At 38.8% G+C, this 288,358-nt stretch overlaps 5 protein-coding genes and 2 non-coding genes across 7 annotated transcripts; 2 read left to right on the top strand and 5 right to left on the bottom strand.

Annotated features, from left to right (window-relative positions):
* Positions 1–11,580: 11,580 nt before the first annotated feature.
* On the bottom strand, positions 11,581–13,002 carry LOC148880208 (protein PSK SIMULATOR 1-like). Its single transcript, XM_088976299.1, has one exon. The coding sequence runs from the start codon at positions 13,000–13,002 to the stop codon at positions 11,581–11,583; it is 1,422 nt and encodes a 473-aa protein (XP_088832425.1).
* A 20,747-nt stretch (positions 13,003–33,749) lies between these two features.
* On the bottom strand, positions 33,750–146,681 carry CPSF160 (cleavage and polyadenylation specificity factor 160). Its single transcript, XM_088962056.1, has 26 exons — positions 146,185–146,681; positions 145,155–145,301; positions 141,486–141,639; positions 137,813–137,948; positions 130,433–130,578; positions 127,477–127,572; positions 127,254–127,306; positions 117,976–118,107; positions 116,121–116,172; positions 115,879–116,001; positions 111,219–111,353; positions 109,650–109,778; positions 109,231–109,308; positions 107,807–107,947; positions 101,188–101,282; positions 89,126–89,322; positions 84,261–85,057; positions 79,143–79,223; positions 78,966–79,031; positions 78,780–78,857; positions 61,548–61,778; positions 61,291–61,422; positions 60,954–61,127; positions 43,861–44,046; positions 42,592–42,977; positions 33,750–34,424 (listed from the first exon to the last, which is right to left on the bottom strand). Exons 1-26 carry the CDS (start codon positions 146,505–146,507, stop codon positions 34,310–34,312), a joined length of 4,383 nt encoding a protein of 1,460 aa, XP_088818182.1. The 5' UTR covers positions 146,508–146,681; the 3' UTR covers positions 33,750–34,309.
* On the top strand, positions 140,640–140,754 carry LOC148880210 (U5 spliceosomal RNA). Its single transcript, XR_016106015.1, has one exon. It is a non-coding gene; the product is annotated as a U5 spliceosomal RNA (small nuclear RNA).
* A 55,415-nt stretch (positions 146,682–202,096) lies between the features above and the next one.
* On the bottom strand, positions 202,097–203,999 carry LOC148880211 (LOB domain-containing protein 30-like). Its single transcript, XM_088966826.1, has 2 exons — positions 203,519–203,999; positions 202,097–202,786 (listed from the first exon to the last, which is right to left on the bottom strand). Exons 1-2 carry the CDS (start codon positions 203,867–203,869, stop codon positions 202,367–202,369), a joined length of 771 nt encoding a protein of 256 aa, XP_088822952.1. The 5' UTR covers positions 203,870–203,999; the 3' UTR covers positions 202,097–202,366.
* Positions 204,000–222,886: 18,887 nt separating this feature from the next.
* On the bottom strand, positions 222,887–222,993 carry LOC148880212 (small nucleolar RNA R71). The gene has a single exon (XR_016106368.1). It is a non-coding gene; the product is annotated as a small nucleolar RNA R71 (small nucleolar RNA).
* A 22,710-nt stretch (positions 222,994–245,703) lies between these two features.
* Positions 245,704–257,738, bottom strand: LOC148880213 (Double Clp-N motif protein). The gene is made up of 6 exons (XM_088962057.1): positions 257,184–257,738; positions 257,049–257,084; positions 256,840–256,949; positions 252,789–252,968; positions 246,040–246,167; positions 245,704–245,958 (listed from the first exon to the last, which is right to left on the bottom strand). The coding sequence occupies exons 1-6, from the start codon at positions 257,408–257,410 to the stop codon at positions 245,926–245,928; spliced, it is 714 nt and encodes a 237-aa protein (XP_088818183.1). The 5' UTR covers positions 257,411–257,738; the 3' UTR covers positions 245,704–245,925.
* A 19,090-nt stretch (positions 257,739–276,828) lies between these two features.
* On the top strand, positions 276,829–282,051 carry LOC148880214 (LOB domain-containing protein 19-like). Its single transcript, XM_088966828.1, has 2 exons — positions 276,829–277,251; positions 281,626–282,051. The coding sequence occupies exons 1-2, from the start codon at positions 276,949–276,951 to the stop codon at positions 281,932–281,934; spliced, it is 612 nt and encodes a 203-aa protein (XP_088822954.1). The 5' UTR covers positions 276,829–276,948; the 3' UTR covers positions 281,935–282,051.
* The last annotated feature ends 6,307 nt before the right edge of the window (positions 282,052–288,358 follow it).

A 288,358-nucleotide genomic window follows, 5' to 3' on the forward strand; every position in this document is an offset into this window, starting at 1 on the left:
AGGCTCACAAAGCGTGCTTGAGATCTTTGTCCTGTCTGGTTCAGAGGTGGATTCATGCCTGGAGGTTGACTCCACGTAAGCGGGTAGTACTTATCTAGTCGCACCCGAAGCGGGTAAGGTGATAACCGGATCTTCCAATGTGGTGTCGTGATCCTAGGGAAGTCAGAGACAATAGCCTGCTTAAGGAGGAGGTTGCCCAACGTGTCAAGAAGGTCTCCAACTGGGTCCCAGTTAGGTCAATAGGGTCTCGAGGGAGGCTGCCCCTAATGCTGAGGTCCCTAGCTCGGTCGTGATGGGCCATCACCTGAGCCTTCATTAGGTCAGCAGATGTAGGTCACTAGTTTTTTCTCTATTAGGTCATCGAAGGTAGGTTGCCTCTTCCGTCGACCTAGTCCTATCAAGATCTTACGCTGTCAGGTCGGCGGGGGTAGGTCACCAGCTGGGCCTTTGTTAGGTCGGCAACGGTAGGTTGCCTTTTGCGCTGGCCTAGTCCTATTGAGATCCTACACCATCAGGTTGGCGAGGGTATGTCTCCAACTGGGTCTTTGTCAGGTCAGCAGAGGTAGGTCTCTAGCTGGGTCTCTATCCTAAGGTCATCTCGATCCTGACAAGGTGTCTACAGGTCGGCCATGGCAAGGTGGTGATGAAGCGCCCTCAAGGCGTGTGAGGCGCATTCGGTGTGGTTCCGAGTAGGTCTCCATCATTTTGGCTAAGGCAAGTCATTGCCTACATGGTGTCGGGGTGTCATGTGACGATTTTGGGATCGCCACATAGCACACTATCAATAGAGGGCCAAACATGCCCTCATCAGGCTACACAACAAGGGTAGCCATCCAACAAACCACAAAACCACCCCCAACCCTAATGAGGTCTCTGCTACAACTAGCAACAGGCTTTACCAACAAACCAGGTCACACTTTTCAGCTATAAATCAAATTGGATATGTGGATTTCAAGGTACATAAATTACAATGCTTTCTTTATTATTACCCCATCTTTCACATTACCAATTATGATGTTTATGTAGTCTAATCTTTCACATGTTTCCCTTCTTTCTTCATAAAATCATCACCATTTTCTCCCTTTTCATCTTCTAAACTCTTGTTCTTGCCGTAAAACATGATCCCAATAAAACATCCTAATCCATATAGAGAGCAACTCTTGAAATCAAGGGCCATTTTTTGGATTTTAAGAGCAGGGAAAGTTGGTTAATGGGATTTTGGTTCCCATTGACCAAGATACCCATTTTCCTTTTTCAAATTTATGTGGGGTTCATGGAAAATTTATTTTCCTTGGATATCATTTACCTATCTCCCATTAGGATAAATAACTTTTCCACCTAGGGAAAAGTTGCCAACACTTTGATGGGACAAAATTACCCCTTTTAATAATGTTTTTTATGGCTAAAATGGTCATTATCTTATTTATGTGAGAAATAAAAAAGCATAGATAAAAAGACCCGGTACCCAAAAAATAAGCCAAAGAAGCTTCAGAAAATGCCCAAAACTATTTGGTACTTGATTGGTATTTGATTTGCTTACGAAGGAGTCATTCTTTTGTTTTTTTTTTCCTTCCAACTTCCTCCATGTGGCCACATGCTATGTGATTTAAAACTATGAAGTGTCATGTGAAGCCCAAAAGGCGTGTGATCCAAAATGTTTTTTATTTTATTTTATTTTATTTTATTTTTTGCATTTTTTCTGTATCTCCTTGGGCTTTACTTCTTTGACCATTGAGCCTTCTTTCAATGTTTTTGCTTTCATCTTTAAGCAATCAAGAGATTAATGGTAGTGGCCCCATACTGACAACAAAATTATTGTTAATGAACATCCAATGCCACTTTCGTGCCCGTTAGAGAGTCTTAAATAGGATAACATTTGGCTACCCAGGAAAAAGAGTTTGTGTTGGGTAATGCGAGATAAGTAAGCTCAGTATATATGTGATGGATAAAGTTTGAGTTGCATAGATGGCTTAGGTAAGAGACAAAGTCCTTGATTGATTATGGGCCTGATTTTCAGGACAAATGTTTGTTGTGGGCCTAAATTTTATGGTTGATTGTTTACTGGACCATGGGCCGACTTAAATAGAAATCGGCCTGATTGACATCTCTCAGCTATAATATGTCGCTTCATCATATCATATGTGTACCTCTATCATTAGTACAACAGTACTGGCATATACATATTTTCATCATATTGGGCCCAGCAATAGTTAGACTGATTAAGATTCATAAGTTTATAAATGTTCAGCAATAGTGTACTGTTTGGACTCACTACATTTTAATAAAATGATATACATTTTAGTGAAATATTAGTGATGTGTACACTTGGGTTTGATGTCACAATTTTATGTAACTAGTAAATGTGTACTTGACAATTTCAAATGATAACAACAATAACAATAATTTTATATATATATATATATATATATATATATATATATATATATATATATATATATATATTGATAGTTTATTTTCTTTTAACCTAAAAACTTGTATCAAATCTTCTTACTCTATAATTTATATCAATATTTTCAATTTATTGTGCTAATTGAATCAAAGCTTGCTTAGAGATCGATTAGACTAATTGAATTGTTATTTAATATGGATTTTAGGTTTATTTTCTACCAAATTGCTTGCCCATAAAAAACCATTGTCTTGGCCAACAACAGCGTGTCCTAGCTAATCAAACCACTGAATCATTTGATTTGTTTAATAGGGTGATGGAATAGACATTAATTTTCTCTTTTCATAATTTTTGTATTTCATTTCCATCATTTAACAAACATGAAAGTGACTTCATTAATAAACTGGTTTTGTTTCTAAGTTAATTAGTGAAGTTTAATGATGAGAAAAAACACATTAAACATATAATTCAATGAGAGAGAATGAAAGTTAATTTTAAATATGAGACTTAATGAGCAAGAATGGAATGAAATAAAAAATAGTATTCAATTTACAATTTATATCTTCATAATAGATAAATAGATAGTTATATATATATATATATATATATATATATAGAGAGAGAGAGAGAGAGAGAGAGAGAGAGAGAGAGAGAGAGAGAGAGAGAGAGAAGAGCAAATTCAAAGAGAGGGGTATTTTAAGTTAAGAAAGGTCTAAAATTCTTATAGATCTATTGCCACTTCTTATAGATTCCAAATAAATTGTGATTCATCTACAAATCAACATGTAGTTCCAAGTGTTAGAGTAGTTAAATTTGTCCAACTAAATACTCCATGCAATTTCAACTACAATTCATTAAATTTTGTGATTTATAGATGCCTATTTAGACATGTTGTGAATTATCAAAACAAAAAAAAATCAGACATGTTGTATAGTTATTTAAGATGCATAAAGAATTCCATTTATGCCCTCTTATACAATTCAGCAAGAACTTAACAATGGAGGCTCAAATTGTCGTATTTTGATATCATTTTAAACAATCAACATAATACTTGATTTTCCCTCAAATTCAAATGTGAAAGCATTAACACAAAGAGGAAAAGTACTTCTTATAGATTTTCATTCTCAAGAAACTCCAAAGGTTCTTAATAATTTTCCAAAAAATACTTTTCATTAATCTTTTTGAGGGTATGTTCATTTGAACAACATTTAAAATAGAGGAATTACATTTTTTTTGCTCCATGGGGCTACATAACAGGGATGGCCCATCCCCTAAACCCATAACCCCCAACCCAAGTGCTGGTGGGATTTGATTCCAAGTCTCTCAGTTACAACCATCAAGAGACCTTACCGATTGGCTAGTTGGCACCTTGCAAATAGAAGAACTGCATTCAAAACTTATTTGATAAGAATAGCTCTTTCATCTTTAAAATGAGTTTTCAATTTCCAACCCTAACCTAATTTTAGTTTTAATGTTATTTGGAACCTTCTTATCAATTATGCCTTGAATAATGGGAGCATCCAAATATGGGATGCTCATAATCTTAGAAATCAATTTTTAAAGCGCATCTCATAATTTTTTTTAGAAAAAGCCAACTTTTTGAAATGAATATTTCGAATGAGACCCTCTCAAACATCTTGAGATTAGATAGAAACTACTTATAAACCAATGGAAAAGCTAACTCAAAAAATCACAGTTTTAAAAAATGGACTAGATTGGAAGATCGAACCGCTGGACTTGGGAACCGATCATAGTTTCGGGTCTGATTTTGGGTTCGACCGCTTTTTATGAAAAAACATTGACTTTGTCAAAAAATTACTAACCCGAGCGGTCAAACCGCTAAACCATTCGACCTAGGAAGCGATTTGTGAGTTTTTGGTCAATTAATGTCACTCACACACACACACTCTCTCTCTCTCTCTCTTCATCCCTACACCCTATTCTATTTTGCTATTCCAACACACTTTATCTCTTTCACCTCTTGTTGTTGTGGTGGCTATGACTACGACCATCTTGGTCCTTTCTCTTCTTGTTTCGTGCCCTTCGGATGGGGCTGGCCTCACCCTCCTGGAACTCACCAGCCAAGGCCTCATTGACGATGATGTACTTCTATGCTTTCTTCAAAAATTCTGCCTTGTTCTTGGGCGGTGTCTTGGCAACAGAACATTTGCGGCGTGCATTGATACCGAGGGGGCAAGGTCTCGGACCTCGAGCCCTTCTTTTTTGAAGCAGTCGATGTAGGACTGTAAGCTCTCTCCACGCTTTTGTCGGATGAACATGAGGGAGACAATGGTCTTCTGGCACCATCGGCTGCTAATGAAGTGGGAGAGGAAAAGGTTGGCTAACTGTTCCCACAAGTTGATGGAGTGATGGGGGAGCCTCGAGAACCATCGATGCATTGCCCCCTTGAGCGTCGCTTGGAATGCTCAGCAGGTTAAGGTGTCGGAGTACCCATAGAAGAGCATGAGTGCTCGAAAGCTTTCCAAGTTGTCATCCAGTTCGGTGGTTTCATCGTACATCTCCAATGTGGGAAGCCTTAAAGTGAGGTGGGAGAGGCTCTGAGGTGATGGAGTTAGTGAAGGCGCCCATTCTGTTGGATGAGGGGTTTTGATTGGTGGAGGCATCACCTAGACCCTCCTTCACTTGGAGAAGTTCATATTTAATGGCATCGATTTGTGCCTATAGGTCGCTGATTCTTCTGTCGATGGGAGCATAGGCCTTGTTCTGGTTCTCTCAGATGTAGAACAGGTAGGACCGGTTCCTAGAGTTCTTTGATGTGGGCACATCCTGGCTCCTTCTGGCCTGACAGTTGTTGAGGAGATCGCGGAGGTCTGACACAGGTGAGGGAGAGGTGTGGCGTTAGCCTCTAGCCCTCGGAGGAGGATTGTAGTGGCCAGAGCGCCCGCCTTCTTCTTGAAGGCTCTCTACTCGAAACTAGCATTCTTGGTCTTGGCGGTTGTCGCATGACCCATCTGGATCACCCCCCATTGGCTAGGGAGGAAGGAGGTCTTCAACGGCTTGTTGACGGGTCGAATGTTGTTATTGGACACTAAGGGGTTAGCTTTCTAGGTATGACGGGGCACTAGATCAGTGGAGCATGGGTAGAGTGTCCACTATAATGCCTCTGGCTCCTAGCGAGGCGATCTCCTGCCAGGCGTCCCACCTCATCCAATCTTTGAGTGATGTTGTCAAGTCTGTCGAGGACCATCCTAAATTGGTTCATGGTGACCAAGTTCTGAGCATTTGGAATGTTATTTTGAATATCAACCATTGTTGTAAGCTTAATAGTTCTTTGAATTAAGTGTTCACTGAGGGGGAAGTCTTAGCAATGTTCCCACAGATGGTACCAATTGTTGTTGTCAAGGATGGGCCGAGGGCAACAATGTAACTTCACTTCCTTAGTAGAGAGTTAATACGTTCGAGGGATGATGTGTCCGAGGGCTGCAATGTCCAACTTAAGGATCAAAGAGCATGTCAGAGGCCGGGTGTTATCCCAGGGGCAGAGACTCCGACGGTCAAGTTAGTCAAGTGCGTAGTAAGGGGTTGGACAAGGCCCGAGAGGAAGAGCTTAGACGAGGTCACCTGAGCGCTAGAGAGCTTGAAAGTAGAAAGAGGCAAGATAACTTACATAGGGAGTGACACACCTATTTATACTTGAGTTCACCTAGGAGCTGGTTGGAGTTTGTAAGCAGCGAACGACTTGGATTTGATCTAGCCGATGCCGCGTGGCACCATCCTAGCCCTGCCATATGCGCCTACATCAAAAGTAAATAATATAAGCACATGCCATGGGTAGAGACAAAGGAATGATCGAAGCAAGCCCAACCAGATCTCATTCAAGTTTTCACCGGCTCTGGACTTTTATTGGACTTGATTTCTCAATCCATTCATAGTAAGTAGTAGCCAAATACCAAACATACCAACTGGCTCTAGGCTGGCCTATGGTTTAAAGTATTGAGAGTTTTGATAAGCACTTTCGAATTTGGATTAGCTGAACGTGATGGATGTTCAACGGGCTATGGAACTAATGATGAGGTTTCATGCAAATAATAAATTCATGGGTCCCACTATGAAAGGTGAGGGTCTCATGTATTTTATTACTAGGGTGGAACCTTATCAATGGTTCCACAACCCGCTGAACAACCATTGCGTTCAGCAAAACCTTGCTCATTTTTTTTGCATATCAAAAGTTTTGGTTCATTAAGGGTCCATTTGGTTCATGGGAATAGGGGTCTAGAATCGGAATCAGAATGGGCCACTCTGATTCCAAATGTTTGGTTGGACGGAATCAGAACCCCATTCCTATTCCTGGTGGAAGGCACCACTCCCTCCCCTTCCCCTGGGAATGAAATCCCATTCCCACTTATTCCAATTCATGTCTAAACCTAACAGACTATGGAAATAGATCATTCCAATTATGATTCCGATTGTGAACCAAAAGGACACTAAAATTATATATATGTTGGTCTGACAATTAGTCTGCATACCAATCATATCAAATATTGATGTTTTAAAAAACTAAGGTGGTTTGCATGAATAGGGGTCTGGAATCGGAATACGAATTGGCCATTCTCATTTCATCTATTTGGTTAGGCGGAATCAGAATTCCATTTTCATGCTTAGTGGAATGACATTTCCCCATTTATGGGAATGGTCATTCCTTTTCCATCCCTTGGATATGAAATCCCATTCCTGCTGATTTCAATTTCCATTCTGATTTCTATCTAAACCAAATAAGCTATGGAAATTGATTATTTCAATTTTGATCCTAACAAATTTTAATTCCAATTTCAACTATAAATCAAACAGATCCTAAATTAAATCTTAAGAAACTATATAAGGAATATCTTATCAACCAACACTCTGAACATTGTCTTAGGCCCTTATAAATCGGTATGGGTGGTGTGGAACAAAATGAATGGGCATTTGGGCCCTTGCATCTTTTTGAGTCAATCGCCATGCCACCTTCCTCAGGCCTTCAATGAGGAAGAGGGACGGATTCAATGGACGGAAAGTAGCTTTCCAACAATGCTGTAAATGATTGTCTTGAAATCTACTCCGAGCCATAACTCCTTCACATACATCTATACTCTTCCAACTATTTAGACGTGTATGATTCCTTTTTTCCCTTTTTTTTCCTCTAAGAAATTTGGATGCTAATCAAATTCGTGGTTGATTAGTGACAGCAACGAATGACATCATTAGTTTGGCAATCTTCGCGATTGATGGGTTTCACTAATTACATGATTGAAGCAATGAAGTGACATTAGAAAACTGAGGTTAATTAGTGACATCAATGAACGAATGAAGAAATGTAGATAAGTGTGAACACCTCAGATGGGTTTTCTTAATTTGAATTTGTTGATATAAAAGGGATGAAGGTTGTTTAGAATAAATCCAAATATAAAAAGTAGAAAAAGAGAGAAATCAATGTCAAGTATGAAATTGAACATCATATCTATATAGGAGTCTACAAACAAATACAATCAAATGCAAGAAACAAAGCACCATGTCTTTTATGAGTTTGCAAGAGCAAATGTGGCATCTTTTTATTAATTGTATTCTTGTGAGTTTGTCTGTGCATGCTTTTCTCTTCTTCTTCTTCTTTATGTAAAGTGCAATTTGATAATAACAACTTAACCACAACACATACATATACTACCATACTGATACTTGCCTTTAGCCATTAGCTTTGGCTTCACGTCCATTGTCCACACTATGATTATGTGAAAAATGGTAAATTACAATGACCCCTTGTACTATGGGGTTAGTGACAAATGCCCTTCTAAACTTTCATCACACCCTAAACTTTCATTTTGTGACAAATACCCCCTTTGACCATTAAGTCAGATGATAGAATGCATTAAATTACTAAAATGGCCACTTAAAAATTTCCTTCTTTTCCTTTTCACATTTTTCTCTTAACCTAGTTGACAACAAATACCTCCATTTTCTCCAAACAAAGCTAACTAAAATAACAAGAATCATTTCACTAGCATAGCAATTTTTTTTTTCAAAATCTTGATTCATTTCACTTACATGAATTTCTCTCTTCATATTAAAATATAAAAATTATCCACTCCTTTCTTCACTAAATCAAGAAAAACCAAATGAAACCATAAATTTATGTTTATCAGAAAGAAACCTCTATTGTTTCATTTGAATACCAATTCCAGCTAGAAATCTGCAAGGATCTATTAGAGCAACTAGAGGGCTTCAATGTTATATTTAGAAAACTAATCAAATCACAACTCATTCAAATAAGGGTAAAATACAAAAACCTCCCCTGAAGTTTTTAGCAATCATAAAAACCTCCCCTATAGTTTTATTTTAACAAATACCTCCCTTGAACTTTTGAGAAACTCAACAAAAATCTCCCTTTTGTCACTGTCCCAGACGAAAAACGTTAGATTGATGCACCAGTTTTTTTCCAAATATCCATTCTACCCTTTGATAAATTATTTTACATACAAAATTACTGAAATAATCCCATTTTAGCTCAACAAGAAAACATATTTCAGTATTTTTGTATATAAAATTACTGAAATGATAATTAAAAAAGGTTTTGGTTGAGTTAAAATGGGGTTATTTCAGTAATTTTGTATATAAAATAATTTATAAAAGGACAGAATGGGTATTTGGAAAAAAACTGGTGCATCAATCTAACGTTTTCCGTTTGGGATGGTGACGGAAGGGAGGTTTTTGTTGAGTTTCTCAAAAGTTCAAGGGAGGTATTTGTTAAAATGAAACTATGGGGGAGGTTTTTATGATTGTCAGAAACTTCAGGGGAGATTTTTCTATTTTACCCTTCAAATAAACAAGAAAAGGGTAGTTTGAAGATTTAAAAAATTTAAATAACTGACTGATAATTTTTTTTTGAAGTTAACTCTAATCGAGGGGCTATTTGTCACAAAGTGAAAGTTTTTTTTTCTATGCCTATAAAATGATTCTTATTGTTTTAGCTGGTTTTGTTTGGAGAAATGGAGGCATTTTTGGTCAATTGAGACTTAAGAGAAAAGTGCAAGGAAAAGAAAATAATGAAAGTTAGGAGGGCATTTTGGTAATTTAGCACATTCTATAATCCGTCTTAACTGCCACGCGAAGGGACCAAAGCAAAAACCGATGCACACCTCGGTGGGTAAGTGGGTTGAAATCTCAAGCAGTTGGCAACATTTTGTTTGGGGAGATGGAATTTGGAAAGGCACAACTTTGTCTAGAAAGATTAGAATTAAGGCTGGACGTTTAGGGACACTCAATGGGCTTGGTTGGGTTGAGACATTTAGATCCTAACAAATACAGGCCAGGTCAGTATCACTGGTCCAATGTGGCCAAAGATGGTGGGCCTAAAGGATCAGCCTGTGCGGCTATGCTCACGGGCTCTGTCCACATGGCACCTTACTCCACATAGACATAGACATAGCCATATGCCTCCATCACTGTTACTGTTGCATGGCCTAACGTGTCGCACAGGGAGAGTCCTATGGACATCACAGGCTGTCAAACTGACAGTCAAAACGTTTTTCCTATATATCCCACTCCCAACTCCAATTTTCAGAATTCAGCCCTACTAGCTCCATGTTCTACAGCAATTTGTGTCCATGGAAGATATGCCAATCCTCGATTATCTAAGAGGATTTGCCACGTGGCCATGAAGTTGGCCACGTCAAACAGCAGTGGGCGACCCTAGATTATCTTGTTGTCTGCCTTTCCTTTTGGCGTTTCTTCAGCGTTGGTGAAGCCTGGACAAAGCCCAAGGCGATAGTATGTCAGAGTGAGACCGAGGCCTGAGGCCCTGAGAACCAAGCACTATGTACATTTTTTTTTCACCTTTTCTACTTGGGCAGTTATCGGGGACTCCGGATCTCCTACACATTAAACAGACTACTGAAATTCTCTCTGTCTTTGATTGCGTGTCTTCATTTTTTTAATCCACATTGGCGTCGGAATCAGAGGATGTGAAGATTGTGTGCTGGGAAGAGTTTCTTGGTATATGTCATGGAGTTCAGGGGTGTCTTACTCTTATTTGCATAATTGCAGTTTAATTAGTAATCGAATAAAGTCATTTTGTAAATAATTTTTGTTGGAGAATAATTGAGTCATTGTAACTTTGGAGGAGAAGCTCTGAGGCGTGTCTGAAGATACTGTCTTTAGAACGTTATTTGCCCCCACTCAGTTTTACTGAGTTTGTTATTGGGTTATAGGCAAATTCATTCCCAGGATACAACAGAGCCTTGGGCGAGAATCTGCAACCAGCAAAGTTGAAGAGTCTCCAAAGAAACCTTTTGTGAGATTGTAGCAGATAGGACTGAGAGAGAGAGAGAGTGAATTTCGAAATTGTGTGATTTGGAGTCTGATTCATGCTCCTTAAATAATTTGTGAAGAGGTATGAAGAAAATGTAAGTATTGGTTTAGAGAAGGCACCTTGGACAGTCACAATTTCAAACATTGTGACGGTTTAAAAGGTAGTTAACAGTTGGTGACTGTTAATTTTGAATTGTACATCTTGATCACACCCGATTGAATCATGAACGTTGATCTCATCAATGGTGATCAACGGTCATCAATGCACCAAAACCAGAGCCGTCCATCACGAGCCACAGGGGTGCGCACAAAGTGCGAGCAAAGTGCTTCTCTAAAGTGCCTCATTGCACCGCACACACGCGTGCGCGTTGCACGGTATCGAATCCCCATACTCTCCTCTATTAATTATAAAGAGTGTAAATCAACTCCTATTGAAAAACTGAAAACAAAACTTATAATTTTCCAATGTGGGACAAGTTCAAAACTGAGTTTTATAAGAGAAAAACTGATTTTCCAACCAAATGTACATGTGCAATTTCTCATGACCAATCAAACCGATTGGATTTAATCTCTTACGAGATTAAAATCCAAAAATTCTGGATAATTAATGCACCAAAAGAGAACAGATACTAGTTTAATGAGAAGAACGTGAATTTCAGTTAATTAAACATTAAGTTTAAAGCAACACTCTTTTTATTCTATTTACACATCGTTTGTAATTCTATATTAACATTATACATAAGGGTTGGCAGAAAACCAGCAAACACCCCATAAATCAGAAGCAAAGAAGCTGATCAATCTCATTAAACCATGATCAGAAGAAAAAAGAAAGAAAGAAATGGAAGATCCAAAGGAAAAGAAAAATCGTCCCCTTAACTTGAACTCTGCAAATTTGCGACACCATTGAGCTTGGAGCATTCGAACAAGGCCTTAGAATTCATCTCCCTCTCAAATCTCCATATATAATTTAGACCCACAAGCAGCTCGGTGATGGCGGCCTCGGTCTTCGACTGGTTTGCGAAATAGAGCGTCTGTAGAAGAAGAACGTTGGTCTTGGGCATCAAATTCTGTTGTTCGAAGCTACGTTCGCTCTGCCATTTTATCATGTTGTGTGCTAACGGTGACAACCAACCCAGGATCTTTCCTAATGCATCTCTCCACTCTCCGGCAAGCATCGGATCACTTGCCCAACACCCAACTCCTCTCAGTCTAGCCCTCAGCGACAATCTTATGCTAGTGGGAAGCATGCCGTAGAGGTCGTCCCTGGCATCGACGCCAACCAGTTGAGGTGATCTGATCATCTTCTCGATCACAATGATCAAATTTGCGTAGTGTAGAGAAAGAGCTGCCGCGCCTAGTGTACTCGGCGCTGGTTTTAGAATCTTGGTGTTCGCCTCAAAGAATCCATGACTGAGATCTTGGTTTTCCTTCTCGTCATGCTTGGATGTCGTCATCAATGGCCCTGAGACAAATTTACAAGTTGGGTTCTCGGAGGGGTGGATGGCAGCAGACACAGAAAGGCTTCGTGACAAGGAAGAACTGTTGTTTGGTAGACATCCTTGTCCAATTCCGAAAACAAGCTTGATTCTTGCTAGAACAGTGAAGATCGACCTTACAAGCAATATCGTGACTGTATCAAATTTTCGGCTCCAGAGAGAGCTATCTTTGAGATACTTCACTTCTTGTCTCTGCCAGAAGAGCTTCTGTTGCAGATCAACAATCTTCTTATCTTTGATAGACGGGTCCATGTCGCTACATTGGAGGACTTTTCTCAAACTGTGCTCGGCATCCGAAAGCCCATCCATCTCTCTGTGAAGGGATGCAGTCAGCGTGACATATCGATCCATCTTCTTCTGCTTGGCCTCCATCTCCTTCCAAGGCAGAACCCAGCAATGAGGGTCGTGGCCCGAGTTAGCGAATTCCTGGAACAAGCGATCGAAACACCGGAGACCCGAGTCATCACACCCCCTTCCGAGCCTGGACACAGACTTAGCTACAAGCCTCAAGTTCTCCACCATCTCGGCGCAGGCGAGACTGAGCAGGAAAGCATCGTCGTTGGAGACTATCTTGCGGACTCCCTCAAGAGCAATTGATTCGTGTCTGAGGCGAATCAGGTTCTTGTCGGAGAGCGATTTCCAGAGCTGGACGAGTTTGGACATAAGCCCGGCGATCTCAAAAGCCAAGACACCAACATTAGATTTCTTACCCATCTTGGTTGCTGTAGTTGTCCGAACTGCATCAAGGCCGTTAGAGATCGCGGTCTTCACCTTAATTAGCCATGTCTCCAGAGCCATGGATTTGAAGGTCGAAGAAGATGGAGATGAAGAATTGAGTATTATGATTGCTTCTATGTTACAGAGAGAAAGGAGTGAAATGTTATGTGGTGGGTACTGGCCTACCGGGTATGATGTGAGAGAAGAACTGAAGGCGTGGAGAAGACAAAGAGAAGAAAATAATTGAAGAGTGGAGTTGCAGGGATAAGGATAAAAGAGAAGTTTGAAGATGTAGGCGTAGAGGCTCGTGGGATGTTTTGAAGGCTTTACAAAATAGTCTAAGAAGAAAAGATTGCAACTGATGGAGAGAGAGAGAGAGAGAGAGAGAGAGAGAGAGTTGGAATGAGATCGAACTCCTGTTAGCTAAAGGGAGTGACATCCGGATTAAGGTGAAATGGGAGTTAACGGCCGTCCTTTTAGCTTCGCACGAGAATGAAACTTATGCGTGTGGGAGGACACGTGGCCACTTCTAACGCTGTGGGACGTTTTTTTGGGCGCAAGCTGGTGGGGGTCAGATTCGAACTCGTTGGAAAGTGAGAAAGGTAGAACCTTTATTTCTGCACTTATCAAAAAAAAAAGTGGGTAAATAAAATTATACTCTGTTATTCTTTTACTTTGTTTTGAATCTTTTTAAGGAGAATATGAAGATTGAAGATCCTTTTGATTCTTTCAGATTTCTCCTTTCAAATAATTTGTATTAATGTGTTTGTTTAATTGTGTGAATTAAAGGGATTAAAGTTAATGGTGGTAAGCACATGCGGACGACGACAAAAGAAGAAAGAAAAATGCCGTAGAAGGTAGAACCAACGCACGTGTGCTTCTGTAAGGCAATACGTCTCTAGAGGGTTGGGATAATTAATCTATCAATCAGGTAGAGTAGAGCTTTTGGAAATTTTTGTTGCGTTTTCATTTTCCAACTTTTTTTTATTTGGAAAATTAAAAAGGAAGAATATTGAAATGATAGCATCAGTCGCGCATGACTTAAATAAAAGGCTAACAAATGAAATTGAGCCAATTCAGGTGACTGATTGATGGGAACCAAAAGCATGTTTTTCTATGTGGGTCCACTTTAATGACAATCAATCATTTCATTTCTTGATCCTCCGGCCAATAAGTCGTTATGATGGGAAGGGATTCCTGAGTTTAGTAATTTAGTTTACATATAAAAAGAACCCATAATCAGATCAGAATATAAAAACCATTTGATTCAAGGAACTGAAACTGACAACCAGTTGAGTCTGGGATTCTGTAGATGGGTTTGTCACGAACACATGAGCATGACGGCACCATCAATTAAATGTGGAATCAAAAGAGTTCGTCCCACAATACATCCCCGCCTTATACTGGAAACATCGAAAGATATTCACAATATACGTCGGGGATGTGCTATAGGACATTGTGGGGCGGAGATGTGATCTTGAATCAAAAGGGTTTCTTGTTTGGAGAAGAAAAGTGAATTAATATTGGGAGTTGAAGGAAGCCCACTAAAGATCATCATCACATCACATGGGTGGTGGGATGAATGTATTGAGGTGGCGTTTGACTCTCTACATTTTTTTAACTCAACGATTAGGGTTTTATCATCTTTGCCCACCTGTGATAAGGCAGTTTACGAGATGCTTGTTGACTTGTCGGAAGTTGTATATCCATTTCTTGATCCTAGTGTTCCTTAAAATATATAGTTTTGTTTGATACAAAGTACAAACCCTTCTCTCCTACTTTGTTTATTATTTGTTTTTGTACTGTTCTCTTTTATCTAGATCATATAGAAAGACTAGAAATAAGAAAAAAAAAGTTAGATTGTTTTTTCACCATTTGTGAGTTGATTACACCGATATTTGCAGAAGATTGGGATGGTTTCAACGAGAAACTCTTTATTGAGATTCTGTCAATTTTAAGGAGTTAAAATGTGTTCATATTCGTATGTGATTTCTTAGGTGATCTCAACACATTTAAGCAATATCACATAATCAGAGAAGAAATTGCTAATGCTTATGAAAATCAATTGAGGTGAATTGAGAATTGAGATCTGTTCCTCATAAAGTGTGTTTCCTTATGGCCACATCCCACCCTATATTGAGAATATCTCCCCCATGAATAATAAATACAAATATGGTAAATATTTCCAATATACAATCAAAACATACTGTGAGATTGGTGTGAGGCGCACTCTGTAAAAAACAGACCTGGACTCGTAAATTGATGGAGACATTGACTTTTGAAGCCTACCCCTCGAGGAATAAGGGTCACTAAAAGTAGTGTCAGAAAAGAAAGCACAAGTTAGACGTTGGACCCGGCCGATTGAAGGGCCAATCTAAGTGATAGTGATGCCATCATTTGAACCCTGAATACCTTTCCACTTCCTCAAGGAAATTAATAGTTACATCACTAAAATGGAAGCAACTACCAAAGTAATTCAAACCACTAACTGTAGAAATTTATGTGTTTGTCTAGCTATTCAACATGTAAAGATATGAGTGAGAGAGAGAGAGAGAGAGAGAGAGAGAGGGGCTAGGCTTTCAGACAGTGTAGATAAACAAATGCCATATATACCTTCAAGTTATATAACATAAGCGACATATTCTTTTGCCCCCAAAAAAATCTGAACAAATCACATTAGATTCCAAACTCCAATAGGCTAAAGTGAACTTTCTTCCTTTGGCATGATATCTTCAAAGCAAAACTTTGACACACAGAAAAGCTTTTTTACTGTTCTTTCTTTATGGGGTGGTTGTGTTGTTTGACTAGATCCAACAAGCTTTTGGCTTGGCCCTCCTTGGGATTGACCTAGAGGGGCCTTTTAGGATGACTTACCTTGCTCTCAACCTGGTTTTCTGACTCATACCTTTCCTTCTTAGCAACTAAGGAAAAATGACAGCAATTGGACAAGTCGGCAACAAGATTAGCCCACACCCAATCGATATCCTACACAGTTTGCCTTATACTGCTTGTATTAAGATTTGCTTTCAGACAACCTCCAAGAAGCCGATGATTCAATAGTTGAGATGGTAATTCCGCGTCCCTCCAAAAAAATGTGAAAACAAACCTGTGGACGTTATAATGTGAGATCGCATTAACACCCCACAGGTGCCTCACATGTACATCTCAGTGTACATCGGAAACATCTCCTCCACTTATTACTAGAAAATATTTTTAATACATGGTTGGAATGTCCTGTGGGGACACCCTGTGGGACGCCGATGTAAACTCCTGTAATGTGCACTATGTAATACCAGAAAAGAGCCTCCTACAAAAGAAAGCTGAATTTTGGGTGCCATTCACTAGGAATGTTGACTATGATAGCCTCCAACCAACTATATATAATTTGATTGACTAAGATAGAATTGGCCTATGCCTAACCATATCAGAAGGCCCACGTGGCTCCTTTCGGCTGGGTCATGTGGGCCACAAGACTAGTCCAGTCCAGTTTAGGACCCCTCTAAAAGACTAGAACCAATCCTGGAACAAAGAGAAGAGGCTCTTTTTTGATGGCAAAGCAAACCCTTTTAATATGCTCAGCCATCCCCACCTTGATGGTGACCTAAATGCTAAATGTGTATTACTTGGATCCCACTAACCACCATTCTCTACCAGACCTGGATGAGTGCTTGTTTGGTGGTGTGGGGTGATGAATAATGAGAAAGGGATCCGCATGAAAACCAGACAATCCATGGCCATGGGCCTCTCTCGTTCAGCAAATTACATGCTTCTGTGGGCGACTTAAGGAGTTTGCTTCGCTTTATGTGGACATGGTCCCAAACAACACTTAGAACCTCCCAAACATGCTCCTTCCTCTCTTCTTCTGCCCATGGACCATGCGCACGTGGAAATCATCATTGCAAACTCACATTTTATGACCGTATTATCCTATGACACACGTGCGACACGTACACCGAAAGGAGATGTCCTTATCAAAATGAGGGGTGCTTTGGTAATTAGATGCACTAGCAATGGCATGAAACTGCATTTATTGGCAAGAGATGGAGACACACCTGCGTGGGCGTGCGTCAGTGCACCTACAAATCTGATTGGGATCCGGAGCCCATTTGGTAGGTGTATATGGGGTGATTGAAATGCGTTGACCGAGCTGCTTAGTTTCAAGATTTTTTGTTTGGGTAAATTGCTGAATCCTCCCTTGAAATTTATAGTTGTTGCTGAAATCTCCCCTATAATTGGAAATACTTCCCATGAATTTTAATTAGGTTACGACAATGTTTTGTATGGCTTCCATTTATTTGATAAATGGTGCGATGTCATTGTCAAATTAGCATTTATCCCATCATGCTGATTTGTATGCATAGGTATTCACAAAAGTAAGCATTGATTTATGTGCACACCAAATATTGGGGGAATGTTCATTTTATATTCTGCCGATGTGGTGCCTAATTGTCAATAAACAGTCTATCAAATACTTTTCTCGATTTTGGAGACAAATCAAGTATACACGTTTATTTAATAAACATAAGCTATATCAAACACATACTATGTTTGGTTCTATGGGTGTTTATTGGAAAAACACCACTATATCAACATAAGATAGGCATTGGTGTTTATTGTGTATGAAATCACTGTTTTATTTCAACATTTAGCAAATAAACATTAAAAAGCATAAACACTTGGATTTATGTGCATGAGACATTTGGAGCAACACCAAATTATTCTTTCCTTCAATGCTGCAATGTTTCGTGAAATGAAATGCTTATATGACATACTTTATGGGGTGTTATTGAAACGCTTGTGAAATGGCTAACCAAACAAGAAAAGCAATAAACATTTAAAGTAGCAAGCGTCTTTCAAATAAACGTTTAAAGCAATAAACACCCCATCTATAAACACTTGAAAAACTAAACACAGTTGCAAGTAGACCCCTTTTGGTAGAATCTTTTAAAAAGAACCCATACAATTACTTTTGGCAAAATTGTTTATTTTGCAAATTTTCTCTTCATATGAATCACTACCTCAAACCCTTTCAACAACTTCTCCAAAATTGATTTACTTTTCTTCCCTTTATACAAATCACTCAAAGTTAAAGATGCAATTTTAAATTCTCATTTTTTGTTGGTGGTAAAGTTTGTACTGTTTTTTTTACATAGAAATTGATTTTTATTTGCAATTTTTTTTGTTTTATGTAAGCCTAACTACGGATTTCCAGATATTTTACCAAACCAAAATTTACAACTTTTCGGGTTTTATGGCTCATGAAATTAATGCCAGCAAGGTTTTCGGACCATTCATGATCGATATGTTCAGGATCATAACTGGCTCTCTTTCACGCCTGAACCATTTATTTATAAAAAAACCGTTGACTTGGTTAACGATCCATTGATTTGGGCAGTCATATTGTCAATCCATTCAACCTGAATAATGGTTTTGACCTTTTTTATTTTATTTTTAAATTGCAACTGACCATTCAACTGGCTTTGTTTTTTTGTGGAGTTGCAGATTAAAAGGCTTTCGAGGCTATCGATCCTGTTTTTAGGGAGAGCGTAAGGCAGTAGTTCTCTTGTGAGTCCTATGTGGATACGGGCATCAGGGGTAACAGAAAGAAAAGATCAAGATGCCTTCTGATGGACTCTATATCTAAGGAGCCACAGAGAAGAGAAGTAAATTCGACCAGTTTCATGGTTCTAATGTTTCGCCTTCGGGCGTTAAAAGTCTTAATCTTGAAGAGGCTAAGACTTCAAGAAATGGAAGGGGAAATGGCCCTCTATCTTTGTCGAAGTCTGGGATACATGGCGAGCAACCTATAACTGTTGCTAAAGAAAAAAATCTTAAAAGAGCCTTAGCTAAGGAAGCCAACTTGAAAATAAGCTTTAAGAATAAGGCTTTGATATCCTGTGCTGATATCAGGGATGTGATGCACAACTGATAGGTCGTCTCCCTTGATGGGAAGGGAATGGCTCTAGGCCTCTAGCTAATAAACCTGGTTTTGGCCACTCCTTGTCTAACACTGAGATATCATTTGGGTGCAAGTTGAACTTAGATACATGCCAATTCCACTACTGGAACGATAAGCCCCTTGCCAAAACTGCTCCAAGAGGATTATTGGATGGGTGTCTTTGTTTCAAAATCTGATTGATGGAGTATTCCCCAATGGTATTGATCAATTTAAAACATACCTCAATGCAGATCTGGGTGGGACGTTTGTAAGCGAAATGATGATAGTTTAAATAAGGCTGCTGGATCTGCCACGTCAAATGGTACGTGCATGTGCATGGGTAATGATTGTCAGTTTCCTCCTTGTGAGTCTTACATGCAACATTCCAACTACAGTAAGACTTGTTTTAAGGAATCATCTTCCACATCTATTCTTCGGGAAATAGTTAGTTCCTATTGGCGGGATCGAGGCGAAAGAGAGTAGGAGAAGTTATAAGGAGTGCTTTCTCCTTAAACCCTCGGTTCTGGAGCTCACTGAGATCGCGCATGCGCCGCCCGTTTATCATGCATGTAAACCATTAAATGTGAAAGAATCTCGAGTTCCCCTTAGGTATGGATTTAAAACCATTGGCGATAGGGAACCTTCCGACTCCTCAGGTAAGATAAGAATTTGATTACTACTTGTGAGTTATTGGGAATTTTTCGGGTAGCCAAACGTTCTCTCACAATGGTTTTTTCAAAAAGAGGGGTGCAAATCAAATTATATGTCTGCTGCGAACATGGGTGGCTCTATGGTCACCAAAGCTATCAACGTTAAGGATTTGAAAGGGAAGAAGAAAACTATTCGCCAAGTTCCTGGGTGAAACGAAACCTTTGAGAATAGTTTGAGAAGGAGAAAGATCGGAAGCTTGAGAGTAAGGTGGATATCTAGACTAAAGGGAATGGATTCTTCCTGTTCTCTTTCTCGTCCCCAGCAAATTATCATAAAATGTTGGCTCAGGGGCCTTGGATTGTCAACGGGAAGTACTTGGTGTTCGTCTAATGGAAGCTTGGATTCAACCCTTTGAAGGCGAAACTTGAAGAAGCAGCGGTCTGGGTAAGATTACCTAGACTCCCACTTGAATGTTGGTCTCGTGAAGACATGGAAATTATTCTCAGAGATGTAGGCTCTGTTGTCAAGCTAGACTTGGACACTCAAATCCATCTCAAGCCAGGTTACCTCGGGTATGTGTTAAAGTTGATCTCCTTAACCCCTTCATACTTGAGATCCCTCTTACCTCTGATAACCAGGAGGACTTGGATTCCATTCGGGTTTTCTATGAGAACACGCACGACCTTTGCACTGCTTGTGGGTGGAGGGGCCACAAGTATTTTAATTGCTCGACATTCAACAAGAAATCCACTAAAAGGAAAAAGAACAATGGTATTATCACTGCACTGCTAAGGCAAGGACTAATGTGTTTAGTGAGTACAGGAAGAGAAATAATGGCCCACACAAAGCCACTAATTGGAATCAAATGAAAATACAGAGGCATGTCCGAGCTTGAGGTGCTACTCAAACTCGGTTCTTGAATTCTGGGCATGTTGTTGTTATTATTCCTTTTGGTGCGCCTAAACACGAGAAATGGTGGATCATAAAAGGTAGCCTTTCGGATGGGTATATTGGGGGACGGGGGGAGTGATCCTAGTCTTATTAATTTGAGGAAATTCAAATGAGGCAAATTGAGTAGCCGAGTAATCCTAGTCTTATTAATCATGAAAGGCTGCTCCAGAAATTGTTGGATAATATTTTAACTCGTGACTATGTATTTTGGGCACAAAAATCAAGAATTGAATGGTTAAGTATGGGAGATGGGAATAATCGATACCTTCATACTGTCAATTCAATTCGAAGAAACAAAAACAAGATTTTTAGAATCATGGATGACAATGGGGAGTGGATTCAGGAGAGTAATGAGTGGTTTAAACCAGGAGGTGTGGCCGATTTTGTAAGTGAAATAAACCACTGTGTTTCTGAGGAAATGAATTAGAAACTGATCAATGAGGTGACTAATCTCTTATCAATAAAAGATATGAACGATCCTAGTCCGGATGGTTTCAATGCTTTGTTCTTCAAAAAGTTTTGGAATGTTATTGGTGATTCGGTGTGCGGAGCAATTAAGGGGTTCTTCCATTCAGGGAAAACGAATAGAGTGATAAATAGTATTTTTATTACTTTAATATTTAACCAGAGATAGAATAATTTTAGGCCCACTAGCTTATGCAATGTGATTTACATGATTATTTCAAAAATCTTGGTTAATAGGCTGAAGCTGTTTCTTGATGAAATTATCTCTCCTTTCCAAAGCGCATTTGTGCTAAATAGATAGATTAATGATAACATTCATTATCGTGCTTGAGCTAATGCACTCCATAAGGAAAATAAGGGCAAATCTGGGTTCATGGCGTGTAAATTGATTAATATCCAATCTGCTGATCCTCCAATTAAGGAAAAGCTTATTGTCCTTTGGTGGTATATGTGGAAAAACAGGAACAACATTGTTTTGAATATTGAATAATAAATCCACACCTCCTCCGATCCTTAATGAAAATGCTCTCCATCTTCTTTGCGAAGTTAATTGTAGTCTTTCTCTTGATGTTAATACCAGAATTTCTAAGGAGTGGAAGCCAATCATGTGGAAAGCTCCTAATTGATGCATCATGTAACTCGGGGGGAAGATGCACTATGGCCTGTATTGCTAGAGATGAACATGGTGCAGTTGTTGATTTCAAAGCGTGCGGAATTAGGATTACCAATATCAATGTTGCCATCAGCTACAAGGATCATCCAATTTCGACTGAAGGAGACTCTGAAGGTTGAAGAACATAATCAAAAAGTGCCTTCATGTCAGCTAATTCTTCTCGCTCGGGAATTTTTAGGGATTTGAGGCTTATTTATTTCAGTGGTATGTGGGGACGTGCTATCCCCGTTCTTCTTGTGTAGCACATTTCGGTTTACGAAAAAAGAAAAGGGTGTTCCACGGTAGGGGAGGGATGGTGTTTGGTAAGAGGAATCGATTCTTTCAAATCGTTTAACTGAAAATCACGGATCTTGCAGTATTTAGGAAATCAATCAATCGTCAACTTCTAAAACATAAAGTCAAAATGTGAGTGGCAAATTGGTAATTTTCTTTTTTTTTTCAAAATATTAACAAAATCATATAACTGTCACCACCTTGTTGGTTTACACCTCCATTCGTACGTGCCCCATCACCATGCAACGGTCACTTTCAATTTCAATTTTTAGAATCACCCTTAAATACTACGAAGACGAGAGAGAATAAGAGATCCGGGCAAACCTGTGCCCACAGCGCACATTTTAACACAAGTACGAAGATATTCTCAGTGCAAGGCAGCAAATACTGCTGCATTTTTGCCAATAAAATGCCTCAAACACAGATTTTTTAATTGCAGAGAGGAGATAATTCCTATAATAGAAAAAACCATCAGTCACAAGCTGAAAGGGTTGGAAGGATTTAGAATTGGGTCCCCAGAGTAAGGGTGTCAATGGATTCATTTTGGATTGGATCCTGTCCAGTCCAAGATCAATTTAGATCAGTTCATCAATCATCACAAGGAAGAATTCAGATCTATCCACATCTACTCACATGACACTATGTCTGTATATTGAGAACATTTCCCATGAATACTAACATGCAAACATGGAAAATGTTCAGTTGTGTGACTGTGTGAGTAGGGTTCTTGTAGGTAGGAGATCCAAACTCGGGCGGGGCACTATCCACGAACATCATTATCAAGTTGGAATATCTGTTTCACTTGCAAAGAACTTACCATATGATCCATGTGAATTACCAAAGAGCCTAGATGGATACCAAAGTGAGGATTTGCAATTTTCGTCATAATTCTTGTTGAAACTATGTGGGATTGGTTACATGAATCTTGTTTCATCATTCTGTTATGTTTAAAGCCATATCCATTGATAAATTATGTACACTTAAATCATTTATTATTACTTGTACCAGAGTTTTTCAGTTTATCCCTAGCTCTTTTAATCCCCTTGTAACTAGACCTGTTCATGGGCCGGGTGCCCCGACGGGCCAGCCCGGCCCAGCCCGACCTATAGTTAAACCTAAGGAAACCCGGCCCGGCCTATAGTTAAACCTAAGTAAAAACCCTATGTAATGTCCATTTGAATAATTTTTTGATTTAAGAAGGTTATTGATTCACTTGTAGGCCCATTGTTCATTTAAATAGGGAAAAAAACATCTGAATTAAAATAGATACTGTCTATTTGAATAGGGAAAATTTTGATTTTCTTTTATTAGGTTGGGCTTCGGGCTCGGGCTCGGGCTTCGGGCTTTTTATCAGGGCCAGGCTCGGGCCCAAGTTCTGGGCCCGTTGGTCGGGCCGGGCTCGGGCTCGAGCCTATTATTTTTCTGTTAATGAACACTAAAAGCCCGGCTCGGCCCACGAACTGGTCTACTTGTAACAGAATACTTTTTTCTAGCATATTTCAATCTACTTTCTCTCGTTTTATTAGTATTGGAGCTATTCCTGTGTGAGATCATAGTGGCGCCCCACAGCACCTCCCACCCGTGTATTGGGAACATCTCCCTATGATAAATACGGGAGATGTTCTCAATACACAAATCGGAGGTGCTGCGGGGCGCCCTCTCTGGGCTGCCAATCTGATCTGCTCCTGTGCTAATGGTGGAAGGTCTAGGCAAGTTTTACCTTAATGGGTTATTATCTTCATATGAATGGTTAGATAAGAGAAGAATTTCCATTTGCAAGTTTTACTTGAATAACCATTTGCAAGTCTAACGTATAAATAGTAATTATAACGCCTTTTCTGAATATCACAAGTATGGAGACCATCATATTAACAGTAGGAGTGTTTATGATTCGATTAAATCCTTTACTTCCAAATTGAAACGATATTTTGATTTTTGGAAAATAAAAAATCTAAATCAAATCAAAATTAATTAGTTAATGGATTGATTGGTTTGATTTTTTAGACTATAGCCCCTCACCATTTAGACATGTAGTCTTCTCATTTTTCTAGAAATTTAGACACGTGGCATTTTCTGAGTTGCTGTTCATAATCCACTATCACCATTCAGCTTCTCATTTTCTGAAAATTTAGATACGTGGAAATTTTTGAGAAAATTCCTGCTAAAGCCCACAACCCACTACCATGTTATAGCCCCCCACCATTTAGACATGTGGCCTTCTCTTTTTTTTGGAAAGCTAGACACATGATATTTTCTGAGAAATTGCTATTGAAGCCCACAACCCATTACCACTATTCAGACACATAACATCCTATTCATTCAAGAAATAAGATTCAAAAGATGGGTAGTTTCACTCCTAAACATTCTCAATAGACAATATTTATTACCTTAACGCATGTTTATCCATAGTCAATTAAATACAAATGGTAGGGACTCATTACCTAAATAGATTTATTAGGTAAATAGTAAATACTAAATAAAATGGGTTATTGTTTACAAATAAGATCTCATTTAATATCTTAAATCAAATTAAAAAACATAAATTAATAATGATTTTTAAATAAAATAGGTCAGAATAGATTGTCAAGATGCAAAACTTATATTAATTTTTTTAATTTAATTTTTAATAACTAAATAATAAAATTCAAACTAAATTATACACATATTTAATTACCCCGTACTTATTCTATGTTGGTTCCCTGGTCGGCCGCTACGCAACAGCTGAAGCAGCATCCTTCAATTATAAATTAAGAGGGTGATTAAATTAGACCAGCCTTATGGGAGACAACCTCTGAAAACCGTCAGATTAGAACAAGGGTGCTGATCGCAATAAAACAAAACAGCCGCTTGTGGGACTGTCTCCTCGCATATACGATTACCCCCAAGAGAAACTGGGCCTGACCTCACCCAAATAGACGTGTACATCGGGCCGTGTTGGGCCGGCATGGCATGGCCCGAGTGCGGTATGTGCAAAGTGTAGGTCGTGCCTCTCTCCCCTGTGATATTTTGGGGGGTCAGTCCAGTATAATTCATGGCCCGAGTTCATGTAGGCCCATACTGTGGGTCGAACTGATTCACGGGTTGAGCCTTGGGCCAAGTCGAGCCATAGACTAGGTTAATCATGCTTTTAAAAAAATGAATAAATAATAAAGATTTTAACATAAATTAAAGAAATAAAAAATTAAAAAAATATAAAATTTTATTTTATATGAATTTTGATGTATATAATTATTTATATATACAATAATAAAATAAAATTAAATATATATAGCTTCTTGATTTTTCTTTGGGTTAATTATTTACTAGTCGACGAGAATAAAATAATAGCAAATTATAGGCAAATGAAATGAATCCAATTAGTTAACAAAAATATAAGATGATCCATAATGAAAGTTAATATGGTTTAAGAAAATTTTTATTAATTTTATGATACTTTTTGGTAAATGTCTACTAATTTCTGATACTCATCATCTAATACTTTATGGGTAATTTCTGATAATTTATCATTTTCTTTAAATACTGGTAATTTTTTGCTAAGTTCTACTGGCTTATGGTAATTTCTATTAATTTATTTATTTCACTAAAAATTATTTAATTTACATTTTTAGACATTTCTATCAAGATTTAGCACAACAGACTGGTATCTTTAGCAGAAAACCCTTTTTTTTTTTATAATGTTTTGGCTCCCAAAGATACCGAAAGCTGTATTAGCCAATATTTTCACGAAAAACATCTAAAATATTAAGTTTTGTACATGGTTTTGTTCAGCTATAGTGGTTGTCTTTCTCAGTAACTTGGCTGATATATATACATGCCTCAAAGTTTATGTTTTATTAATAATGGAGGAGACCAAGGTGCTGCAACGCGAGTGAAGTAGCTCTGCCCCCCTGCTTCGTGGTGAAGAGATCCACCTATATATATATAGAGAGAGAGAGAGAGTGAGAGAGAATGTTGCTTCTTCTTCTTTTCTCCACTCTGTCTCTTCTCCTTTTGCTCAAAAAAGAAAATACATAGAGATGGCAATTTGACCTATCCTCATAGGGCCCCACCTCGGCTATATATAGGAGGGTGGGACAAGTTTGGGGATCCCCATTCCTCATGGGGAAGGGGATGGAATTAGGATTTTTAGCTCCACCAAGATTTGGGGTGGTGGTGCATTGGAATTCCAAGTCAGGGATGAGGCAAGCAAAACCCAACCCCACTTGCACTGTTGCCATTCCTAGAAAAACAATTCAAGAATTAAATAATAATAATAATAATAATAATAATAATAATAGAAACAAATTAATCTCTTACCAACCTAGAACCTAGAAAAGAAAACATCTTCGTCTTCTTGGATTGTAGAAACAAAATGGCAGACTAGAGAGTGCACTGCCTATTGCCTACCGCCCATTTTCAATTGAGGTGACTTGTAAACAGCAATAAATAGCAACTTGGCATAGAACTTTTCGACCCCTTGAAATTCTTTCCCCTGTATCTCTAGTTTCTTTTTAGGATTTGAAGATTTTGAGTTCCTCTCTATGTATCTAATTGTACAGCATTAGGGGCTTCTCATAAGTGATACCTAATTCCTTACATAGGAATTTCAACCATAATACTTCAGCCACATCATTTTTCATTGACTTATATTCAGCTTCAATAGTAGAGCAAGCAACAACATTTTATTTCTTATTCATCCAAGAAACAAAATTACCCCCTACAAAGGCACAATACCCAGAGGTAAACCTCCTATCGTCAATACATCCAGGCCAATCAGCATCTGTGTAGACTTTTATTTTCATGTGACCATTATTCTTGAATAATATACTTCTTCTTGGACATCTTTTCAAATATGTCAGTATCCTTTCAATTGCAAGTAGGTGAATAGTACTAGGAGAATGCATATACTAGTTAACAATGCTGACTGCATAACTAATGTCTGATCATATGAGACAATGATAGAGAAATTTTCCAACCAACCGTTGGAATATAACTTTATATTCAAGGGGCTCTCCACCTTCTACACTAATATTGTGATTTTGTTCAATAGGTGTATTAGTAGGTTTAAGTAGGAATGGCAACGAGTAGGGTACCCGTGCAAATTTCCCTACTCGTTCCTGAACCCACCTATGTATCCTTGATTCCAAAACCTCTAACTTTTTCTCTCAATTTTCCAAACTTGTCTTATACCAAACCCATTATACCCATCCCACCCGATTATTATATGGTCAAGTTAGACTTTTATTCAATTTCAATATTAAGTATATAAAAAAAATCTCAAATATTCATTATCAACCAACATTAATAGAATCCTTCCACATAAAAGAACAAAAGAGGTATTGAGGCAATGACTTTCTATAACCAACAACTATACAAGTGCTCTTCAATATTTTCATTCAAGTTTTTTCATCTCAATTGCAAAGGAAATTTAGAAATAGATCCATCATAAAAAGTTAAAACCTCTTAGGTCTTTAGTTGTACTTGTGAATCATTTTCAACTATAAGCATTCACTTTATATATAAATATGATTGTTCTCATGAATAACTCAGTTGATAAATAGTTATGTTTTTTACAAGCCCATTACAGTCAGCAAGGAAAACAATTCTCGTTCATTATACTAACATGTAAACATTGTCATTTTCCTTGACAATAATAAACAATATTAATTCAAATAATTTCTACATTTTGAAGAAGACAACGAACCAGAGGTTTCATTTTAGAAAAGACAAAACCAACGTCCAATCCAACAACGGTTCTTTTCTTTTGGGTTTTATATGCAAGCAACAAAATGCCAAAACTAAAAGATATACAATATAGTGGAGTTTTAACTTCTAATAAGGCCCAAAACATATTTGTATATCAGTATATGTTTGCAGAAAAAAAAAAGAAAAAAAAAAAACTTACCTATGTTATGTTAGATGGCCAAAAACGATGGACGACAATGGTGCAAAACCAACGTCTGTCCAGCAATATTTTATTTTCTTCTGAGTTTTATATGCAAGTAGAAGTAGAAAAATTCCAGAACCAATAGTCACACACGGTTTTCTTCTTCTGGGTTTTCTTTACGTTTTTTTTTTTACTTGAAAATCAAAACTTGGAAGAACAACAGTCACACAGGGCACGGACGTGCGGTGCAGTGGAATGGAATAGTTTTTTATTTTTTCAGTCTTTAGTAGTCTTTAGTCTTTACTTGAACTCTTTATTATTTACTAATTACTCATGAGTTGGGTCCCGAGAGAGTTAAGAGACCAAAAGTCCAATAATTACACTCAAACTTTATTTTGGAATTTGTTTTCTTTGCACATTCAACTATTCAAGTATTGTAAATTTGTAATTTCAAAAACCTGAAAATCCAAATGCTTTTTTAATTCAAGCATTCCTAAAGTTTTTTGGATTTTTTTTCTTTTCACATTCAAGTATTCTTAATTCTTAAAGTCCTAATTCCTATTTAAAGGCTATGGTGGAGATTTGGTCTATATATATATATTTAATATAATATAATTTATCAAATAACTTTTAATTCTTCAATGACCCAATTTACAACTCCAATTGTAATGCTTTTGGCTTCGATTAACCTAAAAAGATCGATTGTTAATTGAAACGACTGGTACATATATTTTTAATATATATCATATATTCTTGATGGAGACCTAATTCTAAAGCACTCATTTTTTTATTTTAACACCCCTACCAATCAATTACTTAAACTATGAACACCCCTACCAAATTCTAAAGCACTCATTTTCTTTCCCTCTTTCTTTCTTTCTGTTTTTAATTTTAACATCATAAGCATCAAATGCTAGGGCTTATGGGCTTAGGGATGAGGGTAGCCTATGTTCATTTTTGATTTCCCCATGCCCACAAGGTCATAACCCCAACCCTGTCCCATGTAAGAGTCGAATTTGATCAACCAAAAATAGTGCTTAAATTGGACTTAAAAATAGTTAAATCAATAAATTTTTTAAATTAATTGATAAAAAATTAAAATTCATAAACATATATTTCACCTAGAAATATTGCTTGGATTGGACTTAAACTTACCCAAACAAATTGATTCTTAATTCAAATTTAGACAAATAGATACCAATTGTATTTTGCAATCTTAAATCCTAATTGTATTAATTTAGAATCCAATTAAATTTAATAATAACTATGTCATTGAAATTTTAAAATTAACTAATAAAAAATTAAATTTCATAAACAAGCAATTTTGCAAGTGTGCTATTCACCTAAAAGTATTGCTTTGATTGGACTTGGACCTAAAGAAATGTCCCAGGCTTACTAATTAACCATTATAAGAATGTCATAGATAGGCCATAGCACATAGGGCTCCTCCTAGCTGACTTCTACTTAATTAAATTTTCTTAATATATTATATATTATAATTTATTTTATACTATATATTATACCATGGCATGCATTTATTTCTTTTATAATATATATATATATATATATATATATATATATATATATATATATATATATATATATTATAGTCGGGTTTGTAATCGGGTATCAGGAACGAGTATTCACGTCAACAAATAAATCAGGTATCGGGTATCAGATACTCTATTGTCAAAACCCAAACCCGTCCAAAACCCGATAGGGTTTTAATCTAAAATCCCAAACTCTATAGGGTTCTGATAAATGAGTCTTGTTATGATCGGAAACTTGAAAATTCCCGTGAAATTTCCATCCCTAGGTTTAACACCTAGTTTCTGTTTCTTCCAACAAATCAAGAACATACTTTCTTTGGAAAACAAAAATCTCATGCTTAGACTGTGCTACCTCAATACTCAAAAAATACCAAAGCGCTCCTAGGTCTTTGACCCCAAATTCTTGGTGAAGGAGTTGCTTAAGAGAGTCAATCTCATGGGTATCACTCCCCGTCATTACAATATCATCCATATATACAGATAGCAGTGTTTAAGAAGTATTCAACTTCTTAATAAAGAGAGTGTAATTTGACTGGGCCTACGCATAGCCAACATTTTCAAGAACTTGTCTGAATCTATCAAACTAGACTCTAGGAGATTGTTTTAGTCCATATAAGGCCTTATTTAGTTTGCAAACCTTATTTTCTGTTGTTGCGCTATAAAATCCAAGAAGCAATTGCATGTACACTTCTTGCAAGTCACCATTGGGGAAGGCATTTTAACATCCATTTGAAACAAGAGCCATGAGTAATTTGATTTCTTCTCCTCTAATTGATCAATTAGCTCCCCATGTATTGTTCTTCAGAAGGGCATTCATTTCTAACTCCATTGCATCTTTCCACTCAGGGACTAACAAGGCTTCCTCCACTATTCTGGGAATGGGGATAGTAGCAATGGATGCCAAAAAGGACTTGTAAGAGGGAGACAAATGATCATAAGACAAGAACTAGGAAATACAATGAGCCATAGAGGAGGTACAACGACGCTTCCCTTCACAGGCTGCAATGGGAAGATCATGGTCATCTAATGAAGGTGAAGGCTCAACAATGGATGGTATCTCATCTGTAATGGAAAACGAAGGAATGATGACAACCCCATTTTGCATGGGATTCTTCCTCTCAACAACCCCATTTTGCTAAGGTGTATGATGACATATACTCTAATAAATAAATCCATGGTCAAGGAAACATGAGGCTGAGTTTTGGCAAAATACTCTTTTGAATTATTGAATCTAAAAATTTTGATTTTGACCCCAAATTGGTTAAAATCATCTAATGGAAGATCTGGGTTAAAGTATGAACCTCATTTCAAGAACGCATAAGGTAAACCCATGAAAAGCGAATATAGTAATCAACAAACAACAAGAAATATTTGTACCGCCATAGTAGTGATATAATAAGGTTCTCAAATATCAGTATGCACAATTTCAAAAGGAATATTACTTTTATTACTCAAGGAATAGGTTATTCTACAATGCTTTGCAGGTTCACAACTTTTACATTTCAAATTAGACATCTGGACTGGCTCAAACAAAGTAGGAAATAAACTTTTCAAAGACCTAAAAGATAAATGACCTAACCAGTTATGCCAAAGCATAACATGACCAATAGTCTGAGAAACAAAAGATCTCCCAACTTCACTCTCTTCCCATGTGAATTCCCTCAAAGTAGGTAGATTTCATTTGTCTTACAACCAATCCCAATCACCTTCATTGTCTCCAAATCATAAAAAACACATTGATCAAGAAAAAAATTACTGAACAATTTTGAGTTTTAGTGATACTACTGACAGAAAACAAATCAGTACTAAGTTTAGGAACATGCAAAACTGAAGACAAAGAAATGACATTAAACAAATTGGTGTCTCCCTTACCAGAAATGGGAACAAGAGAGCCATTAGCAATAAACACTTTGTCTCTACTAGAAGATAAGTGATAGGTAGTAACAGTGAAGGCAAGCCAATCATGTGATCAGATGCACCTGAATCTATTACCTAACAAGGTTCGGTGTTACCTGGGGCTGAGGCATTATAAGTTAAGGCCCGTGTACCTGAATGAGCAAAAACTGAAATGGAAGTAGCAGAAGCTGTGACTAATGGCCGAGACAACGATGCTGAATTGCCAACATTACTTTCCAACTAAATCAGAGCAACCCAGACAATAGCTAAAGTGTCTGGGGATGTAGCTCTTGTGCTCGATGAGGATGCTCCATCAATAGTAATAGCTACATTAGCATTTCCCCTTTCGTTTCTGAGCTTTGCTAGAACTAGATGAGAATATAACTTCTAATAGGTGTCTTTAGTATGCTTTGGTTTTTGGAAATATTCACATATTAGCTCTCTCTTATCTTCCTTTTTCATATCTTCTCCTTATCACCCCCAAACTTTGGTTTGACTACTGCCAATGCTTATTCAAAAGGTTGATGCTGTGGCATAACTTTTCTCCTACTTTCTTCACTGTGCACTAAAGAGTAGGCTTGTGATAAGGTTACACATTCTCTCGTGAAAAATTGTCGTCTCACAATATTATATTCAGAATTCAGACCAGACAGAAATTCAAACACCCTATTAGTTTCAACTTGCTTTCTGTAAGTTTGTGCATCATTCTAACTTTCCCATTCAATTGCCTCTAGGTGGTCAATTTCATGCCACAGGGACTTCAAGGTTGAAAAGTAAATTGAGATTGGTTTCTCCTTGCTTAAGGTTGTTCACTTAACATTTCAACTCATAGGCTCTAGTTGCATTAAGAGCTTGGGAATAGGTTTCTTTCATGATGTCTCAAATTTTCATAGTTGTTTTTTCCCACAAATTATTTCAATTGATATGATATTGCATGGAATTGCACAACTATGTCATAACCAAATAATTCTCTCGAACCCATTTAGCATAGGTTGGATCCTCCTTAATTGGTTCATTCGCATCCCCCAACAAATAGTTCAGTTTTCCTCTACCCCAATGGCCATCAAAGCTAATTAGGCTCATTCCAAGTAATTTGATCCGTCAAACGTAACAGTTGTAATCTGAAAAGTATTCTCAGACATGTTACTAGAACCACCAGCCCCCCAAACACCTTTCCTTTGATTCTTAAACTCCATTCTTGTTAAGATATTAGTAAAAAAACACCCTTTCTAACACTGAGATAAGTGAAACTGCACCCAAAAATTGTTAACAGCCGACCTAGGAGGGTGAATTAGGTTCAACTACTACCCAAAAATATTAGAACAGCTCTACTAGATTTCCAGAAAACTAAATCACTTAGTCTGGAATGGGAAACAAGTCCAACTACTACCCTAGAATTAACAAGTCTTGAGTTTTAGGGTTTTCTCTTGATCTACGATCAGTCATGGGATTAAAACCCTAAAACTCGAGAGAAAAGAGGAGATTTCCCAATCACACCTCTCAAAAACTTTTCAAATCGATCTCAAAAGAAAATCAACTCACTTAAAAAAACGTCTAACTGCCACCTTTAAACTAATGTCTGAACCCTAATCTGGAGGATTCAACCCTTCTTCTAATTCTTCTTGATCACTGGATCTCTCTAAGGCTCTACAGTCCCTTGAGTAGTAGCCACACACTACCATCAACCTCCAAGAATCAACTAATGATATTCTTTCAAATGGAATTTCCAACCCGAACCTCCAAGAATCAACTAATGATATTCTTTCAAATGGAACTTCCAACCCCAACCTCTAAGAATCAACTAATGATATTCTTTCAAATGGAACTTCCAACCGTAGGAAGTTCTCATGTAATCAACCTGATTAGACTAACATGAGAAGCCCTAGTTTGGCTCTAATACCAAGTTCTAGAGTAGGGCTGCAATCAGTCCTAGATATAATGTACAAAATAAGAATAGTAGTTCGAAAATAGGAGAAGAAAAGAAGAAGACGAAGAGAAGTCAACAGAATTGTGGGTCTATGATCGTCGCCCAACAACAATTTATATTAACAATTAAAAAATAGGAGAAAAGTCTGAATTACCCCTACTGTTTACACAAGCAATGAAAAGAGAAAAAAACTACCAATAACTACCAACTGAAAAATAATTACTGGCTGAAACTAAACATAAATAAACATAAACAAGGTGGGGACCACATTAATGCTCTCTACATATTTGAAAAAAAATTTATAGTCCTTTCCCTGTGCACATTGTGTTTCAATTTGGTTTTAGGTTTTGAAGATAAAAAGTTGTTTTAGGGTTTCTCTCTCTCTCTCTCTCTCTCTCTCTCCCTTGCTCTTTTTCTTGGGAGAAATTTATGTGCCGTTATTTGAAAAGAAATGAAATGCTTTTCCACTCTGGTTCATTCGGGGATGATGAAAAGAGAGGAAATGATTTGCCCACTGTTAGGGGCAACTTTGGTATTATAATTTTTTTTGAGTGAGCTATTAAAAGCTCTAAAGGGTGCAACGACAGAGGTCCTGTTTATGTCATGTGGTGCAGGCCAACAAGGCATGTATAAGTTGATTTTTATCAACAAGTCTCCCTTTTCTTTTATAGAAGGTTAACATAACTTTATATTTTCCACGACCAGTATCCCTAAGAGGAACAAGCTAGAACAGTAGCCAATGCATTTGGCGATTCTTAAAAAGTGGTTTTCCATTTTATAGCTTGTGAACAACTCATGGCCCAAAACAACGCCCTTCAGTCGCTCCACTTTTCTATTGGCTTGGGATTTCTGGTTCAAAACCATTGAAATTGATTAAAGATCGAATTAGGGTACTAACAGTTCACCTGTTAGATACCCATTCATGCCTTATCCAATGGTTGAACCTTGACAACTGCTCTTTGGCTGACTAAACCAAAATAAACTACAAAATTGGCTGAAATTAGGATGAGGTCATCTCCACCAGTAACAGCTAGCCATTACCACCGCACAACCATTGTAGTCTGAGGTTCCTTCCAAGTCACGATTGATATGTTTCAGATTCAAGTGTAAGCCAACTTGAAAACTCTGTAGATTCCATTGCTCATAGCTTGTAATTCTTCGAAGGAAACTCTGATGGGTTGATAACACCAGGCCATTATCAGAGGAAGCTTGTGCCAAGAGAGAGGTCATTCAAGTTTGACAAAATTTGCTCACGGGTAGTTCCAATTTGGTGAGCAACGTCAAGTTGTTCCTCTAATTGCAGCATCTCATAACTGCAAAAACATCAAAATAAAAATGTTAGTTGGAAGGGAAAACAAAAATCGGATCTTAAAATTCAACAGCGTGCTTGTCTGAAAGTCTGCAAGTCTAAAGGGTCATCTTATTGTCAGAAGGTACAAAAAATAGTTCTCTTTTCCTTTTTGGACTTTTCAAAGGCCATGTGCAGAAAATTTCCTTTCTAATGATTTATCCTCTCATCTTACATCATCAATATATTGCGATGTCAGGATATATTTTAAGTTTCAGAACTCACTTGGAAGAAAAACCAGGATTAATCCTCCATTAGGTGTATGATGCAAGAGATACCCAACATAAAAATATTTTCAGTGAGCGTTCTGTGTTCCAGCTATTTCATAACTATTATCTATTATGTAATTACAAGGTGGCCAGGCAACAAAAATGAATAGATAAATACATTTATATTTTATAATACAAGTATGTAACCATACACACATTATGTAATTGCATGTTAATTATAAACAAATTAAACCAGCATTGGTTAAATGACACTTTACATGGTTGGAAGAAAGATAATATTTTTGAATATTCTCCCTAGTTCAAAGGAAAATACGCATATACACCAATGCTTTGAAAATCGTAATCGTAGAGAAAATTAAATCGAATCGAATTGTGAATCGTATCATAAATCGTAGGATTATTTCTATTTTTATAAACTTGTCAAAAATAAATAAATATAGATACACTAAAAGGCTAAATATATACAAAAAGTGATTTAAGCCTATTTTTAATCCATATTTACCATATATGTACCTAAAACAATAGAATTTACCACTTATGCAATAGAAGCATAAGATGTTATAATCAAATTTGACTTGAAAATCAAATAAATTCACATACAATGGCTCTTTAACCTATATATGATGCAGAATAAACTCAATGATGCTCTTAAATAATGTAATAAATCATTTTCTAGTAAGGGCTTTAAAACAAGTCTCCCTTGACAAAACTAAATATAAACAAAAAAATGACAAAAATTTGGGATTTGGGTCTCAGAAGAGGGCTTCATGATCATTAAGTTAATAGTGTCATAAGTCTGTTACAAAGCTTGGAAGGGGTATGTTTAGATGTATGTAAAAAGGGATAGGAGAATCTAGACCCCATCACCATCCGGTTCTTTCACCTGTAAATGCTTTTTCTGATTCCTTATCCGATCGATTGAAAATGAGGGGCCTTGCCCTTTAAGGAGATTTAGAGTTCACCTATACCTCCTTGGTGGGTGGTTTGTGTTGGAAAATCATTCTAGAAAGAATTAATACTTGCGAGCTACTGCAAAGAAAAAGGGTTTAATTGGTGACTCTCCCCCCACTTGTGCCCTTTCTGCGAAGTTAGTGGTGAGAATTGCTATCACTTACTAATCGCTTGCCCTTATTCTTCTTCAATTTGGGAAAGGTTTATTTCTTTGTTAGGGTGCAGGTGGAACTCTCTGTCTAATGTACAAAGCTTGTTCACTCCTACTTTCGTAAGTTGACCAAAGAAGAGGGGAAGATTGGTTTGGAGGTGCACAAGGGCAGTGGTGTGTTGGATGATTTGGGAAGAAAGGAACCAGCAAATATTTCTTGGTAAAGAATGAAGCAAAGAAGCTGTTACTGAAGCTATTTTCATCAAGGTGATCCACTGGGTGAAGTTGTCAGAGCTATTCAAGGATGTTTCTGGGGCTGAAATGCTGAGAAATTGGAGAGAGATTTGTTGGTTCTTCCCCCTTTAGGGTCGTGGTCAAACTTATATGGTTCCCACCCCCTAGAGGTTCTGTCAAGCTCAACTTTGATGGTAGTAGTGAAGGCAACCCCGGCCCGTCTGGCATTGGAGGAGTGTTCAGGTATGAAGGAATTGTCATTGCATTCTTCTTGGGTCCAATAGAAGTTGGGGACTCTTTAAGGGCTGAAGAATGCAATGACAATTGAATGTAAAGGCCTTTGCTGATACACTTGCAAAACAACGGGTGAGAGAGAGTTTATTCTAGGTTGTGGTCCAATTTTTATTTGGGAAGGGGTTAAGAGAGTTTATCCCTTCCCCCTTCTTTCTCTTTACTAGTGTTGGTTTGGCTGTCTTAATTTGTATGTTTATCTTTGTTGGGTCTTAAGTCATTAGTTATTGGACCTTAGTTACTGGGCCTAATCTTATTTAGTGTTTATTTTGACTAGGTGTCCCATCACTAATCAGGGGCATTCTTGTCTATTTATGTAACATCATGTAATGTTCTTATATATAATAGATTAGGGCTGGCTGAGGATTATTCTGCTGCCCATCTCATATCTTCTTCTTCTTCTTCCTCCTCTTCTCTCATTCGACAGCCCTATTTCAGCAAACATGGTATCAGAGCACTAATCTTTCGACTGGTTACAGCAGCCGCCACTTCTTCTACTCGCAGTTAACTCTCATCTTTTTTTTTTGGTTGCTGCAAAGAAACCCTAGGGTTGGTCATAGAACACAGCTAGACCTACATCTAGGGTTTCCCTTGGTTGTACGGCCCAATGGGAGAATGACCCAGAGGCTGATGCCCTAATAGACACTGTACAGCAGTAGCCATTCGGCTAAGATAGATCTGTTCTGTGTAGAACAGATCTAGGCAGAAGGACTAATCTCAGCAGTCCTAGAACTGTTCGTGGGTGAGGTTATAACCTGCGATAGCAGTACTTAGCACACAGTAGAAGCCAACACAGCAAGCTGCAGGCTGCGGCAACAGTAATTAGAACACAGCAGAAGGTAGCACAACAGAGTATAATCTGTGACAGTAGTAATTAGGGCACAGTGTGCAGTGTAGTACTCGGTGTTTCAGCTCTGTGTTGGGTTCTCAGGACTGAGTTTACAGTGCAGCAAGTTCCGTAAGTGTGAAACAGTTCACTATATATTGCGTTTACAGTCTTGACATATACGAGTAAGTGAAGATGTCTTCCCTATCTGGGGAAATGTCTTCTAGAGATGTTAGGTTTGTGGGAGGTCTCATAATCTGGAGAATCCAAATCTGCACAGCCTACAAATCACAAGTGTGTTGTTGGATGAGTACAATTTCAGAGAATGGTCTGTCTTAGCTATGCTTTTCATCACATCCCGAGAACTCACTGGTTACTTGGACGGGCAGAAGAAGGAACCAGAAGTGGGGAATGCTGAATATGTAGCTTGGCGCAAGGAGAATGCTACAGTTATGTCTTGGCTACTTACCTCAATGACTCCAAGAGTAGCCAGGACTGTTCAACATTTCTCCACGGCTGCCAAGATATGGGAAAAAGTTTCTAAAACCTATGGGCAGAAAAAGAATAATGCCAAAATTTACAGACTGAATCAAGACATTACTGCCTTGAGGCAAGGAAATATGAGTATTGCAACATATTTTGCTACACTAGAAGGGCTATGGGAAGAGTTAGATCACCACCTTATTATTGATTGGGAGAGTGCCGGAGACAAGGAAAAGCATGACAAACAAATTGAAGTGTAGAGCATTTAAGTTTCTGGCTGGCCTAGATCCTATATATGAGAGCATAAGGTCCCAAATTCTGGGAAGGGATGAAATGCCAGACTTACATCATGTTTACTACCTTGTGAGGAATGAAGAGGTGAGAAAAAAAGAGATGTAGGTTGATACTCAAACAAAACTAGCTGAACAGTCTGTGGAACATTCGGCCCTAATCTCTACAAATCAAAGGGGAAACAAGCACTCTGACAAGAGACATCTGAAGCGCACCCACTGTGGAGAGGAAAGGCATGTGAAAGAGACCTGTTGGGTTCTCCATCCACATCTGAAGCCAGCTGCATTGAGGAATGATAAGAAGCATCTGAAGGGTAAATCTGCAAGTGTGAATCTAGCTACGGGTCAAAGTGATGATGGTTCAAAACACTCATCTACAGTTCCTTCCTCTTCTATGGGACTGACTACTAATTACCCTCGAACTGGGTCCTTGGGTTTTACTGCCGATGAGGTAGAGGTACTTAGCCGGGCCCTAGCCCGTCTAAGGACCAATTCTCTTCCATCCTCCTCCCTTGCCAGATCAGGTATTGTCTCTGCCTTTACTGCAACTAGTACTATTGATCCTGCCTCTTGGATTATTGATTCTAATGCAACTGACCACATGACACACATGTCTTCTCTATTTTCTTCCCATCATTTAATGTCTGGCCAAGATAAAATGAGGGCTGCTGATGGTTCTCTCTGTACCATCTCTGGGAAAGGAGTGGTTGACCTAAGCAAGGACCTCTCACTCAAATCTGTCTTGCATGTTCCCAATCTTTCTTCAAATCTCTTATCTGTTTCAAAGCTTACCAAAAATTTAAATTGTAGCATTACCTTTTTTCCCACTCATCGTGTCTTTCAGGACAGATTGACGAAGAGAACGATTAGGAGTGGTCATGAGTGTGGAGGTCTCTACTACCTTGATGTAGACATCAGTTCGGCCTTGCAAACATCTGCTACTTGTAGTCAGTCCAATGTGGAGTCAATAGCTAGGTTACATCTATGGCATGCTAGGCTAGGTTATTTACCTTTTTCATCATTGGAAGTGTTGTTTCCAGAATTATTCAAAGGTGTTTCAAGTCGAGAGTTAGTTTGTGAAGTCTGTCAACTATCAAAGCAATGTATAACTGTTTATTCAACTTCGAGTAATGAAATTCGAGCTTCTTTTGATTTTGTCCACTCTAATGTTTGGGGCCCCTCTCCCATTATTTCTGTTGATGGCTTTCGATACTTTATTAGTTTTATTGATCACTATTCTCGATGCACATGGATCTACTTATTAAAAGCACGAGAAAAAGTGCTACGGGTAACCATGACATTTTGCAAAATGATTGAAACACAATTTGGTACGAAGGTCAAACAATTCAGGTCAGATAATGCTGTAGAATACTTTGAAAGGTCCTTGAATCTGTTTATGGAGGATGCTGTAATGATTCATCAGTCATCTTGTGCTAGTACCCCCCAACAGAATGGGGTTGCTAAGCGCAAGAATAAGCACCTATTGGAGACTGCTCGAGCCTTACTATTTCAGCACAAAGTTCCAAAAAACTATTGGTCTCAAGCAATCCTTACTGCATCATATCTGATAAATCGAATGCCATCCAAGGTATTGGGGATGAAAACTCCTTTCTCTGTTCTTTGCCCCCATCTTCCTGACTTTTCTCTTCCACCGAGAGTCTTTGGTTGTGTATGCTTTATACATGTCAAGGATCCGTAGAAGACCAAATTGGATCCTAGGGCTACAAAGGGAATCTTTTTGGGGTACTCCCCTACTCAGAAGGGATACAAGTGTTATGATCCAGTCACCAAGAAAAAATGTCACAAAGGATGTGGTATTCTTTGAGTCTCAGTCCTATTTTCATTCTTCCTAGAATTCTCTTCAGGGGGAGACTAGTGGGATAGAAGAGGATTCTTCTGTTTCCCCATTCTTTGTACCTCTCTCGACCTCAGACCTTCCATCTTCTCCTCCTGATCCACCTAGTTGTGGCATCCCAGATGAATCTAGTGAGGCTCCCATTGTACCAACTACTACTAGTGATGTTGCAAATATTACTAAAGACTCCAGCAGGTTGCAAAGAGAAATCAGAATCACCTACAACAGAAGGAAGAAGGGTCCTCTAACTCATGACAGCAACCAATTGGACTCGGATCAACCTGTCTCAAAAACTCAAGGTAATCCTATCAGTTCCTCTGACTTGGATCTTCCTATTGCCCTTCGTAAGTCTACTCGTTCTTGTACTATCAGACACCCCATTGCTGATTTTGTGTCTTACTCACATTTGTCTGCTCGTTATTGTTCTTTTGTGTCTGCTTTCTCTTCTGTGCATGTTCCTACCAGGTATTCTGAGGCATTATCTGACCCAAAATGGAAAGAGGCTATGGATGAAGAAATGAAGGCCTTAATGAAAGCAAGGACTTGGAAATCAGTGGATCTACCAGAAGGGAAAGGCACTGTTGGATGCAAGTGGGTGTTCACTGTGAAGCATAGGGAGGACGGGTCCATTGAGAGGTACAAGGCTAGACTGGTAGCAAAAGGGTTTACTCAAAAAGAAGGGATTGACTACAAAGAAACCTTTGCTCCGATGGCAAAACTCAACACAATCCGAGTTCTATTATCATTAGCTGCAAATTTCTCATGGGAGCTACATCAATTGGACGTGAAGAATGCTTTCTTGAATGGCGACTTGCATGAAGAGGTGTTCATGGATCCTCCACCAGGTTATGGTTTTGGCAAGAAGGTATGTAGACTGAGAAAAGCCCTATACGGCCTTAAGCAGTCCCCTCGAGCTTGGTTTGAGAATCTATGTGGGGTCATTAAGAAAGGGGGTTACACTCAAAGTGGGGCAGATCATACCATATTCATAAGGAAGAGAAATGGAAAACTTACGGCACTTATTGTCTATGTGGATGATATGGTAATTACAGAGGATGATCAGAAAGAGATTAAAAGACTAAAGGAGGTTTTGGTTGCCGAATTTGAGATCAAAGACCTGGGCCAACTGAGATACTTTCTTGGGATTGAAGTTGCAAAGTCCAAAGAGGGCATCTATATATGTCAGCGGAAATACATCATTGATCTTCTTCAAGAGACAAGCATGATGGGGTGTAGGCCAGCAGATACTCCAATAGAACAAAATCATGGTCTACAGGAGTCAATAGGAGAGGACTACCTTGATAAGGAAAGATACCAAAAGCTGGTGGGGAAGTTGATTTACCTGTCCCTCACCCTGACATTGCTTATGCTGTACATGTTGTCAGTCAGTTCATGCACACTCCTAAAATCCCTCACATGAAAGTTGTGGAAAGGATCCTCAAATATTTGAAGTCTTGCCCGAGGAAAGGAATTCTGTTCAGGAAAAACAATAAAATTGAAGTTGAAGGATATACTGATGCAGATTGGGCTGGCTCTGTTGGGGACAGGAAGTCTACTTCTGGGTACTGCACCTTTGTTGGAGGAAATTTAATTACATGGAGGAGTAAAAAACAGAATGTGGTTGCTAGATCTAGTGCAGAGGCCGAATACCGAGCTATGGCTCATGGTGTTGCTAAACTTTTATGGCTTAAGATCCTACTTGGTGAACTATAAAGATTGAGTGTCCTCTCAAGTTGTACTGTGACAACAAGGCAGCCATCAACATTGCAAATAACCCAGTGCAACATGATAGAACAAAACATATTGAGATAGACCGTCACTTTGTTAGAGAAAGAATTGTCTCAGGAGAACTCTGCATTCCTTATACTCCCTCCGAGATGCAGATTGCAGATGTTCTGACTAAAGGACTAGCTCCAGTGAAATTCGTTGACTTACTTGGCAAGCTAAACATGATTGACATCCATGCTTAGCTTGAGGGGGAGTGTTGGTTCGGCTGTCTTAATTTGTATGTTTATCTTTGTTGGGTCTTAAGTCATTAGTTATTGGGCCTTAGTTACTGGGCCTAATCTTATTTAGTGTTTATTTTGACTAGGTGTCCCATCACTAATCAGGGGCAATCTTGTCCATTTATGTAACATTATGTAATGTTCTTATATATAATAGATTAGGGTTGGCTGAGGATTATTCTGCCGCCCATCTCATATCTTCTTCTTCTTCTTCCTCCTCTTCTCTCATTCGACAGCCCTATTTCAGCAAACAACTCGCACTAATTTTCTTAATATTGAATGTATTTGCTTTTGTTATTGATAAAAAACAAAAAAAAATGACAAATTAGAAAACTAATTCTAAATTGAATTTATTTGAATCACAATAAATTAAGAAATCATTCAAATCATAAGATTTATGAATCAAATTGTAGGATTCAAACAAAATTCGCAAGATTTTTTTGCAGAAAAGGATTCAGATATAAGATTCAAATTGAAACCCTTGGGATTCATGACCCAAATCATGAATTGTAAGATTTTGGCAACATTGATATACACACAAGGGTTAAGAGCCCTAATTTTTTGCTTTATAAGCACCCATTGGCCCAAAATAGCTTGCAGACATTCGTATTAATATATAAAAGGAGCATAATTAATTAATTAGTTATTTGCCACCACTATACACACACACACATACATACATACCACCCGCGTAGGTAATGGGCACTAATGCTTTAACCATACATTTTCAGACATTCACTTTGGTGACATCAGTCCATGAACTAAAGGAACTACATATACTTAGAAATATTTAAAATGGAATATGTGAAACTTACTGGCAAAGCAGCTCACAGTCAACTATATTCTCAGGGCCAGGTCGATGAGCCTTTCCATTTGAATGGAACTGTCGGAAAGCTCGGGGATTTAGGCCAGCTACATGGGGAACAGCATCAATAAGCTTCCTCTGTAGAGTTTGAAGCCGTCGGAATGTGAGCTCATCAAGTGGTGCGATACAGCCAATGCTACCATCAAGTGTACCAAACAATAGAGCAAACCGATTGGTTTTGTCTGAACTTGGAGCAGCAGTGGTCCGGTCAGAGGAAGTAGGGAGCATTTGCAACCGCAAGAACTTCGTCACATGAGCACCAACATGGAATTCAGCCCTCGATAAAAGTTTATGCCCCTTCCAACTCTCTGACATTTTTGGTGCATAATAGAAGATCTGTGTGCATATTAAAAATGTTAGAAAATGATACTCCTGAGCAATAAATTCATGTAAAAATCACTGTATAGAAAAATCTGCAAGCCATTCAAGGATTGGGTAAAAAAATAAATCCATCTAATATAAGTTGCGAATGATTCTAAATTACGAAGATTTATAATATGTAAAGTATGCTACTTGAAAGCTTTCATGGGCTCCTAGTACTTGTTATACTTAAAAGATGAGATTTATAAAAATAAATGAGCAACACAGGATATTATCTTAAATCTCTAAAATGTATAATTTAAGGCACTTCTTTAAGATGGTCTTTTAAGCATAACTCACGCTTATTTCTTGTTTCCTAAAGGCAATCCCACATTTAAGTAGGCAATTTCCATTTGTTCTAGCAGCTACTTGTTTGCTCTCAACCACTTAGAGCCTGTTTAGGAGGGTTCCAGTGCTGATTGAACTGCATTAATTGAACCACTTCGGAGAAGCTACCAAAAATAGCTTCATTGGAAAGTAGATTTCCTGGCTCATATGTAAGCGTAATTTTGACTTTCCTGGTTTTCACCAAACAAAGCTTCGCAACGTTCCATGTGGGACCTACCTTGTAACTCTACCAGCCGCTGTGTGAAAGCCCTCCCCAACAGGCACTTAAGTCTCCACCTCAGATTTGCATTATATTCTAAAGAAAATATGAAATACTAATACAGTTTTTTACTTCACCAGGAAAACAGAAAAAATGAGGAAATTTAAGCCAGCACTCTAATGTATCTAGTTGTTATTTGACAGACCCTGTTACATCAAGAAGTAACTCATTGTAACTATAAAAAAGAAACTTCTGAAGTCTAGTTGTAATCCAGCATAAGAACAGAATGCCTGTGTAGAAGCAGCTGCCTACCTGAACATTCTTTTGATCATCTGAGACAACAAGACTCAATGTAGTTCCGTCAATCAAAAATTCTGTTGCGAAACAATCAAGATTGCCAAAATCTTTGGCCAGTAAGTTCAATTGAGCTCCTTGTTCCTTCCAACTGAGAAAGTAAATGCTTTTGTGAATGTCACCAAGGAGGATAAAATTCTTGACCTGCAACGATATTTAACAGCATGGTAAGGATATAATCCACTTCTAACGTTGTCAAGAAAATGCAAAGACCTTGAGACACAATATTGAAACATATACCTACAAAGAAAGTGCAATCTCACATAACAAACAGCCTATGATTCAATCTCCATACCGCAATGACTACAACTCTAATAAACTGGTCAAAAGTCAATGAACCTAAGTTGGTTGGCCGAGTCTGACTAACCCTAGAAGAAAAGTATGAGTAACTGTTTAATAATGATTGATTCCAAGGCAAGTTATTATTGACAGATGTAAAGTTGATAGCAGAAAATGTGGCCACAACTGTTAACCACACGAATTCCAAGTTTGGATGCATATCGTCCATCTGAAATTATCTAACACCATATTGGTTGTGAGGTATAGTACTACAAAGTAAGAATTTTGCCTACCAAAAAAACCTGCAGCGGTTAGGTAACTTTTCTTTAATCAGTAACAATAAAAATATATATTAATATAGGACAACATATACAAGATCATGGAGAATCAAAAAACACCAAAGCAATCCCAACCTAACAAAGGGACTCCCTTGTAAATTCAACTCAGACTCAATCCCAACTATTTGCAGTCAGCCAGACAGCCACACAATTCTGTCCTGCCATTATGCTCTATTAAGATCAATGCTCTCTGTCAAATTGTAAGGCCTTGGATCATTTATTACCACTTCAGACCACGTTTTTCAGGTCTTTTCATTTGCCCTCTTGAGCCTTCTGCTTGTACCAAGAAACTTTTTTTTTGTGATCAAAAAGTGCAAATTTCATTAATGAATAAAGCAAGGTACAAAAGAAGAGATAAAAGTAACTCTCCTCAGCATATTAGCAGTGTTACAATTGGAGCCCAACACAATTGGTTCCTTCCCACCCCTTGTTTAGCTAGTATACCAACAAAAACATTAGCAGTTCTTTCAACACATGTAAGTCTCAATCTATGTTTTGTGTCAGGCACTTGAATTTCCTCCTTTCACTACTGTAGTTCCAGAATCCAACTTTTTTCCTTTGGCAGCCATCCCACCACTAGCTTCAAGTCACCTTCCATAATCAGCTTATTGCAGTTCATATCCTTTGCCCTTTGCACTCCTTTTTTTGAGAGAAAAGGTAAGGTATTTCGTTAAAGCAAACTGAAAAGAGATACAACCTTGCCCAATGAGGCACTGGGCAAGACAGAAGAACACTTTGTACATTGCAAAAAAAGCACTATATGAACATCAGACAAAAAGATTACTGTGTGTAGAGAACACTGATGTGGGCCCCACAGCAGTGGTCTCCACTGTGTTCGTAGGACAGCATGTGTAATTATTTGTTTCAGTCATAGTAGTGTCAGTTGGGGTCAGTTTGTTATTTCAGTTGTTATTTATTTCAGTTTTTATTTACTTTATTTGTCATGTAAGTGGCGGCGGCAGATGTGTTAGAATCTGTCCCTCCTTTCAAACCCTTGTGTTCTCCTGTTTCTCTTCTCTTCCTTCTCCTTCCTCTCACTTTTCTTCTACTTTTCTTAACCTAAAATCTATTAGGATTCAAGACTGATTGCAGTCTTGATCTTCTACTTGGTATCAGAGCTTATCTAGGGCTTCTCATGTCTATCTAGTCCAGACGACCACATGAGGATCAGCTAGGGCTGGAAGCTTATGAAGAAGTATTCGTCGGCTGATTCTTGGAGATTACCAGGAGAGTTTCACAGCTGTTGAGGACTTGCCGCGGCTTGCAGAGAGTTGGTAATCAAGAAGAAGCAGTGAAGGCTAGGGTTCAGGTAACCCTGGAAGGCAGTGAACAGCATTCTTTGAGTAAGTTTTATTTAGTTTCCAGAGACTGCTATCAGTCGAGATAGGTTGGGCCTATCTAGAAGGAGAGGCCGAACTGCTTTAAGGTTTTTCTCTCTAATCTAGGGTTTGACCGTTGGGCCGAACCCTCTTTATCTTCTCTCAGAGGTGATCAGTTTTAGGGTTTCATATTGACCCTACGATAGGTCCTAACTGTACGGACTCTTTGGAAAGTGCGGATGAGCACTTATTTCAGACCTACGATTGAAACCCTAATTCTACTCCAACATCTCAGATTGCTCTCTAAGCTGGTTTCAAACCTATTTTTGGCTTCGAGCTCTTCTAGGGGATAAAAAACTTGACAGACTGCTTGGTACTGTGCTTGCCGATTGATTTCTGATGGAGGCCCATCCCAAGGCCCACATCACCCTAGGGACGACAACTCCTAGGATAAGGATAAGTCAAGATCCAAGAAAGAGATAAGTCAAGGAAGAATTCAAGATAATCAAGAATTCCAGAGATCAAGATAATCCAAGACTCCCAAGATTCATGCATGGAGACCGGACGGTGAAGATCATGGCAAAGAATCCGATCCTATCAAGATCAAGAAGCATTCGATCCTATCCAGATTAGATGTTTTGATATCTTAGTTGCTCTTTCCTAGTTGTTCTATGATTTCCGGATGTATTATAAATACTGCTATTGTTTTCAGTTAATACACACTTCAGATTTTCTCTTCAATTCTCGCCATCTTTTCTCTCTCCTCTAGAGATTTCTTTCTTTCTTGCTTTGCTCGAAGCTTGGTTCGCCCGGTGCTTGCATAGCCAGCCTGGGTGATGAAGGCTGTAGTGGTGAGGGTGGTCAGAGGGATCAGGAGTTGAGAGTCTATCACAAGCAATGCAGGCAGATTGATCCTAGTCATCGGCAGTCCCGGCCAACTCCAATTCCTTCTACGGCTCTAGATCCAGAGCCTACTGAGACACCTTCCACTGTTGCCACTTCCCCTCCTGTGGATGACATTGATCTCCCTATTGCCGTCTGCAAAGGGAAACAACATTGCACCACATCTACAGCTCACAACATCTCACAGTTCTTATCCTATGATCGCCTATCTCCCTCTTTCCGGTCCTATCTCACTTCCATTGCCAATGTCCCTATTCCAAGAACAGTGCAAGAAGCCTTATCAGTTCCAGAATGGAAAAATGCAATGCAAGTCGAAATGGATGCCCTGTTGAAGAATAATACTAGGGCACTGGTTGACCTACCCAAAGGAAAGAAACCGGTTGGATGTAGATGGGTATTCACCGTGAAGCATAATGCCGATGGCTCTATTGAAAGGTACAAAGCCCGACTGGTCGCAAAGGGGTTCACCCAGTCTAATGGTATAGACTACTTGGAGAACTTTGCCCCAGTAGCCAAGATGACCACTATCCGAGTTGTTGGTTCGGCTGTCTTAGTTTGTATGTTTATCTTTGTTGGGTCTTAAGTCATTAGTTATTGGGCCTAATCTTATTTAGTTTTTATTTTGACTAGGTGTCCCATCACTAATCAGGGGCAGTCTTGTCCATTTATGTAACATTATGTAATGTCCTTATATATAATAGATTAGGGCTGGCCGAAAAAATTACTGCCACCCATTTCATTTTTGTTGTTCTTCTTCCTCTTCTTCTCTCATTCGACTGCCCTATTTCAGCAAACATGGTATCAGAGCACTGATCTTTCGACTGGTTACAACAGCCGCATCTTCTTCTACTCGTAGGTAACTCTCCCATCTTGCTTGTTGGTTGCTGCAAAGAAACCCTAGGGTTGGTCGTAGAACACAGCTAGACCTACATCTAGGGTTTCCCTTGGTTGTAGGGCCCAAGGGGAGTTAGACCCAGAGGCTGATGCCCTAATAGACACTGTACAGCAGACTATAGCCATTCAGCTAAGATAGATCCGTGTAGAACAGATCTAGGCGAAAGGACTGATCTTAGCAGTCCTAGAACTGTTCGTGGGTGAGGTTATAACCTGCGATAGCAATGCTTAGCACACAGTAGAAGCCAACACAGCAAGTTGCAGTGTAGTACTCGGTGACAGCAGTAATTTGGGCACAATGTGCAGTGTTTCAGCTCTGTGTCTGGTTCTCAGGACTGAGTTTACAGTGCAGCAAGTTCGTAAGTGTGAAACAGTTCTCTATACATTGCGGTTACAGTCTTGACATTTACAAGTAAGTGAAGATGTCTTCGATATTCGGGGAAGTGTCTTCTAGAGATGTTAGGGCTTGTGGGAGGTCTTCCAATCTGGAGAATCCAAATCCGCACAGCCTACAGATCACAAGTGTGTTGTTGGATGAGTACAACTTCAGAGAATGGTCTGTCTTAGCCATGCTTTTCATCACATCCCGAGAACTCACTGGTTACTTGGACGGGCAGAAGAAGGAACCAGAAGTGGGGAATGCTAAATATGCAGCTTGGCGCAAGGAGAATGCTACAGTTATGTCTTGGCTACTTACCTCAATGACTCCAAGAGTAGCCAGGACTGTTCAACATTTCTCCACGGCTGCCAAGATATGGGAAAAAGTTTCTAAAACCTATGGGCAGAAAAAGAATAATGCCAGAATTTACAGACTGAATCAAGACATTACTGCCTTGAGGCAAGGAAATATGAGTGTTGCAACATATTTTGCTACACTAGAAGGGCTATGGGAAGAGTTAGATCACCACCTTATCATTGATTGGGAGAGTGCCGGAGACAAAGAAAAGCATGACAAACAAATTGAAGAGGGTAGAGCATTTAAGTTTCTGGCTGGCCTAGATCCTATATATGAGAGCAGAAGATCCCAAATTCTAGGAATGGATAAAATGCCAGACTTACATCATGTTTACTACCTTGTGAGGAATGAAGAGGTGAGAAGGAAAGAGATGTAGGTTCATACTCAAACAAAACTAGCTGAACAGTCTGTGGAGCATTCGACCCTAATCTCTACAAATCAAAAGGGAAACACGTACTCTGACAAGAGACATCTGAAGCGCACCCACTGTGGAGGGGAAAGGCATGTGAAAGAGACATGTTGGGTTCTCCATCCGCATCTGAAGCCAGCTGCATTAAGGAAAGATAAGAAGCATCTGAAAGGTCAATCTGCAAGTGTGAATTTGGCTATGGGTCAAAGTGATGATGGTTCAAAACACACATCTACAGTTACTTCCTCTTCCATGGGACAGACTTCTAATTCCCCTCGAACCGGGTCCTTGGGTTTAACTGCCGATGAGGTAGAGGTACTTAGCCGGGCCCTAGCCCGTCTAAGGACCAATTCTCTTCCATCCTCCTCCCTTGACAGATCAGGTATTGTCTCTGCCTTTAGTGATTTCCTGCTCAGTTAAATTTCTACAAAAGTTAAAGTTGTGGGAGAAGCCATTTACATCATAGGTAAGAATTGAGGAGACTAAGGCTTATTGCTTGTTTAAGATGAGATTGAAAAGACTTGGGAAGAAACAACACAAAGGGGTTGATGACTCAACCATAGATCAATTTCTACAAAAGTTAAAGTTGTGGGAAAAGCCATTTACATCATAGGTAAGAATTGAGGATGAAAGGGATGAGAGATCCATCACATGGACGCCCAAAGATTGCGGAATAAGGGGCGAACTTCAAAAATTTTTCTCTCCCTTCAATTGGGAATCACATTCCCTATTTAGAAAATCATATTTTCAAGGATAAATCTTGAACCTTAAACTGAACCAGATCTGAACCAAAAGGAATGGGAGAGAATGATACCTGATACGGAGAAGCAATATCTCCCAACGAAGGTGTTCACGCCCAAGGAAGGATCCAAAGACTACTCCCACTGAAGATGGCGCAGTGCAGGATGGAGCAGAATCAGTAGTGTTCTTCCCCAAGAACTCTGTCCTTCGCAAGAAACAACAAGATGGAACGTGAGCACAACTTCCTTTTCAATCCTTTTTCAAAGAATTGATGTCAAGATCCAATCTTGACTTCTCCCACAGTTGGAGATCGAACTGGCAAACAGGGCGGCAAAAGCAGGGAGGCGGCAAGAGAGTATTCGCAGGGTGCAAAATTCTCTCTTCTTGATTTCAGCACTAAAGAGGATCTGATGTGTTTCTTGGTCTCTCTCTCTAGGCTGCCGCCCCCTCCTTCCTTTTGTTAACTTGAAAATATCAGCTCTTAATCCCATTAGGAGGTGCTTATCCAAATCATATTTGGATCAGCCTTCTCTTCTAATGATAAGGATAAACCCTTATCTTATCTGCAGATTAGATTAGCTTTATCCTAATCTTATTAGGAGGTTTCTAGATCTGAATCACATTCAGATCTGGACTCTCTAAGTGGATAGGATTAAGACCCTATCCTAACTGCTAATCCATCTCAGAATTCGCCCCTTTAATTAACTAAATTAATAGCCCAGTTCGAAATGGGCTTTAGGCCCATTAAGCTTATGTGCTCACTTAACCTTCCTAACTGCTGCCCAGTTGGGCTTCCTTGTATGGCGTGGGACCCAAGCATTGATCTACACATCAGCCACATGGGTTCAGCCCAGCCTTTGTTACAAGGCCTGGTCGAATACACTGTTCAAGACAGTGCACCCCCTGAAACCCATCAAATGGGCTCTATGGGCCCAACACTTACCCTAAGTGGTCCCTGGGCCAAGCCACCTTGTAACACCCAGGGACTGTGGGCAGATGCAAGATTATCCCATCAGGTATTATCCTCAATGGTCTTACACTTAACCTCTCAGCCCATAATGATCATACACTGCCCGACAAGAGAGGACCTCTCCCTCGGCTGCAAGGAACATTGTTGCACTCTCCACTTATATGGATCCCGGGAATTAAAACCCTTTTGCAAACATTTTAGAAACCATAATATATATACTTTTATATCTCATATAAAATATATTTTGCAAAACAAATTTCAACGGTTGAAATCGGTTGCCGGCAGTCTTGGTTTCCAACAGTGAGAGTGCATCCCCGATCATTACCTTTGTCCGACAAAGGGGTTGATCATGTCACTATGATCACCCACTCAGATGAATTCTCGGATTGTCCCAACATACCCAGGTTTTGACCCCCGCTAAGGATTTCACTGATTGGTACATCAAAGACAGCCCGATCCGACACCTAGTGCAGTATCATAATCGAGTCTAGGGGTCGGGTGTAACTTTCCAGTTTTGCCCATCAATCTCCAAGGTCCAGGGCAATACTGGAAATCTGGTCCAGTTCAAAGATTCAATTAATCCCACACTGTATGTGCCTAGGATCTCACCCCGGTAGCTGAGACAAGCCACCCCAACCGACTTGGTGGCACCACAGTGTTAGCCTTGTCAGGATAGGTCTCCCCAGACCGACCCACTGGCTGTGAACATTCAAAACTAACACGAGTCTCAATAAGTGTCCAGTTTAAGGGTAATACACAGAAACATACCAAGGGAACATGAATCAAATATGTACTTTTATTCATTTACAATAAACTCATAAAGTACATCAATTTTGATTGAAGCTAAGGGCACACAAAACTGTCTAACAGTGGGCCCCACAGCAGTGGTCCCCACTGTGTTCGTAGGACAGCATGTGTATTTATTTGTTTCAGTCATAGTAGTGTCAGTTGGGTCAGTTTGTTATTTCAGTTTTTATTTACTTTATTTGTCATGTAAGTACTAAGGGCAGATCTATCCTTCTCTCTATGTAATGAACATAACCTATAAATATTAAGAGAGTGGCAGCAGCAGATGTGTTAGAATCTGTCCCTCCTTTCAAACCCTTGTGTTCTCCTGTTTCTCTTCTCTTCCTTCTCCTTCCTCTCACTTTTCTTCTGCTTTTCTTAACCTAAAATCTATTAGGGTCAAGACTGATTGCAGTCTTGATCTAGATCTGTGCTCCAAAAAAGAGCTGTAAGGACAATATTTAAACAACTTGTGAGTCGCCACCCAAGAGTATAACCTTCCCCAAATGCTCTTTAAGACTTCCTCCGCTGGCAACACCTTCCATACAATCTTACCTCTCCTCGACAAACCCCTCAGACCCCTGCCCTGCAACATTTCCAATACATTCCTAGGGAGGCAGAACTGAACTCCAAAAACCTTTAGAACTTTCATCCAAATTTCGCAACTGAATCTGCAATGCAGAAGGAGATGCTCTAGCTTCTCAGAATTGTAACCGCATAGAACACATCTGCTGGGTTCACCCATCCTCTCTTTGACAGATTATCATCTGTTAGGCACCTCTCTAAAGCTGTCACCCACAAACAAAAAGAGACTTTTAGAGGAGCCACTGTCCTCCATATAGTGTCTTTTGGGGAAATTAGATTCCTCATCACTACATAGGCTGATGTAAAAGGATTTGGCTGTGGAAATACCTGATTTCTCCTTTGCGCAAATCCTCCTGTCCCCCCTTGTACTACTCATCCTTGCTGCATTCAGGATCTGCATTTACTCCCATCGCTCCACTTCCCAATTGTTTAGGTTCCTTCTAACACTGGGAGACCACACAGCTGCCCCTCCACCCTGTGAAAACACCTCCAACACCATACAATCGTCGCACCAGACCTTCTAAAATCCTTTTCTGATTTCTATACGCCCCTCCAAACTGCACATCCGTAAGGTAGATTTGATTCCCCTGGATCCCAACTTCAGTTCCTTGAACCGTATTTAGCCTCTATAACTCTTCCCCATTGGTATGTGGTCTGTTCAGGCTTATTGGTCAGACCGACCACCCCTTTCTTCTTGGGAATCAAAGCCAAAAAGGTAGAGTTCAGGCTTCTTTCAAACGCCCCATTCTGATGGAACTCCTGGAACACTTACATTAGATCCTTTTTTATGAAACTCAAGCATCTTTTAAAAAATTCCATTGTGAATCCATCTGGTTCTGGTGCTTTGTCACCTTCCATTTCTTCAATTGCAGCTCTAGCTCCCTCTTCTGAAAATTCTGCTTCCAATTGACTGGCCTCTAGTTGAGAAAGACTCGTAAAAGGCAGCCCATCCAGCTTTTCTCCTCCACCTCCTCCCTTCCTCCAACCTCTTAATAGTGTTAGTTCTCCTTCTTCCATTTTCCATTTTATGGAAGAAAGCTGTGCTTTTATCCCCCTGTTTTACCACAAACATCTGGAGCGTTGCCTCCACTTAATTTCTTACTGGAAGAACAATTTGTGAAAATCCAATTTTTCCCTTGCTCTCTTCTGTAACACTCCTCTCTTCCCCCACCCTATCCACCTCCACTATTTTCCTAAGGAAATCATGTTTTTTCCATTTTAAACCTTTAAAAACCTGTCTCTTCCATTGTTTCAGCTCAGACTTCACATAAGAGAGTTTCTTACAGAACACATGGCTCTCTGTTCCAGTTACTGTACATTCCTCCTACCACCTAATATGATCCATGAAGCCTTCCTCTTCCAACCACAAATGTTCAAATCTGAAAGTCCTGATTGTTTGTCCAGGTGTATCTTGACCGCATTAAAGGTAAGTAAACTAGCTCCCATCTTCTCAAAAACTGTGAGGAACCTTGTCTACCCCTGCACCTACTATTACCACCCCTCTTCTCAGAAGAGAAAAAAATCTGACTGTGTTAAACCCCCCCCCCCCCCCAACCACCCAAGGGAAATCCCACCTCTCTCTGATCACGTCCATTTCAGCCCACAGTTCCCCTTCTCCTATCATCTGTTAGCCCATACCACCCAGTCATAACCCATTTGAAATTATTTTCAAAAGATTGGAACAGTATTGACACTGAGAATGATCCCTTCAAGATCCCCTAAACTGCGTGAGAGCACGAGTCCCAAACAATTAACAGCCCCCCGGCTGTGCCCTCTGCAGGAATTGCTTCCCATTCATAGGGGGAAGGAAGTGAAGGGGTAATTGAAAAAAAGGAAGCTGGAACTGAGTAAATTAGTCGAAGGAGAAGTTAAAGTAGGCAAATCTATAGGATTGTTTTTCTTGGGAGAGAAGGCTTTGCCAAAATTGTCTTCGAACAATTGGAAAAAAAATAAATAAAAAAAGAAGGGAGAGACTGAAAAATAGAAGAAAGCAAAAAATAAAAGAATTGGAACGAGGGGGGGGGGATCAAGCGACTGTAGAAGACTACTACTAGTGTTGTTGGAGGGGTTGTCAGGAGGGGCAAAGATGAAAGTGTTGAGTTGGAATGTTAGGGGGCTAAGGGAGAGAAATAGAAGGCTTCTAGTGATAAATTTAATAAGTAGAAGCCTGATATTGTATTTTTGCAGGAAACAAAACTAGAATCATTTGATGTCTCTGATGAATGAGATATGGGGAAGGGGCGGAGAAGAATGGTTGGAGGTGAATGTGGTGGGTTTGGTAGGAGGTTTGGTTATATTGTGGCATTCAGGGGTCTTCATTAAGGTAGGGGAGTGGATTGGAAACCATTCTGTCTCAATGTGCTTGCAAGAGATTAAGGGGGAATGCTCTTGGGGAGTGATGAATGTCTATGGACCATATACAGAGGAGGAGAGGATGACTTTCTGGGAGGAGCTAAGGTGGGTAAGGCAATTTTGGGAGGGTCTGTGGTGTTTGGGATGTGATTTCAACATTGTTAGAAGGAGTGACATGAAAGGGGGGAGGGATAGGAGAGTCAGCATGGGGATGAGAAGATTTGAGGCTTTCATCAACGAGCAAGAGCTACAAAATCTCCCTCTGAATAGGAGAAAATTTACATGGTCAAATGGCCAATATCCAGCAACCCTGAGACAGTTGGATAGGTTTTTGCTCTCTAGTGAATGGGTGGATCAACTGGGAGTTCTGGTTCGGGAATCACTACAGATTCTATTATCGGACCACAAACCTATCATTCTAAGAGAATTTGCAGTTTTTGTTTTTTTTTGGGCCCAAAACCATTCAGATTTGAGAATACTTGGCTTCTTCAACATAACTTTACGGCTTGGAAAGAAGAAAAGTGCAGAGGTTTTCAGGTAGAGGCATCAGCTAGGTTAAAGCTGATGAGGAAACTTCAGCTGTTCAAAGAGGAATTGAAAGAAAGAAGAAGGGGAGAGTTAGAGAGCGAAGAAAGTAGAAAGAAAGAGGTGTTGGGGGAGCTGGCCAGGCTGGAGTGGCTGCAGGAGGAGAAAGAAATTTACCCAAGAGAGGTTAGAATAGAGGAGGGGCTGGAAAGAGAGTTAGAGAGATTGCTGCTGAGGGAAGAGGTGAGTTGGAGGTAGAAATCAAGGGCTTTATGGTTAAAAAAGAGAGACAAAAATACAGCCTTCTTCCACGCTTATGCTTGTGGGAGAAAGAGGAGAAATGTAATTACAAGGGTAGGGGTAAGGGAGGAAGTGGCTGAGGATTGGGAAAATATTTAAAGACTAGTGGTGGAATTTTACAAAAAGTTGTATTCAGGTAGGCAGTGGTGTTGGATTTCTTTGGAAGAGGTTGAATAAAAAATTCTTGAGTGAGACAGCAGTGGGGTAGTTAGAAAGGGACAAAGAGGTAGGAGAAGTAAGGGAGGCCTTAAAGAAGATAAATGGAGACAAAGCTCCGGGTCCCAATGGGTTCAATTTTAACATCATAAAACAGTGTTGACACTTTTTGGAGGACAACTTTATGAAGATGATTAAGGAGTTTTGCGAGATCATATTGGTAGAAAGGAAAGCTAATGCAACCTTCATTACTCTAATACAGAAGAAAGCTGGGGTTGTGAACATCCAAGACTTTAGGCCAATCAGCTTAATATGCAGTCCTTACAAATTCTTGGCCAGTGTTACCAATTAGGTTGAGAAAAGTGCTTCATGAAGTGGTAGGGGAAACTCAAATGGCCTTTGTGGAGGGAAGACGCATTTTAGAAGGGGTGATGGTGGCAAGTGAGTGCATAGACTCAAGATTGAGAAGGTGTGTAGGCCGAAAGCATTAGGGGGATTGGGGTTCAGAAGAACAAGGACTTTTAACAAAGCCCCCATGGGGAAATGGTTATGGAGGTCAAGACTAGAAAAAGAAAGGGAGTCCTTGTGGAGAAGGGTGGTGGTAGGGAAGGACGGGGTGGTGAGATTTGGGTGGGAACCGAGGGAGGAATCAGATTCCTGTGGGGTGAGTGTATGAAAGGCATAATGAACTTTATTCAGGACTTCAGCGGCTCAGTTAGTGTTAAAGTGGGTGATGGTTCTAGAATGAGGTTTTGGGAGGATGAATGGAGTAGGGTGGGGAAGTTGTGTGAAGATCATCAGGTCTCAGTAACCCATTACTACAAAGTCAGAGAAGGTAAGATGACCTGGAGTCCTAGGTTCAGGAGGCTACTGCTTGATCAAGAGGTGGACAAATGCATCCACCTTTTATTGGTAAAGTTAGAACAGTCCAATATTTCTCTAACAGCTGCAGATGGACTGTGGTGGAAGGGGTACAGAAATGCAAAATTTACAGTGAAATCTTTCTACATGGCTCTCATCAAGGATGAGACATCTTCATATCAGCTTGGGGGGATCTGGGGAAACCTAGTTCCTCCAAGAGTAGAAGCTTTTGCTTGGCTGGCTGCAATGGATAGTGTTCTTACTACGGATCACCTGAAAAGCAGAGGCTTTAATATGGCCAGTTACTATTATCTTTGCACATCTGAAGAAGAAACTATTTTCCATATTTGTCTCTTGTCAACTAGCAAACTTCATCTGGAAACTGTATTTCTTCCTATTTGGGGCTTCCATTTTCCAACCATCTTCAGTAGCTGGACTCTTCTCAAGCTGGCCAAAGTTCAGAGGAGGAAAGAGACCAAAAATAATTTGGAGCTGTATCCCCTTTGCAGTGTGTCAACTTGAAGGAAAGGAAAGAAATACTGAAGAGCTTGTGGCTTTAATTGGCAAACTTGTCAAAGATTGGGTTCTCTCCCTTGAAGAGTTCGAGCACTTCAGTTTTTCAGATTTTACAGAGAATTTCTGGGATGTTCTTGAGATTCAAGCCTGCAATATGCATCAGTTTAGTCTTGTATGAAGTGTTTCTGTTTGTTTGATTGTAGATGGGTACTATGGAAGTCTGATTGTAATGGGGTGTCATCTTGACAACCAGCAATCTGTATCTGTTTTATTTCATTTTAATAAAATTTTCCATCTTACCTTTGAAAAAGAAAAAAAAAAAATAGTCCCCTTCCCCCCACAAAAACCTCATCACTTCATTGAACATAATCTTCATCTTTGTTAAGGCTTCCACCTCTTCAAAAAACCCCCAGCAACCACTCTTCAACGCCCCAAATTTAAACCCTAATATTCCAAGAAACAATTTTTAAATTGTCCATTCGCTTTGTTTTTCTTCTCTTTTTTCTTTTTTCTTCCTTATTTCCTTTTCCTTTTCTATTTCTTCTTTTTTTCCCTTTTTTTCTCTAAATATTTTTCTCTTTTCTTTCTTTGCCCTTTGCACTCCTACCATTAAAGCCATTGAGCCCTTTAAGAATCCCCTACTCCAACCAGCCCTGAGAAGTTGTACCAAGTGGCTTCTCACTGGTGCAGTCATTGCTCATCTATGCACATGACCAAACAATCTCAGTTGACACACATTTCATCACTAATAGGAGCTACTTCTAAGTACTCTTTAATGCACTTCTGATACTCGAATTCTAATCTTGCCACTTATCCATCACAAATCTTTGTCTCAACTATATTAATTTTTGTAAAGTACCAACTGCATTAATTTTCTGAACATGTTGTTTCTTACTGCCTGGCATTATGTCCCATATTGCAATGCTGGTCTTGTAAAGTTCTATTTTCAGTCTCATTGGTATATGTCAGTCATATAGTACTCCAACAAAGGTTCAAAGTATCGAGATATGTGTGTCGGGTGTTTCGATACTAATACACCTTTTTTTTACTTTTTTACTCTGATATTAAGTATCGAGATATGTGTGTCGGGTGTTTCGATACTATAAACACCTTCTTTTTACTTTTTTACTCTGATATTCACAGGGGGGTGGTTTTGGGGTATTTAACACTTAAAAAACTAAGTTTCTAGAAAAGCCTTTAAAAAAGGTGTTTTGGTAAGCCAAAGATACGATATGATACACCCAATGCAGGGCAATATTATATCAATACTTTAAACCTTGACTCCAACTATTTTGGTCATCCCCCTTATGCATCATGCACAAAATCTACGAACAAACAAATAATGCTAGGCTATCAGAGGGGAAAGAGAACATATAAAAAAATCAATGAACAAACAAAGTATTAAGTCAGTATTTTTCACTAGATTGATCAAATGAACTTGACATGTAAGATCCCCAACACGAATCATCTCTTGTCATTACGTAGTCGCATTCAAAACCCATCTGAATGAAGAATAATGTCTGGTGTTCGAATACCATGCCAGCATGCCTCTCTAATATGCAGATAGGATTAGATGGGGTTGGGAATTTGTTAAACTTCGAATGGGCCCAATCAGGAGCCTGATATAGTTCCAAATTTTTAAATTGGGCAACTCAACTTGCACCCCTACTCTCTAATACTATACTTAGTGGCTAAGCCTTGAAGTACCCTCCAGACAGAAATTGATCCTCTCCAATGGAGATCCTTAGAGATTTAGAGATGGACAAATAGGTACCTTCAAGAAGCGATAGCACCTCCATACTCAGTGAGTCCCTTCCAATCCAATGTGTCCAAAGATAAATGAGGATGATCACTCTATTGGGCTTTCCAAGTGGTGTTCCATGTTCAATTATCAATTCTTACCACTCAAAACGGTGCATGACTGTTCAATATGTAACCAACAATTGGAGCATTTCAGTGTATATCAAATTTCCTAACAAAGCTAAACAGTCTCCTATAATCTAATGTTAGACAGTGTATGCCCTTAGCTCCAATCAGATTGATGTACTTATTGTCATTTATTGTAAATGAATAAAGTGCATAATTGATTAATGTTATTATGGTGTGTTTCTGTGTAATACCCTTAAACTGGACACTTATGAGACTCGTGTTAGTTTAAAATCTTCATAGCCGCTGGATAGATCTAGGGAGATGCATCCTACCAAGGCTGACACTGATGTCCCGCCAAGTTGGTTGGGGTGGCTTGTCTCAGCTGCCAGGGTGAGACCTGAGGTACATGCAGTGTGGGTTTTCTTGAAACCCTGAACCGGACCAAATTCCAGTATTGCCCTGGACCATGGAGATAGATGGGCAAAACTGGAATGTTACACCTGACCCCTAGACTCAATTATGATACTGCACTAGGTGTCGGATTGGGTTGTCTTTAATATGCCAATCATGAGATCCTTTACCGGGTCAAAACCTGGGTATGTTGGGACAGCCCGAGAATTCACCTGAGTGACTGATCATAGTGACAGGATCAGCCCCTTTGTTGGACAAAGTGAATGATTGGGGAGTGCACTCTCTCTGATAATGTGTTTGAAATTTGTTTTTGCAAAATATGTTTATATAGATATATACTTATATATTATGGTTTCAAATTGTTTGCAAAATGTTTTAATTCCGGGATCCATGTGAGTAGAGAGTGCAACACTATACCTTGCAACCAAGGGAGAGGTCCTCTCTTGTCGTGTAGTGTTTGATCATTATGGGCTGAGAGGTTAAGTATAAGACCATTGAGGAGTAATATCTGATGGGCTAATCTTGCATTTGCCTACATTTCTTGGGTTTTCATAAGGTGGCTGGATCCGAGAACTATTTAGTGTAAATGTTGGACCCATTAAGAGCCCATGTTGATGGACTTGGGGGTTCACTGTTTAATGCAGTGAATTCGGCTAGGCCTTGTAACAGAGGTTGGGCTGAACCCATGTGGCTGATGTGTAGATCAATGTTAGAGTCCCACACCATACAAAGAGAGCCAAGTTGGCAGCAGATTAAAGAGTAAGTGGGCACATAAGCTTAATGGGCCTAAGGCCCAATTAGAACTGGGCTTAAGTTAGTTAATTAAAAGGGGGCAAATTCAGTTTTAAACTGATTAGGATTAGCTGAAGGATAAGATAAGTCTTATCCATTTAAGAGTCCAAATCCAAATATAAGATTTGGATTAGGAAACCCTCTCCTAATTAGATTAGGAGGCTGATCCAAGAAGGCTATAAATAGGGGCGAATTCCTCAGATTTTCAACACAACAAATTGCACAATTCTTCCCCAGCTCTTGCCGCCCCTACCCAGTTTGATCTCCACTTGTGGATCTGATCAATAAAGGTTCTTGATATTGTTTCTTGGTAGAAGAAACAATTTGAAGTCGTGCTCACCAGCTCTTGCTCGAATCTTGCTGAAGAACCATCCTGCTAATCCTGCTTCACTACACACCGTGTCATCTTCAGTGGAAGCGGGTTGTGGTCTTCTCTTTGGGTGTGAAGACTTGTGTTGGGAGTTACTGTTACTTCGTATCAGGTATATCCCTCACTTCCCTTTGGTTTCAGATATTGTCGGGTTTTGGATTCAATAATGAACCTTGAAAATGCAGTTTTCTAAATTAGGGAATACGATTCCCGGATGGGAGAGGAAGAAATTTTTGAAATTTCGCCCAATCTTCCTACAGGGTTTGGCCATCCATATGATGGATTTCCCATCCCTTCATTTAAATGGTCCCACATACCTTGCCCCTATGATGAACCTATAATTCATTTAATTTTGCTTCCATCACATCATTAATGAGTTTAATTCCTTGATAATTATTACAACTTTGTGTATCACCCCTAGTTTTTAAATATAGGCACCGTAGTGCTCTTTCTCCATTCATGTAGCAATTACTTTGTTTTCATCATCTTATTAAATAGTTTAGTTAGCCATAATAAGCCTAACTCTCCCATATCTTTCCACACTTCTATTGGGATACCACATCTTTCCAACCTTCATCTTGTTTAGTTCCTCCACTTCAGTAATGCGATCAGATGGAGTTCCTTCTTGGAAAGGGATCTTTTTTGCATTATCTTCAATAGTATAGTATCTACAGGAGAGCTAAATATGGAATGGGAAAGGTTGCTTTTTATGATGAAACATTGATGCAACTATACATTTTGTTGAACTGTAACCTTTTACCTGTAATTCCATGCCATATTACATTTTGTGACCAACATATCAATATCATTGTAACTTAGATGGAGAAGCACAAGAGACCATATTTGGACCATAAAAATAACAAAAATAAATAGAGGATATATACAGAAAAGAAAAGAACATGAAAAAGGGAATTAAGGTTTCAGAAAAGATCTACGTACAATATTTAGGCTGACAACATATAGGGGAGCATCAAAAAATGCAACACCATTCAACTCAGTACCAGTCCACTTGTGTAAGATGATTTTAGGGCCAGAAGCTATCAGCAAGTGTCCTTGAAGTGAGGCTAAGGCAGAGATAGCCCCTTTCAATTCCTTTGAATACACCTCTGAAACCTGAAAGAGAAAAAGCGAATAATAAAAAATATAACCAAAAAGAAATCATGAGTCCCATAGGAATACAAGGAAGAAGGATATTTCTTTGGGGTATAAGGTGAAATTCCTGTAGAAAATAAAAATGGATCAAGGGAATAGAAGTAAAGGTCATCTAAACTAATACCAAATTTTGAGGATTATCTGTATTTCTTCCAATAGAAAACAGAAGGACACGTCCTCTTGCAGCTACATCTTCTCCTTGAACATATGCTGTTCCAATGGCCAAAAGTGTTTCATTTTCTTTTGTTGTTGTATTCTGTGAGGATAAAAAACTAAATAAGAGGGAGAAGCTGCAACATGCACATGAGCACATCCTAAAAGAAAGAACTGGGTGCAAACCAAGAACTCCATGTCAATAGAAAGACTGACAAGAAAACTTACAAACAAAGTAACCATTCGCACAGTTAATGCATTTTCACAACTTTGCATTGGAATTGTGACCTTTGTTTGCCAAGGGCCACCCGATTTTTCTGGCTCCATGATTCGAACCTCAAATTCATCTACAGTGTAGGTCCTATGCAGTTCATCAGGGCTCAAGCCATCATGATCAATCTGATGACCACCTTCTTGGTCAACCAATGATGAAAGAACTTGATTCAATGGCTTAACAACCTGCAGAAAGAGAAAGAGGTCAATTGCAAATCCAAAATAAATTATGTGGAGAAAAATGAAAATACCTGTGCACATTTAGCCTTTGAGCAGTAACTAAGAAAAAGAATGTTTTTTTTTTCACAAGCTAATAAACAGGGATAACAATTAAAATAAAAACTAATGTGCAAGGATATTTGCAAACTAATGTTGATGCATCTTGCATTAGCTGTTTCTGAGTAAAAGCATTACTTCACTTTTCTTCAACCTGTACTTTTTCTGCCTCTGCCACTTATTTTGATAAGATTTTTTGGTAGTAAATAAAAAAGAAAAATTTGCCAAACTTTTTCCAATCCCTCATTAATATGGATCTTGATTTGTCTTTTCGTGCTCATGCTAGGGCATTTTCTAGAAATGACACACTGCACCCTAACTCGAGTGTGTTAAGTGGGCAACGGTTTGCTAGAATGGTCCCCATAAGTGACCCACTACAGCAATGCTTGGCTGTGGTGTCGAACAGCCAAGGGTTCCCACATCATTTTGGACGGGGGTAGGTAAAAAAGCTAGTCCAAGAAGCACCACTTGGAATGTTGGAACATTAACAAGAAAAATATGGAATTAGTAAACACTATGAAGAGGAGAAGGGTTAATATTGCATGCCTACAAGAACCTAAAAGGAAGGGTAGAAAAGCTTAAAAAAAAACAATGGTTTAAAATTATGGTATACAGGAGAGGTGAATAAAAGTAATGGTGTAGCAGTAATAATGGATAAGGATTTAAAAAATGGAATTATAAATGTTAAAAGAATTGGGGATAGAATAATTTTAATTAGGCCTATTTTAGGTGAGTAAATCATTAACATAATTAGAAGAAAACACTAAAAGACAATTTTGGGAAAGCATAGAAGGTTTAATCCAAGAAATTCCAAATGAAGAGAAGATTTTTATAGGAGGAGATGTAAATGGGCATGTAAGGAAAATAAGTATAGGATATGAAATAGTACATGGAGGATTTGGATTTGGGGTTTGGGAAGAGGAATGAATCAGGACCTATGATATTAGATTCTGCAGTAGCTTATGATATGGCAATTTTAAACACCTTTTTCAAAAAGAAGGGTGAACACTTAATAGCATTTAAAAGTGAATCACACAAAAGTCAAATCGATTTTTTTTTCCATAATAAGAGAACAGAACGAAAGACGTGTAAAGTTGCAAAGTTATTCCAAGAGAAAGCTTAACAACACAACGGATATTAGTGGTGATAGATGTGCACATTAGGAAATGGACGAGAAATAGGGAAAAAAATAGGTGCCAAGAATTAGATGGGAAAACCAAAAAGGAGAAAAACTAGCTCAATTTAGAAAGAAGTTGACAATAGAAGGAAATTTGAATTTATATGGAAAGATCAACGATATTTGGCTTGAAATGGAAAACAACATAAAGAAAACAACAAAGGTGGTCTTAGGAGAATTTAAAGGGAAATGGAAAAGTATTATAAAAACCTGGTGTTGGTGGTGGAATGAAGAGGTTCAAAATATAATCGGATTAAAATGAGCATATTACAAAGAATGCCAAGAAGATAAAAATGCAGAAAATTAAAAAAAAATACAAATTCATAAGAAAGGAAGTTAAAAGAAATTGCATGAAACTAAACATAGGGCTTATGTTATGATGAGCTTTACTATAAATTAAGCAGTAAAGAGGGAGAAAAATGAATAATATAAACTAGAAAAGTGGAGAGAAATGAAAGGTAAAGATTCAAACCAGTGTTTTAAAAGACGTGGGAGGCATGTGCTTGGAGGCATGCCTCCAGGAAAGGTGCCCCCAAAATGCCCTGAAGAGTGCAAGAGGCATATGCCTCGTATGCTTCAGACACCCAACCACCCACACACACACACCACATATAAAAAGACAGAAAAAAAAGAAAAAAAAAAAAGGAAAGGAAAAGAAAAGAAAGGGAAGGGAAAGAAAAAGAAAGAAAGAGAAGAAAAAGAGAAAAAGAAAGAAAAGAAAAGGGAAGGGAAGATAAGGGGAAACATTTTTATTAAAAATCTTCTTAATATAAAAAAATTATTAAAAATAAAGAAAAATGAGATCCTCCTATCTCTTCTTCCTCCTCCCCTTCCCCCTTCCTCCTCATCCCCCTCCTCTTAAGGAGGCTTACACCTCTTACGTTCTAAACTATGATTCACCTCTAGGTAGCAGAATGGCTCGCGTCACACCCCCACATTTTAAAACATTGATTTAAATCATGTTTAATGCATTAAAGATGAAGATCAAAGAGTCTTGGTAAACAATGTTTTAAAAGTGCAAGGAGCAAAAAAGGCGCAAGGGCCATTTTGCACCCGAGGCGCAAGGTGAGGTGTGCACCTTTTTGAAGCAAGGCGCAAAAATACAAAAATTTGCTAAAAACCAAAAAAATGTCAAAAAATTCAAAAATAAAAATAAAAAATATTAATAAGAAATATAAACATAAACATAACATGTAAAGAGAAGGAGAAAAGGAGAAGAAGAGAAGAAGAGAGATAGAGAAGGAGCACTCGTGGGTGAAGCTTTGAAAGAAGAGAATGGCTGGAGTGCTTAAAACAGCCGCCCCACTCGTTAATTTATATACGTGGTTTCCTAATTGTAAATAACTTTAATGCTAACATGGCAATAAAAGACAAGATTAAAATAAAACTAATCCTAGATAAGATGGAATAAAACTTATCCTTATCCCACTAGGAAAGCTGATACTAATCAATTAAATCTAAGTACATCTCAGGGTGTCACACGAATACTCTCAATGTAGGGTCCACAGTTTCCTACAATTTTTAAGCATGTAAAGCCACAATCTCCTTTTTTCATCAATTGCATTACTTAAAGTAGCTAATGTGATGTAAAACATATTACATTCCTGATTCTACGAGTCGCCTTTGTGCCACACCCCTCGAGGCAAACCCAAACAAGTCCATGTTAGGGTCCTAAATTCTTAATTCTCACACAAAAAAATAATGATTTTATAATTTTAATTGCCTTTAAAGAAGATATTTTATTAAGATGAATGAATGAACAACATTAGAAAATAGGACTTGCTAATGAACCCAACCACTAGGTTCAAAAAAAAGCAACAAATTGTACAATTTTCAAAAGGCGCACTCCTGGGCCAATGCACAAGGTGCATCAGGTGAACACTTGGGCCAAGGAGCATCAAGCACACACCTATGCGCACCATGCATGCACCTTTTAAATGAACAAGGAGAGGGTGGTAATGGAAAAGAAGCTAGCAATACTAATATTGTTAACAATAATGCGTACCTTCATAAAGTTAGACCTACTAAAGTAAAGGATGCACAAAATAAGATAAAGAAGTGAAATGCATTAGGACCTGATGGGATTCCAATAGAAGTGTAGAAAGGTATGGGAGAGGTAGGCTTGTTATGCCTAACTAAGCTATTTAATAAGATAGTAAAAGAAAAGAGGATGCCTGATGATTAGAGAAATAGTAGCAAGGTGCCTATATTTAAGAACAACGGTGAAAAACAAAGTTATAAAAAACTATTAAAGGATTAAACACCCACATTTTGGAACTTTGGGAGAGAATAATTGAACAAAGATTACGACTAGAAAAGAAACACTTCGGCTTTATGCTAGGGAGATCAACCATGGAAACTATATTTCTTTTGAGACAATTGATAGAAAAGTTTAGAGAGAAAAAAGAAAAATCTTTATATAGTATTTCATTAATCTAGAAAGGTGGGTCTTAGAAAAGAAAGGGGTTCAAAATAGGTATATAGACCTAATTAAGGATATGTATGAGGGGGCAACAACCAATGTTTTAACACCAATGGGAAAGACTTTAGATTTTACAATTATGATGGGTCTTCACCAAGATTCAACACTTAGCTCTTATCTATTTGCATTGATCATAGATGAATTAACTAAATATATTCAGGAGGAAGTTCCATGGTGCATGTTGTTTGCAGATAATATTATTTTAATTCATGAAACGAAGGATTAAATGCAAAATTAAGCTTATGGACAAATGCACTAGAAACAAGAGGTTTTGAAATAAATAGCACTAAAATAGAGTATATGGCATGTAAATTTAGTAATAATAGGAATGTATCAGAAACATATAGGATTGAAAACCAAGAGATAACTCATTGTTACCATTTTTGATACCTTGGTTCAATAATCCATAACAAGGGAGAGACTGAGGGTGATCTCAACCAGAGAATTAGGGTAGGTTGAGAAAAATATGGAGGGGTCCATCACTGCATCTAGACTTTTTTTTTTTTTTGTGATAAGAGAATACCACTTAGATTAAAAGGAAAATTCTATAAAACAATTGTAAGGCTAGTTATGTTGTAAGGAGCAATGTGTTGGGCAGTTAATAAAGATGTTCGGAAAATGAGTGACAAAAATATGAATGTTAAGATTGATGAGTGGAAAAACCAGAAAATATAGGTTCGGGAATGAACCCATTTGTAGAAACCTAGGAGTAGCTCCTATAAGTGATAAAATGAGGGAACATAAGCTAAGGTGGTTTAGTCACATGTATAGAAGTCCACCAACAAATCCGATTAAAAGAAGTGATTTGTTACAAGTGGAAGGGGCTAGAAGAGCTAGGGGTAAAAAGGACATGGGTAGAAGTAGTAAGAAGTGATTTAAGCACTAATAAATTCATAGTGGATATGGTTGTAAAATAGAACGGATTGGCAAAATAAGATTCATGTAGCCAGCCCCTTATAGTTGGGATAAGGCATGGACCTAGGAGATAAGAAACCACCCCATAACACGGGCAAAAAAATAAAAAGCATCCAATCCTTACAACCATCTCAAGAAGCTTGCATATTGAAATATTGGCATGTGTATGTGCAGGGGAATTTAAGTCTTTTTCCTTTGTATTATGTCTCCCCATTTTATAATAAAAGTAGGTGCCACCAAGCCAACATTATTGGATTCTCTCAACCTTTGATTCTTTCTTCCTCTACATATCTCTCGTAGTTTTAAGTCAAACCATATATCCTAGGGTAGTTCCCTAGGTTCCATAACCATCTTGCCTTAATAATTATTCATAATTTTCATAAGAAAAATATAAGTTTCATGTTTAAGTCTAGAAAATCAACATTTTATGAGAAGAAAAAGAACAAAGTAAAGAAAATTCAAAAAATATAGGGCATGAACCCCTACTTTTGTTATAGGAAAGAAGAAAAGAAAAGGTGGAAGAAGAAAATGTGTTGATTAGACAAAATTTTAAGTTCTTCCTTTGCTTATAGGTTCGGGTTTTGAAATTTTTGAGGGTTCAATCAAGGATTAAAATTTCGATACAATACGCCCCATATTGGGTGTATTGTATTGTATCTTTGGGGTCTCGATACCTGTTTACAAATGTTTTTTGGGGGCCCATTTTTTTAAATAATATAAAAAAATAGGCAGAGTATCGTTATAAGTACCGATACACCTCTGCCAATACACAGAGGTGTATCAATACTATGAACCATGGGTTCAATACAGCAGTTAGCAATGTTGCATTGATTAAACCCTAAGAAAATAAGAAAATAAGAAAATAAGAAAAATAAATTAGTATATAAACACATAAAATGAATATTCTAGTTTAATAATGTCTATTTTATAATTATAATGTCAAAAAATTAAAAAGATAAAAGCATTTTATAACCCAGTGCACAAAACTGCTAGGCGACTGGGCGAGGCAAGCCTCCAAGGGCGCCTTGTCACCTAGGTGTTGCCTTAACAACTATGATATCTCTATTCTCTCTCTTTTGCAGGTCTGAAACCGAGTTTTACAAATAAAAATGAAAATTCTATTAAAACTACTAAAGAAGAATACAACTTCAGGTAACAAGAAATCACTCCAAGAAAGAATAACAGAAACACCAACAAAAGAACCAACATCCCAAACATCCCTTCCCCACCCAAAACATCCAAAAGGAAAAACAAGAACCCAACAATCAGGCCATACATCTTCCATCTCAACTAACAAGATTGCCCTAATTCAGCCACCCATCCAGCATGACCAATCCAAACTCCCAATCCAACCCCTCTTCTCCCTTCAGCCGAAACAACCTTGAGCTTATCCTACCTTATCTACCTCACCTTTTTCTAATTCTATAAAAGCTTTCCTAGCAAAATCTTCTCTACCCACAAAGAAAAGTCCCGGGATTTTGCTCACTTGAACCTCTGCTTCTATCACTTTTCCAACTCTAACTTGTTCTCTACACGCCTTGTTTTTGATCAACATCTCTCTCTTGCCCCTCTGAACCCTTCTCCTTGTCCAACTCCCTACTTTTAAGATTTAATATCAAATCCTCTCAAGTCCTTCAACATGAACACTGCCACCAACGAAGAGTCCTAATTTTTCTTGATAGCAGAATTATCTGATTTCCCAATGTGTTGATCAGCTTTAACTTTCACCATTTTCCTCTTATACAGTCTTTTGCATTTATTACTTGCCCCTACCCCATAGAGCCCATCCTTCAACCTAGAAAACACCATAGTCACATGAATCAGCTGCCCTAAACTTCAACCTTTAGGTCCTTTTTTTTTTTGATAATTGAAATAATTTTATTACTCAGCAATAGACAATAGTACAAAGTCCCCAAGGAAAGGCACGAGTTGCAACCTCTCCGGGCTAGTTAAGTACAAATTTCCAAATTAATAACAACTTACATAGAAGCACAAAATAGATGTTCCCTATTAACCCCTTGTTTGGCTAAAGCATCAGTCAAAGAATTAGCAGACCTACTAACCCATTTTACCTCAACTCTCATATTGTTGGTTAACCACTTTACTTTTTTTACGAGATCTTTGTAGCCCCAAATGGTGGTATCCAAGTTTAGGAGCCACCTTGTTACCACCTGAGAGTCCCCTTCAACTAGGAGATGCTCCACCCCAAGCTGGTTGGCGATCTGAATTCCTTGTACTGCAGCAAGGATTTCTGCCCTTGTAGAATCCCCCACTCCCACCGGTCCTGAGAATAGGGAAATTATGTTGCTGTCCTTATTTCTTAGGATACCCCCTATATCTGAAGGCACGGGGTTGCCTTGGCTGCTTCCATCAAAGTTAAGCTTGATGACACCTTCCAAAGGCGGAACCCATTCTGACAGAATTCTATCCTTCTTTGTTGAAGTGTTAGCTATTACTAGCCAATTCCTCCACAAGTCATCAAAGGAGAAATCATCAAAGATGTCCACAGTTTTCAGCCAATGGATTGCTCTTGTTAGGATACAATCCTTCATTTCATCTAACCCTATTTCCTTCTCTAAGAAAATTCTTGCATTCCTTTCCTCCCAAAGAGTCCACAAAGTGGCTGCCCTGATACATTTCCACATGACCTTATCTCTTCTAGTGTGCCAAACAAAGACAGATGGGATGAATAACAAGCTTAAATCAGAAGGCATAGACCACCTACCTCCAAATAAACAAAGGCTCCACCTCCATATAGCTGTAGCAAAGGAACAGGAGATCAACAAATGGACACAATCTTCATTCTCGACCTTACACAAGGAACACCAATTTGGGGAAAGACAAAGTGAGGGTCTCTTTTTCTGTAGCAAAGGAACAGGAGATCAACAAATGGACACAGTCTTCATTTTCCCATAGAAGACTTCCCAGCAGAATACATCAATTTTTGGAGGAATAGGTCGTGCCCAGACTTCTTTGGCAGGGAATCATTGGGAAATGGGGTTAGAACTGAGGGATTTTAGAAAAGAGCAAGTAAAAGTACCTTTTGGAAGAGGAGTCCAAACCCTTTGATCAGAAGAAGTGGAGTCCAAGCAAATGGATTCTAGTAAATGAATTAGCTCAATAACACAATTCGACTCACCATCCCTTAACCCTCTACGAAACCCAAATTCCTAGTTTAAATATAAGGGGTTAAACGGGCTCGGGAGAAAAGTTGCAATTGGCTCAAGTTTGTGAAGGGAAATGGAATAGAGCGAGGGGAAACAATCTTTGAGGGGTTCAGTACCCACCCAAATATCCTTTCAAAATAGAATAACATTACCAGAACAAGCATCATACCTGATGAATCTGAGGAAGCGAGGGAGAATACCATGTATAGCCTTCCAAGGTGTAGTAATCCCAACCATTTCCTACACAACCATGAATGCTTGCCACCACCTCATGCCATAATCTCTCTCTCTCTCGGGGCCATCTCCATAGCCACTTCCCTAGAAGAGCTACATTCTTCAACACTATGTCCCCTATCCCTAAATCCCCTTCTTCCTTTGGTTTGTTAACTATCTCCCATCTGATCAAGTGATCATTTTTCACCTCTCCTGGTTCCCATAGAAAATCCCTCATTCTCTTCTCCAATTTCTTAGCCTCCCTTGGAGGAATCCTGAACACTGAAAGGAAGTAGGTTGGAAGGTTGGCAAGTGTAGCCTTAATTAAAGTCAACCTACCCCCTATTGAAATGTAATTCTTTTTCCAAGCCGCCAAGCACTTATCAAATTTCTCCACAATAGGGGCCCAGAAACTACTTTCTTTAGGGTTGGCTTCTAAGGGTAGCCCTAAGTATGTCAAAGGCCAAGAAGAAATATTGCAACCTAAGCATTCTGCAATGGATTCAATCTCCCTATTCTCCAAGTTTACTCTAGCCACACAACTTTTATCAAAATTTACCTTCAAGTTGGAGACCCTCTCAAAAGTACTTATTAAAATTTTGAGGTTCTCCACTTTGCTCAACTCATTCCCTTCACAGAAAATAGCAATATCATCAGCAAACTGAAGGAGAGTTACTGGAATGCCTCTGCTCCCTATTCTTCATCCCTTTATTTGGCCCTCCTCATCTGCTTTGGAGATCATCCTACTAAAGACAAAAGCAACAAGTGTAAAGAGGAAAGGGGAGAGTGGATCCCCTTGTCTTAAGCCTCTATTGGCTGGAGAAAAGTCCTTAACCACCCCATTCAACAACGCTGAATAACGGCAAGAGTTTAAGCATCCTCTAATCCAATTACACCATTTATCCCCAAATCCACGTCTTCTCGACATCTCTAGCAGGAAATTCCAATCCACTAAGTCATAGGCTTTCTCCAAGTCCAGCTTGAAAACAAATCCTTTCCTACCCGATCTCCTTATCTCTTCCACACTCTCGTTTGCAATAAGGATCTAATATGTAATTTGTCTATCCTGTATAAACGCTCCTTATGCTTGGCTAACGAGAGAGAGGAGAACTACTTTGATCCTCCTAGAGAGCACTTTTGCCAGAATCTTATAGACGCTTGTCACCAGGCTAATTGGCCGAAAATCTTTGGGGTGTCTGGCATCATTCTTTTTGGGAATTAAGGCTATAAAAGTGGCATTGATTCCAGGGCTCACAAAATTTTTATCCTCAAATTCTCTAAAAACTCCAATTAAGTCTTCTTTAACCATGTCCCAATAGTTCTGATAAAATGCTATTGTAAATCCGTCAGGGCCTGGTGCCTTAGCCCTATCCATAGAAAAAACATCTTGTTTAATTTCCTCTTCCTCAATCATTCTTTCCAGCCATCCTTTATCTGTTTGGTTCAAAGTTGGCCAATTCTCCTCCCCTACACCAATTCTCTAAGGGTCTTTGAAAGATGGATTTGAAGTGATCCACAATCCTACTGGCAATCTCCTCTTGAGAGGTTATCTCCACACCATCAACCTCAAGCTTTAGTATCAAATTTTTCCTCCTCCCATTAACCAAAGCATGAAAATATTTGGTATTCCCATCCCCTTCCTTGATCCACTTAAGTCTGGATTTTTGTCTCCAAGAGATCTCCTCCCTCAACAAAGTCTCCTCTAACTCCTTTTTCAGTTTCCTCCTCATTTCTCAGTCTTGCTCATCCATCATCCCTTGGGATTCTTTTGCATCTAACTCCTTAATCTGAACCAATAATCTAGCTTTTACCTCCTCCACTTTTCCAAATTGAACCTTATTCCATTCTCTTATTTTGCCTCTCAACCTTCTTAATTTTTTGTGGAATCTAACCCCATCCCATTTCACTTCTCTCATCTCTTCACTCCACCATTCCTTAACCCTAGGCAAGAAGTCCGAAATGGTAGAAAACTGATCTGCTTCATTCCATTGCCAATCGACATATTTATACAGTAAGTTGCTGCAATAAATAGAAAAAAACTTTCTAAATCAATCCCTATAATTAAGGGAGTCAATCCGTATAATTAAGGGACTAATCAATCCCTATAATTAAGGGACTAATCTTTTTAATCCCCATATTTAAGGGATTATATTTTTCCACAATTCTAGGAATACATATTCACATAATTCTATTTTTACACAATTACCAAATATAAATGCTAACTACCAAATATACATCTACACTAGAAATCCCACATTTTCCAACACTCCCCCTCAAGCTGGTGAATAGAGAACCTCCATTCCCAGCTTAGCTATAATTCTTCTAAAGATTGTACTATTGAGCCCTTTAGTAAGTACATTGGCCAATTGTCCTTTTGTAGATACATAGGGAGTGCAAATCAACTTGCTGTCCAGTTTCTCTTTTATAAAGTGTCGGTCAATTTCGATGTGCTTCGTCTTGTCATGTTGAACAGGATTGTGAGCAACATTGATGGCTGACTTGTTGTCACAATATAGTTTCAAAGGCTCTTCTCGTGGAATCTTCAGGTCTTCTAAAATTATCTTCAACTAGAGTAATTCACACTCCTTGTGCCATAGCCCAGAATTATGCCTTTGCACTTGACCGAGCCACTACATTTTGCTTCTTACTCCTCCAAGTTACTAAGTTTCCTCCCAAGAAGGTACAGTAACCAGAAGTGGACCATCTATCTACTGGACATCCTGCATAATCGGCATCTGTATATGCTTCAAGAGCCAGTCCCCCATTTCTTCTGAATAAAATTCCTTTCCCTGGATTGGCTTTCAAATAGTGTAGAATTCGATGAGCAGCCTGCAGATGAACAATGTGTGGTCACCTTGACTTTGCTTGTAACCTGTACTAAGCATAACCTTTGTAAACCTTCCAAACCATGCTCTCGAAGATTGTTTGAGGCCGTATAGTGCTTTCTTCAACCTACAAATTTTGTTCCCCTTAATGCCTTCTCCAAAACCCGATGGAATGTCCATGTATATCTCCTCTTCTAGATCACCATGGAGAAATGCATTCTTTACAACAAACTGTTACAAATCCCAATTATAGTTAGCAGCCAAAGACAACAACACCCTTACTGTATTCATTTTAGCTACTGGGGCAAAAGTTTCCTGATAATCTACCCCATAAGTCTGTGTATATCCCTTGGCTACCAGTCGTGCTTTGTACCTTTCTAACGACCCATCAGATTTGTACTTAATTGTGAAAACCCATTTACAACCTACAGTCTTCTTGTTTCTTGGTAGATCCACAACTTCCCATGTGTTGTTCTTTTCTAGTGTCTCCATTTCCATTCTCATGGCTTTTCTCCACTCCTTATTAGAAGGTGCCTCAGCTAGAGTATGAAGAAGTTATTGAACTTCCTCATACTAGTTGTAATGGCTTGCCTAGGATTATTTGACTCATTTGTGAATCTTATTGCATTAAAATCACCCCCCAAACACCAAGGACCTTCCCACAAACCTTGAATTCCATGAAGCTCCTCACATAACTCATTCCTCTCTGTGATTATTTGGACCATACACATTTGTTAGCACCCAAGTAAATCCATCTTCCACCATTCTGAATTTTAGGGATACAGTGAAGTTTCCTATTAGCTCCTCTACTGGTTCTCTGAAGTCCTCCCTCCACAGAGTTACTATTCCCCCCGAGGCTCCCCACGACGGAGTTGAGCACCATCTTACCCCTCTTATTTTCCAGATCTCCCTGACCCACCTTCTATCCGGTTCAGATAATTTTGTCTCCTGCAACATCACAACATCAGGTCTTTCTCTCCTAAGTTGCTCCTTAATCGATCTCCTTTTTCTGGCACTACCCAAACCCCTTACATTCCAACTTATTATCGTCATTACCTCTCAAGAATTTAGCCCTCCAATATAGTGTTCCTTCATTTAGAACCCTTCTTTCTTTCCCCTCTACCACTGAACTCGATATCCCCTTCATTGTCCATTATTAGTCTCTCTACTTCAGACTTATTCTTCTTTTTCCTACCCTTGTTTCCCACTGACTTCCTATTCTACCCTTTATTTCCTAATTCCTGGCCCAATCTATTGGTTCTTGCCTCTGATTCAAGGTTTTTTGGAGCCACCTCTATCATTTCCTCCTGTTTATATTCCTCCAGCAGGGCACAAATCTACTCCCAAATCCATTCTAACTCCTCTAGTAGGGCACAAATCGCCACTTCCCTGCTACTAGTTGGTTGGTCTGGTCGGGATTCCAAGACATCCGTTACAGGCAGAGAACCCAAGTTAGTGTCTAAAACCAAATGGACAGGCTTACTTGGAATTAGCATAGATGGTTGCATGTGGACTGACTACTGGGTATCAATTCTTGGAGCCAGGACTAGGCCCTTCCCCTTTTCCAGAATTAGCAGTGGAAGCGGACTAGGTACAACCAATACTTCCTCACCCTCTACAATCAAAGAAACTTCACTTCTCTTTCCCTCTACGTGACTCCTTAGGTAAGGGCTCCAAGTTTGATTCCTGTCTCTCTGGCCTGATGTCCTGACTAGGCTACACAAATGGGATGGACTCGTTTATTGGCCAGGATGCACTCTGCCTTACCTCTTTCAGTGTTCCCAACTCCACCTGTCTTTTGTATAGCAAACCCAGTTTGGGAAAGATCTGTTCTCCGCTGCTAAGGCTCACTCTTCTTTGCGTTTTGATATTACCAAAATCTTGCGAATCCGTCTCCTCCCCTAGGAATAACAGTTCAATGTTTAGGCTACCCTCTTCCAGTATACCTCTTGGCTTTTGGAGGTCGATACTTCCCAAGCTAAAGGTTTCTTCCAAATCTGAATCGGAATCAGAATGTTCTTCATCGTCTGTCAATCTTTCTGAATCAGTGTCGAAAACCTCACTGCTCTTCACACTCCTGGAGTTACGACGATCTTGTTTCTTATGTGGCATCTTCTTCGAGGGTCTCCACTGTAACGAGCTGGAGACCTTCGCTGAACTGTTCGAACGAGAGAAAGAGCTTGAGGAGGACGATGGTAGACGGATTTTACTGTCTACCTGAGGAGCCAACCTTGTCACGTGCTCCTTTAAGTTGTTATGCGCCCCCCTCACTCTTGGGTCTTTTAAGCATAGCCCACTTAACTTTTCGGGCCTATTGGGCCCAAAATTACAATTTAGAGATGGGCCTGCTGGTTGGACTCCCGTGCATATTCCCAAGGCTACCAATACCTCTACCCTTCCTTCATTTGAATCATTCAAAATATTTTGTTTGGCACCACAAGCAGCTACCTGAGCAAAGGTTCTATTGGTTGTCAAACCTTTACCTTGTGTCACACGTCTCCTAATAGTCTCCAGACCCAAATCTTTTGGACTGCCTAAAGGTAGAGTTTCCATTTCAGTAAAACTTCCTTGTCTCTTTTTTCCAACCAACTTCAAGTTGCCACGTAACTCCATTTCCTTCACCTTTTCGTCTTCCTCCTGCCTTGCCTCCCTCCAAAGGTTAGCTTCAATGGAGGACACTAACCAAACTGGTAAGAACAGTTCATCCACAATTACAGTCACCTTCCTCGGTATATCTTCTGGTTTTACTCCACCCAGTAGAATGGCTGCACTTCGCAGATCTCCCCAGAAGACACCATCAAGGCGAGCTCCACACAGCAAAGCAATTGAGTTTTGCAGTTTCTTGATTCCAGAGATGGAATTGCAGCCCAACCACTAGGACAGTAACATTATCTTCCATTAAGAACACTTTCGAGTTTGAAGAAAAAGATCATTTATAGACTGAAAAGGTCCCCAGAACATCTTGGATACAACATGCTCTAACATTTACCTGGTTTTCGAGAGGGTCCAATACTGCCTTAGCAGAATAAAACGGAGTTAAGATGAAGGTGCTTCTTAGCTCCAGTTTGAGCTTCAGTAGTTCTGCAACTTTCCACCAATCCTCCAGCTTCAACCACTAGTGTTCTTTCCCATTTTCCTGCTGTTCCATCTGCCATCCAGGAAGGATCCCTCCTACTGTTTTCCATGGATAAAAATTTCTTTTCTGGTACCTCTTCCTTATACATGATCTGTCTTCTAGTTTCTGGTCTTAGTTCCCTTTCATCAATTTCCGATAGTTCTTTTTTTTCCAATTCCCTTCTATTTAGGAATTTTGTTAGTATTCCAGCTATCTTTATCAATCCTTTGCCATTCTTCCCTTGAGGGAAGCAAACCATCTGCTTCCTTCCTTTAGAAAAATATTCAGTGAGAGATATGAATGCACCCTTTGCATTCCCCTTGTTCTCCATCACCTACCTCTTACCTGACTCTGAGGACTTTTCTTTCCATTTTGTCTGTTTCCCTTTAGTTGCTGCATCAAAGACAATATTCCTTCACCCAGACAATCATGTCTGAGCCTTCCACAAGAACCGTAGCCCTCTTCTGTTCTCTTATTTTCAGTCCCATTCTTCCTTTGATCCGTATTTCTTCAAAGAGAAAATCTTTGGCCTCTACCCTCAAAGCTGACCTCCATTTTGCTTTCTCCACAAAGCCTCCTTCCACTAAGCCTCTATCCATTGCTGCCTTTTCTTGTTCTTCCTTTTCAATGCTATGGTCATCAGTGTGGTGCTATTAAATTTTCCACAAAGCCTCCTTCCACAATGCTATGGTCATCACTAAGCCTCTACCTTTAGGTCTTTTAAGAATCAGATCCTTTTATAAACTACATCCTCCTGCAAGCAAAAACTCTGCACACATATCATCCAATCACACATTGGGAACATCTCCCATACGTTTATGTTAAATTCATGGGGAGATGTTCCCAATGTGCGGAAGGATTCTCATGCTTGCAGAGTGTGTTCAGAGTTTCAGCTAGCAGAGAATCTCATCTCCCTCCTGCTTCCTTCCTCACTAGTTTCAGATCTGCTACCCAAATCTCTTCCCAATTCCCTGCAACAATTTCCATAAAATTCCCTGAATCAACGATGTTCTGATCCTCTGGCTACGAGTTAAAACCAGTGTTTACCTCATTAGTCAGGTCCTTCTCTCCACATACATCACTTCTAGAATAAAATTGAATAGCTTCTAAAACCCCTGAGTTGCTGTCAACAATTGCCTCGGTAAAAAGAACACCTAATTGCACTGCCAAAGTTGACCCAGCTCCATCTTTAACATTTCTATCTTGCTGAGCTTCACAACTTTTTTGAAAACATCCACTACAGCCCAAGTGTTGCATTCAGTTCCACAACAACCTCTTTTTATCTGATGTAAAGTGATGAATTCAGCTATAGCTGCTATACAACTTTTTCATGTCTTGGTTGCAATGTAGATATTTTGTAACTTATTTCGCAATTGTGCACACTGCACAATATGCCTGAATTTAATTCCTGAGGAAGATGTATTTTCTTATTTTAGAAATTTCTGAGTTGTGGTAGATAGCCAATTGTATGCTAAAATAAAAGTCCTGCACTTAGATTGGGAGAAAACCAAAATACGACATTTCAGCAATTTACAGAAAGTCAGAAACATATAGCAAGTCCCTAAGTGGGTTAAGTGTCCAATTCAGATTTTGACACTCATGGATTCTTGAGTGATGCTTATGAAAATTGTTTTTGTTATGGGCCCGGGAATAGGATCTCATCACGGGTCGGTCCACAGGGAAAAGCTCCTGTTTTCCCTTGTTCCTCCCCTTCCTAGCTGAACCTATCTTGGTGTCCTAGACGGTGATTTGTCCAAGAGATCACTGAACTCTCCTTTTACTCTCTTTCTTGACTGGAAATTTGATATTTTATTGCATAATTTCAGCTCCTTAAATAGGGGATTACAAGAGGTAAGAGTCCTCCTTGTAGGAAGATTCCTTGATAACTAAACTGCTTACAGATAAGATAGATAAGACTCCTAGATAAGACTCCCTACTCAAGAAGGATAAAAACTCCCTAAGATAAATCAGACTCTATACTAATCCTTATTGGAACAGATAGGATAAGAGTAAGAAAGCAGATAAGATAAGGATAAGGTAAGATGAACTGTGGCTAGCTAGATAATCTGATGAGGGCCCCACGTTACTGCTGCTGCCGGCGGCAGTACTTCTTCCCCACGAATGCGTCCATAACAGTTTTCTTCTTGGTATAGACCAAAATCTACCAAGATTGCTTCTAGGTAGCAAATATAAACTTTTTATACTGCTAGAATTCCCAACACATCCATACTTTGGTAAATACCTTTTCTACGATGTGTCTACAAATCCGTAATTATTTCAGCTTGTTAGGTCAGACCCCTAGACCTAGACTCTTGGATTCTTGAGGAATACTTACAAGTTACAAAAATTGTTTTTTTTTCTTTTCTTATTATAAATCAGAATCTAGCTATATAATAAAGTCCACCTTTTTAGTAGATTGTTTCCAGACAGAAACATCAACCTTTTAATTTACTTGTGTCCATTCTGTACAGGTATATACAGTTAGAGTTCACAAGACCTCCATACTTCAGTAAATACTTTTTCTAAGATGTGTCTATAAACCCATATTTTTCCAACTTGTTATATCAGACCACAAGACAATATTCAGGTTCTGACCCCACTACCAATATCCACAAGCATAGCTTACGGTGTCCAACTGAAAGTCATTTCTTAGTACACTACAAAAAACAAAGTTGATGAGAGGAAAAGCTGTTATATCTTGGCATTGTTAAAACACGTTTACAGGATTCTCAAGGACCATCTACTTTCTCGTGGAAGCAGCTACTATGGTTCCTATCTTATCAATTTTTACCCTATTGATCTCAGCTCATCACTATTGATCTGATAATTCGATACCTTTGGGTGATTGTGTCTATAAATTTATTCATTCATATTGCTTCCAGTCATGTTTTTAACAAGGTATATCTCAGTTCTGTGAAAAACAATATGATTGCAAGGCTTTGGACATAAGTTCTGCTAGGCATGGTGGTGATTTTATCTTGAAGAAATTTAGGCCAGAAAATGCACAAACGACTTACAGGAATAGAAACTATCAAAGGGTATAAATTCTTCTCAGCAAAGTAAGTGACTTGATGTGGAGTTGCCTTCAAAGGAATCTGTGGAAATAATAATAACAAGCATATCAATGCTGGGAACCACCCTTATATAGAAATTTAGAAAATTGGGACCCTCGAGATTTTATAGAGAGAACGAAACCAACCAACCTTTTGAACTGGCCAATAGTTGTCATAACTTGATACAGATGGCAGTTGGCAGATTTTCAAGAAACCCTAATACCAAGGAAGAAAGTATCAAGATTATGAGAAATTATTGGACATATATAAGTATATTCTTGTATAAGAATCAACCAGATTATGGCAATCAGAAGTTGCCTTTGGTACCTGGGATGTCACATATATGAGGCCATGATTGCAATTTACATTGTGAAGAACAGTAAATGCCACAATCGAACCATCACATAACTGCAAAAAAGATGAAGGAAGGATCAAAATAATAACGAACTTTATGACAAAGACAATCAGAAACCTACTTAAGAACCAAGTGAAACAAAATTAAGCCAAACATTTCCTGTAGTGGTAAAAGTTGAGTCATAACTAAGGGCAAAATCAACCTTGCTTCTATCGCAACATAAAATCACCATTTTCTTTTATCATTTTTATAAGTTTGTATCCTAGACAGGCCTGATGCGAGTTCACAATCAACTATACCATTGAGGGGATTAAAGAAGAAATTGTAGATTTCCAAATTCAGCAAGAATTAAGGTCAGATTCTCCTCCACTATGTGGATAGTTTTTAGGATAATTCCAGGCAAGCTAGTGAATGCTACCTAGAGGGGGAGTATAGTATGCAATGTTTTAAAATGCAGAGGCATGATGTGAGGCGTTCCACTACCTAGAAGAGTGAGGTGTAGTTCAGAACGTAAGAGGCATAAGCCTCCCAAACACAAGGAAGCCTCCTTAAGAAGAGGAGAATGAGGAAGGGGGATCTCATTTTTCTTTCTTTTTCCTTCCCTTTCTTTTTTGATTGTTATTCCCTTCCCTTTCTTTTCCTTTCCTTTCCTCTCCTTTTTTCTTCCTTTTTCTTTTTTTTTTTCTGTTTTTAATATGAGGTATGTGTGAGGCATATAGGGCATACACTTCTAGCATGCCTCATGAAAAAAGCACATGAGGCTTATGCCTCTTGCACCTGAGGCACATGCCTCAGGGGTGTCAACGCCTCCGGCATACGCCTCAGGGCGTTTTGGGGGCACCTCCAGGCGGATGCCTCCCACACCTTTTAAAACACTGATAGTGTGCAATTTTTAACATGTATTCCGAATGGGTTATTTTAGGAAAACAACTATATTCGGGGATTTTGGTGTAATCATCACCATATCCATTATGTTTCACCATAAATCCTGTTTCACCATTTATATGGGTGGGGTCAGCTACATAAATCCTGTACCATTCCATTCTTTTCGTGTCATATCCATCATTAAATTATGGGTGCTTTAATCATTCCTTACAGCTTCCACCCAAGTCCTTTCTCTTCTCTTCCATCTTTTTGCTCTCTCTTCTCTCTTCTCACACCTTATTCATGACAAAAGATTATATAACCACAAGAGGAAGAGAATACCATCAGTACCATGTTTTAATAATAACAGAAAATTTAAATACTTGAGAAGGAAAAGCAGTGGAACACCACTCTCCAAGAAACATGGAGCAGTAAGACATCCAAATATAACAGCCATTATCTGACAATCTAAGGAAAAGGCAAATGATATTTATAAGCTTTCCCCTAGGCCCAGCATTCCCCATTCCAATCTCTTGTGGTATCAACTATGCTGTTCATAGAGCTGAGTGTCAAACTGAACAAGTAGTTCAGATTGATGCTATGGCTTCTCTGATTTGAGCTTTCAATTGCCAAGGTGCTTGAGTTTATGATCATTTGGAGGTTCGAATCAATAGTTGTAGAGTTAGTTAGCATGTTATTTATGTTGCTGTTAGCATGTTAGTAGTGTTAGAAAGGTAGTTATTTCAGTTATGTTAGCTGCTGTTTATTTGTGTTAACAGTAGGGGCAACATTGTAAGTCTACTATGTTTTAAGTATTAATATAAATAGCAACTGAGTGGGCGGCAGTCATCAACTGACCCACACTCTTTTTCTGAAATCTCCTCTCTACGATTTCTCTCTTCTTCTTCTCCTCTCTCTCTCTTTCTCCTCTTTCTCTTCTATTTTCTGAACTTTCTCTTGTTGAATTCTCATCTACAGTAGGACTGATTACAGTCTCTACAACACAAGTTGGTATCAGAGCCAACATAGAGTTTCTCATGTAAGTCTAATCAGGTTTACTGCATGAGAACTTCCTAGGGTTTCAAGTTTTAGCAAGAATAGTCCATCAGATGGTTCTTGTAATCACTGATTGAGTGCAGCAGCTTTTCATGAGGTTGTAGAGCCTTGGAAAGTGTTCGGTGATCAGGAAGAATCGAAGGGAAGGAAAGATTTTCAAGATTAGGGTTCAGACAAGGATTGGAAGTGGCAGCCAGCCTTTTTTGGGTAAGTCTCAGTTTTATTTTAACATCGACAGCCACCAGAAGTTGGTTAGAGTGATCTGGAAGGAGCGGCTGCTTTTCTCTTAATTTCTCTGGACTTTCTTTAGGGTTTTTTCAAACCTACAACCAGTTCTAGTTGGTTAAACCCCAACATCCTGATGTTATTGATTTTCGGGTAACAGTTGGATCTGTTTTACTATTCAGATTGACTGATAATTACTTTTGGGAAATTGTTAGATCTGTTTCAACATTTCTGGGTGTTTGCTAAACCTTTCTTCAGCAATCTAAGTGGGCTGTTCCCAATTTCTGGGTGATAATTACCTCTATTTCAGCATTAAAGGGAGTTCTTTCGATAAATTCCCTGATAGAGATGACAAAAACTGAGTTAAAGACCCAAGGGGAAGGTGTGTTGGGGGCTGGAAACATGACTGAAAATAATTTTCAGATTACCACTGTCAAATTTGATGGATCAAATTACTTGGAATAGGCTCAGTCAGCTATGATGGCTATTGGGAGAAGAGGAAAATTAGGCCATGTAATGTGGGATGTAAAGAAACCTGCCAAGGAAGACCCATTATATGCCAAATGGGTTCAGGATAACTATTTGGTCATGACTTGGTTGGGTAATTCCATGCAGCCTCATATCAGCCTAAATTACTTGTGGACCAAAACTGCTAAGGAAATTTGGGACATCATGAGAGAAACCTATTCCCAGCCACTTAATGTTTCTAGGGCCTATGAGCTGAAGTGTGAAGTCAATAATCTTAAGCAGGAAGAGAAATCGGTCTCAGTTTACTTCTCTAGTTTGAAGTCCTTGTGGCATGAAACCGATCACCTAAAGACAATTCAGTGGGAAAGCCAAAAAGATGCACAGACATACAAAAAACAGGTTGAAACCAATAGAGTATTTGAATTCCTAGCTGGGCTGAATCCAGAATATGATATTGTGAGGCAACAACTTCTCACTAGGGAGAATGTGACCTTGTCTCAGGCCTATTCCTTAGTGCACAGTGAAGAAAGTAGGAGAAAGGTTACTCTACAATATCAGCCCTAGCAGTAGTGAAACCAAAGCTTGGGGGTGACAAGGAAATAGATATGAAGAAAGAAGACGAGAGGGAAGTAATTTGTCATCATTGCAAGAAACCAAAGCACACAAGGGGTACTTGTTGGAAGCTATATCCACATCTAATTCCAGCAATGCTACGAAACAGAAAAGGGAATGCTAAGTGGCACTATGGCAATTACTACTGATGGTGTATCATCCTCGAGCACAAGAGCCACATCTCTAGATGCTTTAGTTGTTGTCTGAGCTGCTCTGACTCAGTTAGAAAGTAACGTTGGCACTTCAGCCCCCTCATCTCAGTTACCTACTACAACATCAGCCACTTCCACTTTAGCATTCGCTCATTCGGGTACAAGAGCTTCATCATATCATGCTTCAGCCCCAGGTAACAATGAAGCTTGTTGGGTTATAGATTCAGATGCATCTAACCATATGACTGGCTTATCCTCATTGTTTACTACTAATTGCTTATCTTCTAGCCGAGACAAAGAGTCTATTGTTGATTTCTACCTTGTTCCCATCTCTGGGAAGGGAGACATTAGATTGTCTAATGCCATCTCCTTATCCTCAGTTTTATACGTTCCTAAACGTAGCACTAACCTGCTTTCAGTTAGTAGCATTACTAAAAATCAAAATGGCTCAGTGACTTTCTTTGCTGATCGGTGTGTTTTTCAAGATTTGGAGACGAGGAAGGTGATAAGGATTGGTCGTGAGACAAATGGAATCTACCAGCTTGTGGGCATTCAGATGGGGAAGATAAAGAAGTGGGGAGGTCTTTGAAGAGTTTATTTCTCAGCTTGTTTGAGTCAGTCCAAATGTCTAGTTTAAAATGTGAAGTTGTGAACTTGTAAAGCATTGTAGAACAACATATCCTTTGAGTAATAAAAGTAGTATTCCTTTTGAAATTGTGCACACTGATGTTTAGAGACCATGTCACAGATACTTTCTGCTATTTGTTGATGACTACACTCGTTTCTCATGGGTTTATCTTATGCGCTCTCAAGATGAGGTCCCTAACCTGACTTGGATTTTCTATCAGATGGTTTTTACCCAATTTGGGGTCAAAATCAAAGTATTCAGATCCGATAAACATATTCAGGACTTTGCAAAACCATTGGCTTGAGGGGGAGTGTAGAGTTAGGGCATGTTCATTTTCTCTTAACTCTTAGCTCTTAAGAGGAATCTTTTAACTTTAAGGGAAAAATGGTTGTTCGTTTCCTCTTATCTCTTATCTCTTAAAGTACAATCATACAACTTTTTGTTTTCCAATGATACCCCCAAAAAGACAAACAAAAACTCTCATATATGGGGTCAAAGTGAATATTTGATAATTTTCAGAATTCAGAATAACATTCTCTGCAATCAGAGTTCTGAGGAGAGAAAAGTTCACTAATACCAATATACCTCTTAATGTAATTATTGCACTTTCAGATGTTAGACTTCTGAGCAAACGAACAGGCCCTTAGCTAGCAAGTTATTTATGTTGTTGTTACAATGTTAGTAGTGTTAGAAAGTTAGTTCTTTCAATTATGTTAGCTGTTGTTTGTCTGTGTTAGCAGTAGGGGCAATATTGTAAGTCTACTATGTTTTAAGTATTAATATAAATAGAAACTGAGTGGGGCAGCAATCATCAACTGACCCACACTCTTTTTCTGAAATCTCCTCTCTACGATTTCTGTTCTCTCTCTTCTTTTCTCTTCTTCTCTCCTCTTTCTTTTCTATTTTCTGAACTTTCTCTTGTTGAATTCTCAACTACAGTAGGACTGATTACAGTCTCCACAACACAAGTATAGTTAACCTTTATAACCATGCAATTTGGCCCACAATTATGAATTAGATGGTTATGCACTACTGCTCTTAACTATAGTTCCTTTCTTTTTTAACATTGAGGCTAGTTCACTCACCTGTGGATGGACTCGAAGCCGTTCTCTGCATATCATGAACCAAGCTGGCCTTGATCCAGAAACAAATAAGCCTTGATAGCCCCCAACGTTCTTGAAAATGGTAATTCTTTGGCAGGTACTTAAGCCTGAAGTCTCCTCCCTTGTGAATGATTCAAGGGGCACTCGGACAAACCTCAAGTTTCTAAGTCTAGAAGTACTTATACTGCTCAAGCTAACAGAATTTTGCAGCGAAGTTGCTTCTTCAGTTTTCAGTGAATTCTCTGAACCTTCATGTAGGAAAGCATGGTAACAGAAAACCGTCCCATCAGTCAATATTCCAAAAAGAAATGGACGAGTATGCTGCCCCAACCACCTTTGCATAGCTAACTCTACAACTTTCATGTTCAGCATATTTTCTTTCTTTACTTTCCCAGCCATTCCATCGGAGTTTTTGTTTCTAGATACATGAGGATCTTTAGATGGCTCCTCAATGACAGTATCAACAAGGTGAGTCTTTCCAGACACAAATTTATCCACAGAGAAAACACATTTGAAACTAGGCACCTCAAAAATTTCAAGAGTTCCACTTTCATAACAAACCAGACAGTATATATCACCCTGGTCAGACGGAGCTCCATCAGCTCCATCAGCTCCATCAATGGCTTCACCAATGCCAGTAGAAAGCCATGCATCTGTACTTGTCTTACGAAGCCATGGCTCAGGTCCTTTATCATGATAAAGTGTACAGGCAGATATTGACTCCTTTAAGCTTTCAAATACAGCAGGAACAGTAACAGAAACCGTGCAAGTGGAAGGATCTGTAAAACAAAGTTCAAATGAGCATACATGGCAGAACTTCACAAAAATTGGTAGAACCATAAAAAGAGCAATGGGAAGTTCAATACCTACAGAGTCCCAGTATGTATGGTTGTATAAAATTCTGAGTCATTGGACAAATATCAGCTAACAAGAGTTCATGTCATACATCATAGTATTTCAATTCAGTGGATATTTTCCATAAAAGTTAGCAGTGACAATTGCAAGTCCATATTTTTACTAAAATAATTAAACGGATCCTGATGAATTGAAGATTGCCTTTTATATTTCTAATGCAGAAATCCCAGCACTTATTCTAAACATGCATCCTTTTTCTTAATAGTAATGAAAAACTTCATTAATTTTAAGTGTAAAGATGTAGAAAAGAACCTTAGACCAAAAGAGAAGATTACAATATACCACACTCTATGCCCAAAACTATGTGCCAACTATAAAATAAATCTCTATAGCTTAAAGAAAGTATTAACTGCTGACATCAATATATAACTGTACCAAACACTACTTGAAACCATGAATATTATTTATTTTTTTGTTCTTTCCAGACAACCAAACATATAGCAAAATGAGGGAAGATCCACAAAACATGGAAGAGAGACCACCAAAGTTATTATTGAGTGAAACCCTTATCGCACATAGAACATTCAGGCCAAAAGAGAGAATCAGTTCTAGAATGGAATGAGGGCAGATCCACGAAACATGGAAGAGAGATAGACAGAGGAAAAAGTGAAATAGATATTCTTTGATGACTCCTCTAGTTTGCACATACATACATATAGCAAGCATCTTGTCAAGAAGTACAAACTGCATAAAAAACCTCAACATGGGGAGGGATAAAACTGTCACAAATCAACTTCCCTCCCCAGACCCCGCATTGGCAAAATCCTTATCCAATTAAATTCAATTTAAACATATATTCTTATATATACCCTTCTCTGTGGATATGCAGGGATAAGGCTGCCAATTAAATCCAATTGGCAGAAGCCTCGTACACTGTGCTGCCTTACTAAAGAGTCATAGGTTCAAGTTTCACAAGTGTTATTTGCAATTCAAACTGTTCATGACATATTAGTTCAGCCTATTAATAATATATAATATTTTGATTTTTGACCATTTTAGTTAAATATATTAAAGCTATTCAATATCCTATTGGAATGCAAATGTAATATAAATCCAATGGATAAGATTTCATTTGAATCCAAATACTAATGAATCAAATATAGATCTAGGTATATTTGGTTAAATCTGAATCGTTTGCAGCCCTAACTTTTACATAACCAACTTACCAGAAATTTCTTTCTCAAGAATAAAGAGCCATAACCCAATGTTGCTCCAACTATATGGGTCTTGGGAGGGGTGGACTAGATATTGACCTAACTAACTTTTAGCATTTTTGCATTAAAAGCCATTTTTTATGCAATGGCAAAACCCTAGGTCCCAACTCCCAAAAATTCTCTAGTCAAGACTGGTACGGGATCCTGAAGTACCAAAGTAACTTGCTCTGAGAAAAACTGATATAATTATAACCCTGGCAACTTAAGAGGATAGCCTGTACATCCAAGAACGGAGAGAGTTGAGAGTACCAGAACTACAGAACATAGTCTCCCAAAACCTGATTTCAGACACAGGCCAACCTTCAATTAAGTTATAGTAACATGGTCTTCATGGATTTTTTATTTTCATCAGTAACTGGAAAAAACTTTATTGATTGATTTGATGTAAAAGAACACTTTTACATTGAAGTGCCTCAACATCTGTTTAATTGACCTAGCCCCTGGCCACCCCTCTATGTTTACATACTCCCACTTTAGACAATCAAACCCCAGTGACTTGGCTGTAGTTGCTTCCTTGTTTTGCTAAACCATTTGCAACTTCCAAATTTCTAATTTTTCTCATAAAAAGCTTCCAAATTTCTAATGTGTCCCCTAGCAGCCTCACAACTGTATGAAAGTCCTCTTCCACCAACAGAAATCTGGAATCAAAGTTTGCAGCCAACATCAAATCTTGTAGTACTGCCAATAATTCTACCCTGGTTCAATCCCCAAACCCAAAGGTGCGGAATACAAGGCAATTATCTCCCCTATGATGCTTCTAAAAACCCTCCAATGCTTAAGTTGCCTGCATTCCCCAAACTCCATCCATCACGGTTTAGATTGAGAAATAAGGAATACGAGGATAGCATGGAGAGGAGGAAACATTCCTACTCATAGCAGAATATGCCACCTTCTTCCAATTTCTTACAATACCATCCATATTAAAAAGAGCAAAAGTATCAGTAGCCTCCACCAAATGTGCAACATTGATGAGTATGCTTCAACTAGAGCTTCCTTTGAGATTTCTCTTTGAAATTTCAAGCAGCTCTCTTCACAAATACTCTACAATACAACTGCCCTCGTTCATCTCCATAAAATTTTACCTTCTCTGGAGAAGGGAATAAACAAGAGCTAACTAAGTTTTGCATTTTCATGGTAAAAAAAAAGAAATTTACCAAACAAAGTAATTACAAAAATTGGATAAGGTAATTAAATAGCGCCCAATCCAAGAAGAGACATGCATCAAAACATTGTAAGGACAGCAGAGTCAATTACAATGTGTTTCCAATCCCAAATTTAAGATTACCCAAAAAGAGTCCCCAAAGCTTTCTCTTTGAACATCAGAAAATTCTGGCAGCACCATTATCAATCAAGAATCATGTTTCCAACCATAGAGCAAAGTTTTTCTTGATTTTTTTCATATTTTCTGAAGATATGCACTTGTGCCCCTATAGAGAGAAGAAAACCTCTCAAATGCTAACTGCAAATAACAAGAGATTAGTAGGTGGAACATAGATTACAACTTGCTCTACAAATGAAAAACATGATAGAAGAGCTTATTTCGGATGGAGAACCATGAGAAATGGCAGAAAAAAGAAATGAGGCAGAAGAATAAAAAACGAGAAAGGTGATTCTGCTATTGGGGAAGAAAGATCAAGGAACACCCCCCCCCCCAATGATTCAGTGGGAGAAAGTGCAGCAGACATCTCAAAATGCTTAAGACCTCTCCTTAGCCCCAGATCCCAAGCTAGACCATGTATCAAAAAGGAAAACACACTGGAAACAATAGATCCTTTGAGGAAGAAACCTAAAAGACATATACTCCCACCATAAAACTCTACAAAAGCTTGGTTCTTATAGCACAAACACCATACCTTACATGATTTAGCAATATAGGAAGGAGAGAAAAAGACTACTTTCCAAGGATAAGCTAAGGAATTTCTTGCATTTAATCTTGCATCCCAACAACTGGCCAACAAACCATGGATCCTCTTAACCAAGGCCACATTTCTTTGAATCCAAAGGCAAACTCCAACGCCATTTGCCTAATAGAGAAGAATTACTCTTTAGAAGCTATGTACAGAAACCAAGTCTCACTATTGTTCTCTATCAAGAACCATATCTTCTAAACCTTAAATCCACCAAGATTTCAGGCCAACAAACCCACTTGCAATTTAGAAAATGGACGCTCCACTTAATACCTGTAAAATTTAAATGAGGTATAATAGATGGGGATTCCAATCAAAGCATGCTCAACAAGGGCGATCGACTTTCAAAAGACAAAATAAGACTATTTTAGTATCAAATTTTCTTCTTCTTCCTTTATACATTAAAACTTGCCCATAAAGAAGGGACATTCCAAGCAAGTGACGATGTTTTTTAGGGCTGAAATTTACCCCCTGAAACAGAATGTATAAAAGGAGCACATATGGCCCTTTTGCACTCTCAACAATCTTGTCATGTGGAAGAGTCCTAGGTAAATTTTGTAGCTGATTCTACTAAATGAATACCATCTAAGATCTATAGATAAAATTTTGTAGTCTCCTTTTTGCTAACACCATCGAAGTTCACTAATATATAAAATAGGAAATAACAAAAAATATTTTAAGCATCAATAACTTGTAATCAAAAGTTAAGTAAACAAGACAATATATCAATGTTTCAAATACTTTAACCCACATGTTGGAAAAGCAACATGCCTACTAAACATAATATGTCCAAGATTATATCACACAATACCTCCAACGAGAAGCTGAATACTCCCATCACTCATTCTTAGTAACACATATGGATCAGCTATAGAAGCAGATGAAACAGTTAGATTATCAGAGCCAGAACTTGATCCAAGATTAGAAGATCCTATACTTATATCTTGTGTCATGTAAGAACCATCAAGGACCCGAGCACCACGTGCAAAAATCTGGACAACCCGACGCCTGGAAAAAGTAAAGTCATAAGGTCTTATACTTGAATCATCTCTCAATAAAAATCTTCAATTTCCACATTCTTAAGGAAACTTTTCGCAATCACACTAGAGCAAAATTCAATAAATCAATAGAAAAATAAAAATAAAAATAAAAAACAAGACAAAACTTTAAAATCAGATCACCAGACATCACCCACTGATAAATATAAGGCTGTAAGATCAAGATAAAAAGAGCAAGCGAAGAGGAGAAGAAAGATTGATAGGCTCCAAAACACCAGTTTCAAGGAAGTTTTAGGTTCAAGGAATGTCACAACCCAAAAGGTTGATGACCAAGGCTGTCACCACCCAAAAACAAACAAACCAACCAACCGCAGAAGAATGCTGTATAGCGGTCTAGTGTCTAACAGATCAAGAAAATCTCCAAAAAGCATACAAGTTACACCTAGACCTGTTCGTGGGCAGCCTGTTGGGCTCGGCCTTACACTGCTTCAGCCTCGGGCTTCAGACCAGGCCCACTCAAATTTTGGGTAGGATAAAGAGAAGAGAGAGAGCAAGGGAGAGAAGAGAAGACAAATTTGAAAGGCTACAAAAGATGGGTGACAGCGTTCACTTATTATTTATTTTAAGGTGACATCATAACAACTTAAAGAGAACAAAAAGACATATATGCCCCTGCAGCAGTATAATACATGTTTCAGCCTACATTTTAACAAAAAAGATTAGGGGCAACATCTGAACAGCTGTGAAGCCTAAACTTTTCTGTCTAAAAATCAGAAGAAAAGAAAGCAAGGGAGGGAAGAGAAGAAATATTAGAGAATAAAAACCTATTTAGGAACCTCACCTAACAGCTTAAGCTTTTAGGTTGAATGGTTCATTGAGAAGAAAGAGTTAAAAGGCTCCAAAAGGATAGGCTGGTGGTGCCCACTTCATTATTTATAGTAGTGAGACATCATAACAACCTAAAAGAATAAAAAGACATATATGCCCCTGCAGCATTATAGTACATGTTTCAGCCCATAAATTAACAATACTGTGAGAATTTGAGAGAAAAAATGAATTGATTGTATTGTCTTGGAAGGAGCATATACACAGCTTTATATGGAATTACAGAGCTAACTTACAGGTCGACAAAATAAAAAACTAACTTTTCCTAGAAAACTAATTTCTATATCAGTGGGATTCTCCAATTAATATCCCATGATTCTAGGATATCCCATGATTCCAGGAAACTAACTTATGTATGTTTCCTAAACTGATGGACCTAAAACTATGGAGAATCAATCAGAGAGTCAATCTTCTACTTTCCAACACTTCCCCTCAAGCTGGTGAACCGCTTTCAGGTTGTGCATAAACTGGCTAACCACACTCACAACATATGCTATGTCTGGCCTTGTGTGGGCAAGATATATAAGTTTTCCTACTAATCTTTGGTACATTCCCTATTCACGGCTGGATCTTCATTTGCTTCTCCCAATTTGTGATTTGGCTCAATCGGTGTGGAGGATGGTTTGCATGCTAACTTTCCTGTCTCTCTTAAAAGATATGTTACATATTTCTGTTGTGAGATAAAGATGCCTTCTCTGGAATGAGCTACTTCAATCCCTAGAAAATACTTCAATCTCCCAAGTTCTTTTATTTCGAATTCTCTGACTAAGCATCTTCTCAAGGCTTCCTTCTCCTTTTCATCATTTCCTATCACAATTATGTCATCGACATATACCAGAAGAGCCATGACTCCCCCTGCATCCGAATGCTTTATAAAGAGTATGATCTCCCCGACTTTGTTTGTATCCGATGGCAAGCATAACTTTAGTAAATCTTCCAAACCACACCCTAGGTGATTGCTTGAGACCATATAGTGCTTTCTTCAACCTGCAAACTTTATTTCCTTTTAGATTTCCTTTGAAGCCCAGAGGAATGTCCATGTATATCTCCTTCTCTAAATTACCGGGAAGAAAAGCATTCTTTACATCAAATTGCTCCAAGTACCAGTCGAAGTTAGTTGCTAGTGACAACAAAATTCTTATCATATTCATCTTAGCCACTGGAGCAAATGTCTCCTGATAGTCAACACCATAGGTTTGTGTATATCCCTTTGCCACGAGTCTTGCCTTGTATCTTTCTAGAGAGCCATTTGACTTGTACTTTACAGTGAAAACCCACTTGCAGCCCATGGGTTTCTTTCATGGTGGTAGGTCAACAGGTTCTCATGTTTGATTCTTATTTAGAACCTGCATCTCTTCTCTCATAGCATCTTTCCATTTCTCATCAGATAATGCCTCAGACAAAGTAATAGGAATATGAATGGTGTTTAGACTAACTAGGAAACTCCTATGTGATGGTGAGAATTTTTTAAAGGACACAAAATTTGCTAAGGGATATAAGGGATGTTTAGTGCATTCTCTTGTGCCTTTCCTTAGGGCAATAGGAAGATCTTGGTCAGATGCAAATTCAGAAGAAATTTCCAGAACTGTATTTACCTCATTCTCAGGATTAGGAGTTGAATCTTGAACCTGCACAAGATTAGGATCCTGGTCTCTTCTTCTTGAATATACCTGCAATCTCATAGAGTCTAAAAGTTCATCATTCTCTATCATGGGTCTGGTATGAATGGGTGAAAAAGTTGGTTTGGTTTGAGGTGGTTTGATAGGTGCAGATACAGATTGAACTGGTATAGGTGCTGAGTTTGGTTGTTGAGAAACTGTAGGTAGACCAAGCGAGACCAAATCTTTGTCCTTATCTTCAATGAATCACAAGGACTCCCACTGAAGATAAGGTTGAGTGAAATATTGTGTTTTTTCTTCAAAAGTGACATCAATAGAGACAAATAATTTTTTGGTAGGTGGGTGGTAACACTTATAACCCTTTTGGGTGGACGAATAACCCACAAAAATACACTTGACGGCCCTTGGATCTAACTTCCCTCTATTATGGCTATGGACAAGGACAAAAATACTACATCCAAAGATTCTTGGGGTGAGATTATTTGTTGTACGTAGATCGGGATAAAATTGAGAAAGTGTTTCCAATTGTGTTTTAAATTCCAGCACCCTCGAAGGTAATAGACTTATAATGTATGCGGCTGTAAGCACAACTTCCCCCCAATAGGTTTTTGGAACATGCTGGTGGAAAAGTAAGGCTCGGGTTGTAGCTAGTAGATGACCATTCTTCCCTTCTGCTACTCCGTTTTGTTGTGGAGTATTAATGCAAGAGGTTTCATGGATAATCCCTTCTTTTTGAAAATATGGGGATAAAGTTTGGTTGAAATAATCTCGTGCATTATCCGATCTAAATCTTTTGATTCTGACCCCAAACTGATTTTGAATCAAGTTATGGAAATTTGGGAGTACACTACTTATATCTGAATTAGATTTAAGAAGAAAGATCCAAGAGACCCTAGTGCAATCATCAATAAAAGAGACGAACCATCATGAGCCAGACACATTTGGAACTGTGGAGGGTCCCCATATATCACTATGGATCAAAAAGAATGGGACTGAACTTCTCTTGTTATTGATTGGAAAGGGCACACGCTTGTGTTTTGCAAATTCACACACATCACAATGAAAATATTCAGCACTCAATCCTTTAAACAAGGAGGGAAACATAGTTTTCAGAATTCCAAAAGATGGATGCCCTAGTCTAAAGTGATGAAGCCAAATGGTGTCTTTGTTGGATGATGAAAGGAATGATAAAGATAACTTATCCTGGACAATATTTGATTTGCATGATTCTTTAAGATAGTGGAGTCAATTCTTCTCCTTAGCAAGTCCAATCCTCTTCCCCGAATCCTGGTCCTGAAATATACAGTAAGGAGGATAGAAAAGCACATTACAGTTCATGTCATGGGTGAGTTTTGTTAGACAGTTTTTGTATGCCCTTAGCTTCAATCTGATTTGATGTGCTTTTGTTATTTAGTGGAAATAAATAAAGTGCATGTTTGATTCATGTTGTTTGGTTTAATTCTGTGTAAAACCCTAAAACTGGACATTTATAGAGACTCGTGTTAGTTTTAAGTGTTCACAGCCGTTGGATAAGTCTAGGGAGATTTATCCTGCCAAGGTTGATACTGGTGTGCCACCAAGTGTTGGGATGGCCTGTCTCAGCCACCAGGGTAAGACCCGAGGCACATGCAGTGTGGGATTACTTGAATCCTTGAACCGGACCAGATTTCCAGTATTGCCCTGGACCTTGGAGATAGATGGGCAAAACTGGAAAGTTACACCTGACCCCTAGACTCGATTATGACACTTCACTAGGTGTTGGATCAGGCTACCTTTGATATGCCAATCAGTGAGATCCTTAGCGGGGATCAAAACCTGGGTATGTTGGGGCAGTTTGAAAATTCATTTGAGTGGGTGATCATAGTGACAGAATCAGCCACTTTGTCGGACAAAGGGTAATGATCGGGAATGCACTCTCTCTGATGGAAACCAAACTGCCGGCAGTTGATTTCAATCGTTGGAATTTTGTTTTGCAAAATTAATATATTTATATATATATATGTTATATATATGTACGGTTTCAAATTGTTTGCAAATGGTTTTAATTCCCGGGATCCATGTGAGAGGAGAGTGCGACACTGTTCCTTGCAGCCGAGGGAGAGGTCCTCTCTTGTCGGGCAGTGCTTGATCATTAAGGGCTGAGAGGTTAAGTGTAAGACCATTGAGGATAATACCTAATGGGCTAATCTTGCACCTGCCCACAGTCCCTGGGTTTTTATAAGATGGCTTGGCCCAGGGACCACTTAATGTAAGTGTTGGGCCCATAGGGTCCATATGATGGACTCAAGGGGTTCATTGAGTTTTTCAGTGAATTCGGCTGGGCCTTGTATTAAAGGCTGGGCCGAACCCATGTGGCTGGTGTGTAGATCAATGCTTGGGTCCCACGCCATACAAAGAAGCCCAACTGGGCAGCAGATTGGAAAGTAATTAGACACTGAACACTTAATGGGCCAGAAGCCCATTTCGAGGTGGGCTGATATGATCACCCATCCTTGGGGCGAATCTGAGATTAATGTTAGTAAAAGGATTGGGCCTTTAGCCTTATCCACTCTAGGAGAACAAATTCAAATTAGATTTGAATCTGGTAACCTCCTGATAAGATCAGGAGTAAGCTAACTTTATCTGCAGATAGGATTAAGATTATCCCCTATCCAAATACTGATTTGGATTGGGATAACTCCTAATTAGGAGGATTCTTAATCAAGAAGAAAGGAGGAGAAACCCTAACCAAGAAAGAGAAATATCAGATTTCGAACCACCTTGAAGAGATATAGGATATCTCCTGCGAATTGAGATAGGATCTCATTCATACTCCAGAAAAAGAAAAAGGCAGTTCAGCCTTTTCGCCTTTAGAGTTCTCCTGCCGCTGCCATCTGTTTTTGCAAGATTAGATCTTTGCAGAAAAAGAAAGTCAAGAAATATGTTCTTGACATTAGTCTTGCAACAAAGACTAAAAGGATTCAGTGTTTAGTGTTTCCAGAGGACTCTTGTGAAGGATCCAGTGTGTAGGACGCACCCTGCTGGTTCTGTTCCATCCACAGCTGTGTCATCTTCAGCAGGAACGGATCTTGGAGCATTCTTTGGGCGTGAACACCAACTTTGGGAGATACTGCTTCTCCGGATCAGGTATATTCCTCCCATTTATCTTTTGGTACAGATCTGGTTTGATTATGGTTCAAGTAGGATCCTTGAATATTGTATTCTAAACTTAGGGAATATGATTCCCAGTTGGGAGAAGGTAGGAAATTTTTTTTGAAATTCGCCCACCCATTCCGCAACCTTTATGGCGTCCATTAGATGGATCCTACCATTCTTTCAAGTTTTTGGATGGATACAAGGTTAGTGGACAATTTGGGAACATGAAGGACATTTTTTAGTGTAAGTGATGGATTAATATGGATATCCCCAAGGCCAGCTACAATAGTAAGGGAACTATCTGCAATGGCTATTTTTCGATTGCTTGGGCAGGGGGTATAAGTGCTAAAATGTAGCGAGGAGCGAGTCATGTCATCTGTGGCTCCTGAGTCAATAACCCATAAATCCCTAATAGGTTCATCTGAGACATTTAGTCCGTGAGGAATAGAAAACTTACCTGAGATTGCAAGAGAGCCTACACCACTAGGTTTTTCCAACGATCCCAGAAGCCCCCTTAACTTTTCGATCTCCTCCTTATTGAACTCGGTCTTGTCTGGAGGCTTTTCTTGGCTCGGCTGATTCGTGGTGAAGTTAGCTTGATTTTGACTCTTTTGTTGTCCTCCTCAGTAGCCCCATTCCCTGTTCGATGGTTTACCATTCAGCTTCCAACACTTCTCTTTGATGTGCCTTGGTTTCTTGCAATAGGTACACCAAAGAGACTCCTTGTTGTCCCGTGCAGAGGACAAATCTGTCTTCATTCCTTGCAGTATTTTTGGTTGTTCCATCTTTGTAGCCATGGCTGAACCTTCTAGTACTTGGGGTTCAAGCATAACCCCCCTACGGCATTCTTCAATACGAATCAGAGAAATAGTCTCATTTAGAGATGGTACATATTCTTTGCCGAGAATCTGGACCCTAACTTGATCAAATTCTGCGTTGAGTCCTGCAAGAAAGTCATAAACACGATCTTTTTTTATAAAACTCTTTAGGATTGCTGCATCCGCACATTTAGTCTCAATGCACCGATAATGATCGAGTTCTTGCCACAGGTTCTGCAGTAAATTTGCATACTCGGTAACTGTCTTGCTGCCTTGTTTAGTCGCTCCAGTCTTGACTTTAATTTCGTACACTTGGGCTGCATCACGTGCCTTTGAATATGTTTGTCGGATGGCATCCCAGATCTCTTTAGCTGTGGATAAAAACATACGTGTGTTGCTGATTTCAGGGTTCATTGAATTCCATAACCATGACATGATCATGGAGTCAGCTTCGTCCCATGCATCAAATCTTGGATCTCCTTCCTTCAGTCCCGTACCTAAGAGATGGCTAAGCTTTCCTTTTCCCTTTAAATATGTTCAAACAAACTGAGACCACTTCAAATATTTTTTCCCGTTCAACCTATATGCTGCTTGAATGTTTTGTAGGTCGCCAGATGTTTGATGGGAGGAAACTTCTTCCGATTGTGCAGTGGTATTTGACACGGTGGCTTCTGACATATTGGGCGAGCTTCAAGAAAGAGAGAAAAACAGACAATGAAGGTCTGAAAAATTTAGTAAGGGTTGGCGATGAAGGCCTAAAGAATCTTTCAGCCAATGTCCAAAAAAGGTAACTATAATGCTCCGCCAAACTGAAGAGTGGATCGAAACCTCTCAAAATCAAAACTGATCCAAACCAAACCAAAGGGATTCAATAAATCTGCTTTGGGCAACACCAGAAGATTTCAGACTAATCCAATGTCTCTACAAAGAGATCCAAGAAAAAGGATGAATCCGATGGTGCAGCAGTCCAGAAGAAGAAAAAAATGTAGAGTTGTTCAGATCTGTAGCCGATCCCGAAGAAGAATCAAGGACACTCAAGAATCTCCCAAATACTGTTAGAGAGTTCTTGAACCAGCAGCAGCAGAGATGACCAAAGAGATACTATGTGTAGATTAGGTTGTGACCAGCTCTGGTACCATGTGAGAATTTGAGAGAAAAAATGAATTGATTGTATTGTCTTGGAAGGAGCATATACACAGCTTTATAAAGAATTACAGAGCTAACTTACAGAGCAACAAAATAGGAAACTAACTTTTCCTAGAAAACTAATTTCTATATCAGTGGGATTCTCCAATTAATATCCCATGATTCTAGGAAACTAACTTATGTATGTTTCCTAAACTGAAGGACCTAAAATTATGGAGAATCAATCAGAGAGTCAATCTTCTACTTTCCAACAAATACGAATTAGGTGCACCATCTGAAAAGCTGTGAAAACCTAAACTTTTCTGTCTAGGAACCAAGACCCAGAATTTAAAGAGGGCATAGGGGCTAAAAGCAGGAGATAAAGCCTGTGGAAATACCACCATATCAGAAATTTTACGCTTTACCATCAGAAATTATGATAGCTGACAGAGAATTGCATCAAGGATTGCAAAGCCTCTAAAAGCTAGACAGAAACTCATATCATTCAATTTAAATTAGTTGGAACTGATTGACTGCACAGTATGCCTTCAGGAGGCAACCAAGGATTGCAAAGCCTCTAAATCTGGCAAGATTTAAGAATCTGAAAGAGAGACTGCAGGAAGTGGCAATCAAAAAGGCAAAGCACTCATATGCCTTCAAGTGCTTCAACGCAGCCTTCCCAATTTTACAGACCAGAGCTTTGCGGGTATGATGAAGTCAGCCAAGAGTGATTAGGAAGAGGAAGAAGACGATGAGAAGTTTGTTTAGAAGAGACAGGCTTCTTCCCAGAAAGGGTTGGGAAGAAGAGTGAATAGAAAGAAAATGATAGAAGAATGGCTTTATTCAAACTGCTCTTGTTCTGCTCTACCAGTGTTTTAGGAACGCACCTTTTTAAGCAAGGTGCAAAAATAAAAATAAAAAAAAGGCTAAAAAACTAAAAAAAAATCAAAAAATGCCAAAAAATTTTCAAAAAGGTGTGCGCCTTTTGAAAGGGCTGACCTAGGAACTGGGCGAGGCGCCTACCCTGAAATGTGCCTCACCTGTGCGCCTAGGCGTGCCTTTTAAATCACTGTGCCCTACTCAAATGTTTATTCATTTTTGGGCAAATTTCTTAAACTACCCTTACTGTTTAGCTAATTGATTAACTCTACCTTTAATGTTTAACTATTGTCTTAGAGTACCCCTAAGTTTTCTGACAATTGACTAGCTTTACCTCTGCCATTAGCATTCGTTAATGTTCCAGCAAAATCCGTACACATGTGACATCATGTGACGTATAATTTTTTAAAACCCAATATTACCCTCCATCCCTCTTCTATAAGCCGGGTAAGAATCACCGCCCGTGAGCATCCTATTATGACCACTTCCAGCAAGTTGCAAATGCAATCATCACATCTCTAGCAGCTCCAAGCTGGGATAGTATGTTTCCAATGACTTCCACAGGAAGATTCTCTATAATCAAAAATAGTAACCACATGAAATTTGTGAAATGATATGCTCTTTCAAGTTCACAAGCAAGCATGGTTTTCCGATGAACGCAAAGTGGCATTGTAGTCATGGAATCATTAACTGGGCCCGTACTGGCCTCCTTTATCTCGTTCCCAGCTCAAGTTATCCAAGTCATGATCACCATAGTAATGAGAAATCCCCTTTCCTCACTTTAAAAATCCATCCTGAAAGTTCCCATCGATGGGATTGAAGACAAAAAAAATGCGTGTCTGAATCGAGAATTCAATCATAAGATTGAATAGCGGAAAAGCTCATCTTCATCCATCTACATAATCGTACACTGATCCAAACAGAGAGTTAAATGCAAAATGTAGTGTCGAAGTAGCAAATTTGATAAAATGAGAATGCAAAACGTATCATACAGAGATTACACCAAGATTTGTCCATATGTGATCTCTGAGTGGTGATTAGTTGACCACCTCTTTACCCAAACAGCTTTTTTCCAAGCGTGCTTAGGATCCAAACCCAATCTGGTGGTCCATCAAATGGCTGAAGACGAAGTGGGGTGGTCCATGTGAGAGCCGATCAGAGCAGGGGATGAAAAGAGCTCAGCATCTGTGGATGCATTCCTAAAATACCCTTCTAAGTCCACTCCATTGCGGAGGTTGATGACTAAAGGAGAACATATTGTTGTTGCGGACGTGGCAGAGGTGTCGAAAGTTGCAGCAGCAGCAGAGATTTAGTTTGAACGACAAAAAACAGGGGAACCAGTGGAGGAGAACCAAGTTGTTTCTTCTCCGTCAGTGGCTAACCTCGACCTCCCCTGTCTGTCGATTCAACTTTCTCCCTCTCAACTTCCACTATGCCTGATGATTCAAGTAGAGCCATTGAAGGCGGTGTGGGAATAGAGTATCTAATCAAATGGAAAGATAGACATACCACTGTAATTGCCAAAACCATAGCTAACATCTCTCTTGAAGGACTGTAACTCGAGAAAATGGATTTCGCTGATACATCCACGAGCTGCCAACACAGAGCAGGTCTCTAAGCTCCAAAAGTCCCTTTGGCCTTCTCAAACTGGGTAGAGGCACAAACACGACTGGGATATCTCTCTAACACATTGAACTAGAGTAGACACTTTTCGAAGTTTGCCTCTCTCACAGTTTTTTTTCTTTAACTTAAGGGTAAAAGGGACATTTCATCCTTTTTGTTATGATTTAACGATAATGAAAATTGTCAAAAACAGTAGGGGAACTCTAAGACAATAGTTAAATAGTAAGGGTAGACTTAGTCAATGAACTAAATGGTAAGGGTAGTTTAAGAAATTTGCCCTTCATTTTTACTAATAAATCTCATGACTCTTGTATCATCCCCAACACTCCAGCAGCAAAGAACCATTTATCTCACTCACAAAGCAAATCCTTCCTAATAAAGAACAAAAAAGAGTCAAGCCCACAAGGAAAAAGCATGATATATGTAAGTTGTTGCATCTAAAATAAGCAGATAAATAGACAGGACAAAAACAAAAAGAACAAAGAAGGGAATAGTAAGTGTTTCCCACTTTTAACACGAATTCCCATCAATAATGATCTAATCTAAAAATCAGCAAACTTTGTTGAATGCATAGACACATCCAAGGAACATAAAGGAGAAAAATTAGCAGCAAACAGTCAATAGAGCACATCTCCAACGAAGTTATAAATTGAAGGTAAAAATACAAAACTTCATTACTTACACCCGAAGTGGGGTGCAAAATTCTTAATTTTTCAAAAAAAATGGTAAAAATAAAAAACATCAGAAATAGTAGTAAAAAATGCATACTTAATTTACAAATTAAATGTTTGAAAAAGCTTACCAGCTCAAATTAAAATAAATAAACATAGCATAAAAAACACATTCAAGCATGCAAAACTTTCAATTTCTTTATTTCTTTCCAATTACATTACCCTAATTCTACAAGCCACTTTGTACTGAGCCCCTTGAGGCAAGCCCAAACATGTCTATGCTAGGGTCTTGAATTATTAATTCATACATTAAAGATTGGTTTTTTATTTCAATTATAGTTCATTAACTTTAAAAATATGTCTTGAATTTAAAAAAAAAAAATGAATGAATAACATTAGTAAAATGCAAGGGTTCTTGGAGCACTGGCAAGCCCCAGACAAGCCATCATTCTTTAAAAAAGGTAAAAAGCACAAATTTTAACCAAGGTGTGCACCTAGGCTTAGGAGCAAGGTGCATGCCTTTTTAAAGGTGCTGCTCCTAGGCCTAGGCGAGGTGCAGGCCTTGAAATGCACCTCACATGTGCGCCTAGAAACCCCTTTTAAATCACTGCTCCAAATCTAGACTAACACCATTACACTGTTTCTTTTTCATTAAGATCATAAATTTTGTATACCAATAAGTAATTTAATGGATATTAAGGGTTCTAAAAGACCCAAGGGCAGCCCAAAGGATGTCCATTGAAGTATAATAAAATATTTTAAGACCAACCATTTTACAGAGGACATTACCCATGAAAGGGCAGAAAAATGAAGTGGATCAGATCTGAGCTCAAAAAATTGGGATAAGGTTATGTGATGCCAAGTTAAATTTACATGTGTACTGTGCAAATTAAACAAGACAATTAAGCACATTTTGAGACATGTATGGATCCAGGAAGCACAACCAAGACATCAAAAAGGAGATATAGTCTAAAGGACATAATAATTGAGGTTTGTAAGCAGCAATATAAACTTCTAGTTATTTTTATCAAACAAATGATGCTTAGAAGATGCAAAGAAGTGAACCCAAAATAAATTATTTTTCAAAACAAGAAAGCATACATTAGTATATATACATTACCTTCCAAACAAATTTCCAGCAGTAACAGTACTTCCCTGGACATAATACTCAACAGTTTCTGTAACTTCTCCTAGAAGATCAGCAGTCTCAAGCACCTGCACAGAGGAGAAAAGGCAATAGTAAGGCTGAGCAAAAGAGAAGCACTTTCACAACCAACCCAAAATCCAAATCTTAGCAGCAGCAGGCAAAGTCTGCCACCTTCCATTCCTGTTTTCCGGAGCGATAACAGAAATAGCACCTCTGTTGATAATTAATAAAAGAGTAAATAATGTACAGCCAGGCAAAGTTTGGCACCATCAGCAGAAAATAACGTGATATGAAATTTAATGCATCCAGCACCCAACAGTTTAGGTTCAGTATGTGCTTGGCTCAACCAGAAGCCAGCCCAAATAAATGAAATAGAACTACCAAACTCAACCTTATAGGCAGCAACCCTCTCAACCGAACCTGTGAACGGTTCACCTATTCTTGGTGAAGGTTATATTTACAAAATTTCAATGTCGCTATGTCACAAGTTCCCAATCCCAACAAGTATAGCCAAAATAATTGAAAAGTGAATGAGAAACTTCCTGTGGCAGGAAGGATAATTTCAAGTTCTACCTAGTCAAGTGGAGTAAGATATGCAGCTCAAGGAAAGCAGGGGTCTAGAGGTGAGGAGAATTAGAAAATTCAGTGTGGCTTGTTCAGGTAAGTGGTATTGGAGATGGAACAAACCCACCAGTTTATGGAGAAGAACCATTTTGAAAAAATATGGTTCAAGAAATCTGAATTGGGGCCTGGGAGAGGCCAACATATGGGTGGTGTGCAGTATGGAGGGTATACAGAAATCAACAAGGGACTTCAGAAAGCAAATCAAGTTTGTAGTGGGAGATGGAACAAAGATAAAATTCTGGCAGGACACCCGGTGTGGAATCAACCTTTCAAAGAGATGTTCCAACCCTTTTCCAGATTGCACAGAACAAGGAGTGCATGATCTCAGAGTAAAGCTATAAGAGTAATTAGGGACGGTCAGCAAGCAACAATGGTTCTATTTTTAGGCCCAATAGGAGTAGATAACTCAGTCTGAGCTGAATTCTTAGCCCTGCTGCAAGGTTTAAAACATGCTAACAGTTGAACATAAGGCAGGTGGAGGTGGAAAAGAATTCCATGTTGGTGTTGGGGTGGCTCAACAGTAACAGTCAAGGGATTGGAAAGTTCGGGCAGGTTATGAGAGAAATCAAGGCTTAGGCAACAGAAATTGAGGCTTCTTTCACATGGATTAGCTGATTAATCTCTTAATTTTATTCTGTTACTGATCAAAAAAAGGAGTACATGATCTTAGATGTCTTTTCCCGTGACAGGGATGTAGGCAAATAATGCCCCATTTTAAAATGAACATCAATGATTGAGAAAGAGCAGTGAATGGAAATGGTGTAACAACCAAGCAGAAGTGTAATATGTAGAGATGCCACAGAGGAGGTAGGTCATTTATTTATTCATTGCAAGTTTGCAAGGGTGCTGCAGAGTGTGGGCAACAACATTGGACATTTTGAGGCACAGCTTGCTTTCCAAAAGTCTTTTGATAGGTTCGTCCAAACAGGGAAGATCACATGGGGAATGGTGCCAGGAGCAGTGATTCGGTCAATAAGGACAGAAATGAAGGGATTAGGGGAAGGATTTACTCATAGATAGCAGTACATAAGCAATTCAAGGATACATCAGCTCTTATATTTATCATAGTAATAATCTCTTTGTAATCAGACATACAGAATAGTCAGTGTGCCAACAGACAAGAGGATGTTGGTCCCTGCACAATATCTCATTGAACAGGGTTTTCTATATGTTTTTTGTTCAGATTAATACAATAACTTACCTTCAATTAAAAAATAAAGTCTTCTTCTAACAAGAGATATTATTTCAACAAGAGAAAACTATGATGTCAATGCTAGAAATGGAGGGTAGGGTGATCACCCAACGGGAGGTTATAGGAAAAGTCTTTTCCAATCACTTTATATTGATTTGCAAAATGCCTCTAGAAGGAAGATGGAATGTGTAGGACTTCATTGACCTGTAGTGGATAGGAGTTATCAGGAAAAGTAGGAAAGAAGGTTTGAGTTGGATGAGATTAAGGCATTATATCAAAATTGTTGGATATACTAAAGGGTGGTGATCTCTTCAAAGTAATCATGAGATCTTTAATTTGAGAGTTAATGCTACTCTCTTAGCCTTGACACATAACAAGGCTGAGGCATGTCACCCTAGATACTTTAGGCCAATTAGTTTGGTGACCAGAATCTACAAAATTTTAGCAAGTCCCATACTTGAGAGTTAAAAATGTTATTCCCCTTATCATCACACAGTTTCGAGGAGCCTTTGTTCAAGAGAGACAATTAAGAGATCAGATTGTTATGACAAATGAATGTGAAGAGGAACAAAGAAGACCGGGGATGTACTTTTGGGGTGAAATAGTGTAAATGGATTAGGGGTGCTTAAAAACATACAATTACTCAGTGATTGTCAATGGAGTTGTAGAGGAATTTTTTGGGCCTTTGGGGGTTTGAGGCAAGGAAATCCACTACCCTCTTTATTCTTACTCTAGTAGCAAATGTGTTGAGTAGGGAAGAGATAGAATTATAACGACCCACTTGCTATTTGCAGACGACACCATTATCTTTTGTGTTGGGGAGAATAGATAATGGTTTGAGAATTTAAAATTGGTGGTGAGGGTGATTGAGCAACTCTCCAATTGGAAGGTCAATTGAGGTAAGGGCGTGATGGTAGGCTTAAATATAGGGTAAGAGGTCTTTGACGGTAGCTTTAGGGTGTGTTTGTTGGGAGTAATTGATGAACTACTTAGGTCTCCCCAAAGGTGCCAACCCTAAAACCAATAGTTTTTGGAATCCAATGGTTGAGAAGTAGAAAAGAGATTGACAGGTTGAAAAGGAATTATATCTCTCTTAGGGGTAGGTTACCTTTGATCAAGTCTACCTTAGCTAATTTTATTATGCATTGCCTATTTGTGTTCAAGATGCCACAAGTAATTATTAAAAGAATTGAAAAGTTGATGAGGAACTTTTTTGGGGAGCCTAAGGAGGGAAAGAAAGATCACTTGATTAGATGAGAGGTAGTGAGTAAAAGGAAAATTGATGGGGGCGGGCTTGGGAATAGATAATATTAGCAAGAAGAATATAGTTCGCCTTAGGAAATGGTTGTAGAGGTTTCTAGTGAAGATTGAAAAGTTATGGCATATGGTTGTGGTTAGCATTCATGGGATCTCAGAGAATGGATGGGATGTTGAATTACCACACAGATCAACCCTTGCTTCACCTTGGAAGGCCATTCATAGTACTCTTCCCTTATTTCTAACTCACATCAACTATGACATCTCATAGTCTTTGGCAATGTTGTCAAAATCTTACGATTAACGTTACGGTTTACAATTTAAATCAGCAAAAATCTTATAATTTTTTGTTTGAATCCTACAATTTATACTATTTCTACAATTCAAATCAATTCAATTAAGAATTAGTTCTCTACTTTATTATATTTTTATATTTTAGTCTTGTCAAGGGAGACGTTTTTTAAAGCCCTTACTAGAAAATCATTTATTTACATTATTTAAGACTAGAAATTGAGTTAATTTTCCATCATATGTAGGTTAAGAGCCATTTTATGTATATTTTTTTGATTTTCAAGCCAAACTCAATTATAGTATGCTTCTATTGTATAAGTGGTAAATTCTATTGTTTTAAGTACATATATTAGATATAGTTTAAAAATAGGGTAGTCATCTTCCTATATATATTTAGTCTTTTAATATATCTATATTTAATTTTCTGACAAGTTTGTAAAAAATAGAAGTAATCTTACAATTTATGATACGGTTCATGATTTGATTTGATTCAACTTTCTCTACAATTTACGACACGATTACGGTTTTCAAAACATTGGTCTCTGATAACAAGAGAAAATTTTGGGAAGATCCTTATCTTGGGAAATCTTCATTGACAGATGTGTTTCCTTCTCACTATACTCTCTCTAAACTTGAAGATAAGCCCATCACTAACTTTATTCTACCTTCTTCCTCACCACTTGGGTTTGATTAGAATTTGGGATTTAGGAGAAACCTAAGAGCCGGAAATCATACCCGTTTCTCGCCTTCTAAAAATGTTGGATGGGGTGATTCTAGATAATTCTACTAGGGAAAAAACGATTGTGGACTCCTAACCCTGCTAGAAGTTTCTCTTGTGGATTCTTTTTCAATTTGTTGGTCATGGTGAGATGCTACTTGTTAATATATGAAGTTATAATTCAAAAAGTATGAACCATCTTAATAGTATATACTTTTCCAAAGATATGTCTATAAGTCCATATTTTCTCATATTGCAGAGTAAAACTCTTGGACACATCTCAGATTCTGATGCAGGTTAGGTTTGGCCCCAACCTTAAACCAATGCCAGTTGGGTTTACCAACCCTACCCCCAACAACAACCAACTCAAACCCGATCCTATGAAGGTGGGTTTGCCATTTAACCTGATCCATTGACATCCCTATCATCCTACTATTATATGGGAGCCCCCTTCCACCATCAAATTTGTATAACTTGAGAGTTTAACCAACTGCATCTTTTGTTTCTTTTGTCTTTTATAAAAATCTCATCCCTTGTAGGAGTGTCACTAGTTAAGCACTTATTAAATCATCCTGCTAGCATATGAGAGTCCCTTTCCACCAGTGTTGCATGGACCCTCCTCTAGGATTAACTAGATAAACAAAATAGAAGTCAGTTAAAGTTAAACCGAACACATTAGGGATGGGAAGGGACCATGATATAATTGAAGAGATTTTTTTTATGAGGGCGAGCTCACTCCAATCTGCCAATTTCTAGAGAAGTCATGATGAGAAAGGGAATGAAGACATCCAAAGACTTAACCCAATGTGTCACCTCTATAGTAATGTTTCCAATAAGAGACTCTTTAGACTAACTATTCTTATTGAGGACTTCCGGGAAAGAAAATAATATACAACAATATCCAATTCCAAACTCTATGTGTACATCTGGGTGACCTGGATGACCAGGGTGACCAGGATGGGCCCTGGCACAACGGTTGGGTTGCCCCATTGCGATTTGCAACCTGAGTGGCCAGGGTTCAAATCTTGGAAACAGCCTCTCTATATATGTAGGGGTAAGGCTGTTTACATCTGTTCTCCCAAGACCCCGCATTGGTGGGAACCTCATGCACTGGGCTGCCCCTTTTTTATCCAGTTCCAAACTCTGGAAGAAAAAGAAATACTTCAGAAAGCCAATTAGCTCAATTGGTTAGAGTGTTCTGTTATTGATGCTAAGCTTGTAGTCTATGTTCAGGCTATGTTTGGTTTGAAGAAAAAGGTAGGGAAACATTTACAAACCTTGTAAAGGTTCCCCTACCTTTCCCTTCCTTTCCTTACCTTTTCCTTCAAACCAAACACAATACATACATAAACTAATTTATGTATTCAACGCCAAATTCAAGGCCAATTCATTAAAGTATAACCACAAAGAGCTGCAGCTGAGTTTAGGCCCCACAAAATAACTCCTGCCTGCAAGCCTAAACATGGCTGAGGCATCTTTCAAAACACCACAAAGCGGAGAGAAGAGATTAAAGAAGTGTTGCAAAAGTGTAAAACCGATAAAGCCCAAAGACTAAATTGTCGTTCCATTACTTTTGCCCAAGGGGATTAAGCGACTTAATGAATCCTATCACTTCAAAATGTTCCAAGGAATTTCGTTCAAGAGATAAACAAGTGCATGAGTATTAATTCCATTGTCTCTATCTATAGGAAATCTAGTATTTTGGCACCCACACAATGTAAGAAAATCAGTTTCCTATAAGATCATCACTAAAATATATCCCTAGACACGGTCATCTCCCACCTCCAGGAGCCACTATAAAAAAAATACTACAATGAATGGAGTACCAATGACATTTCCTTTTGATAATTACCAATGATAGAAAAGTTCTACCAATAAAGAATAGAGTATTGCAAGGGGTGAACTCTATGCTTCATTGCAAGGTGTGAAACAAGCAAAAGATACAAATGTGGATAAATTGATTGTAGAGAGAGATTCGAAAGTGGTGATTGGGTAGCTGAAGAACTTTGATAAAGGGGTTTGAGCTTATAAACAAGAAATGAAAAGAATTTAAATGGATAACAAAGCATATATCTATTAAAGTTTAATGGGTTCCAAGATCGGCAAATGTCTTGGCTGATACGCTAGCCAAATGTGGAAGGCCAATAGGGAATTTTTTTTATTGGTCTCAATAGTAAATTATAACTTTACATGTGTGGAGAGTGTAATTCCTCTCCATGCAGTGCTTACGTTGTACGTATATATTCTGTTCCTTTTTTAATGAAATTTCTGAGTTTTTATCAAAAAATAATTAAATGCTAATTCATATAAAAAAAACAGCCACAAATGCGATTGATCAGGTATTAATAGACAAGATTCAAAAAAAAAGCATACTTCTAAATAGAGGAATGTCATTCTAAAACACAATACCACTAAGTGTTTACAAGCAGCATGCAACATGCAGAAGGCAATGCATATACGATGTGCATATTTCCATTTCCATTATTTGACATGATCTGTATGCAATTTACCATTGTTCTTGATTCCAAACTTATAATCAAATATGCATGATATTCATCATCTTCAGAAACCATCTTTGAAGAGTCACTGTTATGACCACGTGTGTTCTTGTGGTACACAGTCCAAATACCTTTGCAACCAGGTAACTCAACCTACAAAAAAAAGGTACAAAAAAATAATGCTAAACAAATATGGAAGAATAGTTAAATTTTATACATGAACCTTTACAACTTTTGTAGTGCATTATCATTTACTAATGCAGTGAGAATGGCTATAACTTCCTTGCCATGATAAAGAATGAGCATGTGATCAATAGCAATTAAATTATCTGGTTCCAAATGAGGTGTACAGTCTTGAGAAGATTTACCAATATTGGGATCACCAACAATGTCAACAAGAATTATAGTTCTGAAGCAGTTGGGAAATTTAGCTTGAGAAGACAAGAGAAAGTAACATATCTGGGAAATCAGATTCATTGGATATTTTTAAAGCAAAATTAAAAAAGAATGAGCATGTGATCACAAAAGCATGTATATTTGTTAGAAGCAAAATTATAATACACCTAGATGTAACTTTTAAAATCCAATTATATGGTTGGGACCACATCAATAAAATAAGACAAAACCGTTAACAGTGCCCCATGACTGACTCTCTCCCATGATTAAATGGTTTAAATTGTCCTAATATTTTCACAGAATATTTCCATTTCCACTAAAGCCATCACAAAATGATACTAGAACTGACATATAACCCAAATGAAAACTACCCACTGCTATGTGCAGTACATGAGATGTTATTATAACATGTATTAGCAACAATACGGTACAAATGTGTAGTAGAAGCATTATTTCCCACCTAATGTAAATGATGACCACTCTAAGTTAAGGTCAAAATTTTGTTCCATGTCAAAACTAAATCTTCATTTTTGTTTAACTGTTATTTATCTTAATTTCTTGGCTTTGATTGATGGCTTTCAACAAGATATCAATTTAAAAGGGTGTATCTATGTTTTTTTATCATTTCATAAAATATCATTGTATCTTTCTGCATGTTTCACAAAGTTTCCACCACGTCTACAATCTTGGCAATATTTCCAAACAATATTTCTGACATTTCCAACATGTTTCTTATATTTGGATGACCAATGCTTCCACCAACACACATTTGAAACCATGCTTAAAGCAGGGATGGTTACATAACCATCTCTCCCCCAACTTAATCCCCTTTAACAGAGGATACACCCTCCCCCCCCTCCCCTTCAAAGAAGATTTCTAAGCAACACCAACATTTTCAAGAGTCTTACCAGCATTATTCAACCTGCATCAACTAATTCAATCCTGAATTTCAAATTTTAACTTTTAAAAAGGAAAAAAAATGATTACAAATAGTACCTGCACATGTAGAAAATAAACACCAAATTAAACTCTAAGCACACCTCAGTGATCATTTCTGGACGAATTGACTGCTGAAGAACACACAGAGCACCATTCTTTCCATGACCTGAACAGCAAACCTGCCAATTAAGAAAGGAAAATATTACACCAGAAACTGTATGTCTCAAACTTACAAAAACAAAAAAAAAAAAACATCATATAAAATTTGACCATTTTGTTTCCTACTAGACACCTGTCCAAAAAATGATTAGGAAAAAGCATCTTCCATTAAGTATTAATAACAATCATTGGATAACTTCTCTATATAAATCCAGGAAACTTTTCTATTGGACAGAAAATCAAAGAGTATCATGCAGAATTAGTGTTCCCTGTTATTTTAAAAGAAAAAAAAAAGATTATTTATTTTCTAACTTGTAGGTGCAGCATAAACTGTAGAAAAAAGTATATATGCAGGACCAACCAGTTCATAATTGCTTTGCTTTGCAATTCCTGTTGCATTAGGGTCAGCATTGAGCCTTAAACCATAAGAGAAATCCTTCAAAGGGCCAACATTAATCAATGAATCCCTGACGGTAAATGAAAATATCTTCTGCATACAACAAGAAAACAAGTTATAACTATCAGATTTTGTTATAGCTAATAAGAATTAAGTCAGGAAAGGGTATAAGAAAAAGTAACAATGATGACGCAACAAATAGGGGATATTAGCCCACCCACATCCAAAGAAAGAGAGATAGCACCCTGCTACTCTCCACACATATGCAGTCATAACCAAAGATCAATAAGAAACCAAAACAGCACCAATGTACTACCCTAAGAGGTATGCACCACCACATGGTCTGTCTGCTTGCTCCTCCAAATAGAGCATCAATGAGATTATGAAAATTATAAGATATTCTAATACATTCCTGATATCTAAGCAGAATAGCAGATCAATTAAAGAGGAACTGAAAAAAGACAAGAATCTCATTGTTTCCCCAACAAGCAAAGAAAGAGCAAAAGTAGAGCTAAAGGAAATGCACCAACATAAGAAACCACCGAAGAGGAAAAGTCTTAATGGAGATGCACTAGAGCTGCAGTGGTTTGATCTTTCTGAGAGAAAAGAAATGCAAGGATATTTCAGGATAATATTTGCAAGAAGGAAGCACTCATGGAGAATATCTCAGTTCGAGTCACTCATTGGGTGAAGACTATGGATATCTTTGCACATTTCACAAGTAATATATTATTGGATGATCGAAAGTAGTGGCTAATGCACCATTTGTAAGGAGAAATGTTCTACTACACCCCCACAAGACTTTGTAAAGATAACTTTTTGATAGATACAGCTCAGGAAAACCAGGAGAGTACAGAATTGAAGGGGTTTTTAGAGACAGTCAAGGTCAATGCCACATATTATCAGATTTTTAGAAGAATGTGATCTTAGAATTACAAGGATGAATGCTAGTTCTAAGGATCAATAGGCTCTGGAGAAGATTCCTAATGCAGCAAGACAATTTAGGAGGAAAAAAAAAGCATCATACTGTTGTTCAGGTTTCAAAAGTATTCACCAGATTGAAAGGGGGTTTATTTGGTGTAAAGCCAAGAAGGTGAAGAAAGCAAAGAAGGTTTGCAAGAGGAGCAAAGAAATTTCCGTTCAAGCAATTGTGAGGTGCTAAGTTGGTGTTTAGTGTCTTTTGCTGTTTGTTTGTTTCTTGTTGGTCATTAGGGGGTGCAAGGATTTGTGATGCCAGGAAGGTATGTAAGCCTATCTGATGCTCTAGCAGGCAGGGTATTTGTATAAGGCAACTATTTTGGGGTTCTGTCCTCTTAGGGGAATGAATGCATGCGCTCATATTTGAGGATGGTAGATAGTGTTCTGATCAACCATGTTATGGGTGCTGAGGCATATCATTGTACAAATTCATATATAAATCATTGTACACTACTTTCGTTAACACAATCAATAAAGTTGCTAATCAGAAAGATAACATAAGAAACCACTGAAAAACCAACAAGTAATAATAATAACAAGAGAGCAAAACTCAACCTGTACTGACTCTGAGTTATTCGGTGCTGAACCATATAAAGAAAGCTCTTCACCACCAACAATATCTTGCAAAGGATCAGAAGGTGATCTCCGCAAACGCTTAACTGAAGGAGCATCAGTTTCAATATCACCAACCTTCCACAGGAAAAGGCAACTAAAAAGTTTATTTTCTTTTTTTATCAATAACAGAATTTCATTACAATAAAAAGTTCATTTTCTACATCAATGTAAAAATGAAATAAAATTAATGACAATGAAGAAAATTACAACAGTGCCATAGAATGAAACATTACATCAGAGGAGATATCTAAACATTAACAACAAGTTAGGAAGTCAACAACAAGCCTGAAACAAAAGCAAAGCAATTAGCATTTCCAAATTCAGGATGAACACAATCTAGTAGGAAATTACAGATATGTTAATTTTATTTGATTAGTGAATTATCTAGAAGCCCACTACGTCTTTTGGCTGTCAGATCTTCCAGACGATCTTTCAAAAAAGACTTGCCAAATGGCACCTGAATTTGTGTCCATATTTGCTCAAAAAGATCAATAAACTAATCCATTGAGAGGAACTTCCAGTACATTTTTCTTCTTCTAACTGCATTTCTAGACACTGATAACCCAAAACAATTGTTCCATTTTTTCTGTTAATAACTAAGATTCTTAAAAGCCATATGAAAAGAAAGGATCAAATATCCATGATATGAGAAAAAAAGAGTATATAAGTATTTAAATCTGGACAAAAAAGATCTCCATGATATCAAAAAAAGAATAAATTAGTATTTACGTCTGGAAAATTAAAAAAGATAGCATAACCCAATGACTGTATGTAAAAGATCACATTATCATTTTTATTTTTGATTTTCCATATTACTGTCAAGTTGGTATCAGAGCTTACAACAAGTGGTACAGCTGCTAATTTCTCCTTCCTCAAGCCAACATGAGATAAACCATATGACTTAGGTCAGGACTCTTGGAGTCATATGGTGGATATTAAGAAACTGGCACTCAAGAGCTTGGCAATCTCAACCACCCTACTTAAAAGGCTATTTACATATTTTTCTAGAATATTCTACCCGTAGATGATCACCTAGAGAGTTAAGTTTGAAAAACTTAGGCTTGCAATATTTTGTTTGGGGGCATAGTGATAGTCAGATAGACAGTTCAGCCAAATATTGCTTAATCCCTATGACTATTATTAATTTCCAGAATCAAATGGAATGCCATTCTGAGATGGATTGACACTCGTGGAGGGAAATCTCCATGTTTCAGTGCAACCTACTGCTGGTAAGTAGGAATAACTGGTGTTTGGTACTTCTAGTGCTGTTCATTCCATTTGTGATTGCACTTTGAAGATAATTTAGTGCCATGGAGACTGATTCTGAACTCTGAAGTGAAAAGAGAATCTACACATACTAATTCTAGTGTGGTGGGATCAGAGAATAGTTTTGTTGAACCCTTAAATCTATCTGTTAATGGTCCATTGGTCCTAAAATGCCATTTTCTGCTGATGCCAAGGTATTCCCCTAAAGCAACGTGCTACACCTTAACCTGAATAAAATGAGAATTGGGCAATGGTATGCTAGGTGTTCCAAGAAGCAATGCGCCACAACAATGCCTAGTTGTTGTGAGAAAAAGGTGAAGGTTCCCATATCCTTTTGCACAAGGGCAGATAAAGCAGTTAGTACAAGAAACAATAATGTGATAAGCTACTTAGAATGTGGGAAATATTAATAAGCAAGACAATAGATAAATACACAGAATGAAAAGGATAAAGATTAATATAACGTGCATACAAAAAACTAAATGCAAGAGGGAAGTTAAAGAAAATGACGGATATAAACTATGGTACACAGGAGAACTAAATATAGAAAGGAAGTAGCAAGAAAAATAAACAAAGAGCTAAAAAAATGAAATATTAAATGATTAAATAACTGAGAAAAGAATTATTTTAATTAGACTTTTTTAGATGACGAAATCATTAACATAATTAGTACTTAATACATCTAAAGTAAATCAAGAAGAAAACATTCAAAGACAATTTTGGGAAAACATAAGTGGACTAATTAAAGAAATTCTAAATGGAGAAAGTAGCTCTGTGGGAGGATATCAAATTGGTTATGTGGGGAGAAGTGTACAGTATAATAGGGTGCACGGAACATTAATGTTTTAGGAGAAAAGTGAAACAGGACACAATTTTAAAATTTGCAAAAGTCAATGATCTAAATATAGTGAACAAATATTTTGAAAAGGATGGACAAGTAGAGAAGTGATAGGCCCCCAATTAACTTTACGTATGCCAGGAAGGGGAAAGGTCAGCTTTCGGCCAAGGGGGGAAATAATTGAACATGAGGGCAATTATAGCTGGTGGGAATAAGGAGAGTCTTGAGGCATTTATAGCTATGTCAGTTAGGAATAAGAAGGGTAGGGGCATTTATAACTTGGCCAACTGGGCATTTATTGAGGGAGTATGTTGTGAGAAGAGTATAAGAAGGGGCTTTGGGGGATGGGGGAGATAGGCTTTTGTTGAGTGAAGAATACTGTGAGTGATTGGGAGAGCCGGCAGTCTCTCGAAGAACCGACCAACTGTTAATGTTCTTCTTTTCTTCTGAATGAATACCAGTTCCTTTGTTGATGTTCTAGTTGTGTGAATTCTGCTGTGAGTCTGAGAATTGTGTGTCAAGTTTCTGGGACCTAACAAGAAGCTATAGACGATAAGGGTTAGCTTTGCATTTCCTTTGTTTTTCTATACTAGGTTAGTATAGTTGTACCACTTGTAAGGATAGAATTGTCCATTCGCCATAATTAATATACAAGGATCTTCTCTGGGAGACGTCAATATTCTAGACACACCCATCCAACCCTAGTGTGTACATCATACTCTGCTCTTTGTCATGGTATCAGAGCAGGTTGCTCTGTAGGACTTGAATTGATGCAAGTTCCTGCACTACCTGCTATTGATCAAGGACAGTATATGGAGTCATATGGATATTTTTTCCTCTGTTTGGCACAAGGTTCTAAGTTTCAATACGTATCAAGCTGTATCGTGGGCTTCCCAACACGCCCCTACAGGGGGTGTTTCGAGGCCTAAACCAGTTCAGGGGGTAGATGGGCCTTTAAACCGACCGCTCTGAACCAGGTTGGAAAAAAAACTTAAAAAAAAGGATGCGAGCCACGATACAGTCCGATACACCCCTACCGGCGTATCGGACTGTATCGATATTTTGAACCTTGGTTTGGCATCAATGCTTTGAACCATGACCCCAACTTCTGTGAGGGATTAAAATTCACCTTTTTTTTAAAACAAATAAAGAAGAAATTTTTATTGAAAAATAAAATGGAACATAAGTCTTAGGTGACAAGGTATCACCATCCAACATAAAAAGGAAACTCCAAAAAATTAAACACAATAAACAAAGATACAACAATTAACCATTCAAAGTAGATAAAAATCCGAACCAAAGTCTTCTTTTATGAGCCTTCAAACTCCAGAATAATTAACACCCAATCTAAGAGATTTGAGTTGATAACTTCCCCCAACTTTTCTTTGCTCTTCATCTTCATACCGAAAATACCTCTATTTCTTTCCTTTCACACCTTTGAACAAACGGAAAAAAGAATGCAGCTCCTAAGGATTTTGACTTTGATGTTCCCAAATAATATTGTCCATGCTTCAAAAATGTCAGAAGACCTATTAGGAGACTAACCATCTGGTCTGAAAAGCTTGAAGAAATAAGCCCAGATTCCTTTCACATAACTGCAACTAACTAACATGTGAAGCCTCTTCCACTGATAGGCATAAAACACCTGTTTGGCAAATAGAAACCTCTCTTCTTCAGCGTATCTTGCGTAAGAATGCTGTCAACTGTCACCAACCAAGCAAAAGTCTCCACTCTTGGAGGAACTGGTTCCCCCAAATTCCTTTGACTGAAGAGACTTCTACCTGATTCCTAATCCTAGCCAAAGCATTGTAAAGTGATTTGATTGTAAATCACTTTGCTTCTGACATCTACAGATCAATTACAGCCTTTTGCAACTTTGACAACAGCCCCACCCATTCCTCCATTTCCCAATCCAACAAAGGTCTCCTGAAGGTGGCACACCACACAACCATATAATTTTTATCCTCGTAGCATTGAGAAACCAATACCCCCTTGCTGCTCAAACTATAGAGTCTTGGGACACAGCTTGCATTGTTTACCCATCCCCAACCAATCACCTTCCCAAAACCGCACACTAGAACCACTCCCCACCTTCCAAGACATAAATAGTAGAAGCAAAGAATTAAATCTCATGTGAAGATCTCACCTCCCTCACATCCCACCTAAAATCCACCACCCCATATTTGAACACTACAACCCTCCAAAGCCCTTTCCTCTCCCTCCCAAACCTCCAAACCCATTTCCCCAACAATGCTTTGTTAAAGATCCCCACTCTCCTTATACCCAACCCCCAACATTTTTTGGCCCTACATACTCACTCCCATTTAACCAAATGAAAAATTCTTTTTTCAACCTTAACATTCCACAGAAAATCCCTTTGAAGTTTACACAAAAAAAGGCATTTGAATGGAAAGGTAGAAATTCGAATTAGCTTAATTTCTTGCAACCAAAAAAAGGCATTTGAATGGCAAGTTACTTCATGAACGTTATATGCACCTCTTCCTTCACATGCCCAGAGGTTGTAGTTGATGTTCCCATTCCACAAGTATATTGCACAAGCAAGCTATCTCCTAAACGACTCCCCAGGAAAAAGAAAGAATTACCAATTGTTGTGATGCCCTACAACATAAATAAAACAAACACTAGTTACAACTTTTTGCTATTAGAAAAAGATATTAATGAGAGTAAGATATCCAAGAAAAACTAAAACAGTTTTTATTTCAAATAATGAAACTAACCGAAGTCAAAACTGAGGCTTTAGACTTCGAAAGTTCAAGCCTTTGCACAACCCTGTAGAAGAAAAATAAACAAGTGAACAAGATCAACAATCACTAAACTAATACTTAAAGCTGTTTCTTATTTTTTTAAATGTAGACAAAATATTAGAAATACCAGATAAAAGGGAGGAGATGAGATTGCAACTTTTTGTTCTGCTTTTAATTCATTTTTTACATTTAACATCACACTAAGACATTGAACATTGCAAGGAACCAGATGCAGTGACTCAATGAGTAGTTAAGAATTATATCCTATAAATATGAAACTTAATAAATGTCCTCCATCTAATCCATAAATTTTATTCAGGTGAGATTTGTTAACCATAGAGCAAGATTTAAGGTTCAAAATTAAATAACAAAGCAGCTAAAAATGCTAAACAACATACATGCTGTTTTTTTTTTTTTTTTGAAAATCAACAAGCCACTACAACTTCAGAAAAATCATAAAAATGTATTTTATTAAAAAGAGATTAAGAGCAAGAAAAACACTTGCGAACAAAATAGCTATCTTCCTATTGGATGGTTCATATCAAAAAAGGTCAAATAAGAACATAATCACCTGTGTACTAATCAAAATAAATTAATAAAGCAGCTAAAAACTGTTAAACATACACACTGGGTTTTTTGGACATAACTTCATAAAAAGTATCAAAATGCATTTTCTTAAAAAAGAGTGTAGAAGAAAGGAGAAAATTTATGAACAAAATAGCCATCTTTCTCTTGGATGGTTCATATCAACAAAAACAAAGTCATATAAGAACATAAACACCATTGCATTAATCAAAATTAATTAATAAAGCAGCTAAGGTTAAACAACATACATGCTAGGTATTTTGAAAAATCAACAGGCTGCTATAACTTCAGAAAAATCATCAAATTGTGTTTCCTAAAAAAACTAGTAGGCATGACAAAACACTTGTTAATAAAATAACCATCTTCTTCTTGAACAACAAGCTCCTATCTCCCTACCCTTGTATGATATCGCAAATACTCCCACTAGCTGAAGATTTCACCCAACTTATCTATACTATATATAAAGCGGATACTTGCCTTGGTTTTGGTGCAGGTCATAAAAGTTAAATTTGATTATATAATGTTAATTACCTCATATCATTACTCTTTGCTTGCACACATGCATAGCATGTGCCCTTACACTAGTGACCCTAAAATTCCCATCCACCTCCAATCTAACCAACAAAATAGCTTTGGTAAACTATTGTCACTGCCATAAGGCCATTGCTTCTGCTACTAACAAATTCCTTCTCTTAGCGGACCAGATAACAACATGCAAAACTGTACCATCTTGATCACTTGAAGCGCCACATATTGACAGCCAACACAGTTTCTAATACAGCACCTTTTAAGATTTATTTTTATTACAAATGGCTTAGGATAAAATCCAAGCTGACAAACAACGGAGCTTTGATTCAAACCTGACAGAAGCCACTTTGTGCAAGCAAAGGAGAAGGTTAGGTTCCTATCAAATCCACCCCGAACAAGACCACAGATTAGCTGGGACCTGCAGTAGGTAATGGCCCTTACAACTGGCTTTAGGTTGCCTGTTCTCAATATGCCCAACCTTAACATAAAGATTTCCACTATTTAGACTCATGTACCTAACCACTTATTATAAACTCTGAATATTCTGTTAGAGAATGAGTTTTAGCAAATATTCATAAATTTAATAAATTCTATATTAATTTGACAGTGAATGGACTTGCTTCCAACCCAAGAAAAAATTAACCAGGCAGAACATTTGTTCTTCGGAAACAACAAATAAATACATTTAAATATAGGATGCACAGAAGTCACCTACCGCCCATCATAAACCAATGTCAGCAGGAGTAGCTCTCCTGTTTTTGTTGATAGGATGGCTACATCATGCAACAACCAGGTTGCATTGGCTGCATCAAGTTCCACATTGAAACTTGATCGTGGTATGTCTTGACTGCATAAAAAAAAATGGAAAACAAAAAAAAAAAAAAAAAAATCTTCATGTTAGTACAAACCACTCAGGATCAACCAGTTACCTATGAGTGGGATCCGTTGCTGGATCCCCAACAGGAAAGCACCTTAGAGTGTGTAAGTGCAGATTGCCAATGTAAATACAAGGAGGATTCTTATTGGGGATACAGTAAATGATCCTGCTCATAGATAACCAGTACATCGCAAGTCGCAACACAGCATAAACAGCCAAATGGACATTAAATTAAATCCCATGCACAACCACCACCAATTTATAAAATAACAAAAACATTTCATTAGTAAAGAACTCGTACCATCAAATTTAAAAAACAGAAAGTGTTTCTAAAGAAACTCTTACAATCAAAAACTTCCTGCGCCTAGCATACATTGCATTATATAGCTGAACTATGGAACATAACAAACATACATCCAAAATCTTATTTTAAAATTTGAGCCTCATTAATTGAAAATGAGAACATAAGGTATAAGGGCCTCAACAAGATTAACTAATTAAGTTTTGAGTTTCTAAAACCATTTTGTTTGGGACTAGACTATTTGTAATCCTATTTATGATTTTTGTCATATGCATCCATCAAAGCTATGTTTTTACATTATGATATGACATATAAATATAAATACGTGCTCCTTTACAAATTCATACAATTACTTTTATCTATCAAGAAAAGACCCAATATGAAGTAGAAAATTTGAAATTAATACATTTTCAATTAAGGGCCCACAGTATGGTGCAATGGTAAAAGACTAAAATCTCAGGCTGAAAATAGTGAAACACTAGTTCAAGTCTAAGAGTAGCCACTTTGTGCAAAAATCAACAGATGTTAGGTCTATATCCAGCCTATCCCTCTCACAACCCCAGATAGCCAGGACCAGCAGCGCCTTTGGACATTAATAAACCTTCCTATTCCAGTTGTTGACCGTTCTCCTTTTATTGTGTTTTCTTTTTATCAATAACAGAATCGCTTTATTAAAAATTAAGATTAAAGTTACAAGTAGAAGAGAGCAAAGTGGAGATGTAAACTCTCTTAACCATCCCCACAGAAATCACTCAAGATTACAACAAAGCCCAAAACAATTGATCCCTTCCTACCCCTTCTTTAGCAAGTGTATAAGCAAAGGAATCAGCACTTCTTTTCACCCACCGCATTCTTCCATACCCTGTATTGCATCTATAATCATATAATAGCAACTCATTTTTCTTAAATCGTATGCACTGATGACGCTAACATTTTTTTATCAAGAACAGAACCATTTTATTAAAGATAAAAAGGATGAAACAAGGTGCAGGGAGAGCTAAACTCTCTTAACTCTCCCCCAAAAAAACAGCAGAATTACAACTTAGCCCAAAACATTTGATCCCTTCCCACCCCTAGTTTGGCAAGTGCATCTGCAAAGGAGTTGGCACATCTTTCGACCCACTACAATCTCACTTCCATACCCTGAGTCACCCACTTAAATTTTCTTTTTTGTTCTTTCATTAATGTAGCTCCACAGGCCATTATCCTCCTCTAGCTAGCCTATTACCAGTTTTGAATCTCCTTCAATGAACAATCTACTAATATTTAGCTTCTTAGTACTGCAATTGGGCCTGAAAACATAGCAATAACTTCACCTTCTTCATTCCTGAAAACTCCTACCTAAAGGGCTAGAGTTTCCTTCACTACTACCATCAAAGTTCAGCTTAGTGAAACCAGAAACTGGTGGAGTCCACAAAGGAGAGGACACGGTATTACTAGGAATTGAGGATGCCATTTCCTTCTAGTCATTCAAACATACCATTGTAGAAATATCACCAAATAAATACATAGGTTTCACCCAATGAACCACCCCAGCAATAATTACCCCAATAATTGCCCCTCTACTCCTCTCCTTTTCAGCAAAAATTCTTTGGTTTCTTTCCTCTCATACTGTCCAACAAACCGCAGCTCTTGTGCATCTCCACAACACTCTTCCTCTCTTCTTTGTCTAGCTACCTACAGAAGGGTCAAAAAGGCTTTGTACATTTGGTTGGGTCCACTTGCAACCAAACAAAGAGAGAAACCAATTCCAAAGGCCCCAATCCTTGGAGGAACCGGTTTACCCCAAATTTCCTCTTGACAGTGTGGCCGGCCAGAAATAAGAAAGAAAGGGAAGAGAAGAAGAAGGGGGAAGAGAGAAGAGAAGAGGAGAGATTGGTGACCAATGGAAAAGTGCTGGTGGCATCAGCTTCTATTAGTATTTATAGGGCGTCTAAAATAAAAGGAAAAAAGACCTCTGTGCCCTTGCTGTAAGTAAAGTACAATAACAGAAAATTAAAAAGGATTTTAACCAACCAAACGGACCCTAGCAAGACAAAATTAATAGACAATAAATAAAATAAACTATTTCAACACTCCCCCTCAAGTTGAAGCATAGATGTCAATCATGGCCAACTTGTCACACAAATCTTTATGCTGCACATGATGAAGACCCTTGGTGAAAATTTCTGCAAGTTGTTCTTCTAAGCTAACATATGGAGTGCACACTTCTCCATTCACAAGTTTTTCTCTAATAAAATGCTTGTCCACTTCGATGTGTTTCGTCCTATCATGGAGGACTGGATTAGCAGCAATGTTGATAGCAGCTTTATTGTCGCAATAGAGTGACATAGGGCTGCGAACTGCAAAACTCAGTTCACCCAACAGGTTTCTTATCCACGTGATTTCAGCAACTCCATGAGACATAGCTTTGTATTCTGCTTCAACACTAGATCTAGCCACCAAACTTTGCTTCTTACTTCTCCATGTGACCAAATTTCCTCCTACAAAGGCACAATACCCACTGGTAGACTTTAGGTCATTAACTGGCTCTGCCCAATCAACATCGGTATATACTTCCACCTTTAAATGTCCATGTTTCTGGAACAGCAAACCAGCTCCTCGAAACTTCTTGAGGTATCTAAGGATCCCCTCTATAGCTTCAAGGTGAGTTGTCCTAGGGTTGTGCATGAACTGAGTAAGGACACCCGTTGCATAAGCAATATCAGGCCTGGTCATAAACAAATACAAGAGTCTCCCTACAGACCTCTGAAACTTCTTCACATCTTTCAAGAACTCCACCTGACTGTCTCCCAGCTAATGGTTAGGTTCAATTGGTGAGTCAATTGGTTTCACCCCTAGCTTGTCTGTATCTTCTAGTAGATCCAGTACATATTTCAGTTGGGAAATAAAGATACCCTTTTGAGAGCGGGCAATTTCAATTCCAAGGAAATAACGTAAAGGTCCTAGATTTTTCACCTCAAATTGAGTGGCTAAGAATTTTTTCAGTTTCCTAGTCTCCTGTGATCACTATGTCACCCACATACACAATTAAAGTTGCTATTTTCCCTTCACCTTTCTCTTCACAAACAGAGTGTGGTCTAACTGTCATTGTTTGAACTCCATCTGAACTGCTAAGTGGAACTTACTAAACCAGGCCCGAGGTGATTGTTTCAACCCATATAAAGATTTTTTTAACCTGCACACTTTCTGCTTACTGCCTTTGGCACAAAAACCTGGAGGTTGGATCATGTACAATTCCTCTTCTAAGTCACCATTCAAGAAAGCATTCTTAATGTCCAATTGGTGAAGTTCCCAGTCAAGATTTGCTGCCAATGAGAAAAGAATCCCGATAGAGTTCATCTTGGCTACTGAAGCAAATGTCTCTGCATAGTCCACTCCATATACCTGTGTAAAACCTTTTGCCACCAATCTAGCCTTGTACCTTTCAACAGTTCCATCAGCCTTGTGTTTCACTGTGAACACCCATTTGCATCCCGCTAGTTCCTTCCCTTCAGGAAGATCCACCAACTCTCAAGTGTCATTTTTGTGCAATGCATCAATTTCTTCCTTCATTGCATCTGTCCATTCAGGTTTGGATAAACCTTCTACCACATTCTTAGGAATAGGGTTATTGTCAACGGAAAAGAGGATTGCACTATATGAAGGTGAAATATGGTCATAGGACACAAAGTGAGAGATAGGATGATTAGTGGTACAAGATCTAACACCCTTTCTCTTAGCAATAGGAACATCAAGATCATTAATGACAGGGGAATCAACATTGAGAGGTACAAGCATATCAATAGGAACAAGTGTACCTAGCTAATGAGAAGGATCGACCCCCGGAGAATCCGATGATGTTGGTTGCATAGTGGCAAGTTCCACAGCTCTTGAACTCTGCTAGCTTTTGTGGCGGCGAAGAAAGACACAAAATGGAGGAGAATCAGGAAGAGGAGGTAGTTGACTCTGACCATGGGTGTGTTTCTCCTTAACCCTACTCTCCCCCTGAGGAGAAGTCGAGAAGAAAGGTTGATTCTCAAAGAAGGATATGTCTACGAAGACATATTACTTGCGAGAGGTAGGATCGTAGCAACGATATGATCACCCACTCTCCGATGGAAACCAAAGGTGCCAGTAGCCGATTTAAACCGTTGAAATTTGTTTTGCAAAATATATTTATATAGAGATATACATATATATATTATGGTTTCAAAATGTTTGCAAAAGGGATAAGTCATCTCTTGTCGGGCAGTGTTTGATCATTATGGGCTGAGAGGTTAAGTGTAAGATAAGGGATTATCCTTATCTCTTAAAGAGAGTCCAGATCCAAATACAAGATTTGGATTAGGAAACTCCTAATGGGATTAGGAGAACCTCTCTTTAAGGCTATAAATAGAGGAGGGCGAACCCCAATTCATCCATCAGATTACAAATTCAAGAGAGAAGACAGCACCAGTTGGACTGACGCCATCTTCTGCTCTTGCCTTCTCCTACTGTTGCCGCCATAGCCAGTTCGATCTCCACCTGTAGGAGCGATCAAGAAAGGTTCTTGATATCAGTTTTTGGAGAAAAACTGATTTGAAGTTGTGCTCACTCGCCCTCCACCAGATTCTTGGTGAAGAATCAGGTTCTTGCTGAAAGACCACCCTACTGATTCTACTCCACCCTACACTGTGTCATCTTCAGTGGGAGCAGTCTTTGGAGATCTCCTTGGGCGTGAGCACCTTCATTGGGAGTTACTACTACTCTGTATCAGATATATCCCTCTCCTACCTTTTTGGTTTCAGATCTAGTCTGGTTTAGGGTTCAAGATTAATCTTTGAAAATGCAGTTTTCTAAAACAGGGAATGTGATTCCCAGATGGGAGAGAGAAATTTTTGAAATTTCGCCCAACCTACCTGCAGGGTTCGGCTATCCATGTAATGGATCTCTCATCCCTTCACATCACACTTCCAATTCACATTTTGATAGTGATCCAGTTCTTTCCAAATCGATATCATATCTGAGTAGTACACTGAGAGACTCCTCTCCGCCTGCTTGCAAATAGAGGATTCAACTTGCAGTTGGTATATCTTGGCATAGTGCCTTTGCTTTGAATAAGTGGACTTTGTTTGTTCCCATATTTCATAAGTTGTTTCAGCCCACATGAATGTCTTTCTTACCTGTGGCAGCATGGAAACCAAGAGCCATGACATCACCATACTATTTTCTTAGTTCCACCTATCATATTCAGCACTTCCATTCTTCGATTCCTTCACTTTCTCATTAATATATCATATTTTCCCCCTGGCAGTGATGTAGAGTTTTATTCCCCTAGACCATTCAAGGTAGGTTGGTCCATCGAAGGGGATTACAGCCATGGGAAAACTCATATCCATTCCCCCACTCAGTCCATTATGACTTCCTGAAACCGCCGAAGTAGCAGAATTCTCAGAGGACATGGTCAAAACAGAATTTCAGTCTCAACACTCAACTTAGGATCCCTCCTTTCAACAAGAAAAAAAAAATATCCACACACGTACTCAGTCCACACACAAACTTCGGTTTGGACTCAATCTGAGTACAAAACAGCACCAACTTCCAGACAAAAGAGGCAAGATCAGACTGATTTCAGACTGTACGGGTTAACAATCTCAACCTACCAACCTTCCAGAATGTCTAAGAACATTAATCATCAGGAGAGATCCTTAACACTTACTGGAGCTAACAGGTCATTCGTGACCTACAGTCACCTTTTCGCAGGTACAGGATCACACGATCCAAAAAAAAGGAGGTATTAACCTCACAAAGGTCTGACAGCATTCAGCAGCTCAAATTCATTGGATTTTTTTCTTGGTACATGACCAAGGAAGGTAAAAAAAGAAAAAAGAGAGGACTGTTCCAGTCGTAGATCTGTTTTGTTCAGCCCAGATTCAGCAAGCCGAAAAAGAAAAGAAAGCTTGTTCGATCTGCTCTCAGTCAGTATTCCCGCTCTGATACCATCTTGACAGTGTGGCTGGCCTGAAATAAGAGAGAAAGGGAAGAGAAAAAGAAGAAAGAAGGGAGAAGAGCAGAGGAGAGATTGGCGACCAATGGAACAGTGCTGGCGGTGCCAGCTTCTATTAGTATTTATAGGGCATCTAAAATAAAAGGGAAAAAGGCCCTTGTGCCCCAGCTGTAAGTAAAGTACAATAACAGAAAATAAAAAAGGCTTTTAACCAACCAAACGGACCCTAACAAGACAAAATTAATAGACAAGAAATAAAAGTAAACTATTTCAACATTTCCTTAACAAGAAAGGATTGCCCAAGACTGTCAAAGGGTCGAGTTAAGGCTTTGAAAAACGAGGCACAAGTAAAACTACTAGAACAAGAAAGGGTCCAAATCCGGAAATCCGATTTTGATCAAGAAAACCTTTGTAAAAGTTGAAGCAGTGCCAAGGCATTGTCCATATCCGAGTCTATAATTCCCCTCCTAAAACCCAAGTCCCATTCAAGCCAAGAACCCACTACAAAGAAGACAAGAAGGTGCACAAACTCATTTTTATAGTTAAAGATGGAGAACAAAGAAGGGAATCGATCTTTTAGTGGCAAACCCACTCAAACATGTTCCCAAAACTTTACAAGATCCCCAGAGCACAGGTAATACCTGAAAACTTATAGGAAGGATGGTAGGATGGCATGTATAGATTTCCAAGGAAAAGCACTAGTAGCTCGAGCCATCACTCCTGCATTCCAGCCCTAACCCACCAGCCCATGAATGCTTAAAATCACATTACCCACAATTTATCACTATCCACCAGCAATCTCCATAACCACTTTCCTAAAAGTGCCATATTCCTCTTCTGAATGTTCCTAATTCCTAAACCACCAAAGCTCCTACTACATACAACTTCCAAGCTACCCTAGGCCATATCTTTGCTACTCCAGTTCCCGCAAAAAATCTCTCATTAGTTTCTTCAAGCCTCTTGCACATCCCCAATGGGATTTTGAACACTGATAACAAATAAACAGGAATGCTGGCCAAGGCTGATTTTATCAATGGAATTTTGCCACACAAAGATAGATAGTTCCTCTTCCAAGAAGCTAACCTCTTTGTAAATTTGTCAACCACAGGGTTCCAAAAACTTCCACTAGTCGGGTTATCTTCCAAAGGAAGGCCCAAATAATTCATTGGCCATTAGGAAACTTCACAACCCAAAATAGTAGCACAATCTAAAACCTCCCTCACATCCATATTGACCCCTACTACACCACTCTTATTAAAATTAAATTTTAAATGACATTTGCTCAAAGAGTTGAACTACCAATTTCAAATTTCTCACCAATCTGAGATCATCTCCCTCACAGAATAAAATCGTATCGTCAACAAATTATAAATGGGTAATAGCCAATCTATTCCCTCCCACTCTCCACCTTCACACCAACTCTCTCAAATCTGCTCTATGGATTAACTTCCCTAAGACATCAACAACTAAGGCAACAAAAAGGAGGAGAGAGGGTCTCCCTACCTAATTCCTCTAATAGCTGGAAAATGATCCACTACAATCCCATTCACCAAAATTGAACAGTGTCAAGTTCTAACACACCCTTGAATCCATTTACACCACTAATCTCCACACCCATAGTTTCTCATCAGTTCCATTAAAAAGGACCAACCCACTAGGTCATAGGCTTTCTCCAAATCAAGATTATTAAACCCTTTTTACCAGTTCTTTTCAACTCCAGACTCTATTAGCAATTAAGATCTCATCAATAATCTGCCTATTCTTTACAAACTCCTAGAAAGCACTAATGCTTAGAAAGTCCTTGTTCATAAATTTAATATCAAAACCAGTGTTTTGAAAGGCATGTGAGGCTCGAGCATTAAGGCTAAGGAAAAGGCCAATATAAGGCACAAACCCCATAACTTGAGACTCCTTATGCCAATAATATGTATTCTACATGTTAATTGAACCCTTGGCTGAGCACCTTGCCTAAATGCCTTGCTTATAGCAACAAGATGCTTACCTAGCTAACTAGGACACATACACTTTATTTTAAAGTCATACTACTGAAACTTAAAAGATACAAGGATTTTCAGAAGCAACAGCAAACTATCCCATCGACCTATTTGGGAGTTACCCAGTTTTTTCATTTTGGATCCTCCTATTGTCATCAATAGTTCCCTGCAACACCAGCATATTTTTTAAGGAAAAGCAGAAGATTTCTCAAGCTTTGCATGGACGCTAGCAGCCTGAACTTTGGACTAGGTTTTCTCAGGCTTTGCATTCAACTTGTTGGTATTTTGGGTGTAGAGGATGACAAATTATGAACCATTACAGCGAACTGTAAACTATCACTTTGATAAAAAGTTATTGTAAAACGTCTTTTTATACACCTTCAGGTTCATACATATTCATAAATTTTATGAGTACCTATTAAAAGAATGTTAATCAGGGACCACCAAGAACATTATTGATTGCAAACTTTAGGTACATCTCTCTTCTAACCCCCCCCCAATTAACAAGCGGTAAGACATGCAACACCCAGGGGTCTAAGAATTAAATCTAAGAGCATGAACTAGAGCACCTACACCAAAGCAAAAAAGAACAAAAAAATCAAAAACAAAAAGTGTATCAATATGGAGAACAAAAGTTTATTTATCAATAGGGAAAAACAGATAAAGGCTGTAGATTCCTCAATAAAAGACAAAGGGGAATAATGTTAATCTTCTCATTTGTGCAATAATAAGTGCATTTATTATACTAGCCAAAGAAATGTTCAGACAAGTTGAAATTTAAAAACTATTCGCATAATAAAATTGAGTAGAAAATATCAAAAACACCAACAGAAAATAAGGGGGAGGAAATGACCTACTATCAAGAGGAACAGCAAAATTGTTCAAAGCCAACACACAAGATACTGACTGCAAAATGACCAAACAAAAAAGAGATATAACGTCTGGGGCAATATCAAATATAAGATTAAATAACATGAAATAAAAGTTAACCAACAGATAATAATATTAAGCAACAATTAAAAGCATGCCAAATTTACTACAGAAATCAAAATGCAGAGATAAGGATAAAGGACCACCTGACTGTGATAATGGATGGTGTTTGAACCAATTACAAGCACTCCACCAATTGGAGAAGGAACAGCAAGAAGCTTGTAGGCATCATGTGGAAGATTCTGATGACAAAACAAAAAGAACAGGGATTATCTGTATATGAGATTTTTTTTTTTTTTTTGGGGGGGGGGGGGGGGGGGGAGGGGAGGAGATGAGAAAACTAAGAGGTCACACATTACTGCAGAACAGAAACCTTAGTTTGTTTTTGTGTTCATGATAGAATCAAATTGTTCCTGAAAGGCAGGATGCCTAGATCGCCATAATAATTTCTTTTATGGATTACCATAGTGATAATTTTTTTTTTTTGATAAATATTACCATAGTGATAAAATATATTACGAAGAGAAGAAATGGAAAAACAGGAGTAGCTATGCTAGACCATTTATTTCTGAAATTGTACAAGTAATTTAACTAGAATCTCAAATCTTAACACTCTTGTTTTCATCAATAACAAGGTTTAAAAAGGTAGAATATCATGAAATACTAAGGAAAACAGGAGTACTTGATTAGGGCCTCAAGGACTCAACTCAACTTGGAGTCCATTGAATTATTAGTTACATATCCTTTGAACGCCTTCAAAACTTTTTGATTTCATTTCTGAAGTACTAAGGAGTCCTTTCATCTTGTTTCAACCAACTTATAATTATTTTTGAATCTCCTCCAATTATCAGCTTCCCAACCCCTATTTCCACAGATTTTTGCAACCCAAGCATCATTGCATTCAACTCAGCTTTTGTGGAATCCCCTTCTCCAAGTGGTCCTGAAAACAAATCCACAATTACTCCACTTTCATTCCTTATCACCCCTCCAATTCCATATGGATCTGGATTACCAAAACTAATGCCATCAAAGTTTAATTTAAGGAAGCCATTCTCAGGTGGAACCCAAATCCTTAAAATATTCTTCTTAGAAGAGGATGAGGTTGCAACTGTTCCCCAATTTCTGATTACATCATCAAAAAAGCCTGAAAATAAATTCAAAGACTTTACCCAATATACCACCTTTACCAAAATGCCTTCTATCACAGCTTCTTTACTTCTTTTCTTTTCATTAAAAATTCTTATATTTCTTTCCTCCCAAATTGTCCAAATCACTGCTGCCCTCGTGCATCTCCATAGTACTCTCCCCCTTCTTTTTGGCCACCTGAAGGTAGCAGAATCAAATAACCTATCCAAACTATTTGGGGTAATCCACCTGCAACCAAAAAGAGAAAAAAAACAATCCCAAATACAGCAAGCAAAAGGGCAGTAATTAAAGAAGATGGTAAGCAGTTTCACCGCAAGATTCGCATATGATACACCAATTTGGGAAAAGGCACCAGCCAGGTCTTATCATAGACGCACTATTTGTGGGGTGGATCAATCAAGTCTGGTATCCCCATTAAATTTAGATGGTTCAGTTTCGGTTGATCCAAACCCATACCACACCCAATCCAAATCCAAAGATGTCCCTACTCACTAAAGTAATGGAATAAGAAATTTAGACAAAAGCTGTAGATTTTGGTCTCATTCAATTGCTGAAACGTTTGTTTTCCAGAAATTGGGGGTTGTTCAGTAGGACCTAAGGATGTCAATGGATCAGGTTCATCAATGGTTTTAGCTTAAACCGAAGTACTGAACCCAACCCAACCCAATCTGTCTAAAGAAAATAGAAATCCAAACATGATCCAACCTGCCCCACAAATGGTGCAACTGTACTCAACCCAGGCTATTTTTACAAATTTTTCAATGCTATATGTCAATGGATGGCTCTGCCGTGAGGCGGCCTTGACCCAAACCCAACCCTAACCTGATAGGATCAGCTCAATGCCTCTACAGTGCTATAAAAAGACATTTGAAATTTGCTTAAAATAATGAAAACTGTTAAAATTGAAAAAGTAATGTGTATCAAATAATTCAAAAATAGTAAACAAGGCAAAGGTGCCATTTTTGAAAAAGAAAACAAAAAAAAATTAATATATTATCCATCAAAAAAAGCTAAATATACAAGACTATGCAAATCTAGATTCTGAGAGAAACAAAATATTTCAAAATTACATGTTAGGTCAATTAATATGTTATTAACACAAAGGCTGTAGCCTTAAAACATTCAATTCCTATATAGTCCAATGAGTCATTTGATAATGGCTGGATTGGCTGAGTTAAATGATTTGTTTCTCTACCTTTTAATGAATAAGATAATTAAATAATAAAATAATCATGGGTATACTACTGACCAGCTGAACTACAGCTTCAGCCTTCAGACATTAAGGAGGTCATAACAATACATAATAACTTATTCACTAAAAGACAAAGCAATAAGTCATTCAGTTCACCCACTTCATCTGTCATCAAATGGCATATAATTGTTTAAACTCTAAGAGACTCATTGATAACGGCTAAAGTGGCTGGTCTAATGACTTATTACCTTGTCTTTTGATAAAGGGAGCCCTTCACGAGGCTCATACCAATGCAGGGTCTGGGGAGGGACAGATGTTGATGCATAAAATAATTAAATAATAAAATATTTGATGGTATAGTAATCGACCCAATTCCAGTTTCAGTCATTAAGAAGCTTGCAACCTCCTCAATAACTTCCGCTAAAATACAAATCAATAAATAATTCAGTTCAGCTACTTCAGCCATTTAGTGTAATTGAACAGTCTCTAAACATCATGCAACATCCCACAATATAGTAAATTACACATTTAACAACAAATCCAAACTATAGGTCATCAAAATACAGCAACAAGCCAGGAAAGGACATGTGTTCAGGCAGGCACAACCAACAAGATGATCCTCACCCATGAGCCAAGTGTCACAATGGTGCACCTTTTAAAACACTAGCCTCATCTCAACTGTATTTGCAGTCAGCAACACAAATATGGACTTATTACAGTATGATTATATGAACTGTATTTGATAATGGAGAAAGCATACTTACAACAGCAGACCATATGAGGGGATGTTGTTTCAAGGTGGTGCTAATACTAAGAGCAGAAACCATGCATGTGTGATGCTTCCATGAGACACGACCAGCCCAGGTAAGCTCTCGTTCATGAAGGATTACCATCACAGGCTCAATATACCCTTCATGGTAAGAAACATAAAATAAGACAAACAAGTATTAATGAATGACAAACTCATTCTTGTCAAGTCATAATTTAATGAATGACTTAATACAAATCTTAGTCTACAAGTTCAAGAAAAAATAAATAAAAAAAAGTTCTCCAAACAGGCAGTTAAGGATTCCAATATAGACAATCAACCTTGCCCAGACATATCAAGGAATAACAAGACAAATCGAAGCTGTCCCATTGGATATAGGTGATACAGGAGCATTCAGCCTATAATAAAACATTTTTTGTGCTGACAAAAAAGTCCAACTGACAGTGTTAGATCCATAAATTCGCAAAAGACTGATCAAACTAAAAATATGATTCTTATCTTTGGAAGCACCTAGGCACAAAAGAATGGAATTGCTGTTGTATAGACTAGGGCCACATTTCAAGGAATTGGTCCATGATAGTGGGATCATGTTCAAGAAAGAAGAGGGAGGCTTGTGCATGGATAAAAATGAGCAGGGAATTCTTAAATTGAATTTTGATGGCAACAGTGTTGGAAATCCGGGGTCTTCCGGTATAGGGGGCATGTTCAGAAATAAAGAGGGAAATTTGGTTGCAATATATTTGGGCCCAATTGGTAATGGGGACTCAACAAGGACTGAATTATAGACTGTGGAAATGGGTGTGTCCAACCTAATTACAGAAAAAAAAAAAAAAAAGTGCTAATAAGCTAGTTGAGGAATGAGGAAAAAGCTATTTGAGCATACAGAAATCCGATGAAATGAAGCTCTTGACTAGCAACATACAAACTAAGGTCCAATGAGTTAGTAGATAGCTGGTTCTATGCTCCATTGGGTTTTCTGGCCTGAATTGCAAAATGTGTATTGGAGGAGATAGCTGGCGCTATGCTCCATTGGGTTATCTCTTATGCTGGATTATCTTCAAAGTTGCATACTTTTTGTAAAATGTGTATTGGAAGAGATAGCTGGTGCTATGCTCCATTGGTTATCTCTTATGTTGGATTATCATCTTCAAAGTTGCATATTTTTTCTAATATGCTTCTATTAATCAAAAGGAAAAAGTATTGATCCAAAAAAAGTTATGACATAATAAACAATATATACCATGCACTAGAAACTTGTTTAAAGATATCATTCTTCCCATCTGTGTTTTAAAAGTGCAAAGGCCATTTTGTGTTCAAGGTGCAAGGCAAAGGCACGCACTTTTTGAAGCAAGGCACAAAGTTAAAAAAACCCAAAAAAAGGCAAAAAATGTAAATAAATCAAAATAAATTAAGAAAGTATTAAAAATAGTATTAATTAAAAAACCAAACATTAATTTGAAATAATACTTATTCATATTAAAATATATGTTTTAAAAAGCTTATTGATTTAAAAAAAATGTTTTAAAAAGCGTATTAACTCAAATTAAAAGTGAATTATGCAAAAACAAAATCAAAAATAGCATACAAAACAGCTCAGACTAAAAAGACAGGAGGCCAAGTTGAAGTTTGACAAATTGGCAGTGGTGGAAGAAATTAAATGGAGGCAAAGAGCCAAAGTAACTTGGCTGAAAGAGGGGGATAGGAATACACATTTTTTTCACAAAATGGCAAATGCTAGAGCTAGAGCCTCTGTAATTACTAGATTGGAGGGGGAGGGCAGGGTAGGTATCATGGAGACTGACATGAAGTTTGTGGCAACAGATTTTTACAAGAAGTTGTATAAGGAATCTTGGTCTTTCAGACCTTTTCCTATCCCTTCCCTTTAACAAGTTGAACGAGGAGCAATCTTCCCTTATTGAGGGTCCCTTCTCTAAGGAGGAAATTAAAGAAGCTATGAAGTCGTTGACTGATGAGAAGTCTCCTAGCCCCGATGGTCTTACAAATCTCTTTTATATTAAATGTGGGGATGTAGTGAGACAAGACATCACGAATGTTTTCCAAGATTTTTTTGAGAGGGATTCTTTGCAGAGAAGCCTGAAAGATTCATCACCCTTATTCCAAAGATTGAAGGTGCTGTGAAAATTAGGGATTTCAGGCCGATTAGCCTTCTACATAGTTTCTATAAAATCCTAGCTAAAGTGCTTGCTGAAAGATTAAAAGGAGTACTTGGTAGTGTCATCTCAAACAACCAAAGTGCTTTTATTCCGGGTAGGCAGATGCTAGATTCGGTTCTTATTGCCAATGAGCTCATTCATTCAAGGAAAAAAGAAGGTTTCCCTGGTTTGATCTAAAAACTTGACATTGAGAAGGCTTATGATCATGTTAACTGGAGATGAGTGGACCTTGTACTTCATCAGATGAATTTTGGGCAGAAATGGAGAAATTGGATTAAAGTCTGTATCACTTCTCCAAAGTTCTCAGTCCTGGTAAATGGGCAGGCTACAGGTTTCTTTGACAATTCCAAGGGCCTTAGGCAGGGAGACCCCTCATCTCCTCTTCTTTTTAAATGTGTAATGGAGATCCTTACTCTGTTCTATAAGAAGGCTGCAATCTTGGGAGAATGGGATGGATTTGCAATTGTTCCGAGGGGAGAGAAGGTGAATATTCTTCAATTTGCAAATGATACTCTATGTTTTGTGGATGCCTCCCCCTCTCAGGTGGAGCTAATCCTTGGGATTTTGTGTTGGTTTGAAGTGATTATAGGGCTAAAAGTAAATTGGGACAAGAGCCAAATTATCCCAGTTGGCCAAGTGTCTAATTTAGCGGAGTGTGCTGGTATTTTGGCTTGTCAAATTGAGTCCCTCCTAGTTAAATATTTGGGTCTCCCGTTAGGGGTGAGTGGTGGCTCCTTTGCAATTTGGGACCCAGTTATTGAGAGATTGGAAAGGAAGTTGGCTTCTTGGAAGGCAAAATATCTCTCTTTTGGGGGGAGGGTGACTCTGATTAAGAGTACTCTCTCCAATTTTCCTACCTACTTCTTGTCTCTTTTCTATATTCCTAAGAAGGTTGCAAATCAGATCGAAAAGATTCAAAGGAATTTTCTTTGGAGAGGCTGGGAGGAGGAGAAAAAAGTGCACTTGGTGAGTTGGGAGCAAGTGTGCCTCCCTAAATCTGAAGGGGGGTTAGGTATAGGGAAGCTGAAAATTTTTAACTCTTCTCTTCTTTGTAAATGGATCTGGAGATTTTCTGTAGAGCCTGATGCATGGTGATCTCTCGTTGACAGTAAATATGGTGAGTTGGGGAAATTGGAGAACTAGGGATCCTCCTCCTAACTGGGGTAACTCTCTGTGGAAAGGGATAATGAAGACCTACTCAGATTTGGCCAGGGCAGTCTCAATTAGGGTGGGTAATGGTAACAGGACCAAATTCTAGAAGGACCTTTGGTGCTCTGATGTTCCTCTTGCTGAGTCCTTCCCGCTCCTATTTCAGTGTGCTTCAAATCAAGAAGCCTCAGTTGCTGAGTGCTATAATATTTCGGGTGGTTCAGTTCTTTGGACTCCCTCTTTTCGAAGGAATCTTTTTGATTGGGAGGTGGAAGAGGCAGTGAATCTCTTGTCCTGTCTCCAAAATCAGTTTCTGGATTATAATTTGGAGGACAAGTGGCTTTGGTGGTAGAATTCTGATTGTCTGTTTTCTGTAAAATCCTTGGCTGCTTTGATAGGTAGAAGGGGTGGGCCTGATTTCCCAGCTCGGCAAGTATGGAATCCAACCAGCCCAACAAAAGCCCGATTCCTAGTTTGGACTATGGCTTTAAATAAATCACTAAGGAAAATCTAGTGAGAAGGGGCATCCAGGTTTCAGCCTTGTCTTGCAGTTTATGTGGTTGCAATGCTGAGTCCACTGATCATTTGTGCATCCACTGCCCATTTTATGTTCATTTGTGGAATCATCTCCTCAACATCGTGAAGGTTAGCTGGGTGATGCTGAGGTCGGTTAAAGAGTTGTTAAGTTGCTGGCAGATTAGGGGTTTGAGCAAGAAAAAGAAGACACTCTGGAAGCTGATTCCAATTGTGGTAATCTGGTGCACCTGGACCGAGAGGAATAGAAGGGTTTTTAATAATAAGTCTCTTAGTCCAGAGGACCTATCTCAGAAGTTAGTGGACAAGCTGATTTCTTGGCTGTCTGTGGCTGCAGAGTTTAGAAAATGTAATGTGTCAGATGTTTTATTTTCTGTTTCTTGATGGTTTATGTATTTGCTGTTTTAGATCAGTCAGCCTATTCTGGGACTGATCTCAGCCTCCTGTGTGTATCTCTTTCTCAATAAGTATTACTTTACCTTTTCCAAAAAAAAAAAGCATACAAAACAAGGTTTCTATTCGGGTAAATAGGTTGGGGTTCCACATTCTTCTGTCCTCAAGATCCAAGATGATAGTTATATTTTGAATTTTCACTAATAACTTCAATGTTTAAATTTAAAAAAAAAATAAGGTTTCATAGACTGTTTATATGACTAAAATATCCAAAATATATGAATAACTAGGAATCTTACTTTTTTTATCAGTAGAAAAGTGATTTTATAAATATTTGGAATGAAGAAATAGTAGGTATAACTTTTTAGCCCACTTTGCCATTTCAGATTACATGGATGCCCAAAACAGTTCTTGCCTCATAGCTAAACCATTTGCCAATCTATAATTGATTACTATTTAGGAAACTTACTATTTTTTACCAATCTAAAATTGACTACTCAATGAAAATACAATTAAAATTACATTCTCATATACAAAATTTATAAGATTAAATCTCTAATATGTCCTGTGCTTTAAAAGGACTTAAGAGTTATCCATTCTTACTTAGAAACCTAATAATATTAATCTCTTATATCTTTCCTGACATTAAAAGTCCTGATACTAATGTATAGAAACTATCTCCAATTTTAAGAGTTACCTATTCTTTCTTTTCCTTTTTTTCAAAAAGAGTATTGAAAATTTTATTAAAGCATAGACAACACAACAGAATAGACAAATCATAAACAACACGACACAGAAAAGCTCAGTGGAGTCAAGCCTTGCATCTCCATTCTTAAAATTTCCTCCAAAAGATTGAACATATGAGATAAAAATGTTATACAGTTTTGTATACCCCTACCTTCAATCAGAATGATGTACTTTATGAGTTTATTGTAAATGAATAAAAGTGCATATTTGATTCATATTCCCTTGGTATGTTTCTATGTAATCCCCTTAAATTGAACACTTAATGAGACTCGTGTTAGTTTAGAATGTTCACAGCCAGTGGGTCAGTCTGGGGAGACCTATCCTGACAAGGCTGACACTGTGGTGCCACCAAGTCGGTTGGGGTGGCCTATCTCAGCTGCCAGGATTAATTGAATCTATGAACTAGACCAGATTTTCAGTATTGCCCTGGACCTTGGAGATTGATGGGCAAAACTGGAAAGTTACACCCGACCCCTAGACTCGATTATGATACTGCACTAGGTGTCGGATTGGACTGTCTTTGATGTATCAATCAGTGAGATCCTTAGTGGGGGTCAAAACCTGGGTATGTTGGGACAGTCTAAGAATTCATCTGAGTGGGTGATCATAGTGACAGGATCAGTTCCTTGGTCGGACAAAGGTAATGATCGGGGATGCACTCTCACTGATGGAAGCCAAGACTGTCGAGATCCATACAAGTAGATATATAATGGTTTCTAAAAGGTTTGCAAAAGGGTTTTAATTCCCGGGATCCATACAAGTAGAGAGTGCAACACTGTTCCTCTCTTGTCGGGCAGTGTATAATCATTATGGGCTGAGAGGTTAAGTGTAAGACCATTGAGGATAATACCTGATGGGCTAATCTTGCATTTGCCCACAGTCCCTAGGTGTTACAAGGTGGCTTGGCCCAGGGACCACTTAGGGTAAGTGTTGGGCCCATAGAGCCCATTTGAAGGGTTTCAGGGGGTGCACTGTCCATAACAGTGTATTCGGCCAGGCCTTGTAACAAAGGCTGGGCCGAACCCATGTGGCTGATGTGTAGATCAATGCTTGGGTCCCACGCCATACAAGGAAGCCCAACTGGGCAGCAATTAGGAAGGTTAAGTGAGCACATAAGCTTAATGGGCCTAAAGCCCATTTCGAACTGGGCTATTTAATTAATTAATTATGGGGCGAATTCTGAGATAGATTAGCAGATAGGATAGGGTCTTGACCCTATCCACTCAAAGAGTTCAAATCTGAATGTGATTCAGATCTAGAAACTTCCTAATGAGATTAGAAGAAAGTTAATCTAATCTGCAGATAAGATAAGGGTTTATCCTTATCACCTGAAGAAAAGGTTGATCCAAATATGATTTGGATAAACAGCTCCTGATTGGATCAGGAACTGATCTTTTAGGTTAACAAAAGAAGGAAGGGAGCGGCATCCTTTAGAAGAATGAGACATTCACATCCTCTTGAGTGTTGAAATCACAGAAGGAAGAATTAAGCATCCCTGCAAAATTCTTTCTTGCCGCCCCTGTTTTCCAGTTCGATCTCCAGTTGTGGGAGAAGTCAAGATTCGATCTTAACATCAGTTCTTTGAGAAAGAATTGATAGGAAGCTGTGCTCACGTTCCATCCTACTGTTTCTTGCGAATAACAGTTCTTGGAGAAGAACATTGCTAAATCTGCTCCATTCTGCACTGCGCCATCTTCAGTGGGAGCAGTCTTTGGATCCTTCCTTGGGCGTGAACACCTTCGCTGGGGGATACTATTTCTCCGTATCAGGTATAATCCTCTCCTACTCCTTTTGGTTCAGATCTGATTCAGTTTATGGTTCAAGAATGATCCTTGAAAATATGATTTTCTAAATAGGGAATGCGATTCCCAATTGAAGGGAGAGAAAAATTTTTGAAATTCGCCCCCCTTATTCCGCAATCTTTGGGCGTCCATACGATGGATCTTTCATCCCTTCAAAAAATGTAATGAAAATAAAAGGAAAATTAAAGATAGAGAATAGATGTAATGGGATATCACCCTATGTACAAAAGTTTCAGCTGGACACAAGTACATGGGGCAGTTTTGTAACAGCTGAAGTGGTCGATGACTTGAATGTCTTTTAGTAGATATAATAGCCATATAACCATTACCCAACATCTCATTCATCCATTAGGGAGCTCAAATCTACTCAGTCACTTGAGCTCTTATCAAACAGTCCCTTGGCCTAAAATATCATCAACAAACTACAAGATAATTTGGCCTTTAAGCTTTGTTTTAGTATCAGAGCTTCAGATCCTAACTACAACAGCATATATACCATATCTGATCATAAAAATGATGTAAAAATATTATCTACAGCACATGATAATTTAGAAGTAATTACCCATATATTCTCACCATGTACAAAAATGAAATCTTTTACATGCTTCATGTCCAAATCACGTAAACTGATCACATATGATGATTCAACCCTAGCAGAGATGGTACTTCCAGAACCACTAGCCTCATCATCCCCAGCAAAACCATATCCAGCCTAATAAAGCAATGAAATTCATAAAATCCAATGATTATAAAGAATAAAGCATCATAGATAAATTAACTCATCAAATCACAGCCCTTATTTCTGTCAACCTTCAAAATCAGTGAACTACGCCCATGTCTTTTTTTAACAGGTCTAGAGAAAGATAAAGTAATGAATTTTATTAATAAACTACACCCATGTCTTCCTGAAAGACTCAATTTGATCAATTGTAAGTTTGTACCACAAACTGATCTCAAATGAAAATGTCCGTCAAAGATAATGGATTGCTCAGTTTGGTATTATCACCAAGAAGGCAAATATTAGACACATTCAAGGTTTGCAATTTCGATTTAAATGGAAACTTCCATACTTCAACATGCAAAATTTTCCACAATTATTCCAGAAATTTTGAAATTAAGTATGAGCTTCCTTTTTGGGGGCACGACCGGTGAAAATGTGTTGCAAGTGTTGACTGCTGAACTTGAGAAACGTAATCATTCACATGATTAATAATCAAAAAACAAAACACTACTGAGAAACTTTTCAAATACACACAATAATATGATTTAAGGAACAAAAATACTAAATAAACCAAGGTATATGCCCACTTTTTTATAATCAAATAAAAGATTTTATTAACAGTACACTGATTGTTCATTACAACTAGGGGTGCAACTTTAGTTGGATTGGACTGGGAATTTCTTAAGTTTTTAATGGGCCCAAGCCTGATGTAGTTGAAATTCTCCAGCTTGGGGCAACCCAACTTATGGCCCTAATTACAACAAAACAACATAGTCACTCAGGTGGATTTAATCATCGGATCATTCAAGAAATAAAAGATTTTGTCCTTTGGGCAACACTATGCACTACACCATTTAAGTTTCTATTTACATGAACAAAGTTGATCCTATCTTTTTTTGGATGAATAATAAAGCATTTCATTAAAAATTATTTAAGATAGGTTTACAACTGATACAGAATTTAGTTTTCCCAAGAACCGCGAGATGCAGCCTCAAAAACAATATAAATTACAATGTAGCCCAAAATAATTGACCACTATTCACCCCTTGTTTAGCTAGTAGGTCTGCAGCCCATTCGTCGCTCTTCTCTCCCACTGAACTATGACTGTTATATTAGAAGTTAGTCATTTGAATCTTCTCAATGCCCCCCTGAAAGACCAAGCTGCTGTCTCTGGTTCTTTCAGCCACCCTATTACCACTTTGGAGTCTCCTTCTATAACCAGATTTCTGAGGTTCATCTCTTTAGCGATTTGAGCCCCCTGTAAAACAGCTTGAACCTCTGCACTAACTGCATCTCCCACTCCAATTGAGCCAGAGAATAAAGCCACTATCTGGCCCTCTGCATTCCTGAATACTCCACAATCCCAGAGGGCCCAGGATTACCAAGGCTGCTTCCATCAAAGTTTATTTTTGTGAAGCTTTCTTCCGAAGGCTTCCAGGTTATAACAGGTTTGTCCTTGACAAAAAAAAAAGCTTTAACAGCAACTAATTCCCAATTTCTCCATATGTCATCAAAGGAGAAAAGTGAAAAAAGGTCCATAGCTTTAGCCCAGCTAATAGCCCTAAACAGCAGACATTCCCACACAGAATCCTCATCCCTATCTTTATCATTAAAAACTCTGTTATTCCTTTCCTCCCAAACTGTCCAAACAAAAGTAGCCCTAATACGCCTCCATAAGACCCTCCCTCTTTTCTTAGGCCACCTGAAAGTTGTGGGGTCAAAAAGCCCCCCAATTTGCAAACGCCTCCTCCACCTGCACCCAAAAAGCAGGTGCTAACAGCTCTCTCCATTTGCTTTGCAAAGGAAACACCAATTTGAGGAGATATAAAGGTAGGGTCTTTTCTTTTGTAGGTTATCCAAGGTGTTTAATTTCCCAAGGGAGACTTCCCAACAAAGGGCTCTAACCTTAGAGGGAATGGGTTTAGAACAGATTTCCTTACAAAAGAAAGGCTGAGGGTTAGGGACAGAACACAACTGAGAGAACAGATTTCCCACCAAGAGACTTCTGGTTTATGGCTTTCTCGCTCGCTCCACTTCTTCCATACACCCTCTTATATTTACTGCAAGGGCCAGCTCCGACCAGCCCTTCTTTCAAACAGGAGAAGACCTTAATTACATGATCCAGGTAAGATTTAAGAGAACCCCTACGTTTCTTCGCATCCTCCACTCCTTCATTAGGGTCAACAGAGACTGTTAAATCCTTACCCAAATCAACTCCAATCTTACCCATTATCCCTTCGTCAACCACTAAATTCTCCAAACTCCTCTGAGAAAATGCACACTTCTCCACACCATCATGGCCAAGCTTAAACGCATCATCCGAGACTTCCAAAACTTGCGACACCACACCATGAGAGGGAGAGGGGCGAGCAAGAATGTCATGAGAACGTGACAATCTTGCTTTAGGACAAAAGGTCACAAGAACCATAGAACTTACCTCTGGAACATTTGAACATAGTTCTCATAGTATCTCACAGTCATCACCTAGGCGACTAGGCGCCCATCTAGGTGATTGGCATCTGCCTAGGCAACAAAAAATGATAAGATAGGAGGCGCCCATCTAGGTGATAGGCGCCCATCTCTTACTAATATGCATTTTAAATTAATATTATCATATATTGTATGTATGATTTATACTTATTTTTAAAGTTTTATACTTGAAATTTAAAAGATAGGAGACGCAGCCGCGCAATGAGCACAAGTCGTTCTTTCACCATTTACTAAAGAATACCGTGTGCTCGTCACTTAATGCAGCATACGCCTATTTTTGGAGGGCTTTTCTCTTTTTTTGAGAAGGTCCAAACAAAGGCAAGGTGCCAACGAGCAGCTTGGTTAGGTCTGCTGCTGGTCGTAGCAGAGACATGGGATCGAATCCCGCCTGCACCTGGGTTGGGGGATGGGCTACCCCCCCCCCCCCCCGGTTGTGTAGCCCTTCAAAAGAAATTAAAAGATATGAGGCTTTTGAGAAGAGAAAAAGAAAGAAAGAAAGAATTGAAATTTGGAATACTAATGTCCTAAATATGATGTTCAACATGTTTTTAGAGGAAATGTAATGTTCATAATAAAGAGACGATATTTTTAAAATTAATATGCATGCCGAATGGTATTTACTTTACAAAATTCTTATCAGCACCTAGGCAACTAGGAACCCTCGTGTCCACAAGAATCTCCTAGACAACTTGACATCTATGAATTGTAGACAAAATTAAAACTCATTTTCAATTGTGCATTATATCTAAATTATACAGGTTGTCCTTTTACCATATTCCGTTTTGGCTTATTGGCTCAGCAACACTGATAGTATTTTTCATTCTTTTCTGTTTTTTTTTCTTTTTTCTTCTGAATAACTATCACTGGATTTCGTTTAGATCTTATTATCAAGAAAGCTCAGGAGAAAGGGTCCTATTCCATGTCAAAGTCAAATAACTGAACTAAGTTATTAAATTGCATCTCCTTTAGAGAACAGAATAAAATTAAGTCTGAAAGCTGATCAGAATAGAAAGATAGAATATATAGAGAAAAAGGCACCTGAGCAGACTTAAGTATTATCATTTGCAGATCATAAACAAGCACCCCACCACACCGGCCCTGAGGATCAACCTTTACAATTGGACCTCTAGCAAATGATTCCCGGCCTCTTTTCAAATAATGCCACTCTGGACCCTCAAAACAGTGCACAGAACTGCTCAAGGGATGATGTAACATATTTTTATTAAGTGAACAAGACAATTACTTTACAACAAGGTAAAAACAAACCAACAGGATAAAAATAATAAACAAAACATAAGTAAAGAACAAAACCAATATGATGAAATAACAACTAGTATTGCACCATAGCCATCCCTCAATAAGAGAATGCAATAACAAATCCAACAATTAATCGAAAACAGACAATTTATTAAAAGGAAATCGAGAAGCAGAAAACAATTGCAAGGCATCGTTATAATAACAGTTAGCAAGAAGACAAAAGTAAAATACATGCGCAATATTAAATATTAGAATTTTTGGGCTCATCGATTATGCCTATATTTCATAAGAATCTTGGTGAAGCTTTTTGCTCCTCATAATAATAAAGAATGACAATGGCTGGGATGTTGAAATAACTTCAGAAGCTACAGTCAAATCCCATGGAAAGCTATTTCAGCCCTTTCACCTAAGTTTTTAGCCCACACTAGATTTGATGCTTCCTCTAGAGACAAAACAAGATTCTAGGAAGACCTGTGGGGGGAAGGTTTGCCTTGTATACAGACAATACAACACAGATAGAGAGACAGCAAAGGGAAACCCAAAATGCTCTTAAAAGGATCAAACACCACTAACACCCAACATAAGGCAATACAAGGTTTAAGATGGGTTATGAAGCCGAAATGGCAAAAATAGATTGATGTAAGCAATCAGTCTAAAGCAGTAAAGAAGTTAAGGATGAAGTGACAAGGAATAATGGGTTAAGGAGGATTGGTATTAAACTGGAAAAAAACCACAAAGCCTTCAGCTTGCATGTTTTGAGCAATGTTTTGAAAATTATAATCGTATTGTAAATCGTAGAGAAAGCTGAATCAAATCAAATCGTCAACCGTATCGTAAATCGTAAGATTATTTCTATTTTTTACAAACTTGTCAAAAATTAAATATAGATAATGTTAATAGGCTAAATATATATAGGAAAAGTGACTTTACTCTATTTTTTATCTATATCTACTATATATGTACTTAAAACAATACAATTCAGAATTTATACAATAGAAGCCTAAAATGATATAATCAAGTTGGACTTGAAAATCAAACAAATCTACATACAATGGCTCTTTAACCTACATATGATGGAAAATAAACTCAATTTCTTGTCTTAAATAGTGTAAATAAATAGTTTTCTAGTAAGAACTTCAAAAAAAGTCTCCCTTTGGCAAAACTAAATATAAACAAAAAAAAAAAACTAAGTAGAGAACTAATACTTAATTGAGTTTATTTGAATCGTAGTTAATTGTAGAAAATCGTATAAATTGTAAGATTTATGAAATAAGTCGTAGGACTCGAACAAAAATTGTCAGTTTTTGCAGAAAAGGATTTAAACATAAGATTTGAATCAAAACCCTTGGGGTTCATGGTTTGAATTGTGAATCGTATCGTAAATCGTAAGATTTTGACAAGATTGGTTTTGAGACTTACCTTAAGTGTACCTAGCAAAAGTGATTGGGTAGGACTACAAAGTATGTGAAGAATCAAGAAAAGAAAAGAAAACAAATAAATTATGTTGTATAAGGACCACGGAAACTTATCAATAGAAACAATTAGTTAAGAACAATTTTGGGTCCTTGATCCATGATAGAAAATTTTCAAACTTTAGAATTCTCGATGAAATTTTTCATTAAATGTTAATCATTTTATTAATTTTTCATTACCCAATGTTAAGTCCCAACCATTCAGGTTCTCAGGAAGGGTGGATTAGATACAGCCCTAATCATTGACATCCTTTGAATAAACAGTAGTTCTCAGATCAGATGCATGTCCCCAAGCTTGTCAGACTGAGATTTTACCATTGCACCAAGCAATGCCCCCGTATTAAATGTAACTATTTTATTAGTATTTAATAATTGATAGCATTCTTACATTTATATTAATGATTTTATTTGATAAGTTATATTTATATTATTGATCTCATCTAGAAATAAATAATATTTTCAAATTTTGGGTAAAATACATAGCTAAAACCCAAATTTATAGCCAAATGTCCAAGTTTTCAACCAATCTGCCTGATATATTTTATAAATTAATTCAGTAATGTTGTCCAATGAAGAATAACAATCAATAAGAAAACAAATATGAAAATAATAACACATTAGTTTAGTAAACTACGATAAAACAAATAAATACATGCTCTAAACTAAATATAGGCCCTAATGGATTTAGCACTACTAGGTCTCTTGAAGAATCAGCAGCAATATATGGATTCAACACCTTCATAACTTTGGAATCAGCACCAAACACATCAACAGAGAACACATTTCATTTTCTTTCTTTTTTTATGAGTCAGGAAAAACTCTTCATTCATTCATTCAATCAATAGTTCATATGAGCTAAAGGAGTATTTATGGGAAAACACAATGGATCTTCCAAGATATAAAAACTTTTTATTTTTCTAAAATTAGAACTAAAAACACTTACAACAAAATATATATATATATATATATATATATTCAAAATATCCTGAAGATCCACCTTTAGGCAGCATATATTGAAAATGTAATCAAAGATTTGAATAAGAAAATTAAATCCAAATCATGTGGGTTCCACTTGACTTGACAACTAACTTATTGGACATTCTAGAAAAGGCTGAACTTTGTTCACTTTAGAGTTTAAACTCAATCCAATGACATATTAGGTTTAGGCCTACTATTGCAACTTATTAGGCCCATGAAATAGGATTGGGTTTACGTGAATTTGTGGAAACCCAATTGTTGGCTGATCATGATTCATGATAGGCTGATAGCGAAATGAAGGCCTATAAAGACTAATAGGAAAGTATAGATTTGGCTTCCCTTTTCTTAGACTTTTTTCCCACATTATAGGTCTATCCCGAATGGAGATATACGATGACTCGAAATGATCAAATGGATGAAGAAAGCCGAGGAAGGCCTATGGCTACATCGAAGAGGCTACATCTCTGAATCCTAACATGAAAACCTTGTTCAGAAGGATCCAAAGATCAAAAAATTCATTGATTGACCATTTGTCAAGAATATGCATTAATGGGGAACAAAGAGAAGGGCATTTGAACTTCATGCTTATTTTTGTAGTTTTACAAGCTTCACTGGGTTGTAACCATACTGTAATGAGGCCAATAGGGTTTTGTCCTTTATTTACATGATCTTGCTATGTCTACCCTTTTATTCCTCAGCATTTTTTATGAATTTTATTCCTAAACATTTTCTTCTTTTTTTACTTTTGCTCTTCAAAAAAAAAATATTCATGCAAGCTTTTTCTTTGTGCAGAGCTCAAAATCAGTTTAAATGCACATCTAACAATAACATTCACACATAAAGGAAAAACCCTCTGTTAACTTACTCCAATACTTTCATCTCACCATGCAAGCTCTTTCTTTGTGCAGAGCTCAAAATCAGTATAAATGCACATCTAACAACAACATTCACACATAAAGGAAAAAACCTCCGTTAACTTACTTCAATACTTTCATCTCACCTTATACGAAGTCCATGTATTGAATCATCAAATTCAAGCACTGAAATTTTTGCATCTTGAAATGCTAAGATTATTGAGTCCCTCTTTCTACTACCATCACCACCACCCATGGACAACACTGCCATTGTTTCAACATTACCATGCAACCTAAAAAAAGCATTAAGAAGTTGGATGAATAGAACAAATAAACGATATTTCCAAAAATCAAATATAAAGATGAATTTATCTATCCGAGCAGAAGCAGAGTGGAGGTTCCTGTTGCAGCCTTGGCAACCCTGGAGCCTCTGGCATTGGAGTGTCACTAGAGATGGTAATGACAACATCATTCTTAGCTTCTCAAGGCTAGTGGGTGTTGGTAATTTGGTATGAACGGAAACTACAGCTCTGACTAAAGGCTTACAGCTGTTATCATCTCTTTGATGGAGATAATAAGTTGTGCAAGGGACTGTTAAGTGTTAATTAACTGGTTACAGTCTGGTAAGGAGATAATACCCTTGCAAACCAAGTACCAGAAAAAGAAGTTAATAGGGACAACTGTGACTGAGGAAGGTGAGGCTTGGCTAACTGGCTTTAACTTATAATTCTGCTTTTATCAAACTAGTAAGCAGACTCAGCACAATACCATTCTCTCCCTCCCTCCTTCCTGAGCTGCTTTTATCGTCCAGTATATGCATTCGTATACTTGTTTATTTATTATGAGGAAAAATTTAAAACGAAGGCAATCATAGTCTTCATCCGGGTAGCAGATGCACTAAAGAGAATGACAACGAAAGCAGCTCAGGAAGGTCTAATTGAAGGTCTTCGGGTAGGAGGAAAGTCGCATAAATACTTTGCTCTTAGCAATTTTCGAGTAAAATAAGACTAAGGAAAATGTTCTTTCTACACCGAAATATCCCAACAAGATTCGTGAAATATGAAACCATCATAGTCATGTTTTATCTGAATAAAGCATCAAACCCAATTGCGCTAAAATGTGGGTAAAGTAGTAACTGAAATTACGGTAAAACTAACTAAATAAACACGAGCTTACTTGTAACTGCAAACAAGCTCGAGCGAAGCACCCGATAACCCAGCCATGACACCACCACGTTTGGCTTCTGTGGATGAACGAGAAGATCGGTTGTCCTCCTCCTGTACTCTAACGACATAAACCTCGAGAATGTTACCAGCAGTTACAACGAGATTCGGAATTGGTCCGATTTCTTTCCTTGCGGTCCACTCAGACTCGAATTCGTCTGTTTGGAGAGGAGGAAGTTTGGGGGCAGCATCAGCACTCGAGTGGGTGATGAATCCGGCCACGCAGTTCTCGATTCCGGTCGCCCAGTGCATCATTTTAAACGCAGCGTAACTCATCTTTTCTTGTCAAGCGATTTCGAAGAGCTTGACAATATGAGAACCAGAGAGAGAGAGAGAGAGAGAGAGAGACGCTTTGGGAGTAGTTGAGTAAAATCAATCGAGCGGGGGATTGGCGGGAGTAGACAATTGGAACCTGCGGTTTAGGGCAGAAGCTCAATTACGAAAACGGGCATAGACGCATAGCTGGTCCCGTCTTATATCTACCTAGATTTGGAACAATGGGACATAGGGTTCAATCCGAACCGAGGGGTGGCTCGGATCCGGGTGGGGCGACATCGGGAAACATATACAAATATACATACCTTCATAGTTTCATATCCTAACCTTTTACAAATATAATACTTAAATCAAATTCTACTAAACACAACACTAGAATAGAATTATAAAAATGCCCATATTTAGATTCTCTTATTTCATTGTTTTTAGCCGTTCAATTCAAATGCTTTTTCTTCTTCCTTTTAAGATAATAAGTATAAATATCAAAGATGAGTTTCGGACCAAAAAAGAGTAAAATAAAAATACGAGAAGATTGGTAAAAAACTTTAAACTTGATTTCCTCAGATATTTGCTTAAGAGGAAAAAAAAAAAGGATAAAGAATATTAGTTGCAGAAAGGGTTAACGTGCATTCTCAGATGGAGCCATTAAAGAAAAAAAAAATAAAAAAAAATTAAAAGTGAATTAGGGACAGGATCACAAAGGAGCAAGATTGCCTTGGAGAGATCAGAAACAAAGGATTCATGATTGTGATACTTAATGGATTTTTGGGTGAAAATTATAGAATTGGAAATATCATCCGGAGCACGATAGGCCAATCTCATTGGTTTAAGCTCTTGAAACCCTATCCCATCATTCTCATTTACTTGTAATTTTATTACTAGTTAGGACCGTGCGATGCATGGCTTTATTTTCATAACTTAAAATTGATGATAGAGTTTTACGACATTTCCAATAAAGTGGTTCCCATATAAGTCAAAATCACAGATTAAGCTCTTGAAACTCTATCCCAACATTCTCATTTACTTGTAATTTTATTACTAGTTAGGACCGTGCGATGCATGGGCTTTATTTTCATAACTTAAAATTGATGATAGAGTTTTACGACATTTCCAATAAAGTGGTTCCCATATAAGTCAAAATCACAGATTAAGCTCTTGAAACTCTATCCCAACATTCTCATTTACTTGTAATTTTATTACTAGTTAGGACCGTGCGATGCATGGGCTTTATTTTCATAACTTAAAATTGATGATAGAGTTTTACGACATTTCCAATAAAGTGGTTCCCATATAAGTCAAAATCACAGATTAAGCTCTTGAAACTCTATCCCAACATTCTCATTTACTTGTAATTTTATTACTAGTTAGGACCGTGCGATGCATGGGCTTTGTTTTCATAACTTAAAATTGATGATAGAGTTTTACGACATTTCCAATAAAGTGGTTCACATATAAGTCAAAATCACAGATTTTTTTTTGGGTTATTTATAGTATATTCGGTCATAATTTAAGTTGCACTTTACTAAGAGTGGCTAATTTCCTATGCTCTAGATAAATTTGTATTGTTTTTTGTCTCTTAATAATAGTTTTGTATTAGTTTTTATTGGATTGTTATTATTTTTGTATTGTTTTTAGGTAACCAACAGGTTGGTTAGGTTTCCTTTCTCTTGGCTTTTCGGTAACAAAAGCAATGAATTTTCCAAATACTCATATAATCATTAAGCTATTTTCATACACAAATTTAAAGTTTTAACTTTACCTCCACTATTTTATTTTGTTTGACAACTTTCAAAGAGTAATTCTCCAATAGTCTTCTTTGACAAAGTAAGGTAAAAAGGCTAAAGTGACGTAAAAGAAAGCAAATCATTTTTTCAAGGTATTTTACTAAATTTATATGTAAACGAAATTGGTTAAAGGTAAATTTTGCATTTAAAAAAATCAATACATTTCATCACCATTCTTTTGTTTGGAATCCTATTGAAAGGATGGTATTTGCACATTTTTCAAACACAATAGTGGAGGTTTTTGTTAAAGTCAAAACATGGGAGAGTTTTATACGACTATTATAAAACCCAATGATGTTTTTATAATTTTCCGCTACAAGAAAAATGACTTTTAGCGGCAATTAAAAGTCCCTAAAACTGTCGCTAGAGACTTTACCGGCAGACGGCATATAAATTTTAAACTACCGCTAATACTGAATTGGCTACCACTATAAGTTTGGCACAACAGTCATGGACTTCTTTAGCGGGGGTCATGACTTAAATGTAAAGCATATAACAAATGATGCTTCTTGAAAACATGGATAACTTCAATTTCAAAGAACATCTTTAAAATCCTCACTTGCGACCCATTTGAAGCTCAAACTTTGGAGGTCCAGTCTTAGATAAGGAAAGGGAAGTGGTACGTGTCTCTTTTTGCGATTCTTTGTCTTCATATCATCCATTACCTTTCTCAAACCTATGAAACAAGATTCAAATGAAATCATAAAATAATCCATCCAAAGCAGTGCTTATTTCATCAAGTAATGATTATATTGCTTCATTTACCAGCAATTACAGGCTTCCCCGAATAATTGATTTCTCGAAAGACAGTTGACATCCCTTCCTTTGGACATGATGATGAAGAACTAGAAGATTCAGAAGTGAAGAGGGAAGCTGGTGGCATTTGGCAGAGAAGGTTTTGACTGTGCGGATGCCAAGCCACTGACAACCATTTTTCCAGTAGGATTCCATATTGGACCCAAATAACAGAAACTCTTGACACAATCCCTCAAACCTAGTAAATAGAGCTTTCCACTCTACATGATTAGGGTCTTTACTTTTATACTCCACTATAACCTGAGTTAAATTAAATGTGGCATGTGAGAATTAACCTATTGAGTTCATATAATCCATGTTCATTTATTTCCTTGTCAATAAACATAAGTAGAGTGAAAATGATAGATTTGAGAGAAACCACCACAGGACTAAACGATGCCACTGCCCATAAATCAAATGGAAACTTAAAAAGGCATAGGATACCAACAATATGACAATACAAAGAGTTGAGCTCTTTTTTATCAATGTTTTAATACGAACATATACTATTAAGTATTAATGTTAGAGATAAAACAAAATTTTGATAACACTAGAAAATATAGCACAAATGATTTTCATGATTTGTATGGCCACATTGTTGTTGTGTGGTAGTAAATTATTATAATTCACATCACCCTGAAAATACATTTATTGTTGTAGAACTTAGCCATTTGCCAACTCTCTTCCACAAAGACTCATACCTTGAAAAAAAAAAAAGCAAGAAAATGAAGTTAGTAAACTGAAAATAGACCCTTTTAGCACACAAACATTAATCGTGGTCTAAGTAGGCAATCCAAGCTAAGGCTGTGAGACTGTCAGCAGTAGTCTTCAAGTAATTGAAGAAATCAGGTCGTCCTTCAATCAATGCATTTGTCTTCATGATGAGCTCTTTTAATGGCTTGAGAAATTCTGCTAGACCTGCAATGTCAGGTTTTTGTAGCACACAAGAGCAAACCAAAATTAAACAATACAGTAAGGTAGACAAGAAGAACTGCATATTGCATGTGTGTGTGAATGTTGGTAAGATCTCTTGCTAGTCGTAGCGGAGACTTGGGATCAAATCCCACCTGCACCTGGGTTAGGGGATGGACTACCCCTCGCTGTGTATCCCTTTAAAAGATACAAAAAAAATGTTGTTTATTTTCTTTCATGTCTATTTTCTGTCAGATTCTTTCTTTTCAAGCCTCAGGTGAGTATCTATTGCATGTCCATTCCTTTCATTTCTTTTCAAGCCTAGGTCCAAAAAATGACTTTCATATGGAAAATTATTGCACCTATACTCAAGTAATATAGGTTTAACATCGTAACTTACGATGCTTGCAATATGGTTTGTTTTGTTCATAATTTGCTACAGTTCTTTTGAATAATAGAAATTCACACTTCTCATTTATGAGCCAAGGAGAAGCATCAGGTCTAAGTACTAAACTTATAAGTACTCAATTGCAGCTTTAGGCATTTTCCACTAAGTTTGATTTCCAAGATTTAAAATCAAAGGGGCATTTCCACCAGCTTTAAGCATTCCTAGAATTTCAACTTCAGAGACTTAAAAGCACATCATGAATACAAGACAAATCATTAACATTTTTCAAAGATATATTCACAATATGGTTAATCTTAAAATTTGATTAGGGTGAGGGGGTATCATTTTCCATAGAGATATCATCAGAATCCACCTTGCAATAAGATATTATAAGGTCCTGGTCACTTGTGATATAGATGTTGTTTGTATTGCAATTTTGATGCCATAACAAATGATCCTCAAACGAAGTTACAAGCTCCCCACGGAAGTTCCAAACAGCCACAGTTTGATTTCGAAATGTCAAGAATAATTAATTTTCATATAGGAAGATAAATGCTGATGGAGTCATGAATTTGGTTCTGCTAACTTCTATTAGCTCAGAAGTACGAACCTAAAAGAAAACTAGGAAGTTATTATGGATGGAATGTAAGTTTATTAATTAGATTTACTATTCTACTTGAAAGAATGGTAGGATCCATCGTATGGACGCCATAAAGATTGTGGAATGGATGGGCGAATTTCAAAAATTTTCCTACCTTCTTCCAACTGAGAATCATATTCCCTAATTTGAGAATATAGTATTTAAGAATCATACTTGAACCATAATCGAACCAGATCTAAACCGAAGACAATGGAGGGATTATACATGATCCAGAGAAGCAGTATCTCCCAAAGTTGGTATTCACGCCCAAAGAGGACACCAAGAACCGCTCCTGCTGAAGATGACACAGCAATGAATGGAACGGAACCAGTAGAGTGCATCATACACACTGAATCCTTCGCAAAAACCCTCTGGAAAACTCTGAGCACCAAATTTTTTTCAGTCTTTTCTACAAAACTGATGTCAAGAACTGATTTCTTGATTTCTTTCTTCTTCAAAGATCGAATATTGTCAGAAAGAATGGCGGCGGCTGGTGGAGAACTCCTGAGACGAAAATGGATGAAATCGCTTCTCTTCTCTCTGGAGTGTGTATGAGATCCAATCTCAATTCGTAGGATAATTTCTTGCACAAAACCCTATGTTCAAAATTTGATTATGATCTCTTCTTTTTCTCCTCTTTTCTTCTTGATTAAGAAACCTCCTAAAGAGGAGTTATCCCAATCCAAATCAATATTTGGATAGGGGATGATCTTAATCCTATCTGCAGATTAGGTTAGCTTATTCCTGATCTTATCAGGAGGTTACCAGATTCAAATCTAATTTGAATTTGGTCTCCCAGAGTGGATAAGGTTAAAGGCCCAATCCTTTTGCTAACCTTAACCCCAGATCCCAGTTTGGTTTTCATCAAAAAGAGTGCATTCCTGATCATTACCTTTGTCCGACAAAGGAGTTGATCCTATCACTATGATCACCCACTCAGATTAATTCTCAGACTGCCCCAACATGCCCAGGTTTTGACCCCCGCTAAGGATCTCACTAATTGGCATATCAAAAACAGCCCGATCCGACATCTAGTGAAGTATCATAATCGAGTCTAGAGGTCAGGTGTAACTTTCTAGTTTTTCCCATCTGTCTCCAAGGTCCAGGGCAATACTGAAAATCTGGTCCGGTTCAAGGATTCGAGTAATCCCATACTGCATGTGCCTTGGGTCTTACCCTGGTGGCTGAGACAGGCCATCCCAACACTTGGTGGCACACCAGTATCAGCCTTGGCAGGATAAATCTCCCCAAACTTATTCAATGGTTGTGAACATTTAAAATTGACACGAGTCTCAATAAGTGTTCAGTTTTAGGGTCTTGCACAGAATTATACCAAATAGTATGAATCAAATATGCACTTTATTTATTTACACTAAATATCAAAAGTACATCAAATCAGATTGAAGCTAAAGGCATATAAAACCGTCTAACACTACATACCAAAATAACAAAGCAAATCTTACATCAAAAATCTAAAGATTCTCATTTTCTTGCTTGATAAGAATCTTTTCATTGAACTGCTCTATGAAATCCACCTTCTTATTTCAATGAAGAAGATGGCTGAAGGCCTTAAGAACAGTGTTATCCTCTATTTGATAAAATCTTGAGAGGGACATGGCCACTAGCTCTTGTGAATATCAATGACATTATTCCTGGACTGTAACAAACACAATATATGAAATAATAAGCATCCAAAATCACATGCAAGAAATTTGCATATACCAACCTATATGATGACCATACAAAGTTGCATCGATTCGAATTTACATATACCAAATTATGGGTTTCATAGTGACCACATGTTTGGTAAAGCTATGGAAAATTTAAGTCTGTCTCAAAAGTGAAGTCAGATCTCGGCTTAAAAACTCATAAGCTATATCTAAGTCCACATAAGGGTTAAACTCGAGCCTCGGCAGACTACAAGGAAAAAAGAAAAGAAGTGATACACCCCCAACACTCCAAATGAAACTGAGCTAGAAGGGGAAAACAATAAGCTTCAATAAGCATGACTATCAAAGTGTTAGCTTTAATACAACCACATTTACAGAAAAAGAAAAAAAGAAAGAAACAAAGAATCCAAACTAGGCAAATCAAACACACTCTATAAGTCCAACAAGAAAGATTAGATTTTATTAAGAGTTAACTAAGGAAAGGTAATGCCAATCACCATGGATTAAAGGTAATATGGGATTCAATCCAAATCTATTTCTGATTTTTTATTATGATACTTGTACAAGGATGTTGACTCATGCTATGATGCTTCGCGTGGTACATTCGATTGGTCGGGAACCTAACCATGATAGCAAATAAGAAACCATACCAATAAACACATATAGTATGAAAATATTGAAATTGTACTTTGAGACACCTATTTCCTATGCGCCTCTCAAAGGTAAATCCTGATAATTGTTTAGTATGCCTTGAAGATTTTGAGGAAATATGGATATTATCCTTCGCACCTGGCATTATATAGCACTACTTGCCATAGTCACATTTTCAAGCCTATCCTCTATCTGCCTGAATCGTTCATCGCCATCCTCATGCCCACGTCCTCCTCTTGTTGATGTAGACTCTGATGCTTTATTTCTACAACTCATGCTTAGAGTGGAAAGAGTAACACCCAATCCATACGTTCGCACGTACACATGCTGTTCCGCTTCAAATATTTGATCAAAGTCATCTTCATTAGGGGTTAAGGACCCACCAGAAGTCGTGGCCCGTTGTAATGCTAGGTTCTCTAATTATTTCCTGTTAAAATCAATTATGTGACATTTGAGGGTCTATGTGCAAATTATATAGAAAACCGGCAAATTTTCATGCCTGAAGTGCAATTTTTGGGAAGATGGTGTGAAGACCAACTGGGAGATGGGGTGCTTTTGTAAAGAACTAAGAACAGGAGGGTGCCTACTATTTGCTAAACCCAGTTGGTGCCCATCCTACTGTATTACCATGCTCCCCTCTCATTAGCAAACCCTAGGGAGCCTTTTTTACCCATTATTTTCCTCCTTAGCTAACCCTAGCCACCCTAGCTATGTAATCTCCACCATCTATTTTAGGGCTCTCCTTTGTACCTTCTAAACCCTAAGGCGCCACCTATTATGCTAATCCTCACCATTCAGCTCCCCTACCATTAAATTTCAGCCACTCCCTCCATTTTATATCTCAACCATTCAATCTAGGGCGCCACTTATTCTTTTAATCTTAACCCTTCAACCCTAGATATTTTAATCTACACCCTCCATTTCTGGGCGCCCAAATCTCAGCCTTACATAATATTGGGCTCCTTCTCCTTCCATTCTCATCCTTAGGATCACCCTAAAACCATCTTAGCCATCCATTAGAAACCCTAGGGCATCCTTAACTTTGCTAAATGCCAGTTGTCACCTCCATCTTTTTCCTTATTTCCAGTTGTGTCCACCATTCTCTATAAAAAAAGGGTCCTAGGGGCCCTGTAAAAGGGGTTGGTCAATTCACCCAAGTAAGAAGGAAGGCTGATCTTGAGAAGTTCAAAGGTAGAGGAAGAGGAGGATGCCTAGGCAAGAGGAGGGGTTCCTGCTTGTAGTTCGCCTAAGCCATTGCTGCCACCTCTAGACTTGAATCCCAACCATTTTCCCTTCAGTTTTAGAATTACTTTATGTTCTTTAATTTTCAGTTCATTTTTTCTTCCTACAAATTTTACTTTTATTAGATTTAATTTGTACTTTACTTCTTTTCTGCAGATCTGAAATTCAGCCAGGTAAGACGGAAGGCCTAGATCGAGAAATTCAAGGGTCGAAGGAGAGATCCGTAGACTACTACCTCTGATCGGATTCTCAGACATTTTTATTTCATTCTTTTTATTTATTTGTTTATGTTATTTATTTATTTTTATGCACTTGTTATTCTTAGTACTATTCGAATTTGGTTTTAATGAATTCCATCTTTTTAATTGATTAATTTTATATTTTTGCAACTCCCCTTTGTGTTCTCTCTCTCGGATCTAAGTACGTAGTTATTTTTCCCCTACTTCCTTGTGGATACGACCCGTTCTCATCACTTTACTGCATTAGTAGTTGTTTCAGAATCAGAATGAAATTATAAATGTTTAAATTGGTGTTCCAAAGTGGTTAACGACACGCTTCGGGTCACATCAAGGCTAATACAAGGTGTTTATACTAAATCATATATTTAACATTATATGCATGTGTGTGTCCACTATTTCGATAAACAACCATTGTCATTCCCGATTTTGCATCTACAAGTGCCCCATCTTTCTTTCTATGTGTTTGATCTACACAACTCCCTTGCTTGGTTGTGCCCCAACACTAGTTTCCTACATCTATACCCATACTTCGTTTCTATAATTTTATATAAACTACAAGTGTAAGGCCATGTATATTGTAACACTTAAACAATATAAGTTAATCAATCTAATTAGGAGATAATACATTGCCCTCAACAGAGCTATAAAAAGTGACAAGAATATGCCATTGATCACTAGGAACCCCTTTTGGGCAATTCCGCATTGCCTCATCATGAGGTAACTAGATCATAGTACATGGCTTTTAAATCTGACTTGTAATATTTCCATTTTTTCCCAATCGAGGACAATATCCACTTTCTACCTTTGCTATCCATCTTAAATTTACACTACAAATAACACATTTAAACAAATGTATTAATGATTAATATATGAAATCAAATAAATAAACTGACTTAAATAAAAAAACCATACCAATACAAGATTCCAAATGTCCTCCTCACGTGGAATTGGAAATGAAGTCCACTACTTGAAACCCAAATGACAGAGATCACCATTCGATGCAATTGTCCTCATAAACTTAAGTAGTTTCTTTGTACTTTCTCCGATTCCTTGGCCTAACTCATTTAATGTTATGGGGATCTTTTCTCTTGCCGGCAAGTTTCAAATGTTGGCAGTTCTTGTAAGGCCCCTGCCCCTTTTTCACACTGAGGCATCTATTTCATAGTACATAAAAAGTTAAAATATTCAAATTGAATATGATAAAAATAAGACCCAAACAAAAAGCTATTCATAAAATAATACTACCAACTGAACCATCAATATCTTCAACCATAATTTCTTATAAAAAAAAACAAACATTTTCAATAGATTTCAAATCGCATGTCTACCATAATAAAACAATACAAGCATAATATTTTAAATTGCACAATCATATTAGAATAACATATCTATTATTACATACATATTTTTTGAATATTGAAAAAGTTACTTTATTACCAAAATGTAAGCAAAGTTACAACACCCTAAATAGAGTTACAAGGTGTTACCTCTCTTGAAAGTACAAATAATTGTAATGTATCACATTTTAAATTAGGCAAAACTAATCAACACCATATGTAATCATAAATGGTATCTGATGTAGCGCAATCCGGTCACTCTTAGCTGGCACTCGCGTGGCTCCCGAGAGGTACCAGAGATGAGGAAGAAGAAGAATCATCGGGGGGTTCGCCCGGCAGGAACCTCCGATGATTAAGTTAGTATTCTGTGTAAGAAGCAAAAAGAGGATAAAAACTAAGAGTGAGGTAGCGCAAGAGATTTCAAGATACCCCTGTTCTCTGATAATAGGCCCCTTATAATAGAATTCCATTGCATCAGGCCCACTGGCCTTTGACAGGGCAGGTACAACTGCCACTGTCAACCTACCGTAGCCGTTACAAACAGGTCTGAGGTGGCAGGCGTGGGATCGTCACTGTAGGGTACGTGCTTGTCAGGTACAAGACACCTTCTAGAGGTGGCAGGCACGATACTATCTGACAAGGGACATGGCAGCTGTCCCAGATTTGTCGGGTACGGTGGTCGGGCAGGAAGCCTTCCTGCGGTACACTAAACTACCCTTCCACGAATTACCTTGCGTCGGGCTATCCCTTGAGCGACGAGCTACTTGCAGCAAGTTATGTCGAGCTGGCTAACCTGAGGTGTCTATACCTCGGGGTGTCCAGAGATGGATCGGTGTGTTCCTGTCCGGGAGTGACCCGGGGTCCATCGAGAGGAGCTCGGGCATCAAGAAAGGTTAGGGTACCCCAAACTCGGGGCACCCCGAAGTGCCTTAACCCCGGGGAGGAGGTGCAGGTAAGGCAGCTCCCGACGAGTAGTTTATCCGCCCAGTTGCCGAACCGAACTCGGTGGGACCTTCCCTCCGTGTTGTGGTTGCATCTGTTGCGCTATCACATTGAGTCACTATTTGGGCAAGGTCACACCCATGTGTACCCGTGCTGCGAGGTCAGGCCAAATTACCCTCCATCAATTGCCCCCCACTCCCTGTGCTAGCGGCGATGACCCAGCGTGGGGAGGTCATGACGCGTCGGGTGGATTTGGCATCGGCACTTATGCCACTCCATCACACGCTCCATCCAGCTGGACCGGTCCAGTGCCCGGTTCGATCAAGAAAGACCTGATTCACCTATAGTTTATGCGTGGACCACACGCGATTTGGACTTCGCGGACGTCAAAAACACGCTAAACCATTTTCGCCTCGAGGAGCCCGCAGTTGTGGCTATAAATAGGGGGACCCTTGGCCATTTCTTCGCCACAAAGTCTTCGGCGTCAGTGTTTGAGCTCGCGCCAGAGGTCTCTTATCTCAGGTCTTCCAGTTCGTCCCATTCTCCTAGTCCGATTGCGTTCTTCTGGTGAGTTCTCCCGAGCTTCCTTTTTCCCTCCAGTTCGTTGCTTTTCTTTTTGCATGTCATGTCATTTAGTGTAGGTAGCCTAGCCGATGAGCCTGAGGTGGGTACCTCAGCCTAGGGTGGCTTTTCGGCTGCTCTGCCACCCATGCATGGGTGGCTTCGGGTAATTTGGCATCCACCTCCCACCGAGGTCAGGTGCCGGACCAGTTCGGCCCTTCCACCATGACCTCGGAGAGGCTCCAGGACCGCACACAAAGGTTCCACCTTCCCGGGGAGTACTCATACAGCCTCCCTACCGGCAACTTCCAATGGGAGCACGGTCCTGATGAGATCGTGGTCTTCAGGGAGTAGTTAGTAGCCGGACTCCGACTCCCTCTTCACCACTTGATTACCGAGGTGCTGGTGCACATCAACATTACTTTGGACCAACTTCACCCGAATTTCATATGGAATATAGTTGGGACCATTTCTCTTTGCTTTGACAGATCTCTCCCTATCGACCTGGATGTTCTTAGCACCATTTTGGCCATAAAGAAGAGTGCCTCGGGTGCTCTCCTTGGGCACAAACGGTCTTATTACCTGTCTACCCGCCTGGGTCTCAAGCTCATGCACAAACTACCAAGTAAAGTCCCGGCCTAGAAGATGGACTACTTCGTAGTTCGGAGCAGCACGGGGTGACCCTTCCCTACTGACTGGAGAGTGGCCATTCAAGACCCTGATGTCATGCTAGAAGGGAAGGCCAAGAAGGAGTTCTAGTCACTGGCTCAGCTCGGTTTAAATTATAAGGAGTTCACATCGAGGAGAAGCTCATCCATGCCGGCTTGAGCTCGGGTAGGTTTTGTCTAACTTCGGCCCTTTGTTTGTATGCTTACTTCGGTATTGCTAACGTTGAGCTTCACTACAGGTCCCATGGAGGCAGAGAAGATTGACAACCAAAGACTCTTCCGCCAGATGAAGAGGAAGAAGCACGTAGCTAAGAAGGCACGCATTGAGTCTCCGCAAGCCTCAGCCGAGGCTCAAGCTCTGCAGGCTTCCACTCCAGAGCCCGAGCTTCGAGGTACTCCACCTCTCATCGACCTGGAAGGAGATGCGGTGCCTCAGGGGCCTGAGGTGGTAGCGGAGCACTTTGCTAAGCCCACCGAACCTGTTGTTGAGAGTGCTGCTGAGGCTTGTGATACAGAGGCTGCTACCGGGGCTCATCCTGTTGAAGCTGCCGCTGAGGCTTCTGAGGAGTCCACTCGTGATGTAGAGATGACGGCGTCCAGCTCGGAGGGTCAAGGGAGTCAAACTATCTTGAATCCCCAGTGCAGCCTGGAGAAGAGCAAGCTAGCTGCATACCTGGGGGAGGTCATCGAGTGGGCTGATCTCACTCCTGGTCAGCTCGGTGCCCGAGTTGCCACCCATACTATGGTGGTGAGTTTTTTTTTAACTGGTTTCCCTTTTGCAGGTGAATTCCGCCATTCGCGCCTTGACCCTTGAATCAAATCGGCATATGAGGCGGGCTCTAGAGGCTGAGAAGTCATCCTACGCAGCCCATACCAAACTGAAGGCCGTTTGCGATCAGGTCCACCGCCTGGAGAGTGACACCTTGGCTCATAAGAGCTTCATTGAGGTGCTAATGGTGGAGAAGGGCGAGCTGGCCTGAGACAAGGACAGGTTGAGGGCCGAGGTGAATGGGCTCAAGGTCGGCCAAGAGGCCTTGGGGCTCAAGGTGGACAGCCTCAAGGCTGAGTGGGATGCCCTGAAGCTCAAGATGCAGGGCCTCAAGGAGGCAAAGGGGAAGATGGAGCGCGAGGTGGAGTACCTCCAAGAAGATATTAAAGAGAAGACCGTGATCTTCAAGGATGCTCTCAAGGAGGCCAAAGCTCAAGCCGTCATCGACTATGTCAGATCTTCAAGGTTTGACGATGTGATGACCGATGCCTACTGCAAGGGCTTCAAACTCAGTCGATGGCTAATCAAGCACCTCTACCCCGACCTGGATACGAACGCCATCACCACTTTGCGGATCATTGACGATATCGTGCGTCAATCAAAAGATGATCCAGATTTTGAGGATGAAGGCACTGAAGATGAAGCAGAGGATGCTGGCCCAGTTACTGGCCCCGAGGAGGTCCCTAGCAGAGACAACGGGATTCCAAAATAGTCTTCTCCCTTTCTCTTTCTTGTAATCAAGACCTTTTTAATGAAATTTATGAAATGAAGAAATATTTTTTGCCAAGTGTTTGTGCAATTTATTTTTTCCGAAGTGGTTGTCTCACCCCAAGCTGTTAACCTATCGAGTTGAACTCCCAGAGTGGGTGTTCCTTAACTGCCATCATGGTCCCGAACTGTTTAGTAGAGGTAGCATTGTGTACACCGAGGTGAGTGACATAATAGGGTATATGCCCGACCTGTCTGCACTCGGGGTAGGGTGCCATCAGTTGTCCTTAACGGGTTCAATTTGTTACATGCTAGGGTGGGCTATTCGTTATAAGGTTCATGCCCGAGCCACCTACACCTTGGGCACTGCAAGTACTTAGTTCATGCTAATGGGGCGACTAAGTCTTCTATGCTGCCGAGGTTTCTTCATTAGCTCGGCGTTTTAGCCCTTAGGCCGGAGGAGTGGCTTGTGGCCCACTCTTGGAGTCTGCCCATGCCATAGAGGCGACTGAGTCCTATTGTGCCGAGGTCATGTTAGCTCGGTATTCTGGCCCTTAGGCTTTGGGGGTGGCTCGTGGCCTACCCAATTCTTACAGATAGTATTGTTTTAAGATGACAGTATTCCATGCCCGAGGTACTTGTTTCCCTTCGAGGGTCTCAAGCTTGTACGTTCCTTCCCCGAGCACTCGTTTCACTCAGTAAGGACCTTCCCAATTGGACTCGAGCTTGCCTATGCTTGGCTCCGGTACCATAACTTTACGAAGGACTAGGTCACCTACGTGGAGGTTCCACTTCTTGACCCTGGTGTTATAGTATCGTGCTACTCTCTACTGGTAGGCTACGGTCCTGATGTACGCGAGGTTCCTTACTTCGTCGAATAGATCGAGGTTAGTATGTAGTTCATCTTCGTTTGTCTGATCACTATATGCTTCTAGTCGCAGCGTAGGTACTTCGATCTCTGCAGGGATTACTACTTCGGTGTCGTAGGTGAGATTGAAGAGTGTTTCTCCCGTGGCAGTCTTCTCCGTGGTCTGGTAGACCCATAGAACACTAGGTAGTTCATCTGCCCACAATCCTTTAGCTCAGTCCAACAGTGCCTTTAGTCCACGGAGGATGACTCTATTCGTGACTTCTGCCTGACCATTTGCTTGAGGGTGTGCAACTGAATTAAATTTTGTCGGATTCCCATGTCTTGGCACCAGTCTTGGAATTTGATGTCCTCGAACTGTTTTCCGTTGTCAGAAACCAATACCCGAGGTAGTCCGAAGTGGCACACGATGTTCTTCTAAAAGAAGTTTTGGGCATTCCGGGCTATGATCGTTATAAGGGGTTCAACTTCTACCCACTTGGTGAAGTAGTCCACTGGTACTACTAAGAACTTCCTCCCACCCGTTGCTGGCGGGAATGGCCCGAGTAGATCGATGCCCCATTGTGCAAAGGGCCATGGGCTGGTGAGATACTTGAGTCGGCAACGGGTTGGTGGTGAATATTGGCATGTCTCTGGAATTTGTCACATTTCCTAACGAGCTCAACAACATCTGCCTTCATTGTTGGCCAATAATACCCCTGTCAAAGTGCCTTCTGGGCGAGGGCCCTACCCCCCAAGTGTCCGCCGCACAATCCCTCATGAGTGTCGCGGAGTACGAGCTCAGCTTCGGTAGGTCGCAAGCAACGAAGGTAGGGGAGCGTGTAAGACCTCCAGTATAGCCGTTCATCTATCATGACGTATTTAGCTGGCTGGCGCTGCACCCTTCTGGTTGCATTGCGATCTGCAGGGAGGGTCCCGTGTAGCAAGAAGCTCGCGAGTGGGTCAATCCAGCTCTACTCTACTTGAACGACGGGAGCGACCTCCTCTGCCCCCCCCGAGAATGCTAGGCCGAGGCAAGTCCTCTATGTACACGGTTCTCATGGTGATGTCGCTGGTGCTGGCTAATCTGGATAGGGCGTCGGCCTCAGCATTCTCCGACCTTGGGATTTGCCTAATAAAGTGTGATTGGAAGTTGAGCAGGGCCTCTCTGACTTTGGCTAAGTAGGCGATCATGGTTGGCTCGCGAGCTTCATACTCACCGGTGACCTAGTTGACCACGAGCTGGGAGTCGCTGCAGATAACGATGTGCTTGGCTTTTACTTCTTTGGCTAGAGCTAGTCTTGCTATCAACGCCTCGTACACCGCTTCATTGTTAGATGCCGCGAACTCGAAGTGTAGCGCGTACTCCAGTTTCGTGCCACTTGGGCCATGCAGAACTATTCTGGCTCCGCTGCCCTGCTGGTTTGAGGAGCCATCTACGTGAATGATCGAGGGCTCCTCATCCCAGTTTGCGCTTGAACGAACTAGGAGAGATGTCACACTGGTTGCTACCTCACCGGGCTCATACTCGACCGGCCTGGGAGCTTCGGGCTCACCCGAGCTGGGAGCCTCATGCTCTACCAGCCTGGGGACTTCAGAGCTGAATGTGCACTCGGTGATGAAATTTTCTAAGGCTTGGGCCTTAATGGCAGTTCGCGGCTTGTACTGGAGGTCGTATTCACAACGGTCCCACTTCGTCAATCGACTAGAGATCTCGGGCTTAAGTAAGACTTGCCTCAGAGGTTTGTGATGAGAGTAGAATTTATCATATTTTTATCCCCAATTATTATGTCTTCTATACCAAATTAGCATCTAATTGGACTCATATTTCTATTTAGGGCATGAAAGAAGGCATCAGGAGCAAAGAAAGACAAATCAGATGATTTTTCACAGTTTCGACATTGTTAAGTAATATGGGCCTAACTCGTGTATCCGAAATCCAAATGGGTTGATTCAAGATCCACTGGAAAGATAAGAGAAAAATCCACAATTACATGTTTTGGGATTTCACAGATTCATCCTACAACGAAGTAAAATCCGGGCCCAAAGTCGGGGAAAATTCGTAGGAAGGCCCAATCTACAACTAAAGCCCAACTTGCAAAAATGTCTGGCTGAAGCCCAATTCGCAGAGGAGGTCTAATACGAATCCAAGAATGAGAAACTGAGAAGAGCCCTTCCAGATCTAAATTTTTGATGTAATCTTAGAGAGATAAGATAATTGAGTTCATTAGATAAAAAGATAAGATTAGAATTAGGATAGGAGTTACTATTCTTGTAAAGATCAACTTCAAGGGGAAGTAGGAGACTACCCCCTCCCCTTTAATCTATATAAAGGGGGGGGGTGGACTAGCTTGACACAATCACTCAATCTCTGGATTGAATCAAGAAGCAAAGGAGCAATCGGTCAAGAAGGAAGAAAACAAATCAAGAAACTGAGGGAAGGTGATCAAGAATTCAGGAAACTTCAAGAAGAAGGTGGCGGCAAGAAGAGGAGATCTCAACACCATGGGCGAATTCATTAGTTTTTTCTTTCCCTTTGTTTGCCTTAATTCTTTTATCATGAACTGATTTATTTCTTGCCAGGGCTGTGGAAAGCCTAACCATGTTAATGAATATATTTTTATCTTTATGATTTATCCAAGATTGTGATTTCCATATAGTCTATGAATTATTATGCTTAATGCAATTAAGAGCTTGGCCACCTCTTAATTGATTTGAGTTATGTGAATGATACGAGAGAGGAATTAACATAATCGATTGAATAATTCATAGTGTGAATTGAATGGTATATAGAGATATATATACATGATTCATCTGTATTTAATGGTTTTTCTTGGACTTAATGCATTTCCATCTTGAGAGCTCTACTCAAGAGATTGAAGGGTTACCTGGTGGACATAGTTTTAATATATCTCGAGAGAGAATATTAAATAAAATTGGAAAGACCTCAGCTTATGGGAATGACAAATAATCTTGATTAATCAAATCCATTAATATTCATTACATTGGATAGGTGGACCTAAAAGTCCTAGCGATTTCATCCATTGCTATTCGGTTAGTGATCACCCTTTGCTTTTATTTTCTTTTTCCAGTTTTTATTTCCAGTAGTTCTTGCTCAAATCTGAATTTCGATTGTCCAAATAATTAGGGAAGACTGTACGTCTGATACTTATTTTGTTAAATCCCCGTGGGAACGATATTTTTTGTACTACTTGATAACTAGTGCACTTGCTAGGGTTATATATTCATAACTATCAGTTTGTCGGTGAGAACAATAACAGTGTGAGCCTGGAAGTACGGGCGGAGCTTCTGAGCTATAATTACCAGTAAGTATGCTAGCTTTTCTATCTCCGGGTATTTCGTCTCTGCTCCCTGCAATACTTTACTAACATAATAGATGGGTCGTTGAACCCGATCTACTTCTTTTATTAGTACCGAATTGACCACTTCGTCGCTTGTCGAGAGGTACAGTTCTAAAACATCGCCCTCCTCAGGCCGGGTTAAGATCGACACCGTAGCGAGGTATTTCTTGAACTCGTCAAACGTGAGCTGACAGTCTTGGGTCCATTCGAACCCTTTGCTCTTGATTGCCTTAAAGAATGGCAGACAGTGGTCCACTGATTTGGACATGAAGCGGCTCAGGGCGGCTATGCGGCCATTCAACCTCTGAACCTCCTTCACCTTCCGGGGTGGTCTCATATCTAAGATGGCTTCAATGCCGCACCGGTTAACGATGTATCCTAGGAACTTGCCCGAGGTCACACCAAATACACACTTCTTTGGGTTCAGTCTCATATTAAACTTACGCAAAATTTCAAAAATAGAATGCAAATCTTGTATTAATTCATGTGAAGATTGAGTTTTGATGACCATGTCGTCTACATAGCATTCTACTTTTTTGCCAATCAATGGCGCAAACAACTTATTTACAAGTCTTTGGAAGATTTCCCTTGCGTTTTTCAACACGAAGGGCATAACCTTGTAACATTATAGACCGAACTCCGTGATGAAGGCAGTCTTTTCTTCGTCTGCTGGGTCCTTCTTGATTTGGTTATAGTCCGAATAGGCATCCAAAAAACTTAGCAACTCGTGCCTTGAGGTCATGTCCACCAAGCGGTCAATTCTGGGGAGTGGGAAGCAATCTTTTGGGCACGCCCGGTTTAAGTCGATGTAGTTGACGCACATGCGCCACTTGCCGCTGGCCTTCTTTACCAGGACGAGGTTGGCTACCCAGCTAGGGTAGTAGACTTTTCATATGAAGTCAGTTGCGAGGAGCTTCTCGACCTCCTCGTTGATTGCTTTCCACCATTCCGGGGCTAGGTTGCATTTCTTCTGTCTAACGGGCCTAACTATAGGATCAGTATTTAGCTTGTGAGTTATGAGGTCGGGGTCTATACCGGGCATCTCTACCGCGGACCATGCAAAAATATCAAAATTTTGAAGTAAGAAGCTTACCAGTTTGGATCGTAGAGATTCCTAGACGGAAGCACCGATCTGAAGCGTCCGAGCTGGGTCTACTGCTCAGGTCAGGACTGCGACTGTTTCTTCTGTAGGTGTGGCTCGTTCTTCGCCTTGCTCCGTAGGCCGCTCCAGTTCGAGGACGCTGACCACCTTAATCTTTCACTTCAGGGCAGTGACATAGCACTTGCGGGACTCGAGCTGGTCGCCCCGCGCTACCCCCACACCGAATTCTATTGGGAACTTCTTAGCCAAATGATAGGTGGAGACCTCCGCCCGTAGGACATGGGTGATCGGCCGACCTATTATGGCATTGTATGGGGAGGGGGTCGCAACCACCAGGAAGTCGTGGTTGAATCTGGCTATGCAAGGCCATGTGCTAACTTCCACAGGTACTATTATTTTCCCAAGGGGCCAGACTTCTTCTCCGCTGAAGCCTACCAAAGGAGTGTCCGCAGGCTTCCTGTCACTTCTCTGCAACTGAAGTTGGTCGAATGCAACTTTGAAGAGGATGTCGGCTGAACTGCCCGAGTCAACGAATATGTGCCTGACCTTGAAGTCGTTGATTCTCAGCTTTATCATGAGTGCGTCATCGTGAGGGTAGTGGACCCTTCGCGCATCATCTTCCATGAAGAAGATCGGCTAACCTGTCCTCGGCCGCTTCGGAGGATTCTGTTCTTCCCGGGCGGCTTCACGAACTGATGTCCGAGCTGCTGCCGAAGTACAATCCCGCGATGATCGAACCTCCCACTATCATGTGGATGGTGCCCCAAACCGACCTCTCTTCCGGAGGCTGCCTCTACAACTTTTTGACCGGCCTGCTATTGGACTTGGGCACATCCTTACCATGCTCTCCTTGCCGACCTGTTTTATTACTATTATTATTTTGTACAAAGTTCCTTAAATATCCGTGACGGATAAGCTCCTCTATCTCGTCGCGGAAGTTTTTACAACTCTCGGTACTATGACCGTGATCTCTGTGAAAACTGCAATACATATTCTTATTTCTCTCATTGGGATTCCCCCTCAGACGGGGTGGCCACTTCACGTATAGGGCATCCTTGATCGCCATCAGGATTTCAGCCCACTTCGCGTTTAGTGGGGTGTAATCAGTTCGGTCCGCTATAGGAGCTCAGAACGACTGACCTGGCTTTGCCCCCCGAGCTGCATCTTTTTTCTTTCGACTATCCCCTTGGCTGGAAGGCTGTCCTTCCCTTTTCCTCTTCTCGGGCGCGCCCTCGCCCTTCTGGTTGATCTCTTCCTCGGTGGCTATAAACCTGTCTATGAGCTTAAGAAGCTCAATTATGGTTGTCGGTTGGTTGATGACCATGTGCCATTTGAACTCTTTATGCGTCACACCTTTCTTGGCTGCTACGAGTCGCACGACGGGGTCCAAGCACAGTATCTGCATGCACTCATCGTTGAACCACTTGATATAGCCCCGAATGGACTCTCCCTCTCTTTGCACTATGTTGAGGAGGCTTTTTTCAGTTCACGAAAACCGCTTGCTGGTGACGAAGTGGGATGTGAAGGCTTGCGCGAACTGCACCCAACTTCTTATCAATCCAGGTGCCAGGTTCTAGTACCATGTACGGGCTACTCCTCTGAAAGTGGTGGAGAAGACCACGCACATGCACAACTCACTGGCTCTCGCTAGGTGCATCTGTGACTAGAAGGCATCTACGTGATCATTTGGGTCAAACGACCCATCAACTTGTCAAGAGGGGGGAGCTTGAAGTCTTTAGGCATTAGGACTACCAGGAGTTCGAAAGACAGGGGGGATGAAACTGAAAGGAGGGGAGCCTTGACTTCGCTCGAGCTTACCTCTTCTTTGCCTTCATGCTCGGGTAGGTTGTGGGTGGCAGACCAGCGAGCTCGGCTGTGGTGTCCCTGCTTCTTGGCGGGCTCGCGTTTGTGTTGATCATCTTCGTGCTGTTAGGAATGGTTTGTGCAGGGAGTAGCTCGGGCCGCTGGTGGTGGCTGCAGACAGAGGGATCCTGCTTGGAGTCTGCAACCAGGATCTCAAACTAGTTCTCAAGGAGTGGGGTTTCAAACTTTGACTGCCAAGGTGATGTAGACCTGGCAAGCTCGGGTCCTCCCGACCTGACCGCCCGCGGCGAGACCGGGGTAGCCGGTCTCTCTTGTTTGTCGCGGGAGGAGCCTTGGCTTTTAGGAGGGTTTTGGGAGGCTTCTCCTTGGCAAGAGGGGCGTTCATCCTGGCGATGAGACCTAGCTCGCTGTGAGGCTGGGTGCCGAGGCGGGAGCTGCGGCTGCTAAAGTTGAGGTTGAGGTAGCTGGGGGAACTGCTGCTGGTAGTGGTACTGGGAGACGTGGTGCAACACTTGCTGCTGATAGAGCTGCTACACTTGGGCTTGCATGGCCCACATGCATTGCTTCAGTTCATCGAGCTGGCTCTGGCTAGTCACCAGAGGAATGACAATCGGTTCAGCAAAGGTTGTTTCTATAGAGGAAGGAAAGGAAACACCCACAGGCGTCGTTGCTCGTGGCACGTTCAGGCTAGGGACTCCGTCCACCAAGAGAGGAATGGTGAACTGCCCTATGCAGACCGTGGGAACCTGGGGTTGTTCCCTGGAGTAATCCTCCATGCATCGTCCAACGTTGCTTGAGGAAGCCATGAGTGTTGAGTTTTTTCAAGGAAGAAAGAACTGTGAAGGCTTAGAGAATGGCTTTTTGAAGCGTTTCTCACAGATGATGCCAAATGATGTAGCGCGATCCTGTCACTCCTAGCTGGCACTTGCATGGCTCCTGAGAGGTACCTGAGATGAGGAAGAAGAAGATTCCCCGGTGGGTTCGCCCGGCGGGAACGCTCCGACGATTAATTTAGTATTCTGTGTAAGAAGCAAAAAGAGGATAAAGGCTAAGAGTGAGGTAGCGTAAGAGATTTCAAGATACCCCTGTTCTCTGATAATAGGCCCCTTATAACAGAATTCCATTGCATCAGGCCCACTGGCCTTTGACAGGGCAGGTACAATCGCCACTGTCAACCTGCCGCAGCCGTTATAGATAGGGCTGAGGTGGCACGCGCGGGATCGTCACTGTAGGGTACGTGCCTATCAGGTACAAGACACCTTCTAGAGGTGGCAGGCACGACACTATCTGACAAGGGACATGGCGGCTGTGCTAGATTTGTCGGGTACGGTGGTCAGGCAGGAAGCCTTCCTGCGATACACTGAACTACCTTTCCAGGAATTACCTTGCGTCGGGCTATCCCTTGAGCAACGAGCTGCTTGTAGCATGTTATGCCGAGCTGGCTGACCCGAGGTGTCTATACCTTGGGGTGTCCAGAGATGGATCGGTGTGTTTCTGTCCGGGAGTGGTCCGAGGTTGAGGAGCTTAGGCATCAAGAAAGGTCAGGGTACCCCGAACTCGGGGCACCCCGAAGTGCCTTAACCTCGGGGAGGAGGTGCAGGTAAAGCGGCTCCCGACGAGTAATTTATCGACCCAATTGCCGAACCGAACTCGGTGGGACCTTCCCTCTGAGTTGTGGTTGCATCTGTTGCGTTGTCACGCTGAGTCACTATTTGGGTAAGGTCACGCCCACGTGTGTGGCTCATTGTGACACTAGCAAGTGCACTAGCCACTCAAGTAATAGAGTAGTGAGTAGAGTATCGTTCCCACGATGACTTATGTAGCAACTATTAGTAATAAATCTGTCTATTGTTATCTGATAAGCTGAAATGTAAAAGTAATGAAAAACTAAAATTAAAACTACAAAGTTATTTCTAACACATTGGAACAAACACCTTGTATGCAAGTGAGGAGACAAGTTAAAGATGCATAGAAAAATAAATTCAGCAACTAGTTTTCTAGGCAATTTGGGTAGAATAGGATTCAGCCTTGGTTTGGTGAAATCCCAAAGCAATGAACAACATCCTTCGAGCACATGTTCAACCTATGCATGAGTGACGGTTTTTCTATCTCTAGCAAGAATCTAATCCCCATGCATGCATTCAGATCTAGCAATTCTAGAACTTCATTTCAGCTGGATGATCATCAACTCAGTTGAATGAACACCAACCGAATCATGCAAGTTATCTCTAACCTTGCACTCAATTCGGTTCTTGATTGGCATATCTGAATTCTTAAAGTTTTTTCAAGCACTCTAGGAATTTCAAGAAAGAGGAGCAATTCGGCCAAACTGAATTAAAGCTACCTGAATTTTTTCTCAAGTAATTCAGGTATTACAAGTTCAAGATTGAAATCACAGATTTGATTTTATAGAATAGCAATTCGGATCTCACTATTTCATGATCTGAATTTACAGATCTGAGATTGGAAAATAGCAATTCGGGCCTTGTAAATTCATGATCTGAAATTTCAGATATGAGATTTCAGACTAACAGTTCGGCCAACAATCCACAATTGAAATTCCAAACAAGAAACTTCAAGGTTGAATCTACTGTACTCGAATGAACTTAGAAAACAAATAATAGAATTGAATTTACATAAAACAAGCTTTGATTACAGCAAGATAGGAAAATTTGATGGAGAAATTAAATAAGTCTTAACTGAATTTGATTACCAAATGGTGCAGAAATCAAGTGAGGATGAAACCCTTGATCTCCAATTGCATTCTCCCCCTTCGAATTCAACTTCTTATTCTCTTGAAGTTGCTTGTTCTTCCTCTCTTCTCCTCTCTTGCGCCTATCTCTCTCTCTTTTTCTCTCTTAGAACAATAGCTCAAGGAGAGATTGAAATCAGATGTTGGACCTCTTTTCCCTTGGCTCTCTTCTCCTTTTATAGCCTTCTCCTCATCCCCTTTCCTCTTCTAGAAAGTTCTCCCATCTAGAAAGTTCTCTCATTTAGAAAGTTCTCTCCTCTAGAAAGTTCTGTAGTGCGGTTCAAGATAATTCGGGCTCGATTTTGACCCCGATTCGGTCCATGTCTATCAAAACTCAAAAGCTTGAAAGTTCTAGAACTTTTCTTTATCTTTCCAACTCATCTTTAATCATCTCAATCGGAGTCCGGATGATAGATTTATGCCCAAATTACTATTCGGTGCCGAAATTCTCCAGAATTACCCACTTAGCCTTGTTTTTAATTTAATGCCTCATTTCTCTCTTCTAGAAAGTTTCTCGCCTTTAGGCTCCTTGGGCTGCATTTTGGGCTGCTCTTGATCTGCAAATGGGCCTCCTTATTGCTGGGCCGAATAGGCTCCATTGGAGAGCTTCGGTTGTGCTCTCTCTTTGGGTTTTCCCAAATGGTGCAGCATGGGTTGCATGGGCCGAATGGCCCTCCTTTGACCTCTCGGCTGGGCCTTGCTCCCAGCTGGGCTGTATCACCTTTTATTTGACCTCCTTTAGCATGATTTTATGCTATTTTTTCCTAGACTTGTCCCCTTTGATAATTTCATGAAATCAAGCTAAATTGGGGTAAAAATTCACACAAATCAGCATCAAAACCATGCATAAACACCAGAATTTATATGTAATTTGTGCACACATCAAACACCCCCACACTTAAGCTTTTTCTTGTCATCAAGCAAAGACATAACCCATAAACTGATCATCCCTCCTTATTCTCACCATTTACCGGATGAATTTTTAGGAAGATGATGCATTGAGTGGTCGGGAAACTTGTGCAAGTACTCTGCTCCATTCCTATGAACTACCATTCTTATCACATACATAAGATCTAAGGAAAGGTAGAATATGAGGTTTTTCATGCTCCCTCATTCACTTCCATTCCTCATGCAAATCAGCACCTTGATCACTAAAATTAACCATTACTATGTGCTTGGTTTCAAATCTATCACTGCATCTATCTGAGTGTTCAACCACATTTTTGGTGTGAGTGCATTTTATGCTCCATCTCACATGGGGCATTTTCTCTTTTTTATTTCGGTGTGAGGGCATTTTATGCTCCATCTCACACGGGGTATTTTTTTCTTTTTTCTTTCGGTGTGAGTGCATTTTATGCTCCATCTCACACGGGGTATTTTTTTCTTTCTTCATTTGGTGTGAGTGCATTTTATGCTCCATCTCACACTTTTTTTCCCTTTCTTTTTTAGTTATTGAACCTCAAGCATTAACAGCTCAGATGTGAACTAGGTCGAATGATCATCAATTAAGTGCATTATACACATGAGGGTATATATTAATTTTGCACACACACATATATATATACATATATATACACACACACATATACATATATATACACACACACACACATATATATATATATATATATATATTAATTTTGCAAAACAAAATTCCAACGATTGAAATCAACTGTCGACAGTTTGGTTTCCATCAGAGAGAGTGCATTCCCGATCATTACCATTGCCCGACAAAGGGGTTGATCCTGTCACTATGACCACTCACTCAGATGAATTCTTAGACTACATGTCTAGGTTTTGACCCCCACTAAGGATCTCACTGATTGACACATCAAAAACAGTCCGATCCGACACCTAGTAATGTGTCATAATCGAGTCTAGGGGTCAGGTGTAACTTTCCAATTTTTCCCATTTGTCTCCAAGGTCTAGGGCAATACTAGAAATCTGGTCTGGTCCAAGGGTTCAAGCAATCCCATACTGCTTGTGCCTTGGGTCTTACCCTGATGGCCGAAACAAGCCATCCCAACACTTGGTGGCACATCAGTATCAGCCTTGGCAGGATAAATCTCCCCAGACTTATCCAATGACTGTGAACATTTGAAACTAACACAAGTTTTTATAAGTGTCTAGTTTTAGGGTCTTACATAGAATTACACCAAACATAATGAATCAAACATGCACTTTAATTTATTTCCACTAAATAACAAAGGTACATCAAATCCGATTGAAGCTAAGGGCATACAAGACTGTCTAACATCAGCAAGGTCCTACACACAACGGAAACGAGATACCCCCAACATAAAGAAGCTCGCCTACACATTGGTGCTTGCCGCCCGAAAGTCAAGGCTCTATTTTTAGGCCCACACCATTGTGGTACTAATAGACCAACCCCTGAAACAAGTTCTTCTAAAGCCCAAGGTTTCAAGAAGACTCACCAAATGGGCAATCGAGCTCAATGAATATGACATTCGGTACGAGCCGCGACTAGCAATAAAAGCGTAAGTCTTAGTAGATTTCATTTTCGAGTGCACCTTCAACTTGCTACCCCCTGAAGCGATTTAGCTAGAAGTAGAATCTTAGTCCAGTGCAGAACCACCCCCAACTCGCAAGATAACAGGTTGGGACGAGGAGCCCTGGATACTTCATGTGGATGACTCATCCAACCAGAGATGGGCGGAGCTGGGTTGATGCTCTATGGACCCAGTGACGTGAAACTGGAATATGTGCTCTGATTAAAATTCGGAGGTTCAAATAACGAGGCTGAATATGAGGCACTATTGGATGGCTTGGCATTAGCAAAGGAAGTGGGAGCTAAACACCTTATAGTCTATAGCAATTCATAGCTCAATGAAAATCAAGTAAATGGAGACTATGAAGCTCTGGAACCCTCCTTGGCAGCATACCTTGCCAAAGTTAGGAAGCTCCTCACCAGTTTCGACTCTTTGTACATGCAACAAATTCCAAGATTGGAGAACACAAAGGCTGATGCCCTTTCTAAACTCGTGAGCACAATTGACTCGACAAAAAAAAAATGAAATGCAGCTTGGCTCATAGAACGACAAGCAGCTCGCTATGTGATAGTAGGTGAGCACCTCGATAGAAGATCTTTCATTAACTACAGAATTGAGCTGGATAGATCCAACCTTTGAAAAGGCGTATTGCCAAAAGAACGAAATGCAGCTCGGTTCGCAGCTCGCTATGTGATAGTAGGCGAGCAGCTCTACAGAAGATATTTCATGTACTATTGGGTTGATCTGGATAGACCCGATCTTCAACTACCTAAAAACACAACACAATGCCGATGTTAGACAGTCTTGTATGCCCTTAGTTTCAATCGGATTTGATGTACTTTTGTTATTTAGTGGAAATAAATTAAAGTGCATGTTTGATTCATGTTGTTTGGTATAATTCTGTGTAAGACCTTAAAACTGGACACTTATAGAAATTTGTGTTAGTTTTAAATGTTCACAGCCAAAGGGAAACTCATCTGATGAGTGGATATGATCCGTCATAGAAAGGTGGTGGGGTTATGCAGCTGAAACAGTTGGCTTCACGCACCCTATGTGATTTCCCACATTTCTAGAGACATTCCGTCATCTCCGTCACTGAGAAGGGAGGGAAAATCTCAGAGATGAATAAATGGGAATGGAACATAGATTAAAACCCATATCTATGTAGGTAACATGAATCAAACTAAGGTCGTGGACTAACATTTTTGTTGTTTTATCAGAAAATGGCAAACGGTCAATTTGCAAAGCTTCTAGATGATAACAAGCTTAAGGGACCAAACTATGCCGACTGGTACAGAAATCTTATGCTGGTCCTAACTTCTGAAAAGTTAGATAAGGTGGTGAAAAATCCTGCCCCGGAACGTCCGGGTGATAGGGCTTCTGAGGCCAATAGGAGGGACTACCAAGATTGGGAGGATAAGAACTCCCTAGCCCGCTGCTTTGTCATTGCCTCATTAGACAACTTAATACAGAGGCAGTTCGATCAGATCAAACTATCCAAGGACATATTGGACAGTCTAAGAACAATGTATGAAGAGCAGAACCGTTCTACTCGACAGAAGGTCCTGAAATTGTTCATGACCGCGCAGATGTCCAAGGGGCAGAAATTGTTAGACAGCCTTGGATCCGGGCTAGATCTTGGCACACAAGTGGATGCCATCCTGAATTCTTTGCCCTCTTCCTTCAATGCACTCACTATGAACTACAATATGAATAAGCTGAATATCAGCATCCAGGAACTCAACAATATGTTGCAGAGGGCCGATGATCTTTTAAAGAAGGATGAGCCTATGGTTATGCTTGTTGAAGCTAACAAATCGGGCAAGAAAAAGAGAATGGTAAAGAAGCCTCAGAAGAAAGCTGCCAAACTCAAGAAGCAGAAGAAGAACAAGGCATCAGATGTCTGTCACTTCTGCAAACAGACTGGCCACTGGAAGAGGATTTGTCCTGCCTACCTGGAATCTAAGAAAGGTAACATCGAAACTTGTGTCATAGAAACTAATATGTTAGTTACTTCTGTGTCCTGGTGTGTTGACTCCGGGGTTTCAACTCATGCGTCTAACTCACTGCAGGGATTCAAGGTTAGTAGAAGATTGAGTGATGGCGAGGTGACACTATTCTTGGGAACGACTGCAAATGTTGCAGCTGCGGCGATAGGAACCGTAGAATTAGTTTTTAGAGGAGTCTTTGTACTTAAAGATTGTCTTTATGTACAGAACTTGAGAAGAAATTTAATTTATGTTTCTAAACTGTGTGCTGATGGATATACTGTTTATTTTAGTAATATGATTACTGTTAAACGGAATAACAAATTCATCGCATGCGGGGAACTGGAGAATGGTCTCTATGTTCTACATCATTCTCTAGAAACTAACCTAACCGAAACTACGTTGGTCGAAAATCCCAAGAAAAGGAATCGTGATACAATTAATCCCAAGTGCCTCTGGCATTACCGACTTGGCCATATCGGTATTGATCGAATCACAAGACTGGTAAAGGATGATCCTTTGGATTTTCTAACCGTAGAAAATCTTCCCACTTGTGAGCCTTGCCTTCAAGGTAAGATGACTAAGTGGCCATTTGACGGTAAGCCTGAAAGATCTAGAGGCACACTTGACCTAATACATACTGATGTATGTGGTCCCCTGAGTGTTAGGACACGGAATCAACACGTGTACTTCATCACCTTTACAGATGATTTTTCACGATATGGTTACGTGTACCTAATGAGACACAAATCTGAATCCTTTGAAAAGTTTAGAGAGTTCAGACAGGAAGTCGAGAAACAGTTAGGGAGAGAAGTTAAGGCCCTTCGATCGGATCGAGGTGGTGAGTATCTCTCTGACGAACTCAGGGACTACTTAAAGGACAATGGAATAGTGTCACAATTAGCTCCTCATTCTACACCACAACTCAACGGTGTCTCAGAGAGGAGGAATAGGGCCTTGTTGGACATGGTCCGGTCACTTCTCGTACGCTCAGAATTACCCACATCCTTTTGGGGATATACATTAGAGACTGCTATCTACGTGCTGAATCGGGTTCAAACCAAATCAGTTCTGAAAACTCCATATAAACTATGGACCGGAAGGAAGCCAAGTGTAAGACACTTGAAGATTTGGGGTTGTCCTGCACATGTTAGAAGAACAAGTGCGGATAAGTTGGAATCCAAAACCAGCTATTGCCTATTTATAGGCTTCCCATTGGATTCAGTAGGTTATCTATTCTATGACCCAAGTGAGCAGAAAGTGTTCTGCAGTCGAAACGCCCAATTCTTAGAACCTGAATACATCATGGACACTCACCGTCAGGAAATAGTTCTTGAGGAGGAGAGCTCAGGAGCAGTGGGAGATGTCCCACAAGTTCCAGGTAGTGCCCAACCTAGAAGGTCCACTCGGGTATCCAGACCACCAGTCTGATATGGTTATGGCCAGGATACCTACCTGGTGGAAGCCTTGACTAGTGAAGAGGATCCCGTGACTTACGCGGAAGCTATGTTAGACATAGATTCCCAGAAGTGGGTGGAGGCCATGAGAGCTGAGATGGACTCAATGGAGACCAATGGAGTCTGGACTCTAGTGGATCCGCCCTCCGGGGTAAAAGCAATTGGTTGCAAATGGATCTACAAGAGGAAGAAGGGCCCCGATGGCAGGATTGAGACCTACAAAGCTCGCTTGGTGGCGAAAGGGTATACTTAGAAAGAATGCATCGATTATGAGGAAACCTTTTCGCCCGTGGCCATGCTTAAATCCATTAGGATCTTGTTAGCTGTAGCAGCATACCATAAATCCGAGATTTGGCAAATGGATGTCAAAACTGCAGTCATGAATGGAGATCTTAGTGATGATATGTACATGCAGCCGCCGCAAGGCTTTATTGCTGCTGGTCAGGAACACATGGTATGTAAACTCAACAGATCCATATATGGACTTAAGCAGGCTTCTAGGAATTGGAACATCCGTTTTGATTCTGCCGTCAAAACGTTTGACTTTGAGCAGAATCCGGATGAGCCCAGTGTTTACAGGAAGTCCAGTGGGGATAAGATTACTTTTTTAGTATTGTATGTGGACGATATCCTACTCATCGGTAATGATGTAGGAATGTTGACTTCGGCCAAGGTATGAATGTCACAGCAGTTCTCCATGAAAGATCTTGGAGATGCTTCATAAATGCTGGGTCTTCGACTCTATAGAGATAGATCGAAGCGGATAATTGGATTATCCCATGCTGCTTACATTGACAAAATTGTCAAAAGGTACAACATGGAAAACTCCAAAAAAGGAAATGTTTCTTTCAGACATGGAGTAACTCTCTCCAAGAAGATGTCTCCCAAGACTTCTGAGGAGATTGAGGGCATGAGAGACATTCCCTATGCCTCAGCCGTAGGGAGCATCATGTATGCCATGCTGTGCACTCGCCCGGACATAGCTCAGGCGGTGAGTGTGGTAAGCAGATTCCAGGCTAACCCAGGGCTGGAGCATTGGACTGCTGTGAAGAACATACTTAAATACATTCGACGGACAAAAGAGTTTTGTCTGGTATTCGATGGTAGTTCATTACAAGTTTTCGGGTATACCGATGCCGACTTCCAGTCGGATCTAGATGATAGAAAGTCTACATCTGGGTATGTTTTCACGATAGGATCGTGTGCTGTTTGCTGGAAAAGCAGCAAACGGGGGTCCACTGCAGACTCCACAACCGAGGCCGAGTACATTGCCGCAAGTGAAGCTGCCAAGGAAACCATGTGGATGAAGAAATTCATACACAAATTGGGAGTGATTCCATCTAGCACATCACCCATCCCGTTGTTGTGTGACAACAATGGAGCGATTGCCCAGGCTAAAGATCCTCGGGCCCACTCGAAGTCAAGCAACATCGAGAGGAAGTACCATGTACTGCGGGAGATCGTTGGTAGAGGGGACGCCCTAATTCAGAAGGTAGCATCAGTGGATAATGTGGCAGACCCATTGACTAAGCCACTGACACAGAAGGTGTTTGAGAAACACGTGGGAGCTGTTAGACAGTCTTGTATGCCTTTAGCTTCAATCGGATTTGGTGTACTTTTGTTATTTAGTGGAAATAAATTAAAGTGCATGTTTGATTCATGTTATTTGGTGAAATTCTGTGTAAGACCCTAAAACTATATACTTATAAAAACTTGTGTTAGTTTTAAATGTTCACAGCCATTGGATAAGTCCCGGGAGATTTATCCTGCCAAGGCTGATACTGGTGTGCCACCAAGTGTTGGGATGGCTTGTTTCGGCCATCAGGGTAAGACCCATGGCACATGTAGTATGGGATTGTTTGAACTCTTGAATCGGACCAGATTTCCAGTATTGCCCTAGACCTTGGAGACAGATGGGAAAAACTGGAAAGTTACACCTGACCCTTAGACTCGATTGTGACACATCACTAGGTGTCGGATTGGGCTATTATTGATGTGTCAATCAATGAGATCCTTAGTGGGGCTCAAAACCTGGACATGTTGGGGCAGTCTGAGAATTCATCCGAGTGAGTGGTCATAGTGACAGGATCAGCCCCTTTGTCAGACAATGGTAATGATCGGGAATGCACTATTTCTGATGGAAACCAAACTGCCAGCAGTTGATTTCAATCGTTGGAATTTTGTTTTGCAAAAATAAATATATATATATATATATATATATATATATATATATGTGTGTGTGTGTGTGTGTGTGTGTGTGTGTGTGTGTGTGTATATGTATATGTACGATTTCAAAAAGATTTGCAAAAGGTTTTAATTCCCGGGATCCATGTGAGTAGAGAGTGCGACACTGTTCCTTGCAGCCGAGAGAGATGTTTTCTCTTGTCAGGCAGTGCTTGATCATTAAGGGCTGAGAGGTTAAGTGTAAGACCATTTAGGATAATACCTGATGGGCTAATTTTGCACCTGCCCACAGTACCTAATGGGCTCAAGGGGGTCACTGAGTCTTTCAGTGAATTCAGCTGGGCCTTGTAATAAAGGCTGGGCTGAACCCATGTGGCTGGTGTGTAGATCAATGCTTGGGTCCCATGCCATACAAAGAAGCCCAACTGGGCAGCAGGTTGGAAACTAGTTAAACACTGAACACTTAATGGACCAAAAACCCATTTCGAACTAGGCTGATATGATCACCAATTCATAGGGCGAATCTGAGATTAGTGTTAGTAAAAGGATTGGATCTTTGACCTTATCCACTCAAAGAGACCAAATTCAAATTAGATTTGAATCTGGTAACCTCCTGATAAGATCAGGAGTTAACTAACTTAATCTGCAAATAGGATTAAGATTAACTTGTATCCAAATACTGATTTGGATTGGGATAACTCCCAAAATATTGGGAGGTTTCTTAATCAAGAAGAAAGAGGAGAAAACCCTAGCAGAAATATCAGATTTCGAACTAGGGGGTTGGAGTAAGCAAGAAACACATCCTGCAATCTGAGATTTGATCTCTCACAGACTCCAGAGAGAAGAGGCAATTCTACCCTCTTCGTCCCTGGACTTCTCCTCCTTCAGCCGCCGCCACTACCTGTTGGAAGATTGAATCTTTGCAACAACAGGAAGTCAAGAAAGCAGTTCTTGACAATAGTCTTGCAAGAAAGACACTAGGATTCGGTGTTCAAGGTTTCCAGAGGGTTCTTGTGAAGAATCTAGTGTGTAGGACACTCCCTGCTGGTTTCGTTCCATCCACAGCTGTGTCATCTTTAGCAGGAGCGGATCTTGGTTATTTCTTTGGGCGTGAACACCAACTTTGGGAGATATTATTTCTCCAGATCAGGTATAATCCTTCATATTTCCTTTTGGTTCAGATCTGGTTTGTTTATGGTTCAAGTAGGATCATTGAATAATGTATTCTAAATTTAGGGAATATGATTCCCAGTTGGAAGAAGGTAGATTTTTTTTTTTTGAAATTCGCCCCCCATTCCGCACCTTTCTTGGCGTCCATCAGATGGATCCTACCATTCTTTCAGCCGAAAGAAAGAAACGCAGCTCAACGGATAGAATAACAATCAGCTCGCTACGTGATAGTAGGCGAGCTGCTCTACAGGAGGTCCTTCACATTACCTTACCTACGATGCCCGGGCGAGATGAACTGACGCCTGCAACAATTCGAGCTAGCAACAAGAGCGAATTGGGCTAGCGGCTAGTGAGAGCAAACTCAAAATGCCCCAAAAACTTCTACTCTCTTCGCCTACTGGGTAGTGGCTCATGACACGTGGATGTTGCGTCGCCGACAGCAAGACAGCTCGACAGATCAGCATGTGGCGATCAACATTAAGTGCATGACTGAGATGGGGTGAGCTCGGCCCGCCACAACAACAGCTCGCCTCGAAACCGTCCCTCGTGCCACGCCTGCTCAAACACCGTTACTGTGACTATAGGAATAGCTCACCGAATCGTATGCCACAGGACTTACGGGCATCCTGTAACTGTCACGTGAATATAGCAACTGACACTCCAACTTGCCTCAAACTGCAGAAACAGCTCCACAGAAGACTCAAAGACGTTGCTAGATGGCACTTGAACCTCTAAAATGAATTTTAATTTAAAAAATCTATACAAATAGAATATTCATAATAGAATAATTATTTTAATATTTAAGTTTTATAAATTTGCATATGATATATCTCTTAAATTTTTATAAATTATTAATTAATATTTTAATTTGCATTAAATAACAATGTATTTATTATTTACAAAAAAGGTATTGTTTGCAAAGTTTTTGAAAATATAATATAAATTGAATTTATCAAATTCATTAATCTACATTTTATACAAAAAATAATTTTTAACTTCAAAATTTTATAAAAATAAAACATTAATAATGGAATAATTATTTTAGTAATTAAAATTTCTGAATTTTCATATGACATGCATTATCAAAATTTGAATAGACTTGATATATTTTAAGTTAATATTATATATTTTTATAAATTATTAATTGATATTTTTTTACACTTTATAATAACATATTTATTGTTTACTAAAATATAATTATCATTTATCAAACGTTTAAGAATTAGTTTTTTAGTGGATTTTTTAATATTAAAAAATAAAAATAATAAAATAGAAAAAATTGATATATTAATTCAAATATATTAGTTACATATGCTTTATGCCTTACACTTTAATTGATAATAAAATAATATTGGCTTTTTGCATGTATTAATTAAATTGTATAATATCTATATGTCATGTTATAATAATAATGATATTCAAATATACAATTCTTATGTATTTATATATTATTTATAGTTGTTTTCATATTAAATTTATTGCTATTAATACATTTATGAAATTTGTGTGCATTTTCTTAGCATATCCAAATGTTTCCTTTTTTTTTTTTCGTTCTTATTCATGCGTTTTCCAAGCATATCTATATCCAAATTATTTTTTTCGATACCCATACCAATACTTTAATCTTTAATTACTAGTATTATATGAAAAAGGAAACAATGGAGTACATTGATTTAGTTGTCCACTTGTAACGATTTAAAAATCGATCGTGACCTTCTACTCAATGCACCAACATCAAACATTGATATCTTTTCATGCTCATATGTTTGCATTTTCATTTTAGTCCCTCATTTGCAGGTTAGTAGCATTTTGGTTATTTGTAGAATAGCCGATATGTAAGGGTATTTTGGCCCCGTTGTTTTCGTATCACATGAAAATAGTTTTTTTTTTTTGTACAAACAAGCATTTACCTATTAAAATACACATGTCTGAACAATGTACTACGTACGATATGTAAAACGGTAAGCTTACACTATTTTGATTGCCATTTAACAAAAATATTTTGAGTAGTGGGTATTGTTATTTTTTGATAAATCTAGAAAGTGCTACACAAGTTTGGGGGTATTGTTTGGAGATATTAAAAGTCACAAAATTTGAAGACATTGTAAATAAAGTGTGGGTAGGTTTTGGAAAAATTTTCCTCATAGGAATTAAAAGCAAGGTTGAAGTTGATCCGATCATGGAAAAAATCAACATTCTATAAACCATTATTCGACCTTGAGGACCTTGATTCAAGGCATTAAAAGCAGGGAGCCCAGATTTAAGTATTCATTTTGGCAAATATACTTTATGAAGGCTAAGCGTCTCTTTCTCCTGCAAGAGCTGGGACCTTGGCCTTACAAAAAAAAGAAAAAAAAGAGAGGCTTTGTTTTGCATTTGGTGTCTCACCCCGTACTGCTTTAACATTAAGATACTTCAACCATGTGGGACTTTCAGACCAAAGTCTCACACATTAAGCAGGTCACAAGAATACTAGTTCAAGTGCTAGATGGTGCAGAATCAACATATTGTGCATGTGTAAGTATGGTGGTGAGGCGTTAGGATATTTAGGGCTAGGGTTTTTAGTTTAACCTATAAGTTGGGTCGGGCTTTTTTGATAAATCCCAAGCCTGGCCTGTAACATAGTCGGGCTAGGGCTTTTAGGCCCGAGGTCAAGCCCGTGGGCTCAAATGTGTGTTCAAGCCCGTTCGGGAGCTAGGCTGGTTCGTTGGGCTATCCGGCCCATGAACAGGTCTATTCTGAACTGAGGATACAATCAGATAGTCTTGCCAACTGGATAAGGCCAAAGTGGAAGAATGAATCCATTCATTGAGTTCTACAACCAGGAGAAAGGTCAGAGGCTCGAGGAGTTATTGCCCAGGTAGGTACGTCAACACTCAAGTCAGTAGGGTAGAGAAGGGTGTGGCCGAGCCGAGCAGTTTAGATAGTGTTGGTCCATGATGAAGAGATAGTATAAAGAGGTATTCAAAGAGTGGTTCCCCAAAAGTCTATTACCTCGAGTTGTTAACTCACAATAAAGCTTGTGCCATTTTTGTTACGGGTTGGCAGACGCGTCATTTCGTCTTTTGGAGGTCACACACATGCGAAGTGCAGCTTTGAATCAAGGCAGTTGATTTGAGCAAATGTAGACCGTTGGTACTACCTATAAAAGGGGAGATGGTGAGCCATTTTACATTGTCATTTTGAGTGAGCGACCATAGGAGCTCGGTGAGAGTTAGTCCTCATCTGGTGCTTGAGGTGTCCTGCGATGTAACTCTTTGGTAAGATGTCTTCATCTTCCTTCTCGTCTAACTCTTGCACGTCAGGTAGTGAATCTGACCTAGGGTCTCTCCTCTAGGCCACCATACTCGTGGCCCACAAGATCGATGCCCAAGAGATCAAGGTCGATGGGCTTGAGGGTGAGGGTGCCATGACGGTGGAGGCCACGGCCATTCGATAGGTCGAGGTTAGGGAAACCAACAAGGCCGAAGTGGACATTATGACAAAGGAGGGGTTCGACGCTCCTACATTGTTCAGAAGTCGCTTCGTGTCATCGCCTTGTAGTTTGACACCTATAGACCTGGCCTGGATTAGAATCCTTTACTGCATTCTCAAGGAGTACAAGCTGAGGTGCCCCAACACCGGTGAGAGGGTTACCTCGGCTCGGCATGGGAACTTTGCATCTATGAGTACAACTTAATAGACGGGTTGAGATTTCCTTTGAGTGAGGGTATTGCAACGGTGCTTAGGTGGTACCACGTCCATCCAATCCAGCTTATGCCAAATTCCTTTAGATACTTGGTTAGCCTCCTTTGTTACTGCTCGGTTCACAACGTGGACATCACCCTGCTGATGTTCACATACTTTCTACACCTGAAGAAGCACTAGTAAGGCTATTTATATTTCTCGGCTCTACAACACAATAAGTTGTTCATTGGAGCCCCTCCACGATGAAACACTAGAAGGAGGGGTTCTTCTTCATGCACTGCCCGGGGAGTGGGCTATTCCCCGCCGAGCTGTCAATCATGAGGACCAAGGTGAAGGCGCCGATCGAGGCAAAGTTGTCTAAAGAGGAGTTAGCGGCCATTAGGCAGATAGAGAGGGTAGACGTGCAGGAGTACACGCCATTCTATATGTTGATCTATGCTGGGCTGATGGCGCCCCTGGCTTGTTTGTTCTTGCTTTTGTAAGTCCTTCTTGTTTCATTTTTTCATCTGACTGACTCGTTCTCTCTAGAAGATATGGCGGTCATTGACGAGGAGGAGAGAACAGGACGCATGCAGGTTATCGCATAGAGGAGGGTGGCAGCCCAGGCTGGGTAGCCTCAGCAATAGTGCTGGGAGACGTGGTGGATGTCAGCTTTGACGGGTGGATGTTGATAACCCTGCATTTTGATGCCTTAATGGCATCGCTTCAAGGGTATTTTTGGCCTTATAATAGTCAAGATGTGCCATTTTCTCAGTTAAATGCAATGTTGTGGTCTCTAAGGGTCATTGTGCAAATTATGTAGAAAATTGGGAAGTTTTCATGGCTGAAGTGCAATTTTTGGGAAACTGGTGTGACGACCAACTGAGAGAGGGGGTGTTCTTGTAAATAATTGAGAACATGAGCGCACCTCCTATTTGTTAAACCCAGTTGGCGCCCATCGTAATGTATTACCATGCTCCTCTCTCCTTAGCAAACCCTAGGGAGCCTTTCTAACCTAATATTTTCCTCCTTAGCTAACATTATTCATCCAAAATGTCAAATCTCCACCATCCACTCCTTCTAATCTCCCACATCCATTTTAGGGCTCTCTTTTGTAGCTTCTAAACCCTAGGGTGTCGCCTATTGTGCTAATCCTCACCATTTAGCTCCCCACCATTAAATCTCAACCACTCCCTCCATCTTATATCCCAACCATTCAATTTAGGGCGCCACCTATTCTTTTAATCTTAACCATTCAACCCTAGATGTTATAATTTCACCCTCCATTTCTAAGTGTCCAAATCTCAGCCCTACATAATATCCGGTGCCCACTCCTTCCATTCTCAGCCATAGGATCACCCCAAAACCATCTTAGCCATCCATTAGAAACCTTAGGGGGTCCTTAACCTTGCTAAATCCCAGCTGCCACCCCCAACTTTCTCCTTATTTCCAGTTGTGTCCACCATTCTCTATAAAAAGGGTCCCAGGGGCCCTGTAGAAGGGGTTGGTCAATTCAACCAGGTAAGAAGGAAGGCTGATCTTGAGAAGTTCAAGGGTTGAGGAAGAGGAGGATGCCCAGGCAAGAGAAGGAGTTCCTGCTTGTAGTTCGCCTAAGTCACTACTGCCACCTCTAGACTTGAATCCCAACCATTTTCTCTTCAGTTTTAGAATTACTTTATGTTCTTTGATTTTCGGTTAATTTTTTCTTCCTGCAAATTTTACTTTTATTAGATTCAATTTGTACTTTATTTCTTTTATGTAGATCTAAAATTCGGTGGCAAATTTTACTACTACCACCTCTAGACTTGAATCGCCTAAGTCACTACTGCTTATAGAGATCTGAAGACTACTACCTCTGATTGGATTCTCATACATTTTGATTTCGTTCCTTTCATTTGTTTGTTTCTGTTATTTATTTATTTTTATGCACTTGTTATTCTCAGTACTGTTCGAATTTGGTTTTAATGAATTCCATTTTTTAATTAATTAATTTTATATTTTTGCAACTCCCCTTTGTGTTCTCTCTCTCGGATCTAAGTACGTAATTATTTTTCCCATGCTTCCCTATGAATATGACCCGTTCTCATCACTTTACTGCGTTAGTAGTTGTTTGAGAATCAAAATAAAATTATAAATGTTTAAACTGGTGTTCCGAAGTGTTTAATGACGTGCTTCTGGACACACCAAGTTTTTGTTACCGTTGCTAGGGAAGAACGGAGAAAAAATTTTATTTACTTTGTTTGTATCTGTTTCATTATTTTTTTATTTTCGTTTGATTACATTATCCGTTATCTTAGTTTAATTCTTGTTTTTCTTTGATTTTGTATGACGTATAGCGAAAGGTGAGGTACCGGAGCATTGTGGGACTACGAGAGAGAAGAGAAGAGAAGAGAAATTGGATTGTGTTTCAGGTGTAGTCCCCCCATTTTATTTTTAATTTTCGAAATCCTTTTTTTTGGTAGAATAGTGATATTTGAATTTTTTAATCAATTTTTTTCTAGATTCATTTTTTTAGTATTAATTTGCTTCCATTTTGTTTCTAGATCTATTTTTCTTTCTTTATTTCAAATTGTTGTTCAATTTTTTTGCTTTTTTAGGTTTGTGTTTTTCTTTTATTTTAGATTATTTTTTTTTTCGTTTATTTTATTTTATTCTATTTCTTGCAGCATAATTTTCTTTTGTTTATTTTATTTTATTTTTTTATTTTCAGTTTAAATTTTGGATTCATTTTTTTCTTTTATTTTAGACAAAAACAATACTAAAAAGAAATAAAAAAGTTGTTTATTTTATTTTATTTGTTTTTTTAGCATAATTTTCTTTTGTTAATTTTATTTTCGTATTAATTTCCAAATCTGTGTTTTTATTTTATTAAGAAAAAGAAAAAAAGAAAAAAATATAAATAAAAAATTTTTTGGCATATTTTTTTTCTTTTGTTTATTTTACTTATGGTTTAATTTTTTTAGATTTTTTTCTTTATATTTTTCTATTTCTTGCATAATTTTATTTTTGATAATTTTATTTACAGTTTAGTGTTTAGATTAGTAATTAGTTTGTTAGAATTTAATTTTGGAAGTTGTTAATTCTTTTTAGCACAATTAATTGTTGCTTTATTTTCTATTTGCAATTATTATTTGTTGCTTTATTTAATTTCTTTTCTTTTAGTTGTTTAATTGAATAATTAATTGCTAATTTGGAAAATGTTGAAATTTTTTAGTATGAGTTTAAATTTCAAATCTGAATTTAAATTTAAATTTTAATTCGAATCTGTATTTGAATTTGAATTTGAAGTTTAAATTTAAAAATTGTTAATTAAAAAAGAAGTTAAAAATTTTATAAAATTCAAATTTAATTTTTAGGAATTTAAATTTCAAATTCTGAATTTGAATATATATATATTTATATATATATTAGTATTTTTCTTGCATTTTCATTCCAATATTTAGGGTATGATATTCTAAAGCATGCATCATATAGGTTTTTTTAATTGCTGAAATTATAATTGTTAGTTGTGTATCTGTTAGGTGTTCTTTTTATTATTTTAATTATTCATTTTGCTTAGTTGTTTGCTTTATTTTTTTAGGTTTAATTTTTGAATTGCATCGTGGAAATAATTGTTCATGCATTGTAATTAGTTGCATTGATTTTGTTTGATTGTTTTTGTTTCGTTAATCCATTTAAGGGCATCCAACTTAAATAAGATAAGGTGGGGATTCCATCACCCTTCCTTGGCCCCAAAAGCACCTCCATTCACGTGCGGTTCACCATAACTCTAATTTAAAATTTGGATAGCACGATCCTGTAGGGAAGCCTCACATTTGGTTCAAAGGTGTGTTGAATTTTAGGAAATCTTGAAATTATTTTCCATAATCGGCGGTTGGTGTCTAAGGAAAGAGGTTAAATGACTATGCCCAAGTGGGTTTTGTGGTTACTTAATTAGGTCCTTGTGAGAGCAAGGGGAGCCTCCCACATCCCCACCTCTTACCTAGCTAACCAAAAGAAGTGGTGTAATTCCAAGTGAACTTAAAAGGATTCACATTGGTTGAACCACTAGTTTAGGAAACCCTAGGTCAGTCCCTAGGTCGTGTGGTTGATTTGTGGAATGAAAAATTACTTCCAACGTGAGCCACAAATAGATTGAAATCATATGTATCAACAACTGGACAAGATTAATGGTATGGCCCAAAGACTTCACCAAGTCCTTGCACGTCGTCAACAAAGTGACCCATACCTAACCTTGTCATCCTATCCATCATGTTTCATCTGTGCAAGCCCGACCCATCATGTCAGCCAGTGCCTTGCGGCAGACCCATGTCAACTAGTCCGACCTAACCAAATACATGTGGCCAACATATTTTTCCAACCCAAGGCTAACCCATTCTTTAGTCCATATAACCCTGGGTGGGAAAATCAGCCAAACTTCACTTACAGGGCCCAAGCCCAAGAAACCCCCTACCAGATATGCACTCTCAATGGTCTGAAGTCCAGACCCACCGAGAGTACAAAGATTACCCTGGGACTCAACCGACTCAACCATGTCAAATCTACACACAGTCCCAGTAGTACCATTCATCTAACTCCATGGCCAAGCAATTTCAAAGGCCACAAGGGCAGACCCAATTCCAACAGATGTATCCTAGGAACCAACCAGCTCAACCGTATCAAGCTTACCCTCAATCTCCTCAAACCCGTATAGTAGATGACCAATTCATGCAGCGTCTATAGCTGATCTTAAATCAACAACAGTCCATCGATAGATTAGAGAGCCAAATAGGACGGCTAGCCAAAGCCAAGGCGAGGAGAGAAGTAGGGCAAATACCGAGTCAACCGATTATGACTCCTAGAAATTAGCCACCGGGATTTCCTCCATAACAAATTCAACCACCTCCTAAGAACCCTCAGCCTAAAAATGCCAAAGTTGTTACAACCTTAAGGAGTGGGAGGATGTTAGAGGACCTGTGTGAGAAAAAGAGAGTTAATGAAGAAGAAAAGGAGCATGAAGACCCTAAATTGGGGGGAGAAGGAGAAGGAAAGGAAATTTTAGAAGAACCTTTAGTGAACCAACCCATAGTTCCCTTTCCAACTGCACTCATAGTTGGGCCGATGCTAAAGAAGAAAGGGACTCACAACGAGGAGAGCAGGGAAGTCCATATTAACTTCCCTCTCCTTGACGCGATCCAACATGTCCCGACCTAGCTAAGTTTTTAAAAGAGCTGTGTACTCAAATGATGGAGCCACGATTGACCCCACAAAGAATAATACTATCGACAGATGTTAGTGCAACTCTCATAAACCAACTTCCCCGAACAATGAAAGACCCTGGTGCTCTTCTCATAAGATGTGTCATCGCTAGAATCACCCTTGATCGGGCTCTATTGGATCTTGGGGCCAGTATAAATTTTCTTCCATCCATTTATGATAGGTTCAGAATCAACAAGTTAAAACCTAACCCAGTAATTTTGCAACTCGTTGATTGTTCAGTCAAGACTCCTCGAAGTGTTATGGAGGACGTCATTGTTAGGGTAGAGGGTTGTTACTTCCCATTGGATTTTATCATCCTAGACATGACCCCAACCGATGAACTGAACCATATCCCGATAATCTTAAAATGTTCATTTTTAGCAACGACCAATACAAATAGTAACTGTAAATTGGGGGAAATGAACATTTCATTTGGGGAGTAGGAGGTCCAGTTAAAGGCTTTTAGTGCTTCTAAGTATCTAGACCTAGGGAGATATGGATTCATGGAAGAAATAGTGGATGACGTTTTAGATGACCTGTCTACCCCTTGGTTAGCCCAGTCTGAGCCCTGTTTGTGTGAAGATGAAAGTGAGTCGGAGAGTTTAGATAAATAAAGTGCGTGAATTTGTCCAACTGAAGACGCTAGACTTAGCGCTGGTTGGGAGGCAACCCAACACAGTTTTTAGTGTTTATGCAATTAGGATTAGAGTTTTTCTTTTCTTGATTCGAGACCAGTTGGTAGACATTGAACCCCTCAGGAAAACCTATTAGTTGTTCCCTGTGGCCCAAGTTCAGTGTGCATCGGTGTAGTCATGCCATTGGGGACAATGGAATTTAAGTTCGGGGGTGAGGAAAGAGAGAAAAAATTGAAAAAAAAAATGAGAAGCTAAGCCTTTAAATATGTAGAATTAAAATTTCACTGAAAATTTTAATTTTTTTTTCCATTAAAATAGATTCCCAAACAGAAAATGTTGAGGAAACTGATAAAATAATATTGAATTTTGTAGAAATTGGTATCAAGTGATAGGAGTCAAAATTGGTCTTATTTGAATATTGTCGAAACCATTTAGAAATTGGAAAATACTCCCAAGTTTGCCCCTATCAAGATAAGAAGAGTGATGTAACCGTTTCTGGTAATGTACCAATTTTTGTGATGTATCAATTTTTTTGGCTAAGTACCTCATCATTTGACCTGCTTCCTGGTGGCTTGTGACTAGTTGGTGACAAGCTCCTTGGTGGTGAGCTGCCTGGTGGTGAGTTAGTTGGTGACAAGCTCCCTGGTGGTGAGCTACCTAGTGACATGCTCCCTAGTGGTGAGCTACCTGGTGACGAGCTCCCTGGTGGTGAGCTACCTAGTGACGAGCTCCCTGGTGGTGAGCTACCTAGGTGGACTCGTCATTTGACCTGCTCCTAGGCGGCCTGTAACTCAGGGGATGGTAGAGCTCCCTGGTGTAGCGCAACCTAACTGCCCTCTGCATGAGGTGATCTCCTCTTCTTTGTAGGCTGCGGGAGCTGAGGGACCTGTGAGAACTCCATCTTTTCCTCCTCTTTGTAGGTGGCGGGAGCTGAGGAACCTGTGAAAACTAAAACAGAGGACCCATGGGTATTTTCACGGTGGGAACTCTTCGATGCCTAAGTTAGCATTCTGATTGTAGGGAGCTTGGAGAGAAGTGAGAGAGCTAGAGAGCAGGGATTACCTCCATTTTTTCATTCTCTCCCCCTTGTATTTGGGGGTCAGAGTCCTTATATAGTGGTGTCTATCAAATCAGGCGTAACTGCATCTGTCTCTCTGTCGCAGCCGTTACTGCTAGAGCTGAGTTGGCAGGGCAGGTGGCTACTACAGAGTACTACTTTGCCAGTCAAGGGACAACTCTCAGGACTGGCAGGCACGACAATGCCTAGTGAGAGATGTGGGCGCAGGTCTCCGGATCTGTTAGGTACGGTTGTCAGGCAGGAGATCTTCTTGTGATATGCCGAGCTACTCCTAAGTGGTGAGCTCTTCGTAAGACGCCAGGCTGCCTGCGGAGTGGCTAGCTGCCTGTGGTGACCTACCTATGCCGAGCTGCCTGCGGAGTGGCTAGCTGCCTGTGGTGACCTACCTATGCCGAGCTGCCTATAAGTGCCGAGCTACCCCTAAGTGGCAAGCTCTTCGTAAGACGCTAGGCTGCCTGCGGAGTGGCCAGCTGCCTGTGGTGTGCTTCCTATGTCGAGCTACCCCTAAGTGGCGAGCTCTTCGTAAGACGCCAGGCTGTCTGTGCCGGGCTGCCTATGCCGAGCTACCCCTAGCTATCCGGTTGTCAAGAGGCTGCACTTGGTTTGCATGAGGTGCCAGGTGTCATAATTTCACTGGAGGGCCAAATCCGCCCTCATCATTTAACCCCCACTTCGAGCTTAGAGTAACTTAAAGAAGGGAGTAGATTTCTTCTTTTGGCCCGTAAGTTGACGGGCTAGTAAGTGCTGATCCAATTCCTTAGGCTTTGGGAGCTGCCTGCTAATGGCGAGCTGCCTGTAAGCTGAGGAGGTCTCCGCCAGTTCAGTAGTGTAGCCCTTATGCTTTGGGGGCAACTTGTAGTTCACTTTTGCTGATTTTGCTCATGCTGAGGAAGCGACTGGGTATTTAGCAATAGTGTGGCCCGTAGACTTTGGTTGCGACTCGTAGTCCACTCTTCTTGACTTTGCCCTTGCCGAAGAGGCGACTGGGTCTTAAGCAGTAATGTGGCCCGTAGGCTTTGTGAGCGACTCGTAGTCCACTCTTCTTGACTTTGCCCATGCTGAAGAGGCGACTGGGTCTTAAGTAGTAATGTGGCCCGTAGGCTTTGGGAGCGACTCGTAGTCCACTCTTGTTTGACTTTGCCCGTGCCGAAGAGGCGACTAGGTCTGAAGTAGTAATGTGGCCCGTCGGCTTTTGGGAGTGACTCATAATCCACTCTTCTTTGACTTTGCCCATGCCGAAGAGGCGACTGGGTCTTAAGCAGTAATGTGGCCTGTAGGCTTTCAGAGCGACTCGTACTCCACTCTTCTTGACTTTACTCATGCCGAAGAGGCGACTGGGTCTTAAGCAGTGATATGGCCCGTAGGATTTGCATTTGAGGTGCCAAGCTGACCTAGTGTCGAGCTACCTGTGAGGTGTCGGGCTGACTAGGTGCTGAGCTACTTGTGAGGTGATGAACTAACCAGGTGCCGAGATGCCTGCGAGGTGCCGAGCTACCTGCAAGGTGTCGAGCTGACCAGGTGCCGAGCTACCAGTAAGGTGCCGACCCGACCAGGTGGGTGCCTTAGAGCTATGATTGCGATGCATCAGCTTCATAATGCCGGTCACCCACTCCGACAAGAAGCTACTAGGAGCTCGACCTTCGGGGGCAGCACTACTAACTTTAGTTCACCAGCTCACATGGGAGCCTTGGAAGGCTCGACCAGTAAGGGCGCCTATGTAGTCTGTTGGCCGCCAACTCCCGCAAAAGCCACGAAGAGCTCATCTTTGTAGGGGGGACCTTGTGAAGAGGACTAATGAGGCTTTAACTGAATTGAAAGTAAACTTAGTCTATTAGCTCCCTGTGTAGTCTTTGATTTCATAAAAATGTAAACTATAAAGCGGGAGCTTCAATTTCTAAAAAGTGAGGACTTAGCTTTCTAGGAGAAGAGGACTTAGCTTTTGTAGGATGAGAACTTAGCTTTTTGTAGCGTGTTCCCACAGATGGCGCCAATTGATGTAACTGTTTCTGGTCACGTACCAATTTTTGTGATGTATCAATTTTTTCGGCTAAGTACCTCATCATTTGACCTGCTTCCAGGTGGCTTGTGACTCAGAGGATGATGGAGCTCCCTGGTGGCGAACTGCCTGGTGGTGAGCTACTTGGTGACGAGCTCCCTGGTGGTGAGATACCTGGTGACGAGCTCCCTCGTGGTGATCTACCTGGTGACGAGCTCCCTGGTGGTGATCTACCTGGTGACGAGCTCCCTGGTAGTGAGCTACCTAGGTGGACTCGTCATTTGACCTGCTCCTAGGCACCTGTAACTTAGGGGATAGTTGAGCTCCCTGGTGTAGCGCAACCCGACTGCCCTCAGCATGAGGTGATCTCCTCTCCTTTGTAGGCGGCGGGAGCTGAAGGACCTGTGAGAACTTCATCTTTTCCTCCTCTTTGTAGGTGGCAGGAGCTGAGGAACCTGCGAGAACTAAATCAGAGGACCCGGGGGTATTTTCCTGGTGGGGACTCTCCGATGCCTAAGTTAGCATTCTAATTGTAGGGAGCTTGGAGAGAAATGAGAGAGCTAGAGAGCAAGGATTACCTCCATTTTTTCATTCTCTCCCCCGTGTCTTTCGGGGTCGGAGTCTTTATATACTGGTGTATGTCAAATAAGGCATAACAGCCTCTGTCAAGTCAGGCGTAGCCACCTCTGTCTCTCTGCCACAACCGTTACTGCTAGAGCTGAGGTGGCGGGTGCAGGCGGCTGCTGCAGAGTACGGCTCTGCCAGTCAAGGGACAACTCTCAGGACTAGCAGGAATGGCGACGCCTAGTGAGAGACGTGGGTGTAGGTCTCCGAATCTATCAGGTATGGTTGTCACGCAGGAGATCTTCCTGCGATACGCCGAGCTGCCCCTAAGTGCCGAGCTACCTGTAAGTGCCGAGCTGCCCCTACGTGGCGAGCTCTTCGTAAGATGCCAGGCTGCCTACGGAGTGGCCAGTTGCCTATGGTGACCTGCCTATGCCGAGCTGCCTGTAAGTGTCGAGCTATCCCTAAGTGGTGAGCTCTTTGTAAGACGCCAGGCTGCCTGTGGAGTGGCTAGCTGCCTGTGGCGAGCTGCATATGCCGAGTTGCTTGTAAGTGCCGAGCTACCCCTAAGTGGCGAGCTCTTCGTAAGACGCCAGGCTGCCTATGCCGAGCTACCCCTAGCTATCCAGTTGTCAAGTTGCTGCACTTGGTTTGGATGAGGTGCCAGGTGTCATAATTTCACTGGTGGGCCAAATCCGTCTTCATCAAAGAGAAAGATGGAGAAATTAGACAAAAATTCTTCAAATTGTTAGAAACAGCGGACTACCTTGAATACAATATTGCAAAAAAAAAAATGAAAAAGAAAAAGAGAATAAAAGGTCAATGAACACCCTATACTTTGTAACCGGGTCTCTTCACCTAAGTCAAGTGTTGAGATTCACGTCAAACGGAAAAGGGAAGCCAAAGACAATCATCTAATACTTTGTAACCGAGTCTCTTCACCTAAGGCAAGTGTCGAGATTTGCGTAAAACGGTGGAAGGTAGCAGAAAATAAGTATGTATATCAAGTTTAGGGGTAGAAATCCACTATTAGAAATGACAAGAAGAATACATGTCTGATTTTAAAAATCATTCTTAGGTTATCAAGACAGTCTGCAAATGGAAGGGTAAATAAAATTTTTAAGCCAAGTTTCTGTAATATTCAAAGTAAGATAGTTTTACTCCTTAAGCCCAATATTGATCTATACAGAGTTGAGAATTCTGGAATTAGGGTGCTTGACTAATTCTATTAGGGATGATCTTGAGATGGGAAGGATCTCTATGCTCGGTGTAATTTTAAGGCTGCATTGTGAAGGGACTAGCAATGGTTAAGTTGGGGGCTGTGATAACCCTACATTTAGATGCCTTAAGGGCATCAATTCAGGGTTTTTTTTTTCAGCCTTAGAATAGTCAAGATGTTCATTTTTCCCAGTTAAATGCAATGTTGTGGCCTCTAAGGGTCTCTGTGCAAATTATGTAGAAAACTGGGAAGTTTTTATGGCTAAAGTGCAGTTTTTGGGAAACTGGTGTGAAAACCAGCTGAGAGAGGGAGTGTTTTTGTAAAGAACTGAGAACAGGAGGGCGCCTCCTATCTGCTAAACCCAGTTGGCGCCCATCCTACTGTATTACCATGCTCCCCTCTCCTTAGCAAACCCTAGGGAGCCTTTTTAACCTAATCTTTTTTTCCTTAAATAATCTTTGCTGTCCCAGATGTGAAATCTCCACCATCCACTCCTTCTAATCTCCACATCCATTTTAGGGCTCTCCTTTGTAGCTTCTAAACCCTAGGGTGCCACCTATTCTACTAATCCTCACCATTCAGCTCCCCATCATTAAATCTTAGCTACTCACTCAATTTTATATCCCAACCATTCAATCTAGGGTGCCACCTATTGTTTTATTCTTAACCTTTCAACCCTAGATGTTCTAATTTACACCCTCCATTTTTGGGTGCCCAAATGTCAGCCCTACATAATATTTGACGCTCTCTCATTCCATTCTCAGCCATAGGATCACCCCAAAACAATCTTAGCCATCCATTAGAAACCCTAGGGTGTCCTTAACTTTGCTAAATTCCAACTACCGCCCCCCATCTTTCTCCTTATTTCCAGTCGTGTGGTCCCAAGGGCCCTATTGAAGGGGTTGGTCAATTCACCCAGGTAAGAAAATGCTGATTTTGAGAAGTTCAAGGGTAGAGGAAGAGGAGGTTGCCCAGGCAAGAGGAGGGGTTTCTGCTTGTAGTTCGCTTAAGCCACTACTGCCACCTCTGGACTTGAATCCCAAACATTTTTTCTTCAGTTTTAGAATTACTTTCTGTTCTTTAATTTTTAGTTCATTTTTTCTTCCTACAAATTTTACTTTTATTAGATTTAATTTGTACTTTATTTCTTTTATGTAGATCTGAAATTCCGCCAGGTAAGACGGAAGGCTTTGCTCGAGAAGTTTGTGGGTCGAAGGAGAGATCTAGAGATTGCTACCTCTAATCGAATTATCAAACATTTTTATTTTGTTCCTTTTATTTATTTGTTTATGTTATTTATTTATTTTTACGCACTTGTTATTCTCAATACTATTCGAATTTGGTTTTAATGAATTTCATTTTTTTAATTAATTAATTTTATATTTCTACAACTCCTCTTTGTGTTCTCTCTCTTTGATTTAAGTACGTAATTATTTTTCCCCTACTTCCCTGTGGATACGACCCGTTCTCATCACTTTACTGCGTCAGTAGTTGTTTGAGAATTTGGAATAAAATTATAAATGTTTAAACTGGGGTTCTGAAGTGTTTAATGATGCACTTTTGGACACACTAGATGTCAGCTTTGATGGGTCTCCACCACATGCTGGGTCGCGTTCCCCACTGCGAGGAAGTGTTGAGGTCCTGTCAAATCTGGCGGAGTCGATGGCTGAGGTTTATAGGCCAAGCTGGATTGTTCGGCTCAAGGACGCCCTGGAAAATGAGGGCGTGCCCAAGCATCTAACTAGGGGCATTCTACTGTCTGACATTTGTAGGGAGACCATCCATTGCATGAGTGGGGCGTTGGAGAGCCCAGCCCTCACGAAGTCTGTTGTGGTAAGACTCTTTGCACTACTTTTTTGTTCTTCGGTGTGATTTGCCATGATCATTGACTTGCAATTTCCTTTTGTAGGATGTCTGTGCGGTGATGACAATGGTTGACCAAATGTGCACCCTCTGTCAGATGGTCGAGGCTCCGGAGGGAGAGTTCTCCCATCTGCAGCCAGAGACAGATGAGCTGAGGGAAAATGTGACAACAAAGGACATAGAGCTATGACGTCTAAAGATTCATGCTCGTGAGCTTAAGGGGGACCGTGACAGGGCACAAAAGTAGTTGAGGGGGCAAAGGCAAAATTGTTATGCATAAAGGAGGAGGTCACTAAGTACAAGGACTCCGAAAAGTTTAGATTGCCTTCGGCGATTTTGCTATGGACTGCTGGCACACCTGCTTTGCTCGTTGCCAGAGGAGGGTCATGCACGAACACCTTGAGCGGTAACATGACCACCCCTGAGGAGGTAAACCATGTAGATAGAACTATTGGCATGGATTTATGCTATTTTCTTCTTTTTTTGTACACAACTCGGTATGCTGGCCATATAATTGTTGAATCAGCTTCTTGAGTAATGGAACTTTAATCTTTTTAGTAAGAATGTTTGGTGTTGTTTCTTCTTGTAAGTTGCTTTGCTTCGGAATTAGGTTGGTCAATAGGGACAATGTGCCATCTTTGGCCCTATGGCCTCACTCTCATGTTTGTTGAGGTCTTAGTCTTGACGCTGGATAGCCAGGGTCTTCGACTTCGTGGCCTCAATCTCATGTTGGCCGAGGTGCTGGGTTGACTCTAGATAGTTGGGGTCTTCAATTTCATAGCCATGGTGGCCAAGGTCTTGGGCTTGCTGAGGTCTTATGCTGGCCGAGTTCCTTGGCTTGATGTTTGTAGGCCGAGGTCTTTGGCTTTGTGGCCTTGGTCTTATGCTGGATAAGGTGCATCTAAGCTCTCAATGTTGCTGGGGAGTTCGATGCCACCTGGGCTTGGAGAGCTTTACGCTTTTTGACTGGGCTAGCCATGGACTCGGTTAGCTCTACTCCGATTGCAAGTTGGGAGGTTGTGCGGAGTTCGATAGCCATCCTCTTGCCATTCTGGGGTGGGGACGTTGTTCCTGCGGTACCCATCAATGGCTTGTCTTGGCCTCGACTGTCTGTGGTTGGTCGGGTCTCATGATGGTTGTTGGGCCTAGGTAGTTATAGGTTGGCTGGGTCCTTGATGATGTTATCATCATGCTGTGACCATTGGCCAATATGGAATTTGGCTGGACTATGTGCAGGTATTTGGTTGTTTGTGTTTGAAGGAGAATTCTTTATTTATTGCGTTTGTATAACCCGATCACCATTAGTGTTCGACGTTGATCGTCATCAGTACATTTTAGTCCTGACACTCCAGATCTTAGGAGTAGGTCTTCTACACCTAGTTTTCCCTTTTAAGGGTCGTCTTGCTCGAGATGACAACGATGACCTCGACTAGGGGAGTTCAGGCTGAGGGCTCGTTGGTGAGATGTAGCTCTTTTCTAGGTTTATGCTCTTTGATATCGATGGACCAATGGAGGTGTCCGCATCGGACGTGGTCTTCCAGGTGGTGACAAAGGTCGTGGGAACTTTCGATGTCATGGTGTTGGTCTTAGTGGAAATCGCAATACCTATCCCAATTCCTTTTGTAACCCTGGGTCTTCATCTTTTCTGGCCACTTGATGTAGCTGCGGTTGTGGATCTACATTAGTATCCCGGCCTGCGGAGTGTTGAGTGGAGTGAAGTTATAATACATTGGTGGTGAGGTTCTTGGTCTGTGATCGAGTCCGCAGTCCTACCTCTTGGTGTCTTGGTCTGCTCTTCGATCGTCGTGGTCTTTAGTGTGTCCAGAAGTGCGTTGTTAAACACTCTGGAACACCAGTTTAAACATTTATAATTTTTGTTGTTTCTCAATAAACTATTAACATAGTAAATGGGTGAGAACAAATCGTATCCATAGGGAAGCAAGTGAAAAATTAATATATACATAGATCCGGACAAGAGAATGCAATCGGGAATGGCGGAAAATATGAAAATAAAATCTATTATTGCTGAAATTAAATGTTTCGAATTTAAACAAGACAATAAATAAAAACCAGAATTTAATAAAGTATGGGAATCAACAAAGGAAATAAAAGAAATAAAAGAAAAAAATGATCCAGAATTCGGATCCGGTGGTAGTTGCTGTAGATCGGCCAAACAGCTTGTAGAAACCCCTCCTGACAAGAACCGGGCGTTCGTCCTTTCTATAACCCTCAAACCCCTCGAGACACCTTAGCCTCGAACTGAACGAATTCAGATATGCAAAATAGAGGAACAAACAAGAATTAAATCTAAAAGATTGCAGAAATAAAAATAATAGAAAAGAAAATAAAGAAAAGAATGGTTGATCAGATCTAGTGGTAGTAGTTGCAGAATTGTTGAACAGCTTGTAGGAACCCCTCCTGACAAGATCTGGGTGTCCTCCCCTTCTACAACCCTTGAACTCCTCAAGAAACCTTAGCCTTGTGAACTTGGTGAATTGACCAACCCCTTCTCTAGGGCCCTTCGAGTCCTTTTTATAGAGAGGGGTTGCTATAACTGGAATTAGAGATAAAGAGTGGGGCGACAACTGCGTTTTAGCAAAAATATGGGTGCCTTACGGTTTAGAATGAAGGGTTAGGATGGTTTTAGGGTGATCCTAAGGCTGAGAACAAAAGAAGAAGGCACCCAATATTATGTAAGGCTGAGATTTAATGGCTTAAGGATGAATGGTGAAGATTAGAAGTTAGGTAGCTACTAGGGTTAGAATGTTAAAAAGAGAGTGCCCTAGAAGGGATGGTGGAGATTAGAAGGGATGGAAGGTGGGGATTTAGCTGTTAGGGGTGGCTAGGGTTTGTTAAGAGTGAAATGAATGGGTTAAAAAGCGCCCTAGGGTTTGCTAAGGCGTGGGGAGCATGCTAATATAGTAGGATGGGCGCCAAACTAGGTTTAGCAGTTAGGAGACGCCCTCCTGCGTTCGGTTCTTTACAAAAACACCCCTCTCTCAGTTGGTCTTCACACCAGTTTCCCAAAAACTGTACTTCGGCCTAGAAAACTTCACAATTTTTTACATAATTTGCATAGAGACCCTCAGAGGTCACATAATTGATTTTAACTAGGAAAATGATATACTTTGACTATTCCAAGGCCGAAAATACATATGAATTGATGCCCTTAAGGCATTAAAATGCAGGGTTATTTGTCTTTGTGTTTCCGATTGTGTTGGTCTTCCTCCTCCCTGCGTAGTGCTTGGACCTCTTCGACATTCATATACTTTCGTGCATGCTTCATGAGGGTGGTCAAGTTGGGTAGAGGGTTATTTTGTAGTGAGAAGCTAAACATTGAGGAGTGTAGTCCGCTCATGATGGTTGTCACAACTACTGACTTGTCTAGAGCTTTGACCTGAAGGGCCTAGGCGTTGACCTTGCCAAGTATTCCCTCAAGGTCTCTCCTTTCCTTTGTCGTACTTGAATGAGACTGGCCGACGTTTTCCAGTGCCTTTTGCTGGTGATGAATTGTGCCAAGAATTGCATCTCTAGTTGCTCTCAGGAGAATATGGACTATGACGGGAGGGAGGTTGTACCAGGTTCTGGCAACTTCGTGGAGGGTGATGACAAAGGCCTTGCACATGAGACCTTTGGAGGAGTCGTGTAACATCATTATTGTCTTGAAACCCTCAATGTGATCGTTGAGGTCTGATGCTCCATTGTAGAACTGAGGGGTCGCCAGCCAGATGGGGAAGCTCATCAACAATCTCCTAGACGAAGACATGTAAATTTGTAGGCTAGCTGTTGTGCTACTCTTAGTGTCGAGCCGTCGGAGGAGCCACACTTCTATCCACTTAGCTATTTCCACTTCAGTCAACCGCTCTCTTAGTTCTTTGATCTCGGCGTCTCTATCAGTTGGGACCGCGTTTACGGACTTTTACCTTTTCGGGATCGCAAGCCGATCTCGGACTGAGCTGGATTTTGCTATTGAAATTGGTGGCTGCTGCAGACAATGGCTGAGCCGTTCTTTCACCGGCACTCGAGTAGAGTGATGGGATCTACTGCGAGCGTTGTGCATGCGAGGCCGGGCTAGGGAGTCGGATCTTCTGGACAGTAGTCGTCGCTTGCGGTTGGATTGGGCGCTATACTTGTCTACGTGGCGCCTTTTGGGGTCCTCAGTGGGAGGATCGACTATGGTAGGCACCTAAGCGGTAGGGCGAGTAACTTGGGGGTCAGACACCGGTTTCCCCAGCGTCTCCATCATGGGTAGGATATGGTTGGCCTTCTATTGCATGGTTTGAAATTGTACGGGGTTGATTGCTACTTGATGTTTGGGCTCTCAAGGCGGGGAGCTATGGGGTGAGCGGGATCCCCGAGATGGGGAACGGGCTCTAGGGCGGTCGAATGTGTTTTTAGGCATGGTTGCTTTTCTTTTAGTGCAAGGAAAAGGGTTTGGGAAATAAATTTTTGTTTGTTTTCCAGAGGCGATGCCAATATGATGTTATCCAATCCGAGGTGTTCTGGATTGAAGACACTGTCAGATAGTCCTTCCAACTGGACGAGGCTGAGGTGGATGGACAAAGCCGTGCACCAAGATCTGCAATCAGGAGAAAGGTCGGAGGCCCGAGGAGTTGTTCCCCAGGTAAGTACTTCGATGCTCAAGCTGAAAAGATAGTGTAAAGAGGTATTCAAAGATTGGTTCCCCAAAAGTCCCTTATCTCGAGTGGGGAATACCTATTTATAACTGGATGTTTGCGTCCTAGATGGATTGGGCTCCTGAGGTTGTCGAGATGAGGGCATCCACCGAGGTTTTCAAGAGGTTTCCTTTTCCTTGGCAGAATTCACTTCTTTGTCCATGTGAGACACTCCTTAGTCGTACTCTTCCATTACACATGGCGTCAACATGGTCTGAGAGGGGAGCAGCCGCGAAAATAGGTATGTGGCATCTTGGCCGGCTCAATTATCACCCGAACAGTATTCTTCCCAAACTAAGCGTTATGTACCGAAAATTTGACAGAAAATATGGCTGTTAATAGATCATAATTGCAGGAAAAGGGTTCATGTAGCCATGCATCCCCAAATAGGTGGGATATAGGCTGAATTGGGTTGAAAAATTGGCTTCATAGATATGATTCTTGTATGTCCCAAGGGCAAGCCCATGCATTGATTGGGCAATAGAATTCAGGCAGTAACCACCAAAGTTACATGGTCTCCAACATTTGCATGCATCATGAAATTTGCAAGATACATGTTATCACCATGAAGTGCCGAACCCATAAAGTTGGGATGATGATGATGATGTTATCACCATGAAGTGGTCATTAAGGTTAACTGTGAAAATGGGTACAAAAAGAACCAATAATCATGAACCGTGTTCAAGTAATTACCACTGCTTAACAACATGGATATATATCCATGGTTTAGATACTTACTTGCTTGGGCTTCAAGATAAACAGGACAAATTGAAGAAAAAAAACTTAAGTGAAAGTATCTAATTGGCAAATCTGAGTGACCAAGACGAAGGGCTGTTTGGCAACCATTAGTGTTCCAAGTATAAATGCCTTCACATCAGTGTCACACAGGAGTTTTGAGTTAACGGTCAAATTTTATTTGGTTAGACTGTTTTTGAGTTAAAACAATCATAGAGCACCTTGCATGGAAATCTGTACCAGGGGGTGTTTCAAGAAACATAAATTTGATGTTTCCAGCCAAAGTCTCAACACCTTTACTGACAAGGCACCAATGTGGTTCTGATACACGTTTTTCACTGAAATTAACAAGATTCAAGTACAAACAGTAGTGTTTGTGTTTCAATTATAAACTATGTTTCAACTCAAAACATTGCACACCAACAGTATGATACAACCTTAAAAGGCAAGAATAGCGCAGTATGGATGGTTTGGGAAGGTATGGAGATTAGGATATAGAAATCATAAAATGTTTATGGTCACGCCATAATTAAAGATAGTTGCAGAAGGGAAAGACATATCCTTGAGTCTATGCATGGATGATGCACTTGAGATACTTCAGTTATAAACCAACTTGTTAATTAACAATTATAGCACCTACATTAGAGCAGTTATCCTATCACTTCCAAAAGGGTTTTATGACCCCAAAACAAGGCTTCCAGCCTCGAGAATCACCTTTAATTTGCACCAATTGAAAACAGGAAGGTTAGTTGATACATGCATACAAATTCTTGAAAGGATTGGATGATATGATGGATGGCAGAAAATAGTGATAACAATACATACATTCAGAGATTTCACGTCCCCTGACTGCTTCTGAACTTGCAATTAGGTAATGTTCTTTTGGAGGACCAATGAGGGATGTTAAGCAGGTTATAGAATACCTGAAACTGTGCTTTATCAATGCCTGTTCAAGGGCCAGCTATTCTTGGTATACAAGAGAAGCCAATCATCCAGGCAGAAAATTGTTCTTTTAGGGTTTTGTTTGTTTTTTTTTTTTTTTACTAGGTGAATTTTGGGTATCTGCTTAACTATTAAAATAAAAATAACTAATATGTAGAACTCTTGAGTTTGATCTGTTTATAGTAAAATGTAAATTCCATTAATTTAAAAGAAGGAAATTAAACGGTAGAGCTGAAATCCAATTGAAGAGAAGGGACCCACTTCAGCACATGTATTATGATTAAGGGGCTGTTGACAAAGGCAGATGTTAACGGAATGACTTATTGCTTTTGTCTTTGTGGACAAAATAATTATTAAATTATAAAGCATAGCATAGTAAATAACCCAAGTTCAACTTTTCTCAAAAATGTAACCCAAGTTCAGTTTCAGCCATTAAGAAGCTGACAATCACCTTAAAAAAAAAAAACTTATTCACTAAAAAGATAAGGTTAAGGAATATCATGTGCTGACCATATATTGATTATTAATATAAAAATTAACAATTAATTAAGAAAGATTAAGGGCGCTTTGATAGCATAATAATGGTAAATCTATTCTACATTTCATCTAATTAAGCTTTAATTCATGAAAAGTAAAAGAGAAGAAGTTTTCAATTATAACTACTTGCCTATTGGGATGACAACAAAATCTCCTCCAAAACCAGGCAATTTCAACTACTGAAATGCTCAAGGAAAATTCTGGTCAATTAGGTCAGTCTCAGTTGGGGAGTGATGGTGGTTGTGGTTGCTGTGGATGTGCATGTTTGTTGCGCCGATGCTGACTGCTCCACGGACGACCTGTGTCTTTGTAGAAGCTCTCGGGCCAATGCCTGAAGATCACCACCGCCTCCAGCGGTGGGCGGAGAATTCTCCGTAGGGCTTCTGCCGCTTCCTCCGAATTGTCGAAGTTCCATTTCGCGTTGTTGCAATAACCAATGTGGTGGCACCACAGGATCAAGTATTGTCGATAGGTTGAAGGTCGCAGTAGTGGGGATGCTGGAAGCTGACGGAAGGTCTGTGATAGAGAGTGGTGGCGGAGCCAGTAGCGTAGGAGGTGGCGGAGACGGAAGCTCTAACGCTGCCAGATGAGTTTGCAAGTAGGATAGTTCAGCCTGTAAATTCACCACCTGCACTCATAATATTCAAAGTCTGATTGCAATAACTGACGTTGAATAGTAGCTCTGATCTATTGATGTCCCACGTTAATACGCGGAAAATTCTCTCGTAGCAGAAAAAGTACTAAAGTAGAGAAAACTTTATCAGTAACAGCCTAACAGGGTAAAATGAAAATACATAAATATATATAGAACCACCAGGAAGAACACCGCATAAAATCAAGGAAATAGATGTTTAATCAATCAAACAAAAACCGTTGATCCTACCGGGATCTATTAGAAATTTAGAATACAGACGTTGCATCTACCAAATTAATTATCAAGATGAACTTCGAGGGTTGCATGTGTGTTAGAAGAATACTGAAAAGTTGGTGCGAATATCTACTGCAAATCATAGCTGCACTTCTGTTACGAATACGTAGAGAGAGAAGAAGAAAACTGTCATTTCTGAGAAAAAGATGCTCAGTTGTTTGTAAAAAACGATCACACACTAATGACGAAACCCTAATTCCAAGAAAGAAGACCAACCGCTTCCTGGAATTCATCTCGGAGCACTGAAATTCTTAAAAAGGAAAGTGCTTCTTTTCTTCTCTAAAAAAAGAAAAAAAAGGGGTAGAAATTTGACGGAGATATAGGACGCGCTGCCGTGTCAACGGAGAACTATGCACGCCGGAGATATATGTTTTTGAGCTCATGTTAGCGTGAAACCTTGCATTTAAAATTTAAGACAGACAATATCCGAACCTGTTGTTGAAGAGCGAAGATGTGAGCCACACAGCCATAGACGGGATCGCGAAGTCGAGCTTGAGCTTCATAACAGATTGTGACGACGGCATCGAGTCGCTTGTGAACTGGTATATGAAGGAGAAGCTTGGACACGTTGCTTGCACCAAACACCTTGTGAACCGCTGCGAAGTGGGCTGCTCCTTGTTCTGAATCAAAGTAAGGAGCAAATATGCATCCGATCACGCACTTACGCCGTAAGAATTTGCATGCACCACAAGGTCCTCCTCCTCCACCACCACCACCGCTGCTACTGCCGACCCCACCCACAACTCCGCCGCCACCGCTGCTAATCGTGCTGCTCGAACTCATCTTCTTGTGGGTCGTTTTATTTTGTCTTTCTACAACATCTCCGGATTTGGGTTCGTGGGGTCGAGAGAGATTGATTAAACAGCAGAGAAAATGATGAAGAGAACCCCAAGAGCCGGATTTGTGTAATATTGGTTTCTTTGGCAGTGTGGTGGTGGGTAGCAAGGTTTAAAAAATCACAACGTATCTCGGCCGATACGTATCATTTCAGCAACATCCCGATACCTGAAACAGTAGTTTCGTTCCTTTTCGATCAATATTTTGAATGTATCGTCTGTATCGGATCAAAATCACAACAGTAGTTTCGTTTCGGGTCTGTATCGACTGATACAGGACCGATATTTTGAATGTATCAGCCATATATTGTAATATTAGATTCTCTTTCATAAATAAGCCTATTTAATAATTGTCTTTCTAATAACTTCTACATTTAAGGAAACTTGCCCTAAATAACTCCTAATCCCCTGTAATTATTACCTCTCTCTTAATACACATTTTGCTCCTTCCTTTGAAATAACTCCTACATTTAAGGAAACTTGCCCTAAATAACTCCTACATTTAAGGAAACTTGCCCTAAATAACTCCTAATCCCCTAAATAACTCCTTTGAAATAAGCATATTTCAAAGGATTGAAATATCTCTTTGTATATATAAATAACTTGTTTTCTTTATAAGTGTTTAAATAGCTTATTTAAGGTCATATAAAATTTATATTTATTATTATTATTAATGTATTTTTTAAGATTTATATAAAATTTTTAATGCATTCATACGTATCTTAATTTTTAGTATGTCATAGGTATCCAAAACATATCCTGAAATATCTCTTAAAATTCTAATTGAAATCCTTTGAACGTTGATAGTTAGGTCTTTCTTCACTTCTTTTAAATTCTAATTGAAATACTTAAAGCTACGCGACGCATCCAACCCCCTTTAGCTGCTTGCGTGAAGCAACCAGCTTCCGTTCCTCTCATGAATCTAGCAACTCTCTCTCTCTCTCTCTCTCTCTCTCTCTCTTTACAACAAAAGCAATGAGTTTTGTAACTTGAAACGTGTCGCCCTCGTGGTGGGCAAAGGACACATCAACTCTTCCTTACCCTTTTCCTTGCAGCCTTGCATGCTTGCTTAGTCATTTAATCTTCTTCTCTCCTTCGAAAATGACTTTATTCTGCATATTTCTAGGAATTTAACTTTTTATCTGTTGAAACTTCACTTCAAAATGACCTAAAAGCGACAGTATGCAGATAGATATTCGTTGTCTGAGGGAAAGGGAATTTAAGTTTTTCCTCTGTTGTATTCCTTTTTTGTTCACAATTTTCTGGTTTGAGATTAATTATCGTGATTTAAAATTCATTATTGATGTTTATTTTAGACAATGACCATCTCCAACACTTGATGAGAACCAAAGTGATAATTAATTAGTGCTGAATTAAGAGCGGGAGTGATGCTCAGAGAAGGTTGACACTCTGGAGGCTGCAGTCTGGATCCATGGTGAAAATCTGCGCGATTTTTTATAAAATTTAACTATTTAAAATTTCGGCAAAAAAAAAAACACAAAACAATCTCATCAAAAATCGCCGCCACAACACATTGTTCGCTAATATTCCAGATATACGGTTGTGCTGAATGACCAAACAGAAAAGGAAGCCCTAACCCTAGTCCCTAGGTACGACGCTTTGGGCGTCAATCTCCGCTTGGTGTCTGGCACTGAAACAGTAAATAAGAGGAGGACACGAGGAGCTTTTTGTCATTGTGTTTGCGACTATTAATGGTGAGGAAATGAAAGTCAAAAGCCAGTTGGGGTTCAAAGTTCAAGGAAAGGGTGGAGCCCACTCTCTCGTGTTACTTGCGAATAAGGTTGGGGCACGTTGGATGGAATGGGTGAAGCCGAGAAAGAAGAACGTAACGGCCAGTACAGGATGAGCTCAAGGAGGGGGAAGGGACGCGTGAACAGTTCGTAACGGCGGATCACCGCGCCGTCCGGCCCTTGTCCAATCCAAAGTGTTGTGATGAGGAAGCAAGTCAAAACCCCTACTTAATCTTTCACCGACACGTGCACGGCTGGGCAGCAGTTGGTAGTTGGCTTGCTTACGTTTGGCACGTATCCATTACTGGATACGTACGACATTTCTTCGGGACGGTTTCGTGGACGATTCAGTCTCTAACAAGACGATTCTGGGCCAATAACAATGTGCCACATCAGTATCACTTATGATACCTTTATAATGTTTTAAAAATCTTTTCGAAATTGAGAGTTCATATATGCGCCCCACAATGCCCCACACAGATTTTCACCTTTTTTTCAATTTTCAATACAAGATAGGGATGTGCTGTGGAGAACCGTGGGGCGCAGATGTGACCACCGAAATTGAACCGCTTTTCATTTCTTTTTGTCGAATGGAAAACCCAGATTTCCTCGTCACTCCTCACAGAATCCTCTCACCTGTTCACGAACAGGGTCAGGCTTTACCTCTTAATAAACAAAAAAAAAAAAAAAAAGAAAAAAGATTAGTGACTATTAATCCATCATCGGGTTTAAATCTTGAATCTAAGCTCGGCCTTATACAAATTCCGAAGCATGGACCCAAACCTGAAGTCTTGTCCTGAACAGAAATTTTATAATATATTAATTATATATTATATAATAATATATTATTTGAAAAAAAGTCTGAGCTCACGGACTTAAAATGAAAAGCTCACAGTCTTATAACACTTGTAACCATGCATTAAAAACATCTTCTCATAAAATAAAAATATGTACAGGAGATGCTGTGAAGTGGGTTTGAGGAGAAAATCCAAACCAAGGTGTGGAAGCCTCAGTGGTTCAAAATTCAGGTTAATCAATTAATTTGTAATCATAAATAAAATAATAAAAATATAAAAAGGGTTTGACTATGATACTGAAAAACTTGTAACCAATGAACTTGCATGATAAAGGTGATAAACCAATTAACAAGTTATATTTATTAAAATTGGGGGATTTTGATTGGTCAAAGCTCTTCTGACATCATGGTAGTATTTCTTATAAAAAAGATAAAATGTAAAATATATAAAAATTACAGAACATTAACTAGCAAATAAAATCCAAATCTAAAGAGACGACCTTGCTATTGTATTGTGTGGAAACTGGAGACCCCATTAGTTGAATTTTCTTGATGATCTAAAGAAATAATTCTTGTGTACGTATGTGGAGATGTTTGAATAGGTAGGTCATCCATTGCTTGACACCAAGAAAGTTAGGTTGGAAAAGAAAAAGATCAAATCAAGTATTCGACTAGTGTAAGCTAGCGCCCGCTTGTCAACAAGTTTTAGTGCGTTGATTTGTTGGCTTGGACTCTTTACTGAAAACGGCTGCCCCACTCAAGCCCAGATTGCTTACAGCTGAGCTGTTTGCTTGGTGATCCGTGGTCACTGGATTTGACTGGTTTGTCATCTTTGTTCTAGCTTCAATCTCCAAAAACATGAGATCTATGATTGATGGACTTGGTGGGTGGGCGGTGGGCCAATCATGTTTAAGCCAGTAGGCCCAGATATATGTTCCAGAAAGCTGGAATGGGCTTTCCTAATCCTATCTCACTATCTGAATGGCCAACCCATACAGCCAATCGAGACTGTCCAACAGGTAGAAGGCCATCTGGATTAGTCCATGTTTTCCCTTTGTCCATTTCAGACCAACTTCATTCATTCCGGAGTTTCAGTATAAATTGAAATTTATAAAATACAGAATCCCAGTAGAAAACTTTGTCAAATTCGAACTACTGAACATCTTGAGAAATGTTCAAGGTGGTTAGTCGTACTGTAAAATATTCTTAGTGTAGTTAAATAACAAGGAATTTCATTATTATCTTTTTCTTCTTTGCGCTTCATATTGTTATCTTAATATTAAATGAAAGCTTTTTAATGCATTATTTACTTTATAGGCAAATTTGAAATTCAAACATTAAGAGGTTAGTCAAATTGGTATTAACCATCATATGGAAGGACAAGAGAGCAGATAGGAGTCGAGTAATTGCCTCACCAATCTGCTTTTTTATTATTAAGGATGCTTAAGACTAAAGCAAATTCCCTAATAACCACCGACTGCCAGATCTCAATGCAGTTGCTACTTGCTAGGGTCCTCCTAGGTGTCAATTGCCACATGTTCACTGGATGGGACTTGTTCAAAACAACTGTTCATAGTCACCCACCAGTCCACCACCTAAATACTTGTTAGGGTCCTATAGGCAATAAGTCAATTGCCACGTGGCCATGTGGGCATGAGAGAGAGAGAGAGAGAGAGGTTTGGGCCCATAAAATCACAAGAAAAAGGGACCAATTACTGTATGGGTCTTGTCTAAAGGAGTGTCTGAACTCTGTAGCAAAACCCAGCATGCACTCCAACCATATAATTCATGGCATTCAGGCACTATTTTCAGTGCTTTCTAAGAGTTTGCAGTGAATGGGTCTAATTCAAACAGTAAAATGGAACAGCTGCTATCATGTTTCAAGGCTTTAAGCTGATCTACCTGCTCTACCAATTTAATGGTAGGCCCTCAACTTTGAATTATGGTTTATGGGAATGACCAGTTAAGTGGGCCCAAACCATTTTCACGGGTCCTGTACCCTAGATTGAGAGACCAGAGACATATTAATAATCACAGATTTTGATGATTACTAGCTACTCTTTTTTTTTTAACAACTGTAGAACTTGATGGGGATAGAAACTCGTAAGTGGCACGTTAAGGAAATGCTGCATCTGCATGTAATCCAATGCGTTGAAGTTTTCTGGGTTTTTCTTTTCCTCCCCTCTTTTCAGAAAATTAACTCCAAGTCGCAGCTGTTCTGTCCAAGCTTGGGGCGACATCCCGCATTTTCAAAGACAACGTCTTCCAACCGACACACTTAGCAGCAGAAATCCACGTTGACCGCACGAGTGGGAAGCTCAAAAGGTCCACCTCCCATTTCAACAAATTCAGAAGAAATCAATTGAAATCCTCTCATTTTCAAACAGAATCAGAAGAGGAAGGGCATTTCAATTTTCAAAGAAATTAAATCAGCTTTCTCTAACTGTTTTAATTTGGATCAGCTAAACGTGATGGCTGGGTATCTGGCTGTGCAACCAATTGTAATGCCCCAGCCCCACCCCAGTTATAAACGACTTGGGAATGAGCCAAGCTGGGTAGCAGGCTGGGTACCAGGCTGTGCAACCTAACTGTTTTAGGTTGTGAGCTCATTTCATTGGTTTCACAGCTTGCTGAACAGCTATTGCTGTTAGGTTGTTTACAATATCCTTTCCTTTGGGCTGCGTTTGGAAGGAGTACAAATATAAATATGTAGAGTACAAAACAAAAATATCCGGTTCATGTGAATGCAAAGTGGTTCATGGTTTATATACCAGACCCACTTTGCACCAAGTTCATTTGTTTTGATCGATGCAAATAATAATACAATTTGGTAGGGGTGGCAATGAGCCAAGCTTTTCACGAGTTGCTTGAGCTCAGTTTGGCTTGGTTTTAACTGAGCTTTGAGTTGAGTTCGAGCCCAATTTACAGGCTTGATTAATAAACGAGCCGAGCTCGAGCCTTATACAGCCTTGGCGAGCCGAGCTTGAGCCTCATACTATTCGGCTCGGCTTTGCTTGAATCCACCCCTAATGTTTGGCACTTCCATCAATGCAAATACAACTGTCTTGCTACCCAATGGTGTTCCAACTACTCCCACCATTAAACAAATATAAAAAATAATAGATTAATCAATAAATTATAGAAAATAAAAAATCAAGAAATTTTATTAAAAATTCCAAAAAAATACAACTATCATGCACTACATCCTTGCATGAGAATGCAAACATTGGAATCAAACACTATAGTCTGAATCTTTGCTTTATAGTCTTGAATTAGATACAAATGAAGGTGTCTAAGACACCTTCACTTAATAACAAAAAAATAGAAAAAGAATAAACTAGTGAATGGGAATCTGCAATATTTGAGCTTGAGAAACAAGTTGTTGAGCTCTAGACCCAAGTTGAAGCTACAAAACTTGAAGTTGCTTTTGATTCTGATATCCAATTGAAGCTTGGGGATGCAGAGATAGAAAATTCAGCCTTAAAACTTGATGCAGTACAGGAGAAGTTTGATAAATTCTATGCAAGTTGAGACCATTCCAAGACACATAAGAAATAGAGATGACGCCACCGACCCAACTTAGTAAATATTTACCAACATAGCATCGTCATAGGATTTCTATCTTAGTTCATTTTTACCAAGTTAGCATTATTTCGAATTTATATTTAATTAGGACTTCCCTTTTGAAGGATTTTAGTAGGATTCTATTTTGGAGTGTTTTTTTAGATTATGATTCTATTTTGGAGTGTTTTTTTAGATTAGGATTCTACTTTGGAGTGTTTTCTTAGATTGGGATTTTCTTTTTTAAGGAGTTTTAACTAGGATTCTATTATGGAGTGTTTTCAGATTTGGAATAGGATTCATAAGGGTGTATACCTATATAAAGAGTAGCTAGGGGAAGGCTAAGACAGTTCTCTTGTTATCAATTTTCTCTTAATTATTTAGTGAAGAATTCTTCTTCCTAAAATTTGACTTCTGCTCTCTTTTTTTGAAGCTTTTCCCATGTGTTTCATTTTTGTACTACGTTAGTTGGTATCAGAGCTCAAGTTGATCCTAATTCGGAATATGATTCCTAAGAAGATACCAATATCTCATATCATGGAGTAGGAACTCAACAACTAAACACAAGAAGATATGGTAGAGCTGAGAAGACAAGTCGAAGCATTTGCTCAAGAGGTGAAATCGCTGCATTCCTTGTTGGAAATAGGGGACAGTGACTCCGACGCAAGTATCTCCACATGTTCCCTTTCATAATTAAGGCAAGCGACCAAATCAGTTGTAGTTGCGGGTGGTGATCAGAGATGGTGGGAAGTTGGTCTTAAGGATGAGATCCCAGAATTCCAGGGAGAAATGACTCCTAAAGAATTCATGGATTGACTCTTCGTAGTAAAAGAAGTCCTTGAATTCAAGGAAGTTTTGGAAAATAAAATTGTGTCCTTAATAACCACTCAATTTAGAGGAGGAGCAGTAGCATGGTGGCATCAATTGAAGCTCATGCGATAGAGAAGAGGCAAGGAAAAGATTAAGACATGGGACAAACTCAAGGCAAAGATGGGGTCAGAATTTCTACCCCATAATTATATTCGTTTACTTTATCAAGGATTGCAAAATCTAAAGCAATGAACTAATACAATAGATGAATATATAAAGAAGTTTCATCTATTAGTGGCCCGAAACAAATTATTTGAAACCAAAGACCAATTGGTGGCAAAGTATATAGGTGGGTTGAGACCAAGTATTCGGGATATATTAGACCTATTTGACTGTTATGATGTTTCTATGTCACATCAACATGCTTTAACCATAGAAAAACAAAGTAGCCAACCTAACCAATTAGACCAAACCCAATCTAATGTGGCCAGACCACCCCCACATAATAATCCTAACCCGCCTCTAAATCAGCCACAACCCCGTAGGCTAAACCAAAATCAAGGGCGTGGACCTAATCAAAACCAGGTGGGTCCTCTTAGATTGAAGTGTTTTAAGTGTGGTGAACCATGCCATAAATCTATTGAATGTGTGAGGGGTGATAAAAGAAAATGGGCGATGTTTGTAGAAAATGAGAGTGAAGCCCAATTAGAAGCATTTGACTGTTCAGCCCCACCCGTGTTTGACTCTTATAATGAAGAAACCTTTGAGAAAGAAATGGTGTATGGGGATATGGGAGAGGCCTTGGTGTTGCATCGGCCATTCTTAACTCTTACGGATGAATCATCGAATTGGCTAAGAAATAATATTTTCCACACTACGAGTACTATGTGTGAAAAAGTTGCAAGCCTTGTAATTGATAGCGAGTGTTGTGAGAATGTTATAGCGGAAGTAGCCGTCCACAAGTTGAAATTAAAAACTCAACAACACCCTCACCCTTACAATCTTTCATGGCTAAAAAGAAAGAATGAGGTTTCAGTCACACAACCACGTTTAGTGAGATTTTCTATTGGCAACAAATATAGTGATTGTGTGTAGTGTGATGTTGTATGCATGGATGCTTACCATTTGTTACTTGGGCATCAAACGAAAGAATACCTACTCTTTCAAGTTTAAAGGAAAAATGATAACCTTATGTCTATCACAAGAAACTAAATTGAAACCTGAGGAGGGCTCTAGCCTTTTTGCCATGACTGAATTCACAAGTGCCTTAAAAGAGACAGGTGTTGCGCATGCTTTAATTAACAAAGGGCTAGAGCTGAAAGGTGTGGAAGCTCCAGAGGAGGTGGGGCCTTTGCTTGATGAATTTAGTGATGTGTTTCCCGAGGACTTACCGATAGGATTACCACCAATAAGTGAGATTTTCTATTGGCAACAATTATAGTGATTGTGTGTAGTGTGATGTTGTATGCATGAATGCCTACCATTTGCTACTTGGGCATCCAGACGAAAGAATACCTACTCTTTCAACTTTAAAGGGAAAATGCTAACCTTATGTCTATCACAAGAAACTAAATCGAAACCTAAGGAGGGTTCTAGCCTTTTTGCCATGACTAAATTCACAAGTGCCTTAAAAGAGATAGGTGTTGCACATGCTTTAATTAACAAAGGGCTAGAGCTGAAAGGTGTGGAGGCTCCATAGGAGGTGAGGCATTTGCTTGATAAATTTAGTGATGTGTTTCCCGATGGCTCGATAGGATTACCACCATTAAGGGATATCCAACATTGCATAGATTTAACACTGGGTGCTAATCTCCCCAACAAGGGCCAATATAGAATAAGCCCCACTAAACATGAGGAGTTGTAAAAGCAAGTAGATGAACCGATTGCTTGATAACCCTGCATTTTGATGCCTTAAGGGCATCAATTCTGGGGTATTTTCGGCCTTAAAATAGTCAAGATGTGCCATTTTCTCAGTTAAATGCAATGTTTTGGCCTCTAAGGGTCTCTATGCAAATTCTGGGGAAAGCAGGAAAGTTTTCATGATTGAAATGCAAATTTTGAGAAGTTGGTGCAAAGTCCAGCTAAGAAAGGGGGTGTTTTTATGAAAAACTAAAAGAAAAAGGGCACCTCCTAGCTGCTAAACCCAGTTTGGTGCCCTTCCTATTAGCATGCTCCCCACACCTTAGCAAACCCTAGGGCACCTTTTGACCCATTCTTTTCACTCTTGATCATTCCTAGCCGCCCTTAACAACTAAATCCACACCTTCCATCCATTCTAATATCCACCATCCATTCTAAGGCACTCTCTTCTTAGCATTCTAACCCTAGGAGCCACCTAAACTCTAATCTTCACCATTCATCATTTAGCCATTAAATCTTAGCCATACATAATATTAGGTGCTTTCTCATTTTCTTCTCAATGTGGCTTCCCGACCTAGAGGGAGGGACAGATTTGTATGTTCAGAGTCGCCACCTAAATTTTTGGAGTTGAGAATTTAGGAAAACCCGGGGTTTTTTCAAGAAAAACAATTTGTTTTCTTGGTGACTCGTTGCCTAATAGGGATGAGATTCTTAGGGTCTAACGACCAATGTACGGTGCGTGAAGGTGTTAGGCACTCCACACACGCCCGATTGAACCGGCCTCTACTTCGCTAATGTTCTAAAGAAGATTTTTCAATTTTTGGGCTTGAAATAAAAAGATTACCACACACTAATTTTAACAAACAAAAAACAAAACAAAACTATCAATTAACTAACATTAGGAAAAGCACAAAAAGGAAGAAAAATTAAATATAGAAAATCAGTGATTATCAACTAAAAAGTTAAACTTACATCTAAATGGAACATTGGAAGAAAGATTAAAACTTAACCATAAAAAGAGAAAGAGAGCAAGATAATCAAACTTTAATATGAAAAGGGACATGAGGCAATTATCAATGTAACCAAAACCTAAAACAATAAATGATTTAAATGGCCCGCTATCCAATAGTACTTATGATGATCAATGCTCTTAACTAAATGAGAATGCATGTAAGAGAGAAAAAAAGAGAACCGAACTAAGATATAACAAAAAAATAAGACTAATGCCTAGGTGAATGGGGGGGGGGGGGTTGTTAAATGAGTTGGGTATTAAGGTGGAATTCTAAGCAGTCTATTGGGCTTAAGCAAAGTTAACAAGTAGTGATCTCCTATAAAAAAAACGCAAAAGTGATTGAGCTGCTCAGAAAAGAAAACAGAAAAAAAAAAAAAAAAAACTTGAAATATTGAAAAGATGTCGTGAGGGAAGCATTGAGACTAAAAGTATTTAAAGAAAAGGCTGGGAATGATGGGACCATGCAATATAAAAAAACAAAATAAACTAATCACTAATATGATGTGATGAGAAGACTCTATATTGCTTTTAACCTCTCTAATAGAGAAAACTAAGAAAATCATCGATACCTAAGAAAGTTAAACTAAAAAAACTTTAATAGAGATTTTTTAATGCAATTAATGAGGAACTAACCTAGAGGGTGCAGACCGAATTAACTATTTCAAAGATTGTCATGCTCATGATAATAAAATCTGAAAAATTTTGGTAAGAAGTGCAGTGGAAGCTTTCATACACATAGAAACATATGATAGAGCTGAATGTTACATGACACACCATTTCTACTTCGAGGCTTTAGCATGGGAATTGAGTAAGATGTCATATATACTAACTTGTTAACACATTCCAGAGATGAAGGAGAGGTGCCGAATAGATTATTCTCGCCACATAACTATTCTTGTTCCAAGCACTCATTGATGATTATTTTTGAATGTGGAATGTTGCCCGATAAATGTGAAATGTTGTTGTAAATCTGCAGGCTCCTTACACCATTTCGTAGAATTCAGACAAGCTTTAGCTTCCTCTTCATGAATATGACTACAACCCGGGTAAGTTTTCTTGCTTCAAATTGGATTGGGGAAAGGGCAAGAGTACGAGAATAGCATTTTTCAGGCTTAGGAAGTTTGGGATAGGGAGAGGGAGAGTGAAGACATGTCTTGCACATGGTGGGGGAGCTCGGGGCTACTTGGGACGTAAAAGGGGTATTTTCGACACTAGTGAGTGTAGGTTCTCTAGGTTTTCTTGTGTGGAAGATAAGGGAGATCAATGGCTGATGTTTAAATGGTTTTTGGAGGGAGATTGATAGAGAGAATGAGCTGTCAAGACAGCTTTGTAAGAGATTCTCTCAATCAATCAGGACAAAGAGTGAAAGATTTCACCAATTTACCTAAACTGGACTTTCCAAGTTTAGGTGATTGGCTTGATTGATTGGAAGTCATAGTTGGTCAAATCTTAGATTTTTAAGATGTTTCTAGAGGCTGAGGGGTAGTTTGGGTTGTGGAATGACCTAGGTTTGAAGTTATAGTGAAGATGATTCTAAATGGGGGGTCTGGATCAAGTCTAGCTTCGAGTCTCAAGATGGAGGGGCTAATGATGTCGGAATTGGACTATCTTGGTACTGTTGGACTCTGAATTTCAAGCTCTATCCATCTATAAGGTTGTATTTCAGATTTTATCGGAGTTAGGATTTAGGATAAGAGATGATCCCGATTAGATTTTGGGTCTTGAGATGAAGGGGTAAGCGCTGTCAGATTCGGGTGATCTTGATGTTGTTGGATTTGGATTTTTGGGCTCTATGTACCTATGTTCTCGGATTAGATTCAAAATGACTCCGATCAGACGATCGGAATCGGTTTTGGCTTCGGGTCTCAAGATGAAGGGGTAAACGATGTTGGATTTGAGTGATCTTGTTGTTATTGGATTTGGATTTTCAGGCTCTACGTACCTATAGTTTTGGATTTCTGATTTGGTGTGAAATGTGGTTTAGGGTCAAAATGACTTCGATCGGACGATCAAAATTGGTTTCGACTTTGGGTCTAAAGATGAAGGGGTAAATAGTATTGGAATTGGATTTTCAAGATCTACGTACCTATAGTTTTGTATTTCTGATTTGGTGTGAAATATGGTTTTGGGTCAAAATGACTCCGATTGAACGATCGGAATCAGTTCCGGTTTTGGTCTAAAGATGAAGGGGTAAACAGTGTCAGATTTTGGGTGATATTTGTGTCATTGGGTTTGATTTTTTTTGGCTCTACGTACCTATGGTTTTGGATCCTTGAGGCCCTAACTTTTGCAAAATTCTAAAAAATACCACTAATTCGACTACGTGGTTAGCTGAAGCATGCTTGAAGCTCAAAGTGCTGCAAAAGGACTGAAGAGCGCAAAAATGGGGTGTCTACAGATTGCCCCTCTTTGTTGGAGGATGATAATCCGAACAAAAAAGCTTGAGGAGACAACCCATTTTTGCGTAGAAATGTGATGTAATGATTGTCTTGTTTAAAAGAATGCTGCTTAAAAAAAATTCACGACAAAAGTGTTATTGATTGAAAGAAGATGATTGTTTTTGATTGAAAATGATGCCCCTGGAATATCCTCCTATGGCATGCTCCCATAGCTGTCTAGCACTCGTTTGGCTATTGACAGAAAGATTGTCGTACGCAGGCCAATCCTCGGATCTTCCAAAAGGGGTTTCTGAAATGAAATCTCTCACCCACAACATTTGTGTGGCTGTCTAGGACTATGGTCGCCACTACAATAGAGGAATTGCAGAATCTCTCGTTGGCCAATTCCCTGAGATTTTCCGGGATGCATGATTTGATAAATAGAAAGGAAATATGACCTTTGTCAATGAGAAAATCTTTTTTTGTAGAAAATTGTTGAGGGTAGGAAATTCATTCCAACATATTTCCTTGTTAAGCATAAATGAAAGACATCCAACAGGTTCTCACACCTGAACCATGCATGTTTGACATGGGCAAGTCAATATACATGGCCCTTTGGGCATTTGGCTTTGAAGTCCAAAATATGCTTTGATGTTGAGAGTTGGGTCAATCACCTAATATGAAGATTAGGGGCATATGGGACTTAGGGCTCCCGTAATGGATGCAATGCAAAGATAATAATGATATTGATGTGAGGATGGAGCTTTGAGTTGCAATGTAAGAGATGAGGAAGTTGATGATTGTGTACCTGATGCTTACCTGTGCTGATGTTGTTAGATAGTGTATGCCTTTAGCTCCAATCAGAATGATGTACATTATGACATTTATTGTAAATGAATAAATTACATATTTGATTCATGTTATTGTGGTGTGTTTCTGTGTAATACCCTTAAACTAGACACTTATGAGACTTGTGTTAGTTTAGAATGTTCACAACCGTTGGATAAGTTTGGGGAGATTTATCTTGCTAAGGTTGACACTAATGTGCCGCCAAGTGTTGAGGTGGCCTGTCTCAGCTGCCAAAGTGAGACCCGAGGTACATGCAGTGTAGGTTTTCTTGAAACCCTGAACCGGATCAAAATTTCAGTATTGCCCTGGACCTTGGTGATTAATGGGAAAAACTGGAATGTTACACCTGACCCTTAGACTCGATTATGATACTGTACTAGGTGTCGGATTGGGATGTCTTTGATATGCCAATCAGTGAGATCCTTAGAGGGGGTCAAAACCTGGGTATGTTGGGATAGTCCGAGAATTCATTTGAGTGGGTGATCATAGTGATAGGATTAGCCCCTTTGTCGGACAAAGGTAATGATCGGGGATGCACTCTCTCTGATGGAAACCAAGACTACCGGCAACCGATTTCAATCGATGAATTTTTTTTTTTGCAAAATATATTTATACACACACACACACACACACACACACACACACACACACACACACACACACATATATATATATATATATATATATATATGTATATATTACAGTTTCAAAATGTTTTAATTCTCGGGATCCATGTGAGTAGAGAGTGCAACATTGTTCCTTGTAGCCGAGGGAGAGGTCCTCTCTTGTCAGGCAAGGTTTGATCATTATGGGCTGAGAGGTTAAGTGAAAGACCATTGAGGGTAATACCTGATGGGATAATCTTGCATCTGCCCACAGTCCCTGGGTTTTTATATGGTGGCTTGGCCTAGGGACCACTTAGTGTAAGTGTTGGGCCCATTAGGAGCCCATGTGATGGCCTTCAGGGGGTTCATTGTCTTTTCAATGAATTCGGCTAGGCCTTTAACAGAGGTTGGGCTGAACCCATGTGGCTGATGTGTAGATCAATGTTTGAGTCCCATGCCATACAAAGAATACCAACTGGGCAGCAGTTTGGAAGGCCACTGAGCACTAAGACTTATTGGGGCTAAAGTCATTTTTGAACTGGTTTAGTTGGACTAATTAAAGAGAGGGGCGGATCTGGGATTGGATCAGTAGATAGGATAGGGAGTTATCCCTATCCATTCAAAGAGTCTAGATCTGAATTTGGATCTGGAAGCCTCCTAATGAGATTAGGAGAGAGCTTATCTAATCTGTAGATAAGATAATGATTTATCCTTATCACTTAAAGAGAGTCCAGATTCAGATAAGTATTTGAATCAGGAAACTCCTAATGGGATTAGGAGCTGATCTCTTTAAGTCTATAAAAGGAGGAGGGGGCAAACCATTCAGTTCTTCCCAAAAATCCTAGAGATCAGATCTCAGATCATACAGAGAGAAGACAACAACAGTGTGACTGCGCCATCTTCTCCCTGCATTCTCCTCTAGTTGCCGCCTACTGTTAGTTCGATCTCCAGTTTTGTAGGAGCGATCAAGAATAGTTCTTTATATCAATCTTTGGAGAAAGGCTGATTTGAAGTCGTGCTCATAGCCTCCATCAAATTCTTGTTGAAGGATTCAGTTCTTGGGAAGAACACTGTTGATTCTACTCCACCGTATACTGTGTCATCTTTAGTGGGAGCAGTCTTTGGAGATTTCTTTGGGTGTGAACACCTTCATTGGAGGATATTGTTTCTTCGTATTAGGTATATCTCTCTCCTACTGTTTTGGTTCAGATCTGGTTCAAGATTGATCATTGAAAAATATAGTTTTTCTAAAACAGGGAATGTGATTCCTAGATGGGAGATAGAGGAATTTTTTAAATTTTGCCCAACCTACCTGCAGGGTTCGACCACCCATATGATGGATCTCTCATCCCTTCAGATGCTTTATGGTTGGTGTTGGTGGAAGTAGCCACTATCCCTTGATGAGATGACAAAGAGTACTAATGAAGAATGATTTTTTTTCTTTATCTTTTTTTTCGTTTTTTTTTTCGAATGATGCATGCATGACATGTTGAAAGCACTCTTTTTTTTCCTTTTTTTTTTAAATGTGAAGGAAAAACAACTTTGGTGATTTTATGGCCTCAGATTTGTCTAAGTGGGTGAATTCTTTTCTTTTGCGATGGATGTCGTAGACTTATCATCAAAGGTCATCACCGAAGCATTTATTTGAAAACTTTTCAAAAATGAAAATGTTTTGGAGTTTTTAAAATTCTTTTAAAAACAACCGAATAAACCAGGAAAGCATGGTCGGTGCTACCAATTTTTACTGAGTTTGGTCCATTAGAGGTGTGTGAAAATGATTGAGTTGACTTCCAGATTGGGGGGTGGCATTGTGGAATTCTCTTCCAATGGTCCACTTAGGAATTTCCCTTGTAATTTAGTAGAGAAGGCGGATGATTGATCTCTGGTGCTATTCTGTTGTTCTTCCAAAATTGTGAAATACCAAGTGCTTCTAGGAACTCCCTTTCTTTTCTTTCTTCATTTTTTTTTCTTTTTTTTTCTAACCTCTTTTTTTCTTGCTTGCCCTAACTTTTGCTTGAATCGCCCTTTCGGGTTTTCAACTTAGCGAGCTAAGAGAATGCCTTTCCATTAAATCAATTGCCTTGAATTCTACTTATAGGAGACACGTAACCTTATGAGGTCTAGAGAGGGCTTCTTATTAGGATGAAATGTGGCTTGGGACTTGGATGGGTGAAAGAGGAAAAAAAGGCATATATGGAGGGCTTTTTGAAGGGTTATGGGGTTGCAAGGTCCAAAGGTTAAGTTTTTTATTTATTTTTTCTTTTTTTGTTTTGTTTTGAAAGCTAGGAAGGGTTCCATAGAGTGGTCCCATCTATTTTCTTTGATTCGAGGTTTTCTTGCCTTTGGGTCAAGGAAGGACTTGTCTTAGGACGAAATGTTGCTTAGGACTTGGATGAAGAATGAACAGATAAAAGGCTCAAACTAAATGCAGCATCTAGGGTTCTATTGAGGGCTTATGAGTGTAGTGTATCACCTTATTTGAGTGACTAGATATCTGGGGAAATAATGAACTGCCTCTTTGTCTTAAATCTTGATTGAATCCTTCTTTTCCTTCGTTGAATTTTTTTTCTTTTCTTTTCTTTGTTTTCTCTCTCATTTTTTTTTTTAGTTTATTTTAAGGACTTTTGCCAAGACCACGTTTCCCCTAATCTAGGTGGAAGTGGGTGAGTATTCCTCAAAAGGCCCCTAAAGATGGTGGAAGGATGTAAAAAGAAAATATTTTTTGGATTTTTTCATATTTATCTATTTTTTTCATTTTTTTTTTTGAAGTTTAAGGAAAGAAAAGGCCAAGTCCAATGTTGTTGTCAAGGGATCAAAGTGTGATCATGGGTGGCTCAGGGTATTTTTTCGGTCAATGGTGGCCTCCTTTTTTATGGACCGCTTAAGGCTTTCATTGCCCCTTGTCTAAGGAATAGATGATAGACTATAGGAGTCCTTACCTTGCTTTACTATATATTTGTTTTCAGACCAAGTTGCCTAAAGAGTGATTAAGGTAAGAAGGAAAGGCTATGGCTCAATCATGGATTCCTAGGGATGGGGTAAAAAATAAGGTCACTTGGGATAAAAATAAACCAAAGGTGGCCTCTCAACAACTTTGCACCTCATTTCAAATTTAATTGTAGGAAGGGCATTACTCTATCTTTTTCTTTTTCTTTTTTTCTTTTTTTCTTTTTTCTTTTTTTCTTCTTATGTTTTTTTTACCCTAACTTTTGCTTGAGCCACCCTTTCAGGTTTTCAATTCAGCGAGGTATGCATAATATTTTTTTATCCTATCAGCATTGGTAAGCTTTGGAAGTTCATTTCCATCAAGGTCAACAAGTTGAACAGCATAACCAGACAATACTTCTTTGATGACATAGGAGCCCTCACAATTAGGCTTGAACTTGCCCCAAGTATCAGGATGATCTCCTATGATGGCTTTAAGTACTAGATCTCCTGGTTGAAACTCCCTTGGTCGGACCTTCTTTAGCACATTTGATTTCTTGTTTTATTTTCTGTTTGCAATAATTATTTGTTACTTTATTTAAATTCTTCTCTTTTAGTTGTTTAATTGAATAATGAATTGTTAAGTAGGAAATTGTTTAAACTTTCAAATTTGAGTTTAAATTTCAAATCTGAATTTAAATCTAAAATTAAATTTGAATTTGAATTTCAAATTTTGAAATTTAAATTTTAAAATTTCCAATTAAAAATTTGAAAATTCAAATTTAAAATTTAGGAAATTAAATTTTAAAATATGAATTTGAATTTAAAATTTGAATAAAAAATAAATATAAATAAAAAATTTAGAAAATAAAAAAATAAAATTTAAAATTTAAAATTTTAAAATTTTATAACTTTAAAAATTTTAAAATTTTAAAATTCAAATTTATATTTTAGGAATTTAAATTTCAAAATATGAATTTGAACTTAAATTTCCAAAAATTTAAAATTTGAAATAAAAAAGTAAAAGAAAAAAAATTGTGAACATCTTTCTTGCATTTTCATTGCAATATCTAGGGTTTGATATTCTAGGGCATGCATCATATAGGTCTATTTAATTGCTGAAATTACCTTTGTTAGTTTTGAATGTGTTAGGTTTTCTTATTATTATTTTAATTGTTCCTTTTGCTTAGCTTGTTTGTTTTATTATTTTATGTTTAATTGCTGAATTGCATCTTAGAAATAATTGCTCATGCGTTGTAGTTAGTTGCATTTTGTTGTGTTTATTTTGTCTTTCCGTTAATTCATTTAAGGGTATCCAACCTAAATAAGATAAGGTGGGGATTTCATCACCCTTCCTTGGCCCAAAAACCACATTCATTCACATGCGGTTCACCCTAACCCTAATTTAAAATTTGGATAGCAAGATCCTTTAGGGAAGCCTTACATTTTGTTCAAATGTGTGTTGAATTTTATGAGAGCTTGAAATTATTTTCCATAACTGGAGGTTGGTGTCTAAGGAAAGATGTCAAACGGTTAAGCATAAGCGGGTTTTGTGGTTACTTAATTTGGTCATTGTGAGAGCAAGGAGAGCCTCCCGCATCCCCACTTCTTACCTGGCTAACCAAAGGAAGTGGTGTAATTCCAAGTGAATGTAAAAGGATCCACATTGGTTGAACCACTTGTTTTGAAAACCCTAGGTCAGCCCCTAGGTTGTGTGGTTGATTTGTTTGCTATAAAAAAAACAGCAAAAAAGAAAAAAAATTAAAAATTTCAACTTGAATTTAGATTTTAGGAATTTAAATTTCAATGGCTGATTTTGAATTTAAATTTCAAAAAAAAAAAGAGAAAGTTTCAAAAGTTGAGTTTAAATTTCAGAATTCAAATTTCAAAATCTACATTTGAAATTAAACACAAAATTTTAATAAGAAGAAACGGGGCTTCTGTGTTGTATGTTGGGAAGGAGATCTCTAAGGAGAGAAATTGTAGAACCTATACTTGAAATAGAGAGATACCTTCATCATTAACACCGAAATCAAATGGTTGGAATCAATGATGCCCAGCCTAGAAAGTTGAAGGAATACTTCACTCCAACACAATACAACCCTTCATCCTGCATTTAGTTACCCGATACTCGGTTCTTACAGTATGAAATTAAGTCAAGTACAACCCAAACGCTCCCATCGTTCTATGGGAACCGAAGTGAGGACCCATACAAGCACATAGATGAGTTCTTGGAAATATGTTCAACTATATGGATTCAAAATTTCAATGATGATGCCCTTAGATTGACTCTTTTCCCTTTCTCCTTGAAGGATAAGGCCAAGCATTGGTTAGGGACTATAGGGAGACACATTAGGACTTGGGCAGAAATGCAACAAGAATTCCTTAGGAATTTTTATCCTATAGGCAGAACCAATACCATGAGGAGAGCTATCACGATATTCACCCAAACACCGGGTGAAAAAATTCATGAGGCTTAGGAGAGGATGAAAGAGTTAATGAGAAAATGTCCACACCATAGCCTGTCCTAGTGACAAATTGTCCAGGCCTTATATGAAGGCTTAACAGATCAATACGGGCAGATGGTAGATGCATCGTGTGGGGGGCATTTATGAGCAAGAGAGAGGATGAAGCTTATAATCTTTTTGAAACCCTGAGTGAGAATTCTATCAATAATGCGTCTTTGTATTCCTATGAAAGGTCGGTGGGACCCTCAAAGAGGGCAAGGCTCTATGAGGTCGAAAATAATATAGAGCCCGAGGCAAAAATGGATTTGAATGCCATTTCTAGAAAGTTGGATAGGGTAGACCTTCTAGCCCAGAAACTCGACCAGTTTTTCACTCTTAACCAACAATTGGGCCCATCTACCTCTTATCCCAAAGTATGTTCCATTTGTGCCAGCCCGACCCACCAGGTTGATGATTGTCCTACTGTGGCTTAGTTTCCTCCTTTTATCCAAGAACAAGTCCAGGCAACCCAATGTACAGTTCCACCAGTAGGACATTGGATCATTAGTTTCTCAAGGCCCACTAATGATCCATATTCTAATATTTATAACCCTAGGTGGAGAAACCATCCTAACTTTTCTTGGAGGAGACATCAACCCAATGTATAGTCCCATCAACATCCGTTCAACTTCATGGCCCAACAGTTTCAGAGGCTAGTAGTACAAAACCAGTTTCAGTGGGCCCAACCATATAGCGCTGATTTGAACTCTCATTTGTTCCATCTTCGAGACATACTTATTACTTTGCGTAGAAAGCAACTTATGCAACCATCAAGAAGTGTATTATTGTCACAAATCAGGTCTTATTCATTGGATATGTCATTTCAAGGGAAGGAGTTTTTGTAGACCCAGAGAAGGTTCGTGCCATTGTTGAGTTGCCCATCTCTAAAACACTTACTGAAGCACGAAATTTTCATGGTCTTGCAAGTTTCTATCGATGATTCATTAGCAACTTCAGCACTGTTATGGCACCATATATGAATTGTATGAAGGCTATAACCAATTTTGTGTTCACCACTGAAGTAGAGAGAGCCTTCATTATGATTAAGGCATGGTTGACAGCTGCACCTGTGTTAGCCCTTCCCAACTTCGAAAAACCCTTTGAGGTTGATTGTGATGCCTCAAATACTCAACCTATGATGTGGAATTCTATGTTGTGGTACAAACGCTCCGGTTTTGGCAACATTATCTCATCTATAAAGAATATTTGTTTGTGCTGAAACACAAGTCAGGTGTGCACAGGTACCAGGGTTTAATACTTTTCGTGAATTGTTTTTCATTGACCCTTATTTTGTTGGTTTCATAGAGGAAGTGCAAACAGGTAGTAAGATGAACTTTGTGATATATGACTTCCTATTAAAGGGGACCCGTCTATGTATACCTGATTGCTCATGGCATTTGAAAATCGTCAAAGACCTTCACAATGGAGGTCATTTTTGGCGGGAAAAAACAATTCATCTTTTTTTAGCAAGTTGCTTTTGGCCTAAGATGACGAGAGACATCACAATGCTGGATTATACATGCCCCTCCCAGTTCCTAAAGGAACTTGGGTAAATATATCTATGGACTTCGTTCGTTACATGTAGGAAGACGATGGGTGCCTCACTTATTGCTGGTTTATTCCTCAAGGAGATTGTCAAACTCCACGACCTACCATTTTCGATTACTTCAGATAGAGACTCCAAGTTCATATCACACTTTTGAAGAAGTCTTTGGGGGCTAATAGGTACCTCATTACAATTCAGCAATTCATATCATCCTCAAATGGATGGCCAAACTGAAGTAGTCAATAGGAGTTTGGGAAATCTTTTGAGAACCCTTGTAACTAGCCATGAACGACAACGGTATCTCTTATTAGCACAAGCTGAGTTTGCTTTTAATAGGTCCAAAAACAGGAGTATCAAATATAGCCCATTTGAGGTAGTATATGGGGCCAACCCTCGTAGCATCCTTGACCTTGCTATTAGTACTTGGCCAAGTTTAATTCATGACAAGGCTGATGATATGGTACAAAAACTTAAGAACTTCCAAGAATAAGTCTACAACAAGCTAGAGGTAGCCAATGCTAAGTATAAACAATATATTGATGGAAAAAGGAGGAAAGTAGTATTTGATACGGGAGACTATGTTTGGGCCATTTTAATAGAGGACTGGTTACTGATTGGGCAACGTGGAAAGCTAGCGCCAAGGAAGGTTGGACCATGTGGGATAGTCGAAGTCATCAATGAGAATGCATATAGACTAAAGCTACCCAGTCGTATATGTACCCATGATGTTTTCAATGTCAAACACTTGATACCTTATGTTGGCGATCAGTTAGATGATGATTTGAATCCGATGAAAGATTCTCCGCAACCTGGGGAGGATGATGCAGTATAGGAGAAGGCCGATAAGTTTTATGCAAGTTGGGACCATTCCAAGACACATAAGAAGTAGAGATGACGCCACCGACCCATCTTAGTAAATATTTATCAACATAGCATTATCATAGGATTTCTATCTTAGTTCATTTTTACTAAGTTGGTGCAATCAAGGATTAAAGTATTTGTATTGCGTATCATATCAAACAACTCAGATACGAATATGCTATGGATACTCATGGATATGCATGACTGGAATGGAAACATTCAGATACACTTTAAAAATGCATAAAAATCATATAAATACATTAATAACATCAAGTTTAAAGATGAATTATATATAAATAAGGTATAAACATATGGAAAATGCATATTTTAATAAGTTAAAAGAAGAAAAACATTATAACCAATGATAAATAATAACTCTAAATCATGTGCATGTCATAATAAGATTACAAATTTTACCAAACAACATTTATAGTTTCAATTTAATAAAAAATTATTATTAAATTGTACCTATCATAATAAGATCACATATTGTATATTTGAAGTTGAATATCTGCAACCCAAGTGAATTCAATCCAACAATTTGAAACTTTTCATGACAAAAAAATATATAATTAAGAATGAGAAAATATTGCATATAAATAAACTTATTAAGAAGATAATAAAAAGGCTTAGTCATTTAACAACATACCTAGCATTAATACCACATGGAGCTACATAGAGGCTGATAATCAGGGTCGAGGTGGCTAATCTCAATGTAATGCATGTTTCTAATATAATTGCAATATTGGTCTCAACTCATGAAATTACAATGATAATCTTTGAACTCATTTAAAATTTGTTGGTATCTCTCTTGAGGGACGTATTGTGTTCCAAATGCATGTGAAGATACACCACTACTATCACCATATCCCTTAGAAGGACCAGAACCAAAGAGCCTAGAACTAATTGTAGACTGTTAAGAACTGTCATGTCCGTATGAATCATAACCATAACTATAACAATATGAATCATATCCTAAAGTTGATGAAGAAAAACTCATATTACTAAAGTCTTGCATCATTTCATTATAATAATGAGATTGTCTTTCACGATTATGATTTTGTTCTCTAGTTTTACAACTATAATGATCTTGGTTTTGTGTGGCATGATCAAAATAATGTTCTTCAATAAATACAATCCTATCATCATTATCAACATTGCCTCTTGGTGGTGTATATTGAGTTTCACTATAACCACCACCACCACCACTTTCCTCATCATTGCCACCTCCATCATCACCACCATCACTACTATGACTATCATTTCTATCATTATCATCACCAGGTTGTGTTTCATCAATATCCCGTTTGTATTATTCTTCAATTCAATTATCGACATCTACATGTATTTTTTCAGCAATAAATATGATAGGTCTAGGTGGATCACCAGGTTCGTCTAGTAACATTATATCTTTTTCAACACTTTGAACTTATAGCCATTCTATTAACAAATCATCATCAACATCATCATCATCATATATGTCGTCTAAATTTATAAGATCAAAATATCCCTCTAAACGTTTCTTATCATTTATAAGATTTTTAATCTTTAACATCATGTTATAGTGGATATAAACTAACCCTTCAAAGTTCTTATATGATAGACAATTTCTTTGATTTGAGTGTACAAGGCCAAATGTGCTCCAATTACGTTCACACCCACTAGATGATGCAGTTTGTGACAATACTTTCATTACAAATAGATTTGGAGTGCTTTCTCCAAATAAAAACCATCATTCAACTACAAAAAAAAATTAAATATTGTGAAAATACATAATTTATCATCAAATATTTAATATTATAATGGTCACAAAAATTAAATTACTTGGATTGGAATTGTCTCTTAATCTTTTACTCGAAGAATTTCCAAAAGACCCTTGTGCCTCACGAAATGTTTTTATCTATTTTGCAACAACGATTGTTAATACAAGAGCTTTAATGTATTATTATAAAATTATTCAAATTTTACTTTTTATTACCTCTTGTAATTCCCTTGCTGCCTTATATTCATCTCTTTACAACTTCATGATAATAGTCTTTAAGGATCTTAATAAATCTTGATTAACATTGAGATCCAAAGAGTATTGATATTTTGGGTGTAAATAATATGCTAAAATTCAAAAATAACAAAATATTATTAATATCAATTTAAATATTAAAATTATGTAAATATAATTAAAAATAACTAACCAAACATACCTATTGCATGCAAATCATGAAAAAGTTGCTTATTCCCTCTATTTTCTATAATAGTTAATATCTGCTTGCAAGATCTTGGACTGGCATTTTCAATAGCAGCACATGTTCTACGCATGGTTTCATAGACAACACCCATCGTTGCTTGTTTCTCACTATCTACAATCCTTAGTAGTTTCACAATTGGTTCACACTGCCTCCAAAAGTTAATATCACTGATTATGGTTTCCACATCTCTCCTAATTGATGTTGATGTTGCTTTCATCTATCTCCATTCATTAGAATCTATCATAACCCTCAAACCTGCTTTCTAACTAATAATGCTTTGAAGTGCAATAAAATTTGTTGCAAATCTAGTAGGCCTTAGACGTATTAGCTTACGATTTGTATGTTGTCTCATTAAATAAAGGATTGAATGGTGATTATAAATAAAATTTGTAACTTTTCAACCTTCCTCAATGAGTTTAAAGAAAAGTGCCTATAATCTCATATGGTGTAGGGCCTTTAACTCTTTTTCTTGCTACTGCTATCCCATCAATCATTACTTGATAATATGGAGAGGTGGCAACATGAGTTGGTATGTGATTATAAAACAAAAATTTTGCAATTGACCTCTTGGCATTAAATCCATAACCTTTACCTGAAAAAAGCTCCTTCATAGCACTCCTTTATTTTCTTTTGCCTCACATCTTGACATCTATACATATATGCATCAACTTCTTCAATATTTGGGAATTGTCCATTTGATCTTGATTGCTTTTTGGAGGAGCTAAATTTACCTAACAACTCTTTTACAGATGATCGTCGTGCTGTTGTACTTTAGCTTCTATTTAATGATGGTTGGGATGAGCCTCTTGTTTGATGTTGTGATTCTTGAAATTCATGTCTTTCTCTTTCTAATCTCCGTCTTTGCTCTTGATCCCATTCTTCAGCTCGGGACATATGCCTGGCTTTATTAAAATTTATTTCTTCTTCATCATAATCATCATCCTCATCAATAATACTACAACTCCTACCTCTCAGTGATTCTTGTAACTATTGCTTCTCTATTTCTTTTTGATTTCTGAGTGTTTTTTGCTCTTTAAGATGTTGCTTCATTAACATAGAAATTTCCCTGGACATGCATTGTGATGCAACCGTTTCCGGTCATGTATCATATTATTTTTTGGCTAAGTACCTCATCATCCCGTCTGCTCCCAGGTGACCGATCACTCACGGGTTGAAGTGGAGCTCCCTGGTGTAGTGCAACCCGGCTGCTCCCGAGCTTGAGATGATCTGTTCATCTTTGTAGATGGCGGGAACTGGTTGCCTACAAGAACTGGATCAGAAGACCTGGGGGTGTTTACCTGGCGGGGACACTCCGATGGATAAGTTAGCACACAATAGTGAGCTGAAAATGATATTTAGAGAATGGGAGAGCTGAGAGCAGAGATTACGCATCATTTTCCCTCTCTTTTTATGCATTTTTTCTCATACCTTTTCCACTGGGGGGTGAGGTCTTTATATACTGGAGTCCTCATGGGTTTGGTGGAGCAATTCTTGGATTCCCGCTGTGATGGGACCTGCTTTCGTGTTAGGTGGGCATAAAGCCACCAACCAGTAAGGTTGCCCATTTCCGCCTAAATCGGGGAGTGGGTGAGCTAATACAGTCATTACAAGTCACAATCCCGTAAAACACGGGGTACGGTGGTGAGCTCCTCGGGGTTGTCATGTGGTGGTCGGTCTGCCTGTGAAGTGCCGAGTTGTTTGGGTGGTGAGTTGCCTAGCGGCGAGCTGCCTGGAAGTTAGCACTTAGTTGTCATGAGGCTGCACCTAGTTGTCACGAGGTGTCAGGTGTCACATTGTCTTTGGAGGGTCAAATCCGCCCTCATCATTTGACTCCCACTCCCAAGCTGAAGATAACTCGATGAAGGGAGTAGATTCCTCCTTTTGGCCCAGAATTCAATGAGCTCGTAAGCGTTGATTCAATTTCTTAGGCTCTGGGAGCTGCTTGAAAATGAGCTGCTCGTAAAGTGTCGAGGTCTCTACCAGTTTGGTACTTTAGCCCTTAGGCTCTGGGAGCGACTTTTAGTCCACTCTCCTTGACTTTGCCCATGCCGAAGGGGCAACTGGGTCTTAAGCAGTATTATAGCCCTTAGGCTTTGAGAGCGACTCATAGTCCACTCCTGAACTTTGCCCATGCCGAAGAGGCGACTAGGTCTTGAGTAGTGTTGTGGCCCTTAGGCTTTGGGAGTGACTCATAGTCCACTCCTGAACTTTGCCCATGTCAAAGTGGCGACTGGGTCTTGAGCAGTGTTATGGACCTTAGGCTTTGGGAGCGACTCATAGTTCACTCCTGAACTTTGCCCATGCCGAAGAGGCGACTAGGTCTTAGGTGGTATTGTAGCCCTTTGGCTTTGGGAGCGACTCATAGTCCACTCATGAACTTTGCCCATGCCGAAGAGGTGATTGTGTCTTGAGCAGTGTTGTGGCCCTTAGGCTTTGGGAGAGACTCATAGTCCTCTCCTGAACTTTGCCCATGCCGAAGAGGCGACTGAATCTAGAGCAGTGTTATGGCCCTTAGGCTTCGGGAGTGACTCATAGTCCACTCCTAAACTTTGCCCATGCCGAAGAGGTGATTGGGTCTTAGGTGTCCATGACAAAGAGGCGACTAGGACTTAGGTGCCCATGTTGAAGAGGCGACTGGGACTTGTGAAGTGTCGAGATGCATGTGAGGTGTCGAGCTGGCCAGGTGTCGAATTGCTTGCAAGGTGCCAGGTTGACCAGGTGTCGGGCTGCCTATGAGGTGTTGAACTGACCAGGTGCCGAACTTCCTGTGAGGTACCGGGATGACCAGGTGTCGAGCTACCTTTGAGGTGTCAAGATGACCAGGTGCCGAATTGCTTGTGAGGTGTCGGGCTGACCAGGCGTCGGGCTGCCTGTGAGGTGTCGAGTTGACCAGGTGCCGAACTTCCTATGAGGTGCCGAGTTGGCTAGGTGTCGGGCTGCCTGTGAGGTGTCGAGCTGACCAAGTGTCGAACTGCCTATAAGGTGTCGAGCTAACCAGGTGCCGAGCTGGATTGATGAGCTTCATTGCTCTTTAGAGACCTACAAGGAACTAAATGTCAGAGGACCCGGGGTGGCTAACCCAGTGAGGTCACTCCGATGCTTATGTCAGTACTCTCATAGTAGACAGCGAGCTAAAAATCGCAGTCTAAGAGCTAGAACTTGCTTACTTGCTTCTGGGGTTGGTGCCTTTATATAGGCATTGTTTGGCGTGGGCTTCACGCACCATAACCGAGATTTCTACGAGGTCTTCTAAGTGGTTCAAGACTCCTAGAGGTAGCCACCATGCACATTGACCACCCTCTAGATCGCTCGGCATGTGGCCCAACTTCCAAGGATCGTGGGAGTGTTTGGATATGCATGCCGAATTCGTCGGCGAGCACGTCTTGCAAGCCACCAGGTCGACGCATGTGCCAGGTCGCCAGGTCACGCCTAGGCCATGTTGCTGGGTCAGTGCCTGTGCCAGGCCACACACAAGCCTCCAGGCCGCACGTAGGTCATCGGGTGGGCGCCTTAGAGCTATGATTGCACTACATCAGCCTCGTGGTGCCGGTCACCCACTCCTACAAGAAGCTGCTAGGAGCTCGACCAACGGAGGCAGCACTACTGACTTTAGGTCACCAGCTCACACGGGAGCCTTGGAAGGCTCGACCAGTAAGGGCACCCATGTAGTCTGTTGGCTGCCAACTGCCACGGAAGCCACAAAGAGATCATCTTTGTAGAGGGGATCTCGCGAAGAGGACTGATGAGGTTTTATTTTCTGGAGAAGAGGACTTAGCTTTTTTTAGGATGAGAACTTAGCTTTTTGTAGCATATTCCCACAGACGGCGCTAATTTATGCAACCGTTTCCGGTCACATATCATTTTATTTTTTGGCTAAGTACATCGTCATCCCGTATGCTCCTAGGTGGTCGATGACTCAAGGGCTGAAGTGGAGCTCCCTGGTGTAGTGCAACCCGGCAACTCCCGAGTTGGAGATGATCTGCTCATCTTTGTAGACGGTGGGAACTGGTTGCCTGCAAGAACTGGATCAGAGGACCCGGGGGTGTTTACCCAACGGGGACACTTCGAGGCTAAGTTAGCACATAGTAGTGAGCTGAATATGATAATTAGAGAATGGGAGAGCTGAGAGCAGAGATTACACATAATTTTCCCTCTCTTTTTCTGCATTTTTTCTCATACCTTTGCCCCCGGGAGGTGAGGTCTTTATATACTGGAGTCCTTGTGGGTTTGGTGGAGCGGTTCCTGGATTCCCACTGTGATGGGACCTGCTTTTGTGTTAGGTGGGCATAAAGCCACCAACTGGTAAGGTTGCCCATTTTCGCCTAAATCGGGGAGTGGGTGAGCTAATACAGTTGTTACAAGTCACAATCCCGTAAAATGCAGGGTACGGTGATGAGCTCCTCGGGGTTGTCATGCGGTGGTCGGTCTGCCTGTGAAGTGCCGAGCTATTTGGGTGGCGAGCTGCCTAGCAGCGTGCTGCCTGGAAGTGCTGCATGGTGGCGAGCTGCCTGGAAGTTAGCACTTAGTTGTCATGAGGCTGCACCTAGTTGTCACGAGGTGCCAGGTGTCACATTGTCATTGGAGGGCCAAATTTGCCCTCATCAGTCATCACATTGCAATCATTAGACTTTGAAAACCCACTAGCTAAATGTTGTTTAAATCCTGTAATGCCACCACCTTTCGATATAAATCCACAAAAACTACATTTAATGTGGAATCTATTCCCTTCAAACTTGGTTCCAAACTTCCATCCAATATCTTCTTATTGTTGCTTCTTTGGTGCCATTTCAATACAAAAATCTTCTCACTATATCTGCTTACACTTTGATAGTGATGATACAATAACAATATTTATTTTATTGTGCATGACCAATATGCAAATTTTGTATATGAATAAACAAATAACATATATAAACAATTTGTATAAATGATAAATATGCTTTCATTTTAGTTTTTTATATACTTATTTTTAGATTTTATTATAATTATAAAGATAATTTTTTATTTTACTTATCTTGTATATTTATATAAATGATAAGTATGTTTTCATTTTATTATTTTATTAAATATATACTTTTCATTGTTATAATTATTGGTTTGTATCACTCTGTTTTAGTTTTTTTTCATAATTTTAATTTTGATTTTTTTATGATTTTTAAAAACTTATTTATTTATTTAAATAATAACTACAATTTTTAAATAATAAATATGTTTTTAAATAATTACCACTCTATTTTAGTTTTTATGGTTTTAATTTTTATTTTTATTATAATTATAATTTTTTGATAAATTTAATTTTCCATTGTTATAATTATGGGTTTATAATTTTATACCACTTTAGTTTTTTCATAAATTTAATTATGATTTATGTTATTGTTTAAAAATTTATTTATTTATTTAAATAATAATTATTATTTTTAAAAAATAAATAATTTTTAAATAATTACCACTCTATTTTAGTTTTTATAATTATAACAATCATTTTTTTTTATTTTACTTAGTATATTTATATAAATGATAAGTATGATTTCATGTTAAATATATTATTTTCCATTGTTACAATTATGTGTTTATAATTTTATATCACTATTTTAGTTTTTTATTATTATGTGTTTATTTTATTACTTTTCAAAAATTTATATATTTGTTTATTTAAATAATATCTCTAATTTTGAATGATAAATATGTTTTTAAATAATTACCACTCTATTAAACTTTTTATGATTTTAATTTTAATTTTGATTATAATTATAATTTTTATATAAAGGAATAAATGATAAGTGCGCTTTCATTGTTAAATATATGATTTTCCATTGTTATAATTATGGGTTTTAAATTTTATATCACTTCAGTTTTTCATATATTTAATTGTGATTTTTATTTTTATTTTTGAAAATTTTTTACTTATTCATTTAAATAATAACTATAATTTTTAAATAATAAATGTGTTTTTCAATAATTACCACTCTATTTAATTTTTATGATTTTAATTTTAATTTTATTATAATTATAATTTTTTATTCTACTTATTTAGTATATTTATATAAATGATAAGTATGCTTTCATTGTTAAATATATAATTTTCCATTGTTATAATTATGGGTTTATAATTTTATATCACTTTATTTTAGTTTTTTCATAATTTTAACTTTGATTTTTATTATTTTAAAGAAATAATTATTTATTTTTTTATTTCAATAATAACTATAATTTTTAAATGATAAATGTTATTTTTAAATAATTTCCACTCTATTTTAGTTTTTGTGATTTTAATTTTAGTATTTATTATTATTATAGTTATAGTTTTTTATTTTACTTATATCACCCTATTTTATTTTTACTTTCATAATTTTAATTTTTTTATCATTTTTTAAATTATTTATTTATTTTCTATATAAATAATAACTGCATTCTTTAAATAATAAATATGTTTTTAAATAAAAATATGCTTTACTTTTAAGTTTTAACACATATGTAGAATAAAGCATGTTAATTTGTAATATTAATTTATTTTTTATTGTTATTAATTTTTAGTTTAATTTTTGTTAAAATTAGAAATAGAACTACAATTTTGAGCATGTCATATGAATCTTGTAAGAAACTAATAATAAATGTTTCTATAAATTTTAGAATACAAATAGAACTGCTTATCTACAAAATAAAAATATATTTCGTAAAAATTTAAATAACAAAACCTTAAAAAGTATACCTTACAATGGACTGATGGAGTTCTTTGTTGCTGCTTCCTCTTCCTCCTCCTCTACGATGGGCTGATGGAGTTCTCTTTAACTTCTTCTTCTTCTTCTTCTTCTTATTTTCTTCCGTTTTTGTTCTTCCTTTGTCTTAAAGTAATTATTTTTTATCCCTATTTTTGTCCTAAAGTAGGCCTTGAATGATGGAATATGCTTTCCACCAAAACCATGCCATGACCAGCCAAAAAAAAAAAAAGTTGAAGCTTATCATTTCACATGTTTGTGGCGAACCTAGGTGCGATATGCCTTGATACAGGGTTGTATCATATCGATACCTATGACTGTATCGTATCCCTGTGATGGCACCTAGGGATTAAAATATCGATATACGAGGAGTATAATATCGGTATCGGAGGTTGTAGAGACGGGATACACTACGACCGATATAGGACTTTCCTTTTGAAGGATTTTAGTAGGAATCTATTTTGGAGTTTTTTCTTAGATTATGATGCTATTTTGAAGTGTTTTCTTAGATTTGGATTTTCTTTTTTAAGGAGTTTTAAATAGGATTCTATTATGGAGTGTTTTCAAATTAGGAATAGGAGTCATAAGGGTGTATACCTATATAAAGAGTAGCTAGGGGAAGGGTAAGGCAGTTCTCTTGTTATCAATTTTCTCTTAATTATTTAGTGAATAATTCTTCTTCCTAAAATTCGACTTCTGCTCTTTTCTTTGAAGATTTTCTCACATGCTTCATTTTCGTACTACACCAAAACTTTAGCTTTTTGCTCGAGTTGAGGAGCTTGAAATTAGGACTCTGAAAGAGACCTAAGTACACAAACAATTGAATCAACTAACGAGCAACATTTGGAAAGGAAAAATCTAGGACATTTTATTTTCAACAAGACTATTTATGGATACTATATATGCATCATATTCATGAAAAGGAGAAAAATGATGCATTTAGGACAATAAAGCTTAAAGATAACCATATTCCAAAATCCAAATATTTAGGTGGGTCAAAAAAGAGATATTTATCAGCTGCCCATTACTTTTCGAGTATTCAAAGCTCAACCTTAGAACATGTATCCAACAAGATGGAAGCATTTACAACTTGAGAAGTGTGTCAATACTTTCTCTTTCTTTCTCTCTTTAGTTTATTTATTTTTGCTTAATAATCAACAGAATGATTTCTATCATTTTACCGATGAAAAATTTTCCAATCATTTTTTTGGGACAAGGTAAAGTAAAATTTGTAGCCATTTTAAAGGAATCCTTGCCATCCAAAGTTGACAATGAAAACGAACTATAGTAAGAGCACAATGGTGAGTGCTCCAACCATAGCAGATCCGTTGATGGTAATTCTATTCAACCATTATAAGGCTATGAGTAATCAACCATATAAAACTAGCAATTTAAAGAGAAAATCTCTTGTTTGAACCTGAGCACTCACATGTTCTTGAGGTAGGCAACATGCAACAACAGTTTTAGAGTCTACTTCAAGGTTTTAGACACTAAAGAGAACTTGCTTGTTCTGCCTCTACTTCAACAGTTCAATTCGAAGCTCGAATTAGCCCTAAGCCATAATATCTTCTAATAGTTTTTTCACTCATTTCATCGATTCTACCCCTTTATGAAGAAACTATTTCCCCTGAAAAGTACAGTGGCTTGAGGTGCCTGCCTTTAACAATTTGTGGTGCAAAGTGAACGGTGCATTGACTCTAAACACTTCAAAACCAATACACTTGGAGTGAAACATAGCATCTTTCCTTTAATTTCATTTTATTTATTTCCTAATAAGCAAAACCAATACACAAAGCATAAAACCAGAGCTTTTCTGGTTTATTCTTTTTCTCTGTCTCTTATTCATTGAGAATTCAGATATATATACAAGAATACAGCCATCGAATCTCCTAAATTTACAGGGACTCAAACCTATCTTTCCTATCTGAACTATACAAGATAAAGATAAGATATATACAAAGAAGATATACTGAATGGAGACTCTTAAATCAATCCCAACACCCCCCCTCAAGTTGGAGCATGCAGATCGTGAATGCCCAACTTGCGGAGAAAGTACTCAAATTCTCTGCAACCCAGTGCCTTTGTAAAAATGTTAGCCAGTTGAATGGTAGTCGACACATAAGCAGGACAAATGCAACCATTTTGAATCTCATCACGTACAAAATGGCAATCAACTTCAATATGTTTCGTATGCTCATGAAACACTGGGTTTGCTGCAATATGCAGGGCTGCCTGACTATCACAATATAATCGCATTGGGGTTGAATGTGTAACTCCAAGAGCCAATAACAATCCCTTCAGCCATTTCAATTCACATGTGGCTGTGACCATAGAACGATACTCTGCTCAACTGAAGAACGAGTCATAGTGTGTTGTTTCTTAGTTTTCCAGGAAATAGGTGATTTCCCAAGCAGAATGAACCATCCAGACAGAGAACGTCGGGACAAAGGATAGCTCGCCCAGTCTAAATCACACCATGCATATAACTGTAAGTCGCAATCTGAACGCAAGAAAATTCCTTGACCAGGATTTTCTTTCAAGTAGCGCACCACCTGCAATGCAGCCTCCCAAGGTCTTTCTTGCGGTTACTGCATGAATTGTGACAGAACATGCACACAATAAGACAACTCTGGATGGGTTGCTGAGAGATAAATAAGCCTGCCCACCAAGCACCTGTATCACTCAGGATCAGATAAGAGAGGCCCATTTGTCAAGGCAAGATTGTGAGTATGCTCTAGAGGAACAGGAGTAGGTTTTGCACCAAGTAATCCAACTTCAGAGATAATATCCAAAGCATATTTACGTTGAGATAGAAAAATTTCTGTTGACTTTCGGGCAACTTCAATGCCCAAAAAATATTTCAATGGTCACAAGTCTTTCATATGAAAGCAGTCACTCAAATATTTCTTGAAGACTTGAATTGCCATACAATCATTACCTAACACGATAATGTCGTCCACATACACGAGAACAAGCACATGCACCATGTCTCAATGAAAGGTGAAGAGGGAGTAATCTGAACATGATTGCTGAAATCCATATGTCTTCGATGTTGTGGCTAATTTCGCAAACCAACATCTCGGCGCTTGTTTCAAGCCATACAGAGATTTTCGCAATCGACACACCATACCTGGTTTATCTGACTGAAAACCAGGGGGCATTCGCATGTAAACTTCCTCATGAAGGTCACCATGCAAGAATGTGTTATATATGTCCATTTGATGAAACTCCCAATATCTGGCTGTCGCGACTGCAAGGAAGGTATGGACAGTAACCATTTTTGCAACTGGGGAAAAAGTTTCATTATAATCGGTTCCCTCAACCTGCTTGTTCCCAAAAATCATGAGATGGGCTTTGTATCTTTCCACTATCCCATCATCATTATACTTGATTCGATACACCCATTTGCATCCTATGGCTCATTTTCCGGATGGCAAAGGCTCCACAATCCATGTCTGATTATTTTCAAGTGCCTTTATTTATTTCTGCATTGCATCCCTCCATTTTCAATCCTTTATAGCCTTAGCAAAAGAAGTAGGTTCAACTCCTACAGTAATAGCTGCCAAGAAAGCACGATGTCAACAAGAAAAACTGTTACAGTTCACATAGTTATCTATGGGATAAGGACTACCTGCAGAATGTGATTGGCCGAGTGAGCTTGCAAAGAGACGCGGAGAGGGACTCAAGCGTTGTGTGGTGTGAAGCACATAATCTCTCAACCTTGTGGACTGTTGTTTCTGTCGATGCTCACCCCCCTGACATCAAGATTGTCTTCGCTTGCACTTTCTATGGTGGCGTCACAAGAATGCATGGGTTCACCAGCATTTGCATTCGGGTCTATGCGGGTTCCTTCTTCAGCGAGTGCACCTCGCTAGTTAGCCCCCATCTCGCCATTTGTTGGTCCAGGTAAATAAGTGGATGGTACCAACACCTCATCTATTCCTACTATTCCACAATTAAATTGGCCTTGTGCTTTGTTTGGCTGTGCATCTTCCTTGTGTGCATAAGGGAATTCATGCTCAAAAAAAATAACATCTCTTGATGCAAAGAACATGTCGGACTCTAAATCATACAAACTCCATCATTTCTTTCCAAAAGGATACCGAACAAAAACACATCGTCTACTTCGACTAACAAATTTATCCCCTCCATGTCCATGATTGTGCGCATATGCTAAGAAACCAAAAACTCGTACATTATCATACGTAGGAGGTCTCCCAAATAACATTTCATAGGGAGTCTTTCCCTTCAACAGAATGGACGGTGTCCGGTTGATCAAATAACATGCGGTCAGGACACATTCCCCAAAAAAATCAATAGGTAAGTTGGCTCGAAAGCGTAGGGCTCGGGCAACATTGAGTATGTGGCGGTGCTTGCATTCAACCCTCCCATTTTGTTGAGAGGTCCTTACACATGTGGTTTGATGAATAATACCATTTTCAGCAAAATAACTAGCCAAGCAGACAAACTCAGTTCCATTATCAGTACGGATCACCTTTACAAGTTTGTTAAGTTGCCTTTGAACCATAGCAAAAAAAATTCGAAGAACTCGTCCCATTTCCGTCTTATGGTTAAGAAATAATGAGCACCACAAGAAGCTGCAATTCTATAAGGACCCCACAAATCACAATGAATTAACTAAAAAATATCGGATGCCTTATTATTACTAGAAACAAACTCTTCTCGACATTGTTTAGCTTAGATGATTATCTAGTGCAACTGTGCCTTTTTTCTGTTATTGTCGCTTTCCCGTCCGGTAGCCCGACAGAGCACAGAATGACATTCTTTATGTCTCTCATTGACTCGAGGCTTCCTGTCATATGATGAGAGGCCCCTGTGTCTATTATCCATTCTGACAATTTTTGCTTACCACTTAGTCGTTGACTTCCCTCTTTCTGTGTGTTCAAAAGGTTGAGTAACTTGTTCCACTACTCACTACTCAATCCATTTAACCCAGTCTTGGCTACATCCATTGATTCTCCTTGAGATGCATTGCCTTGTGCAGAGGCTTTGGTTGTATTGGCCTTGATTTGGCCACCACGACCTTTTCCTTCTGCCCCTGCTCCTTGTTTCTGTCCACCACGCACTCGACCTGTTCCACGGGCATTATTTTTCGACTGATCACCCCACCATTCAGGTTAGCCGATCACTTGGAAACAAGACTCTGCATCGTGGCCTGCCTTGTTGCAGTGAGTACATACCACGTTCTTGTCTCTGCCTTCGCTTTGCCTCTTCCCTGCGTGGGCTGCGAAGGCCACAACTTCAATCTTCTCTTCCTTTGCTCGAGTCATGGTTTGAACTTGCTCCTCTTGAATCACTAGGGCATAGGATCGATTCAAACTTGGCAAGGGTTATGTACTCAGTATATGCGAATGCACACCTCCATAGACCGTGTTATCTAGCCCCATAAAAAATTGATGAAGTTTTTCTTCATCTCGCTTCTTATCCCATGCCCTGCTTATATCGCAACTGCACTTACCACATTGATAAGTGGGATATTGCTCATAATTTCCCAATTGCTCCCAAATCATCTTGAGTTAGTAATTCATAATCGTCATACCTCTTTGTTTGCAATTCGCCAGCTCGGATTTGAGTTGTTGAACTCATGGTCCATTACCAACAGAGAATCGCTCCTTTATGCCGTCCCAGAGTGTTTGCACAATCTCAGTGTATGTTACGGTTGAACGCAAATTAGGTTCAATCGTATTTAGACTCCATGACACAAGCATGGAATTCACCATCCACCAATCTTCCAATTCCACCAAATCTTCCGAAGGTTGCTTCACCGATCCATCGATGAAGCCGAATTTTTTCTTAGCTCGTAGCGCCGTTCTTATTGCTCGAGCCCATTCATCATAGTTGTCACCTCAAAGCTAGAACTGTGTGATAATGCTACCTGGATTGTCATTGGTCGATAGAAGGTAGGGCGAGATCACATTCCTTGTCAATTGACCACCGCCCTGTTCTTTTTCTCTGTTTTCAACCATACGGACTACTGTGTTTGAAAGCCCACCTTAGGAACTACTTCGAGGACAGCCCTGCCTCCTATGGAAAAGAAGAATAGATAATTCCCAAGAAAAATGATGCACACTTTCCTTCTGTAATACCAATATTTATAATCATTAACGCACGTTGCACATGGGCTATTATAACAAATCTGACAGGTGGTCTAGGCTTGCCGTTAGGGGGAGCTTTCTCAGGTGTTGCTCGAGCTGGGCTGGTTCTATCCGTTGGAGTCTCGGTGGGCTGATGTCGTACTTCACAAGTTTTGGCAGAAATCCAAATCCCAAAAAGACAAAAGGGAGTTGAATCTTGTTGCAATTTCGGTGGGCTGATGTTGTACTTCACAAGTCTTGACAGAAATCCAAATCCCAAAAAGACAAAAGGGAGTTGGATTTCGACCGTTGGTAATAGATCGTCGCCGTTGGAATGACTCCTGCCTCTCAATGTTCGCTAAAGGGGAGAAACCACTGCTTCCGCTGGTTGCCCAAAAATAGAAGATGATCAATAGTTTTGGAACTTCTGTAGAAGAAGAGGAAGACCGAAGAACTCTGCAGAGTTCTTGTCTGATCTACAAAAACTGAAACTCAAAACGGAACCGCCGGTTGCAGCCTTGGTAGGATGAAAGCGAAGGTCGAACTCTGCGGAAGACGGAGTGTCAAACTGAATTTGGAGTGCAAAGTCGGTCCTTTGCCGGCACCGAATGACGTCGCTGCCGCCACCGATCTCCAGAGGTCTTAGAACACAAACCTCTCGCTTCTGTTTTGTGGCTCTGATACCATGTAAAACTAGAGCTTTTCTGGTTTATTCTTTTTCTCTGTCTCTTATTCATTGAGAATTCAGATATATATATATATAAGAATACAGCCATCGAATCTCCTAAGTTTACCGGGACTCAAACCTATCTTTTCTATCTGAACTATACAAGATAAGGATAAGAAGATATATACAAAGAAGATATACTGAACGGAGACTCCTAATTCAATCCCAACACAAAGCCCATTAGAGAGTATTCCCGAGGATAATGAAAGGAATACTAAACAGGAGAGAAAGAGATAGAAAAATTACTAGGCATTGTTAACAGATACTGAGATGGAAACTGAATATTGACGCCATTTTCATTTTCACAAAATAGATTATCGTTAATTATCGACAAAGATAAATGGCTTTTCAATAGGAAATCATATCAAAAAGCTAGAACAACGATAAGAAATCAAAAGCAAATGATAGAACTCGTTGAACTAATGATAATGAGAGAAGAGGGCTTTTGAGAACTATTGTACCTAAGAATCGTTCTCTTGTCTCTCGGACTCTTGAAGAGGGCTTCTGAGAAAACAGTTGAAATCGATGCAATGGGTATGCTTATTTACTTCGACCAACAACGAGAGCAAAATTTTCTTAGGTTTTGAAGAAGTAATATTTTTGCTTATTTTCGATGCAAATCCTAGTCCATACACATTTTTGCATCGAAAATTAATGTATTTTTGTACCCTTATCAAATGAATGCAAATCTGAGTTGGAGTGCAAATTTACAATGGTTCAGCATTTGCATTCCTTGGATTTAACATTTTCCATTTGGCTTAATTTCTTTCCAAATTGAGCCTTTGTAATGATTTCCTTGGAACATTTGCCCTGCAAATGCTGTTAGGTTGGTGTGAAGACTGTAGTGATACGTGGATTGGTGTGGGTATGGTTCTTCTGGGTAAGAGATCCGAACACCCTTAAAAAACTTTGGAAGTAAGGCGTCCAGGTCACTTATGCTACGTTCAAACCAAGCTGCATTGAAGAATGCCAGCCCAACGAATCCAGGTTCAATTCAAAGTTCCTTGGGTCACTTGTAGGTTGAATTGTCTACATCACCCCAGTCAGGTTTCCAGGTTTATTCATTGCTGACTTGAAAAAAAAGTAAAGTCAGTCAAGCAACAGACCTAGTAACTTGGGGTTCAATTAGGGGTGAGCATTAATTTGGTTTATTCGGTTAAAAATCGAATTGACTAAATCAAAATTTTAAAATTTGAAATAAAAAAAAAATGAAAATTGAATTACAAGAAAATCAAAATAACTGAAACCAAAATTTTCAATTTGGTTTTCCGTTATTTCGGTTAAAACTGAATTTAATATATATATATACTTATAATATATATTATGAAATTGAATTTCATTATAATACATTATATATAATATATTAATATATAAATATAAAGCATATTATATATTAAATGTTGTATATTATATATTATATATTACATATTATATAATGAATTTCAATTAACTCGATTTTTTCGGTTAACCGAATTTCTAACTCTAAAAATCGAAACAAAAAACCAAAATTCCTAAAAATTAAATTAATCAAACCAAATTACCCAAAAACCAAAGCCAAAATTTTTTATTCGGTATTTTCGATTTTAACCAATAATACTCACCCCTAGACGTGCCAATTCGCAAGCATCCACTGCCCAATCAATTGGATTGACTGAAATCTTCACACAAGATTGATGTGATCACCAGACTCAAAGTGACATGTATCAAGAGGGTTGGGCTGGTTTCAAAGTTGTGGGTCCCACTATAAAAGTGGGATCATGAGATGTGCCGTGTCTGATCTTGTTGGTAAAAGGTTGAAAGTTGTTTTGTTGGCAGGTAATCCGGACTCCAATTTATGAGTGACGACCATTATTTTTATTCATAGAGAATTCGCATTAGCCAATCATGATATGCCACGTCAATTTAATATTATACGGCCCGTGTGCACGAGGCTCATGTGTTTTTCCATTGGCCCAGTATTATGAGTAGAACTGTACACCATTGAAACTCACGATGGGAACAGGTGGACGAGTCTTTGGACATAAGATAAATGGATATAGTTTATTGGAAAATAATAAGTGCTAGTTTGAGAAGGCTTTCACATGAAATGGGATTTGCTTCTCACCGAGTATATGTTTGGCATCAATGTGCTGCAGATATAGCACAATTTTCTCAGAAAAATAGTGTTTTTTTTTCTATTTGATAACATTGCTGCCATGTAGACCTGTTCATGGGTCGGGCTAGGCCAGGCTTTTACTCTGTATTAACAGATTTTTCTAAGGCCCGAGCCTGAGCCCGGCCCAACCATCAGACCTGCAACTTGGGCCCAAGCCCGAAATTTATCCCATGTTGTTACTATTGCTGAAGCGGCTGAATAGAGAGAGAGAGAGAGAGAGAGAGAGAGAGAAATTATAAAGAAAAAAACAAAAAAATGTATATATTAAATAATATATAAATATATATTTTTAATAAATTATATATTATTTATATATTTTATATAATATATAATACTGAGTCAGGCCAGGCTTTATTGACAAATCCCGAGCCCAGCCCATAACATAGTCGGGCTTACTGTGTTAGGCCCAAGGTCAGGCCCACGAGCCTAATTACATGACCAAGCCCGACCGGGGTGCGGGCCAGGCCATCGGGCTACCTGTCCCATGAACAGGTCTACTGCCAAGTAGGACGTTTCTTGGAGCAACAACAACACTTTTTGTTTGGTACCAATGCTCCATGTTTGTTTTTAGCACTCGTACCCATTATAAGAAATTCACGTCATTGCCACATTATGTCCTCGTTGGCAGCAACGAGCTGCAATCTGAGAAAACACCAAATTCAACGTTACTCCAAACCATGCCTTCTCAATTTCCAAGGCGTGGCTTGGAGCACCATTTTTTATGGAAAAATGGTTCCAACGAAACAAGCATTTCCAGCACTATTTTTCTAATGTGGCACTGATGTGTCACTGTTTTCTGGAGCAACGACATCAATGCCAAACAGATGCAAAACTCACACCACATTACAACCCTCAAATATCTTCTCATAAATGAGAAAATCAAGTATGGGAAATGTTCTAAACGCATGGCTGAAAGTGCTATTAGGTTGGTGTGAGGCACACCTGTGAGGAGGAGCAAATCCAAATTCCTTTCACGGAAGCTCCTGGTTGCGAGGTGAACCCCACATGGAAAGCCGTGAAACTATATATATTTGGTGAAAAACCCAAAAAGCTTGGAAAAGGCTTATGTTGAACTAAAAAATTGGAGTTCAGATCTGTGCCCCACATGGGGCAACCCACAATGTCCCACAGCACATCCCCGCTGTGTATTGAGAACATCATCCGATGATAGTAATAGAAATGATGATGTCATCATCGGGAGATATTCCCAATACACGACGGGGATGTGCTGTGGAACGTTGGAGAGATATTTGGTTCCATTGGTGTCTATTGAAAAAACATTGCCACATCAATGACACAGGCGTTGGCATTTATTGCAGATGAAGTAAATAGTAGGAAACTGACGCTTTGATTTTTGTACATGGGGAATTTGGGGAAACGTCAAATTCTTGTTTCCCCCAATGCCCGTGTTTCTTGAAACCAAATGTTGATGTAATATACTTTAATGGGCATTAATTTGAGATGGAGAATAAAAAACATTTAAAACGAAATTCAACCAAACAACAAAAACAAAAAATATTTAAAATGAAAAATATAAATAAACGTTTTAAAGTGAAAAAGTGCAAATAAACGCCCTATCCATAAGCACACATAGAACCAAACACATACGTTGTGTGTAGGGCACCCCTCGTGGGGCGCAAATGTGAACTGGAGAAATCGACCTTCTGGTGAAGCAAGTTTTGAATCTTTTGATAGCTCCTAAGCGGTTCAGTCAAGCAGCATAAGCCATGCTTGTCCTTCTGGCTCAACTAATATATGCGGGCGCCAGCCACTAATGCGAAGGGTGATATAAAAGTGGCACTGGCAAGGATTTCCGGGCTACAACTGAACTGGAAAACGGACTTAATCCAATTGCATTGCCATAAAACTAGATATTCTCATCATTCAACAACTCTTCCAAACAAAGACCTAATTTAAAAAGGCAGGGGGATAACAATAAGGGTCAGTTTGGTTCACATTTGGAATCAGAAACGGAATCAGAATCAAAATCTTCCAGAACAGGAATTGGAATAATCCATTCCCATAGTCTGTTTAGTTCAGACAGGAATGGTAAAAATAAGGTCAGTTTGGTTCACAGTTGGAATCAGAAACGGAATCAGAATCAAAATCTTGCAGAACAGGAATCGGAATAATCCATTCCCATAGTCTGTTTAGTTCAGACAGGAATGGGAATGAGAATTGAAATCAGCAGGAATGAGATTTCATTCCGAAGGGAGGGGCAGGGAATGACTTTTTCCTCAAAAAGGGGAATGCCATTCCAGCAGAAATGGAAATGGAATTCTAATTCCATCCAACCAAACGGTTAGGAATCAGAATTTCCAGACCCCTATTCCCACGAACCAAATGGGGCCTAAGTGTCTTGGAAGCTGTTCCACAATGATAAATGTAGGCAAAATCACATGAAATGCATTCTGAAAAAAAAAATGACAATTCAAGATCTCCAGTGTGGATACAGCGGCACCTGGTGATATACAGCACAAATTCCATCAAAGAAAAAAAAAAGAAAAAACTGTTGGCTATCCGGCTGTCCACTCTGTGGAGATTCGGGTAGAGAGCCTTCCCAGATAACAGGCGCCTTGCTTTTCTAACAACTTTTTTTGGTGTCCCTACCGGTAGCTTAGAATAACATCATCATTTATCTGTTAAAGATAAACAGAGAACATCAGTGATGAAACTGAACGCTACTTCACCCTCTGAAAGAATTCAGGGTTGGAACTTACAGACTTGGCTAGTTCTTTAGCATTCTCATTATCAAAGCCAAGAGTAGCCATTATCTTGTGGCCCGCGGATTCTTCTTCGGACCAAATGCCAAGAAGTAAATGGGTGGTTGTTATCTCTCCATTGTCACCTGCACTCGGTAAATGATTTAATTGAATAAAAAGGAATGGTTTCTCATGTAGCAATAGCACACACAATAAGGAAGGAAAACGATAGGACATACGTTAGATAAGGTTTTTGGTATTTCCATGAGTTGGAGTGCAAATAATTTAAGATCCCGATATTATGTAGCAGAAAGTCATAAATGAATGACCTAGGATGCATGTGCCCTACATATTTAGGCGTCGGATTTCGTTGTCAAATCTGGAAATTGTCCTCCGAAAGGAGAAAAAAAAAACCTAAAGGTAATTATCTCATACCATTAGTGTCCTATAATTTTGTGTTGGAGAATTTTATTTTTTTCCAAGTGTTCAAAAATAATGGAAAGGACCAACTGGTTTACTCACAAGATAAAGTTCATAGTTGAGTAGGTGACCATCCATCTGAAATCAATAGACATGAGATTTTCTTCCCAATGCAGATGGATAAACCTCTTTCAAGGTGTTACCAGGCCCAACCCTAGGGCTAGGGGGCAGATCTCTCATCTAGTGATAGCTAGCTTCCTTTTTACACCTAAATCAGGAACTGGGCTGAATCTGTGTTCTCATCTTGTGATAGCTTGCTCCTTCCTGATGCAGGTAGGGGCAAAGCCATTCTTTTTTTCAGTGTTCACATGTAAATTATAAACTGGATTATTGAATCTGTACTCTCAAACTTTTAACAGCTCCTACTTTCAGAATGTGATTCTGTGATATTGATATAAAAAATAAGAGCAACGCCCCCCCCCCACCCACAAATAAAGACAAATAAAGAAAGAAAGAGAGAGAAAAAGAAGAGGAGAGAGAAGTGAGCACTCTTTTTTCTACACTTGTGAGACTATCAAAGAGGTTTAAGACAAGATAGAGAAGCTCTCTACTTACATCCTTCCTTTACCTTCTTTCTTTCAGTTTTGTCCTTTTTTTTTTTTTTTTTGATAGGAAAACGGTAACTTTCATTAGAGAATTGAAAAGATTACAGGCTTACCACCCACAAAACGGTGTCAGCCATTCCATTTGCTAACCTTCTTATCCATTTAAAATGCACCCCAATCTCCCTTGCTAAGCTAATAATCTCTCTTAGAGGCTGTCTAAGAGACCACACTCCCAGGTTTCCAGCTTGCATCCACCCTATTACCAGCTTGGAGTCTCCTTCCACTTCTAATTGCTACATTCCCCATTGTTTCGCCAGTTTCAAACCTTGAAGTAAGGCCATTACTTCTGCCCTTGATGAATCTCCCACCCCAATTGGGCCTGAGTAAAGGGCCAAGACTTTTCCTTCCTCATTTCTCTACACACCCCCAACTCCCAACTGACCTAGATTACCCAAGGAGCTTCCATCAAAGTTTAGCTTCACCCTGAACTGAGGCGGTGGTACCTAACATTCTTGTACCTCAGGGGAGGAAGGCAAGGATACAGCTATAGCACTCCAATTTCTAATTAAGTCAGCTGAGGAGAAAAGTCCTTAAAGAGTTGATGTACTTTCAACCAGTGCATAACCTTGATGGTGACAATCTCCACAAGTGCTTCTTTGGATTTTTCTTGCCCTAGAAAGATCCTATTGTTTCTCTTCCCAAATTGACCATAGGATGGCTGCTCTTGTTATTCTCCACATTCCTTGGTTGTTGGACGAAGCTAGAGTCACACACCTTGAGGGGGGGGGGGGGGGGGGGGGGGGGTCCATCTGTAACCAAACAAAGAAGAGAACCAATCCCACAAATATTAAGCAAAAGGACAAGAAATCAAAAGACGAGTCACTGTCTCACCATTTCTTAAGCAAAGGTAACATACATGTGGGGAAAGTCTCCAGTTTGGCCTTTTCTTTGAAATACATCCATAGTATTGATCTTTTGAAGAGCTGCTTCCCAACAAAAAGCCCTAACCTTTGGCAGCACAGGAGAATACCAGATTTCTTTAGCAAGAAAAGAGACAGACACAAAAGAAGACAAAACTAAGGCGTTGAAAAAAGATGAACAAGAGAAAGTCCCTGAAGAGGACTCTTTCCTAATTCTACTATCTGGGCAAGAAAGATCTAGGAAAACTAAATTCAACACGGTGAATAACTCATCTGCAGAAGCCAATTCTGAATCCCTCAACCCTCTCCTCAAACCGAAATCCCAAGTCCCCTCAGACACACGAAGTGAGATGGTTTTGAATTTATTTAGGGAAAGAGAATACATTACCGGGAGTCTATCCTTAAGGGGGGTGTCCCCAAGCCAAAGGTCCTCCCAAAACATTACTTTATTACCTGAGCATGCATCAAGTCTGATGAAAGGCTGAAAGGAAGGCAAGACTCCAAAAATTGCCTTCCAAGGGGAGAAATGAGAAGCCCTAGGGTCAACGCCAACATCCCATCCATTAGCTGCCATCTCGTGAATACTTTCCACCACCAAGTGCCACAAACTGTCATTCTCCAAAGGAAATCTCCACAACCACTTTCCTAACAAAGCTACATTTCTTAATCCGGTATTGCCAATGCCTAGACCCCCCACTTCCTTTTTCCTAGAAATTACTTCCCACTTCACTAAATGGTCTTTTTTTGAGTCACCCGGTTCCCACAGAAAATCTCTCATGAGCTTTTCTAACTTATTGGCAACCTTGGCAGGAAGCTTAAAGGTAGACAGAAAATACACCAGAAGGTTTGCCAGAGTGGACTTGATTAAAGTGGTTCTACCCCCTCTTCCACCCTGCTAGCTTCTTAGTGAATCCTTCTAAAACTGTGTACCAAAAGTTTTCTGTTCTAGGATTTCCTCTCAGGGGCAGACCTAAATATACTAGCGGCCAACCACTTACCTCGCAACCTAAAGCCCTAGTCACCAACTGCACTTCATCATCTCGTAAATTCACCCCCGTTACACAACTCTTGTTCCAATTGATTTTCAGATTGGAGACTCTCAAAATGCATCACCACCAATTTCAAATTATCCATCTCCTCAATTTCCCCTTCACAAAAGAGAATGATATCATCCACAAACTGTAGGTGAGTGACAATCACTTGTTGCCTCCCAAAAGAGAATGATATCATTTTGTCTTACTTCTTTCTGTTTTGCTAAAAGCACCCACTAAAGCTCCCTCCTCTTGGTTCAAGTAACTTCTACTTCAGTTAGGTGTTTTGAAGATCTGCCTTCACTCAAAAGGCATAAAGTCTAATTCCTAATCATAATACAAATACAAAAGAAAATCCCCCCCCCAAATGTAACACACACACACATACACAAAAAGAAAAAAGTATGTAACTATGAACGGAATTCCGTACATCAGCAACTTTCTTTCTTGATTAGCTGCATAAATCTTCCCTTAATTCAATTTAGGCATGATAAAGAAAAAAATTAGTTAAGTCCAACTTGTAAAGCTACAAGCAATTTACATAGGTTGAGGAAGCTAGATTCAATAGTCAATAGTCCCATCTATATACTGGTCAAACTTGTCTTGATCTTTTCAGAAGCCTGTAAACACAATGTTCACTCAGACCAGGTATAGAACTATTTTCGACACAGGGCCAAACTGGCCAACGTTGAATAATTCAACTGTGAGGTTTAGAATAAGAATAAGAATAAGAAGAATAATTCAACAACAACAACAACAACAACAACAATAATAATAATAATAATAGAAAAAGGCTAGATTAGTGCCTTTCCCCAAATGTCTGTTGCCTTTGCTTAAGAAATGGTGAGATGGCGACTCATCTTTTTATTTCTTGTCCTTTTGCTTCTTATTTGTGGGATTGATTCTTTTCTTTGTTTGGTTGCAGATGGAATCCCCCCTCGGGTGTGATGAACCTCTTTTACTCTAGCTTATTCCAACAACTAAGGAAAAGAGGCAAGGTAATGTGGAGAATAACAAGAGCAGCCATTCTTTGGTCAATTTGGGAGGAGACAAACAATAGGATATTCCAAGGGCAAGAAAAATCCAAAGAAGCACTTGTTGAGGTTATCACCATCAAGGTTATGCATTGGCTGAAAGTACAACATCTCTTCAAGGACTTCTCCTCAGTTGACTTAATTAGAAATTGGAGTGCTATAACTATATCCTCTCCCTCTTCTACAAGAAAGTTGGGCACCACCGCCTCACTTTAGGGTGAAGTTAAACCTTGATGGAATCTCCTTGGGTAATCCAGGTCAGTTGGGAGTTGAGGGTGTGTTTAGAAATGAGGAAGGAAAAGTCTTGGCCCTTTACTTGCGCCCAATTGGGATGGGGGATACCTTAAGGGCAGAAGTAATGGCCTTACTTCAAGGATTGAGACTGACGAAACAATAGGGAATGCAGCAATTAGAAGTGGAAGGAGACTCCAAACTGGTAATAGGGTGGATGCAATCTAGAAACTTGGGAGTTTGGTCTCTTAAACAGCCTCTAAGAGAGATTATTAGCTTAGCAAGGGAGATTGGGGTGCAATTTAAATGGGTAAGAAGGTCAGCAAATGGAACGGCCGATACTTTAGCTAAGCAAGGAGCTACTAGGGAGACTTTGTTTTGGGCTTGTTGTAAGATTTTGTTTTGATATTCCATCCACTTTGTGGGTGGTAAATCTGTAATCTTTTCAAATCATCAATGAAAGTCACTGTTTCCTATAATAATAAAAATAAAAATAAAACTAATAATAACAACAGGTTTTCTTTTAGTTCCCCACTAAAAGACTTAGGTTCAGGTAGGGGTTGCAAGTCAGGGGCCCTGATTGAAGAATTTTATACTGTGTTGGGTCCATTCAAATATTAACAAAATCTCAACCCGAGCTTGCCCAAGTTGCAGCCCTAGGTTCAGGTTACCAAAGTAATTTTGTGTTGTTCTTCCAAGTACATCATAGACAACTTCATTTTCTTGTTGCATCAGGTGGTATTATTAGAGTGTAATTTGAGTTCGTATTTCTGTAACAATAGCAATTAAATTATCTGGATCCAAATGAGGTGTACAGTCTTGAGAATACCAATATTGGGGTCACCAACAATGTCAACAAGAATTATAGTTTTGAAGCAGTAGGGGAATTTAGCTTGAGAAGACAGTAGAAAGCAATGTTTAGAGAACTAGACCAGGCATAGAACCGGAGAAGGGAGAAGTTCATGGGTTCCAACAATGTCAACAAGAATTATAGTTCTGAAGCAGTCGGGAAATTTAGCTTGAGAAGACAATAGAAAGCAATGTTTAGAGAACCAGACCGGGCATAGAACCAGAGAAGGGAGAGGTTCACGGGTTAGAGGTTCGACCCATGTGGCATTACATATATATACTACATGTCACATAACTACTATATATAATATATTTTACAATTTTTAATGTACTTAAATATGCTGGATCAATGGTAAGCTTCTTAATTTTTAAAACAAATGACTAGGGTTCAAGCCTTTTAACTTACATTTTCTTTAAAATATGTGCATAATAATGTAATACGTATAGTCATTAATTAGCACAAGTAAAGAGGTAGATTAGTGGTAATAAAGTAATCTGTGAAAATAAAAGGTCTTGGGTTCAAAATTTTAAAATTTTAAAATTTCACTTATGTATGGACCTGGGCGGTTTCATGAAACCAGGACCGGTTCACCGATTTTTTGGTTAAACCGGACGATCAGACAGTTTTCAGTGGGTTTAAGCAAATCCGGTTATTGGGCAGTGACCAAACTGGTCAGTGCCCTGGGTCACAGTTCAACCAGCCGGTCTGGTCCAGTTTTCTAAACACTGATAAAAAACAACATATCTGGAAAATCAGATTTTCATTGGATATTTTTAAAGCAAAAATTAGCATTATATAAAAAGAAAAGAGGTATACAATAAGTATATTGTGTTGCAACTTTTCATTGGATATAAGTGATGAAATTTTTTATCAGGACTACATAACATTATCATCTATTCATATTCCCTTAGGAAACCCATTGTTGGAGAAAATGAGGACAAGTCTCTAAACTGAACATTGTGCCTAGACTTTTTTAGAAGAATGGCCAAAGGACCATTCTTGTTGGATACTTGAAAATCCAAAAATAGAGATTGAAGTAGGGAAACATGATAAAATTTTCAAATAACAGGCTATTGCTCCTTTCACTAAGGTTGTTGAAGAAGGAACTCCTGGCTCTATTTGAAGTTGAAAACAAAATGATAGAAGTTCAGAAACAAGTTAAAGAACTATGGGGATGATCTTCGGAATCCTTGGTGAGATGGATCCTGAACTCTATCTGTTACAATTTCTTTGATCTATGAAGATGGTACCTGCACTATTCAAAAATCTCCACTGACTTTTATCACTAAAATTCATAGAATTAGGACACAAAGGATTTGCTAATAACCTATATTTTTTCTCAGCTTGGTTTACTTAGAATTTACATAGTAATAATTACACAGACATATATTCTTGGTATCATGACCTGAAGAGATCTACTACAATTATTTCATAACCAAGACAAAGATCCTCCCTAACACAACTGATAATAAATATCTCCCACCCAACCTGTGGGCATGGCTCATGTAAACAGCTCCTTGATCATGCACAGGTTATTATATCACCCAATGAAGGTTGGATGTACATGGTACACCCAAATGAGCAATCGGGACTCAAAATTACAGCATACTAAAACAGCCATATACAGTCATTTAAAATTATTGCAACCATAAGAATAAATAAAGACAGAAAACTACCTGATTTCATTTTCTCATCAACTGCCCAATCAAGGGCCTTTTGAGCTGGTTCAGTCAATGGAGGATGTTCAGGACTAAAGAAATACATGTCAGATTTTCCAAGTAACTTGATAGTTTCTTCTCGCACCTTGAGAAGTGTGATTCCATTTGCCCGCAAAAAAATTGCTGCTAGACTGGTTCCTGCTGACAAAAGAGATAATATAAAGATGTGCCAATACATGATAGATATGGAAGACAATACCAAACTTTTCCTTCTCAATAAAAGTCTAAATAAAACATTTAAATCGCATGGCTATACGGTTTAAAATGTGAAAGGTAAAACAAAACCAAGTCCATGAAAATAAATGCTATGTAACTGTCAAACTACAGATGTGTGAAACCTTAGATCTCAACATGCACACAGTTGAAGTTTTTAGCATGTTCAATGGCACATTAATGGAGTTGCAAGTTATAATGGAATAAGTTAGTAAGTAGTGGGCATTTTTTTGGTGGTGGTGAGGTTCCTGAAATATAAAACTTTGCAAGATTAGTTTTCATACACATACAGTGATGACAAATTTTTATTTTAAGAAAGATAAAAGCACAGAAAAACAAATATAGCTCAAACCAAGGCAGGTGACACTATGGCCATACAAGGCCAAACATAAAATTACAAAGGAAAGATAGTCAAATACTGCATTTCTCTACAAAACACTTCTGCTAATACCACAATCCTATAGGCTGATCTAAGCCATCACAGAAATAAATTCTATCTAGTATCTAGATGCAAAAGCTTAAGCCTTCAGTGCGATAACAATTGTTTGCCAGTAGACCTGAAATATCAAAGTATATGAAAACAACAGATCAAGAAACAAGTACATGAAAGCCAGATTCCAAATGATAGGCACATAAAGAACAAATGAATATGCAAGCCAGCTTACCATACTGATAATGTCTGGGAGCTGATAGTTGATCTCAGTAGGACTGTCTTCTGGATATGTTTGAACAAGAACTGTATCATTAAGATAATTGAAGGCATAATTGCATTGAGAAACAAAGATACCTTCAACATTAAAACATGAGACACATTTACGAAGAACCACCATTATCATCTAAGCCTCGTCCCAAATATGTGGGGTAGACACGAATCTGTTTTGTTCAGTGCGGTATCCATTATTAAATTATGAGCCATTAAATCATTTCTCACTAATTCAATCCATGCACTTTTTGTTCTGCCCCCAGCCTCCTCTATACCCTTGAACTTGTAACAGATCACTTCTTCTTACTAGTGTTGTAGTGGTCTTCTCAGCATTACCAAACCATCTTAGTCTACTTTCCATTGTTTTATGGCCTATTAGAGCTACTCCTAGATTCCTTCAAGTAAGTTGATTTCTTTTTTTTTTATGATGAATGATTCAAGTAAGTTCATTTCTAATCCTACCCTTTCTTGTTTTCCTACTCATCCATCTCAAATTTGCATTTCTGCCACACTCGTTTTTGGACATGTAGTTTCATGACTGCACAACACTCTACTCCATAGTCTAGACAACATTACTGCCTTATAATCATTTTATAGAATCTTCCTTTTAGCCTAAGTAGTATTCTCCTATAAAATAAGACATTGGATGCTCCCCTCCATTTTGCCCCTCCTGCTCTAATTCTCCGAGTGGTGTCATTCTCATTCTCTCCCTTGTTATGGATCACTAAACAAAGGTAAAGGAATAGGTCACATTGAGGTATCTCTTGGTCTCCAATCCTAAGTGCACCCTGATTCCCACTCCTATTATTGTTAAATCTGCATTGCATATATTTTTCTTTTAGTGATATTAGTCCATAAATCTATTTTGCATTCAATTTTTCTCTAGTTTCATCAATTAATAACATGTCATCATAAAACAACAAAAACCATGGAACCTCCTCCAAAATATGTTTAGTCAATTCATCCATGACTGGTGCAAATAAATAAGGGCTAAGTGCCGAGCCTTGGTAAAGTCCCAATGTGACAGGAAACTTTGATGTCTCTTCTAAGGTGTTATAACATTGGTTGTTGTAGCCCCATACATGTCCTCGATTAGGTCCACATACCTATTTACAAGGAAACAATCTCCAAAATTGTTATCCTCCCTTGTTGGTAAGGTACAATCCTCTTACGAGACAATGCCCCCTGCCCTCCAGTGAAGAAGCTAGTACACTCGGTAATTGAGCCCTTGAAATTGGAGGGGGAACCCCATCTACATCACAGATCAAGGCCAACATAGGTTAAATTTCAGTTGCAAGATTATGAAAATAAGCTTATTAGTGTCAAAGATCATCATCAAGCATGAGTTTACATGCCCCTTGCAACCTGAAATGAAAAATGTTTTTCTCAATATGCACCAAATCATATGCAAATGAAGTCTACAGCCCAAAGGGGTCAAACAATGAATCTCTAGCCTCAAATCTACATTTCCAAATTGCCTTTGGAGACATAAGTTTGAGGTTTGAATAAATAAACCTGGTTCAAACCTAAAATTGAATCGCATGTCAGAAGAAGACAGCTTTATAACCACCCTTCCCTTAGGTAAGCCAACCATAAATACTTGTTAACACTGAGTTCTAATTCATTCATAACAAAAAATATACCCGTTAAAGATAATCCCCCAAAATAAAAACTTATAAAAAAAAAAAAGATGAACCCAAAAAAAGGAAATATGAAGATACAAAATCCTTTGAAAGCAGGACCTAACCCAAGCCATATGACAGCAAGAAAAAAAAAAAAAAAAACAGGCTCAAAGGCTAGATAGGCAAAAAAATGAGCAAGCTCAAGAGCACTGAGGCATATTCCTGGACAGATGAACCCCAACTTAATTAACCCCCGACTCCAGAGGCTGTAGCTAGATGGTCAGCCAATGAATTGGCATATCATTCAACCCATTTTGATAGATGTTCATTTCAGGAGCCAAAGATCTAACCTCCCTATGTGATTTCATACAGACGAAAGACCTGGATCATCCATTCCATTTATTTTCCAGCCAATAACCACTTAAGAATCTCTCTCTACGTCCAACCTATATAAAACCCATATACCTTTAAGTGATGTTATGATCTCTTCTCTTATCAAGTCCCTAGAGCCAATAAGGTCCTTCTAATCTTCCCCTAAAGATTTCTGAAGGCACCTTAGAGCCAATAAGGTCCTTCTAATCTTCCCCTAAAGATCTCTGAAGGCACCCTTACTTTTACATTCCCCAAGTTAATTAAGGAAAAAAAAAAAGCTTCGATTCAGCCAGACTGCTGCTTTCCTTGCGGGAAGCCAATTCTGTGAATGAGAATATACTGTTTACTGGCACATGCTCTTGCCACGTGATAGAAACTTCCATAACATCATCAACTAAGAAGTCTCTACACTAACTGTGATAAAAATTAACTAATTTCTCTTTCATTCTTTTCCTTATTGATTACCTAAAGAGCTGCTATAATTTTTATCAAACTTGCACATGATATTCCACCTTATGCACACAAGTGTGTCAGGGAGTTGGGGAGGGGGGAGGAGAAGATGCTCAAACAAGTTTAGGTTATTGAGAATGCTTTATTTTCATGTTCTAATGCTTTATTTCCAACGACGGTAATCCCTGTTAGTACCAGCTATAGGGAAAATGGCAAGAACCTAAACAAAAGCAAATTCCAAGGAGCAGATTAAAAGTTACATGAAGCGTTAAATGTACTGAATGAACTGATCTAATGAACTATACAGCATTAGACTGCCGATACCAACAAGAGTCACAAAAGCAGTTAACCAAAAGATAGCCCTAATATATAAAACTGATACAAACAACTCATTACATGTTGGGCAACTTGTTTAGTAGGAATAAATCCTTTTGCATAAAGAGAAACTAACAGAATATGCTTTTACGAAATATGGGATTAAAAACATCAGTGTGCATTCAAATTGAAAATTAAACCCATGGAACTACGAGGTCCATATCAATATTCACCTTGTCATAGAAGTACAGGCTGGAGCTCTAAATTTTATACGAAATCAATAACATTTTAACCAAATAAGACAAAATTTTCTAGGAACTCGAAAATCACTAACCCTCAACCAAGATCCCCATGAGAAGAGCTTCGGTCCCGGTATTCGGATATTTAAGCTTCCTGGCTTCCAATTCTGCCATTGCAAAAGATTTTATCGCCCTCGCAGACCACCTTCACCATTATTCAACAGAAAAGTTAAGCACGAACAAATCCAAAAACAAAATCAGTCCAAAATAAAAATAATATGCAGTCACACTCAATTAACCTTACTTGGGTATCTTCTCAGCAGGAGCCCTATCTGGTTTTCTGGAAAAGAAGAAGACAACAATCATAACAAATCAAAATCCTTCCGAAATGATGCCCTCAGTGCAGAGAAATCAAAACAAAAGTGAAACCGGAACTTACGCAGTCGGGAGACTAAACAAAACAGTTGCAACAGCCGAGCGTTGCCTGCGGAGTAGGGGCCTCAAATTGGAAGGACGAAGCGAGAGCTTATTCCCGAGCAAAGTATTCACCAAAATTTCCGGTCTGAGATAACAAGGGAAGGATTGAGAAGATTGGATTGGTTTTCTACAGGCTGATTGTGAAGCGGCAGTTGTTGACGGTAATACGGAGAGCGTTCGAGCGGCCATTGCCCACAAATCCTGATTACTGAAGGGGATGGAATGGAACAAAAAATAGGGCTTCTTTTACGAACCAGCAAGAATTTTCACAGGTTGTTCTTGGATTCAAACGAGGGAGCAAACAAAGAATCGAATCGGGGAGAAGCAGTTTTTAGTCGAATATGACCTTGTAGTTTCTCTGATTTTTCTGCGAGGAGGGTTCGCTTCTCTCCTCAAGCAAGCAAAAGCTGTTCTTGGTAAGAAGGATAGCCGATAGCCACGGACCACGGTCTGCGACTTTGGCTTTCGATAAAACGGATAGCAATGTCTGATGTCTCTGTTACAGGACAGGTGGACCGGGAGTGCGACAAGCGTGAGAAGAATTGTAGTTACGGAAAATTCCCGATCAGTACCTGTAATTTGGTTCGACTGACAATTTAGTCTCTAAACTTTAAAATGCGATAATTTAATACCTAAATTTTTAAAATGCCACAATCAGTTCAAAATGTAACAATTTAATACCTGTAATTTGGTTCGACTGTCATTAAGTGATATTTGAAAAGTCAAAAATAACCTTTGAATGTCATCTAATTCTTTTTAAAATGAACAGTCCCAAATTCTACATTATTCTAAATATTACCAACTTTGTTGAATAGAAGAGGCTAGGGTTTGGGACTATTTAGATTTTTGTCAACGTTTGGATGGTTGATAAAAAGAATTAGATGGCATTCAAAGGGCATTTTTGACTTTTCAAATGTTACTTAACGGCTGATTAAAAGACTAGTTAACAGCAGCTACTAGATTGTCACATTTGAAAGTTTGGGTATTGGATTGCCACATTTTAAAGTTCAGGGACAAAATTATCATTCAAGCCAAAGTATAGGGTATTAACCGAGAATTTTCCCAACTTAGGCATTGTTTGGCGATGTTTCCATCTGTTCCTGTTTTTTTGGAAACTTTGGCCCTATGTTTGGCAAATTGGTTTTTGATAACAAATTTTTGTTCTACAAGAAGAAAAATAGCATTTGAATAATAAACTATTTCTTAACATAAGTTTTGCAAAGGTTATTAACATACAACAAAGGACAATCTTCATAATATTCAACATATAACAAAACACAACCATGGGATTAGAAAAAAATCCCACCCATTCGGCATAATATATAAGAATTAATGAGATTAGAGAAGGAACCACACCCATTTGGCAAAACATATAACAAATGCAAACAAAATAATATAAGAAAAACGATTTCAGATCACATCGGTTACAAATTGTTTAAAATTCATCTTTGTAGTGAGAGCAAAAACAAGTTTAGGTGAATCTAGCTGGAGAAAATGTGAGTTTAAAATAGAGCACACGATACAAAACTAGATGCGGTGATGAGACGACATACTTGTTGACACATTCTTGGCCAGAAATGTCGTAAGTGTCGTTAGTGCTTTCTACCATTCGCTTGTCGCCCAATTGGAGCCAAGGGAGTCCCTCTTTCCTTTGAGATTTGTAGTGGCAAGTTGGAGGAGTTCACTATCGAACGAAAATGTTTGGTAGGGCTTCTTTCTATCATTTAGTGTGAAATATCCAAAATACTCCTTCTCTCACGTGGGAGTCGTTAACACGTATTCATTAATAGGGGTTAACGTCATGGGAACTGCACGTTCCCTAGGAATGCGTTCTTTGGGTGTTGTTCTTACACGAAACACCTTGTTTTTTTTTTCTTTTGTTTTTCTTGTACCAAACGCATTTATGCTCTGTGAGAACACTGTGAACACGCAATACATTCTCGCAGAATGTTGCCAAATAGGGCCTTAGGTGGATAAAGTCAGGACATAACTTCTTATGTAAATATGGAGGATTCGTAAATAAACTAGGAAAATGAGGGTGTTTTAGGGCTATTCTCTAGCGTGGATAAAAAATTGGTGGGTGGCTAGTCCACACTACATCACTTTGGCATGAATTAATCTATGCCATAACATAGTCCACAAGTATTTTGAACCTGGATAGATTGTGTGAACCACACTATGGTGTCTTAGGGGGTGTCCAATCCATACCCATAGTGGAGTTATATAGCACCGCACTTTTTGATTCCATTTGCCTCATATATGGTTCATGAAGTAATCTATAGGGTGGGCAATATTCGATTAACATCGGTTTTAGTTTTTCGATGTTAATTCGATTTTTGTAAATTTTGGTTTTCAGTTTCGGTTTTTAGAATTAAAAAGTCGGTTAACCAAAAAAACTGAAATAACCAAAATTCATTATATAATATCTAATATATAATATATAACATAGAATGCTATATATTTATATATTAATATATTATATATAGTATATTATAATGAAATTTAGTTTCATAATATGTGCGTGTGTGTGTTATAATATACAATATTTTATGTATGTTAATGAAATTTGGTTTTAACCATAAATTGAACCGGAAATTTTGGTTTTGGTTATTTCGATTTTCTTGTAATTCGATTTTGGTTTGGTTTTATTTTTTTATTTCAGTTTTTAAATTTTTGATTTATTCAATTCGATATTTAACCAAATAAACTGAATGCTCACCCCTAGTAATCTACACAATAGATCATAAATGTCTAATTTTATAATTTATATGATAAATAAATTGAAAAAAAGGCATCAACAATTGAATATTAACCAATAAATATTAATTTTAACAAAAATGGTAATAAAATAATTTTAACCAATAAATTTTAGTGCCTTTATAGGAGGTTTCTCATTGGAATTTTTTGGCAAGTGAAGTGTGATGCATTTGGTGTTAGGTTGCAAGCCGAACACCAAGCTGAGGTATGGCATCGAATGGTTTTCTTTTGATTGTGGTTGGATAGCTCTCAGGTTTATCACACTTCTCTTATCCCTTGTTAGTGTAAAAAGAGAAATGTGTGATGCATCTTATCAATGAGTGGGAGAGATAAATTGTCAAAACATTGGGGGACCAAACTCAGCCACAAGATAAATTAGTGAAAGAAATTTTGGGTTGTGGATGGGGATGATCCACGATATATTGTGGACCAGTCTCGTCCATGGCAAACCAAATGTCACGGCCATCCCATGGCGGGGATTGAAACAACCACTGTAGTGAGTACATAGGTAAATACCCTTACAATCAATACCAAGAGAAGGTTTTTGTTTAGAATTGAGAAACAGGGTTGCTAACGGATCAGATCGGATTCAAATCAAGGTATATCCAAATCCAAATAGTATATATACGAGATCTAATCGAATCTCACAAATGGTGATTTAAGTTTGAATCCATTAAGGATGTTGAATATCCGAATTTGGTCTGATTTAATTTAAAATCCATAAATTTTTAATAAATTATTAAAAGAAAAAACATAACAATTTATATAAAGAGAAACAAAAAATATAAGTTTGAACATAAAGGCAGATTTATGTTAAGTCTTTGAAACAATATAGACAACCGAGTTATTCTATTGGTAAGACACAATCTCATTTGATGTTTGCTTTTGGCATTAATAATAAATAGCCTGACCAAGTGGATGGCCTTTATTATATAAGGCTTATAAAGTATGACTTTGAGGTGAGAGAGCAGGGGAGGTTAAATTATTGGTTGGCATGTGTTAAGGGTATTTTGTCAAGTTGAAAAAACTAAATAAGATTATGTCAAATGGGTCAGGGTCATTCTTATCAATTATTATGTAGAAAAGTTTCTATCAAGTGCATGAGTATCCTCCTCCTCATCATCATCATCCAAGCCTTAACCCAACTATGTAGGGTTGGCTAATTAAATCCCATTTTGCCATTTTAATGGCATATCCTATTTTGTCAAGTTAAATCTAAATAAGATGGTGTCAAATGAGTCAGGTTAATTCTTCATCAATGCATGAGTGATGTATCATCATCAACAATAGTAGCAGCAGCCTTATCCCATGTGGGTCAGTTATACGAATCTTGTTTTTACCATTCTACTCATATTCATTGTTAAATGTAGGGATTATTGCCGATAAGGGCAACTTTTGGGCCCTACTATCAATAAGAATGATATTTTTAAAATAATTATTAAAATAGGTTAACTTTAAAAAAAATATATCAAATAGTGGCAGAAAGACTATTCATCTCCTTCCTCCTTTAAACCACCGAATAGATCTTCCCCGATTCCGATTTCTAAGCTTTAATGAAGTCCAAAGCTGCTTCAGATACCTTTAATAGGCTTCTGAGAAACCAAAATATTTACCTCTCTACTATGTCGCTCATGTCATCGATTCCTACACTATGAACAAGGTTCGTAGAGGAAACTGTGAAATCTGGTGTAATTTCATCACTTATGGAGCTTCTTTGAGAGAAGATCAGTTGGGTCGAGCAAAGAGCCGCCGTTCGACTTGCTTACCAAAGGGGTGGGAAGCTTGGAGATAGAGAATCAAAAAGCAGAGGAATGGGCTAAGCCAAATTTAGTGTTGGTTTCTCTAGAAAATCACACAGAAGAAGCTATATAATCTTCTTTGAGGGAAGATCAGTTGGGTTGAGCAAAGAGTTGTTGTTCGACTTGCTTACTAGAGGGGTGGGAAGCTTGGAGATGGAGAATCGAAAAGCAGAGGAATGGGCTAGCCAAATTCAGTGCTGGTTTCTCTAGAAAACCAAGCAAAGGAATGCGCTCCTAATGGATTACAAAGAAAACAAATCGAAATTCAAGAACAGCAAAAGGGTAGAGGTATCTTAAGAAGAAGAAGAAGAAGAAGAAGAAGAAGAAGAAGGGAGAGAGATACAGGTGGGGAGATTTATTCGGTGGTCTAAGGAAGAAGAAGATGAATAGTGGTTTTGCCCCTTTTTGATATTTTAAATAAAAAGTTAACCTATTATAGAAATTATATTAAAAATGTTATTTTTATTGATATTAGGGCCCAAAAGTTGCCTTTATCAGCTAGAATCCCTTAAATGTATAGCAGGTTCTTTGAAGATATCTAAAATTTTGAAGTTTTCAACATGAAAAAGCCAAATTCTTAAACTAGTTTGGCTCCATTGGAGAATATTTTTTATTCTTTCCCCTTCTTCTTTATACATTTATTAGGAGATATAAAATAATAAATTTAACAATACTGGTAGAGTAGTAGTGAGGGTGGTAAGTAAAAGAATCAATGATAAGAAATTTCTAGTTGTCTTGAGATTCCGGGTAACAATATTTCATTAGATGAATGGAATTTATTTATTTTTTTTTTTCTATATATGGAAAGGATAAAAAATATAACATAAACACTTATCTACAGCTTTTAGAAGTCAAATGAAGAAGTTGCTTTTGAGAAAGTACTTCAATGTCAATTTGGATAATCAATGGTGTCATCTATAGGAAAGATTGGATCATGAAAGTTTATCTCAAGATACTCTGTCCAACATATCCAGAAAATGGGTGAGGCAGAAATGTGAATGCTAAAACCTAAAATGAATGAGTGAAAAATTTAGAAAAAGATTGGATCATGAATGAAGTCATCTTTTGGAACCTACGAGTAGGGGTGTTCAATAAAAGCCAAGAAACTAAACAGAACCAAGGAAACTAAACAAAAAAATCTGGTTATTAGGACCAGTCAATTTGGTTTTAGTTCAGTGTTTTGCAAAAACTGGCGGTATTAGTTTAGTTTCTGGTTAACCAAAGAAAAATCGGCAGCTAACCAATTTGTTAATTGATTGATTTCGGTTTGATTTCAGTAGTTCATAGTTTTTTAAAAATTAGTGGTACCAATTTGGTTTAAAAAAATTGGTGACTAAAATAGTTTGGTGCATAGAAGACCACCAACAATAAGTGATTTGTTAGAATTGGAAGGGGCTAAAAGAGATACGGATAGACTAAAAAAAGGACATGGGTAAAAATAGTAAGAAATGATGTAAACACATAATAATTTAACAGTTGATATGGATTTAAACGGATTGACGAAATAGGATTCATGTAGTTGACCCATATAGTTGGGATGAAGTATGGATGATGGTGATGATTTCTATCTAATACAAAATTTGTACTTTTTTCTCATTTCCACTCATTGATAGTGTAACAATACAAATTTTGTATCTAAGAAACTGATGTAAATTTTGCATCACCTTAATGTATATGGTTATGCTTGGATGACACATTAAACCTTTTTAAAATCCATTTCACCCTATTGGCATCTTCTTGTATATCATAGGGGCAAAACATACCTTAATTTGTACTTCTTAAAGGGCCAAGCAGTTCCTTCTAAAGCATAAGGTGGTGGAGACTATGGGAATGGGAAGTTGAAAAATGGGTTGACATAAAATAAAATAAAATAAAATTTTATTATGAAAAACTTTGTATTTATAAATGATGGCACTTTTTCTCTCAATTTTAAAATATTATAAGCAAAGCTAATAATTTATAATTGTTAATACACTTGATAAAAGATTTGTATTAATACAAATCTGTTCTCTTCTATGTCAACAAATACCTAGTAATTTTTTCTGTCAAAAGAGATATAAGTTATTAAATAAACCTGAGGGCAAGTCTTACTTTGGATTGAAATCATAGTGGAGGCACAAGTAAACCATCCAATAATTTATATGCTGACATTGGATTTGATTGGACCAAAATCTTAAATTCTTTATGGAGTATTAACTAATATTCCCTAATTCGACTACCTTCTAGGGTGAGATTTCTATTTTCTAATCACAAAAATCGGTAGGATCATTTAGGAGGAGATAAGATCAGCAACTAATAACAAAATGAACCTTTTGAGAACATTGACCTCGAAGCAGTCCAAATACGATCGATGTATCGAAGATGGTGATAAAGGGATCGATTGATTTAATTGTATTTGATAATATCTAGGCTTGGTATTCATTAATCTTAGTTAATATTAGAAACCCATTTCAAAGACGACCAACCAATTTGTTTATCAGTGAGCTAACCCACTAGTTTAATGTTTAAACCATGCAAAGAGGGTAGTTTAACATTGAAACAATAAGCTCAACAATCATTGCGATAATATAAACAATTGAGGTTTTTGGAAATCGATTTTCCTAATTTTGTTGTCTCTGAGTATTTTATATTGAAAGACAATTCGAACTTTGTTTTCTTCTTTTTCTTTTTATTTTTGGGTGAATGAACTTTTTATGTGGGTTGTGTTTGGTTGCAATGCAAATGCAAATGAAAATATGTACATTGTATATTTATCCATTTTTTGGTTCAAGTATGTAAATACGGTTTACATTTTAAATCGTTTTTACACTCATCTTGTATGTATAAAATCAGTGCGAAGTGTGGGCTCATCATACTCCAACTATCTTATGCTCAAATGCCTTAACTTTGATCTAAAAGTTATTATCAAAGAACACAAAATTGTATCCAAAAAATAAGTACTTCTCATAATACAAAAGTGTTAAAAAATACATCTTTGATCTGATAATTATTACTTTTTTACATATTAAATAAATGCTCACAAACGCGAATCATCATTACTTTTTTACATATCAAATAAATGCTCACAAACACAAATTAAGATATATAAATACCCCAGTTTAGCTTTTGTATCACAAACAAACGAAGTATTAAAAGAAATATTTGTATTTACCTACAACAATTGATAACAATAAATGTTCGGTAGATGGCAACTACGCATGGTACTTGTCCCATCCCTTCATAAGGGGCAGCTTTGCTTGATAAAAGCTAAAGTAATACTGGATGACTTTATTGCATTCTCTTTATTTAAATTATAGTCATCGATCGATAAATCAATCACTTCAGCAATTATCAAACATCCTTGAATAAAATCATTGGGCTATGGTTTTCAAATTCTTGGACAGTTGGACTTGATAAGAGTGTTATTGATGGCCGCTTCATCCCAGATGACAGTGGCTCAACCCAAGGGCATTTTTATCATCATGGCCCCATATAGGGGTGTTATCGTCATTTCATGTTATTATTGCGAGGGCGTTAATTGTGGATGTTATGGTCTCGGTCGAGTTCTTTCCAATGCATTTATGGTAAGGCAATGTTTAACCGTGTGGATCTCACTCTATTAACTTTCATGATCGCAACCCTCGACAAGTGAGCCAATATATCAAGCCCACCGACCAGGCTTCTAGGTGACTCTGACTATATAAGGGACTTCATGGCCATAGGTATATCTCTTGCACGCATATGCTCACTTCAACTATTCTAGCTTACTGAGACATCGGTCTTTCCAGAGCCCTCGACTAATTTGATCATCAGAGTCTTCTCCCCTAGACCACATCCTAAGGACTCTGACATCTTTGGAATCTTTGTAGGTGGGACCTTTAACCTCTTCACCTTGGAAGTGACAAAGTTGCCCTCGTTTCAAAATTTGGCAACAACAATTGGTACCATATGTGGGAACAATTTACTAAACAAATCTTCCTCCTAAATTCAAATTTCCCCACTTCCAACTTCACAAATAGCCAGCTATCAGGACAACATCTCCCTTTCCCTAAAAACTTGGTGATATTGGAGCAGTTTAACATGGTACTACAATGAATAGAACATATATCTAACTGACCAGACAACTTCCAACAACCAGTAGAAGGCCAACCCCAAAATACCCAACTCACTAACGCACAAGACAACCACAACAGAAGATCGACCAACCATTCCCTCAACTAGCAGCTAGGGGGTAGGGTCAAGCAAGAACCCTTGGAGTCGGAGAGTAACAACCGCTTGGCGATCTGACATTGCTCCCACTCCTCAAGGCATTACCCAAGTCGACACATTGACCGAGAGGCCTCTCATCATAACAAGGGCGCAGGTGATCGAAGGGAGCACCCCATTGATCGTGATGCCTCCAATCACGATGGAGATGAGAACAAGCACAAGAAGCACCACAACCCTTTTCCCATCGAAGCAGCGGGCTAGCTGGCGTATCATTCCTCTTCCCCCTTAAGTATCCAACCCACGAGCATCCGAATAATCGGTGGGCTCGTGGGGGAAAGACCCTACCAACTAAGGATACTATCTAAATCATTTAGACCTCTCTCGGGTGAGGTCTAACTATTGGAGATCATCATTTTCATAACATTCTTGTGGAACTCGGTGCCATCCAAGCGGAGATAAGGTAGGGGAAGGAAGGAAAAGTTGACACCTCTACCAACCATGACAACTTGGTGAGCATAATGGATTCCTTCACCAATTCCATCACCACGATGCCACTGCCCAAAACTTTAATGCTCCAAACATGGAAACCTACAATGGAACTACTAGCCCGAAGGATCACCTGTAGAGCTTCCACACAATCATGTTCATGGATTCTCTGACGCCCTCATGTGTAGTGCCCTCCAAATGACATTCAAGGGCACTACTAGAAGGTGGTTCTCAGGTCTCACCCTTCGGTCCATCACTTCGTGGAACCAATTCATAGACGTCTTCCTAGCACACTTGGTAAGCAAATGCCAATTCCAGAAGACCTCAGCTGCCCTCATGGCAATGAAGGAGAAGCCCAGAGAATTACTCCAAAGTTACATTCATCCCTTCAACACTGAATTGCTTGAGGTCAAGGACCTTGACCAAGCGGTGGTTGTGGCCACCGCCACCAACGACCTCATATTGTCTTCCTTCAGGTTCTCTATACAAAAAGAAACCATCTTGCAACGTGGAAAAGTTCTTGGTGAGGGCGAAGAAATACATCAATGCTGAGCAGATAGAAGCTAGCAAGCATCCGTAGACCCATGAGCAAGTTGCTAGGAAAAGGAAAGAAAGAGATAATCCGAGGTCCAACATCTCCAATAGTAGAAAAGATAGGAAGACACATGTGTCATCATATGACAACTACACTCCTTTGAATGTGAACTAAACCCACATTCTAATGCAAATTGGGAAGCAGAAGCACATGCAATGGTCGGATAAAATGAAGAAAATCCCCAAAAAGGGCAACCAGGACAAGTATTGCAAGTATCACTGCAGCGTCGGCCATGACACAAAAAATGTCATGAACTATAGAACAAAATAGAGTCCCTTATTAGACAGGGACATCTCAAAGATTACGTCTCTAGTGAACGTCCAACGAGATCGGCCTCGGGGACAACCAACCCCCAAGCAAACAAGCCCCATGTTATTGGTAGATGTTCAACATCAAACAGAGAGAGTGCCTCTGCTAGTAAGGCCTATGGCCGACAGATGCAAGTTGGAAACATGCCACCCCATAAGCAAAAACTAGAGGAGGTTATCACCTTATCTGGTGACAACTTGAGAGTGGCCACCATGCCCCATGATGATACACTGGTGGTCACTCTAACGAGCGCCAATTATGAAGTCATAAGGATCCACGTGGACAATGACTTTCAACCGACATCTTGTTCTACGAGTTCTTTAAGAAGATGAAACTACCCCTAGATCGATTCCAGCTTATCGATGTCCCTCTTGTTGGTTTCTTCAGGGCAGCCATAAAATCGGAAGGGAAGATCACCCTGCCTCTTACAATGGGGACAAAACCTTGATACACTACCCTGGTGACCGAGTTTTTGATTGTCAAAGTCGGCTCACCATACAATGCCTCGACTAGCCGATTCTACATGTCCTCAAATTGATGGTATTTTCACACCACCTACAAATGAAGTTCCCCACGAAATATGGCATCGGGGTGGTCCGAGGTGACCAATAACATCAAGGTATTGCTATGTAGCAACACTTAAAAGAGAAAATAAAGAAGCCCTGCCAGTAGAAGGGCTTGACCTCAGGGACGAACTTGCTAGTCGAGATCAACCTATGGAAGACATCATCATTGTACCCTTAGACGAGGTCGAGCCCCAAAAATCTATACAAGTCGGGCCTCTCCTCCCTCACAACATCCTTTTTGAATGGGTAAACTTCCTTAAAGCTAACGCTAACGTTTTTGCTTGATTTACCACTGGTATACAAGAAAATGACCCTTCAGTCATTACTCACAAACTAAGCATGGACTTGAGCTATAGGCCAATTCGACAAAAGCAGAAGATCTTTACACCAAAACGTTGGGAAACAATCGAAGAGGAGGTGGATAAACTACTCTACGCCAAGTTCATAAGAGAGGTACACTACTTTGAATGGTTAGTTAACATGGTTATGGTAAGGGAGGCTAACGGTAAATGGCGTATATGCATTGAGATTCCGAATAACAATATTTCAACATAATAAAGCCAACATAACAATACTGGTAGAGTAGTAGTAGGGGTGGTAAGTAAAAGAATCAGTGGTAAGAAATTTCTGGTTGTCTTGAGATTCCGGATAACAATATTTCATTAGATGAATGGAATTTATTTATTTATTTTTTGCTATATATAAAAAGGATAAAAAATATAACATAAACACTTATCTAAAGCTTTTAGAAGTCAAATGAAGAAGTTGCTTTTTAGAAAGTACTTCAATGTCAATTTGGATAATGAATGGAGTCATCTATTGGAAAGATTGGATCATAAAAGTTTATCTCAAGACACTCTATCCAACATGTCCAGAAAATGGGTGTGATAGAAATGTGAATGCTAAAACCTAAAATGGATGAGTGAAAAAATTGGAAAAAGACTGGATCATGAATGAAGTCATCTTTTGGAACCTAGGAGTAGGTGTTCAATAAAAACCAAAAAAACTAAACAGAACCAAGGAAACTAAACAAAAAAAAATCTGGTTATTAGAACCAGTCGATTTGGCTTTAGTTCAGTGTTTTGCAAAAATTGATGATATTAGTCTATTTTCTGGTTAACTAAAGAAAAATCGAAAGCGAAGTATTTCTCAAAGTATAAAACTGAAAAGTGTAGGTTCATCATGCTCCAACTATCTTATGCTCAAATGCCTTAACTTTGATCAAAAGTTATTATCAAAAAAAACTCATAATTTTATCCAAAAAATAAGTATTTCTCAGAGTATAAAAATGTTAGAAAATGCATTTTGATATGATAATTATTATCTTTTTACATATCAAATAAATGCTCACAAATAAACAAAGTATTAGAAGAAATATTTGTATTTACTTGCAGCAATTGACAGCAATAAATGTTGGGTAGATGAGAACTACGCATGGTGCTTGTATAATACCACAAGTGGAATGTTGAGAATAGCATCAGGGCTCATGTTGACCTCATCACATGTTTCGAACTTTGTCCCATCCCTTCTTATGGGGTTGCTTTGCTTGATAAAAGCTGAAGTAGTATTGGATGACTTTATTACATTCTCTTTATTTAAATTATAGTCATCGATCGATAAATCAATCACTTCAACAATTATCAAACATCCTTGAATAAAATCATTGGGCTATGGTTTTCAAATTCTTGGATAGTTGGACTTGATAAGGGTGTTATTGATGACCGCTTCATTATGGATGACAGTGGCTTGCCCCAAGGGCATTTTTATCATCATGCCCCCATCTAGGGGTGTTATCGTCATTTCATATTATTATTGCAAGGGCGTTAATTGTGGATGTTATGGTCTCGGTCGAACTCTTTCCAGTGCATTTACGGTAAGGTAGCGTTTGACCGTGTGGATCTCGCTCTATTAACTTTCATGATCGTAGCCATCGACAAGTGAACCAATATATCATGCCCATCGAGCAGCCTTCTAGGTGATTCTGACTATATAAGGAACTTCATGGCCATAGGTATATCTCTTACGTGCATATGCTCACTTCAACTACACTAGCTTACTAAGACATCGGTCTTTCCAGAGTCCTCGGCTAATTTGATCGTCAGAGTCTTCTCCCCTGGACCACATCCTAAGGCCTCTGACGTCTTTTGAATCTTTGTAGGTGGGACCTTCAACCTCTTCACCTTGGAAGTGATGAAGCTGCCCTCATTTCAAAATTTGGCAACAACAATTGGCACCGTTTGTGGGAACAATTTACTAAACAAATCTTCCTCCTAAGTTCAAATTTTCCCACTTCCAACTTCACAAATAGTGAGTGATCAAAACAACATCTCCCTTTCTCCTCAAAACTTGGTGATATAGGAGCAGTTTAACATGGTACTGCAATGAATAGAACACATCTCTAACTGATCAGACAACTTCCAATAACCAGTAGAAGGCCAACTCACTAACGCACAAGACAACCATGACAGAAGATTGACCAACCATTCCCTCAACTAGCAGCTAGGGGGTAGGGTCAAGCAATAACCTCGGAGTCAAAGAGTAACAACCACTTGGCGATCAGGCATTGCTCCCGCTCCTCAAGGCATTACCCAAGTCGACACGTTGACTGAGAGGCCTCTCATCATCGCAAGGGCGCAGACATTCGAAGGGAGCACCCCATTGACCGTGATGCCTCCAATCACGATGGAGATGAGGACGAGCAAAAGAAGCACCACAACCCTTTACCATCAAAGCAGTGGGCTAGCTGGCGTCCCGTTCCTCTTCCCCCTCAAGTATCCAATTCACGAGCATCTGAATAATCGGTGGGCTCGTGGGGGAAAGACCCGAACAACTTGGGATACTATCTAAATCATTTGGACCTCTCTCGGGTGAGGTCTAGCTATCGGAGATCATCATTTTCATGACATCCATGTGGAACTCAGTGCCATCCAAGCGGAGATAAGGTAGGGGAAGGAAGGAAAAGTTGACGCCTCTACCAACCACCACAACTCGGCAAGCAGAATGAAAGCCTTCAACAATTCCATCACCACGATGCCACTGCCCAAAACTTTAAGGCTCCAAACATGGAAACTTAGGATGAATCTACTGACCAGAAGGATCACCTATAGAGCTTCCACACAATCATGTTCCTCCATGGATTCTCTGACGCCCTCATGTGTAGAGCCCTCCAAATGACATTCAAGGGCACTACTAGAAGGTGGTTCTCAGGTCTCACCCCTCGGTCCATCACTTTGTGGGACCAATTCACAGACGTCTTCCTAGCACACTTGGTAAGCAAACACCAATTCTAGAAGACCTCGGCTGCCCTCATGGCAATGAAGGAGAAGCCCAGAGAATTACTCCAAAGTTACGTTCATCCCTTCAACACTGAATTGCTTGAGGTCAAGGACCTTGACCAAGCGATGGTTGTGGTCGCCGCCACCAACGACCTCATATCGTCTTCCTTCAGGTTCTCCATACGAAAAGAAACCATCTTGCAACATGGCAGTGTTCTTGGTGAGGGTGGAGAAATACATCAATGCTGAGGAGATAGAAGCTAGCAAGCGTCCGTAAACCCATGAGCAAGTTGATAGGAAAAGGAAAGAAAGAGACAATCCGAGGTCCAACAGCTCCAATAGTAGGAAAGATAAGAAGGCACATGTGTCATCATATGACAACTACACTCCCTTGAATGTGAACTAAACCCACATTCTAATGCAAGTTGGAAAGCAGGAGTACATGCAATGGTCGGATAAAATGAAGAAAATCCCAAAAAAGGGAAACCAGGACAAGTATTGCAAGTATTACTACGGTGACAGCCATGACAGAAAAAATGTCGTGAACTAAAGAACAAATTGGAGTCCCTTATCAGATAGGGACATCTCAAAGATTACGTCTCTAGTGAATGTCCAACGAGATCGACCTCGAGGACAACCAACCCCCAATCAAACAAGCCCCTTGTTATTGGTAGAGGTTCAACATCAAACAGAGAGAGTGCCTCTGCCATTTAGGCCTATGCCCGATAGATGCAAGTTGGAAACATGCCACCCCATAAGCAAAAACTAGAGGAGGTTATCACCTTATCTGGTGACAACTTGAGAGGGATCACCATGCCCCATGATGATACCCTGGGGGTCACTCTAATGAGCGCCAATTATGAAGTCAGAAGGATCCACGTGGACAATGACTCTTCAACTGACATCTTGTTCTACGAGTTCTTTAAGAAGATGAAGCTACCTCTGGATCGACTCCAGCTTATCAATGTCCCTCTTGTTGGTTTCTTCAGGGCAGCCATAAAATCAAAAGGGAAGATCACCCTACCTCTTACAATGGAGACAAAACCTTGATACACTACCCTGGTGACCGAGTGTTTGATTGTCAAAGTTGGTTCACCGTACAATGCCATCCTCGACTGGCCGACTCTACATGTCCTCAAATTGATGGTATTTTCATTCCACCTACAAATGAAGTTCCCCACTAAATATGTTATTGGGGTGGTCCGAGGTGACCGACAACATCATGGTAGTGCTATGTAACAACACTTAAAGGAGAGAACAAAGAAGCCTTGCCAGTAGAAGGGCTAGACCTCAGGGACGAACATGCTAGTCGAGGTCAACCTGTGGAAGACCTCATCATTGTACCCCTAGACGAGGTCGAGTCCCAAAAATCTATACAAGTCGGGCCTCTCCTCCCTCACAACATCATTTCTGAACTGGTAAGCCTCCTTAAAGCTAACGCTAACGTTTTTGCTTGGTCTACCAGTAGTGTGCAAGAAAATGACCCTTTTGTCATTACTCACAAGCTAAGCGTGGAATCGAGGTATAGGCCAATTCGACAAAAGAAGAAGATCTTTACACCAAAACGTTGGGAAATGATCGAAGAGGATGTGGATAAACTACACTAAGTCGACTTCATTAGAGAGGTACACTACTTTGAATGGTTAGTTAACATGGTTATGGTAAGGGAGGCTAATGGTAAATGGCATATATGCATTGATTTCATAGATCTCAATAAAGCCTACCCTAAAAATAGCTTTCCCTTGCTAATGATAGATCGCATCGTCGATGCCACCTCAGGGTATGAACTCCTCAGTTTCATGAGTGCCTTCGTCACAGAGTACGACACAAGGTGATGGCATTTGGACTAAAAAATGTCAATACCACCTATCAGACGCTTGTTAACAAGGTGTTCAAGGAACAGATCACCCACAATGTTGACGTCTATGTCAACAACATGGTAGTAAATAGCCTTAAGGCTAACCGATAAAATCATAGATATTGACGCAACACCCTTAGTTTCTTCAAAAAGAAAGAAAAGAAAAAATATAAATAAATATTTGTTGATGTTAGACTATCAAATATTGACTCCATTTCTATGTTTTCTCTAATATAGTGATACCAATTGATTTGTGATTCAGGCCAAGTTTGGAAAGAGTACAAATACAAATGTGTATAGTACAAATACATACAAAATGATACAAAATCCAAGGTTTGTACTCTACATATTTGTTTTTGTGCCCCTTCCAAACTGGGCCTTAAGAAAGAAGATCCAAACAAAACAAGTTTTGCGAGAAAACTTTTTGTGATTTTTTTATCTTCATCAAAAAGGTTGAGTTTAGCTATATGTGAATGAGTTGATGCACTCACATAGTTTTAAGTTTATATTTGTTAGAGAATAAAACCTATTCAAAGACCTCACTTAACAGGTTAAGCTTTTAGGTTGAATGGTTATTTGAGATTCTCGTCACCCCCATTATAATTAATTAAGTTTCAGTACAAGGTATGGGTGGGCCTATACTGTCCATGCTTCAAGCCCAATGGGCTTTTGTGCGAGGGTGCATGTTAGAGAATAAAACCTATTCAAGGACCTCACTTAACAGTTTGAACTTTTAGGTTGAATGGTTATTTGAGAATATTATATTAGCATTTTAATTAAACTCGTTTTTCCAATTCTTCTCACTTTATCTTAAAGCATGGAATTAGGTCTAGGGTTTATGTATGGAATATCCGCATCCAATCTTTGGATCATTAGTAACTTGAGAACAAGCCCATCCCTCTGTTTGATGTATATATATCCGTTATGCATGGCAATATCCATGGTGCAAATGTAATTTGATAGAAACAATCATGCTACTATGCATTTTGGTATATACTATTATAGAATAACAAATTAAAGTACAAAAAAAATATTAGTATTTGGACAGTATTTTTCTTTTGGTAAAAAAATGTAGCTTTTCTACTTTGAAAAGTTAAAAAAAAAAAGAAATTTTGGAAACAAAATAATCTTTATTTACTAAGACAAGCGATTTCTCTAACATATATTTTATTACCACTGCCTCTACTTTTCTCCTTTTTGTGTGAAAATAACAAAAGGAAATAGCAAAAGCTTCCCAAGTTTATCAAGATGCCCCCACAAAATGATACATATGGCATGTTCGTTTATACGTAGTACAGTATGGCTTTGTTGCACGTACGAATAGTTGGTTAGTACCTATTGTGTGCGTCCTACATATATAGATTCTTTTTATTAGTTTTCTTGAGTCACTATTGTTATGATGCCATTTTTCTGCAGTTCCATTGGGAAATTCTGATAATTGTCCTCGTCATCTTTCTGCAATTTTATCCAACTTTGTCAAAACTTTTAAAACAGTGAGCGATGATTCTTCCATGAAAATTCCCTCCCCCCACTTTCAGAGCCTATATATGGATTCTTAAACGAACGCATACAACTTCAACGTTTACTCAATATAGTTTGGAAGCTCTCTCTTCCTCTTTATTCAGGTACAGCCGAACTATCCATCAAAGTGCAGATAGATACGTAGAACAGACAATAGAGACCATTCATGGTACTAACAAATACTCTGGCTTCTGTTCTCTGCTCAGCATTTTCACCGCTTAAGCTACAGGACATCGCTAATAGCCAACTTAAATGCAAATTAATTTCAACCTTTTAGCTGTTAGATTGTATAGAGAGAGGACCAGAGAAAAATTAACTTGTTCCACCGACAGTCTTGTTGAGATATTGACTTAACGTTGTGATACACAATTAAAGTGGCCAGACAAATTAAAGCCAGTGGGTGTGGATTCCAAATTCCAAATCGTACCCTAATTATCAAGCTTTAGCTTTATGATAACACCGTACAGTACATGGAGGGGAGAATTATCCTCCTTTGAGGTGAAGACTCATGCATCATCATTCAATGTATCCAACAGGGTTCAGAGAAAAGCTACGTACACTAAAGTCATGGATGGGCTTAGCCTCTGCAGACGACTCATGAGTTCGTGGCTCCCAGAACCGTCGGATATTTGGGTGCATTGGCCGGTCCAGCCTCTCCTTCTGATCATCGTAGGGTCAGAATCCTGAAGGAATAACAAGTAGAGATCATAAATGTCAAAACAAAAGGAACGCGGCACGTAGGGAGGGGCAGTCTGGAATCTGGCCGGTGATATCCATTGCTTTTTGTTTTTTTTCTTTCTTTTTCAGTTTTTCTGTGTCTGGTTGCTTCATCTTCTCCAGCACGGACCAGACAAGTGGCGGACGGCGCGGCCGTGCGCCCAGCTTCAACTTTATTCAGTACTAGTCGATTAAAATCACCCCAAGAGAAGCAGAAGCTGAGCCTTCATTAAAATCATCTCTCAGAGACTCTCTCATAGATCTCTGTAGATCTATATTGCATCTGTATTACTTCCTTTTCCTTGCAAGAAGAAGGGACCCCGTCCGTCAGTGTCACCGCTTGACGCCACGCGTTCGAGCGCAGTGCCAGTAGACGGACCCCGAGCGGCATGTGACAACAGTGTCGACATGGTTTTGCGTGCTTCGTCCGTGCGGCTTCTTGACTCAGTTGAGTTAATTAAACATTAACGGCCACTTCCCATTTTCTATTTGAAAAATAATGAAACCTTCTCCAGTTCTCCCCCCTGGTACCCCCGTTTCAGTTTCGCAACCGCAAGCTTGATGGGTGGATTTACATACTTACATCTGGATCAGTCATCAGTCCCCCTAGGCGTGGGCCCAAAATGAAGGGTATTTTCGTACTTGAAATTGTTTAATGTTTAATAGCAGAAACTAGTAACCTTTTAGTTAATTGTTAATTAATAGATTATATGGAGAGGATGGTTGGGGTTGGGATTGGGGTTGGATTGTCTTTTATAGCTTGTTTAGGGTTCTTTACGTGGCCGAGTTCCATGCATGGTTTGTCTGTAGTTTCATTTACACGTTAAGTTTTAGGGATATGTTGCTTAATTAATTGCTTGAATGACCAGTATAGCCCTCCAACTAATTAAAACTACAGATCGTGTCTTGTCACAGACCTCTCAGTCTCTCAGTAGTAAATCAATGTAGCCATAGAAGTATGATGTCAGATATACCCTTTTTAGGACGTCAGTTGTCTCACTTCCAACAACTCTGGCGTTTGGGATTGGGAGGTTGAGGTGCAGGTGGGTCTGAGTCCAATCAATGGGCCCCTCTGGAGAGTGTTGTAAGATTTGATGATACGAGGGAGACGGTTTGAATTGAAGAGAAGAACTACAGCAAGAGTATGCTGCAGAAAGCTGATGATGTTTGTCGCACGTGGGAGTAAGTAAATGGCACGTGGACATAACTGCAGAGCGGTTGGGTGGATGTTGGATTTGATACACGGAGAGGAGTCAAGTCAGGATGACACACCAATACAATACCATCAATCGATCGACCGCATGTATGTTTGCTTCACGCAAGCGGCTGCTGCTGCAAGGGTGGCCCTGTCCTGTTGGTGTTGGGTTTGGGGCGTGGGTTGCCGTGGCTTTGAAGTTTGAATAAAAAGCTAGTAGTCCCTTCAATTTCAATGTCCCCACCAGTCACCACCTCCTCCTCCTCCACCCAAAGCTACTGCATCTTTATTAATAATTTAATTTCTTCTTATTATTTATCCATCAAGATAAAGACCTAATCCCTCCTCCTTCACCTCCTTTTTCTCTCTAAATACCAGTGCATCTCTCTCTCTCTCAAAGTCTGACCCCACTGCGAGGCTGAAAGGAAAACTGCGATCTGTGTAGAATAATACATAGAGAGATGAGTGGGATCAGTTGTAATGGTGGTGGTGGTGGTGGTGGGCCTTGTGGTGCTTGCAAGTTCTTAAGGCGAAAGTGCGTAAAGGGTTGCATCTTTGCACCTTACTTCGATTCAGAGCAAGGGGCGTCGCACTTCGCGGCGGTGCACAAGGTGTTTGGTGCTAGCAACGTGTCCAAGCTCCTCTTACGTATCCCCGTCGACAAGCGTCTTGACGCCGTCGTTACAATCTGTTATGAAGCCTTGGCTCGTATCAGAGATCCCGTTTATGGCTGTGTCGGCCACATCTTCGCCCTCCAGCAACAAGTAAGCTACTGCTACAGCACCCCCGTTTCTCCCTTTCCTTTTTCCTTTCGATAAACAATAACAGATCGATCGAAAACAAAATACTAACAATAATAACAAGAAGAAGAACAGTGGGTTTGGTTTCTATTGATCAAGTTGTCAAACAGTTAGGTTTACGGTTGGGACTCCATCTGTTTGCTTTCATTTCTCTTTGGCCTTTAGTACTGTACGTCTAGAGTACTATTTATACAAAAAGATTGAAAGCAGAAGACTGTGTTCTAAGTGGTTGAACTGCTGGGGGAAGACGAAGATCAATAACGTCAGCCATGTATGAAACATGCACTGATTAATAGGGTCGGGGGGATCGATCATCAATGATCAAACCAAAATCAAACTGGCCTCACTCTCAATCTTATTCCTTTCCTTACTGCTTTGCTTGGCGGAAGTAGCAAGTAAACTTGGTAGCAGCTAGCTCTAGGCATTAATATTCAAATCTTCTACATTTTGACTTTATTGGTGTATGTTACCGCTTCGAGGCAGAAATCTAACATGGTCTTGAGCCTATTCTTACCCTTATATTTTAATATTATAATATTACAATTAACTGAATTGTGTACATATGTAGATGTTAGAGGCTTTACGTCCTCATCACATGGATGGGACCTACACCATTTGTTTTCATCCTGCATTAAAACTTTCTTTTTTACTGCAAAATAAGAAGAAAAATTTCATTGAAGGTTACTGTCCACGGTAATTTCTTTTCAATTTATATTGTAGCAGACAAGAATCAGAAACCTTCTTATTTTAACTCCTCTCTAATAATACTGCTGTTATTTGTTTGGTGGAATTGGATAAGAACCTTCACCACTTGTGCTTGTGTGGTCATTCAATCTTTTTAAGTATGAACTAGTCCAATTGTTAGAGAACAAAAATTTATTCAGAGAAAAGCTTGTAGGTTCAATAGTTTTGAACTATTTGATGAAATGGTCTAATGTTAGATCCTTGTGGATGGTAGTCTCAATATTATAATTAATTAAATTTTTGTATAAGATACGTATTAAAGAATAAAGATCCATTCAGAAATCTCAACTAGCTAACAGCTTAAGCTTTTTGATTAATTGATTAATGGTTCTTTGACACTAAATAATTACTGCCAATTGCCTAACATATTTCCATTTAGAGAACTCCTGGCTCCAGAGGCTGAAAAGCTTTGTTGAATTGGGGTGCAATACTGTAACTTGCGTAACAGTGTCTCTTTGTTGCAAGGATCGAAAAGGTGATGCTGCATCCATAAATAACCACCCAAATGGACCTATATTTTGACATTAGGGTTGGCAGAACATGCTTTTTCAAAGGGTCTCTGCTTCTTTTTGGAAAAGAGATTGACTGACAATAATCCCCGCCTAAACAAATAGTTACCATCTCTTTATTAGTTAGGTAAAATGCCAATACTAAGCCCAAGTACTCGTCCTCTCAGATGGGTTCCACTATATACAATAATTATCGTCTCTTGTTAATTCTTGGATAAATGCAGTTGTTACAGAGCTTAGTTAGTTTCTTTACCATTTAATTATTCAACCGTCCAAAGGGATATGGATAATATCAGATCTTCTAGATGGGATCTTAAGAAATTATATATACCTCAAAAAAAAAAAAAAAAAACTCCTAGATGAAAGACACATTTTTGGAATTTCACTTGGGGTTGATAAGATGTGCAACCGAGTATAGTAAGAAAATACCAGTGATGGTCACATTTGATACCTTGTTTGGTTTGATAGAAAACATGGAATAACAAAAATTTGAGAAAGTTCATAAGAAATTTCACAAATTTTGTAATAACTTTTTTGTCGTTTCTTTCTATTTTCTGTCAAATCAAACATAGCCATGGCCTTGAGGAACCACACTGATTGGTAGTTTGATAAGATCAGTTCAAGATCTGATTAAGGGGAGGGACTTGATGATCAACATGGTCCTAAAGACCAGTTAACATTTCCTCTTCAGTGACACAGAAACAACCTTTATTGGGTCAACAAGGTCGGTAAGTAGCATCTGTCCCCACCTGACTTTCCAGTTCTAACCATAGTCAGTACTCAGTAGTTTGGTTGCAGCAAATATAAGCATGGGTCAGGGTTTATATTGGTATTATAATTATTATTATCAAGATTTTATCCACAAATATTCAACAAAAGAATTAATAGCAGGAAGACGTTAGCTCATTTTAGCAAATAAGCTGAAGGAAAAGTTTGATGGCTATTGGTGTCAATCAAACATGTGGCAATGTGGATTGGGTCCTGAAAGACTGAATATGTTCAATTTTTTCACCCTCTACATATTGTTTTAAAAGGCTTAAGTTTTGAGGCGTGAGGCATATGGCTTGAGATGAGGCACATAATTTTGATATTAGGCATAAACCTTTGTCAAAATGAGGCGTAAACCTCAAACCTCAAGGCGTGAGGTGTAGAGTGATGCGTAAAAAATGTGTAAGTCTTATATATCAATGATTAATTAGTGATTTAATACAAAAAAAATATGTATTTTTATAATTTAAAACATGATAATTATGGATTAAATAAAAAAGTAAAAATGAAAAACTAATAAGGTAAATCAAATTCTATTAGTTTTTCTTAGTGTTTTAAGATAGTTCAATACAAAACAAATCAATTAAGTTTTTAGTTTCTTTTGAATAAATCAAGTGAGATTTTTCTTATTATTCTAAATGTAATGTCCCGAGTTTGCTATTTTTCTCATTTCTTCTCCTCATTAATTTTTTTATTAATAATAACAACAATAACAACAACAATAGATCAAATCAACTAAGTTGTTTCCTTTCCTCTAAATTATTTTTTTACATTAAGTATAAAATGTTTATAATTTTTAGTTGATTAGTTATTATTTTATTTAATGCTTAAATTTCAAAACCTATTGCTTATAAACCTCTAGTTTATAGATGACTCTACCTTCTATCATTTTAATTTAATATATTATATGTTGTTTTCATCAATTTACAAACTTTAATTAAAATTTTCTTATACTTTGAGGTTTACTTAAGTCTCACCTTTTTGAGCCATTACACATCAACTACACGTTTAGCCTTTTAAAACCTTGCCTCTACAAATAAGAGAGATTTCAGCACTGAAAAACCTAGCCACGTGTATCTGGGTATTGCAATGAATGGGGAAACCATCAACACAATGGAATTGACCACACTCTCACCTGGAGGATCATCCTCATCTGATGGATGGCAGATATTAGAAAATTCAGGACACACTAAATGGTTTAAATAAATTACACATGGATTTGTTAGCTGTAGTCCTACAGGGGGATGATATTCCACTATGATCATGAATAGATTTGCATCCAATGTCGCTTTCTATTAGGTTCTGATAGGTGAGGTTTGATCATTCTTTATATCTTATTAAGATTTTTTTGGCAAAAAGTATATCTTATTAAGATTTTAAAATTGGGGTATATTACCTATACCCCTACTGGTGATTTGGTTTGTGGCTAAGCCACTTATTCCACCCCCTTTTACTGACATGTCATTAACTTTAGTGATTAAAAATACTTAAATGACATTTAAACTTTTCACGAGTTCATTTTTATCCTTTTGATACATTCTTGTATGAACAAACATGGCATCCAGCCAGACACCAAGAGCATCTTCCAAGCATAAGATATATTCTCAATGTTTGACTGGATGTAATGCTGTCAACATATTAACAACATGTTTTGCATTGGGAACACTTCCCTGTGCATAATTAGCATACAATCACAGGAGATGTTTCCTATGTGGGGATGTGATGTCATGTGGGTGTGGGTAGAGCTTTCGTGGGTGAGAAATTCAAACTCATCAAAATACCTTTATTTATACTTCTTGAAGAGACAAAGTTTTCCTATCAAAGCATTTAAGTTGGAATAAAAAATTGAAAATATATTTGAACAATAAAATTTGGGAGAATGAATGTTTGGCCCACCATCAGAATTCTTAGCTTCATTCCACAGTTGGGATAGGTGCAAGCTGGGAATTGATGCCAATACACGGGTGGGTATTGGTGTTTAGGGTGGAGGTATTTCACATTTTGAATTATTATAGGTTTACAATGAAGTTCAGAATCTGCAGTGGGCTGCAGTGTACTTTTTTAATAAAATTTTGATACCACTAAGCTGTATTTAATGTTTATAGATAGGTTAGTTTTGTTAATTTCAGAATACATGTTTTGGAGGCAAGATTAATGCCTTCATTTTTATTTCCATCTTAGTTCTGACTCTTGCATTAACAAACCCATATAGTTTTATGATTAAAGAAAAACATGAGATTTCTCATTTTAGTTCAATGTGTTTAAAGCATTATTTCAAAACAGAAACTAGAGAAAAAGGTTGTCTTTGTGAGTGTAGGTGGTGAATTTGCAAGCAGAACTGGCATACATACAAGCCCAACTCACAAACATGGAGATTCCACTTCAACCATTGTCTCCGACACAGTCTTCTCCCTCAGCAAGCCTTGGAGCCACCTCTGACTTGTTACCTATTACCAATGAATCAATGTTTTTTGACCCTCTTCAGTTACAGCAGATGGTCGAGATGACAGGTTGTTGGAACCAAACTGACCAGCATACTAAGAACGGTGATCTTTCGGCATTAGCGTGGCAATTTGTGTCCAGATACATGCCGGGAGTAAGATTCCGGCCGTCGGATTCCTGTTGAAGTTTCTGATCAACTGTTTGCCAATTTGGGACCAGATTTTTTCTAATCCTCTTTTAGCAAATTGGTGTAACTGGATCTTAATCCTTAAGACTAATCAAATCGGCTTAAATATTTAAATATTTGAGTTCAATTAGGGTTTATTCATTAATATAGACTGCATATTAAGTCTAAATCTCTACAAATGACCTATATTTTTCAGGGATTTTTAGACTGCACTCTACCTCAGATTTCATATTTGAACTGCAGACCAACAATAATTCAAATTTATAAATACCTCCACCTATAACACCCATTCCTGCCCGTGAATTGGCATCAATTCCGAACTGGCACCTACCCCCCAATTTTTTATTGGTTCACTTTTCATAAAGTGCATTTGCATGCTTAATAAGATGTACTTTCCATCACTTTCCACCACTTAATATGCATTTTGCCTAAAATCCTCGTGTCTTTATACCGTTTAAGCATAAAGTTCATAAGATAAATTTTCATTCGGATAGTGAATAGGCTTGTATATATGTGGACAAGATTGGGCCCGGTATGTGGGGCATGGACTTCATCTATTTGCTCCATGACAAACTTAGAAGATCTTACATCGTGAATGTTAAGAAAAAAGGGAAAGAATTTACATGATAGTGTGTAAATGGTTTGAAGCACTTAACAAATACTCCAAGAAAAATCTATTTGAGAGAGAGCTCCTCCCTATGACACATAGTAGGGTAATGACATATGACTCATTAACCCTTAGATTCCTGAAAAAGTACTACTACCAACGCAAATATTTCTATTCGTACCGGCTCAGTTTGGAAGGAATACAAATACAAATATGTAGAGTGCAAAACCTTATATTTTGTATTATTTTGTATGTATTTATACTGTACTATTAATTAAGCACATGTGTTGCATGTGAGAAATTTTTCTTCATATTAATTACTTGAATTTTAGATATATCATAGCTAAGATAGAAATTGAAATTTTAAAAAAGTTGGATCATTGACCCAACCATCTACATAAGAAATAGCATTTCTTTTGGATTAGTTTTAAATTAGGGAAAATTATAGTCGGAACCGGCTATACATTTAAAATTTGGTTACAAGTTGATCCATAAACCAACAAAACTCTAACAAATGGTTCTACATTTCAAGTTATAAAAACCCTCGCCATGTCAACGGAGGGTTATGTGGCTATTGCCAACATGGGACTCTTAATCCATATTGGACACAATAAAAAGCTTATACTGAAATTGCCCTTTAATGTTGGGTGATTGGAAAATTAAAAAAAAAAAAAAGGTTTTTAGTTTCTCTCTCTCTCTCTCCCTCTCTCAATCTCCCTCAGACTCTTTCACTCATGGTCATCTTTATCTTCTCAATGACTATGTGATTTGAAAATAAATAAAAATGGTTTTTGTTTTTTGTATTTACGTTCTCTATATCAAATTCTCTCATTCTCTCTTTACATATTGTTTCTCCCTTAATCTCTCTCATTCTCTTTCTCAATCGATCTCTTCTTCTCCCTTAATTTCTATCGTTCTTCCTCAGTTTCTCTCTCTCCCTCTCTCATTTTTTTATTTTCCTAATTTCTCACACACTTATATGGTATTAATTAGATCATATAAAATAACATGAGACCAACTTGGTATGGTTCAAAAATTATTACACCAATTTGATAAAATTCACAAAAAAACTCTTGGATATGAAATATATACCATTTGGAGAACGATAAAGATTGTGGGAGAAGGAGATTTTGGCCAAGAGGGAGAATGAGGGAGAAAATGAGAAAGATTGAGGGAGAACAATAGAGAGAGAAGGAGTTTTTTATTTGGCTCCTGATCAAAGCAAAGAGAGTGGAAGAGACAAAGGAAGCGGGAGATCGAGAGATGACTGTGAGAGTGAGAGAGAAGGGAGGGAGATCGAGAGACAAAGAGAGTGGGAGAGAAACTGAAATCTTATTTTCGATATAGGTTTTCTACTGTGTCCAACATGGAATAAGAGTCTCATGTTGGCAACAACCACATTCTGATGACATGGTGGGGGTTTTTATAATTTGAAATGTAGAGCCGGTTTTTAGAGTTTCGTTGGTTTTTGGACCAACCTGCAACCTAAATTTAAATGTACAACTGACTTTGACTATAATTTTCCCTTTAAATTATATATTTCATTTATATTATATAAAATACTTTTTACTTATCACACTTAATTTTTGTTGCTCTATGGTATCATTTTACTCAAACCACTAACCCACCATCTAAAAATAAAAGTTGTTTGATTTCTAGATTGACATTAAATTTTGTATTACATTTCCATCATTGACAAAATTATTTCTTACGTATAAAACTTATTTTTCTTCAATATAATGAATGTACAATATTAGAGATGTACCCATTATTTTATTTTTAATAAATATATAACATTTGATATGTACCCAAAATTTTCTCTTATCTTTTTTTTATTTATTTTTGTGATTCTTTATATTTTCTATTATTAAAAATTTTATTATTTGACTATGACATCATTTAATTTCTAGGTAGATTCTGAAATTGACTTTCCATTTTCATCATTAATAAAAATACTTCTTACATTTCATAATTATTTATTTTATTTTTTTATTATTTAATTATGACATTATTTATTAATCTATTTGACCCCAAATGGTCAAATTGCTTGCCCACAACTAGGAGGGAAGAAAATGGTTTTGTTTTCAAATTACTTTTCAAAATATTTATTTTTATACTATTAAATTTAATATTGTGGATTTAATTACAAGAATTTAACGATGAGAAAAATATATTTTAAATATAGGATTTATTGAGAGAGAATAAGAAAATATTTTTATTTCCAATTGGTTTTAAATTTTACATTCCATTTTCATCATTAATAAAAATATTTCTTATTTAACATACTTATTATTGTTTAATATGTATGCTAAAAATGTTCTCAATTTTTTTAATTTCTATTTTTTTCATTTCATCTATTTTTAATTTTATTATTTAATCGTGGCAGCATGAATTAACCCATTTGATTCAAAATGATTTAATTTCTTACCACCACTTAGGTGAAAACACTATTTTTGCTAGGTAGATTTTAAAGGTATAAGATTTTATGTTATTGGAATTATTAATTTATTAAGTATGAATTTAATTAATAGAACTTAATGATGAGAAGAAACAAAAATGACTTAAATATATGATTCAATGAACATTAATGCAAGTTAATAACTTAAATGTTGGATTTAATGAGAGATGATTGAATGCATTGAATATCTTTAAGTTACCTCTTTTCAACTCATTTAATATCAAGAAACAATTACCCTATTTGCCCACATTTTTTTATCATTAAATTTAAATATAGAGGGGTAAATATTGTCTTTAGAAAATTCTAGAAATATTCTTGAGGCCACTTGTACTTTTTAAGGTAGTATAGATATATTTGTATTTATACTCTTTTCAAACCCTTTATTTAGGTTAGATTAAGGTTGGCCCAACTGCCCGACTCAAGTTGGAATCCAAATGAGATGTGATTTTGCACTGTAGTATCATCCTTTCATGTAGAGAGCCCTATTTGTGGATAGATGAATTTATAGGTTCATACACAAGATAAAAAATCCAATTCAAATGAACTGAAACACCTGCACTCTAAAGAGAAAAATCAAGGATGATGATGGCCTAGAAAATTTCCTAGGTTGACTAATATTATGTGTAAGGGTGTCAATGGGCAGGTTTTGGATTGGACCCCTTCCAGTCCAAAATCAATCTAGACGGGCTGGACGAACCAACAAGACATATTGGACTGGACCAATCCGGTCCAAAATATTTATTAGATTGGATTGGACCTGGTCCATTCGTAACAAATTTATATTGGATTGGGTTGGAATAAGCCAGTATCTGGTCCATTGATATAAGATATGAATATATGTATCAATGGACTGGGTTTGAGTTGAAACCAATCTAAATCAAAATGAATTTGAACAGATCGGACGGTCCAGACATTGAATTAGACCGATCCAAATTTATCTAAAATATTTATTAGATTGGATTGGACCTGACCCATTTATAATGAGCTCACATTGGACTGGATCGGATTGGACCAAATCCAGTCCAATTGACACCCCTGATTTCTTGATAATGGACCCAGCCCATTAATATATACATGGGTCGGGCTCTTTTAAAAGTAATGTAAGGACTGGGATATGATTCAAATGAACGCGTAGAAAATTAGTAATACAGATCCATAATCGTCCTTCGTCCTTATCGAATTGTTATTTTAGGATTTAGAAGAACGTTTTGTTGGCTGAGTCCTGCCATATTTCATTCTGCCTCTGAGCTGTCTGAGCGCTAGGGATCTGCTACAAACAATATATGTACAACAGGCTCCAAAGTCCAATCTGAATAAACACCTCAGTTGCTGGTAATCTTCACTTTTGATTGGGTTTCTTAGCCCATTATACACGTTGGTTTATAGCAGATCCAGAGTGGAGTTGGTCCCCTGTCCTATTCAATTCCCCTTGTATCATCTATCATGCAAGATAAGGTAAATCATGGATTACAAATCAAATCTAAGCCCGGGCACACTCCTTTCCATTGACCAAAAGCTTGGTTCATGGTAGCAATGCCTTGGCTTGTTATAATCATACATGCTAAACTATGTTACAAGTTGCAAATTTCAAGGTTTAAAAGTCTGGATATTAAACTTTGTCCATTTAAATGTCTTTCTTCATACAAGTAATGTAAATTTGCAAATCATGCTTCTAACAGTAACCAGTCTTTGAATTCTAAAAGCTTTCAACTTGGCAATGATTCTGACACTAAAAACTTTTTTATTCTCATCTGAGAACCCAAGTCAATATTGTAGTTAGCATCTGATTAGCATGGGTCTCTAAGCTTTTATTTTCACTTCTGCAAAGAAGAAACTGAAGGGGAGAAAAGATTCTCTACATTAATAATTATAAGGGGCAATGATTTTACATGGATAGAAATAGTAAGAAATGATTTAAGTACCGGCAAAAAAAGATTCATTTACCTGGCCCCACAGGCTTGGACGATGATTATGATAATGATGTCATCAGAAAGGTATGATACAGGAAGACCTCCCCCCCGGGCTTGGGCCTGGATTTTGTGTTGAGGCCTGGCCTGGGCTCAATCCCATATTAGGCCAGTAAATTTTAGGGTCGGTCCTGGGCCTAATATTTCAAACCTGACCTGCACTCAATTCCAGCCCAGGTATAAAATAAGTTTGCATGCATGTTATGTCATTTAATATAAAATATTAAATGTATATAATGTTTTATATATGAAAGACATAAGCTCGGAATCAGGCCTGGACCCCTGGATCAGGCCAGGCCCAGGCTAGACTATAGCCCTTATCATGAGTGCAAAGCCCGGCCCGGGCCCGGGCCCGGCTCATGATCACCCCTAGTTGATTGGTTGTTGCTTGTATGATACCGGTTCATTGGCTAGAAGTTTTTTGGCCATCATACCCTTTTGGGTATCATAGTCTAGACACTTTCCTTTGTAAAGAATATTGAATTGAAGGAAACCGCCAGGGGAAGAGATTTGCAGAATAGGTACTATGCTTGTCCTACACATCAATGATCAGTTGCTCACCTATGCATGCATCTCCCATTATTCTATGTGGTTAGGATTCATTTGGTGAGATTTTCAAGTATCAATAGGTTTAAAAGGCCTGTTGGGTTTGAGAGTGCTTTAGGAGGAGAACATTTGTTACTGCTGGTTGGTGATTGGAAATTATAAATGCAGATAGTGTCTCAACAATTTTTAGAGGATTTTCATATCTTCAACTCCAAACTCTGCGTAGGGGTGGCCACAAGCCGAGCTTTTCATGAGTTATTCGAGCACGGCTCATGAAAAGTTCGGATTAGCTCGGTTTAAACTAAACTTTGAGCCGAGCTTGAGCCCAATATATAGGCTCGTTTGTTAATCGAGTTGAGCTCGAGCCCAGTGAAGTTCGGCTCGTAAGGCTCACGAGCCTAATTGAGCCTAGTATGATAAATAAATAGCTTTTATTATATATACATACATATATATAATAAATCATTTTTATTGTATATAATAATATATTTTATATATAATATTTTTATTTTTTATGTATAATAGTAAATAATTTTTATAATCCTTAAGTTTTTGTATATAAAATAACAAAATATTTTTATATGTATAATTTTTAATTTTTAGAAAAAGCTTGGCTTGAAATTAAGTTTGCGAGCTTGAAATCAAGCTTGAGCCGAGTCGAATAGCCAAATATTCAGCTCGGCTTGACTCAAATCCACCCCTACCTCTACAAAATACATTTGCAAGTTCTTGTTCATCATAAGTTGTGTAGTATTGAAGGTGCCAAATCTCCCTTTTTTATCATATCATTTAATTGTATAATTATCATGGTTATACTATTATTAATAATAAAAATATCATAAC

Source organism: Nelumbo lutea, chromosome 1 (genome assembly GCF_056320005.1).
Source record: "Nelumbo lutea isolate HS-2025 chromosome 1, American lotus-T2T, whole genome shotgun sequence".
NCBI classification, from domain to species: domain Eukaryota; kingdom Viridiplantae; phylum Streptophyta; class Magnoliopsida; order Proteales; family Nelumbonaceae; genus Nelumbo; species Nelumbo lutea.

Coding starts and splice junctions, on each gene's coding strand:
- LOC148880213 (XM_088962057.1), bottom strand. CDS start 257,410: ATGGCCGCTCGAACGCTCTCCGTATTACCGTCAACAACTGCCGCTTCA. Junction 256,950..257,048: donor CCTGCTGAGAAGATACCCAA/GTAAGGTTAATT, acceptor ATAATGGTGAAG/GTGGTCTGCGAGGGCGATAA. Junction 252,969..256,839: donor CATGGGGATCTTGGTTGAGG/GTTAGTGATTTT, acceptor TTTTGTCAGCAG/GAACCAGTCTAGCAGCAATT.
- CPSF160 (XM_088962056.1), bottom strand. CDS start 146,507: ATGAGTTACGCTGCGTTTAAAATGATGCACTGGGCGACCGGAATCGAG. Junction 109,779..111,218: donor ATAACTCAGAGTCAGTACAG/GTTGAGTTTTGC, acceptor TGTTGTATGCAG/AAGATATTTTCATTTACCGT. Junction 61,128..61,290: donor CAGATAATCCTCAAAATTTG/GTATTAGTTTAG, acceptor TTTCTCTTTCAG/GTTTCAGAGGTGTATTCAAA.
- LOC148880211 (XM_088966826.1), bottom strand. CDS start 203,869: ATGAGTTCGAGCAGCACGATTAGCAGCGGTGGCGGCGGAGTTGTGGGT. Junction 202,787..203,518: donor TCTTCGCTCTTCAACAACAG/GTTCGGATATTG, acceptor TTATGAGTGCAG/GTGGTGAATTTACAGGCTGA.
- LOC148880208 (XM_088976299.1), bottom strand. CDS start 13,002: ATGGCTCTGGAGACATGGCTAATTAAGGTGAAGACCGCGATCTCTAAC.
- LOC148880214 (XM_088966828.1), top strand. CDS start 276,949: ATGAGTGGGATCAGTTGTAATGGTGGTGGTGGTGGTGGTGGGCCTTGT. Junction 277,252..281,625: donor TCTTCGCCCTCCAGCAACAA/GTAAGCTACTGC, acceptor TTGTGAGTGTAG/GTGGTGAATTTGCAAGCAGA.